At 32.9% G+C, this 241,753-nt stretch overlaps 12 protein-coding genes and 1 non-coding gene across 29 annotated transcripts; 8 read left to right on the forward strand and 5 right to left on the reverse strand.

The window, feature by feature from the left end:
* Positions 1-65,614: 65,614 nt before the first annotated feature.
* LOC137929861 (uncharacterized) lies at positions 65,615-80,664 on the forward strand. Its single transcript, XM_068772981.1, has 5 exons — positions 65,615-65,691; positions 65,990-66,234; positions 78,309-78,476; positions 79,306-79,560; positions 80,510-80,664. The coding sequence occupies exons 1-5, from the start codon at positions 65,615-65,617 to the stop codon at positions 80,662-80,664; spliced, it is 900 nt and encodes a 299-aa protein (XP_068629082.1).
* A 1,444-nt stretch (positions 80,665-82,108) lies between these two features.
* On the forward strand, positions 82,109-82,888 carry LOC137929862 (uncharacterized). Its single transcript, XM_068772983.1, has one exon. The coding sequence runs from the start codon at positions 82,109-82,111 to the stop codon at positions 82,886-82,888; it is 780 nt and encodes a 259-aa protein (XP_068629084.1).
* A 175-nt stretch (positions 82,889-83,063) lies between these two features.
* arg (arginase) lies at positions 83,064-86,656 on the forward strand. 3 transcript variants are annotated; one of them, XM_068772674.1, is made up of 7 exons: positions 83,064-83,121; positions 83,384-83,532; positions 83,907-84,095; positions 85,085-85,271; positions 85,780-85,890; positions 85,999-86,126; positions 86,324-86,655. In XM_068772674.1, exons 2-7 carry the CDS (start codon positions 83,388-83,390, stop codon positions 86,554-86,556), a joined length of 993 nt encoding a protein of 330 aa, XP_068628775.1. In that variant the 5' UTR covers positions 83,064-83,121; positions 83,384-83,387; the 3' UTR covers positions 86,557-86,655. The 3 variants fall into 3 exon arrangements, with proteins under 3 accessions (XP_068628775.1, XP_068628773.1, XP_068628772.1); XM_068772672.1 differs by having other exon boundaries at positions 83,073-83,121; positions 83,374-83,532; positions 86,324-86,656; XM_068772671.1 differs by lacking the exon at positions 83,064-83,121 and having other exon boundaries at positions 83,282-83,532; positions 86,324-86,656.
* Positions 86,657-89,414: 2,758 nt separating this feature from the next.
* LOC137929511 (cytoplasmic 60S subunit biogenesis factor ZNF622) lies at positions 89,415-93,408 on the reverse strand. Its single transcript, XM_068772493.1, has 6 exons — positions 92,804-93,408; positions 91,534-91,734; positions 91,215-91,369; positions 90,528-90,674; positions 90,110-90,238; positions 89,415-89,986 (listed from the first exon to the last, which is right to left on the reverse strand). Exons 1-6 carry the CDS (start codon positions 93,266-93,268, stop codon positions 89,875-89,877), a joined length of 1,209 nt encoding a protein of 402 aa, XP_068628594.1. The 5' UTR covers positions 93,269-93,408; the 3' UTR covers positions 89,415-89,874.
* A 1,070-nt stretch (positions 93,409-94,478) lies between these two features.
* Positions 94,479-96,710, forward strand: LOC137929863 (putative leucine-rich repeat-containing protein DDB_G0290503). The gene is made up of 3 exons (XM_068772984.1): positions 94,479-94,768; positions 94,840-95,001; positions 95,315-96,710. Exons 1-3 carry the CDS (start codon positions 94,719-94,721, stop codon positions 96,708-96,710), a joined length of 1,608 nt encoding a protein of 535 aa, XP_068629085.1. The 5' UTR covers positions 94,479-94,718.
* Positions 96,711-97,796: 1,086 nt separating this feature from the next.
* Positions 97,797-104,636, forward strand: LOC137929559 (zinc finger CCCH-type with G patch domain-containing protein). 2 transcript variants are annotated; one of them, XM_068772569.1, is made up of 10 exons: positions 97,797-98,059; positions 98,138-98,350; positions 98,714-98,806; positions 99,353-99,490; positions 100,124-100,218; positions 100,305-100,422; positions 100,672-100,861; positions 101,675-101,841; positions 103,124-103,294; positions 104,117-104,636. In XM_068772569.1, exons 1-10 carry the CDS (start codon positions 98,018-98,020, stop codon positions 104,537-104,539), a joined length of 1,650 nt encoding a protein of 549 aa, XP_068628670.1. In that variant the 5' UTR covers positions 97,797-98,017; the 3' UTR covers positions 104,540-104,636. The 2 variants fall into 2 exon arrangements, with proteins under 2 accessions (XP_068628670.1, XP_068628671.1); XM_068772570.1 differs by having other exon boundaries at positions 97,798-98,059; positions 98,138-98,186.
* Positions 104,637-105,357: 721 nt separating this feature from the next.
* On the reverse strand, positions 105,358-171,994 carry raw. Of its 7 annotated transcripts, XM_068772647.1 has the most exons (15): positions 171,598-171,797; positions 170,152-170,239; positions 169,907-170,056; positions 136,247-136,359; positions 127,914-128,031; positions 127,304-127,386; positions 120,173-120,294; positions 117,588-117,799; positions 114,863-115,212; positions 113,104-113,267; positions 112,435-112,593; positions 112,038-112,205; positions 108,220-108,346; positions 107,569-107,735; positions 105,358-106,783 (listed from the first exon to the last, which is right to left on the reverse strand). In XM_068772647.1, exons 3-15 carry the CDS (start codon positions 169,978-169,980, stop codon positions 106,643-106,645), a joined length of 1,998 nt encoding a protein of 665 aa, XP_068628748.1. In that variant the 5' UTR covers positions 169,981-170,056; positions 170,152-170,239; positions 171,598-171,797; the 3' UTR covers positions 105,358-106,642. The 7 variants fall into 7 exon arrangements, with proteins under 7 accessions (XP_068628748.1, XP_068628747.1, XP_068628746.1 ...); XM_068772646.1 differs by lacking the exon at positions 171,598-171,797 and adding an exon at positions 171,979-171,994 and having other exon boundaries at positions 169,907-170,239; XM_068772645.1 differs by having other exon boundaries at positions 169,907-170,239.
* A 350-nt stretch (positions 171,995-172,344) lies between these two features.
* Positions 172,345-186,473, forward strand: Fbl6 (F-box and leucine-rich repeat protein 6). The gene is made up of 10 exons (XM_068772227.1): positions 172,345-173,629; positions 177,117-177,324; positions 177,947-178,109; positions 178,189-178,349; positions 179,169-179,335; positions 179,871-180,011; positions 180,782-180,946; positions 181,321-181,546; positions 182,159-182,315; positions 182,777-186,473. The coding sequence occupies exons 1-10, from the start codon at positions 172,811-172,813 to the stop codon at positions 184,656-184,658; spliced, it is 4,089 nt and encodes a 1,362-aa protein (XP_068628328.1). The 5' UTR covers positions 172,345-172,810; the 3' UTR covers positions 184,659-186,473.
* Positions 186,474-189,613: 3,140 nt separating this feature from the next.
* LOC137929503 (rab-like protein 6) lies at positions 189,614-198,505 on the reverse strand. Its single transcript, XM_068772485.1, has 11 exons — positions 198,275-198,505; positions 198,036-198,190; positions 197,005-197,195; positions 196,160-196,306; positions 194,415-194,589; positions 193,316-193,474; positions 193,087-193,244; positions 192,018-192,161; positions 191,149-191,441; positions 190,548-190,588; positions 189,614-190,131 (listed from the first exon to the last, which is right to left on the reverse strand). Exons 1-11 carry the CDS (start codon positions 198,384-198,386, stop codon positions 189,937-189,939), a joined length of 1,770 nt encoding a protein of 589 aa, XP_068628586.1. The 5' UTR covers positions 198,387-198,505; the 3' UTR covers positions 189,614-189,936.
* A 512-nt stretch (positions 198,506-199,017) lies between these two features.
* LOC137929979 (U1 spliceosomal RNA) lies at positions 199,018-199,180 on the forward strand. The gene has a single exon (XR_011108855.1). It is a non-coding gene; the product is annotated as a U1 spliceosomal RNA (small nuclear RNA).
* Positions 199,181-200,247: 1,067 nt separating this feature from the next.
* LOC137929767 (small integral membrane protein 8) lies at positions 200,248-201,091 on the reverse strand. 7 transcript variants are annotated; one of them, XM_068772858.1, is made up of 4 exons: positions 201,005-201,078; positions 200,769-200,885; positions 200,580-200,700; positions 200,248-200,503 (listed from the first exon to the last, which is right to left on the reverse strand). In XM_068772858.1, exons 3-4 carry the CDS (start codon positions 200,676-200,678, stop codon positions 200,348-200,350), a joined length of 255 nt encoding a protein of 84 aa, XP_068628959.1. In that variant the 5' UTR covers positions 200,679-200,700; positions 200,769-200,885; positions 201,005-201,078; the 3' UTR covers positions 200,248-200,347. The 7 variants fall into 7 exon arrangements, with proteins under 7 accessions (XP_068628959.1, XP_068628958.1, XP_068628960.1 ...); XM_068772857.1 differs by lacking the exon at positions 200,769-200,885 and having other exon boundaries at positions 201,005-201,091; XM_068772859.1 differs by lacking the exon at positions 200,769-200,885 and having other exon boundaries at positions 200,580-200,768; positions 201,005-201,076.
* An 823-nt stretch (positions 201,092-201,914) lies between these two features.
* On the forward strand, positions 201,915-211,521 carry LOC137929476 (host cell factor-like). 2 transcript variants are annotated; one of them, XM_068772443.1, is made up of 13 exons: positions 201,915-202,219; positions 202,317-202,433; positions 202,954-203,054; positions 203,478-203,649; positions 204,776-204,887; positions 205,180-205,314; positions 205,772-205,899; positions 206,771-206,958; positions 208,279-208,359; positions 208,460-208,621; positions 209,046-209,216; positions 209,851-210,037; positions 211,149-211,521. In XM_068772443.1, exons 1-13 carry the CDS (start codon positions 202,075-202,077, stop codon positions 211,235-211,237), a joined length of 1,788 nt encoding a protein of 595 aa, XP_068628544.1. In that variant the 5' UTR covers positions 201,915-202,074; the 3' UTR covers positions 211,238-211,521. The 2 variants fall into 2 exon arrangements, with proteins under 2 accessions (XP_068628544.1, XP_068628545.1); XM_068772444.1 differs by having other exon boundaries at positions 202,338-202,433.
* Positions 211,522-213,285: 1,764 nt separating this feature from the next.
* Positions 213,286-240,737, reverse strand: Rim (Rab3 interacting molecule). The gene is made up of 22 exons (XM_068772322.1): positions 240,581-240,737; positions 236,006-236,210; positions 234,667-235,150; positions 232,556-233,079; positions 231,993-232,209; positions 230,825-230,989; positions 230,247-230,380; positions 229,623-229,868; positions 228,171-228,305; positions 227,154-227,312; positions 226,243-226,320; positions 225,672-225,783; positions 224,975-225,105; positions 224,247-224,358; positions 222,754-222,949; positions 220,174-220,301; positions 219,948-220,094; positions 218,807-218,921; positions 216,523-216,685; positions 214,733-214,930; positions 213,657-213,791; positions 213,286-213,581 (listed from the first exon to the last, which is right to left on the reverse strand). Exons 1-22 carry the CDS (start codon positions 240,688-240,690, stop codon positions 213,579-213,581), a joined length of 3,897 nt encoding a protein of 1,298 aa, XP_068628423.1. The 5' UTR covers positions 240,691-240,737; the 3' UTR covers positions 213,286-213,578.
* Positions 240,738-241,753: the final 1,016 nt, after the last annotated feature.

A 241,753-nucleotide genomic window follows, 5' to 3' on the forward strand; every position in this document is an offset into this window, starting at 1 on the left:
TCGTTTCGAGTTCATGTATATGTAGTGTCTATAAAATCCATGTTTATGAAGTTCTCAATAAAACTGTTTCCAATCTTAAAATTCACATTGTTTATAGAAAAGTACCATGTGAATAAATAGGTATCATTTGCTGGTAAAACATTACATTTTAACAAATTAGTCTAGCTGAAAATATTTTTATGAATATTTTACAAATTTATTATGCTGACTACGAAGAGTAACGACAATGACCTTTGCGGTAGCGATATTACGGCTTATCACAATGGTCTACGATTTAGGGATCCCATAACAAAGCGAAAGGAAATGTGGAAATGTGTAGGATTCTCGATTGCTTGGGATATTAAAGCACTTTGTAATCATGAATGGTACAGTATTATGAAAACCTTATACACTGTCATATCGGTCATGTATGTGTCTCTTTTAGGTGGAAAATTACTTTTTTAATACTTCATCATTAAATTTACCTTAATTTATATGAAAACAATAGAGTACTAAAGCAACCTATTTAACTCATTTATTGCCGAATACACGGCGCCGTAGAGATGTACTTGTCTGAGTGCACGGCGCCGTGATTCTATTTTTTTTTTAAACAAAAGATGGCTTCCATATAATAATTATCAAAACATGCGCATAATACACAAAGTACTTAATCACAACTAATACAAACACTCAAATTGTACAGACACTTGTACGTTTAACAAAATCCGGCATTTGATAGACTTTAAAGAGACTGCATTGAATGTGTTAAAGGAAATTTTCTTGCCTATACGGCGGGGCATCATCATTCACAATCATTATATTAGCCGATAGATGCCCACTGCAAAGCATCGCTCCCCCCCCCCTCCCCCCAAATAAAGTTCGTCACGATGACCAGTTTTGCGCTGCCGGCATCCAACTATTCCCGTGACCTTTACTATGCTGTCGGTCAACCTAGTGATGAACAAATCGCGTTTGCCGGCTTGTGGGCGCTACTTGAGAACTTTTCGGTCCCAACGGCTATCGATAGCATATGTCATGTGCCCCGTTCCTACAACTTTAGACTAGCAATTCTTCGAGCTACGTCGTTGACCTTGATTTTTCTGCGAAACCCCTCATTTGTGATTCGGTTATCTAATTTTATAGTTAAACTATATAAATTAAAATTTTATTGGTCAGATTGCTATCATATTATTAATTTGACCGTTATACGAACTGCTGCTATTTAGAACTACCTACATTCTCTCTTTATTTGGAAACTGAATAACGGCAAATTCGTTCCTAGCCAAAGTCGATTTTACTTTCTTCTTTTACTTTTTACATAAAGCTGAACTACCACTTTCATTCACAGGTTTAGTCAAGTAAATATAAATGAACTTAATTCAATGTCAAACTTGATATCTATGTGTATATATATATATATATATATATATATATATATATATATATATATATATATATGTTATTATAAATATACTAACAGAAAATGTTATACGACAAAATAAAACACGATAGAAGAGCATGAAATTCATGTCGGCAATTGGTTTTATACTTCGCTTACTTTATATTTAATTTTCTAATAATATGCTTATTGTTTTATCCGTTTGATTCTTGTCATAATTGTTGCTAAGCCGAACCATTGTTTTTTTTTTTTAAATAAGTGATTCTGCTCTGAATATGAACCAGGCCAGGTACTTCCTATCCAAATGCTTAAATTTTTTCTTTGGAATGAAACCTGTCTCCCACGAACGATACAGCTATATCTTATGTATTATAATTTGATAACAAAATTATTAAGTACCCCTTAATATATTAAGTTTAACATTTGAGGTTTGTTTTCGTTAAGAAGTGCCTAAATCTTTGAAATATAGTAAGTTATATATATACAGCAATGAATATATTCATATATAAATAAATAAATAAGTAAATATCAACTCCTTCTACAATATTTTTGATGTTTGAAAGGATGAATAGATTTAATAAATCGAGGCAAAAATTGTAACATTCGATCACGTCTCACAATAATCAACCCGGAACAAACGATCGTTTAACTTTTACGACAAAATATAAATTGCCTTTAGGCCCTCATACCTAGTATTTGGATAGAAGCCAATTCAAAAAAAAGAGGTCATGGCAAAATGGCCTCGTATATATCGTGATAGTTTTTATGTTGGTAGTTATTGAGTAATCTATGTTAGTAATTGGATTTCATTTTTACCTAATTTCGTTTCTGTATATATTCACTATTTTCAAGAAGCTTCTTATTTCACTGCACCAGCAATCAATAATAGCTTGGGTTTTATGATGAAGAGGCCTGGTGTCGTTGTGCTTCAACATTTCAACACTTAAATCTCTCGCAACTTAAATGTGCAAAGAGTACTTAGTCACCATAGCAAACTACTTAAACTTTAGCTAATGCTGACTTTCATGCCGTTTCTAATTTCTTTCTAAGTGCTGACTCGAACCGCATCTCTTTTCTTCTCAATATCTTAAGATTAATCTAAATTATATATGGACAAAAATAATACTATACTAAAATACCACCTTGTTAAATTAAAGTGGAAAGAATAATTTATGACTTCGGCGTTATAAGTAAAGTGACGACAAAGAATTTTAATCTAGATGTGTTGTACATTATTAAAACATAAAAGTTAAATTGACATTTAACATATATTTAAATTAACATTGACTTTATATCGATATTTTGGGAGGATTGGAAAGCAATGTCGTTTCTGTCGACACATTTTACAGAAAAACCGACTGATTTTTACCGCTCCGGCATTCAAAATTTATATACTAGATGGCGAAAGGTTTTCGATATAGTACATATGATATAATATAATAGATCAGCGACCCTTTGTTATGAAATAAACTACATTGTATTCAATATTCGTCTGCGTTAATAATGAAATATTTCCTAAGAAATCGATTTATACACAAAAAATAATCATTAAATATAATACTTACTTCAAAACTTAAGATCAGCTCAATCAATAAGGCTATGTTTGATTACATGTTTCCGCTATCGCACGATGTGGGTTCTTATTGAGAAAGATACAAATTAGTTGAAAAACGTTTTATTTCTTTTTTGTATTGGTGGAATAAACCAATAGATGTTGACATTGCAGTCTGTCGAAACAGCCAGCTTTTTTAATAAATACTTTATAAATAGATACATAGTTATACAATGAGATTTTGTAAATAGTCTTCCAGCGGTATAAGCGGGGAATATGTGCAAGAAATTTTGTTACAGTTCGCTGAATACTCTCAAAGAATCGACTGTTACCGCTAAACTCGCGTGGCTGGTTTCCTACACGAATGCTTCAGTCAATTGGGTGCGTAACACACCTTTCAATGTGTGTAAACATATATGTATTATTGTTCAAAATATAAATTTACTTATTATTCATATGATATAATTAATTCATTTCTTATATATATTTTACTCCCAAGAAATGTTTAATTGATATGAAACTTAAAGTTAATTTTTTTCAGGTAATATTTATTAATTTTCTTAACTGAATTTAAGTATTTTTTGTCAATTATAAGGGGGTGCCAACTCTCGACGTACTTGACATGCGAACAGAGAGAAGCGCAGTTTTTTTTTTTCAAGGCAAGTCGAAGTGGCAATCTTGTTGAAGTAATCGGAAAATGATGCAAATCACTTCTAAGCTGTCTTATTAGAAATACAGGGGGGTGACCTATATCATCAGGCGGTCCTACAGCAGAAATGATGATGACAAAATTTTGGTCTTAGTCTCTAATGATGTAATAAAAATTATGGATGTAATATAATTTAAAATTTTAATATTTTACCTTCGATGTGAAATACATAACGACTATATTTAGTTAGATATAGAAAGTTATTTAAATACTAAATATTTACGCCAATGTTATTTGGCTATAATGGATATTACTTGTCACAACTTTATGCTGTTATATAGTGTATAATTGATATTATTGTAATGTATTTTTCTCATCATAATATCACCCGATAAATGGGGTAATTAGCCATAATCTCCACGCTGGGCAGGTGGGTTGGCGATCGTAATGTGATGTTATGATATGCAGAGGACACTGCTGCCCACCCTCCGGAAACTGATCCCTCTGTCAGCTCGTACGACACCCACGGGAGAAAATGCGGTAAGCCCGCCCTACGCCGAACCCGCGAAATATATTCTATATATAAAATCGCCATGTGGACGCGTTGTGTTTTATATTTAAATTACTATATAGGTAGTAATTCTAAAAAAACTTAATAATAGCTTAGGTAAGACGGATTGAGATAAAAAATTCTTACTACATAAAGTCATCGAAAAAATATAGTAAAAGTACTTACAAAATAATTTGTGATTAGATTTTATAAATAAAATGTAATAATTTAAACTGTGTAGAAATGTTAATAAGTTAATGTAAGTAAAAAGTTAATGTTATTAACCTAATAACTACAAATAATTTAGTAAATATTAAAGTATTTAAGGTTGAATTACTTCACCAAACTTTTTATTCCTTTTTCGGGGTTTCTTAATGTTTATATAAGACAATGAAGGAAAATCACCGTTTTTTTTCTAAACCGAAAGGCGGGACCGAGTCTAGTGTGTGATTAATAGGGTTGACCGTCAAGATTTATATTTACGATTTCCGCTTGCCGATCTTAAGCGAATTGCAGAATAAAAAATGTTCTTTACCAATTCTCACATGTAACTTTTTTCTCACTTACTCAAATAATGTTTATATATCGAATATAATAGATACTGCACCTGATATCATTATTAATAATTTCATATATGATCGAAGTTTCAACCTTACCGAACTAAGACATTAAGAGCGAACGCCGTATAATTAGTTGACAAAAGCTTTTAAGTCAATTTACTTAAAATGTGGTATAAGTTTATTTTGCACTACGACAAACTTTGAACGCATTTCCTCAATATAAATCGTAATCATTACAAATATTGATCTACTTTAGGAACAAATTATGTAAATTATTCTGGAAATTTGAAAGCATAACGAGGGTTGGCGTTAATTGCTCTTCACCGAGTACCATCAACGATTTAATTCAATTAAATAACTACATTGTGCTAAGTAATAACATCGCGCCTCATCGTCATGTTGTAATGGCGTTTCCTTTAAAATATATCAAATTACAAAATTCAAGTGCAAATGATTACAGTTACTTTAAAAAAGGAACTTGAATTAAACAGATTATACAACAAATTTAAAAATTGTGTTGCTCTCGAATTGTATAAAATACTAAACTGTTTCTATCATAGCCTTAAAATATTACTAAGTTACTGGTATTATGTAGATTCATTATTGGCGGGAAATAAAATTTATTATTATTATTAATTCATTATTTTAAAATCTCCTCTTATTTTTCATTTGCTTCTTACTCTAAAACTGATAATCATTTGCTCGTTTTAATTATGATTGTATTATCTGTGACAAAAAATTATAAATTTTATGGTTTGTGAAGCGATGATATGTAAAAACTCGGTGGTTGTCCCAACCGGTAAAAAGTAGTACGTAACGACCCAAAAAGCCCACAAGCTTTGCTACCGTACCTTAACTAAAAGCGACCTTAGGAAGCAGTGATATTCCGGTCCTAGTAAAAAAATAAAAGGTATCCAAATTTAAAGATTTTTCTAAATTATTTATTATAATTCAGTTATTTAGCTTAAGAGAAATATTTTCAAAGAAAGTGATGGCACACACATCTTTGAACGAGATTTTTTTAATTCTTAACCTTCAAATACAATTTCATGATACGACATAGAGTAATGAAACCTTATCCATATCATCACTTTCTGATTTAAAAGGAAAATAATTAGTGAACGCCACTGTTTAAACATTATTCTGCTTGTTAGGAAAAGACCTTATAATAACAAAGCATAGGAAACAAAAAAAATGTCAAAAGTATCTGGCAATTTATATTCTCAGAACTGAGCAGTTCCGAACCCTTTTTTAGTCCGAAATTTATGACGTGCCTGGATTCTCAAGTTCCCTTTGCTTAACCTTTTAATAAATTCCATTATGATCGAAATAAATTTGACTTTTTACAGACTTCCCTTTCATTAGGATAATTACAAAGTAAGGCTTTCTTGTTAAAACTGGGTTAAGCGTAGACGGATAGGCCGCGTTGATAAGGATCATGACCCTTTCTATTTCTTTACAACTCATGAGTAACTCGAGGTCTCTGATGACTATTCATAGATCCCTACCAACGTGTTAACAACTACGGGACCATATTACTTTTCATATTAAATATCTAAGTAATCTGTGATATAAGTATTCTTTGATAAAAAAAATTGCCTTACCTTGAATTGAACTACATTGAAACATATATCGGAGTCAACTACATGTTAAAAATATGTATATCAACAAAAAGAATAAAAAAAAGGTTTTCAAAAAATTGTGTAGTCTGCGAATACAACGTAATGTTGTAATATAAATTAATTGTCGGTATAAACAACTATGCTGCAAGTATAGAGAAGAATTTCATTATTATTTGCCTCAGGTATTACTTGTTAAATAAGAATTAATTCTCACAATAGGTGTTTCAAAATTCACAAAAGAAAATTTTCATTAATGTTTCGGGAATCAAATCAAATGTAAAACTCAGTAATAACCATTTTTATCTCTCATCACTGAAGCCAGGTGCAGAAAATGGCACTTTTTCCCGGCCGTGTCGCATTAAATGAGTAATTAGGAGCAGCCGAAAAGTTCAACGTAACAACAGATTTATACAGGCTGCTGAAAATTATGTCACTCATTAAAATAAGTTTTTGTTTCGCCGTAATCATCACCAATTGCAATCTTAATCTTTTAAAAAAGAAAAAGGTTTAAATTAATTTGTCATATGTAAATAAAAATAAATGTCCAGGCTTCCTGAAAAACTCTAATACAGCTCAACCAACTTGGCTTTTAGAGAAAAAAATGTAAATATTGTGAAGGCAATGGTAAAAACGACGATATTCTTTTACAGAGCATATTAAAACACCTATCTCCAACGTCTTAAAGCGTGTTAGGATGTAATCAAACCTAAAATATCGCATATACTAAGCAATTCAAACAAAATATTAACACATTATTACGTAAGTGTTTCATTGAACGAAATGGAAAACATATTTTATTAAATACTTTTATTCTGTAAATTGTTTATTATTAATTAAAAAAACATAGCGGTCAACACGTAAAACAATTTATTTATTATTTTTCCAATTTGACTGTGACTGGCTTTTAGAGAAATAATAAAAAATATATATTTTTGTAATAAAATAAAATTAAACTGGAATTTATTTAATTTAATAATCAAGTTTACTGTGTGTTAAGACAAGTATTGACAACTTGTAAAGTATGTGACTTTACACACTTAATCTTTTTAGAACAGGAAACTGAAATCTGTAGAACCGTCCGACACATCTTACAATAAATAATCCCTTCCGCACAACTGTATTTTAGTATTTACAAACGAAACCAATTTATGGCTTGCGTAGAGTATCTTATTTATTGAAAGAATACGAACTATATGAACTATTTTTTATTAAATTCCTGATTACAAATACGTATTTTATTTTATTCCAGACATTTCATTACCACGCGTTTAAATAACTTGTTTTATTTTAATACAACAATTACACGTTAACGTGTAAATAGTATGAGGTATTTAACCTTTATGTACATGAGGAGACTGTAAAAATTTAAAGAATGCCAAATATTTGCCTGTGAAGCTGCCGTGAAAATTAATGGACTCTTCTTCGAGATCTTCTTCCTAATGACATTAAAGGCAGTCACTGTTTATTCGGCATCATTAAACTGTACCATACGAAGTTTTTCTTTTATTTGAGGAAATAATATATGCCGCTTAGTTCACGGTCGTGGCTGTAAAGAGAATAATAACCTATCAGTTCCACAACTGACAGTGAAATTCTCGGTTGTGCGTTGTCCTGACGAAAGAGATATTGCTGCGTGGACGTTGTTCTTTAACTATTTCTTTGTTATTACCTTTTTCGAGAACAATTATTGTATAATGGGCTTTGCAACGAAAAAACTAGGCGATCACCTTTTTTCTTATGCTTCTTCCTCTATTATTTTCTATAGGTTATTACTAAGTAACCTACCTTGGTAGGCCTATCTATTGGTAATTCTTTAGGGTGTGTGGAAGATTACCGATAAATAAGATGTTTTGAACACTGTGAAGATTGTCTCTTTAAGTCAGGATCATATTAAAGTATATGGCAATATCAAATACAGCATTTGAGACACAATAGATCATTTTGAATATAACTCATACTCATGCGCAAGCTTGAACGAATTTAATTGTAGCTAATTCATTTGTCAGACTCTATCAAGTGTTGGGCAACTTCGATATTAGTTTCAAAATTCTCTGTTTAAAGACGTACCTTACGCGAATCATCGCTGGCACTAGCACAACCTTGTTGGAACTCGTTTAACCAGTTATAATTAGTAACACGAGATGAAGCTTTATCATCAAAAGCTAGCCGAAGTCTGAATAGATTAAAAAATGGTAAAAAATTCAACGAAATTCTCGTTTTAATTTTACATGTTAAATCCATAATGACACTGAAATTTATTTTGTAAGTTGCCGCTAATTTGTGAAAAGATTAGTATTTAAAAGTTTCAAATTTATTTTAAGATTAGTAAATAAGTAATAAACGTAAAAAGATTGGTAAAGAGTTCAATTTAGATTTTTTTGATGCAACTAGTTCTTAAAACGAAACGTCACTAACATACAACTAAAGAAATCATTTTATCTATCATATAATTGTATTAAAACTTTGTTCAATTTTAGTTGACTGATCTATCTTTCTCCTTGATTTTCTGTCCCAAGTAAATATATAGATACCTATCTGCGAGATATATAGCGGGTCTTCTAATTCACCTGTAGACTTCTGAGAACATCTCAGAAAGGTCTTAATCTTAGATAAGTATACTTCAACCTAAACAAACTTTCTCAAAATACACATTGTAAGTAAATCTACCTCTGATCGATAAGTTAACAAGTTAGGTGAGTAGTCATGAAACTAACTTTGTAAGATCTTTGAAAATAAAAACGGACACTAAATTAAAATTACCTTAATTTGTATCAGGAGCAGCATTTCCTTTTAAACCTTATTAATTTTATAAACATTATTTATTTAATTGATTTTATATACTTTAAAATAATTATGGCTAATTAAGAATGGAATTTTGGTGATATAATTACGGAATATAAATTCATAATGATTATTGTTTGATTAGGTTCATCATCGGCAAATGTATAATCATGTGACAATACTTGGCATTCCTCAAATGGCCTCACAGGCCTTAAAATTCTGGAGTGAGAACCAAAAAACGGCAGGCGTAGTTTAGGTCGTTCCTCCACAAGGTGAACAAACAACTTTATTAAAGTCGTCTATTATCAATTTCTCTGGAAAGCATAGTCCAACAATGGAAGTCTTTCGGCTGAATTAATGATTATGGTTCCTCTGTTCTATTAAAACCCAAAAGTAAGTTTTTGTTTTTTCTCTATTGTTACCATTCAAATATTTATTTTCATAATTATGTTTCTAATAAACTCGCTAAACAAATTATTGTTATTACAAGTACATTAATTTTGATGTACATACTAAAAATAAAAGAATTTTCCAATGAAACTTTGATAAGTATCTTCTCATACATATTCTATAAAGCAGCTGAAACATTCACAAGTAAATAATAAACTTTCTAAAGTAATAACGTTTTCGGTACAATGGGCACTTGTCACACCATTTGGCTTTTATAAAAATAAAATAAAATGAAGTGTCAAATGCCATCGTTCGGAATGTTCAATTACTTAAGCGATTTGACATTTTATTGAAGCGTATTTATGTTATGGCCTTTAAAAGTTTCGTTATTCTTTATATTTAGACACAAATGAGACTCACGAAATTGATTTTTGTATTATAAATAACTTTCATTTTCCAATATTTTTTCAATTTTGACTTACGAATAAAGTTGTCTTGATCTCAGTGTGACAGGCCCGCTGCAACACAGTTTATTACTTAATTCTTCCTCCAAAGTAACAAAACGTGTAAAATGTTCACGTCCATATCAACAAATGTTTTAATTTTAGAACATATAAAAACTGTATAATATCCAAATAAAGGTGACGACTAATATCTTTATTCTCTATATGTTGGTACATTTTGTACCCAACTAAGGAATCCTGAATTGTAAAAGACGTGCCGATCTCTAAAGATTAAACTAATTTTACTTGCTGGCTGCGGATATCTTGGATCTGAAAATTGGAACACCTAGTAACAGTTCGAAATTATATTCTATCACCTTCATAAGAAGGTACAACAGCTTTTCCCACCGATTCCTATCGAATATATACCTTTGTTGGACGACCAGAATACGATTCTCGAAGCCAAATTCTAAGTAATGAAGGATAATGTACAGGCTTACCTTCCCTTTCATATGTTTTAACATTTTATAAACATTTTTTCTTCAACACCAATAAACTTTTCATTTAAAAAAATATTACATTCTGTTATTTCTTCGCATGCCGCCTCAACAAAACCTGGGATTTTTTTATCCTTATTTTTTTTAGCGATTATTTAGACAATACCATATTTTCTTTCAATAAATTCTAAATGTTTAATCTCTTTTATTGTACTGCCCCAGCGCATACACGTGATACTTTTAATCCATTTTATTAGATTTCAAACAACACATATGAAATAATTAGCAAGCATATTTACGAGGCTAAAGTCGTCGTACCTTTCGCTCCAAGATGAGGTGACAAGGATAACATAAAACATATATAATAACCTGCGGCAGTTAGAAAAACTTTCAATCAGTAATCTCTATGGGTAGGCCCCTCGCAAGTTGGACTGACGACACAGTTAAGGTCGCGGTAAGTCGCTGAATGGAGGCCACCAAAAAATGACTAGACATGCCCAAGCAACAGGATCCACCGTAAAGAAGCTACCAGTAGGAATAAGAGCGACGACAGAAGCAACGGAAAGCAGCAGCGAGGACAACGACAACGCACAGAGTTCTACACAGCGCACCGACGCGCCAGAAGGCGCAAATAGTTTTAAGTAGTAGTAGGGAAAAAATTGTTAGCTTGCGGGTCTTCGACCTGCGAGCCCTGGTTTCGGCAAAGTTGTAACAGCCTTGCACGGCTAACAACAAATTCAACATTCGGAATAAATAGATGAAGGCCACGCAGGACTAATCATCGTGGCAATTTTTGGGGGAACCTATGCCTTGCAGTGGACGTCGATCAGCTGAAAATAAGAAGAAGAAACTCTGGGCAGCGCCCCGTCATTACACGCGTACCATTAGGTGTCATTACATCATCATCATGTAAGCCGAAAGACGCAAGGCATAATTATATATTTGATTGTAAGTGATTTGCGGTATGATAGACGATATATCATCGTGTACTCACTATACCAAAACAAAAAAAAATGAATTTATCTTTATTTTAATGCTACTGAAGCCGCTGTACCGCGCCTTAGGAATGCATCGCCATGTATTCCTAGCCTCGCTGGTAGAGCGCCGTCCCTGTGAGCGTTAACTATAGACGGACGAAAGGGCGCAACCGATACTCTCCCCATTTCGGGGACGCATGCCTGCGGCGCAGTCCAGTGGCTACAGTAGTACTGTAGTAGAGAGTATCTCTTACCATTAAATTAAAATGCCTCTCTTTCGTCTATATAAGTCATTTCAGATGATATATCATACTTCTGTACGTATATCTAGTGTTGCAATAGTTAAAGAGATGTGAAAGTTTAAGACCAATAAGTGTGACCCGATCAAGGTACAAGATCTTTAATAAGATCTCACTTACAGTATCTATGCCCCATTTGGAATCCATTGTATGCTGTCTACGAAAATAAAATTGAAAGAGTACAAAAAATTCCTTCGTTTTCTGAACTAGCAAACGCATTGCCCCCGGGATCCTTAAAAAATTAATTAAACAGATATCGCATGTCATCATTGAAGGATCGGCATTCTCTAATGGACGCCATTACACTTAAAAATATTTGTGCTGACCATGTTAACTGTTCCGAACTGTTGTCTGAGGTATATTTTCGAATTCCTGCTGCTAGAACGCGTTCTAAACCTCTCCTTTTTATTAATTGCTAAGACAAATATCGGTAAACGTACACCCACAATTCGAATATTAGTGATTTTGATATATTCTCTTGCTCTCTTGTATCATTTATAAGACAATTTCATTCGAAATTAGTGGATATGCACAATACAATTTAAACCTCATTAGAATGTGAGTGCTTGCTGTGACTCGTAATTAGTACTGTCTGTTCTGCGGAATGCGCTGGATTATTGTTACCTGATGTTATGTAGTAATGTTTTAGTATTGGTTTATTGTTTGACTTTGTTTCATTAAATGTTCTTAGTGAGATAGTTATGAGGTAACAATTGTAACTAATTTTGTACTTCTAAATTTGTAAGTTCTTACTGCCATTTGATACTGTCAATCTCCAATTAAGTAAAAATAAAAAAGATTAATACGAGACAGATTATTCTTAAACTTTTTATTTTTAAACTGTGGCAAAATTTTTTTTGTTCTTTAGTAAAATACCACAGGATGATTGGTTATAGGTGTAAAGGTTTTAAAGGGGTAAATGTACAGGCCGTTTATAAACACCTATTTACCAGCTTTTTACCACCTATTTACCACCTATTTACCAGCTTTTACACCTATTTCCAATCATTCTGTATAAATTAAAGACTCTGTGTTTGGCACTAATCGGTGTAACATAACTCCTGAAGATGCCCCGCGAAGGGGCGAAACACGTGTTGAGTGATTTGACGGTGGCGATTGTGTAATTCGCATTGTTTGCCGCATACGCATTTATCAGCGGGCTGGCGGGCGGTGCACTTTGTTGCACGACTACCACTGCATGTGCAAAAGTGGGTAAATATTGGTCCTTTTCTTATTTGGGATGGACTTCCGCAAGGTAACGCCTGATTACATTAAATAATTAAAGACTTGGAAACTCTATTGGTATTCTTCAGGACAGTAACTTCTTACAGTGCAAAGTTTTCATGGATAGATGTAAATAATATTTAATTTTAAAAAATTCGAATTTCGATTACGCTTTTTCGTACTTTATTATCATTACGTTATTTATTATCTCTAAAACCATTGATTTTTGTAATGGATATAACGCACATTTATTGAGCTGTACATTCATCCCATTAAAGCTTTTAAGTCCATAAACAATTACCCTCTATAGGTTTATCACACTTTTCGGTAGCATATAACATAATTCGAATGTTAATTAATTCCTAAAACTCAAATCATGTATATACGTACATGTATTTATTCTAAATTAAATCCAGTAAAGCTTAGAAAATAATTAGCGTATTAGTCAGGAAACTGAGTTTGCATTACGTCAAGGATGAAATTCTTACCCCAGACTGAGTTATACTAACGAATTCTCAAACTTTACCTTAGTTAAGATATGTGGGGATTAAGCATTCTTAAGTATTTCGTTGGCATCACATTTATTAAGATTAAGGCAAGGATTTTGCGCTATTAATAACCAAGCTATTAGTAACCAAACATTAATATTATATATAAGTTCTTAAACGCCTACATAATAATAAAATAAAAATATTTATGGGCTGGCTTTGTGCAAAAGTTAAAGAAAGAAACTCGATTTCTATTTAACTTTTGGCTTTTCAAAGCTTCTGCGAAAAATTTCAACAATTATAACAATAATTTAAGATCAAAGGCTGAAAAACTTTTCCACGAAGACGTAGAATACCATTAATATTTTTCTTCGTTAAACAAACGTTATTAGTATAAAAAGGTACATTTTAGAATATTTTGTAATCGTACAAATGTAATCTGAATACACTACAAGTCATTACACAACCTTCGTAATAATTCAAAAAGGATAGCTTTCATCAAATTTGAAAATTATCACAATATTAACATTATGTCGGCTTCACAAAGCATAATGTTTCAAATAACAACTACACCGTATTTTAAACTCTAATAATGGTAATAATTAAATGTAATATTAATTAATATTTTTTACTATTTATTCCTTCTGCTTTGTTTAGGACAGGGACTTTACAATGCGGGTGTAACTAATTTTTTTATTCTTTATTTTTATTGCTGTTTCTGCTTTCTTTCCTCAATAATTCTCTCTCTCTCTTTTCCTCAAATCCCTCACAAAATATTTTATCTTTCTCGATCTGAACTTCTTTCATGCGTCGCCTTTCTTTCCTCATCTACATTCCTAATTAAATTGGTTCTTATTTCGCATCAGATATTTACTTGTTTTCCTTATTTACAATTTTTGTTTACCAGACCGTTCATTTTAATCCTTGCTTTTGTTCTTAGCAAAGTTGATAATTAAATGTAATATTAGATAATAATTAAATCTAACATTTGTTAATAAAATTAGTAATTAGCGGTAGAGAACCGAGGCAAGCGATCATAGGTCGCGGGTTCGATTTTCGGGATACAATCTTATATATTTCACACTTAGTGCATTATTTGTTTAAGATTTCCAAAGCTCACAAGCAAGTTTCTAGAGAATGGGCAGGTATCCACTGCGCACTGTAATAACACACTTTGAACGCCAACCTGCCAAATATGGAGATTACAGTTTATCTCCCATAGGTATCTTTTGAGGACGCTTATGGCTTGCAGAGGGCATCTGTTAGCTGAAACAACCTCGACGATGACGAGGAAACCTAAGTATGGAATATTTTTAACAATTATACATTTGTAAATAATATTTATGATATTATATTCACATTTAATTTTTATTTTAACTTCTTACTGTAAATACATAAACAATTGCAACATATCCATCAGTTGTAGGTGTTTATTTCGATATAAATTAAAATTTATATTTATGCACTTATTAAAATTGAACCAGAAATTGTTAAAGTACCAAAATTAATATTAGTGAAGGTGTTAGTGCAGGTCCCTGTCTTTTCTTATTTAGATAGGACTCCATTTAATGTGTGAATATATTTATTCTAAACAAAAATTAAATTCGAGTAGAGTAAATATCATTTTAAAACTAGAAATTGAACATTTTTATGTTCTGTAAGTAAATTAAATTCTGAATATTATGACTTAAAACTCATTTTCTTCATTCAGGTTAGGAAAATTGATGATTAATGAGTTTTTACGATTTTTTAAAATGTCGCCCAAAATTTGTTGACCTTAATTTGAACTCGAGTGCTACTCCCGTTGTTGAATAGCGCCTATTAGCCACCAAGTACGTCGTTAAGCTTATTGTAGAGATTTGGTCATTATTATGACATTGTACAATTTTTTCAACATAAATTTATTGTTCAAAAATACTTTTCATAAACTAAAATTAAACTTTCAACATCGTCATCGTTATTTCGTACCTCTGTTTTTGGACGCAGGCCCAAAGATTTCGAATAGAACTGGTAGGCATCTCTTATTACTTCAGTAATAAGAGATTACTGATTTATTATTACTTATTACTGATGTAATAAGAGATTCGATGAATGGTGTCTCCGTTTTAGAATCTTGAGACCCCAACAGTCATCTATTCTGTGCGTTATATGGCCCGCGCATTGCTATCTCAACTTGCCAATCCGCTGGATAATATCGGTTAAATTAATTATTATGTAAAAAAAATTAATCAGTCGTATTGGAAATTTATTAGGAAGGCTTATTTCCATTAGCGGGCGTCTCACGGCTGAAATAATAATGATGGTGATGTAAAAATTACTAGAATTCGTTTAAAAAAGTATTGTAAAGTAATTGATATTTTGTATTATATTTTTAGTTGTTATATTTATCAGTTGAACATTCCGAAGTCGAAATATATTTTGACATAAATATAACTTTATACTAAAAATTATCAATTAATACTTTAAGGAAAACTGTCTCATTCCGAAAAATATTAGCATCTTTTCAAATAGCGAAACATTAATTATCGTCATTATCATTACCATCGTTTTAAAAGATGTAGTACATCACAAGATTGCTAATTAGTGTTCTGTATGAATCACAGCGGACAAACTAATTTCAATCCTTTCCTTTTATAAAGGTTATTGTAATTTCTGATACCATAACAAGATGCTAAATGATATAGTACTGTATTGTGTATTAATATTTTCTTCAAATTTTCTTACGTCGTTTAAGCATACGTATTTCATTTTTGCAGTATTTATGGTTTGCATAGCACTCAGCCAAGCACCGCGCTACTGAAAGCATGTAAAGTTCTTATGTCTAGTATCCTCAATGGCAAAGGCTTATGTAGCTCTTTGATGGTAACTTAATTGAATCAAGTACACTTGTTGCTGCAATTTTCCTTGAGAAATTTTAGTGAAAATTAATTTTTCAGCTTTCATACCTACGAACTATATTTATTTCTATATATATTTATGATATTCTAAGTATATAACTATACCCATTTAATTAAAAAATAACTAAAAAAGTAACTCCCCATATTTTCAATACGACTAATTGATGGACTTTAAAAACATCGTCTCGAAAGCGGACGATTAACACTACGCATGCCGGTCTGTGGTCTCTACTCTAAAACTTTAAGGCCCAAGTAGCTATCTGTTCTGCGCAATATGTGACCTGCCATTGCCACTTCGACTTTCCAATCCACTGTCGATCGTCTACAAATCTCATAATTTCTGATACCATAGCGTTTCTTAAAATGATTTCAAAACCACTATCACATTTTAAACAGCATTAGTTTATCGTAATAAATTTATTTTACATAAAACCTTTAAATATATCTTTCGTAAAACGACAAATAACGGTTATTTATTAAAGTCCTTGCAATATCCAACTTCAATATAACCACGACAAACGTTTTCAATTACAAGTTCGGTAAAGGTCTAAACCCTTTTAAGTTATTCGGTCACTGAATAGCTGCTTTTACTTGTAATTCAAAATTGTGTAACGTTTAATTCTACTCAATATAACAATATTTTAATCATGTAATATACCGTTATGTAGAACAGATGTTAAGAAATGCGAAGACGCGTAATAACTGTAATAAAATCCATGTATTGTTAAAGCTATATGTATGAGGAAACGAATTTCTAAATGTGAAGATTTTGATTTTTGAAAATCCGGGTAAGGCGTTACGTACAAAATAATTTCAATGAAATACATAAATAAAACTAATTATTTTAAGTTGAATGATAGTATTTTTAAGGTTGACAAATAGTTATAAATCAGGCTATTTACGACTTTTAAAATCCTAACGAGCAACTAACGTATTGCTTTAGGCAATTAAGAAGAGATAGTAAATTACACTGTAGTTTGCTTAAGTTTGCGGTGCCTTTAATTAATTGGTTTAACACTCCGTTTATAACTGGGAGACGAAATTACATAGAACCTCTTATACATTTCATCGTAAACTGTTCGTAATTTTTTATGCAAGTATTTTATATTATTACTAAGTAGTATAATTTAGGCAATTTTAATTTTTCATTAAAAAATCAGTTACAAAAATGTGATAGAAAAATGAAAAAATATGAAAATCAAAGATCTCTTTTTCTCTCTCTCTCTCTCGCTCTTTTGGGCCTATTACATTTGTGATAGCAAATATTAACAATTGTTATTTGGTTATTAATCTTAAATACTTAAGTTTTGCTTACAGCGGTTTTATAACAGTTTTTTTTTAACATTTACGGCTGCTCAAATGACTGTTACTAATTCCACAGGTTTGAAACTTAAGACCTCCTCCGAGGTTACGAAGATCGTGGGCTCCCGAGGGAGCTTCAGACTGCTACATACTACTATTTCACCGGATTGGGAGGTTGCCGAGCTCTTAGATCGCCTTGGCGGATTCTCCATGGAGTTCCTATGCCCATGTGCCCCCACCAGGGAACCTAGTTTTGGGCACACAGTCTTTCATAATACCCTTTTAGCATTCCAACACAAAGGCGTCCAAGAAGGCCGACAAACTGCAAAATAGTTTTCTTAAGTATTGCAATTAACAACAACCAACTGTGCTTATATTCATGTACCAAGTAAATAAAGATTAATATTAATTACCAGTCTAGTTTCTTTCATAACACCAAATTATAAAACGTACTGTTCCCTGTGAATTCCAAAATTCTTGCAACATGATTAAATCCATTAATAGTTTTATTAATCTACCACGTAATGACCAAATTATCAACTATTAGAATACCTACTGATCCATAATTATCACAAAATCTACTTCAATTATAATTTGAATTAAATCTGACAGAAAATGAAAAGCTTTAAAAGCACGCTCGCAGCTGCACAATGGCTGTTATCGTCTATCATTAAGGACGTGTAGAACCTAACAACGTATCAAGTGTACCTATTCAATCCACAACAAATGATGAAAATGAACCGCCTTTGATCTTTTAATAAAATTTTAATTAAAGACTACGCTTACTTCAGACGGATCGTATGATTATTTTTGCTAAAACAAAATGTGAATAATTTATTGTAATTACATTAAGTATTTATAATTAATGAAGGCTTTGCTGTAGTTAATTGTTTTCAACTTGAATTACATAGTAAAAATCATCAAGGACGACTTTTAATTAAATAAAATATTTAAGTATTTACATTAATTTATAACACAAATTTATAAGTGGTTGTATATCTCCGAGTTTACTTAAAGGTTACTAATTTTTAAAAAGTTTTATCACATATTATTGGAAAGGCATATTTTGTAAGTGTTGTTGGGGACACAAATAACAACGCATCGGCGTCATAAGCACTTCATATATAAAAGTTTTGCTAAAGTTTATTCCGTCGATTTTTTTTCCAGCGCTAACGCAGTTTGGAGTGGTAATAATGTAAGCTAGGAGATAACAACTGACAAAGTCGATATTTGGCCTCTCGAGCTTTCCTGAGTAGAAATTTAAAACGGGTATGGAGTGACGCCTGGGGCCTTTGCGCCACGAAGCCTCCACCGAAGCGTCTTTGAAGCTCAAGAGTCTTCCTATAGTATTTTTGATTAAAATCTATTTTGTGTAGGAAACTGTACGTGACTAATTATTGAAAAATATTGACTATCTTTTCATTAATTTAAACGTTCTTTTAAGTGCCTTATCACTTAAACATTAAAAGCTTTCGCTACGAAGAAAATTACTAATTCATAAAAAACAGAAAGACCATTTTAGCTACCCATGTCTAATAATATTTTCCAAGTTGAGAAAATTTTTTATCTTCTTCGCTGTGCGCAAAATGAATTATTGAATTTTCCATTTTCCATATTTACAAATAGGCTTATGTAGTCTTGAATCTGAACTTTGTACCTATTTTGTGTGTTTACACTTAATACTCCTACTGCCTGGATATGGAACTCTTCTCAGATACAGGATACGGTTCATCTACTTTTATCAAGGACTTATTGGTAAATATGAAATTACTAAATTTGAAAAATGTGTACAGATTTTTTTTAATTGTACACAAACATCTAGTCCCTTGATATCTAAAATGTTTTAAATATTTTTAAAGTTTTCATCACCAACATTCCACCAATAGGACGTCCACTCGTGGACATAATGTTCTCTCAAAGATTTCCATCAGAAACAGTTGAAAGCAATCTGCATCCTAGCATGTTAAATTAAAGAATATAGAAAAAATTACTGTAATATACAAGTTTGCAAACAAAAGCTCGTTGTATTTATGCAATACTTGGTATTTCTATATAATATCAATAATTATTTTTATTATAAATATTGACTTAAAACACAAAGATTATAATTTTTCAATCGCACCATGAAATCAAAGATCACCGGCCGATTAAAAATATAGTAATATAATACATTACGAGACTAACTTAACTTCTGTGTATTTTACTGCATGGCGATTTCATCTGATATTAACTATTTTTCAACGTTAATGACTAAAATCGTGTGTATTTATTACAATTTAACTTTTAAAACCATAGTTATTCTAAAAAGAAATAATCCGTTAGGAATTTATTAAAATCAATATGTATTTAGTATAATTATTTATAAGTAAATAAAAATAATAATGCTCCTAAAACAAATTACAGTAAAATAAGATTTAGCATTATCATTTCGCAGTGAAATACTCAACATGACAGGGGTTTATATTCTAAGGGACTGAAACATTAGCTAATAATGAGTGAAGAGGATACTTCTACCTAGAAATTGTAGACAGATCTTTAAAAATTAATAACTTAAATGGATTTTTGTGAAATGAGTAGGAATATTTTAGTATCGATAATAGCTCAAAAATCTGCCTATTTTCATATTTATATCCTAGTCCAAAGCCTTCTATATAGAATAAAATCCTTCTTCTTCTTGTACCTGATAGGAAGCAAACAAGTATTGCATCCTCATATTTAAGAATGTGTTTATTAGTAATTAGATTAAAGATATCTATCAGGAATATATAGCAGAAAGTATTTTAATAGTTTTGGTCTTACTCTAGGTTGGTAGGTAGAGAACGACTTTCCTTCCAGCCTATAGATGCCTACAAGGCACAGCCCTCTCCCATAGATATATCTATGAAGTAGTATATTAAAATCGCCACGTTTGGCAGGCGGTCTGGCGATGGCAGCGATGTATTATGGTTCGGAGAAGAAGCCGCTGAACATCTTCTGAAAACTTCTTTGCGTGCAGTGGTAATCATTGTCTTAATTGGTATTAATTATCATTATCATCATATTGCACAAAGTGTAAAAATAGCAAAATAAATTTATAAATAAATAATAGATAATACGAAAAATATTATCGTATTATTGTATACCTACAGCCCAGATGTATCAAGTACATAATAAATACTGCAATAAACGTTTTTCAAACGCTTTAGATCTAGAATCGAGTAACTGAAAAACTCAAATAGATTATGATGGTGGGATCATTGAAGAGTAAGTATATCTGTCTGGATAAAAATATTGACCGGATAATTTGTTTAATTCCAAGTCCTTGTCTATCTTATTTACCCTGAAGTACTAAAAATAACATTATATATAAAATGATTGGTGCGATAGGTGTTAAAAGTTTCACGGGGTTACAGTATGGACCATTTTTTAGGAAAAAGCTTTAAAACTTTACACCAATTTTCAATCAACCTGTATATAGTGATCACTGTCAAACTATATAGAAATTCAACAGGCCAATAAATTCTAGTAGTACAAAGACTGCAGAAACTAATAAACTTTTCACATGCAGTGTTTTGAATTTAGAAAACGATATTTCTTAATAAATTATCATTACGCTATTTATTATTTCTAAAACGGTTGATTTCTAGATAGGGTGTACTATACGTCCATTGAAAGCAAAAGAGCTATACATTCAACTCCTTAAAGTTTTTACACCATTTACTATTAGGTTATATATTTTTTCATACTCTAAAAATAAAAATATCAATGAATTAAAAATAAAATTTTCCCTTTAATGAAAGCTAAACAAAGCTGTTCTTTTGTTATAATAACAATAAAAAATTGAAAGCACGTAATGTATGTAGACCCTTTATAACAATGGTTTATTTCTTTTGAAATTTAGATATTACACAAAGGGCTATTGTTAAAATTGCCTAAATCAAAAAGCCTTTAAACGAAATTAATTCATTGTTCAATCAGTTGCTGCTCTAATACAGCGAACACAAATTTTTGTTCGTAAATCTCTTTTCATAATTATATTTTAACATAATATTTGAAAGATATTAAAATACAACAGACTTGTTCACCATGAATACGTACTTTGAAATAGCCATGGTTTACGTTGCGTTTTCCGTGAGGCTGAGAAAACAAAAAGTACAAAGACGAGGTCAAAGTAAGTGTCGTTTAATTAAGAAACTTCGCCAAGAGCATTTATTACAAGAGCAATCTCGATGTCAACGAGACGAGGTTTTGTGAGTAATTTCTTTATCAAGTTGATATTGAGATACATTTCCCTATTCAGACTTCAAAAGAAACGTGCTTCTTTTATATTTTCCAATCAATTCGAGCCGCAACTAAAAGGGTAAAATATTTACTCCAAGATACAACTCATCTTAGTTGCATATCATCATTACCATCATTTCAGCCGTAGGCCGCCCCCATAGTTTTCTAATAATACCGAATCGAAACGGCCTTTGACCAGTCTCATCCAACGACCTGAAGAAGGCCGTTTATCGACCTAGTGGGTCGATGTGGGTTGACCTTGCCGGTCCGTGGTCTCCACCCCAGACACTTAAAGCATATACGCATTAATTATATAAAAAACAGAGCCATAAATAAACGTAAGCATTTCATTTATGAACATCGCTAATTTTTTGTAACATAAATTGCATATCTTTATTCAATAATTTAATATGCAATTTAAATGACAGTCAATGATATCTGCAGAAATATTAGTGGCATTTTCATATATTTCTCATTTCACTACCACAACTTTAAAAAATTTTAACTTAGGTTTTAAATTGTTATGAAAACAATTAAAATGTCATATGACATATTTATACTATCTGATTAGACATACATCATAAAAAAAGAACACGCACGCGGCTATTTCACAGTTTCATAGAAAAACCAAAAGACACTTTTTATATATTTTTGGAGAAAATGTTTTCGTTTACTTTGCAAGGGACTCTCCCTCCATATCCCCTTCATATTCCGTCATGACATCACCAGGCCACGGTTTCTAAAATCTAACTTTTTTGATGCAGATATGCGCTGTTTGATTTCTGGTATTATACCAGACGTGAGAGGACAGAGCGTTGAAAGCGCCCAGCTTCGGTTCAGGCCACTCCGCTATATATATATATATATATATATATATATATATATATATATTATCTACCGAATTAGGTCATGCTTCATTAAGGGACTAGGCATAAAAGCTACGATGAGCAACATATTTTGATTCGAGAGTGTCCGAGAGATCTACATCTCGATCCGTTTTATGGCTTATGGTTTTATACGTGTTAACGATCGATTAATATGTTCACGTCAATCAGAATTTAAAATGTTAAAACTTGGAACGACGCTTTAGTAATATAAAACTTTTGCTTGACGAAAGGTTAATTAAAATGTAGAGACGCTGATACATATTATAGTTATGCTTGTAGTATATTTTTGTCGTTTATTTATGAAATACTTAAAGTGAATTGTAGAATAAATACCTCATTTCTCTTTCAAAAAAAGCAAAATGAAAAAAAAAACAATTTATACCTTTCTTCGTCTTACTCATAACCGTGTAATTGTAAGAAGCGATCTACAATTGTTTGCAAATTGTTTATGAAGGGTCTTTTTATGTTTTTGTAAGCAATTCTTTGTACAGATTCGCCTAATTTATACAAAAATTACGCATTGTTAGATACAATTAAACGATAAATGTCGTATTACCGTGATTTCTCTTGTAATTTAAGCTTTTGTGTTTAATGGAATCAGGCGTTGCCTTGCGTCTGTCCTTCGTGTTGAGTGATTTGACGGTGGAATGTGTATAATTCGCATTGTTTCCCGCATACGAATTTATCAACGGGCTGGCGGGCGCCGCACTTTGTTGCATGACTACCACTGCATGTGCAGAAGTGGCTATATATTGGTCCTTTTCTTACTTTAACTTTTGTTACAAACACGTAGACGCCTTTTCTATAAATAGTGTTAAGGATAAGCGTTTAATATTCCTCGTCTTCTAAGCTGCATGTCACCATCATCATTTCAGCCGTAAGACGCTCACTGCTGGAGAACCTCTCTACTCTACTGTAGTTTATCAATAAGACCTACAATCGAAACAAGGTCATCTATACACATTGCAGGTGGCTATCCTACGCTACGCTTGCAAGTCCGTGGTTTCTTCTACAGAACCTTAAGGCATATGCTCATTGATTATTAAAAAAAAGTGGAGCCATAAAATAACGTAAGCTTTTCAACAACAAACGTTCCTAATTTTTGGTAGTACAAGTTGTTTATCATTTGTCATCCGAAATAAGTTTAAATAAAGGTCAATGTTATTTGGAGAAATATAAGCAAATTTTCAAGTTTATTATTTATTATCAAGTTTATTGTTTATTATTATACACAGTTTAACTAAGGTTTTACATTATGAAAATGGCACATGTCCTATTTATAGTACGTAAGATATGTTTAAATGCTTTTTTTAATAATTCTTAGAAATATTATGCATAATGATTGCTTCTGTAACAGCTGTAAAGAGTAATATAGCTTAGCTTATACGTCAACTAATAGCTTTTAAGCTTTTACACCTGTTTTCAATCGCCCTGTATCATTTATTTTTTCAATTGGTATACGATTGGCCAATAAATTCTAGCAGTACAAGGTCTGCAGGGACGGATAGTAAACCATAATTTGGCTAAAGCTAAAAAATGAATTTAAAAAAACATATCTCATACTTATAAATACTATCCAATAAGTAAATGAATTTAATGCACTCTGAGATGTTCTATCTGTTACTACTCGTATATTTATAAATCTTTCCTTTATCTCACTTTTATGTTACCGCGTGTAAACTCTATGAACGGACTCGTATTAGAATAATTTTCTTTTAAATTATGCGCTCAAAATATTCAACAATTATCGTTAACTGTCAAAAACGAAAACAACAGCGTCCTCTGTGTACCATAATACTGCACTGCGATCTAACCATCTAAGCACTGCCATGCAAGGTGATTACGCTATTTCCTCTCTAGGTATCTTTGCGGTAGGCCTACGCTTTGCAATGGGCCTCTTTAGGCTGAAACGACTAAGGCAATATATTTTGTAATCATCCTATTTCTATTCGACGTTGATTTATGAGGATATCCGTGTACTCGTATATCGTAGATGAATAATTTACTATTTAAAACAGTAAAGAGATGGAAAGGACTACACGTGATATGTATCTTGTATCTCAAAGCTATATAGCATTTTTTTGCGATATACACTTAGTACCTCGCCGAATAGTTCTAAATTTTTACCACATACATCGCTGCAAAAATACACACCATATTTATTACCAAGATGCGTACGATATATTAGTACCGAAGTGAGTAATTTCACTCTGGGCTACACTTGCGTTAAAATTAAAAATGAATGCACCGGCTGATATGTTTTTACAACTATGCGAAAATGTCTTATGACAAAGAACTACATTGAATAAATGCTGATAATCATTTAAGTTCACAACTTAACTAAAATTACTTGATTTATCATAGGCTCAAGCATAGGCTTATAACTTAGTGAGTAATGTAATATGTTACAATGGCAGCAGGTAGTATTTTATTGTAATTACAGATTAATATTATAAGTTAATAATAAATAGTTTATAGTATATTGATTGATACCATACGTTAATTTGTTGTACATTTACAGTTATTTGTTGGTTATACAAAACTCAACTGTTTCAAAAATAAGAAATAACTTAGTGATAGTATAGTAAAAAGTAGAAAAATTGCTTATTTTAAACTCAATCATTTGAAAATCAATTATTGTTTATTGTTTCTGTTCCCATAGATTGCACAGCAAGGCCTGTTGCATTCCAATAGAAAAATAAAATAATATAATTTATTTCACAGTGATCAACTTTTAAACTTTTTCCTGAAAGATAATGTTTATGCACCATACACCTTTTCAAATCTTTTACACCTATAACCAATCACTCTGTGTAATATGATGCGACTGAAAATTAATCGCGCGAAGAACGATAGATGGTAGAGCTAATAGATTTGTACACTTTCAATCTTACACAAGAATATAGTTTTATAAATCGCTGCTGCCCTAAGAGATAGTTTTTTACTTTGCGAGCATCCTCTGTATTTCTTAAATTTCACAAATAATTTGTAAGCGACTCATTTTCATAATATATGGATAAGTAACTAATTTTATCGTCACTTCCCATTACTCATATATTTTTTAATTAACTTTTAAAAATCAAAATTGAAAGTCTTTGACAAAAGACCTTTGTAGATTTACCAATACGTACATTTTTATTTTTATTTAGTAACTAAAGTTATTTAAGGTTACAGTCGCGAAACTAGGGCTATGCATGGGTTTTCCCTACGAGACCGAATCAGCAATTAGGATCCAGAGATAGACAAAAGTAACCAACCTATACCAGTGGATTGACAAATTGAAATGGCATTAGGCAGGCGACATGAGGCCCACAACAGATGGCACAACTGATGGAGGGCGGAGTACAACTTAGATCGAACACGGTCGACAGTTGGTCGATGGTCCACGGTAGACATCGACAGACGCTGGATGCAGATCCGGCTGCAAGGTGGCTATTGGTGCTATTGGAATTCTCTGAAAGAGGCCTGTGTTCCATAGTAGACGTGCTTACGTCTGAAATATTGATGATAGTTAATAAATCGAAATATGTATTATTTGTATTTATAATTAGTGTTTATAAACTTAATCAATTTACATATTAATTTACGTTTACAATATAGTATTCCATTAACACTATGTTATTAGTGTAATGTTTTTCGTAAGTTGTATTTAAAAAAAAAAAAGAATTGGAACGTCTCTGCAGGGTTGCAAAGTTTGCACAGTCCTCATAGGAGACTGCGCTAACGAGGCACTCAGTATGCGCGACACCGACTAATAACCCGAGAGGATAATGAACGAAAACGCGAACGCTGGACTTGGATCATATTTCATTTTCAAACAACAATTTTGGATAAACCCCTAACAAGAATCTTACGCGATTTCATACACTCGTATAAATGAAATTTAATCCCATAGTAAGTTGCAAAGCGCAAAAAGAAGATTTAGAGGAAAATACTAAATATACGCATTTTTTACCACTTACCAATAAAAACACGTCTCCCTAGCTATCTAACATTTGACGTCAATCAAAATTAAAAATAACCTTTTATATACCTTATGCTTGGCTTATTACTAAAATCTGATTATGAGACACCCATTGCAATGCATAGGCCTTCCCTCAAGAATTCCACAACAACAGCAAAATCCATTTCTAATTTAATCTCGCAACGAAGCTAAGAGTTTAGACTCCTCCATTACTATTTGGGTGACTTTGCAATGTATGTTATAGAAAACCTTTAAATGTGTTTTTTTTTTAATTTAAAATAAATCAATAAATAATTTGATCACACTGCACTATAATAACTTTTTACAGAACGAAGTCTGGCATCTAGTTATACAAACAAAAACATTTTCAAATCGTAACTAGTTTGAAACGAATTGAGCTATGGATTTATAAGCGTCGTGCAAACCATAGTCGCATATCTTAGTATACATCTACACGTTATTTAATCATGTTATTGTTAATCTTGTAATACCTCAGCGGAGCTCTCAAGAGAGATTTATGTACTCCTAGTATATGAATCGTAAGGCTTATGTACGAGGACAAAAGACTCTGTCAAAGAGAAGACTGGCCATAGTCCACGTGGACGACCCACGTATTTTAGTGGATTTTACAAAAAAGTAAAATAATCTATCCGAGGTTATTGGTTACCTCTACATATACTCTATTATATAATATAAAGTATAATATATGCTGTATAATATTATATAATATATGGTGTCCACTGCAGATTCTTTTTATAAATAATAAGGTGCAGTACGTAAAAAGCATTGTCAACGAAAGCATTAAAACATTTCAAAGTTTAAATGGGGTCAACATCTGGTTCTGCGAAGTTTGTAAAAACTAATATGATGAAACACACTGTGCAAGGAACGTGCAAGCGAACTTGATGCTAATAATTTTATTTTTAGCTATCATAATACATATTTAAATAACATAAAGTAAAAATAGCGTATTGATTAAATTTATGTAATGTATAATGTAGTAGGTGGAGGACAAATTCTCCCAAAATGCTGATACTTAACCAAATTATGACGTCACCTTTATTACAAAATGGTTAATAATACAATAGATAATACTTTCTTAAATTCCCGTAAAATCAGAGTTACAATAAAACTAACCAAACGCTTTAAATTAGTCATGCAATGTCTTATAAAGTGAATTAGGTCGAAATAATATTTTGGATTGGTATTAAGACAAAAGACTAAAGAAGAATAGGTTAGGATAAAGATTTAGGTATAGACTAATGAAATCAGTCTTAGACATAGAAAGTCAAAAATTTTAAAAAAAATAACTTTTTTAACGACCGCGATATAGGCACTGTTCTTCTATTCAGTCGATAGATGGCTACTGCAGGACATGGGCATCCTCCAAAAATTGACAAAATTATCGGTCTTACATTTCCCATGACCTTTGTCTCGCGAACCTGGCTTCAGCCAAACTAGTGGTGGACCTGCCGAGTGGATGAATTAAAACACTTTTCAGGATCCAAAATCCCGCACATTAGGCCTGGAGATTGAGTTACGACCAAAAACTCTAACTAAAAAGATCTGAAAGAAACTTCTATGTATTTCTGCCGCTATTTGAAAAGTACATAAGTTTAAGTAAAATTCATGAAATAAATAAACTAACGTCGATTTCTCTTCTCGTATTATTTGTGTTGTACGATTATTACACTACTACGTCTGAATCATACAATGTAAAATACTTACGGGAAAAATTACCATTCTGTGCGATCAATTAAAAAGAAATATAATAAAAAATTATTTGTAATACACATTTATTATAAACTCTAAAATAAACCCTAGTTTAAATAAAAAGGGAAGGGCGTTTTTAACGGTGACAAACGGTGCTACTCGTTTTCCGCCACGTTTTAAAGAAAAATTGGCGAAATAAATTAAACGAATAGCCAGCGTATAGCGTTTAATTTCTTTGCTATTTTTAAAAGTAATAAGCTATTAGTTAAATAGCTTGAGTAATTTCGGTGTTTTTATTTCCCGAATTTATAACCCGGTCACTTCGAGGACATTTTCTTGAATAAATTTTTAGGAAAAATAATTTATTAAGTTTATGTCAAAAAGGTAAAGTGCATATAAGCACAAAATCGATTGTTTTGAAACTAAAATAGATATTTCCTAACCACAACTCATAAAAGGCCCAAGTTTTCTAAACTCAATATTTGTTGATAGTAATGACCTATATTTTATTATATATAGTATTTTAGTGGATAGTTTTGCAACCTTAAACCTTCGGTAAATTTTCTCACAAGATTTTATTATATTTTACTTTTCTATTTTATATTGAAACTACTATCATGAAATAAAATAGCCTCTTAAACTTTTACCTAAGGGAATATTACAACTTTTTCAATGCTTTTACGTCGGAAAAATTTAAATAATGGTGTACTAGCTTTATATCACATGACAAGGTTCTAGGATGCAAAATTGAATTCGCTTAAAAAAGGTGGTTTTAATCCCCCTTTAATTTACGTCAATTTTAGATGTAAGATGAATATAATTTTTTTCCATTAATGAAATAAATTACTATGCTCGTAATTTCCATAATGCACTTTATATTAGACTAAGTTTTAAACACAATTTCATGTTCGACTATTATTCTTGCAAGAAGTATATTATGTTTTATTACAAATAAAGATGACAAAGTATTTTTCGCATTTCTGTAAATCAACATCATCCCTCTTCTTGATAAAATTGCTATCGACTCGTTCCAATAAAACGTTCTCACGTAAACTTGCTTGGAAAGGTGTCCCTTGATTACTGGACCTCTTTTTATCGACACAAAATCAGCATTTCTACGCAATCGCAACGGATTGTAGAAATTTATTATATTAATTTAGAATTATGTGTAGATTTACGATTGTATTATTAAACCAACATCTAATATATTTTTAACGGTTTCTTATTATTAATAGCACCTAAAAAGTACTTCACCGCTTAGACAGAAATGGGGAATAATGGAGAATAATACTATTAAAAATTATAGGTGGATAAAGAGTAACAACCTCTGAAAGCACGTACCGGTATTCATCGGACAGATGAACCCACTGAAAATGTCGTTAATGGAATGAACAAATTTAAATTTCGTTTAAAATGATTGAAACGTTCCCTTAAAGCATTTTGCCTGCAAATAAATTTTCTCTTTACGCATCGCTGCGCTAAAACGTTTAGGCAACTGCAGATGACTGAGTTCGAATTTTATTTCAATCGTAATTTATAATTTAATTTTGTTTATCATTCACTCTATATATATTTAGAATTTAATTGTTATAAAAAACAAATGTTGCAATTTTTTTTAAAAAATTAAGAATACGCTTGATACACCAGGAAAGAGAAATTAATCATAAATGACAGCATGCCTTATAGCCAAGAACTTCACAAAGGAATACATTACTATACCACAACAAAGTTTGCTCAAAATGCTTGTTTGCAAGAATAAATGCTGCCGCGGTACCAATTCTCCTAAGAGGCCTTTATCGATCTCCAGTGTTCTACTGCATGAAATAAAAATGACTACCAAAATGATTTCATTTATAAATAATAACGGAAACTGGAATATTTTTTTATTTTCTGGACATGAAAAAATGAACAACGCATCTATCGGATTTATTTTTTACCATCATAAAAATTACTTATATGTCAGTACATTGCAATACTTTATGACAAGTGCTTATTTTTTATAAGTTATTATTACATACAAAAGTAAAATCTTTTTTGTACCAAAATCTCAAAAACTACTAAAATTATTTAGTTGTAAATATAGTGTTTTAAACTTTAAATGCGTTTTAAATATTTACAAAACGGATGTATATAATATAAAGGTGGACATATTTTTTATGCAAAATGGGATTCGAAATTAATTCTGTCCGGGAAAACGGCCACTTAAGAGAACGTGTTAGTTGTATCTGAATTATGTTAGTACTGTGCGGTTTTCTCACACAATCCCTTACTATTTTTCTTTTTCTTTCTTTAGTTGACTTTCAGACAAAAAACATAATCCAAAGACAGCAAAACGCAAAACAATTCCATCCAAAGCCAACTGAAAATCAAAACTAGGCTCTTCACAACATACAACCAATTAGTCATAACTTATTTTAACCACATCGCTCAGAGACTACCAGATATTTTCGGCAAACTACTAGTTGTAGGTAAAGAAGAAGGTAAAAGATATCTGTAGGCTCACCTTCCCGCTTTTCTTATAATGTTAAGTCTACAACGGAACTCCATATAGACTTGGCTTCGGAAAAGGTTGTTGATTCCGACAGGGCCTTTCGGACACCAGTTTCGGGGATTAATAAAACGATCACGAAGAGGAATTTAGACATTTATAATACCCTTTCTTATTATCTAAAATGGCATCCATAATATTTCTATATCGTATATCCTCAGATAAACAATTTTTGTGATGGGGGACATTAGTAAAAAGAAACTTTAAGGAAACTGTTGAAACACTTACCATGGTATATGCGATGCAGATTTACAAAGTTAGCCCGTTCAAGTTTATTCCCATAAGTACGTGAATGTACCTGCAGATAGGCAAGTACAGAACGAATGTAGTATAATTTGTTATTTTAAAGACTTTTAATAGAAAAAAGGACCATCGTGGTGGTAATTTGAAGTAGCAGAAACCCGGCATGCACAACAGATGACCACCAGGGCCTCAAGGTTCTATAGTGGAGACTACTGATCGGCAGGCGTAACGTTAGACGACCACCCACAAGGTGGACAGGCAACATTACGGTTGATAGAAAACGCCAGATGCAGGCAGATTCCAATCGGTCCTTCTGGAAACCTATAGGAGAGGCTTACGTCAAGCAGTGAACGTAATACAACAGAAATGATGATAATAAATTGAAATGGTTGATTGTCTTAATAAATAAAAACAGATTATTTTTACATGCTTAGGGATATATTGCAAAATTGTTTATCATAGTCTAACAATAGTGTTATAATAGTGTAACACAACAAATAATAATTCTTAAAAAAAATAACATCATGTATCCAATTTTTCCCGACAAATATTGACGTACGAAAGAAAGGTTAGAGAGATAAAAGTAGACCGCCGTAAACATTCGCTATAGGGTAACCCACTCAAACGTCTATGTTCCAACGGTTACCAGAAATTTGATAACGGCAGCGAACATTTCAAATTTGGCTACAATTTCATTTTGAAAAGTGAAATTCAATATTATTTAAAAGTTAGTTTTTGGGTTAACAAGTTTTAGCTCGGTTTTAATTAAAAGCTTGCATAGCTGCAGGTTAAGTTTTAACGAACTCATCTGTTGCTTTTTACTATTTGCTTTGGGCCGGTAATGTTACTGACATTCACACTACTTTTAACGTTACAACTGTACGAAGGAATCTTTTTAATTAATATAAATTTTATCGTATTAAAAATATTATTAAGTAAAGCATATTTGTCTATGTATATCTATTTTAGACAAATAGTTGATTAAATAATTTATATATTTTATTAAAATTTACGAAAGATAGATTTAAATGTAATGTAATTCACTCATTCTATTTTTATTCACTAAACTACTTGTGGATATTACATAATAAAAATTTTATTCTTATTTTCATAAAAACTGTCTGTACATCTTCCAAAATTGAATTGCAATTTTTTTCAACTCGGGATGAGTTATATCTCTTAATGCAGTCACAATAAGTCTACTACCTGTACGGGTAATAAATCTCCCAGACCTAAGAAGAACCGGCGAAATAAACTCGACAATTCAAAAGAATATAAAAATATAAATATAAATAGCCTGAAGGCGAACGCATCATTAACAAGCTGTGCTATCTTCAATTAATTTAAAGTGCAGTAGTATCCCTAGAACACAAACGTTATTTGATTTTTTTTAAATCTAGCATTAGGAGCTTTGTAAACATTATTTGGACTCTATTGAAAAACCGTAAACATTAGCCATTGTAAGATGTTCTTAATGTCAATATTTAAAGGCTTTTCGCTGGGCCTCTTGCTTGTGGATACCTCTTTTTCACTTTTATCTTGACGAATAATACAAACGCGCTTGCGTGATTAGACAAGTTAACTCAGTCTTGCACCGACTAATACCACTATAATTTTCCCTATTCCTTCGTGAGCTGAAAATCCTGCCAGCGCCTACACATAGCGACAGGGGAAGAGAAATCTACTCTAGGTACATACAATGCAACTTTCTTCTTGGCTTCTTCGATTTTTGTTACCTTTATTTATTTTAAGTAAAGAATTTATCATTGATAAGTCGCGGCACAAATCCCTATGAAATAATTGAAAATTACGTTTCTTGTTAAAATTTAATTAAGGTTTGTTAATACTACAATTTAAAGTGGACAATGGTTTTTGAATAAATTATCTTAAAAATTTATGTTCTTCACTCTAACAAAATTAACAAATTACCTAAAATAAATGTTATTATTCAATACGTTTTCTCAGAAGCCTCATAGCAAAACTGCGTAGTCTGATTAAGAATTAAAGAAGCCAGAAAAAATTTCTCAAGTAATCCATGGATGAAGTTTATATAACTTTTTTTCTTACGAACCTGTTTCTAACCTGCCAGTTGTTATAAAATAAAATAAAAAAATAAATACATCGTCGCTATTTTTACTAAGTCAAAAACAAGATTTCTGTTTTATATTGTTATATTTAAAAACTTGATTTTTGTTATTAGTAAAATTATATGTTTAATTATTTATTATATATGGATGATGATTCTGTAACATAAACAATTTTTTTATTAAAATTAATGTTTAATAAAATTATGTATGCGTAAAGACTGTCAAAAACGAAATTTATAACACGTTGAGCCCATGTGCCTTTCTTACTCGCGAAATTAAAGTTTCTTCCATCGATCATGTAAAAAACATCATATTTCACCAATTGAAAGTATATATTTTGTTTGTGATTGCTTTTATAGTATTAATTTCAGAAATCGCTTTGCATTTTTGCTACTTCACATTATTAAAGCCTCGTTGATAAGTCTTCACATAAGTTTACTCTTTATTGGTTATGAGAAAAATGGTAACTACCATAAATATTAAATGAAATACGCACTTATGCCAAAAAAATCTTTAGACAACTGAAAAAGACTAAGTAAATAAAGTAAAACCGGTAAGGTCAGGTTTGGTGACTTGTTTATTTTTCTCTGGTTGAAATGTACTATTATACTATATAAAAGGTTTAATTCAGCATCCAAAGCTAGAAATTTAATTAGTAATAGATACTTTTAACTATTTATAAGAACCAACACATGGTAACACAAAACAAATTACTTTTGTTCAAAACAAAAGTCGGTAATAAAACAGTACAAAATGCGCAATAGCTGTTTGATTCGTTATTCAACAATTTATTTAAAATTGCATAGAGGAGTTTTTAGCAAAATATGTGAAGATTTGGAATAAATGATTAAGAACAGCTAATAAGAGAGTTACCAAACATTTGCCCAATATTTATTCAGAACAATAAGGAAAATGCTATAAAACAGAAGTTTGTACCATCTGTACGCATTGCGCAAATTTGTAAATTGTGTTCTTGCAGTATTCACTCCTGTTTTTCCTTTACTAACATGTATCATTTTTAATAACTTTTATACATTTTTTACATGTTTTTTCAAAACATGTGTTTATTTTGCTTACGTAATTTAAATACATTAATCGTTTATTTATATCAATTTATGCAAGTATACATTCTTAGCCTGACGTTTTGATATTTAATATCACTTAACAGAATTACAACGACTTTTTAAGTTTTGTTTTTGGTTAAATAAATTTCTATTAAGATTTCAAATAAGTGAACCATTGTAACCGGAACAGTTAACTGTCCAAACATATACAGTAAACTGTTTTTGTTTATACTGTCTTTAATATGCTTGCTCTTTGAATTTTTCTTTATATAAATATCAAATATTATAAATTCGAAAGCAAAAGCAACATCAATTATTAAAAAATCTTATTTATGTGTTTATTTATATATACATTCGTTTTACTTGTTCTATTACTTAAAGTTGAAATATTTACACAATTAATGCTAAAAATTTATTTTGTGAAAACTTTTCTTAAGTCATTGGATTTATCACCATACAAAAGCATTATATATCAGAACAGATTAATTACGTTATTTTACTTTTTGTGTAGCCAAAAGTCGAATAGACGTAGCAACTATTTTATTATAAAGTACAATCTTCGATTTAACTCGTAAAATAATAATAATTTGATAATTATAATCTCCTAAATTCTATGGCAGCTATGTAATAAAACTTCTTAAAAAAAAATTTCAGATCTCAAAAGCCTCTCCACTTACAGCGCCAAAATTTTACTCTACAACTATACTTTAATTAAAAACAATGGATCTCTATTAGTTTATTCATTGATTTTTAACTGTCTTGATAACTGTCTCTTTTTTAACAAGTAGTATCCTCGGTAATGGCGCGATCGATTATGAACGTGCCGAAAACCAAAATACTAACGCGGAAACAATTACAGCTGGCAAATAAATAAAAAATGTTGTACGTTCTATTTTACGAAATACTTTATCTAAAACTCTTCTTTCCAGATACTAGCACATTTATTAGTTATCTAAATCTGTAAATTAAAATGTAGCAATTGCGTCTAATTCTATAATAATATTAAATATATTTCAAAAATAAACTTTCATCAAATTCTAAATTAGGTGAATAACCTATTCTATTGTATTATTCATCATTTTTTTACATACTTGAATAATTTGTATAAAGAGTAATAAATTATTAATAATGGAAAACCTTGTACATATGTTTGGATAATTGTATATTTCATACAAATAAACACGGAAACGACTTAACGGAATTGGATTAAATTTGGCACACATACCATATCCATTAATAACACGTAGGCTACATTTTATCCTACAAATTTGCTTCAGTGGTAAATAAATTAGCTCGTTGCTCTAATGTAAGGGGAAGTATTCATTTTTAATAATGACTGTACAAACACTACAAAGCGATGACAACACATGCTCAAACGACGATTCTCGCTTCACTGACACGCAATTTATAATTAAAGGCATACGCATAAACAGAGCAGCGCGTCAAGGTGACATATCTATAACATCTTCGTCTCAGTTCAAAAAGGGTAGATAACACTATTTTTGCTATTTTTATAATTTCACTTTTTACTTTTAGAAATTGACCTTGCCGCTCTAATGGTACCTACTTTGACCGTTACTTACAAATTTATATCCTGCTATATTTAGCTGCAGAACTGTCCGCTACTGAACACAAGCCTACTTCATAGATTTCCACTAAGACCGGTTGGAAGCAACCTGCAACCAGCGTCTTTCGACGTCTTTAAAAAGGTCGTCTACCCGCTTTTTGGGTAGATAGAGGTACGCAGAGCCATCTCTACTAAAACACTTTAAGGTCCTGGCCAATGCCTCTTCAACTTGACAATCTAAGCTGTCTGGTTACTTCGGTTTGATCTACGAAGGCTGTTCACAAACATATGACCTGTAAACCATATCAGAATATACTACATATAATGTACTGCACTGTCTAAAACATACGTCTTTTAGCTACCAATTATTTCTGAAAAATTTGTTAAGCTCTTCGTTAAAATATTTCAAAAAACTTTTACACAAATTCAAGAAATATTTTTCTTTATTTCGTATTTCTGTAATTCAAAGTTGAAAGTCAATCCGTTAAACTTATGAAAATTTTTCTGTGTTTACTTAAGCGTCTTGAAATCATCGGACATCGCAGCAAATTCTTTTAATTGGAGTTGTCATGAGTTGCCCGTCGGTCTAACTTTTTTAATGGTATATAAAAGAAATTGAATAATTAATATTGAGAGTTACAGTACATGACTGAATTTCTCATTAGCCAATAACAACATTAGGTTTTAAAAATATCACGTTTTCATAAATATTTTGTAAGTGTAGTTGTTCATTTGGTTCCTCTAATAAAACCGTATGCCGTGATGAAACAAGCGAATAGTTGTCGTAAAAACCGGCCAAGGGTAAAATGTTTATGGACGATGAGTATCTCTTGAACATATTCAAAATAAAAAAAAAACATCTAACCATACATCCAACCAACCATCCTACATAAGACCAAGCAAAAAAGACCAAGTCTCCAGTCTCTTGCAGCTATGCTATTCCCGGCGGTGTAGCAATGGTAACAAGGAGGAGGTGGTGCTAAGAAACGAGATGACGACTGACCCTGGTAATATACAAAGTTTGTCGGAAGACGCTGGATTCGAGCTGCTTCCAAACGGTCCTGTCGGAAATCTGTGAGTAGAGCTAATAGTGCATCTAACGGACTTTCTACAATTGAAATAATGATGATGTCGTTGATATGATACAATTAAACTAATAAACATTGCGACATTTAATACGCTAAAAGTTTACTATAAATTTTAATTTCTGGTTGCGTTACAAAACTTTCAGTATCCAAACAGGCTTGCTGTTTAAATGTTGGAAGTTCAATTATAAAATTAATATTCGACGAAGTTGTAAAAATTGACTACAGAAATTTTCATTCCGCTGAATTCAAAATTAGTTTTAAAAACGAATACTGTTTATCTTAGTTTCATTGAAATACAAATTACTGCGACTTTTTTTAACATGCATATCTTAAAACACGTTCCATGGATAATATCATGTTATGACGTTTAAAGCATTGAGTACCCCATTACACAATGTATTAAAACAGTAAATAAATACTGAAAAATTACATCTCTTTCGACACTAACATTACCGTTCACACTTTTGCATTTAATTAAAAATTTTTATAAAGATTTTTAAAAAGTGCATTTTTTTCATTCACACGTCTCCAATTTCATTGCTTTTTAATAATCAAATATGATTACAGTAATTTAGATACGTGTTTTATTACCAAAACGGAAACTTTATTACTTGATTTTTTTAACTTAATAATTTTACCAAATACTATTCTATGTTAGGGTAATACCAATGTGTTTAGCAAACCGATTTCCTCTCATAAATGTATTGAAAACTCCAATCAATGTTTAATATTATTATATTTGGATTTTTAATACTAGCCTTAATAGAAGTCTAATGATTCGGAAAGATTTTAAAATACAAACAGGTCTCTCACTTCTAAGGTCCCATTAATACAAAACGTCAAAACCTTGCCCTGAATACTAATAGACGATTACATGCTAAGCCTCTGTAACTTCAGATGCCATTAATTTAACTAAATGTATTAATCAATAGCGCTGTCAGAATTGACATCTATTTTAAAAGAGATTGTTTTCTGTTTTTTTTATATTGATTTTAGTAAGAACTTTTTTTTCTAGAAACAGAATGTAGTTACTGGGGGATTAATAATGATATAGGTTTAAGAGAATAGTATATATATATACATATAGCAATCTAAAACTGTACATAAACATATATACATTCATATACTCTCTACCCAAAACATGGACAGACGGTCATGGAAAGTCGGTTCTAACCGGTTTCACAGACAATCTTTGGGAGAGGCTTGTGAATAATAGTGGACCATAGAAAAAAATTACGAATTATAGTTATTAATTGGCAATTTTAATCATGTGATTTGACCAGTGGCGAAGCTAGGGGGTGGCGAGCGGGGCGGCCGCACCAGGCACCACAAGCAGGGGGGGCACCAAAGTTGAAAATAATTTTTTTTGGATTTTTTTTTTTGAATAAAGAGAATATCGAATTTTACTATTTTTGTGCTAAAAAAGTTGTTAAATAACATGAACATTAAAAAAAGTAAACGGTTACAAATTATAATATACACAGTGTTTAAGCCTTTCATTCGCAAAACACATAAAGTGTTTTTTTTAAAAAGGCTCTAAATCACAAAACACATCCTCTCCCTTACCACAAAGATGGGTCCATAAAAGGTTTAAAAAATTCTGGAAACACATTTTTGTTTTATACAAAAAGGGTGAGGATCATGTCCCTTTAAGAAAAAAAATTATTTTGATTTCTTTAAAATTTTAAAGAAAAAAACAAAATTGAGCTTCAGATTTTTTACTATTTTAGGGGCAAAAAATAAAAAATTGTACCAAAATGCGAAAAATATATAAATAAAGAATTTAGACTCTTGGGGAGGGGAGGGGGGGGGCACCAAGCCCCAATCTGCCCCGGGCCCCAAATACCATAGCTACGCCACTGGATTTGACATAGCTGGTATATTTTGTAGTGCTTTAAAAAAGACAGTCTATATACAGCCAATTAAATAAATTGCAGCTTAAAAGTAGTGGATACTCGTCAACATATTCATAACTTTTGTTTTTAAATGTCATATCTGAAAAAAGATTTCTTTGTGTATATATGCTTTACTTTTGTTTTATTGATAAAACTATTTTGAAACCATTTAAAACAATAGTAAACATGTAATGATTTTTAATTAAGTAAAACTATCTTAAGAAAGCTTTTATTCGAATATGAAGATTGCCTTCATGATATATGTTACGGACCCAGTTCGTTAATTAAACGGAGCCTAGTTCGTTTTCGTTACTTCTATTTCCCATGGCGCATTAATTCTGAACTGTTTCGGAGACGATTAAACAAAAATCGTTCTTTTTAATAAACGTAAAGATCATTAGAGAGACAAGTATTATTTTATTTCGACACGGTACAAATACACAATGTGAGTTGCAAATATATATTAATATAATCCGTATTAAGTTAAACCCCGGATCCTACTACTAAACAAAGAAAAAATATATAGAAAAAATAATAATTTTCATTAAAATAGTTTTACCATTGAGTTTCTTGGTAGTTTCTTCTCTATAAATTCGATATTCCGATCCTGGCAGTAGTAAGGAGAGAAAATTGGGACCAATAACATTAAATATAATTAAATGTACATTATGTCAATGCCTTGACGTTTCTAAGGTGCTTAACAAATCTTATTCGAAAAAAATATTTTTTTCATTGTGACAGTTCAAGTGACAGCCCAAGCCAAATGCTCTTCTAGAGGTCCTTGGATCCAGTCATTCCATGTCGCTTCCACCCAAGTCATCGAAGAGCTTATCGGCCTCCCAATTCGTTAGGAAATAAAATCAAATTGCCTATTAAAGGCTTCAGGCTCAAACCTAGTAAGACTGTAAATAACTATGGGGAAATGCGAGTTTCTATATTAGTTTTTGATAGTCGTGAAAAAAAATTCCTGGGTAATCAGCTTCTATTAACCGTCAAATATCAATAGGGCGGAGCAACTTTCGCATTCTATTCACATTCTTATTTTAAAAATAGTACGAAAACCTCCACATTTTTTTATTTTACTTCTTTATTATTTTTTTCTAAATCTGCTGTTTTCTTAATTTAATGTTTTATTATTATGTATCAGCGACAGCCACCAAATTATATGCTTGCGTGAGACTTAAATAATAATGTTCACGATCCCAAAGGTAATTTCAGTAACAGTTCAGTAGTTTTCGTTTAATATTAATGGATTAGCTTTGGAACTGTTACTCACTCCTGTTATAACGATCAATCATTCTATCAGAAATATGTTACATAACTGAATTTATAATAATCCAATGCACAGAAATTATTTTTTTAAAGTAAAATTTGATATTCATAAAACGCGAGCATACAAAGTCGTTTGCAAATAATTGCCTCTTTTATTTTTTACTTATTTCAATTTAATGTAGTATTTTTTGTAATCTTATAGTCATAGATTTATTCCCAATTGATGACCAACCGTAATAAAACCGAGTAATATTTCAACGAGTGCTTCAAAAATTTAAAATAAAATAGCTGTGGTGTATATCGTTCATTGTAAAATTTTAAAACCTGCTAATTATAAAACGTTCAATTAAAATGTTAAAATCGTTAAAACAACATCGCAGAAAAAGCGGTCTATTTTATCTGTACAATGAACAGTCTCTCTGCCAATATTTTTGAATACCTTTTTTTAATCTTGGCTTTTTGCCAATAAAAAAATTATTGTTTCCAAAATAAACCTTATAATTTAGATTTTGTCTTTTGAATCAACCTTTTACTATGATACATCCAATTTAATATTAAGTCTTGCACCTTTCACATCCAACCGCCATAGAATTTCATAATTTATCATTATTCCTAATAGTTTTGAAATTGAGTTTGTTTAGAGAACAATGTTAAAAAAATACGGGATGTAGAAGAATGGAAATAGAAGGTCCGTCGCATAACCACAACAAACGTATTCCATTACAATAAATTAGGGTTCAACGAAGGACCTGCAACCCTTTTAAGCCTCTCGTTTAAAGTTACATAGTCACTGAATCATTTATCACTTAATTTCAAACAATGCAGAAAATTAACCTTTTATAATGCTACGAGTATAACAAGTGTAATGCCTGTTATACTTTCAATAATATTAATCAAGAATATTCATGCTTTTTATTTAAATAGCTTTACAATTATCCATAAAAATATTACAAGAAATCGGTGGTTTCATTTAATTGTAAATATATTGTTCATGTATTTATATTGTTATCAGAAGTACATTGTACATTTTAAGTAGAACGCCAGAAGATCACAATCCGGGATCACCAAAAAGTAGTGGCATCATAAAACTACAAAGACAAACAAACTCAGGTGGATTTTTTTAGTAATCACATTTACAGATATCTTTGACACGATAGTTAAAATTTTCATCTCAAGAATTGTTATTGCTAAGAAAATCCTTCATACTGTCATATTTTGACTTTTATTGAATAAACTTCCTATGTTTATCATTATGTTTTTATTATTTTTATGTTCAGCGACAAAAACGTGTGAGTGTAAATTAAAACTGTACACCGTTACGTTCAATTACTGTTACGTTAAAAAATTGTTGTCATAAACATTTATAAAAAAAATTCTTTTCAATATCATTGAAAATTATTTTCTAAAGCATTATTTTTTATTTCAAAGTAATATTGTCGAATAAGCTCATAGACGACCACTGCAATGCATAGGGATTAGATATCTAAGGATATATACTGTATTCGCCATGCTTGACAGGCAGGTTGGTGATCGCAGTTTAATATTATGGTACGTATATAGATGACGCTGCAGTTTATCGTCTGGAAATTGGTTTATGAGCATTGGCAATCCCATGTAACTAAGACAGGAAGTATTTATGCTTACTTTAGTAAGTATGTAAGACTGTATCTCGGGAATTGAACCCGTGACCTACGATCGCAAGTCTCAATCCTCTACCACTATGCTCCGAGGAATATACTACAGAAAAAAAACGTATTACGTGAACAAATACTTCGTAAAAGGGCTGTAATATGTTATTTATTCAATATATTACTTTTTATAAAATTTGTAAGATTTTCTAAATGACGTTACTTTAGTAAACTGCCGGCTACATATTTGGGATATCAGAACGTTCTTTCTAAGATATACAGCAGTAGTACGATTGTTTTAGTTTGAATATAGCCAAGAACCGTCTTCCACGAGAGAAGTCAAAAATCATTTAAAAATCGGTAGACTTATATCGAAACTTAAAATATCTGCGGTCAAGGATTTAACAACTTTGAAAAAGAACATAGAAGATATAACATAGGATATAACATAGAATTCGGAAATCAATTAAACAAACAGGAAATGCATGCAATGCGCAGTATTGTAATTATCGGCATACTATGAATTGTAGTAACTGCTGAAATAGCCATGCAGCAATGCAAGCGACATAATTCAGATAAGAATAATTTTAAACTTGTTCTACTGCATTTTCACAAAATTTCTACGAACAAACTATTAAACTATTAAACCCTGGACACAGGTCGTTTCCAACTGATCCTATCCTATCCATCTTACGGCTGAATGTTTCATAAGGACAAACATAAATACTATATAATATAATAAGTATTTGTAAAAATCTTAATAAAAAGAGAGAATAAGAAAAGATAGTTAAAAAGTAATAAATTCTGAATGCATATTTTTTTCGTTTTCTTCGTTTATCTTCACAGAAAGAACATTATACTGGCATTTCAAAAAATAGTGATAAATATTGTTTGTTAACTTGTCACCACAAGCTTATTATTATATTGATTGTAACTGGACAAAATTTCGAATATGACGAGGTTGAACGGACGCTGTGAATGTATGTTATGTGTCTCAAGATATCCTGACAATAGTAACATAAACACGAAGACTAGTGGGATTAAAATATATATAAAAAAATTGTACTATGTTTCACTGTGTGATTAAGGTTGTGTTGATTCTAAGTGTGTGTAATCGTTACAACATGTTAATTTAATAAATGGTTTTGTAATAATACTATCATTTTCCTCTTGTGTTGAAAAACTTGACTGAAGGTTATTCTGAAATAAACACCGATTTTAATACAAAAAGTGATATTTTTTGTATTACTCCTCAATTAATAAATTTTATTCGTATAATAATTTAAGTTACAAACTTCTACGGCCCCGGGAGTTTTTATCGGAATTGTTAAATTTATCAATGTTTATCAAACTTCCGTTATAAATAAGTTCCTTTCGTTCTTAAAACATAAAAAATTAACGCGATATCATATCAAATGATTAAAAATCTCGTAAAAATAATTTTGAAATATAATAAGTTATTATTAATAATATTAGACAATATTGTAAAAAATATTAAAGAAACCACTATTCGTAAACATATATTTTATAATATTTTTACCGAAGCGAATGCAGCTGCACCTAAAATAAGAAATAAAAATCGTAGACAGTCTAAAAACTGGAACTGCTTTTATCCAGCAGATGATAGTGATTAATTTTTCTTATTCAACGTCTATAATGATCAGTCTTTTATTCTTGGTCAAGGCAAACTCTTTAAATACTTGGTCTGGCCATAAATAGAAAGAATTTGGAATCTGTCGATTTATATGATTGTTCATTGCGTTTTCTTATTTCCGCGCTAATGTACTATAATTTTTTTTTTATATTAAAATGCAGTGGAGTGGGTGATAAAGAGAACCGAATCGCAATTTTATTGTATTACATAAAGAAGGTGTGGTTCCAAACACAATTTTTTAAGTCCTCCACACGCTTGGTATTTAGTCAAATGTTTTTTTACCGGGCTATTGATGGGTTCAATGAAACCTCCCATGTTTGTGACCGAAAAAGATATGGTCAACGATAAAGTGTTTTTATAAAAAAGCTATCAAAGTAGTAAAGGAAAGAATTAGAATAAATCTTGTTTGAAAGCAAAAGATCTTATCTCGTAAAATGAAGATGACACCAGGAACCATGTCACGTATTTTAAAGGATGACTTAAGACTGCAACATACAAAAGACGCACTTGTCATTTCTTCTTTCCCAATCCTAATCACAAGCGAGCGTTCTGGAGTTCATTACAGCTGAAGACTGGCCATCATCTAGTCCATCGATTTTTGGGAGAATAGCTTTCTCTAAGCGCTATGATAATTTGGAGCCCCTAAAAGAATTCATACTATCGGCAAAAATTTAAAAGAATTTCTGTAGTGTGTACGAGAGAAACCTGTATTTAGTTTAATAGTCATTATACAAATTGTTACGAATAAAGCCCTTTGCCAGTTAGTTTTGTGTTAATTTCGTATTGTTGAAAATTTAACCCATTACTGTCGTGTGGTATGTTATTATCGGATCAAGTTAAAAATGATATTAGTTATTAATGTGTATCTGTAAAATATATTACTTCATCATTTAGTTTCAAATATGACACAATGTAACTCAACAAATATTTCTACAGCAGCTATTTTCTTAGGCAAAACATAGTTATATATTTCCTTGAAGCGATTGAGGAAACGGAAATTATCTGTAGATTACAGTTATATAGAGGGATTACTCTGATTATGAACATCGAGTAGTCTGTGGTTAATTCGATTATTGGCTTGAGGTTCTGTGATAATCTTATCATTCTGAACGTTTTAATTTAACCAAATAATACATCCAATACCTCTATATAGCTCCGAAGGTTCAAAATTTTACGTACATACAGATGAGGTAACTTTTCTGCTTCATTAACTATAATAAGAGTAAAAATTATGAGAAAAATATAAATAATAAAAGTGGCTGTTATTAAAATCAATTAATTGCATAAAGTATATTTAAATATAGTTTATTTTCATAAAAAGCATTTTTTTAAAAAAAAACAGCTATCGCACGCCCGCTTTACAAGGCCCTCATTTCTTTATAAGGTGTAATTACTTTGAAATTCATTATTGGTATATATTGACTATACAAAAATATTCTAGACAAGTTTTTTACCTACTAGAGTTATACTTCAAAAATATCAGTCTCTTTACTGACGCCGCCCCAACCACTTTTACGGGTTAAAATTCAATCAAATGTAACTTCTACTCGGCGAAAGGAATATTCCAACCAAATTTGAAGTTTCTGCTTTATTGTTTCAGAGATATTTTCATGAATCACTATATAGATGGAAATCTCTTTTATATTTTTATTTATTATTTTCACTGTAATATATAAATAAATTTCTACCTAAACTGATTTATCATATTAAATATATTCGTTTATTAAATATTTTATAGATGTATATGCATTTTATACAAAATATTAAGAAAGATAATTATTTATACCGATCCTACTAAATATGAATGCAGCTTTCTTTGATATTGCTTGCTATTCATCTACGTACTAGTCGGAAACATTCACGCAGACTCGTTTCCTCTCCCTTGCAGTACAACTCACTAATGAACGAAACGTTTCGTTCAAACGCTATGAATGACCACAACAAAAGCATCGACCTCATTGTAGTCTTTACTGTAGATAATAAGAACAAACGAGGGCTAGACACTCTAAGAGAAAATTTTCGTGAAAATAAATTATGACGGTACATAGTCAACATATCCCCATATATGATAATCTAGTTTATACGTATTACAATATTAATAAAATGGAGGCGTACATAAGGGTAGCACTAGAAATAAAGATAAGCTGGTTATAGTGTTGTGTACTCATTGTGCATGCCCATGTTAATGTTTCTAAAATATAAGACAATCAATTTAAGAAGTTGATGAAATAAAATCTTGGTAATGTCCCCATTTCGTTAATATTTTTTTAAGTAATAGTAAAAGTCGCGAAGATATTCTTCTATTAATGCATTAAAATATTGTAAAAGTAATCAACATAGTTGAGGTGGTGAGAATACAGTGGATGCTGGAAGAGATAAGAATCTGCTGATAAAAAGAAGAAAAGTAACCACAAAAAATCATAAGAATATGTTATATATTGGTATCTTCCCAGATTAGGGTGCATTTGGAAACTTCCTAGCTTTAAGTTAAAGGATGCGATTATAGAGAAGTTCAATTCTATTCTCGATTCTATTAAATCTGGTTTCTCGGGCATTCTTCTCATGACCTACACCAGAAATGATACTAATGAATAAATACAAAAGAGACGCTTAAATTAAATCGTGCAATTTATGACTAATCCTGGATCAGGAAAAGAGTACTCTCAATGAAACGATCTGTTATTTCATAATCAAAATTAAAGTAAAATGGAATCCCCAAAAAAAAGTTTTAAATTAAAAATGGAAGCGGTTTTACAAGAATTGCCAAAGTTTCATTTGAGCTGCCAAGTCGGTAACGGTTCGCACCTGCGTTCTGCGACACAAATATTGGCTTTTCTAGAAAAAACAAGTCTTTATGAAGGAAATTGTTTTTCTTTTGCTTTAGGCAGAAATAAAACGACAGGGTTTTTTAAATTTCCTATATTTATGCAGAATGCCCTAACAAGCACTAACAAACGTTTCTTTTGTAATATACTCATGTATGTATGTATTTTGTAAATATATTCAGTTAAATATTACTTTACGAAAATCTGATCCCAATGTATATTTTTGGTAAAAAGAGAAAAACGTATCATTTTTTTTATTTCAAGGAAACTAAAATAATTTAGTGAATTCATTTATAATACCTCATCTAAATACTTATGTTTGAATTCGTTTGGTTAAGATTCAGCGGCATGTTCATTAGGATAGTTCACAAGAAGACGTCAGAAATATTAACCTTTGATCATATTTATTGGGGACAAGAGCTTGATTGCTTGCCTTTTTGCTACACTATTAATATAGGTATTTTCGTTTTAGTAAACGTTAAGGTCGCATTGGAAAATGTTGACGTTATATTTGGAAGTAGTCTTAAGACTTGTTTAAATCCAACCGTGTGTGTATTCACAACACACAAAACAAAAAAATACTGATAATAATTATCTGTAATAATTTTTATATTGTTCTCCTAACACATATGGCTATAAAGTATTAGGTTACAACAAAATAAATAATTAGATGCCTCTTGACGGAATACGGCCTACTTTGGACCTCATTAGTCAGCTTAAAGTCGCTAAAAAGCCATGAAAGATTAACAAGTAGTAGTGGTCGTATGCATACAATATAATGTGCAGAATATATTATCGGTGAGGCCAAGTTGTGAAGTGGAGACCACGGAGCGGCAAATGTAGTTTGAGTTGCCCAGCAATAAGTACACAGACGACTTTAACCATTGAATTACCTCTTCCAACCGGTCTCATAGGAATGATGTCCAACAGAGGACGCCCTTACCTTACTTCATACCTTAATTGATGACCATGATGATGGATAACGACAGCGGTATCTTAATTTCAATACTAAATGTCACTAGCTTACTTAATTACACGAATAACTATCATCCCTTATACATATTCCCGCAACCGTAGTTTTAATTCCTAATAAATTGACATAGAGTGAACTTATGACCAAAAAGCACAGTATCTAACTTTATCGTTAGTGAAAAAAACAAATACAAACAGCCTTGCTACAATTATTTTGTTTTCTAATGATTCAAAATTTTTAGGATTTATTTAAATATAAAAATAAACTACATCAAAATCATCATATTCATTTCAGCCATCTTTGAAGCCCTGCAGAAATTGTTCAATTTAAAAAAAAATCCTCATGTCTAAACAGTATTTTAAACAAAATTCTTTTGCGTCCTTATCGTATTGCCATGAGGATTACACGAATATTTTTTATTAAAAAAAGGAATTGAAGAAATTGTTTTTTTATTACATCGTCAACGTATTCTCCAAATTTTCGGAAACATTCTTCTTAACGAAACTGAAGTTTTTCATTAGTACGCCTGCAAGTTTTTACAACGAAAATTTCTTCTCGAATGTTTTGCTTTAATTCAACGAGGTGACAAATCTTGAATTTGTTATGGCCTTTCAATTTTACCTCTCTTTAATAATGCTTTTCTTGGAAACAATTCTCAAACAACTTTCATGCAGGCAATAGATGTGTGACAAGTAGGTACGTCCCACTGGAGCCAAGTCACGGAATTAAACTTAAGGTGTTTAAAGTTAACTTTATTATGATGCACTATTCTTATTCCCCTAAAATCGCCAGGACGTCTCGTCACGTTAACTCAGTCTTTGTAATGTAAAATTATTATAATAAAAATTGTAAATACCATAAATGATTTACAGTATGTGTAATCATTTTTTTTATTTTTGTACTTCCATTTACACATAATTGAGCATAATTATTTAAAAATAATACGAAGCATGCTTTACTATCGCAAATAAAAGTTTATAAGTTACCAATTGCTTAATATAAAACGTGATTTTGACGTTATAAAATAATCTTGAGTACAGTAATTGATAAAGATTAAGCATGAAACGTGCTCAACTGAGCTTCGGTAATTGCTTACGAAAAGCTCGATGCCTTGAAATCGAGACCATTCACGTTATAAATACTCTTGATGAAGTTTCTTAATTAAATGACACTTGGTTGGACTTCGTCCAATTTGCTATTTAAGTACTCGAATTTTTTAAAGCCTGGTATATAATTTGTTTAAAAGAAAATCGCCTGATTATAATTCATTAAGCATAAATAGAATTAATCAATATTACATACATGGTGTGTAAAAAAAAACTTTAAATACATGATTAAATAGCTCCTTTGTAAGCGATTTTCGCTTACACCTGTTTCCAAATACTCTGTATAAAGTGATCACTCTGAAACTTTATTGGAATGCGATAATCCAATAACTTTTGGCAGTATAAAGTCAGCAGAGACAGGGAGCAATCGATAATTAATTCTGATGCTCTGAAAACGCTTTTTCTTACTTTATTATCGTTACGTTATTTATTATTTCTAAAACCATTGATTTTTGCTATTAGTTTTTTGACTTGGGTGACATTAATTGACATTGTATGTTAAAAATCTGTTATTTTAAGTTACCATCATGTATTTTATTCGAAATTTAACTTCATACACTATGACAACATTAAACCATCCTACACGGGATGCCAATAATAATTACATCGAATTTAAAATAAAATGGAATAAAACTATTGTAAAACACATCAATAATTCATTTTAATATGTAGTAATCCGAATATTGAAAACACATTTTCTTACTATATTATCTTGACTTTATTTATTACTTTTGAAACCATTGTATTTTAGACAATGTAAAAGTTAAATTTATTTGCCGCTGTGGAACTATTCATTCACTTTTTTTTTAAATGCACCTATAACCAATCGCTCTGTATAAACTGTTATTGTTGTATATAATTATATTTTATTCAAGTTTTGGAAAAATTACATTAAAAGGATTAAGTACATGGCATGGTGATTTTCTAGCTACGTTTTACTGCGCCGCAGAGTACAATAAATTAGTACGAAACCGAAACATAAATTCTAGTTTCCCGCTAGTGTGACGGCGGAGCTTGCATTCATGTCCATAAATTGAATTTCACGCGAAATATTCTCTCTTCTGGGAAGGGTATGATTAATTTAACACCGCTGGATTTAATACACGATAACGATAAAGCTCACAAGTCTTTCAAAACGTAAATCGCTTTTAACGTTTCATTCATTATGAGGTATTTAAAAGGTTTGAGATATACGCAATTTTATTCACTTCATTTATTTAATCGATTTTTTTATTTAAAAAGGTTATGTTCACTAGCGTACACCAAGAAAAAAATGCCAAAAGAGCCTTATATTACGGAAACTAAAGTCAAATCGAGCGAGAAAAAAACATCTTCATCTTAAAAAAAATTACAAGTATTTTGAATGCAACCCTTCAATAAACATACTAGCGGTTTTTTTTTCAATATTTACGTTCTACAAAATAACTCTAAACTAACTTACTGTGAATAAAAAGTCAGTAAATGAATGCTCTTATTCCGCCAAACATTAAGCTACTTGGCGACGCATAGCCAGAGCAACGGCAACATCGGAACAGAACGGGGCATAATCACAACCATTCCGTCAAGAGCACGTGAATGACAATTTATTTTGATATTACATGGTATTTATTACCCCTTGCTTGGCCAACGCCTTTTGCCAACGCAACTAAATGTGCGCTAAATAATTATACAGAATGAGATATTATATGCATTAAATCTTTAAAGGTGTGAATGAATAGCTCATATGTTAGCTTTATAGCTCTTACAGGTATTTCCCATCACTTGTATAAAGTATCTCTCTGAAATATGTTACATCATTTTTTTCTTTTGGAATACGACATGTCAATAGCTTCTAGCACTAAAGTCTGCCGGGACAGATAATAAATAATAAAATGTTTTAATATTTAAAAATTTCGAATCTAGAAAACACTTTTTCTAATACGTAATAATAATATCAATTTAGTAATATTAACACATTACTATATTAATATTATTAATACGTTGACTGCCAGCTATGAGATAACTCTTAGATTGCGTTCTTTTCGCCAACTACGATTATATTCGAAATATTATATCAGTGCTGGTATCGATAAACTGCTTCTGGAAAAAGAACAAAAAAATCAATGCTGGTTTGCACGAACAGAAAATCTATTAAAAAACAAGCAAAAAATATACACGGTGGAATTTTTTAACGCCTCCTAGAGGAAAAGTTCTATACATACTGGAAATGGACAATTTTACTCAAAGGAAACATTCCTTTATTTTTTTGAAAAAAAAAACAGAACTGCATTCACAGAATTTCGAAAAGCGTTAAATCCGAAAAAATAACACCCTGCACTTTTACGGCATCGATCGATGGGGTCAATCATAATGATCACATTTCTCTGATAAACGTGGTAAATTAAATACAAGAAAAAAAATTAAATCTAAACTTATAAAGGTAACAGGATAAGATAAAACACTTTTACCCAATAATCCATCAAATGTTAGTAATTATTAATTATCGTTGACGTTATTTATTCATTAAAATGATAAAGAATTGTGTGGATAAGCGTCGTCGGCAGGACTATTCCGATTTTGATGTAAGTGTTTTAACATACTTCAAAGCTTATCCAAAGGCTTCAAGCAGAGAAGCTGCCGAAGAAAAGATAACAGCAAAATCACCACTGCCCATGTTAATAACCATTTCCATACCTGGATTGGTACAAACGGCACAATCAGATAGCCTGCGCGATCACTAGATTTCATTCCTTTAGATTTTTTTATAGGGATATGTGAAAAATTAAATACCAAAATTCCTATACAATTGTAAACGAGTTAAAAGCGGAGGTGCACAATACGATTTTAAATATTCATCACAACTCGATGTTAAAAATTACCGGGAATGAATTCCTTAAAAGAATAAATTTCTGAATCCAACAAAATCGAGCTCATTTTGAGCAACTAATTATTAAGTTTACCTTTTTTTTGGTTGAATTAAAATAGTTTAGATTTCATGATTTTCCTTGTGTTTAATTTACCACGTTTGTTAGAGAGGTGAACCTTATGGTTGACCCTATCGACCGATGCTATAAAAGTGCAGGGTGTGATTTTTTATGATTTTACGCGTTTCGAAAATCTGTGAATGCAGTTCTGTTTCTTTTTAAAAATGAAGGAATGTTTCCTTTTAGTAAAATTATCCATCTCCAATATGTACAGTACTTTCCCTCCAGGTGGCGTTAAAAAATTCCAACCTGTATATATAAAAATCATAAAAATATTTTAAAAAGATCATTCGTAAGATCTTCTTTAAAAAAATACATTTTTTACGCTTTTTGATGATAACTATACACTAGAATTAGATTTTTTAATAATATAATGTTATTAAATCAAATTGTCATTTTAGACCAGATTTCTGAAAATTGCCGTGGCAGTAAACGTGTTAATATAATAATATTATCATCACAGTTATTATTATTTCTAAAACCATTGACTTTTGTATATATTTTATATGTTTACACAACAATTGACAGCAAATGAGCTATCCATTCACCCTTTTAAAATTTTGACCCTGTATAGCAAACTAGTCTACTAAGCCTCTGCCCGTTTTAACCCCCGACACCTAGAGAGCCACTTACAAGTATTAACCTCTATGCATCTGATCCGGTAGTCTGGTTCTTTGGTCTGACTACACAAATGGCTGCGGAAAATAGTATTTTTACGCAATCTTACTTTCATTGTAACTTTGCGATGATATTTATTCCATTGATTTAGTGAACTAAAACTGAAATAAAACTTTAGTCTGACAGTGCGTATTCAAGATAGATAAATTTCAAAAGACGTAGGATTAAACTGAGCTACTCAGAGCTATCACGTTGAACCTGTGTTATGCCACAAGCACTATATGTCAGCTCTGCTTGGCCTTGGTTCATCATCATCTTCGTAGCTATAGGATGTCGTTTGCTAAATATAGGCCTCCCGCAAAAATCTTTAATAGGATCTGTTGGAAACGGCTTGCATAAACAAGGTGGGCAAACAAACTTGCAGGCGCACGTCCCTCGCTGCTTACCGGTCAAACCTACGCTTGACCTTGGATAACAAAAAGGAAACCAGTTGGGAGAAACTCATCTTATTTAACTTATATAACTGATAAACCTTATCCTATTATAACTTTATTGACATAGGATAATTGCAATTTCTAAAGATCGCAAGAAAACTTAGTAATTAGTATTTAACTTTGGACAAAACTTTGGACAGACTTTGAAACTGATATTTGAATGAAATAAGATATTTTATTTAAATATTAAACCTCTGTTTGTTTTCAGTTTGCCTTTGTGTATTATTGAAACAAACTAATAACTGGATACCTATTAATTTTATACATAAACTTTACATATAGAACCATTGTAAACTGAAGGAACTCTATGTAAATATGAAGTTAAAAATAGTTCGTCTCTATTTTCTGATATGGTTATGAAGGAAAATTAAATTTTCATTTCGTTTATTTCATTTCATTAAATCATTGAGGTAAAACTAATTACATGATAATAAGCGATCTACACAACAAGGCATCATGACAAGTTTCCGCCTTTAGCACGATTTGAACAGTGTTGACGTACAATAGGATCAAAATCCTACATAAAAGCTAAGAAAAGTTACTTAACTAGCCTTGCAACATATACAGGATATTTAACAGTCTCACAAATTAAAATAAAATTCTTTAAATTAAATTCGAGATTCAAAAAAATTTCTCATCAATCTAAACTTATATGTATCACAAAGTTACTTCTCGTGTTCCGTTTAATAAACGATGATAAAACTAGGCGAACTTTAATATTGCCTCGTCGTATCAGAGCAACGCGTGGCTTTCCAAAATGAAAAAAGACTTTTTTTTCTATGCCTGGTCACAGGTGACTTCCAAAAGAGATCAACCTTAAGCAATATTGGCAGTAAAGCACACGTGAATAACGTAAGGTTGTTATTGTAATAGTGTTTTATAAACTCTAATATAAATTACAATGAGGTAAGTACAAAACAGGGGTAGGCAGACTCGTAACATAAGTGTAATGTGTGTTAACGGTGACGACTTACGGCACTGAAACGTCGCCATTATTCACTTCGCGAAGCGAGTTAGAAATAAGGAGATCCGTAGATGAACTAAAGTCATTGGCAACAACATACGTTGGCAAGTTAATGGCAGTGAGACGGCCATATAACGCACAGCGCATTGTAAGATGTCCACCCACAAGTGGGATAGATGTGTTAAGATCACCTTTTGCGGGCCATTTCCAACCGGTGCTGTTATAAATCTATAGGAGCGGCCTGTGTTTAGCAGTGGACTTAAAAAAAAAAAAATTATGAAAAAATATCTCACTTGTTATAAGCCCGTATATCATCACGCAGTTTCCACGTGGTCACAGATTTTTATATTACAAAAAATCTTTATGTGAAAACGCTATGTAATTTTGAAGAAAGATCTAAATAATGAAATCGCAAGTGATTCACTTTATGAGAAACCGATAGTGATAACCATTATACTCATACTGCCCTTTATCCCTTTTCTATAAGTATCTTTTGTTTGATATCTCGCCTATTTTCTCTGGGATAATGGAAACTATAAATCAGAGGACATTCTAATAACTTTGTTATGTAACAAAATAGATGACGCAATAAATGTTCGGTGTGATTTTAATTGTCTATTATTTATTCTTACGACATTCAAAGTAGTTTTAACAATCATATCACAAATGTAGAATTTAATGTCTAAAATACTTGCGCAGAATTTACAGATACTCTATATAACATCTGTTAAGCATACATCATCATTTCATGGCGTAGAATGTTCACTGTTGGACAAAATTGCCCAAAGATTTTCTATAAGACCTGTAGGCAGCGGCTGATTCAAGAGCCTTCCGACGCCCTTAACAAGTTTATCTGTTTGTATTCCTACTCTGTTGTATTTACCGGTCCGCAGTCTCCTCTGCAAAGCCTTACCCCCCTGCCCCCAACGACTATCCCACGGACTACAACTTGCCAATTCCCTGAACAATGCCGGTTACTTTAGTTTATCTACGAATTTCCTCATTCCTAATTCGATCTCATAGGGAAATTTCATGTATATCCCTATCAATTGCCAGTTGATCGACTATGTACCTGCGAATGAGCTCCAGAAAGAATGTTATGATATTTTATATATAAAAAATATTTTTAACGTTCAGCAGAAGACAACCCACAGCTGAAGTACGATGATGGCGATGGTCAATTTCAAAGTTTAAAAAATGAGTTTGGATAATTTTGATTCATTTGTCTGGATGATGAAACAAAAACATTACATGCTGATATTATATTATTTTATGGATTGAAGCGAATTAGCATTCCTCTGTAATCGAGAGATATCGTATTCCCGGAGATCAGTGTTAAGCCGTTCAGGTCAACGTGCAAACGTTAAAAGAAAATTACGAACCCAAGAATAAAATTACGGCCGCCAAGTTACGAAACGAATAAAAATTATTAACAAATTGTCGTAATCAGCTTAACTTTAATCTCTTAAGGATGATGTTATTAAAGGGATCTTTTCATAGTCTTTCATATAAATTCTCTGATTTTTTACGGTTAATAACAACCGAGATTAATACCACGAAAGTAGAGCGACATTTAAACGTTACGTTATCGGTTAAATTAAAAACTCTTACACTGAATAAATGTGAATATGTGAATAGAATAATTAGAAAATTCAAAATAATCTTTGTTTGTTCCGCGTGTAGGCATGCTTGCAATTTCCTTATTTACATCATCCATCCATAAACCCTCCCTTTAATTAAATGTTTTACCTACTCAAACATAATTTCAAAAAATCATTAAGGATTTATATTAATTTATCTAAAGGATTTTTCTATCTAAAGATTTACTTGTAGTAAATGAAGAGTTAACAGTGGAATTATTTTTAGTACATAATCTAGGCGTTGATTATTTTCGCTTATTTTATCTTATAGATATAAGAACTCTTTAAATTTAATTGAAATCGTATTAAATAGAACTTTCTGCCTATGTACGTATGTATACTTTTACTCTTAAAAATCAAAAAAATCTGCAATCAAAAACACATAAAAACAATACAATAATATAATATTTCACTAGGTTAATTAAATTTACAATGCAATGGATTTCCATTATTAACATAAGCTATCTAGCTTATTAAATTGTTCTTCAGTAACATTAATATAGCTGGCAACATCATAATCAAGGGTAAATAAGAGAAGGGAATGTACCAGTGAAATCTTGGTAGCCAGGGGTAGAGAGTTGCGTAATCATCGCAAGGACCCCGCAGGCGTAAAGACCTTACAACTAATATGTTTAAGGTGAGGTCCTCATATGAATGCTCTGTCAAGGTAAAACCTGAGATTTTTAACATTATCGCTAAAAGGGATAATGGTGCTATCACAAATTATACAAGGAATCTGGGACCAATTTAGCTTAGCGCTTCGCATACTAGGGCTGCCGATAACAATAACTTGCATTTTGTATGAATTTACTTTTAAACAAACATGGTTCATTTATACGTATACGTATACGTTCACAAATATGGTTAAGGTCATAATTTATTGTCACAACGGCATCAATCAGCTTCCCCAACGGTGCTTGAATATAAATCTGCAGATCATCAGTATACAGGTGATAGAGAGGGCGGAGCTGACTTGAAATGAAGTTGATGAAAACTGCGAAAAGAGGTGGAAATAGAACGCCGATTATAGTTTGACTGTAGGAACTAGATTTTAGATGATGATTTTTAGTGAAGAAAAGTAGTCGAGGCGAACGGAAGGACTATAATACACGCCAAGTAGAATGTTGGTATGACGCAATGTTGTATTTTGCCGATACTAAGGCCTGTGATTCCCAGCCACTGAACAACAAAACCCGTAAATTGCATAATATTTTCATTTTGTACTTCGTCAGCACCGTGAATGAATAGGATTTTTCTACTTATGTGCATCTCCATGGTGTCAACGTTACGAAATAATGCGTCACTTTAAACGATATTTACACACATAATAAGTACACTTAAAACACTAAAACGTAAGTAATATGCAATTGCAAAGAAATAAATTAGTATTATTGAAATTCTACTTTTTAAAAAAACGTCGCCAAATCTTTTTAAATTCTTTAGAAAGTAAACTGACTAAGAAAATTCGAACGCTTTCGATAAAGAAAAGCAATTGTTTGTAGAAAAGCTTCGAAGGGATAACGTCACTTCTTTACGTCGTCAACACCAAAAAGAATTTTAAAGAAAATACCTAAAAGCATCTTTGTATATACATTTATTGAATTCAAATATTTTTAGAGTAGTTGAGGTTAGCAAATGTTCAATATACCTATCATGGTCAAATATAAATATAGAATATCAAGAGGTATTCTTGAACACGTTCTAAGCGGTGAAATTTTCTGTTCTTTCCATTTTTGCAGTACAGAATGTTAAATATTATTAAATAATTCTAAATCTTTCTTAGCCACCTTGCAAGGTAAACATGGAACAGATTTTTCAGACCAAACATGTTATTAATATGCAATTAATTTAATAACATTTACGTTAACTACGGCATTTAATCAATAAAAATTCTATAATAAACCAGATAGAGATATAAAAGTTGTTTCTCAGAATGCATTATTTTATTCTTTTTCACAGGGATTTAAAATTAAACTATTGTTAAATTGAGGTCGCATGTGCGACTCCCAGAATTCGATCTTTTATAATTCACAGCTTGTGCATTAATTATATGGGACTGCCACTGCTCACAAACATATTCCCGCGTTTGCTAACCCGCCTGCCAAGCGTGGCGATTTTAGTATATCTCTTTGGATAAGGCTATCATCAATGGGTTGAAACGACGAACTAACAATGTTTTCTTTGATCCTACTTAGTAAAGGCTTTTATCACTAATATGTTTACTATAAAGAAATAAAACTGATGAACTTGGCAATCATTAAATTACAGTTATTTTTCCTATAGATTAACCGTATGAAATAATGTCTTAATATTTTAATGCTTTAATTAAATGTCAAAGACTAAGAGTTTTCTCCTTCATAAATTATTACCGTTACATTAGCTACTGCGGGATAAAAGAAAAGGAGATCTATTTAAAACTTACCTCATTTTTAAAATAATGGTAAAAGTATGTTATTTACGAGCTTAATATAAAGTTTAATGAACACCATTTGTTTGAAAAAACCTTTTGTCAACACGAACAAAATTTTTAGATTATGGAAATCCTGCGAAAATATTTCTTATCAAAACTTTTGTTTTTAGATGGGTTTAATAATCGATTTACGTAAGCACCGTTTTATATAAATACTTGGAATCGGAATAATAGTGGAAAAGAAGAAACAACGAGGAGAACTATTCTCATTTTTTTTAATTTAATAACTTTTGACAAAACTTTAACAGGCTGAAGCTATATATATATATATACATACATATATATTTTTATATATATAACCTAATTAAGGCGCGGTTTTATTATCAAGTGACATATAGACTTTATCTAAAAAACTCAATCTATTTCTTTTATAAATAAACGGAGATTTAAATTTACATCGGTGAATATATACAAACTTTTTGGAAAAAAAAATATTTATGCGATACTGAATGACTATTTTTTTTTCTATTACACTAAATTAAGTACTTGTTATAATAATATAAATCATAGTTATTAAAGTGGGTATTAATGTAAACAATTTAATATAAATCATTATCATCATCGTTTAAGCCGTCGGAAGTCCATTCCAAGACATATATACATAGGTCTCACTGGTTAATTTCTCTAAGAGACGTTTACAAGCGTCCTGCATCCAGCGGCCACCATTATTACCAAATGAAAATAATAGAGAAAGTATGCTGTAAATAATAATAAACCTAATAAGACTTCATTTTGCCGTTGTAAATATAATGAAAGGTCTATTAGGATGTTTAATTAAACCAGATTAAATTAAAAGAAAAGGCAATAAACTTTTTCATTAACTTAAGATTCTTATCAAAGGGACGCCTTCTTTTCAATGAATATTTTTACGTAGAAAGTCATAGTGAATTCCACTGATTCTTTTTCATTTCGTTTTAAGTGACCAAAAGCTAATTTAATAGAATAACTCTATTTAAGAGCTAACCACATAAAAAAGAAAGTAAATGTTAGCTTTGCGATGATCTATACATTTTTAAATTACGATTTCGTTGTATTTGTTTGTGTAAATAAAATCCAATGACAATTGAAAAACGAAAGAAGAAAAACTTTAGGAACCTCTCTAAGAGTAGAGCAGGACCGGTCATCGTAACGATATTTGCGGGAAGTCTATGCCTTGCAATGGGAGTCTATCACCTGAAAAGAAGAAAAATATTTTCTCAGTCCGTTAGACAAGAAACAGAATAAGTAATTTAAACCTGACACATATCTTTCTTTAAAAATAATAAATTGACATATAATAGACGATAGATTGATTTTATATTAAAGAGATCTTGTAAAATAATCCGTTCATTGCATTATTATTACATTGACTGTCATGACTCGTGACTCATTTTAGTTTTTTTTTTTACACTTCTTGTTATTATATTTTCAAGATATTGAATCTTTGTGATATAACCAATCCGTTTATTTAGCTATTGCTTATGTTATTATCTACTTTCTTGAATGCCATAAGAGATCAATTCGATAAAAACTAAAATCAGACTGAGCTCCTTTAACCTAAAGTACACGGCTACGAAGGTTTCAATCACAACCTAAACAAAGAAAGAGCCTTTCGATTTCAATTCAATTGGGTTTTTGTGGTCATTCACAAATATCTATAAAACGGTGGTTAATAATATTTATACCCAATCATTATTAACACTTAATTCTTTACGCTGTAGTATGGATTCCATGTTGGTTTTAATAACAGAACATATTTAAATTTAATGCATGATACTACACGGGGACGGATGACTTTATTAAGGTCATCGGAAAATACTCAATACAGGCCGTATCCTACCGGTCCTTAGAGGAGAGACCCATGTTAGCAGTGGAAATGCTGCGGCTGCAATGATGATGATGATGATGATAAGAAGTAATTTTATTGTATGAGCTAATTGTTTTAAAACCACCTAATGGATTTCATAAATTGCATATAAGACAAAAAATTAAAACAAGTTTGACTCTAAAAATATTTTTCTTTATACTTCTACAGCTATTGAAAAAGCGTACTGAAACGTTCTGCACTGTAACGTAAGCTACAGTAACGTTGGTGAAAATGGAACAAAGAGTGCCTGTCTAAGTTTTCGGCTATTATCCACTCTTGTTACTCGCCCGCATTTTGAATACCTCCTTAGTGTTTCATATACTTAGCTATGCAATGCACATAATTGTTTGTTAACAACACTTTGCTACAAATACTGGTTTCTTACAGAACGAATAAACTAAAAAAAATACATTTTCATACATAATTTAAATAAACTGTTTTAGATATAATTTTTTTATTATGATTACCTAAGGAAATAAAGCAAATTACTTGAACAATCGTAAATAGGGCAATAAATTACACAATGATTTATACAAAACAGATTCGCGGAGGCCCAGAAAAGAAATGTATAAAATACAACACAAGGATTTACGGAAAAAAGAAAACCAAAACAAATTAATTTTTTCATAGAAGATTGCTTAGATACGCGACTATGATGTCAATTTTCGTGTTACCAAGCAGAACTTAGCTTCTGTTTAATTTCGTTACATAAATCAAGAGAATTTATTGTTCGGTGCCTCGGCACACACATACTAAATATAATAACTAATCGAATAATTTTTTTAAAAAACGTTCTGAAGTATATATAAAACGCAAATCAGTTCAGGCTAACTTTTATACACAAGATTTTACTATCACTTAATAATACGTTTAGTGCATATGTATAAATATATACGTATTTAAAACGGTAGGTTAGATTTGAATATCTTTATATATATATTTATATATATATATATATATATATATATATATTAATATATATATATATATATATATATATATATATGTATTACTTTTTCTATGGAAATCGTATGGATTGATTTTGGGACTCAAAATTATAATGGCGTATAGAGCAAGCCGAAAATCATAATCCTGCGGATTCAGATGAGAACTAGAAGACGACCAATCCTTAGCTGAAGCTGAAGTCCCAAACATTCATTTCAAATCAAGATTGAGTGCATCGAGCTTTGTATATTGTAATTCCGTTGACTAACTGCGAAACTTCTTTAGAGCTTTATGCATAAATACGGTCATTTTGTCGGTTAAAATATTGCTCAATTTTTAAAGTTTTTTTCAGTAAACAAAATTAGTTGTTTTAATTTTACAACCGTATTTTTTATAAATTAGGAAATGACCAGTCCTAAGTCATTTTATAAAATAGGCAACATGGTTCTAGGTGCTATCTTCGTCTCTCAAATAAGAAGCTGTGATTGCTTTTTCGTACGAACTCTACAGTAATCAGTTTTTAACAATTAAGCGTTTTAAAATACGTACTCACAGACGTATATAAAAACAACACTCTTTGTTAATCACCTTTTAGTTACATATGTTCACATTGAAAATTTAGAATAGCCTGCTAAAATCGCTATTAATAAATGTGTATTACTAAACCGAAGAGCAGAAGTGAATACCGCACTTGACTAATAGCAACCAACGCTTAGATTTGAAAGTCCCACGACCAATAAAGACCAATAGCAGATAAATGTTTCACTAAACCAGCGACTTTTTTAATAGGAAAAAAAGACTGAAATAAACTAAACAGAAAGTTATGTAAATATACAAAATTTGTTTAATTATGAATGTAAAAAAAGTATTTTAATTGAGGATGTTTTATATTATAAATAAGAGTGTAATGCCCTGTCTCATAAATATGACAGGGGAAAGCGAGAGACCACCAATAACAAGGGCCATTTAAAAAAAAAACTTCTACTACTCTATGGTCTGAATTCAAGTAATAACAAAGTAACTTATAATTAGATTTTCTGAAAGCTCCCACCGGTAGCTAACTTAGACCATCTTAGCTAGACTGAATTAGGACACACAGACCACACCCGCAATTGGCATGTGATAGTATGTAATACGTACGATAATACATATACTTTGTAAATTTATACAATTCGCACTTTCTTCGTTACATTACACATTAAAAGTACGTTTGTGTTATGGTAAATATTTACAGATTTTAAATTAAACCTATTTAATAAAAAAAAAGAGAAACTGTCTTTAAAGTTCTTATATAATTCAATTTAATTATTAACGTTTATTTAAGATTTAATGCATGAAATAAACAGAAATTGCCTTCAACGGTAAATCTTAGAAGTGTAAAGGCATTCACAAAGGTTTGTATTGTACTGAAACATCTAAAAGATTTAACGACATCCGCAGTAAATGTGCTGCAGACAGTCTTCTATTGTAACGCCACTTTACAGTGATTTAATTGCGTTGGTGAACAACTTTACGCTCAGCCGGTATTAAAGTCAGCTTATTTACGATATTTGCGTGACTAAAGCGTAAAGTCAAACGTTTACGCGGAAAATATTATCGGAGGAAAAGGGACTTATAACTTGAATAATATTTTTGAATGAAAACTTATTAGATCCAAATATAGTGTAGTGTGTATGTATTAACTTTAAAATGCATTTGTGATCACATCAATCATACATTCAGTAATCTCTTTAACAGTTTATTAATTATAATGTATATAAGAAAAACTCCAATTCACAGCACAGTAAATACTTTTAATCCACTTTTAATATTCTTATAGGCCACCTAGCATAGTTTCCACTAGACAACTTATTACTTCGATGGTTATCGAACGAGTGTCCGAGCTCCTGACTCAACATTCAAAACGCTGTTTCAACCCCACAACTCCAAGTTCTCACAAAAGAGTGACGAGGTCGAGAAGTGTTGCCATTTAAGAAAAATAAAACTACCTTTTATAAAATTATTACAAGTAGAATACGCAGACATGCGATTTTTATAAGTTTGTTATTATTATTTAACTCTATCTTCAGTTGAAGTGTTTCTTATTTACTATTAATGCATTTAAAGTATCATCACCTCAGCCAATGGACGCCCACAGCAAGTCCCGACCAGGCCTCCTCAAACCTACTATCACCACGACCAAAAGATCGCCATCGATGACTGGTCTTGATCTGCTTGTTTGTGCTTGTCACGACCATAACTATGTCGTTAGTGCACCTAATGTTGGGCTTGCCCAGGCTACGTTTACCGACTCCGAACTTTTCGGCCCTAACGGGCATCGGTTGCTACAGCGCCGTGTTCCGTCCACTACTACTTCAGACAAGCAATTCATCAAGCTACATCGTTGACCTTAGCTCGTCTGCAGATCTCCTCATTTCTGATTCGATCTCACAATGTGCCCGTTTTCTCTGCTCTCTAGGTGACTTGAACATATTGTTAAATGCATAGTAATCTAATATTGTCTGCCCGTAGAAACATTTATCGAACACAAATTAATATGATATAATGAAGCAGATTATATTAATAACAAAACAATGTATCTAACATTGTGAAACATTTTTAAACAAATTTTTAATAAAAAAACATTCTGGTTAAAATTTGATGCAGTAAAATTAAAATATTAGTCAAACACCATGCATAGTAGTCATATGAAAACGTGGTATTGTTTAAATGATGCCATTTTAAAATATTACCTTAAAACACTTCTAGGTAACGTAATATTTGATAAAATTACCATGTGGCGAAGAAAACCCTCTAAGCAATATATATTTTTACAACAGAATATTTTAAACGCTTAGTGGTAGTAAAGACCTAATAACAATTAGCGTTATTGCATTAACATTTTTAATTAAAATCACTTAAAATATTTTATTAACATAAACGTTTTTTTCAGTTGTAACAAAAGAAGAAATTTAATATATATTTTAGTATTTAAACTCATAGATCATCGGTCATATTATAAAATCTCTTCACGTAAAAAACAAGCCTAGAAGGAAAAATGTCTCGCACGTAATTTCGATTTTTCACGTCTTACTTCGTCCACGACTAACGCCACACAAAGAAGTCTTTGAAGCACATCTCTTATGCACGATATCACGGTGGTTTACACGACAGCGGACACTAAGCTGCACGCGGAGATTCTGAAAAGAGAAATTCATGCATTATCTTCGTTGAATATTTACTTCCATGCAAATGAAATCTTTTCTTGCACGTCGACACGTGTTGTGTGATTTCACGTGTTTAGACAAACGTGACTTCTTTTTCAACATATTATTGCTGTACAAACACTTTCCTTAATTAATTGAGTTCAGCATCACATGCTATTTCTTGATTAACCCAACAACCATTTTCGTTGCGTTCTTTCTTACGATATTATATTAAGGAGCTATGCCGCCAAATTTAATTCTTTATTTATTTTATACAAAAGAGCTGTACGAGCTTTTTACACTACCTGAAAACAATTTCCCTCAAAGATGATTCTTAACAAATTTGACATGCGAATTTATACAGTACACATTTATGCAGAATAATTTGAAATTTTATTTAAAAAAACAACTACAGACACATGACAAATACACTAAATAAAAATAAACTTATAACGCCTTACTTTGGTCATCACAAAGTTAACAAATCATTCACGCATCTGAGTTTACACATGTATAAAAAAGTTCCACAAAATATTTTAGACCTTCCTTTTCTTAACTTTAACTATAATTTTAAAACTGTTTTTTATTCAATCTTATTATAACATTTAAGAGTATTTAGTTGATCGAAATGCGTGGAACATAAAAAACGTTGTCCGATTTCATTTAATTGCAGCAACTGTTCAGCTTTTGACCGGATTTTCTCAGCAGATCAGCATTCCGAGCCGGTGACAGCTTTCTGCTTATAATGTTAAAATAATCGATGATTCAAAAACACATATAAAGGCCAATTTGAATAAAGATATTATAAATTGAATTAAGTTTAATCTGTTTTTAATTTTTATCTTTACATTCATCAAATGAATAGATCATGAATATGATAAAACAATATTTTGTTATTCACAGAATCGAATATAAAATATTAAATATTCAGTAACACATTCTACTTAGCATTAAATAATGTTATAATAGATTTATTGCTGCGGTAGAGCGTTTCAATTGTATTAGCGGAGTGCCTTATAATTAGTTTTGAATCTTCAATGAAACATAATCATGATACATGCAATTACGGAATACTTCAGCAAATTTACTTAATAAATTTGTCTAGCTTATTTACCCTGTAGTACATTCTCTGTCAAAATTCAATTAATAAACCCAATTTCTGCAGTAAAATGAAGGAAGTTGTTACAAGTTTACCTAACTATAGTTTGACGTATGTCGTTGATAGTACTGGCTTTTACATAATAATATATTACCGGTCATCATCGTCATCATCATTTCGGTCCTTGGATATATTATAAGTTATGGTTTTATTACAATCACACTGGTTCTATTATAACAAGGAAGAAATAAGTTTCGAATTAAAGTTGAAGTAATAGGGTTGTAGTCCACCGCCATTTTGATTGGTGGATGCCTATATTATTATTAGTAATACTTATTGAAAATATTTCCCGTGCTCTACTATCACCATAATTTTGTTCACTGTTTGTAAGCAGTAGTGATGCTACACAAAGGAATACAGTAAATGACAAATATAAATTATCATGTAAAGTATGTCAACAAAATTATAACCTTTATTATTAAACCTTAGTTCTTATTTTAGGTTTCCTGTATCAAGAAATAATAAATCATGTTTTAAAAATATATGGATAACAATGTAAAATCAGGTAAAGTTCGTCGGAAAACGTTGGCTGGAACAGGCCGCTTACTAACTAACAGGTCTTACTGGAAATCTATGGGGCAGACCTACGTCCAGCACGTAGACAACCTACGACAGAAATGATAAAGATGTTGATGATGATGACGATAAATAATATGTTATTAAAATATTAGTTAATATAGTAAACTAACATGTAAACATATATAAATAACATTAATAACTAGTCGTATTTTACTAATTGAAAAAAGGATTCTTTTATAGCAACACCGAACCAAGTCCCTAAAACATCTTATTAGAAATTGAAAAGAGCCATAGTAATATGCGTCATAAATTATACGCAGAAACCGTGATCGATTCACGTGAGTTAATTTTTAAAGAGACATCCTCTCTTTTTTACGTAAGAACCGTCCGTTCCCGAATTTCATTACTGGAAAAATTGTATGAATAAAATGTGCCTCATTATCGGCAGCAAGGGATCGTTTTTAAACCCTGATTCAGTCAGTCCCGTCTGGGACGCCACGCCCTTGTAGAGCACCAGAGGGAAATAAAATAATTGGCTACCATTATTATTGAATTATAATAACGCATCTATATCTTACCTTATCTTATTTACTGAAGGCTTCTAATAAAAATACAATTTTTGTACTTCAGGAAAATGCTGTTTGTGCAATTTATAATATGAGAGCTACAAACTCATTTAAAGAAAACTTGCAATACCCTGCTGCAGCGGTCGCGACCCCAATTGCGTCTGATAGCAAATCTTCACTAATCGTAGTCTTTTGAACAAATTTCTGTTTATGTGTTACAAACAGTACTCTGTGCAGAGCATGCTTGGAAGAAGACGAAACTGCTGCTCATGTACTACTTCGGTGTAACGGAGTAGCAACCCACAATGCTATTCATTTCAAACTAGCAAAGTGTCTTACCGAAATCGCTGGCTACATCAAAGGATCTGCTGGAATTCCTGAGATGAGTAGAGCTAGCTCCGATGCAAAACAACCGCAGTGCCGCTTGATTGCAGATTCCAGCCCGAAGAGAAAATTCGCGAGAAGACAAGAGATCATGCTTTGCCAGCCCTCTTTTTAGCGCTTACTTGCCCACATTTGACGACCAATTCGCCTGATAGAGAGTGACGATGTAGTCGCTTTTATTTTGTATCGTTGCCTTCTATAACAAAGTATCTAGTATGCACTTTTGTTATGGACTAGCAACGTACGCACACCAAATATTATACGCACAAGTAATAATAATTCTTTATGATTAAATTTTTCAATAAAATGAAATTAGTACCTATATTTCGTCATGTATATACCATAAAGTGTGCTCCTCTGCATCTGGGCCACACTCGCACGCTATGCTGTTCTTCAGTCGAAATCAGTGCAGATACAAAACGAAGTCTCCGTGTAGTATAAGCAAAAAAAGCTATGGATCGGAGTAAACAGACCGCCAAGCATCAGCTTATAAAACGCTCGGACATCTGGCAGCAACGCCCTCGTAACCTTGGCCGTCCACACTGTAGTGCTACCGCCAGGTCTCCAGCGTCTCTTGTCTAAGCAGGCGCTTAGTGTGCGAAATAGGTATCCCTGCATTAACTTCAGGGCTGCCTCTTTCGTCAGCTCTACGGCCCGTTCATTCCCATCCACTATTTTAATAAACGTGTTAACATTGAACAATTACTTGAACGTAAACGATAACTTTTTAAATGAAATACTTTTTCCGATTTTTGCAAATGGAAGGTGTACAAATACGTTTCAATAAAAGCCAAACCAAAGAGACGTATCAAAAACACGTAATTGGGTATTTGGGACGATGAGAATTGAAGCCCCATTTAATTTGCTTTATTATTTATAAAAGCAAAATAGCTTCTGCAAGCATTTTCTTTTACTTTTCGTAATAAGAATTATGTAAGAACGTTTTTTTCTGCGTATACATTATGGTAACATATAAAGTCAAACTTTGTGTGTAGTATTATAATAAATGGTGATAAGCTTTGACAAGTTAAAATATCATTACGGATATTATGCATGGTTTAGTTAGCTCAATTTGAGCTGCTTTTCCAACTTAAATAATGTTCTTTAGAATCTAGAACCTATAATTAGGTTTTATAAAAAGAAAGATGGAGAATAACAAAGGACAACTACTTTTCTGTTCATAGTCAAAAACACAGAATCGGTAATTTCTCAATTCATTTTGGGATAATTTTTAATAATATTTTTTTAACATAATTCTACTTGTTTCAATTTTATGCTAGAATTTATTTACAGTCTTACAGAACGACATTTCTTTCTGGCCTATTATTCCAAATGCGGTCAATAAGAAGCACTCCATTCATCTTTACGAGTGGTGTTATTTCGCATTCGCTCTATTTTCGTCCGCTTTTCGGCATAACCATGACACGCTTTTTACAAAAACTTTAAACATGAGAAACTAGTTTATTATTTCTAGACAACATTATAAGTAAGTTCGCTATATATTGTTATTGTATACAATCCTCAATTAATAATTTGTTAATAGATATGTATGTATGTACAATAAACTTCCATCATGAGATGTCACAAGAGTCGAGAAAGTGATACACGCGCTTAAAGAGCTCTTTTACATAGATAGTTTGAACAGCTTTAAAGAAATAGATTATTTTTGAAAGCCTTAACACGTATTGGTCTACTCACTAACTCATTATTTGAAACGTAAAACAATTTTAATATATATTACTAAAATATATATAACAAATACTAGTTCACATTGAGACTTCGGGCATGGGTTTTTTTTAATTACTTCATGGCCTGTTTATAGCAATCAGGATGAGAGAGTTCAATGATTTATGTTAAAAGTGTTCTTTTGTACAAAACACAAAAATTTTAGTACTGAATCACACAACAATCTTCAAATCAGAAATGTTAATAGTTGATTTTTTAAACTGAATATTATAGAATTTATCGACACCAATACGAATATTGTTTACATCTACGTAAGCTAAAAATTGACTTTAAATATTTTATGGAATATCCCATTTTAATTCATTTTTAGGAGAGAATTAGATTTGATTCGTTATTATAAAAGGATTTATGAAAAGCTATGCTTAATTTTTTGTAAAATTCATTCATAAAATTATAAATCAATATTATAGTAAATATTATTGCCATAGCTTGCAAAAGTTTGCAAATTAATTAATATTAATATAATTATATTACATAAAATTAGGTAATAATTCTAAGATCTTTTAAATTGTGATTTTAAAAATAAATACTGTAGCTGATTGAATATTTTCTCCGCACCACAGTCTGCGTCCCTCGAGGGTGAAAGCAAACTGCAAAATTGAGTTAGAGCTGCTGATTGAATGGAAGCCAGTTCTTATAAACAAGTGCAAAAAAACGGCAAAACCTTTCTAATAGAGGTACTGTGAAATTGCTTTTAAAATATTTAAGCGTATACTCGCCAATTTCAATTGACACAAAAAGGTAAAACGTAAAGTTAGTTTTAAATATTTTTACAATAAATTAATCACTACTTACAAAAACATAATTTTTTTTTAATACAAAATCTTGTCTCCCTAGTCATTTATTTTAACAAAGAGAAATTTAAATATAAGGGGAATAGTAAACGTAAAGTTTGAGTAGGATAAAGTTTCTAACTAAAGGGTAAAGGGCCGAGCTCTGATATCAATCATAAAAGTTTGAGCTGTTTTTGAATAATTTAACGGAATTTATGAGGGTTATAAACATAAAATCAATAACAGTCATTTTCCCTTTTTGCATTTAACTTTTGATAAGTTATTCATGAAACAATTACTACACACGTAGCCAGACAACCATTCTATTCAAGATTAACCTACCATTAGCGTGATACTCGTTGATAATATAACTCGATATGAGTATAAGCGCACCTTTTATTGTTTTTTATTCGTTATAAATGTTAAAAATGTTGAATACGTTTTCTTACACATTTATTATTATAAAGTAAATTCCAATAAAAAATGACTGAATAATGAACTACATTGCTACCTTGTAGCTTGTGGCGTCGCTAACTTGAGCCATGATAAAAAGATCTCTAGTGTATCTGTACAAATACATTAAATGCTTTAAATGTTTAAGACTTCTCTGTTCTATTACCTGCAAGAGCTCGATTTTATTTTAATTAATACAGGCGGAGTGATTTAATAAAAATACATATACATAAATAAAGGTTTGTGCGAGGACTGCAAACATTAAAATGAAAATAACATGAACAATATGTATATTTCAATCATCAATCAATCAAATAAGAATCGCAAAAAGATTAGTGAAAAAACAGACATGTCTTACGCTTACAGAAAATACCCAAAAGATATGTGACATCCTCCGATAGGTACTGAGCCCGCGTGATAGATTACACGCACTTTCTCTCTCTAAGAGAAGCCCTTTGCCCAAAAAATGGTTGTTAAATTTAAAAAAAAATTTTTTCATTATATATCTGCCGAGTTTTCTTAGGTTATATATTTCTGTAAAAAATAGGATAATGCTTTATCCGGCTGAAATCTAAACGTGATACCGTGTGATTCAGTAGTATTTGAGTTGCTCCTGTTTATGGTAAAATTATTTATAAACTAATCTAAAAATATAACCTTTATATGTTAACTTATGCTATGATAATAATAAATATTTTTTGTTGCAATTAATTATGTAATATATTTCTAGTTCGTCCTCCTCTTCCCTACGTACCCCCATTACTGGCGATCGCGACCCTTTTTGGAAAGCTTGTGGTGCACTATGTTACGCCATCTATGCCAATGTTGGTAAAGTACACTGCTTCAGCTACTGTGCTGTCGAGGGCAGTAGTCAGTGTCGTAGCCGTCGCTCATCTTCCCTTCAAGTGATCAAGTACAATTGCGCTTAGTTCCCAAGGTTATTGTAAACAAGTTGTTAAACCCAGGAGCTACAATTCTTTTAAATTTTTATATTTATAACGTTAAGTTAGGTTTGTAGAAGTTTTTTGACAAACGCTTGAATTGAATAAATGTAGGGTTTTAAATATGTTTTGCACCAAAACACTTATCCATATAGTGAATAGTCTTGTAGCCGACGTTTTTTTCTCCAGACCTCGGCGCGCGTTCATCAATTGTACGAAAATACGCGTTGACACACACACAGAAATACACTACATTCAAAGAGCGTTTTGTACAGAGTTCCTGACATTCAGTCAACTATTACGTCCTTTACTTAAGCTATTGCGATGAGAATATGTAAACAATGTTTGAAATAATAGTAAAGAATATTTGGTAAAAATTAATTTAAATATTATTGGTGATCAATACGTTTGTTACTATAATTACATTACGTTTAACATTTTTAAGAATTTTTGAAGATTAATTAATTTTCTTTTCTACATCTCTTTTTCGAGGAACAAATATTTACTATTTATACAGAAAAATTGCTGAATTTGTATGTTTATTTTTCCATCTAAAGTTTTACAGAAATTTCCTGTAATTTGTGATAGTTGATTTTTATTTTCATTTATTATTTTACTTTAACTGGTGCATATTGCATTGTTTTTAATTACATATCCCAGAAGATATGTTATTTGTTTTCACTTAAGGTATTTTCGAATGTACCTAACATAACAGCTAATGATGATTGTTAGCACGCAATTTAGCCGACGTTAAATCGTTGTCTTTGTTATATTCCTTTCCATTTATATTGTTTCATATTTTACACTTTATATTGTTATATTGTTGTTTACATTCAGTTTCATTTTTTAACTATTATTATTAGAAACGTTGTCTCTGACTGTGGGCCTCATTGGCGAGCTTACAGCCGTTTAACCAACCATGGAGAGGACTATGCCCGTGATTTTTCTGCGATGTTGAATGAAGAATAAGAAGATCTAACTTAGCCCAGCGGATTGACACAATGAAATGACAGTGGGCAAGCCAAATTACGCATAGAACAGATGGCCGCTGAAGCCTTAAGGTTCTTAAGTACGGACCACAGACTGGCAAGCGAAGCGTTCGACGTTCACCAATAAGATAAATAACCATTTACTCATGTAAGGAGGCTCTACATTCAGCAGTGGACGTCCTATGGTTGAAATGACGATGATAATAACGATGGGCAGGAATATAAACTAACTTAGCGATCTGCCATGCGATAATTAATATAAACAGAACATTGGAGGGCCAAATTGTAATTAAAAAGTAGTGCAGCGATTGAATTCATTTAAAAAGTCCGAATGTTAAACGTAGTCCACTTACGAATTCAAGGCGAAAACCGGGCAGATTTTCGTAAATCTCTTACACAACGAGTTCATCTCGGGCATAATATGTTGGATTAGTGTAAGCGCCTGCGAGTGTTTTACTTTATTGCCTGTTTTCACAACAGCGCGCAGTAATTTTCAATACAATTTGATGTATACACCCTTATAATCTTAAATTAGCTATCGTAGAAATAAAAATTAATGACAAGTTCGCCATAAGTTTAACTTAATAAATGCGTTGTTCTTCACTTCCTCTACGAAAATATTGTGCAAATTTCTTCATCATTATCATTTCTGCCCTAGGATGTCCTGTGCTTTACACATGCTTTTTTCATATATTTCCAAAAAATCGTTTGAAGGCGGCCTGCATCCACCGTTTTCCTATGTCCTTATGAATGGTAGTCATCCAACATTACGCTTAGCGATCCTTAGTCTCCGCTCCAAAACCACAGGACCTCAGCAGCCACCATAATTAATCTTTGCAATAAATATATTTACTTTACAGCAACATCTAAGTTAAATTCACGAACTATACATAAAAAATATAATTTAAATGTCCTATATACTTTGAATACTTGTTTTAATCATTTTCTATTATTAAATTTTAACAATAATAAAGTTTTTAAGATTTTAAAAAGAATTGAACATTAAGGTTTATTAAATTGCACTGCTCCTTTTCCTCTTTTCTTTTAATCAAAAATTCTGCAAGACGTGCGTAAATTTACATCAAACTATAGGTCGAACACATTTGGGAAATTATTAAATGTTTCAGAATAAATTTCGGATTGGGGAAAATGCGAGTCTTATAATAAAATAAAGCTTCTTGTACGAATGTTATATGCTTAATCAAAAAACAAATATTGCTTAATTTAAATAAAGTATTTTAGGCGCGTGGGTGTTAATTATTAAATAATCAAATGAGGTTATTAGTCCGACACTGTCTACGTTGATTGAAAGCTTCATTACTGAATATAGTGAGTCAATGAAAATGGATTTCGTGAAATTTGGTTAACTCAATGCCTTCGTTAACGCCTTCAACATTTCGTCCTATTACGTATGCTGTGTGTACATGTCAACGAATATTAAGTGTTCGTAACTAGAAGGTAGCCTTCATGGTAACCTTCTTTGTTCATACAGTGTCATCGTAAACAATCATGCAAATTTTTGAACGTAAACATAAAATAGTATAACTTTTGTCTAAAAAAAAAACTATTTTTTATAATAAAAGTTACAGCTTGATAGACGCAATCAATTATTATGCTTAATGATAATTCACATTACTCATACTAACAAATCAAAAAATATATTCTTAATAGTATATTATACACAAGATGATTGTTTATAGCTTTAAACGGGTGAATGTATGGGTCAATTTCTGTCAACTACTATATGGTTCACCCTATATAATTAATACCGATGATGTCTGAGATAATAAATAACATAATGATAACGTTTTCAATCAAAAGCAAATAATTAAAAGCGTTTCAAAAATTCGGATTAAATAGGTCCCAGCAGTCTTTGTATTTTCAGAAATTATTAGCCAGCAACATTCCAATAGAAACAAATACATTAATGTATCATATTTCATAGTGATGTTTTTGTCATATATAAAAGATTGGAGACAGTTGTAAAAGCTGAAAAGCTTATAAATAAGCTTTCGCCAAAGCTCTTACACCTATAACCAATTACACGGTATATTATGTGCTAAGGCTCTCCTTATATTATACAGCATAATAATGCACAATGTAATAAAATACTTTTAAGTATTTTATTACGACAGTCAATATTGTTTTGTGTAGGTTGTTTTTCGTATGTTTATCTTTCGATTCAATGATATATACAGGGTATCCTAAAATTAAGCAAACATTTGGAACAACCTCCCAGTCATTTAAGAAAGGAGATGAATTTACAGACATTGAAATTGAAATATAAAAGTGCCTTTATTTGAGGAAGAAAACTTGAACCAAACCCGCAGGCAATTTTTGAGCCTTCGCGACTATTTCAATTGATGGCCAACATTGTGCAGTTATACATGTTATACATGGCGCACACAGACAAGCGCACAAACGCATGGACACGCATACACGCCTACGCGCACAAGCACACATAGAACACACACGAACGGTCTAGATTTCCGATTTTTACTTATCGCTTGTTAGACAAACGCTATTTACTTTCCATATTAGATCTTAGGATGCTAGGCGAGATTGGAAACTGGCGCTGCTCGGAACACGGTTCCGACAATATAATGATCAAATTGAGCTGCTTCCTTTTTCAATTTTTATAATACGGATATAATAATAAAAATGGGAATTTCTGATTTCATTACTGTAATAAGGCTATAAACTGATTTTAATAATATATATAGTATTACTGAAACTAAAATTTTAAAGCTAAATTCGATTTTTTTTTTAATTTTTATCATTAAAAAGTGCTGAAGATTCTTTTCTATTCCTCTTGTAAATTATGAAATGTACGGCGCAAAATTAAAAAAAAACAAGTTTGCAATATTGCCACTTAGTGGGCAATTCCACCGCCTTTAATAATATTAATAAACTTGACTACACTTCTGGACTCGCTGTTGAATACCAAGTAGTGAATAACCCGTCTGCCCGCGGCAATGCTACAGCTTTTAGCGTTAGCCCTAACGACTCAATTATAAATGCGTTGGTGACACTGAAACTTTTTAAAACTAGCCAATGTAAAAATAATTTTAAAATTCGAAAATAGAACTCTTTGCTGATCTTTATCATTCCTTCATTTGTTTTCCTAAATTGGCGGCAACTTAAAAATTACGTTTTATATTCATTATGGATTTAACACGTGATAACGTTTTAATTTTTTCATAAAATTTTGGTTGCAGTTGCAGTCCGCAACAGTCACAATCGACTACAGTTAACTTACTATTTACAGCTGGTTTAACGAATTCAAACCCAGTCATAGTGATCTCAGTGAAGATCTCCTAGAGACATAAGTGCAGTATCATGATATTCGCACCATAATATTCCAGTACTACATTTATTAATCAGTAATATGCTTTCAACATATCCCTTTTACCGTGTACTTTTCGGCGCTGTAAAACATAACTAAGAAGAATCTTATATTGTATTACAATGAGTGATGGGGTTTTCAAAACCATTAAGTTAAATAATAAAAACGCCTCACCAACGAAGACTAACATGATTTTCTTATAAAAAATATACGAATTAATTTATTATATAAAAATATAAAATTTTCAAAAACAATTATTACGCACAAAACTCAAGAACGCCTCAACCGATTCGACTATTTTTTCATGTTTTCCTTAAGAAGAAACAAAATGGGAAAATTGCTTGAAATAGTAAACAGCGACACTTTTCTTTTACAAAACACAGAGTAAATTAAAGCACCTAAGTGTCTCTTCGTGTACCGTAGAGCTTTATGACAAAAATATAATCATTTTGTTACAAAAGTGTTGTAGTTAAGGTATTAAATTGATAAATAATGCGATCATCCTGAAAAACGTTTTATTTTTTAATATTTTGTATAGGAGTGCGAAAGACAAATAACTTTTAACAGTACTTTGTCTTTTGGGTAGCTAGTTATGTTATACCTGTATTATATTTTTAGAGACCTGCGTATTTTATTAATCTTGTAATTTTTTCTATTGTCGAAAAGCACTTTTAAAATACTTCAGGGGCTTAATTCTAATTGGTGGATCGCATAGCTCTCAGAATTAGATACTTTCATAAAACCGTATTCCTCGCTGTTTCTGAATAGCGCCGAAGATATTTATTTTAAAGAGTATATGCCGCTTAGAGATCTAACTAATGACGTTCTATGAGGTAACGCGATCCTTAACTATTAGCAACAACGTTTTCTTGTTAGTATGGTATAACTTAAACTAAATTATATTTAACATTCGTGGTTAAAATATGTAATACAATGGACACAGGCCAGTTTCAAACGGTCAACTGCCGGCCTATGTCCAGCAGTTGCTGTCCTAAGGCTGAATCGATGATCATGATATTGAATGATGACGTTTAATATTTTAATCCAATATTCACAATTTAATCAAAATAACAATTTAAACAATGAATCAACTCAATACTTTCAAAGGCTATAAGGATGAAGCAACTTAAAATCCTGGAGATAAAATTCAGTATAACAAAATGTATTTTTACGTATCACATTGAAATCGAATATTACATCATATCCGCGTCGTATTTAGATCGGGGACGAAATCACAATCTTATTTGTACCGTCACAAATCTCCATATTCGATTTCTTTACGTATAATATTTTTGCGTAAGTTAAATAAACATAAATAAATCTTATCAAAATAAATGTTAAGGGAAATTTAGGAAAAAAGACATATGAATATTAATATTCATTTAAAAATTTAATTGACTTGGTTTTTTTTGTAGAAAAATGCATGAAAAACAACTGCTTGTTGAACTGCCACTACTTTGAACTTGAAAACAAAGTAACCAATATTTACTGTAAATACAAAAAAATAATAATTTATTAATAATAAAACATAATCATTGCTGTTGCAGACGGAATGTGATTAATGCTATTGATTTTCGCCCACACGGGGGCGGGTCATGACATTAGCAATTCTGATGTATGCCGCACATTGCAAACACAACAGCTAACGGCCTCACGTGACAGCCATATACTTATAACTCGAATGACAATTTGGCTGTTATTTTTACACCATATTTTTCATTTTTTACTTACATATTTTTTTTCTTTCATTTAATAACTTACAATGGTGGCAGAGGTACTAGAGCCGATTAGATAAGAGTCAACTCGCTTTCTTTATCTATCGCCAAATATTATTATTATTAATAATACGTAAACATGCCAGATGGAAGATTTAGTTACAGTTGCCAAAGCCTTTAATTGGCTAATAACAAAACTAATGCAAAATTCTTACTCGTCTCGACGTTTGCGAAATTAAATAATGCAACAAAATATAATACAAAAATATATTTTTGACAAAATTTCAGTACAAAATAATTTTTGTAATTAAATCAGGATTTTGTAACACTAGCAATCTAAATAATATTTTTTCTTCACATCATTTTGTGAATGCGTAGACTAATTAATATTTAGTTAACTCGTTTATAATTAATACTTTTACCGTACTTTTAGAACTAATTTTGAACTTATTATTAACTTCACGTGAATTAAAATTAAAATTATTTTTATTTAGCGACTTTAGACGACCTTGTTAGGGTTATTGGAAGACGCAAGGCATATTACAAACAGTCTTGCTGAAAATCTCTGGGGAAGGCACATATCCAGCAGTGGGGACGTCTTACAGCTGAAACGATAATGATTATCAATTTTAATAACCGTAATATTATATTTAATTAAATATAAAATCGTTATTTCAATCCGAGATTTAATGATGAACGTTTATTATTTTGCTATTTTAATGAAATCCCAAATAAGAAAAATTTGAAAATGACATATATTACTTTGTCTTTTAATACCCTTGTGTAAAATATCACTCTTTCATAATATCCATCATTTAACAATCTTCTACTTAAGTAAAAAATGTTACACAGACGACCCTAACTTATTTTTATGTAAAAATAAAGTCTTACCAACTATTTATCTAGATAACCTGGCATTTTAGTGCAAGTTTATAAATTATTTATATATTTATTATTTAATTTATACAATATAAATATATACAAGTAATTCGGCTTATATTATTAATTTTATTTAGGACAACCAACAATGCATACACAATATAGAAAACATTTATTGAAAGAATCAATAGCCACTTATTGCAGCACTGCAGTCATACTTACAGGCTGCTACGGCTTGCGAATTTTAAACATGTGTTGAACGGTCCAGTTTGCGTTCGTTCATGTAATATTTAAGTAAACTAAGTAACAAGTAAAGCCACAATGTTAATAACTACTACACTATATAACTCTCGATGGCTTAATAATAAAAATAAATGTTACCGTTTCGTTATTTTCCACTGGGGCCTCAAGGTTCTGGAATGGAGACCACAGTCCGGCAAGCGTAATGTAAGACGTCCACATATAGAGTTATCGAAAGGTGCTGGATGCAATATGCTTCGAACCGGTCTTATTGTAAATCTATGAGAAAGGCCTAAGTCCTACGACTGGAATGGTAATTATTACTATATTTTAACATAATAGGCTAGTAACTAAAACTTCTATATTTTGTAAGAGTAACTACCAATTAGACACCTTCTACATAACCTCCCTCAAAGATATCTATGAGGGGATATACCTTAATCGCTTTGCTTGAAAGGCGAGTTGACTATCGAAGTGTGGTATGTTAGCGATACACAGAGAAAGCTGCTGCTCATCTTCTGGAAACTTATCAGTGAACATTGGCAACCCTATATAATTAATGCACAAAGTGTGAATTATATATAAGGCTGTATCTCGGGAATCAAACCTGCAACCTACGATTGCAAGACTCTGTCGGCTACCGCTGGGCTACCACTGCTCACCACCCAGTAACGACGTAAATCGTTTTCAATACTGCGTCAAATAATGTAAGAAGACTTATCATTTTTCTTAATTTCGTTGTTTAGTGTACATAAATTTTTAAAAATTACATCTAAAAAAACGAAGATATTAAAGTCACCGAATAAATAAATCATTTCTTTTGTTAAATCAATAACGTTGTAACTGTATATAAAAATAATTACTCGAACAATCATATCGCTGAATGTAATTAAATTCTTAGAAATACCATACGATCATAGAAACATTAAGATCGTGTTTTATTATAACTTTAAAGTATGTACGTTCGTACAATAGTATATTGTTTTATGTTATTTAGCTGTATGGTTTTATGTAAGAAGCTTGTTTTTTATGTCGACCTCTAAATTGGTAACCATTTTTATAAAATAATGACGATAGTGTCCATTTACAGATTTTACAGGAGTTTCAGCATTTCAGAAATGTTCAGAAATCTTATGTTCACACGTATTTGACGAAGTGTGTGGTTTAGCGCAAACATTTGGCGGTGTCAAAGTTTTGAAGAAGTTTCAAAATGAATGTCATTTAACCAAAATTAAATGTAAATTGAAATCGATTCTAGGTAATTTCAACTATTGATTTTGTATCTAAAATTAAGAAAAAATGTGAGTCGCCGTCGCCCTCGTCGTTTCATATGCGCACAGATATTTATGAAGGTATACTTGACACTACGCTTGTCAAGCGGATTAGTGATCAACAATGTGGTATTATAGTACGCGGGAAACGCTGCTGCCCATCTTCTGGAAACCTGTTTGTGAGCAGTAGCAATCCTATATAATTAATGCACATGAATTAAACTATATCCCGGGAATTGAACCCCCGACAAAGGATTGTAAGTTTTAGTCCCCTACCACTGGGCTACCACTTCTCGTGAATACTCTGTAGAGTAAATACTTGGATAAAAGTCGAGTCATAATTAATCATAGTTTTGGGATATTCTACTATAATACAATCACACCAATTAGGCACGTAATTCATATAAATTATGGGCATGTCATCCAAGTCCTAAAACAAATAGGATTTAATATCGAACACGGAAAAGTAGCACGAATGTGAAAATAGAATACTAAAAGTTTGAATTATATAATGAAACCTGTAAGCCATTTGTGTGTAAGTGGGACCATTTTAATAATATTAATAAGTTCAAGTTAAATCCTATGTTAATAAAATGTTAATAACCTTGCTATGCTCAAAAAACAGATAAGAGATAGCGATCGATGCAGATGTATATAAATATTTAATTTAGTTTTGAATACATCTTTTACTAAACAACTTTGGTTTCTTAATTGAACTAAAAAAATCGCCGTAAATATTTTTAAATACGTAGGTATAATGTAAGACGAAACGAAATATGAGTAATTTGTGTATAATTCGTTTTTTTTTTGACCTAGATTTAAAACAAGTTTCGGACAGATTGTGCAATATAAAAAGAAAAACTAAATTCCCTTATGGCAGCGGGAGACGTGTCCACGATTTTAGTATCGTTGGGGCCCATCAAGCATGTAACCACACTTGTCCGACATTTTGTGTGGATACCTATGAACCGGCTTGTGCGCAGATATGGAAACCCAATATGGAGTCGTATAATTACAGACCAATGATTAACCATTGTCATATTGATTTATTTTCTTGCGCACTAGGAGTCAGTATGTATTTATAAACAATTTATAAAATAATTGCTGCAAATTATATAAAAGTTATATTTTTTCAGTCGCCTCACTGCAAATTCTTGTTTAATATACATTTTCGGAGCGATGGAGTCTATGTTAAAGATTTTCGTAAACGAACAAAAGATGATTAACAAGTTGACGTGGGAGTGAACAGGGCACGCAGCGTGCAGAATAGATGGCTGCTGATGTTTTAAATAGATTATGTTCTGGAGTATAGATCACGGACAAGCAAGCACATCGTAGCACGTCCACCCACAAACTTGGACAGATTACTTTGTTACGGTCGTCGAAAGACCCCGTGTAAGGGTGTAGGTTGCTCAGAATTGGTCTTATAGGAAACCTCTTGGGTAGACCTATATCCAGCAGTGGACTTGCAGCGGCTGAAATGATGATGAAGATGAATGAATGGTATTTTCTTCTATTATTCAGATATGTGAAATTTAGAATATAAAACAATGTTGTAACATTGTAAAATAACATTTGACTAGGTCAAACGTTATTTTATAATGATACATTCATGTTACTGTAATATTCAAAATTTCCGAGTTGAATGCGATATTCAAATTCAAAAATTGTTAATCCAAAACAGGATCACACTGATCAGAAAATAAATGCCTCAGAGCCGAAAAGAACAGACGAAAGAAACTCAGAAAATTTAAAGATCTTTCTTTTTAAACCTAAGGACAAACAAAAAAATGCAGTGCTTGGTCGATAATATTATATATATAGTATTCAACAAGTCTTATTTTTTAGTTCAACAGTGGTGAAATTACCATTTTAAACCTTACGCCAAAGTAACGGATACAACTGCTACTAGTTATCTGTCAAAGACTTATGTAAAAATTCGATAGGAATAAGAAATAGTCAGGATCATTAATTGTAATTGTTGTTAATAATTAATAATATGACATGTATTACTTGATAGATGTGACAATACAACCCTTGGGGAAATGTTACAAAAATCCTTCAGGATTATTATTCATGACGCAAGTCGCCGCTCTGAAGTCTTTGGGTTTGATTGACGAAACTCCTCTTAACCATTCAAAGAAAAGGGTAAATAATCCCAACCAAGAAGAATGATTACACTAAAATTGCTTAAAATATAAATGTTGCAAAATATAAACGGCTTTAATTTCTAATGTGTTACAAGCAATAGAATTCTGTAGGACCAAGGTTGTTTTGGAACGACAGTAAGTATGTTGTTCTTTATACAAAATAAAAAAAGTATTATAGAACTTGTAAATATGTGTCAGAAATTGTGTAGATAATAAATAATTAATTTTAATTATCCATTGTATTCAAATTTTAAATATTTCATATCATTGATGTACAAAGTCGTAATTCAGACATGAAACTACCTGTCATGTAACATGATGTGGGTAAATTTTGTTACATGTGACATTTAATATACAATTCTGAATTCTGGACAGATAAATTATGAATTCTGCCTAAAGGATTTTAGCCAGTGTACAACAGAAAATTAAAAATTTTTTTCAATCATGGTTGTCTGCGATACTTTCTGATTTTACAAATTCTGCTACAAATAACCTGAAATTTACCAACAACTTAAAATTAATCTGACATGTCTACCAAAATTACAGGTGTAATAACAAACTACGGGATTCATACAATTTCGTTCAAAAATGAAGCCTTTTTTCACGTCGCTAATCTAGACGATGGAAAATTAGACTTGTTATAATAACAATTTTAAATTGTTTCTACCGTTATGAAGACCTTGCTGCCGACCATGTTTTATAAGGTCAAGTAGTATACTTCTATGTAGAAAAAAACGTCTGATCATATAACCTAAAATTTTTTTGTTAGTTGTTTTATCGAAAAAAAAACAGTCACAGTTACCAGTATTTCCATTACTTATGCGTTAAACTTTCTTAAATCTTTATTTTTGTATCAAAAGGGTAAATTTATTATAAACATGTATGATGTCCTACATTTTATAGCCTGGAGTTAATAAAATGGTATTTATAAAACTTCATTGTTATAATGAAATATTCAACCTCATGTTAGGAAATTATTTCGTCTTAAAAGACACGTGAAGTCTAAGGAATCACACAAAATCATTATGTGAATTTTAAAAAGAGTAGTTTAAAATGAGCCCTTATTATTAATCTTAATATATTAGTGCTTGAAAAATGGTATATGCGTAATTTTTTCGTGTTACAATTGTTTGGTTTTCTTTAATAACTTTTAATCAATTTTGGAAAAACTTTTACAAATAATATTTTTTTATGTTTATGTGTAACTGACTTTATTTCAACCCAACCTGTCACCGCAAATTTACAATCACATATAACAAAATATTGTCAAACAAAAATACGTTTATTTAATGATGATATTGTTATTTTAAGCCGTACTAATCTTGGTGTAGAGTACCGATGAATATAAACTATATTAATCTATTATGATATTAATTCTACGAACAATTGTTAAAATATTCATATTTACAATTATTATCTCCAATACAATAACAAAATCTATAAATCCTGAAGACTGGCAAAATATAGAAATGATAGCAGAGGAATACCCATACGTTGTGGCTTTACTAGATGGTACAAGGACGTACGTGTGCAGCGGCACAATTATTAATGAACGCACTGTTTTAACTTCTGGGACCTGTTTGACAAAAGAATTGAGGTATGTTGCGGTTGCAGTTGCAGCATTTGACAGGGCGATCGGGAATAACACTCTTTTCAGTGTTGCGTTCAAAAGAATTCACGGTGACTATGCTCTCGAACTTTCGCCTGATTCTCCTGAACAAATTACGAGAATGCAAAACAATATAGGACTTGTTTTCACAGTGAAAGCACAATTTGAACTGTTTATTAACAGTCCTGATATTGGAAACTATGTAACCACAGATTTAGTGCAAAGTGAATTAACGGCAGTAGGCTATGGAAAACTTAACAAACGTGTGGTAGCTTTACAAAAACAGATTTACCATCAGGAACCATGTGCAAAAACCAACTGCCACTATTGTGTTTGTGGAATAGAAGACGTAACTAATTCAAAAACTTATATGGAACCATTCGGCGAGGGAGCTCCAATTTTATTAGGCTCACTAGTTGTTGGAATAGCAACGTTTCCGACTGGATCACTTACCACAACTAACGGAAAGACTGTATACAATATGTTTACAGTCACTGGACCGTATCTCAATTGGATTAATAATTCTCACTCAGAATCACCTATGAGATTTGTTTCACAAGAGCATCAAATTAACTTTCAAAGAAGAATTACTGAAGAGTGTTTATATTTATGTGTATTCGTAATTAAAGTAATTTACTAATTTGTTGTTTCGATTCTGACATGACAATCAGTTTCCGCAAGTCGTGATTATTAAATTACGACGTCACACTTCCAGATAACTGCTAGGACGCGCCTATATTCGGTCGAAAATTAGCATAAAGTATGACGCTATTCAACACAAGTATAAATATCACAACAACTCTTATGTTTCAGTTAAAATTTACACGCAAATACGAATATTACCGCCTCCTCGTTAGATCGATAATACAATATGTAAGTTGAATCTGTGAAACGTTTTTTTTTGTCTTCTTGTAATACGTCGGTCCTTTGGCAATCTTATCTTAAAATATTATGAGAATCTTGGAATACTTTAAGTGTAAATCCACCTTTGACCTATTCGAAATGATAAAGATAAGTTTGGTTTGTAGCTCTCTTGTTCAGTTTATCTCATTGTTAAGATATTTCTGCGCTTCTTTAAATGCTTATAGTGTTGATATTATTAAATAGTAATGAATTCCATAAAAGTTTTTATTAGAAACATGAATCAAAGTCGTAAGTGGGAGCCTTTGAAAAAAGTGGGCGTTATTGGTGTGCCGTTTGAAAAGGGACAGAAGAAATATGGCGTAAGTGTTGCTCCTGCCGCACTCAGATCTGCTGGTTTGATCAAACTTCTTGAAACTATCGGTAATTACTACTTCATTATAAAAATGTGACTTTATTCCTAACTTTTTAACATATTGTTACAATAATAATGCAATATCTTAGCGTTTCTTTTTTGGATAGTGGTGTAATGAAATTTAAATTAATGAAACAATAATAATGTCATTAAGAAATAGTTTAATGAAAACGAAGATTTGCTATTAATAGAGAGTATTGTTAAGGTCATCACAACACAGAATGTAGGCCGCTTCCAAAGGGTCCTATTAAAAATCTATGAGGTGGGCAGCAAGAGATGTCTTACGGCTGAAACGATGACGATCATTCTAGCGTTTCATCATTTATATATTTTTTTAAATACAGAGCGAATTTATTTAATTAAGCATAATGTTTTGTTTTAGGAGGATTAGATGTCAAAGACTATGGAGATATTGAAACAACGGTGGCCACCACTGATGTTAACGTAGACAACATGACACATCTCCCTCAAGTTTCCGCTTGTAACAAGAAACTTTCAGAACGTGTTTCACAAGTACTAAAAGATGGACGGGTAGCCGTTACTATAGGAGGAGATCACTCTATAGGTGTTGGTATGTCTTAAAAAATTATCATATATACACGAGTACAACAAGTAATGTAACCGATTTAATATTACTGTGCGAACGAACATGTTCTCTATTTTCTTTATTATTATTAGGAAAACTTGAATGCTAAAACTGATGAAAACGTGTCCAGCCACACAGTACGTAGATCAGATGTCCGTTGGGGCCTTAAGGTTTAGGTGTGGAGGCCACGGACCTTCGAGCACAGAATAGAACGTCTTAATTAAGGTCGTCGGAAGACGTTGGATGTAGGCTGCTTTCGACTGGTCCACTTAGAAATCTATGAGGGGGACGTATTCCAAACTTTGGACGTCCTTCGGCTGAAATGACGGTGATATTAATCAAAAAAAATTGAAGAAATAACTACAAAATATAAATTAACAAACATACAAACATATGTAAAAACAAAATCTATATCAAATTATTTAATAAACTCAAATCTTTTGATCATTTAGATCAGTTTCCATTTCAAACAAGCGATTCGGATCATTAACCGTAAAACATATAACATTGAACAAACCTTTTTGTTGTACTAAATTGCTGCCACATGATCGATTTAGAAAATTCTTCCAGTTTTATAGATGACTAGCTTTCAAATTTATGTCAAAGCCGCCAGTAATATAAAAAGCAGGGCCACACATCTCTATTTACTTTGATTATATATACAATAAACATTAGACAATTCGCAATAAAAATTTCTACGGTTAACTGGTACTCTTCAAACATTCAAAGATTAAACTTTAACTATGTAATTTGTAATTGGATTGTAGTTTTTGATACAATAACAAATCAAATTATGATAGTTTATGATGACGATATCCCCTTGGAGAGAATATTGATTCACTACCTTAGTATGTACTATCATTACTAAAATTGATATGTGTCAAGATATTATCGATTATCTATTTTTAATTGACCACACAAATTTCAGTGTGTAAATTAAAAGGTAAACGATTAATATAAGTATTAATCTCTAGGCACAGTAGACGGTCATTATAAAGTAAACGAAGACATGATACTCCTATGGGTGGACGCGCATGCTGACATCAACACAAATAAAACGTCTGGTTCGGGATCAGTTCACGGAATGCCTGTAGCACTCCTGGTGAAGGAGCTTGCAGATTACTGGCCATATTTACCCACAATGGACTGGCAGGAACCAAAGTACATATATTTAATTTCAACAAAACTTAAATAGTTATTAATATACTTAAGTCTTTATATAATTTCTAGAGAAAAAAACCTTACCTTGCCGTAACAGTCTTTTGACTAGCACGGAGGAACTTAACACCATAACGTTAATTTTGTAAATTGACATTCCATTCATTCATATTACAATTTCCTAGATTTGTTCTTAAAATAACAGATCTATATTTTTATAAAGAACAATATCTCGCAGTTATATATATTTCATTTTTTCATTGTTTTTACGTACAGTTTTTGTTTGAGTAATATATATCAATATATACACTTTCTATTAACTGATTACTTTCTGTAACAATTGTGTAGTGTTTAATTTTAATTTGAAATTAAATCACAATGTTTGAGGTTAATACTATTAAACGATTTCTTTGTTAATATAATAAATCGTAAAACATATTTTAAGTTATTAGATTCTCTACATATATAAATAGCGTAAAAGAAAATGTTCGATAATTAAATGTGTTTACAGGTTTTCTATCAAAAATTTAGGATATGTGGGACTGAGATCTGTGGATGAATATGAACGGCTTGTAATAGAAAAATACAAGGTTCCAGCATTTGCAATGGAAGATATTGAAGAGTAAGTATTACAACATATAGCGTCGGTCGTAGATTAAAAACATTTTGATGAATTAAATATTTACATTTTATTATGTATTCATTATATATTCACTATATTTTATTACAGACACGGGATAAGACAATCAATAAATCACATATTACAAGTATTAGACCCAAGCATGAATAAACCGATTCACGTTAGCTTTGACATCGATTCATTAGATGCATTAGAAGCGCCTAGCACTGGCACTCCAGGTCGGTACTGAAATACACATAATATAATCGAAAATTGACCACTAATCCAATTTACAATAAAACAAACATTTTAAATAACTCCGAAAACTTTTTTACAATAAAGAATTGACTGTAGTAATAGACTTACTCGTACTACAGTCGATTCTTGATTGTAAAACTTGTTACCTTATATAATAGTATAATTAATTACTTTTCAGTTCGAGGAGGGCTTTCCCTTCGCGAAGCAATTAGTTTAATGGAGATCATACACTCTACGGGAAGATTACGAGCTATAGACCTGGTCGAGATAAACCCGGCCCTTGGTGATGAATCGGATAGAAAGAGAACTATAGAAGCTGGATTGTGTGTCCTTAAAGCTGGCTTAGGATTTTCAAGACGGGGCACCGCACCTAGAGGTGTATTAGACTTACCAATACAAACGCATCATTGACAAGAAAATTTCACAAATAAAAGTCCTGAAATAAAGACTTTCAATAATGTGTTAGCAATGTCGTTATTTTAACACCTAATCGCATCCTTATCTATCTTACAGTACATTAGCTAATTTTATAATACACAAACTGCGTTAAATATTGAATGTAATTTTAAACTATACTACAAAGAAATTGAATTTCATCCTATTTTAATACAATTTTCTTATTAACTACGAATCATTTTCGTTAACCAATAAGCGTATCTTTATAGTGATGAAAGCCTGATTGCATAAAGTTTTATAGTCTATTGTTATTAATACCTAAGCAAGCCTAGACGTAATCTATATAATGTTAATACTTCGTCAAATGGCCTCAAAATGATTTCATATATTTTAGTAAGTAATTTTATTTATCGTAAAGTGACAAGACGCAAAGACGTTTTTCAAGGTTTTATCAATAAAAATAAAAATTATGTCTCATACCTGCCTGTGTATCGGTTTATGAGCTTTCTAGAGTATTAGATTTTATATCTATACTATATTTGCTCAACATAGTTTATACATTAGAACAAATAACCTTTCTTGTTGACAACTGGTTAAAAATGTGTTTACATACAGTGTGATTAATTATAGGTGAAAAAGCGTTCAATCCTACATCTACATCTATAACAAACACCTGTATACTTGCCATTTGTGCAGTTCCAACGCATGCTTCTTATTTTGATTGTCTTCTCTTTTCTGTTACCTTCCCGGTGCTTTTGGAAATCTATGATAAAGGACTATGTCCAGCCGAGGTTGACCCACGGGAATAATGCTAAAAATGGTTTACTATAGGACTTCGTGTATTTTTGAAATGATTTCTATTTGATATGCCTGTGATCACGGCTTACTCTTACTTTATTTCCTCTATAAGTAACTTAGTGTGTTTATCGCACAACGATGGCTAGTGTTATTTTAAAACTGTATTAATAATATTTTACGCTTAATAACCCAGGTTACGAAACCAAAATCGTCTAGCATTTAACCACTTGTTTCTCCCAACTATCATGTCGATTGTTTAAACCTGTGCCTGTACATATTAACCTACTCCTAAAAATATCAGAGAACATACAGAAATACGTGTAAAACAATAGCCTAACATTATATTGGCGAGTTTGAAAAATTTCTTTTGTAACATACGGCTCCCCGGAAATGAAATTATAATATCAATGCCTTATTCTATTTATTATTATGGATAGTTTTAAATGTTGAATTCTTTAATAAAACTAATAAAATACCATAATTTATAGGTAATAGGTCTGTTATCTATGGCAAATACTCTGCAGCCAATTAAAGAGAACTCTGAAGAGGGCATTAAAAATACACTACGGAAAATTATCCAGAATGTCGATGACATAGATTCCAAATACGTTATCAACGAAGCACTATCCAAGTCAATATCACATTATTTAAAAGGCAAGGTAAATGTGTTCCCTTTGTTCAAGATAAGTTTAAAAATTGATAGAAACCCAATTAAAATTCCATGGACTATAAAGGAAAACCTTCCGAAAAATTTCAATTCAAGTATACAAAAATATAAATATGTGGAAGTGAAAAAAAATGTTTAAAGAAGAATATACATTTATGAATTTTCACTGTGTTTAAATTATATCCTCCATGTTACTACTCCGGTGTATTGTATTTTGATTCAATGTAATAAAACTAAGACAGTTGATGTCAACTTTGTGAGATCCACAGCAAAATCGAACAGATCGATATTTCCAAGGCAGGTCGTGTGTCATTAAGTAGAAAAAGCAAAAAGCTAAAACAACATAGCTTTGCATTCACGCAACTTTCACCTTTTCTCTCTCTTTCGTAACCAAAATTATCTCAATTTTTTTTAATTTATATTTTTATAAACCTATTCCTCCTTTGTTCTTCTTAAGATCTTTCATTCATTCCTCTGTAATCTTTGTTACCTATCATACATCGCCTCTCTTCCTTCGCCTTCCCTCCAGAATATTGTAACAATTCTAAATTTTTATATTTGGTCTTTATTTTTTTATATTTATTACATTTTATTTTGTTATACTTTAGTATACATTTCTATATCACGATTATCATTTCGGTTTTTTTGCAGTTTGTTTGCAATATTTATTTTGTTATATTGACATACGTTTTATTCCTTTTTATTACTCTTCCTGTTATCCTTCTACGGTACTCCAGATCAGATCCGATGTTACTTTCCTCTATCCTTTCCTACAAATCGAAGCTTAATCCTATGAAGGTACTCGAAAAATTCCCGTTCCTTATGAACATCTGGATCAGAACCGTGTCCAGTTCAACCTGACGAAGCACGCGATAGGCCGAGACGCTTTCCGGAAAAACTTTCGCGCTACTGAAGCCATCGTCCCATCCATATACCTCATATTACATTCAACCAGCATACTTAAATTACATACATACTTTAATTTTTATTGATTATAATCATAACTTTAGTGGAGCTAACAATACTTATTGTAAAAAGTTGTAAATAAGCTTTAAATAAGCGATAACAGTGTTGCTAGTTTTTTTTCTCTATTTTTATAAACTCCATGTTGAATAAAGAAAAAATATGTTAAAATGATGATTGACAAGATATTCCAACGCACTTTTGTAACAAAGAACGAAACGCAGATGGGCGACTGAGATGATACCTGATTGAGCGAGAGAAACGCCGATTATTAAGTTATCTAATATATGATACGCATTAAAGACGCCTCCGTGTTATATTAGCGTTATAGCTGCAGGTACAGGCGTCTGTCTATTCATTGTAGTTATATTTATGTACAACTGTACAATTTAAAGTGTAAGAAAATAAAATAGTCAAACTGTAATTTTAACGTTTATTTGTCATATGTGGAATGAATAACCAAAAACAAATATATGCACGACATAGATAAAAAAACACATCTCACAGCATGTTACATTGGATAAAATGATGTATTTCTAACATACAACAAAAACATTAAGATTAATAAAATGCTAATGCATTTTACAATCATAGAATGCTTCGACTATAGTGCTAGCGAAACCGCTGTATCGCGCCTTATGTATGCTTGCGAGTCGGGGGAGTGTCGTCAGCTTAGTTCCATTGGTTTCCTTTTCCCTCGGCCCCCACCTCACCGAATTTTCCTTAGACTCAGTAAATCAGTTTCAATAGCACTATAATACATCAAAGGTAAAATCATATTAAAGCACCAATCTATACACATCAAAAGCTTAATCTCACACTGATACTATGGAATACATATCACAAAATGATTTATATATTAAATTGAATAGAGGTGAATAACAACCAAAATATTTGAAAATGAACTAGAAGTTAACTTGTGGTCGATAATGCTTTTGGAACTTGTTAGCTTTCAATGAAAGCTTCATTTGCCATTTGGCCTGCACTCTCTTCATGAAATGGATGTCTCGAGCTTTCCTGCAAATAAAATTTAATGAACCATTTATTTATCATATTTATTTAGCCTAATTTCATCTTTCTTAGCAGTGAGAGTCTTAAATGTGCAGGAAAAATAACAAAATAGTGGATGTTGTTACTTACTTAGCTGCAAGTGCTTGCTCCCTAGGTGCCCATCCCAATGCTTTGTACACACCTAAAAGCCTGTGTAACTTCCGGTCTGACTTCTTTACCAAGGCTTGACTATTCACTGTCAAATTCTGTTTATAATATCTGAAAATTATTAATACAGAAAGTTATCATTCTATTAGTCAATTCGTTGAAATAAACATTTTAAAAAAATCGCAAAAAAGAAATAGTGTTGTCATTTGGCACTAAAACATTCACCAGCATTGTTGTACAATAACTCAGACATAACCATTATTAGAACAAACACTCGAATCTTTCCAGATAAACTTAAGTAGAAATGCTTATACAAATTTTTGGTATTATATCATTAATTAAATATTCACATTAAGCAGTCAATATATACATGTGTATACTAAACTTATTAAACATTTACCTCATAAGAGATCTGTGGCCAACAACAATACCAGAAGGTAAAACCAATTGATAATCACATCCTTCTAATGTTGTTGGTTCTTCAACTTCAACATCCACATCCATATTTTCATCACCCTCCTTGGTGCTATGGTCTGGATATGAAGAGCTAGAAATAAACAATACATTTTAATGAAATAATTACAGGTGGACCTTTTTATTTTGTGTTACAAGTAAAATATAAGATAAGTTTATTTAATGGTACATTTATTTAAAATTAAAATGATATGGTGGGAACATAAAACTCCAGACTTCCTTGTATGATTTACTAGTTTATTTTATTGCAAATAGAAAAATTTGCTGTATTTCTTATTCTAGATTGGTCTTAAAATTATATCTAGGTATGACAATTAGAAATGAACAACCATAGAAGAAATGAGATCACCGATGTAACTTGAAGCATTTCATTGCATTTCTGATGAAGTGACACAGGCCGTGCAAATGCAACCAATGGTCATTGGGTCCGAAATGTTCCAAAATAGTGACCATAGGATGGTAGACACAGGTGTTTACACCCCAACATAATCAAAACCGCAAGAAATCACAGGATATAGGAAGTGCAAAACAGATCAGGGTAGTAATCAAAAACTTTTAGGGGATATGATTATAGTGATAATATTTATAAATTATCAAGGTATAAAAATAAAACCTGTAGTCATAGAAATCAGCATATTCTGCCAGAGCAATGCCCTCATGTAACATCTTACAATGTCCCTTGTCAATCATATGGCCTCTGGCAGCTTCCATGGAGTAAAATGTTCGTCCAGTCTCATTGCACCAAAGACACATGTAGCCTTGTGAGATCTGTAATTTATTGAAATTTTAACTGTAAATTTAAAAGAGAATTTGTTCAAATAAAAACAAAGATGTTTGAAAGCAACATAGGAGTAATACTGTAAAATGTATAATGTATAATGTATTTGTAATGTAAAATATAATGTAAAATGTAAAATTATGAGAATATTTACCTTTTCACCCAAGTATAATAATAATCCTTTAATGTCAATACAATATTCAACATCAGGTATGAAGAAAGAATGAGCTTCAAGCATATGCTTTAAATTTTTGACCATATTTTTGCTATGGTGAGGACAAAACAAACAGTCTTTTGGTTTAATCAGTGAATCACTCTCCTTAATGCGGCATTCATCCCATTCATCTGAATCAAGCTGGAAAAAAAATCATCCATTAAATTGAATCTTTCCTTAGACAGAAAATTTTTAAAACTTATACAGGCTGACTACATGGGAAAAACTGTAAAAGAGTGAATAAGTAGCTCATTGCCTGTCAATTAATGTATGGTACACATTATGCAAAAATCAATAGTTTTATCAGTAATAAATAATATAATGATGATATAATAATTGCTTCCATATTTAGATTACTATATCTTTTTAATTAATAGGGTTTACTGTCTATCTCTCCATACTTTTGCTGGCCAGAAGTTATTGGCCACTCACATTTCAAAAGGAAAAATAAATTAATTAATGTTTGGAAATTGGTGTAAAGATTTTAGTTGACTAAGTAGTTATACATTCAGCCCTTTCAAGCTTTCACACTAACAAACAATCACCTGTATATTACAAGTCTACTAATTAGGTGTTAAAAATGTTAATTGGTAGCAACCAACAGCATTTTTTAACACATTTTATTGTTATTGAGCTCTTTGGATGGTATTTCCGAAACTTTATACAAACTGAACAATTGAGTGCCAAAGCCCTCCTGAAGGTCTACAGCTTGGACTTTCACTTAACAATTGTAAGATAGATTATCGAGAGAATTTCCCGCAATTTCCAGTAAGTGCTCTTTTAATAAAAAGGAAAAAAGGCGGAAGAAATACCAGTAACATTTATTTTATAAAATGAGGAAAGCCTGCCAAGTACATGGAAGTATTGCCGTCATAAGGGTCATTCTTTATATAACTGTAAACTCAGAATAATAATTTAATTAAATATTAAAAATGTTAATTAATAAAACTTATAGAGAGTATTTGAAAGCACAAAATCAAAATAAAGATTATTTCAACACAAATAATATTGTGCAATATATACCAATTTAACAATATATCTCTAAGTCACTGATGTTACAGCTAAATTAAAAAAAATGATAAAAACAATTGCTATAATTACAAACTAGATAGAAATGTGGTACTCTAAGTCATTTTAGAACACAGATTTAATAAAAACTCAACAAACCATCTTAACAATTGCTAAATAAATAAATCAGAATAATATTTACCTCTTCAATTTCTGAATCTGTTTCGATGTCTTCATCACCAGAGCCACACGGCTTAACCACTACAAATTTTTCCGGTTCAATACTAGATATTGGTTGTTGAGCTATATTATCCACTTTAACAAAACTATCAACATCTGAATTATTACTACTGTCATCATTTTTTTCTTCCAGTATTTTTTCCGCTGCTTGCTTGTGCTTTTTACTATTCAAGTGATTGCTGTATGCATTCTTTGTATTAAATACTTTTGAACAGCATTTGCAATAAGCAGATTCATCGTGAACTGCTTCAGCCGATTCCCGGTGTTCTTTAGCCCGTTGTTCGAATTCTTCAAGCGTGACTGGTGGGATTGAGGCTACTTTCCTTTTTAAATTATATCTATGCCAGTCTAATTTATAATGTTCACGTTGTAACTCAGCTGTTTTGAACAATACCTGACAAGTGATACACGTGTAGGAATCAGGCATTTTAATTTTACAAAACTGATTAATTAGTATGTTTAAGCTCTGATAATAAAATTGCGCAGTGACCACTTTCTGCGTGTTAATATTAAAAACAAAACTAAAATATTCTGATAAAGTAATGTTAAAAACTTATGACCTTAATATTTGACATACTCATAGACTTATTCATAGACAAGTATCGTAACACGATTAAAATTATAAACCATCTATTGATATATAACAATCCAAATAATGTTAGAGATATCGTAGCTCATGCGTACATTGCAACAATTTTATTATTAAGAACATGAGATTGTAGCTGCCACTTGAACATTAATATTTTATCGGCTGCAAGTCCCAACTATATCCGAGTCGATTATGTGGCATATATCGATGGTAGATTCATTGATACATGATGTCTAACGTGTCCGGTTCGATGTTCCTGTGCAGCTGTTGTTGAAGACATGAGTGGCTTTTAATGTGCTCTACTTCGGTTGTACAGTAACCATGATGTTGAAATTTGTTCACATAAACGTGTATCAACTGTTAACGCTTGGTAGTAATAACACGACATCTGTGAGCAGCAACTTCAATCGTTAATGCGGTTATGAATTGCTGTTCAATCGACATAGGCGATTGTTCCTTCATATTGCATAGAAAGTTGTAGATTACTGCTCGTTTAGTTGGGCATCGCATCGATGTCACCGTTTTAGGTATAAAGAACCTTAGAACTAGAAAGAATAGGGAATACCCCCTATTATAATAATAAAAGACTGTTGTGTGAAGTAGCATAGCTGTTCCATACGGAACTCTATTACAGAATGCTGCGGGAATAATATTATGGAAAGTTAATATCGTCGCGCGACGATAAGTTATAATGGTGTTGCACTTTAGCAGTTGCTCGAAATTTGTTGTCAGTTAATAATACGATTCATTTTTTCTTGGTAAGGACTCATGGGTTAGCGAGCGGCCGCTAAAATATGAGGGTTAAAATGGCTGCTGCAATAACTTGTGTCTAGTATCATAGTTTATGAGTGAACACAAAAACTTGTGAACTATTCTAAACTCTACATAAATATGAAAAAAATGTTTCGCTTCTTATTTACAATTACTGATGTACAATTGAATAATATTTCTTGGATGGAGGTCGTTCAATTAGATCTTTAATTTGACAAATAATAACACAAGAATAGTCATTCCTGACAGCTGTCATTTAGTTGTCATATTATGGGCACCTTCCGTCACACAAAAAAATGTTATAATCAGAGATTTCGAGTATACATAATTTTCTGTCAGATCACAATTTTCAGCGTATAAGTTTGTTTTGATTATAAGGCAGTGGTGTTCCCAAATATTTATTAATAAAATTAGTAACTTTTATGTATAATTACCAAACGTGTTCTATTTGTAGTAGATCATTAAACTGAGCATGACTAACTTTTAAATTAAGTACAGATACTTAAGCCAAAACATTATGCTTGAAACTGAGGAAGTCGATATTGATTTCTTTACACCAGTCGCAAGGTAATTTTCTTTCTTTTTCTCTTCAATTTGTTACATCTTAAATAGATTTTTGATTACATATATTATTACAGTACATCTTTATCGAAGATTTTCACCAATGATGTGAAATTAGAAGATAATGACAATAATTCGTTAAAATATGTTCCAAAATCAAATCAAATTGATTCGTCAAAACAAGACGATTTTAAACCGACACAGATAATTTATGCATGTTCTTTATATGGATATGAATGGTAAGTAATAAATAATACTTGAACCCATGGTAATTTAATATTGGCTGCAATTTCTGCTTATATTAAGTGGTGTACCTCTGGTAATAACATACCAATTAGTAATCCTTTTGTGTATACATAAGATTCACTGAACAATTTGATTAGGTTAGTATCTCCAACAAGGTCATACTATTTTGTCTTTTTTTGTTTCATGCATATTTAGTTAAATATTTTGTTAACTTTCATAATTTAGATAAAATAGTAATTTCTGTCAATTAATATAACTTAATAAATAATCTTTACTAAAGTATGTATTGTTAATCCTTTATTTCAGGTCCAACAATGCCTATATTTCTAGAGGAAAAGTGGGTGCTGCAATATTAAAATCACCTAAATCAGAAAAACATAGTATAATTTTATATGACTCCAATAAAACTACCTTGTCATGCACAAATGTAACTACTAAATTAGAAATTGTTATAAAGGAAAATACAAACCTTTCATACTATGACAACTATCAAAAATACTGGAGTATCAATGGTACAGAAACAGAAATTTCAGGTTTTATTGAAAAATTAAAATCTTTTGATGTTCAAATTAGAAAATTATCAAATACTGCGGAAGACCCAATTGAATCAAATTGTGAAAGATTTAAAGCAGACAATCTAACTCTGAAAGATGACAAAGAGAGTGACACAGATTCTGCAATAAATAGGAGAACAAAGGATTCTATTTTAAAAAGAATGGCCACTATGGGTCATTCTGTGTTGCCAATGCAAAATACAAATTTAAAAAATTCTGATGATTCTTCCGATTCTAATGAAAATACTCAGAAAAGTTACAGATCTAAACCACAAAAAATCAATACGAAAAAAAAAATCTCTGAAAAGCTAGATTGTACTGATAGTGTAGAAATAAACTTAAATAAAATACCTTCTAAAAATTCTGATGAAATTCCAATAACTGCATATTGTCAACAAGTGGTGCCCATTAAAAGTGCAAATATTATTGCCAATCCCATAGTTAATAACTCAAGTGATTTAAACTTATTCATGTCAGAACAACGAATAAGTAATAGTGAACTACGCATGAATATGAATAGAATGTCTGACAAAATAGACAAAATATTAGAAACTGTTCAAGGTAAAAGTGATTTGCATAGCACTAATGTTATTACGGGTTTTCAAAATAACATAATTCAAAAATTGTTAACTGAGTATGAAAACAAAATAAAATCATATGAAAATTTCTTAATATCAAAAGGCTTAGATTGCAATATTATATTAAAATCATTTCAAGAACAAGAAAAGTCTTTGAATGATGTAGAATATTATGAAAATAAAATTCAAGAACTACAAAATGTTATTGATAAACAAAAAGAGGATAGTGTTAAAACCCATGAAGAATTTAAATTATTGCAAGAGAAATATGACATACTAGTTAAAAATTCTGAAAAAACCCATAGTGATAACATGAAAGAACTTAGTATCCTGAAAGAAAATCTATGCACTAAAAATGAAGAATTATTAAAAATAAGGAAAAGAAATGAAGAAATTTCCATACAGAACACTAATGATATTAAAAGTACATTAAAAAGTATAATGAATAAAACATTCCATAGCCTGTCAAATAACTTCAATAGCAGTGAAAGTTATACAGGTGATACTATTAATTCTTTAATTGCCAATGTAATAAAAAAAGAAACAATGGAAGCTTTAAAACATTTATAAATTAATAAAATTTGTTAAATACATATGTTTTATTTTAGTACTAAAATTTAAAAAAAAGGTTTAGTTTTAATGTGCATGTATCTGGTCTGACTCTTGTGCGTATATTTTTATATCTTTACTGTGACTGCTTATGGTACCTTTTTTCTCTGTACAAAACTCAAAGCAAACAATCACCAATGATTTCTTTTCTAATAGGGCTGATTATAATTTCAGACTGCACTCCAATAACTGCAGCCCTTATACAATAGTAAAAATAAATTCACATGTGAGACTAGCTTTTTGTTTTAAATATCTTAAACTGTTGATGATGAATAGAACAATATTTTTTGAATTTATTATAATGACATGTTTTCCTAATTATCATATATTTGTGGAAACTGAGTCTCAGGTGACAGAACGATAAAAACAGCCTATACTTATTATTTACTGATTAAGCTCGTGATCTCCCTCTGAAACCTGGTCACAGTTCAAGCCGACCTCCCCATTCGATTGCTATATATAGAACGGATAATACGGGTAACATGTACTACAATACCAAATGAAGTAGTGACATTCGTTATAATTAACTTAAACACAGTTAAAAACAACGATCGTAGAAAACTTTTTGTTTTTAATAAATATTTATGGTTTGGCAATGATTACGGCGAACTGAAAAAAGTTGATATATATCTGTTTCAAGTATTTATAAGATATATAAATCGAAGAAAATAGTATATACGTATACATAAAATAATTAAACAAAACAATATACAGGAAACATATTGAAAGTTATCCTTTGAATCAAATTTTAAACAAATAAAATAAATAACCAGTTCAAGTCTTCTCTGTTTGATTTTGTATTTACTTATTATAATCGTAATAACTTTAAAAAAATATAAAAAATATTCTCTTTAATATTCTACATTTTACTAGTATTAAATTAGTTAAGTCAAGAGTGAATAGGAATCATCTACGCAACCATGTACCCTTCGTCCGTACATTTCGTCATTGCTTAACAGCAGGCGGGACAGACGTCAAATGCTTTGCCTATAAACAATAAAAAAAAATTGTCATTTGCATCTGTCACACGAAGTTGGCAATTTATTACTGTCAAGAGTTAATCCTATTTAACAAAGCAATTTTTTAATATTCTGAAATGAATTTACTGCTTTTTAGACATGTTACACATAATGGTTTTATTTTCGTCGTAGTTAATCATTCATGAAGATATTTATTTATAATATGTCAAATACTTTAGTTAAATTAGTCATGGATTTCATATTATGACAATTTAATTTCTTTAACAAAATATATAACTTGTACTTAAAATGGAAGATTTAATAAAATCAATAGACCAATACAAGGGGCAGGTAAGTTTAGTCTTTCAAAAACAACCACATATAGAAATAAAAAAATTTGCGCTTGTTAAACTTCTACCTTAATAATAGTTGCAGTTGGTTAATGAAGCGCTTGCAACAACCCAAGATGACACAGAACGTGAGTCGCTGTTAACTTTGCAGTCTGAAATGAATGAATTAATTCAACTTACACAAGAGAGCTTAGACACACAACAGGCACAAGTTACTGAAGAAAATATTAAATTACAGGGTGGTGAACAAAGTAACAAAAATGAATTAGATGATGAATATGCTTTATTTATGGTATTTAATTGTTTTTTTTTAACATTAATTAAAAGTTTTAGAAAATGGATCAATATTATGCTAAGGTAAAAAGCTAAAAAATGTATTAATGTGGATGATTGAGATAATCATATTTTACTTGCTTACTTTTATGAAGTGTATTTGATTTTTTTTTAATTTAATGATAGTGTACAAGCATTAATCTCTTAAAGCTTGAAGGTTAACAAGTGAAGTTGCTGGACTAATGTGATATGTAAACTTACATTTAATATTAGTTATTTTACAGAAACAGGCATAGCTATATTGTTAGCCTCCTTGGTTGTTATCATAGTGTTTATTTTACACTAACAAAACATATAGTTACGATTCAGCTTTTGTCGGCAGAAAGAAATGTCTGAAACTGGAGCATATGACATGAGAAAATGTGTGGAGGAATCAGAAACCTCAAAAGATGATGCAGAAAAGAGTGATATAGAGGTAAAATTATCTTGTCAGCAATAAAATATCATCTATAATTTGATATCTAATACTAAGTGAAACCTTCTGATTCAAGTGATTTAGAAAAGATGGTATAGAATTAGTAGTAAAAATGTAAGCATTTGATATAATCAGCTTTTAGTTATCTGTTATAGAATTCTGGAAAAGGTGTATATATAGGCTCATTGGTATTATCAACTCTGAAGAAGCTTTATCTTTGTATCCCCTTTAATAAAAACCCCATTGTAAAGTTATAAGATATTTTGGGAAAAAAATTTTACATTGTTTTTAATACAAATGTTAGATTAATTTTTCTACCACTTCTCATGGCCACACTTTCCAGTGATAGTACTATTATCTTTATAAATTCTTATACAAACTAACAGAAAAAGTGATTATTTTTACTTCTTGGTTAACTAAGCAATAGGTAAGTTTTGGCTGCACAAACTTTTATCTGCATTGTTATATTTATATATACCTTATACCTAATCATCTACTTACATGAATTCATGTGCTTATAGTTCTCATTTGCAGTTATAATTTCAGGATGAGCTAGCAACAATGTTAGGTATGAAATGCTCAGTATATCACACCCATAAGTGGGGTGGACAGCCTAGTCTACACAATGCCATGGTTAGCAGTATTGAGCCGCGTCAAAACAATGATCAGTTCAGCGATCTTCAGGTATGGGGTCTATTTCTATTTATATAATTTTTACAAACTTTAGATGGATTTTACTTTGCCTATTCTGTGTATAGCCCTCTGTATAGACTTAAGAATATATATTAAATATTAAACTAATAAATTCTGTCATAGTTTAGAGCAGATGTCTGCAACATTATCATTATAAAGAAGCAAATATAAAATAAATAAAATATAAAGAGTTGACTTTACTAAATATGTTGGACTTTTTCTAATGGTACATGAAATAAAACATTACACTTACAAAACAATAAAAACTACATTTATTTTAAAATATCTGAATGGCACCTTTTGTGCAATTCAAATTGTACTCTTAATAAAAACTTAACAAAGGGTATTTACATAGAAGATTTCAGTTTCAACTTAATTTTATGATAAATTACTTTTTTTAATCTCATCTATACACTTTGTTAAAGAGCTGCAAAGAATAGCAAAATTTCGTTTGCGAGTCAAAGTTTGTGGACCCTGAGATAGGGTATAGTTTCATTGAAAATATGTAAATAAAAGAACACAGTGTGTCTGAAGAGCTTTATTTTTAACAGCACATTATTAAAGCTATTATAGTGGTATTATCCAACTAAATAACCCATTTGAACAATCAAAATGTACTTTCAGGTTCGAATTTTATTTACACATCCAACTCATGCAGAAATGTTGCCATGTCCATTTTTCCTTGATGGCGAATGCAAGTTTAGTGATGAACAATGTAGGTGAGTTTAATAAACAAATTAATATTTACTATACTCAGATAGTAATCCAATTATGCCTTGGTTTATATTACATTTATTCATTATAGATATTCACATGGTACAATAGTACATTTATCTAATTTAAAGGAAGCTATTGAACCAAATTATGAAATGATTAAAGCTGGAAGTAGAATTTTAATGAAGCTGAAGCCATCAAGTGATGAGGTAATTATATATATTTTTTTAAAAATACGTCAATTATTGTACAAAGTTATGTAATTTTTTTCGTTTTTCATTTAAATTCAGTCCATTACTATTTGCTAACAGTACCTTAAGAAATTTCAGTATGCTCTGTTTATTCTTAAAATTAAAACTGAAAGCCTTTTTCATAAATAAATAATATCTTCCTCACTTTTTTATTCTTATTGTTTACTAGAAAAATTATTAGATCTATAATTATTTTGATTATTACAGAATATAAATATAGCAAAAAAATCAACTGAGAAATATCATTTGTGGCACATAGCCGTAGTGAAAAGTGTGGACTTTGATACAAGCACATGTGTTGCAAAACTAGAACATGGTATTAAAGCAGGTGAAAAAAGAAAGATGTCGACACCGGACGAATATCATTTGTCATTTGAAGAAATTTTTCCATTAAGTAGTAAGTTGGTAATAGCTTCATATAAAAATATAAAATACGTTAAAAACCTATGTTTACTTTTACGTTTTGGAATTAAACTATATTAAACAAAAGATATTTCTAAATACAGCCTTTTAAAAAATTAAAGATAAATTAAATAAGAAAGCTGTGTTCACATTGAGCAGTTGAAGTAATAAATTCAAAAAGTTGCATCTCTTTTATTTATCATGACATTATTGGTCAAAAGGCAGGGCTAAGCTGCATAACACTGTTGAATCATAATAAACTAACACAAATAGACTAACCAGCATCTTCCGGAGACTTTAAGTTTGTTTGTCCAACTTGTGGTTAACCCTTATATGCATGACTTTTATTTATACTTTAATAAAATATATATCTTGCAGATAAGTAGACTACAGTGCAGAGAAAGATAGAAAAAAAGTGTGAAAGATAGAAAAAAATACTTTTAATACTTATTATTAAATAAACCTAATGTTGTAGATATACAACAATATGTATTTAATTTTAAGTGGTACTCATTTTACGTTTAAGTGGTATGTTGCAGTTTAATCTGTCTAATCTGCTGGGCTGTATCAATTACTTTCGCTAGGAATATTCTGGTTACAGATTCCAATTAATCTTATTGAAAATCAAAGGGCAAACTTTTGTCAAACAGTGGATGTTCCTACGGTTGAATTAATGATGATAAAATACATTATTGTGTAAAAAGTTTTTAACAGTATCTTAAAAAATACGAATGTTTTCAGCTTTTCACGGATTTTTAATACACCAGTTTATATAAATACTAAATAAGTGTTTTACTTCATTTCATAGATGACAATGGTGAAGATTCTGATTCGGACGGTAGTCTAAGCGACACGGAATATCCGGATAGTAAATTTAGTCGTTTAGAAGACTCCAGCAGTAAACAAGATTTGTTAGTTGAGAAAAGTTTGCAGAACAATGCACCCGCGATGGGCGAATGGGAGCGACATACAAGAGTGAGTATGTATCAGTATCTTAAAATAATCATTTGTGGTTTTAAATATATTTTGAGTTGAGACAAAAAGACAAATATGACTTGTTATTACTAGTGCAGTAATAACAAATAATTTTTGTATTGTAGACTAGACGTCCAGTTTTCGTAAAATCTCAATCAGCCTGCTTTTGAATGTTAAAAAAAAAAACTGAAAGTAATGTCGGTTATTATTTCAGGATTGTGTGTGTATATTGTAACGTAAGACTTTCACTTTAAAAGCTACATACTAACCAACCATTGCCGATCGAAGGCATTTTTTGAGCGAAGAGAAAACAATCTTGTTGACATGCTCCCTAGAAGATGACTAGGAAATAAGGTCAACTATCCATTATGGATATATAATACATGCAAAGTATAAAAAAATTTGCTGTGATATAATAAGCAAAGGTAATTAAGGAAGTAAGGCGATGTGTGAGAGAAGATCAGAACGTGAAGAGTGAAAGATTTTGTGAAGGATGTTAAGAAAGAGAGAAAGAATTTGTAAGGAAAGAAAGAGCAATATTTAAAAAATTTCAAAAATAATTTATACCTGAAATACAACGTCCATGCCCTACACAAAGCCCGGGAACAATGAAAAAATATAGCCATGTAATTTTTTTAATGAAAGCATTCCGTTTGGATCTCCCTTGCGGTTTAATTAAGTAACGCAGAGTTTCACTTCAGTTAGGGTAGAAAATGTCTCTACTTCTAAAGTCGGTATAGTCAATAAGGTTTTTTAATACGGAAATTAACTTTCTTGACTATATCTACGAACAGCCTGCTGTCGTTAAGAATGCAGTACAGATAACATCATTTATTCAACATTGGAACTTTTTACAGGACTCGTTAATCAACAACTTACTATTTAAAATTATTTTATTTTTACTCCGCCTTACAAGATGTTATAGTTGTAAAAAAGGAGCAGGAATAACTCCACAACAAAGTAAAAAAAAAATACTATACTGATTTATGTGCATACAGTTTCTGTCAAATATAGCCTAAATAAGAACAAAATAGTCAAGCGACATCATTGCCAAAGATTGTTGTCATTTAAATATTCGTTTATACGATAGTATGCTTTTATCGTAAATTTATTTTTAATATGCGTTTATAATTTTTTTAAATCAAGTAAATCGTGTTAGTCCTCTGGTAAACATATTAATTAGCCGTTGCGTTCAAAAGTATGTCTTCAACTGGTCATTGTGAGAGTGACTTTCTAATTTGAAATGATAATCTTTATTTATGTGCTATGGGTATATGTCAAGGGTATCGGGTCAAAACTGATGCTGTCGATGGGGTACGTGCCCGGCACAGGGCTGGGCGCGACGGGCGACGGCCGCCTGCAGCCGGTTGAGGCCCGCTTGCTGCCGGTTGGACGCAGCCTCGATCATTGCATGGACATATCCGAGAAGAATGCCGCCAAGGATCCGCTTAAGGTTAGTTGGTTCATTAGTATAACTTTACTCAATACTTAACAAGATTATATATATAATACTCTGATTCAAACTTAAGTTTACATTCTGTTATAACACTACCCAATACCTCTGTACCGCGTGTTAGGAAAGCGCGAAGAGGTGGGGAAAAACCGCTGGAAACATTGACGGTGGACTATGTATACCCAAGGCGCGGTACAGCCGTCTCAGCAGTACTAAAGCGATTGTTAATAAATGACTAGAGAAAAACGTAAATAATATGACCTAATCACTTAAGTGCGGTGCTCATAACATTTTACAATTAAATTCCTGTATTGCATATTTGATGCGGTTTATAAGCCCTTCAATTACAGTACAGTGTATTCGCGTAAATAAATTAGTAATTTTCATTTATTGGTCAGGGAGTCTATAGGTGAGAGCCCTTTTGTAGACTAAACAAAAGATCCATCCATACTTTCTGAAAGACTTACTACAATTATTCAATGTGCACATGTCTCTAATTTGGTATAATCTAATTAGACAAAGATGGCAGCCGCTCTCTGTGACAACAATGAGTCACTATTTTCTTAACGATAATGTACTGTTATGTGTGTCGTTTTTTTTTAAATAAAACATTAATGTGCTACTGTTATAGAGCAGATAAAGGTATCGATAACAAAGTTATAGTCAATTAGTACTATTATGTAGAAAATTTGCAGTGTGCTTCTTAACAGATCTGTTTTGTTAATGTATTTTTCATCTTTATATATCTCATATATATATTTCCATAAGTAGTAAAACATAACTACATTAATGATTAATAATATTTCTATATTGATTCATCAGGTCGAGCAGAAATTAAAAAGGTTACAGGAGAAAGAAGAAGAGAGAAATAAAAGAGCTTATGAACGAGAGAAGGAGCGGGAGCGAAGAAATGTTTTTAATTTCCTGAATAGAACCATCGGCGATTCTAATGAAAGAGCAGAATCATCAGCAGAAACCTCTTTCGCAGACGTAAAACAATCGACTAACAAAGATTTAAATATAGAACAGTTTAAAATCACTCAAGATAGCAAAAGGCTTGAACAAGAGTTGACAAAATTACAAAATTCATTATCTAGATACTCTTCTGGTTCCAGTATGGCGTTAACCTTAAAACACCAAATTTCTGATAAAACTAAAGAATTGGAAGCGCTTAAGAATCGTGAGCAACTGATTGAAAGGGAACAAAGACATCGAAAGGATAAGAAAAAGATGACTGTGTTCTAATATAAGTTGTTTTGTTGTAGTACAAAATGTACTACTTAATTTATCATAGTAAATGTTTTATTCGTCTTTGGAATCTAATTAAACATTAAATATCAAATATTTTTTTCATTTTCTTACTCTAAACATGTTATGAGTAAATAAACCATTTAATATATCTGAATACACAAATATAAATCTTTAATATTTATGCATGTAGTTGAAAATAATAATATTAATAATCGAATACAAATTTATGTCTCACAATTGCTTGTTGATTGTTTTACTAGAAGGTTGAAGGTTCGTCAATTTTTCTACTTCATCATAAATAATCACATTATCAATTACATTTAATTTAGGCCTGCATGCAATTCTCTTCTAGTTGTTTAATATTTTCACTTATTAGTTTCCTCTTTGGTGCTGGTTATAGACCATTTAAATATAATAATAAGCAATAGGAACATACAGTTTATGGAATAAATTTTGGTAAGCTTTAATTACTGTGATTTAGATCTAGCCTACTCTAATTCAAACTTCATATTTTACTTTTCATATAACTTTAATATCTCATCCTTATGATTCATCCCAGACCAGACATAACCTGAAAGTTTGAAGTAGAACTATTTTTTAGTCCCCGGCAACCAACGTTACTAACAGAAAATTTAACAAATATTGTTTTAAAGGACTTATATCTAAATACTTTTCTTAGTAGTTTCTTCAAAATATTCCTCCAATTTTTAAGTTGTACACAACACATCTGTGTTTAATATTGCATAGAGAAAGGTGAAGGACGCATGGTTTAAATTGAATAAAACTCGTTGGGTTATTATTACAGTTTTATATTTACACGTGATGTTTTAGTTTAAAATAAGCGTACATGGCATATAATTATAATTAATGACATTTTCACTATAAATTAGATTTTTGTACTATCAAACAATATTACAGAGTACTTATAATTGTTAACGGAAAAAAGTGACTAGCAAATAACATTTGCTGAATTCATTGTAATAATTTTAGCGACAGTGGGTCAAAATTTATTTAAAACTTATCTAATATTAACTATGCTATACCTAGTATAGGTATGGAATCGAGGCTTTTGAAGCCTGATCAATCATCTACCGTTGCAAGTGTTACCACGTTTTAGTGCAGCATATATTTAATTTTTAGGGACTTAATAATTTTGTTACAACTAATATGAGTATATGATATAACGATTAAATGTTACATAGTTACATTAGCTCTGAACTAACATTTATTATATACCAAATAACCTTACATTTGCTACATGAGCAAAACATATTTGTACTCTTTATGATTCCAAACCGATTGTTCTGATTCTTTATTTTAATAGCACTATGCCAATACACTTAACTGTCTAGAAGAACCAATATAAGATATAAAAGACGTCGACTTTTAATTAACTATTATTGCGAGATATAGAAACTGGTATAACAACTGGAGATGATTTTAAATGTATTCGATGCACCCGCAGTGTACTGACATGTGCATTTGTCATGTTGGATTTTTACTAATTTAATTTTTATATATCTCTTTTACATTCATAAAAGTTTATTATCCTTTTAAACTTTTTTGACATTTTTTTTAAATTGCAGACATTCAGGAGTTAATTAATTCATTAAGACCTTTTCTCCGTCACCGTCCACTCAGGCATCCATAGTGTTTCTAATTTTATAATTAGTACCTATATATTACATTTAATACATTAGAGAGTGACGAAATAAAGAGAGACTTTGTTTGTACTAGGCTAAAACTTTCTATAAACTCGTTATAAGTAAGTACAATATGAGACTCGCGAATTAACTTAATTGTATGATGGTTGATATTTGTGATGTCTTTATTTTATAATTTGTGATAAAAATGGAATTTTGTACGAGGAATCTTTATACGCAATCTATGTACCGTGCAGATAGCAAATGAGATTCACTATAACGTAACACTTTCCCACTATTACAAAAGGCGGTGTTCGTTGTTGAATATATCCCTGTAACGGGATAAATGTGGTTATCACTTACAATTTGGTTAAGCCTTGCAATTGATTTTAAATTCATTTAATACACTTGTGTACATTGCGATGTCTTAGTTTAAGCAACAGTCCCTTGTAAGCTATAGCTCGGTCCGGAGGCGTCGGACGACGCAGGCCATGGCGGCATCAACGTTGTCGTACACGGGAATCATCGATCGCCTCGCCAAGTCCAACAGGTAATGTCGCCCGCGATTATAATCCTTCACGGCCGCTTCGCTGTACTGTTGAAAATTCATATAAACCATTTTAAAAACTTATTTTTTTAAGAAATATTTAGTAAATTCACAGCAAAAATGGGTTAACGTTACAAAGAAAACCATAAGAGTTTTAAAAACATGTAAAGATACAATAGGTCTTATTGCTCGAGGCAATTACATATAAACAACCATAGTATGTAAACAGAAGGACAAGTAGCGTATAGTTGACGAGTACTTTGTACAAAATAGTTTAAAAAATACAAATATAAAGTACACTTCTGTATATTTATTTATAAATACATTCTTGTAATAAAAACAATGAAATTAACTATCGGATTTTTAAAACATTTACAATAAGAAAAATTCTAATGATGTTCCCAAAACATGTAAAGCAAATGTTTTTCCTATTAAATATTTTATTATATCAATGAATTACTCTAAGAGTGATTTTAAGTAATCCATGAAAACGTAGTGCACTATATTTAAAATGTCATAATTTATTTAAAATTACGATATGTATCTAACTACATGTCGTTCACAGTTGTACTAGTTGGTAGTTGTATGTTATAGCTGTCAGCGTCATTCTCTCTAAATATGGAAATAATTAAATGATACATTCAAATGTATTACATAAACAACAAAAATTTTAAGCTCAAGATAAAATTTAATGTCCAAACAAGTAATATTTATTTATTCGTTAATGTGTATGTTGAAGTTAGTTTGTGTGTGTGATATACACAAAGTTACTTCTTGTGTTTTAATGTATTAAGAGTTTGCTATAATTAATTAATTAAAATAAATAAACTTACGGCGGTGGCTGCGGCCGGGTCCATGGGTTGCACGATCAGCACGGTGGCGTGCGGCCGTAACCCCATATAGTGCGCCGCGAGCACCATCGTAGCGAAGCAAGGCGCGTCTGCGCTCATGGAGAACACCAATATACGTGACCCCAGTAGCAACTCTTCGTCGTATGTGCCTGTCAAGAATAAAAAACAGACGAAACGTTGAGTCTCGTAAGAAAACTATTGTTTACTGGCAATCCAGAAAAAGGTATACCTTAAAGGCATTTAAATCCTTAAAAAATACCTTTAAATGGTTTATTTTTATAAATGGCCCCCGCTATTGGGGACCTCTCATACCTCTATCTTGTTTTGGGACATGGTTTTTATTCCTCTTCTATTAAATTTTTCACGTCCTTTCTTATTTTTATGTTCTTCTGTCATTCCTCTAAGATCTATCTATACTCTTCTTTCATTCTTTTCCACACTACTTTCCGTTAATTTATAGCCTCACTACCCTACCCTCGTTCCTCAAATATCACGGAATTTGTTCATTCAATCACATGTATATTTGTTTATGCTAGTTTACATTTTTATACTCCTATAGTTTATATTTTTATACTCCTAATATGCTAATTATTACTATTTATCACAGATCACCACATTTTTTATTTGTTTTACCTTTGAAAGGTTGTGGAGTGACGTCCTCACTGACTGTATAGAAGTCGGAGGCACTGAGACGATCGGATGCTTCCGCTCCCATCGAACGTTCGCGAAGCTGCACCGGCTCCTCTTCAGGTGAAATAGGCTGCCAGAACAAAAAAAAATATTAGTTAAACATAAAAGAACTATAACACATTGTTACTTTAAAGCTACATCAAGATTAAAAAATTATTTAATTTAGAGAATACAAGTATTATTTACTTTCATACTGATGATAAACATCTTTGACAGAGCGTAATTTGGCCTTCACATATCTAAAATGGATTTACAATGTTCCCGATTTATAGAGAAGCGACAAGTAAAATTTGATTAAAAGACGGTAACACGCGAAAATGGCATAGGACGTGTGGTTCACAACTTATGGCTTCACTAATACCGAAAGCTCTTGTAAGCATTGATTGACTCGATACATTAGATGTTGCACCGAAATTTGCCGAGCTCGCCATTCTCGCCTAGTAATATCTCGGATTAAGGTGTCAATACGTGTATACTATTTCAAATACACAATTATTCACTTCTTTTACTTGTAATGCAATTATCATCTGAACTTTCTGGTGGCACAAACGTACCATTAAATATCAGAAAATAACCAGACTATAAATAAACGATAGCAAAACTACACATTACCCCAGGACGCACCGATCCCATAAGGGATCAAACGAAGCCTCCCAAAAAACCCAAGGAGGGCACCCAAATAAATCACATACAAAGTAACTCGACATGCCCAAGCAAAAGGGCCAACCGAAAAGAAATCACAAAGAAGGAGGAGAACAATGACACAAGCAACGGCGAGTGGCGTCGGGGACAACGGCGACACACGGAGGACTACGCAGCACACCGACGCGACAGGAGGCGCAAATAGTTTTAAGGTAGTATTTTAAAGTTAGTTTATTAAGTATATTTAGTAAGTTTGTTAGCGCGTGGCATCAAGTTCGATGAAATTGTAACAGGCTTGCAATGCTAACGATAGGTTTAACTATTCTGAGTAAAGATGAGTGCAATTATTTTTAATTTTCAACTCAACTGACACAATTACCACCGTCTCTTGGTTCCGGTATTGCTTGTGATTCTATAGACTATGGGGACACGGGTTTCCCCCATGTTCAAATAAGAAGTTTCTATATGACGAATTGGAAGCTTCCTGCATTCAGCGTGTTCCGACAAACTTGTTAAGACGCTGGATCCTTTAACTATACTGCAACCGAAACCACTGTACATATTAGGAAAGCTGGCTGGCGAGGTGGGGATCGGCGAAAAGGGAGTATTATTATGGTATGACGGAACGAAGAGACAGATACTCCTCATGTCAATTTCTATACTCTTGTAGCGAAATTTTTCACTTTCGTTTATCTGTCAATCCATCGGTCTACGCATGCACAAAATGTAAGGACGCGCGGCGTATGATTTGTAGGCGGTTGTCAAAACCGCAATTCACGCCGAAAAATATTATGAAATATAATAATGCTGAACGGCATCAAGTGACATGTGTGTTGTTGTTTGTGAATTTGTATTAAATCTTTAGTGCTTCATGGAATATTGAATTAAAGACTATCTTATATTAATTTTGAATCAATGTTTAATGTGTAAAAATGTGGAAAGTTTTATGTAAAAATTATTTTGTTCACATGATAAATAATTTATCACGGCATTGGTGTGTCTGAAGTTGTAGGCGGATGACTTTTAAAATAAACTGTCTATTTTCAATCCAAGCCTATTAATTTTTGTGCTCCAGCTCGTTAGGTGTTGTCTCTAACATTGCCTACCGAACCTGTTAAACTCCACTACAACTATCACTTTGCTACACTATCTATATTCTCTGTAATTTACAAATACTATACTATCTTATTACTATCTTACCGTATGCTGAGTTTTGTTACACGCATAACAAAATCCTTTAAGCGCAGAGACACACACTTTCATCTATCTTTTTCAATTTCTAGTAAGATCTCACTTACAGTATCTATACTCCGTTTGCTGTCCACTGTATGCTGTCTACGAAAATAAAATTGAAAGAGTACAAAAAAAATTCCGTCGTATTCTGAACTACCGAATGCATTGCCCCGGGATTCTTATAAAATGTTTTTAAACAGATACGGAATGTTATCATTGAAGGATCGACGTTCTCTAATGGACGCCACTACACTTAAAAATATTTGTGGTGGCAATGTTAACTATTCGGAACTGTTGTCCGTGCTAAACTTTCGAATTCCTGCAGGTAGAACGCGTTCTAGATCTCTCTTTTTTATCAACAGCTAAGACAAATATCGGTAAACATGCACCCTTATACAGGATCTGTGACCTCCACAATTCATATATTAGTGATATTGATATATTCTCGTGCTCTCTCGTATCTTTTAAAAGACAATTTCGTTCGAAATTATTGACTACACATAATACAATTTAAACCTCAATGGAACGTGACGGCTTGCTGTGACTCGTAATTATTGCGGTGTGATCTTTGATCCCTGTTTAGTAATGTTTTTATTTGTTTTGTCATTGTTTGACTATAAATCATTTAATGTTCTTAGTGAGATAGTTATAAGGTAACAATAGTAACTAATCTTATATTTGTAAGTTTCTAACTTTGTACTTTCTTACTGCCTTTTGTTACTGTTTATCTCCAATAACATAAATAATAAGTACCATACTTCTACACTCTCTATACTATAATGATGATGTATGTTAGATTTTCTCGTTGCTCTCACCAGTAGAAGACTTACGAGTTTAGTTTTACTCGGAAGCAGCCCACAACACTTGGAATTTAACAATCTGTTGGATGTACTATGTGTATAAATGGTATTTTAATATTTCCGAACACTGATACATACTCTCGTACGTCATTTCCGTCCCCCTATCTTATCGATCGGTCGCTATTATCGGATTATAGGGATCGCAATGTTTGGCCAGCGGTTATTACTATTTATAATGTCGATAGGCTAGAACAGCGATTCCAAATGCGCGGTATGCAAACCTCTGGGAGTATTTGAAAATTTCTTATAGGCGATTTATGGAGATTGTATAATTATGGTTACGGCGGAAATGTGAATAAAATATAAGAGTTCACTTACGTAATAAAACATTATTATAATTAATTTCTACAGTAACTCTATAAATTATAGTCTCTAGAGACCTTACTATATTTACCATAACTTCCATTGATAATAGAGACCTAAAGATAAACGAGATCTTAAGACTAGCAAACCTACTGTGTTATCATCATAGGGATACTATGATAAAAAGATATGTATGTTATGGGGTATCGCAACGAAAAGAGATTGTTAACCACTGTAGCAGAAGGTAATTAATGTGTGTGCTTATGTATAACAATAATTTATAATTTTATTAATATCGAAATTTACATAGGGAAGTTCTTTTTACCTAACATTTACTTTTTATTTATATACATATTACTACCCAAGTGAAATTTAACGATTCCGCGTGTTCGCGGCGGCAGAACTTAGGAAGCGTAACCTAAGAACCTCGGCACATAGTAGACCGACGGCCTCCAATTCTGAAGAAACTGTACATCGGATTGGGAGGCTGCTACACTACTACATCACATAAACTACGTTCCATGGAGTGATTAGGATTAAAGAAGAGAAGATCTCATCTTGGTCTATTATTGAAAGATACCCATTTAGAAGTTCGAGTCAAAGGCGCCTGAGATGACCAAGCCTCGACATGGTTGGCTACTATAATTTCGGAAAGCGTTAACGCTGAAAGATATGGCGAAAGAAACTCCAGAACGCTGGGTTGGCGACTTCTGTCATACTTACGGAGAGGTGTGCGGCGGCTCGGGGCTTTTTGTCGCAGGGCGAGTCGGGGCGCGAGGAGGCAGCGCGTCGCGCCGGCGCGGAGAACATGCGCGTGTAGTCGTTGGCGCGCGGCACCACGTACGTAAAACCCTCGCGCCGAAGGATCTCCTCCGGCCGGCTGCCGTCCGACTGCGGATAACACAAAATAATTCATAAACACGGTGATTGGTTGTATTTTACGCTTTTTCTTTCACTCGAAGTCGCAAAACTAAAACGTACGTTTTTATCGTAGCACGGTAGGTACACTACTCTAGCTCATTCACTCGAAAATCAAGTTCTTGCAACCAGCAAGTCATCTCCGTAAGGTTTCGTCGACGATGATCGTCGTACTGAAGTTGTTAAGGGTAATATTACTCACCGGGAAGGCACCGCCGAGGTACACGTGATGTGCGTGAGTGGTGAGCATGGCGGGCAGGCGCTCGAGGCGTCGCTCCGTGCGCGGCGTCAACACGCTGTCGCCCGCGCTGCCCCCCGCACCACCACCCGCGCTGCCGTCCGACGGACGGTTGCCTCCGTTCTACAAATAGTACAACTATTTAGCATTTTTTCCCTCAAGTTTTTTACTGTCCGTAACCTGTAGGTAATCGACAGAAAAAAATCTTTACTGTAACGGCTAAAGGAAATAGCACTTTTTATCAAACCATGTACTCAAGATGATCACTACCTACAGCCGACCGTGTTAAAATATTAATGTACAATCATAAATTATTTTATTCATTTTTATGGAATTAACCGATATCTGCGATATCCTCCTAATTTTGGTTAGAAATTAATATATATTATTCAAAATAATAATTGATAAGTCATTTGAATTCTATTAAACGTGGATCCAAACTTTAACTTATTAAAAATGAGGAAAAGGGCTTGCTATGTTTAGTAAAAGAGGTCAGTATGCGCACACGGGATTATAAATGTAATAAATGATGACAATCCAAAACTGTTCAAGAGATTTAATTACATTCGCTTAGTGGAAGTACATAAAGGAAATGATGAGTAAACACTACAAATATGCAAGTGAGTAAGTAACCTTAGGAATGAATAATCCGAGCTTCCTCCCGTACGCCCTCAATCTTGGATTGTGCACGAGCAACCCGTTAGCCTCCCGCGGCTTCTCGGCGATCTCCGACACGCGGTTCTCGTCGCCCTCTCTTAACCTCGTTACTTCTTCTTGACTACTTCGACTTTGACTTTCTGTATTATAAAAAAACTTTTTAAATTTAGCCACACCTAAACAACACGAATAAAACCAAAAAGAAAAAAGAGTAAAACAAACTCGGCATACAAACAGCTGAAAACAATATCATTCTCACAATAAAACAGGTGCATCTGCGTTTTAAAACAAAAAAAACTTTGCGGAAAAATGATGAAGTAATTTCTAATAATCCAATGATAAAAATAAGTAGGCTTTGTACAAATGATGAATGAAAGTTTGTCGCGTTAAGAACGCAGAGAAACATCTTTGTCCGCCGGTCTAGCCATCAAATCATCATACACAACAGGAATTCACTATTCAGCAATAACAATAATAGTATTTGTGTTATATCTTTTGTCATTTATAAAATATATGTGCTGTTTTTAATTGCACAATATGATGTACTTACACGAGGAATATAGGTATACAATATTTCTTCCACGTTAATTACCCTCACACATATATCCTACTCCATATAAAGGTAATACTTGAATTCCTAAATGTCCATGGCAATGCAAATCTTAGCTAGGTCAGTGGACAATGACGATTCAGAGTGTTGTTGTTAACGCGAACGAACAATTTGACTGTTTACAGGGGGCGTGGCTAGACCGACGGACAATGACGATACAGGGTATTCTTAACGCGAACGAACTACACGTGTTGAAGCGTAAGCGCGTGCGTGAACGCACCGGACTCGGAGAGGCGCGCGCGCAGCGAGCGAAACGCGCGCCGCACGTGCGCGACCACGCCGCTGCCCGCGCGCGCCGCCCCTACACATACCGTCCTTACGCATACATGTTATACCGAGGAATCTGTAATCTCCATATATTGCTATCTACTCTATTATATACCGCAAACTGTAACTTTCATAAAACACCAAACTCTTATTTTAAACAATTTTGAAATAACGCGGTTCGTCCATAAGAATTAATATACATTTTACATGATTTTGTTCTGGCACGAATCCCTACAATTTTTTATAATAAACGTGCACGCAAGTAGTATGAATATTTTTAACATAGTTTTTCCTTTATTATTTTTATTTCAACTATTAGTTTTATATGTTTTGTACTTAACTATTGAATTTTGACTGCATACTAATTGAATTGGTTTTTATCACAAAAAATAATTGTTCTTGTTGTGTAAATACTTGTGTAACATGGTATTTACTTTTTGCCCAGTTATATGGGAAAATATTGTTATTTTACGTTACGCGATTTTAAAAGTTGTTTATTGATTTCATTTTTTACACGCTTTTCTGATGAACGTATCTATCGTATAAAAAAGAGTTGGGTGTTGATCATTATCTGTGTCAGCCGATGGACACCTACTATAAGGCATAGACTTCGCCAAATATCGCTACGGTGGACGATCTGACATAGCCCGCTTGTAATTTATATTCATATATGCTTAAAGGAATGTGTCCTTTCACCGAGTCGTGATCAGCTAAGAACAAATTTTACTATATTTCATCTGCAAAGAAGTTGAGGGGGCGTTCAATAAGTTCTCGGAAAGGGCGGGAGTCATTTATTTTAAAAAGTCTACACATTGGTAAATAAAGGAAGAAGGGAAAATATTAAAAAAAATGACAAACCGGCGTCAGCGGCGAGTTCGGCGACGGCCGCGCAAAACGATTCAAAATCGACGTGCTCGTCTTGCTGCAGCACGCGCTCGGCGGTTTGACGGGAAGCCTTCGTCGCTTCACGCAAAGCTTCCAGCGCTCGCGTCCGGGATAAGGTGCCGCCGCGACCACCGGCTGCGTCAAACGCTCGTTTCAACCGCAGAATGGTATGACCCAGGGAGTGACGCGGCTGGGTACGTGCGCCTCGCAACACAGCACGCGCGCACCGCAACGCAGCCGGGATGTCCGAAAACGCGGGCAGCCCTCGCCGCTCCACTGCCTCTTGGAGTGTCGCTCTCGCTCTGGATAGCTCAACGTACTCCCTGCGAATAAACGTTTGTTAAATATATAGAAATAAATAGTCGGTCCCAGTCCATTTCGCGTGGCATAGCCTTTTGTGGGTATAAAATTATAAAACACGTTCTTGGTAATTTTCAAGGTGCCAAAAAAGGGAAAGCACCCTCAACCTCCAGTGACGCTACTGAACCGCGAATTGTGCACATTGCATGGCGGTAAGCTGATGTTCCAATTTTCTTATTTGTGTTACATGTTTAAACATTTTAGCAGTAACTTAATTAAAAATAGGAGTTAATGAAAGTGAATAAATGAATTAAAACTCCCGGGTAACTCCGGCGCTAGTACATACGGGTCGTTCAGTGGACGCCAGCTAACTCCAGAGCTGGTAACGAAAGGATAAATGAATTGTACACAGCCAAAATATTATTCGTACCAAATTTCAAGTTTCTAAGCCTTAAGAAAAAAGCCTTCCAAAAACATTGTGATGAGTCAGTACTTAGGTAGAAATCTCTTAAATATATAGATAACAAAACTTTGTTATACGTATAACACATTTATAATTGATGACGAAGAGAAATTCATCACCACAAAGTCCACTTCGCAATCACTATACTATATAGGAGCCATAAAACAAAGAGTTGATTTCACATTTATGCTACTGTATTAGGCGTTACGGTGAAACAATGAAGCGTATTCGGCGCTCTAGATGAAATCACGATAGAAAAGTATCGTGACGCATACGCGCCCCCACCTTGATCCGACGTATGCGATAGGCCAGGGGTGTGCAAGCCGTGGTTCGGGGCCATATATAGCTCTTTGACTATTTTTGCTACCTTTATAATTATATCTTTATGATTATGTCATATATAATGTATCGGAGAGGAAGATAAAACATATTTAGCAATGATAATGTAAAAGATATACTTTAACACCAATTATTTTCATTAAAATATGTACAAGTTTTTTTTATTGTCCTTTATATCAATTTCAAATTTGTTTATCGTATACTTGACCATGGTGGGATAAATTTTTCCAATTTAATATAGGCGGCCTCAATCACCTAAAACTCAATACGTCACCAAGTTTGTCGTGATAATTTATGAGATAATTATTTCACAACTATAGGAAACCATATTCACCTGATGGTAAAGGATGGTGTGTATTAATCCCATAATTTTATTTGGTATGGTGGTAATAATATTTTATTAGGTTAGCCTGCAGGATACTTTACCAAAACGACCTCTAACAAAATTATTTTTATTGTTTAGGAAGTAAGATCTTTACACAAGATACCGTGCCCTTTGGAGGAAGACAGGGTTGTGCGAGATCCTACTAACAATATTACTACCGAAACCTCTCTACCGCACCTTGGTGTGCGCGGGGCGAGACGGAGGAATATCGGCTGCTCCGTTCCGTTACCCCGCCGTCGAAGCTTGCGACGGCAGCGTTAATGCTCTTTCTTCGTCGACGCTTTGTTGCGATGCTATATAGCGGTTTCGATAGCAATACAGACTACTTAGACTTTACTTGTGTTTCGTACCTTGGCCCAAAGAAAATACAGAAATCTTAGCATCAGAGCTAAGAACGGATTAATTACCAACTGAGTTTAGTACATATAACGAACCTTTTTATTTATCCTAAGTCACGTGTACAATTTTCATATATATAATGATGCCAATGCCAATCCGATACAATAAATAATTAAACGAATTGAGCTCCGTTCTCGATAGCCATTGCGCCCGCTCACTAAGCGACACAATCCCGTTACTGAATTAATTTTACACCCCAAATCAAGGTTCTCGAGAGTGCCTTTGGGCTTCATATAAAAGTTTTAGCGCTTTGCCAACTTTCACCTAATGAAACACCTTAATTCAAACAGGCGAGCATCATTTGTCGAAGACTTTTTGTCTCGAGTATAATGATGACTACATCGCTTTCATACTGTTTAAGTCTGGGCACTCAGGGTTCCACGGGAGACTCGATAGGGATCTAGGTTTGCGTGGCAAAAAATACAGGTTCACTATTCGTCAGCGGTCTCCGCGAAAATTTATTTCTAGTGAAGAACTAAAATGTTAGCCAAACAATGTTGGCAAAAAGGTAAAGTTTCATGGAATCAAGTTTTTGATTGACTAATTTTATTTTTTTTGACATCCACTCGTAGCACAATTAATAAATTAACCAAAGACTTTTCTTTTTTTATCAAAAAATTGGAATTCAGGCGTTACGCAAATTTCTATAAAAATTATCTGAAAATTTTTTGTCCAGTTTTGGGCTTATAGTCAAACTATAGCGGTGTGGTTCACAGAAACCAGCTAAGTTTTGAAAGTGGTCTATGAGAGAAAAATTCTGAGGACCACTGTTTTATATTGTCTAAAAAATAGTGACATTTAGTTTTACTTACTGGTCAGAGATGATCTCCTGCCCGATGAGCTGGTTTCGCGAGTAAGGGCGAAGCACGAGGAGCAAGTCACGCGGTGCGGCCGCCAAGTGTGCGGCCTCAACGCACGCGGCCACGGCACGTGTCTCGCTGTCGAGCACGAATAACAGCGCACGCGCAGCCGTTTTTGCTCGGTGCTCTACCTCCATCAACTCCGTCGACCAGTCATCTACTTGCTGACAAAAATCATTACATTCACTACTATCTCATATTGAATATCACAGGAATCTTCTTACTACTATATATATTGATGTGTAAACTCTTAGTTGCTGGAAATTTTTTGTGGGAGTAATATTGAAAAAGGACGGAAATATGTTATAGGAAAGCGCCGGGAAGCGCGCGCTATTTGGTTTAACCAATGAACATTAAGCGGAAGAATCAATTATGGTAGATTCCTCAGACAAATGTTTGTCTTAGAGCGATCAGGGAGAAAAATTCAGTATTCAGATCATATAAATCAATCGATGTCATATTGTATATATACAAAACATAGATCTTTATCTTTTTGCCCGTGATTAGATTTTGCTATCAATGTGGAAAATCCGAATAACTACCACCCAGGATTTTTTGGGTTAGTATTTGTAATAACTTTACAAGATTGTGAAAAATGTAAGGTTACCGCGAAACCCTATTATTTAGTTTTACTTGGACAGAACTCTGTTCACATTTCAAATTTTCATTTTTCCACTCGTGCGCTTTCGACGTTGATGATGCAACGAAATACTCCAGCGCCATATCTTTATAGGACAAACTGCAGTGCCGCTGGTGTTATCAGAAATACTCGTTTCATACTTATAAACATTTTGAACCCAGTGTCGATGTTTAAACGATATTTAAAAATATCAAACTCGTTTTTGCAACCATTTTTATTTCATTAAGACATAAATAAATAAAAATAATGATTGATATGTCAGTTATAAACAGACAACCGATTTTATTAGTTCTCCAAGAAACGTAATTATGTTGTATTGTTATTAAATAAGCGTTTCAACGGACCTCATCAATAAAAAAATAAGTAACTGGCATCGTTGAGGTGAACATATTGAGGTTTTTAGTTCAAAAACCTTTCACCGCGTCAATAACGCAGACTTATTTTTATACTTATCTATATATATTATCGACAAATCAACATTAATTTCGAATTAATACAGATACGAGTAGAGCAAATTATCCCTGACTGCGGTATCTTGATGCTTCTCTCAGATTTGACAGAAGCTGTAAAAGTTTTGAAAGTAATGTCATTCTGTTTTATGTTTATAACATTAATTCTCTGATCAGCTAAAGTCTAAAATGTTATAGAGTGCCATATCTAAATTGGAATTCCATAAAGTTATTCTCGATAAAAATGATATAAATTATATTATTGTATTGAAAGCTTGAATTTTAAACAGAAAATAAAATGTTAGATCGGATTCTTAACAAATATGTGATCATCGTTAAACTAACATTGACTCGCTTATTCAATGGTAACGATAAAGAAAATGGCATATATCTGTTATCGATCAAACAAACGTGACTTAATACAAAACACACGCTTAAAAGTAGTTCAAAAACACGTATTTTACATAGAAAAGATATGATAACCAGAATCCTCCGCAGCCTACACATCTCGTGCGATACCAGTTACAAGGCCTTAATCGATCGATTTGGTAAAGTGAGTTTTTATAACGAGCTAAACAAACTATGGAATGTCGTTTTAACAAGTCCATTATGAATATGTAATGAAATGTTGACTATTTAGCCTATCCCAGAACCCACTCGCTAATAATTTGTTTAGATATATTTGTACGTGAAACTAGTTTTGGATTACAGTTTCAACTTATACGAAACAAATAAACGGGTGCAAACACGTAACGACAGACGAAAACAGACACTACAGACTTTATCAGTTACCTTGGTGCATTGATAAATGAATGATAAAACGTAGTTAAAATTATAATTAAAATTCATAGGTTGTCTCTGTACAAATTAGTACCGTTTAAAAAGACATCTCCTATAAACATACCAAAAGGTATGTTTTTTTTTTTAAATTTAAGCTATAATTTTTGTTCATTTTCTTTTAACGAAGATACTCGTATTAACTCTCCTTTGTAATTACTAGTTCTTTTATTTGAATAACAATTACTAGGTCGATGATTTGAGTTAATTTACATATATGCACTGTTTTTATTTAATTTGTTAAATTTTTTTTTGTACATCAAGGTAAGCATGGAATTGAAAAATTGTTCATCATAATCATCATTTCAGCTGTAAGACAACATCTACTAGATATAGGTCTCCACCAAAGGCCTCCAATAGAACCAATGGGAAGCGACCTGATACATCGACTTTAACAAGGTCGTCTGTCATTTTGTGGGTGGACATCCTACAACGCCTGTTAAGAAAAGTTGATACAAAAAAAAATAATAATTCATACACAAAAGTTAAATTCTTAGCCCAACTGTCTGCGTGTAGTAAAAGCGAATACAAATTATTGTAAAAAAACACTAGCGATAAAAATTAGAATTAATAAAAAAGACTATTCTCGAAATAACTGACGTATAACTCACCGGGTTGAAATAAGTAATGCCCATTTTCTTCAGCATGGGGATGGCGATGTCCGACCTCCAGGTTGTAGGATTGCAGGAGCCGCCCAGGAACACTTCGCACGGCGGTGGTGACGCCTCGCTGCCTGTGCCACATTTTACATTTTACAAATTATCAGTCTCTTGTACAGTTTTCTTCGTATGTATGAGATTTTATCTTGATTCCACAAATTACAATAGAACACTATTGTGAAAAAAGACTTTTACAGTAAAGGTTACTTAACTACTATACAATCCGAAATCAAACACGCGAGATTGGTACGATTGTTCAAATACGCCCAAAATTTGTAATTGAAAAATTATATTATTTTAATTCAATTAGATTAACAAATCTTTCTTAAATATTGGCCATTTATGAACTTTAAAATACATATAATGCATATAGCAAAGTAGAACAAAAAGTAGTAGAGGGTAAAACTAAGCACTCAACAAAAAAATAAAGATATCTCACAAGTCAACCATAAAAAGGAATATTTTGCATTTATATCCCAAAGGTGACATCATTTACAATGGAATAAATCCTAAGGTCAGCGACTCTTCCAGTGACATCATCTGTGAAAATTTCACGACGAAATTTTCCATTTTAATTTGGAATACATCCATCACTTATACACCTCCACCTCACAACCTAGCGTATAAACTATTCGATTTATGCGTTCAAATATAAAACGAGATTTTGAATTGCCAAAACATAACATCATTTAATTTTTTTTTTAATTTTACGGCGTTTCAGGTAGGAGTGGAAACTAATGATTACGTTATAAGTCGATAGGTACAGTCTGTAGATAATCACGTGGCTTTCCCACGCAGTCTATCCTAATAATAAATCTGCAATACCAATACATGGACAGTTGAAATATTCCGCGCCAACCGCCGCTCTTCATCAAGTCTTTAGGAAAGGGCATGCAGAGTTTACAGTACAAACCGCTTACGAGTGTTTGACCTTATTTCTCAGATGGGAATGAGACACGCACAAGAAGTACAGTTAATTGTTTACAATTGTACCGCGCTCTTACACGCAATAGCGCGTGAGCGGCGACCACAGCTGCGCGACCGAACTACTAGAGCTGATTTAAGTACGCGCGCTCACTATATCTGGGCATGACTCCAGTCGTAAATACTACAGACCTTTAATATCTAAATGTCATGCAAATCGCGCAAATTTATCTGGGAACGCGGCAACGTCGTCTTACTATTATTAATGTTTGTAGTGATACACTACGAATTAGTTCGCAAAGTGTTCCGGTGTGCGAATGAACGAACATGCCCATGGGTAATGATTGATCGGTATCGAGTGTGTGGGCAGTAAACACGTCGGCAAATACTTGTACTACATAATACACCCACGCACTCGCTCGTTAATGATTTTCGAACACATTTGTTCAGCACGAGTATTCTGCAGTACTTTAGCATAGTGCTACAACGGGAGCCTATGGAACGATGTATTGTTTAAAATATCAATGGAAAAAAAACTAAATGAACTCATGCAAACGTTTGTGGAATGCGCACTCAGAATATAAACAGTTGTAAATTGTTCTATATTGGATACATTTATAAGCAACAGATGTTAATATCTGCGTGGCCTGAACAGTGGGCGACAACAATCCAACTCGGGACCAAATCCAATGCCACAACCGAAACGTAAACACTGAATCCGTGGTCAAGAAACCCGAATGTCCTTGCTTCGCGCGGAAATTAACCGTGTTTTGTACACATAGATCGATATCTTTACAACGGCTGGGACACACTCTAAGAAGTATTGTTTACAATGCGGGAGACGCACAGGCACAGGGCACGAGCATCGCAGTAGGAGGCATGGCGAAACGGCTCGGTTCTCTCGCCGCTACGCGCTCTCCTCCGGCGGCGGTCGACGGCCAACTGGCTTCAGCGCCCGACTTACTACATCGGCTCCGACTGCTAAGCCAATTCCGCATTTTAAAATATTCCGTTATTTCTATACACAGTGTAAAAGGCTCGGTTCAATGCTGATAATCATCGTTTACTGTCATCTCGTCAGTAACGTTTTGATCCGATAGAAGTTTCACATACGTCATGGTCATTCGTCATCAGCTCAAAGGTGACTGGAAATAATTATTTCTTGTCCGTCCGGTCCACTGTAATATAATTATCATAAATTCCCTTAAATTTAAACTAACTTCCTTGAACGAAAATGAATCATTTTTTGATTCTTGAGGTAACAGCAAAATCACCATTATTATTCCGACGTTTTAACGTTCCCCTATACTATACTAAATTGTTAAAAAAAAATACTGCGGAGACAAAATTTTTTCACCCGATTCATAATAATGAATAGATACTAAATGGCTATTGTATAAAAAAATTCTGTAATGTTTATACGTTTCATCAAAGCATATTTTTCTTTAGCTCCGACTTAATTGTCCTTCATATAATTGTGTAAATTATAATTCCATGTAATAATAATGACATATTTTATTAGGCATATACACATATCACATATATTAAGTGCATATAGCAAGTATAACGTACAACGATAACAGTAAAGTTCAATACTTTTATATGTCACTATAATATGATTAGACAAGGTAGTCTTCCGGGTGTTAAGGAATCCAGCTATCATTTTTAACGTTCCAACTGATTGTTCATCTGAATGAATGCCGTCAAACGAGGTTGTAAAAATTGAAGTATATATTAGTAAATCATTTGCCGAGGAGCGTGTTTCGTTTTGGACAATATGCAGAGTCGGTCGGCGCGCGGGGCTCATCGCCACTTCCGCGCTCCGTTTATAGTTCGTGCGGAAGAGCCGGGAAGGCCACGCCCGCCGTTTATTTAGCAATGTTTGTTTATTTAAACCTTATACGAGGTTTGCGGAATGACAACACTTTTACTTGTGTTCTTATTTTTTATTTAACTCTATTTATATAAAGCGATCACAACTACTACTAGGTGGGCCGACGACACAGTCAAGTTCGCCGGATGTAGGCAGCGCAAGCGATCTTTGAGGGCGGCCTATGCCTTGTAGTAGGCGTCTACCGGCTGACATGTTGATGATATAAAACGAGCTAGTGAAATCGTTCATACGCGTATTACTTAATACCGTCAAAAGTCATAGGCCAGTCGCAGTCGTAAAGAAGTAATAAATGTTTTTTATAATTATTATTTCCATAAGATGTTCACTGCTGGACGTAAGCTTCCCCTATAGATTTCCAATCAGATCGGCTGGAACGGCTTATATCCAGTGATCACTTTATCATTGTTTATTATCAACAATATCTCAATAAACAACGATTACTTACAAATACAAATTTTCTATCTCGTATATTGTAAAACTTCAGGAATAATCTAACTAAAGAAAGTCGTAACACGACATTTTTGTTTTGATTGACGTCAAATGTTTGCCAGTTAAAGAAAGGTGTTTTAATTTACTATGCACTTTGTGTAATAAAAGGAAAGTGTTCCTTGTATTATTTTCCTCACAAATTGTAGATTTTTTCCGTGCTTTAAGATAATTTTGAACAGAATTAGTGAAGTCGTTCTTGAGTTTTGCGCTCAGCCTTCACACATTTGACAATTCATTTTTATTTATACAGATAGATATAGTGCCGAAACGTGCTGAGCATACATCTTTAGATAGATGTTAGGTCTTATCCATAACAATGTGATGCGATTGAAACAATGTTGCGAGACTCTTGACATAATGTTCGTACAATTTTATTTTTTCTTAGCCTAGACTGCTCACTCGGCTGCTTACTCGGTACTAAATTCCTAGTAAAAATGTTAACTATGGGTTACGGTTCACTACGACAAAAAACTTAAAAAATATTGTAAAACGCGGTTACTAAATTGAAAAATTTATAGTTAAAGATATATTTATAATGCGAACAAGGTTACTCACACTTTGTAGTCGAGAAAACAAATGTATGTTTATTATTAAATCCATAGCACACGGGAGACACGTAAATCAATGTTTCATCATTTAATATTATAAGATCTACATGACGTTATAATACAGATAAACAATACACGAAGTCTATCTATACTAGGATAGATAATACAAATTTCCTGTTTATGTTTTTGATGTTTGGAATTGAATGTTAAATTTGTATTTAAATGCTTCCTACTCATAGACATGACGTAACTTAGATATTTTTTTTATATTTCATTCATCTTTAAACCATTCATTCATTTTAGGCAACTGTGCCTGTACAGTAATAGCCTTCGAGCTTTAAACCGCAACATCGCGTAGAAACCACGGACCCACACGAGCAGCGTAGGATATCTCTCACAAGTTGGACAGAAAACGTGGTGGATACAGACCGTTGTAAACCAACTAAAAATATATGAGAAATATTATAATTTTTTCCTGTCGTTGCAAATCACTTGAACGACGTAATACAAAATAGAATCCTTATAATTAGGCCATAGGTTCCCTACGGGTGCGAAAACGCCCCTTAATGGAAGTATGACCATTACTTGAGAAAGACAGCAAGTCCAAAGACAAACTTAGATCGTTATAAATAAATACCTAAATGTAAATATCCAATACAATTTTTGTCATAAAAAATTGTGCGACTGTATATATATTTTCGTTACAGTATGCGGTAATCCATAAAATGTACGCGACCTATGACTTAAGCTACCCGTGTCTAACAGCATCTTAAAATTACAACTCTTCATATATTAAGGAGATCGGAAAGTAATGTCGCTTTATTAAGTTAAATTCACACGATTACATTTTTAATAAGTATCAACAATATATTCGCTTTCGTTTTCAACAACCTTTTACCATCTAGTATTAAAAATTTTCAATGCCGGAGCGGTAAAAATCAAAAAGGTTTTTCCGTAAATATATGTGGACAGAAACGACATTACTTTCCGGTCCAACTAATACTTCATTGATTAAATCCCAGTTTTGCATTCAGGCGTATATATATGGCAAAAGAACATTTACATTTACGTAAATTTGACTGTCTTTTATGTTTAAGGAATTTAAATGTGTATTTTTACACGTTTACCGTTTCATATTTTTCGCTCATAAGTCGTTATTAATTATAAAACTATCTGATTAAATATATTTTTTACGCATTCTTTCGAATCTTGATATACACATGTAATCGCCTAATTGTGATGTAATTTGCGGATTGGCCTGCTGCCATGCAATATGTAGATAACATACTTTAGTAGTTTTCAAAAAAAAAACTATCGTTATTGAAATATTTCATAAAATAAGAATCAATTGTGACAAATAATTCGAACGGTCTTACATAATAGTCTTCGGTAAACTTAATTTCTGGGTAACTTGGCGAATGAAATTTCTTGACTGCATTTATTCATACCATAAACCTATTAACTATAAATAAAGTTTAAACCTATAACCAATCAACTTTGGTTTTGGTTGTTTGTTTGGTTTTGCCTTAATGGAGTGAATGAATAGCTGATCTGTATGGAAAAGCTTTTTCAAAGTTTTCACACCTATTTACAATCATCCTGTATAAAGTGATAGCATTGAAATATGTTACATTAGTTTAATAATATCATTTGGAATGCGACAAACTAATAACTTCTGGCAGTACAAAGTCTACAGGGATATGTAGTAAACAATAATTAATTTTATGTAGTCATCCGAATTTTGTAAACAGAAAAGGCTTATTCTAATTTATTATTTATGATACCATTGATTTTGGAATACATAATTTAAAAGTAAATGAGATATACATTCACCCTTTAAAGCTTTTACACCTAGAACCAAACACCCTGTATCTAGTTCACGGACCCTTCCGCTCCGTGAACTCGTAAACCGACGAAGTTGTAAAGGCTTTAGGGCTTAACATCCTCAGAAACAATGCAATAGAAACACCCTGTATAAATTTGCTTATATACTCCATTATTTATTAAAACAGATTCATCGCAACGAGAGCAATTAGTTTAGTAATTTTAATTGTTAAGTTTGAAGACAGCAATTTGCATCGTCTGTTTTGCACCTATAAACAATCACTATCATGTTTTATTCATATCATTTTTAATATCAGATTACTTCAGTACTTTGTCAATTTTGTTATGTGTAAAAAAAAAACGTAAAGGGAACAATCCACACTTTTGTGCGCACATGGCCTAGGGAGCCGCTGCAGGGGCTGCCGTGAGATGTATTTATGGATTAGTACCGTGTGGAAAATTTAGTCACGACGCGAATCGCGGGGACGCTGTCTCCGATCGACCTTCCGCACTACTAAATAATACAAACAAAGCAGGAACATGCTAAATTGGTAGCGGAAGCTTATGACGTGTTGCGGTCATACTGCAGCACGAAGTACTTTGTTTTTTGTACGTTAAAAGTCGAATGTCTATTATAAAAGTAGGTAGGTATTAAAGTGTCTTGTTTAAATATTTTATTCATCATCATCATTTCCACTGATAGTAGCCCACTGCAAGGTTCACTAACTATAACCGTCATGACCGATCTTGTCAAGCCCATATCCAGCATAATATTACTGATGATAAATTAGAGGTGAATGTCTAGGTAGTATAATGACATTATGGTAATACAAATAGTTGAAAATGAAACAGCCGCATGGTAATGTCGCCTATATTAACATGCGACTGTTTCAAAGGCACTGCAGGCACTTTGGTAGATGTCCGCAAACTGGCTTTAACTAACAGACGCTATATTTCAAATCGTGGAAAAAAACAATTTCTTTTAATTTCAATTACGAAAATCGTTAATAACCGTACTTTAAACTTCTTTCGAATTTCTTTAATTTCTAAATTATAATTCAATAACACCTAGTGAATGATTTGTGAGTGTCGTGTATGGAGGTTCAAAAACTTTTAAGTTTTAGATAGGCCTTTCTTTTATATTTAGATGGACGTTACATAGATCCAAGAGAAGCTTATTACAAATATTTAATTATACATTCTGCTGTATTGTGGTTTCGAACGTAATCAGAACTCTTGTTCTTTTATTTACATTTAATTATCTTGTGGAGCACTATATTTATAGTTATTATATCGTTATGGATCTCTTATAATTAGATGAAAATTATTCGTTTATTTAAATTACTATACGTTTCTGTGCATGTCTATTTAATATAAGCATTGTGCATGACAATAATTTCTTACCGTTCACATGCTTGTACAACGTATCCTTATCACGAATCTCCTTGTCTACGCTCCACACGGGCGAATCCGGTTTGCTGGATGTTCTGCAAAAAAAACTTATATTAAAACCCATCACTCAATTACAGAGGCAAGTGATCACTATGACTGGGTTAGGCGTAATTCAATTACTAGGATAATTTAGAGTTAGATCAGTGGCAAGCGTGAATCATGAAGCCGAAGCCTTGGCGGGTGTAGCGGAACGCACCTCGCGCGTGCAATGCAAGTTGCGTTGTAATGATTCAGTGCACGGGCAGCATCTCATTGTGTTGTGCGACAAGAGGGTCAACGTTCTGCACCGAGCCTGCCGCCGCCGCGGCCGTGTGTCCGCGGTTCAAGATCGGGGAAACAAGAGGCGCGATGCAAACGTCATCGACAAAATTAAACTGATTGACGGAGCACCTAAACAGCTGTAAGCACTACGCAATTATTGCTTTTATTAACGTGTACGCGTTAATAAATCGCGCACTGCACAATATAGTGTGCAGTAACATAAGGATTCAATTTGTCATGTGAAAGGTATAAAGTTTATAGCAAAAATAATGTTTTTTTGTTAAAGATTTATAAGACTCACTGTCGGGCCTGTCTGGAGCATCGTCGCAACTCCGCAGCGAAGACGCAAAATTCTCCGAAGGTGAGTATGAGCGACTTACGCCGCGCACATTGCCGCGCACATACCAGCATTTCGAACACTGCAACAAAACACCTCGTTATAGCTACTAACATTTGTCTACTAACATCTGTTATTGTCTTCAGTCTAACAGTTTACACGAGACAAATTCAGGGAAAAATTACTTGTAAGATTGTTTGAGCACGGTGTGTGCTAACGATCGGCTTCATTTTTTTAAGTCGTAGAAATAATAGTTACGGATTGCTGTTTGAAGTTAAATATGTTATGACGTCGACATGAGCGTATGGTTCCATATTTACGGTATCGAAATAATGCATGCGTCATTGCTATGATTTTATGTTGGTAGCGTGAGGAAGGGCACTTAAATTTATGACATCGTTTACGTTTGTGTTAAGTGACATCACTTTTATGCTCACTTTGAACGTTGATAAATAGTCGCAATCCTTTTAAGTCGAATACGAAAGGTAAACTACAAAGTTTTAATAAAACCAAAAATTAAACTGTGCACCGAACTATGTTTCCTGTTGAACCATTATAAGAAGCAGAAGGCCCACTTCTCTTTGAGGGACTTTTCCACGGCGTTAACGAAGGCAGCCGCCGCTTTTTCGTCGTCTTGAATCATTTTGTATAAATAAACGACAAGATGATGTAACACACGCTAACAGATTAGTAAAGTAATCTATTTTAGATCTGCTCTTTAAAATGATATTCCAACTGACTAGTTCAAAAAACAAAACAAAAATATGATTTATAGCATAATTAATTTTAATTAAAAAAAAAAAACTTACTATCTATCCTAATAGTGAAAAGGCTGTGTAGCCCTTTTTAATATTTGTTATATAATGTTATATAAATATTACAAACTTCTATTTTTGAAACGCACTATGCATTACATACTCGTATAATTCTTTATATTTATGCGTGAAGTAATCACATCTATTTTACTCTTTATTACGAGAGTGTACCAGCCAGTGTTTATAATTATATTTTGTATGATTAATGCAAGACCAATTTTGCAAAGATAGACAAATTAAAAACTGAACGAAAAATGAGTCAATCAAGCAGCTAATTGGACAGTCCGCAACTATAAAGATCTTTCTTTTTCCTGATCGAGCCAATTCAGTGTAGGCTCAAGATAACAGATTAATTTACTTTCAAGATAATTTTACTTAAAAAAAAAACAATTTATTTCCATATAGAGAGATGATCAATATAACACGGATAATGTTCAAAATTAAGCTGGAGGCGTTTATTATTGCTCAGTTTCTTACACTTTCTGTCTTGTTTAAACTGAGATAAGATTTAAGCTAATCTCTAGCTTAAATATATTTAAATTAGCTTAAAACTGACTAAATTGACAGACTGTCATTTTCTACCATTTACCGCCAATAATATATTTGTTCAGCATATAAACGTAAATATAATCGTTTTTTACATCGTTTCCAGGTGAAGCTCGTGTAAAAATTGATCGTCATCATAATTATTTTAGCCTAAGGACGAACAATGCTCGTCAGCAGCTTCCTTTGTAGATTTACAACAAAATCGGTAAGAAGCACCCTGCATCAAGCGTCTCCCGAAGACCTTAACGAGGTCATCTGTCCACCTTACAAGTGGACGTCCTGCGCAACGCTTGCAGATCCAAGGTCTCTGCTCCAGGACTTTAAAGGAACCGACGGACATCTGTTCTCTGCGGTAGATGGCCTGCTCACTGCCATCAACTTGCACATCCGTTGAGCTCTTGTATTAGTTTATAATAATTAAAACTGCATCTTGCAGAAATATATGTGATTTATTATCTGACATTTTATATGAAACGAATAATTCACAATGGAAGAAAGATTATATGAATAATTAAGTTTTGTGTTTATATGGACGGTGGCATCCGATAATTAAACATCGATTTCCAACGGTCGATTGACAATACTAAATAAATCTGTTATATCGATCGAATTATTAAATTATTTTGAAAATCAGGGGAAAATTAGATTCCAAATTTAAAAGAGTAAGCGTACGCTAAAATAAATCGTGTATTCCTACTCGAAATTTGAATCACGCCGCTGCTAATAACAACAGTAAACAAGGGGATTAAGTCAGTAGTGAGAGTAACGTCTGCTTACGAGCTGCAATTACGAACGAGATTAACGTTTACGGCGTGGTCACGAGGATAACAAAGCCAATTAGGAGCTACCCGTGCCACGAGTCGTACATATCAATTAACAGAACTTCATAGTAAGCACAACGGAATAACAGAACAATAAACGACTTCCTTAATAAAGTACTCATACTTTAAATGTTTTATTTTTTTTACTGACACGCAAAATACTTTGACATTTAACGAGATTATTCTTGCTGTGATTTAGAGGTAAAACTTGATTGTACGTAAATATTGCACCTGTTTTTTTTTTTCTCCATTTAAGGACATATTGCCACGTATCCAGGTTAAAAGTACATCATCATTATCAATTCAGCTGTAAGACGTTCACTGCTGAATTTAAGCCTCCCGATAGATTTCCAATAAGACCGGTTGGAAGGGGCCGGCATTCAGTGTCTTCCGACCTCCGACTAAAGTTAAATTTGGTATTTTTGATCGATTATTACATCGCATTTGTTAAGTGGTCGCGTGGGTTCAGTCAATGAAAACAGAAAAGACAACTGTTCAAATATAAAAAAAAACGTAAATAAAGTAATAATTTTGTTTTTCACTTTAGAAAGTATAAGTGTTAATTAGCATCGGAAGTAACAAAAAATATTAATCAAGGATACTTAACTAAACTAGTGAGTAAGTAGTCCTTTCATTTACCGTTGAAGTGTGTGACATATCTAGATGAAGTCACACATACAGACAGCTGGAAGTACATATCGGCGTATTTATATAGGCATTGGTTATCACGGTGAGCAATAACGATGAGATCACTGAAGGCGTAACGCAACACCTGTCGCAATAGTCGCGGATATCTAACGGCAAATGAGTACTTGGGAAACAATAAAAAAATACGTACTTAGAACTGTCAATAGTGTTATGATTAATATTATTTAGTAATCGCAATATCTTACTAAGGCTTGGGATAGACATGATTTTATTAAAGCATGACATATATTTTTCCAATTATTTCAGAAATAACAATGAATTATATATTAAAAGCAAAAACTTTTTTCTGTTAAGCATGAAGGATTAGAAAAACAATGATGTGAGGTACTATACTAATTAAGTTAACTGACGTCATGGATAGCGGGAAGTCGCTGGATAGGGGAGGGGGGGTTTAGGGGGGCAGCGCAAGACAGGTCGAACCGTTTCGGTCCTAGGGGAGGCCTATGTGTTGCCTAACGTGGTAGTTATAATCCACACAGGTTCATTTAAAGCTCAAAATTCAATTTATGTTAATTATGTTTACCTAATACTTTTAAGATCAGTTTATATGGCTCAATATTTAAAAAAAAAAAACAAATTCATTTGAGTCATAAATATTTATTTTTTAATAACTTTATTTCAAATTACAATTGAAATAAAATTACAAGTAAGTTATAAATTAAAGACAGCAAATAATTTATAGAAATCATACAATTTAACAAAGAGTCAAAGTAACAATGTTCCTTGTAAAGCAAGGTTAGTTCGCTGACCCTAAATTTTATTAAATATTACATGACATCATCGTTAAAAAGATTTATTATTTATTCACTGACTTTGTATTTCCTTGAATTAACCTACACGAAATGTACTGGTTTATAGTTTTTTTTTATTTCATTACTCACTTTGACGCCTTAAATTTATTTAATTCATTGGAATATAAAATTGTTAAATGCACACGGCTTTTATTCTTAGTGCTCGAAAATTTGTATGTATGGTATTCAACACTAGATAACCCCGGCCTGCCTTGCGTGCCTTCACTGCCTTATGTGGTTGTATTGTTATAAAATACATTGCCGGTCATTTTTAACATACTAAAGGAAATATTTTGGCCAAGTATTATACATATTAGAGCTATAGATAAGATGCATTTATTATTGAACTCCACTCAACCCTTCTCTGTTTGAATTTTATGAAACCATTCTTAGTTGACCTCCTCCTCTAAAAAATAATCATAAAATTACACTTATATGCGCTATATCCACATTTCGCACAGCTGAACAATCTCTGATTTCAAGCCTGATCGTTAATTATTACGCAAAAAAAAGGATCAAACTCATAAAAAATAATTTATCTATGAAGTTATCGTCGATTCTTTTTTGCACATAATTTAATATAATATGATAATTTACGCAGCGCCTTATCAATCGACTGTGATTGTCAATGACGGAAATCATCGTTAAGTATATTTATCTTTATCCACGTCATGACGGGACAGAAACATAAAACACATAATAGTTAAGATTACTCTAATGATCTTCTTATTTATATCACAACAACAATTTATAAGAGAAAAAAGATTAATCCTAATAAATTGATACATTTGATTTGTTACAAAAAAATTAAATGGGTTATCAACAAGACGTACAGCTCATTTGTTGTATCCTAAAATACAAAAACCTAGAAATTTACCAGTTACGCCTGATCCTGACATACCAGATAACTTTCTAGAAATAGTTTAATTTTAATTTATATATTATTATTTAAAAGTACGAAAAAAACTTGTGCTTATTCTTCCGAGAATATCTTGAAGTCAGATGTCCATTATTTGATGTAAGAATGAAACATTACACATAAACAAAACAATAAAAACGCTAACAATATTAATATTTACAGTAGCTTAAGATTTATGAGGCACTAAATGCGAAAGGCCAGACCACGATCTCCGCCGTGCTCGCAAATTGTTTGATATGACATGAAGTAGTCGTAGAAGAGACGGACGGGTGGGCCGCGATTGAAATCTCCGCTACAAAACGCCATTAATTTATTGACTTCAATATTCATTGCCCTGAGGTCACGTTACTGTTTGCAGCATCCTGGACGCTTACCTATGATATTTAATTTAACTACTAGAACTGCCGCTATTGTTTTGATCTTTACAAATATAAACGCATTGTTTTTTTTAATCTGCATATTTGCTTGGTTTGGCGACTTATTTACATGATTGATAATAATATAACATGTGAAACATTGATAATTTAATTTAAAAAAAAAACTATTGAGTTTTTGGCCGGCTATTAACAGCAGATCAGCTTTCCAAGCCGGTGACACTCCTTATAATCTTAAAAGAATCGACGATTCAAAAGTACGTGTATCTACCTGAATAAAAATATTTGGAATTTGAATCTTACCAATAATTAATTTATGTGCAACAAAACTTTTTCAAACTACTTTAGGATTCGGTGATATATTTCTTTATTCTAACAAAGACAATATCAACAAGATCAAAGTTTGGAAGGTGGACTAGTTACTTTGATTCACCATAGCTTGTTATTGGGAGAAAAGATTGAAAACTCACGAAGTGAGTTCATAATAATACCCGGCTATTGCTTTAGTAGGATGCAAAATGTTGTAGATAAATGACGTTATAAAGTACAGATACTAACAGACCTAAATCACGTCTCGGGATCTGTAATTGTTTAGTTCTCGATGAAGAAAGTAAATTAAAGTAAAACTTAACTTTAACTTATCCGAGGAACAGTCCGATGATGCTTGACTAATCATTTTCAGAGTATATTATGTACTGGTCAACTTAGATCAGCTTGGTCGAACTGACTTAACCCGAGGCAAGTCGGATCGCAGACACTTCTAAAGTGTGGGCAAACGTTCGGCTTCAATCGATAAGTCTAACATGTTTAATTAAAAATAAATGCGACATAGAAATAACAATTTTATTTTTACTGATTAATGCTGTTTGCCTATCGGCATAGACAGTTGCACCGATTCGACCTCTACCTATCACCATATAATTCGCCTAATGTAAGTGATATACAGGATGATTAGTAACAGATGTGAAAGATTTAAAGCGGTAGTAAATGTAAAGCTTATTTTCACGAAAAAGCTTTAAATTTACATCTATTTCTAATCAACTATCATCACTCTGAAGTATGTTAAATTATTTTTTTCTACTGCCAATAACTATAGCAGTACTAATATAAATAATTGCAGGCATAGATGGTAAAAATAATCTAAAATTTGAAAATGCTATTTCTTACGATATAGCCATTACGTTATTCACTATTGTAACATGCGTATTCATGTCTGGTACATCTTATCCAAAATATACAAATTAATTCTTATAGGGAACAGGCTAAGCCTAGCTACATTTATCCTTTTAAAGCGTTTACGATATTACTATAATCAAACATCCTGTAAATTCGAAGATCTTACTCTATTATTTTTTAAAATAGGTTTGTCGTAACGAGAACCATGCGTTTAATAATTTCAACTGTTTATCTTGAAGTATGTCGTCATTTATCTCCCGTCAATCTGCGTACAGTCATCGAATTGGATCAAATTACTTCGACGTGATCATACATTAAAATCGATGTGAGTAAACGTTTCGAGGACGTTACTATTTCCTTATGTGCGGTTCACATCACGCGAGTTCAGTATTAATTTACATGAAAATAAAGTTAAACAGTATCTTATAATAATTTATTAAGCATAGATAAGTAAAAAATCAAAGCGCTGATTCGTGTATATTTTGCGGATGTTAGTATAAAAATTACCCGAGAAGTGTTCCATTACTAGAGTTTTCAAATTTTACATTTTTGGTTTAAGATTATGTTGTCAGAAACAATTATAGCGTTTTTTGTCATTGACAAATGCTGTTGCCGTCCCAATTTTTTATGGTTCCCCTAATGTAGGTATTCAGGGATATTGTTGCATATGCAAACTATTAGTTACCATAATTGGTTGTTAATTAATATGTAATTTAGCTTTAATAGTAACATAATGACTACGCTTAGAGGCTCCCTCAGATCGAGCCGTTACAATGTTTATTCTCCGTACTGGAAAGTTGACCAGCTTTAGGAAAGTGAGTCCAATACTACGCAGTAAACCGGTAGCAGCGCAGGGCCGCTCTAAGCCTCCGCCATCTGAATGTCGCCATTAAGCCGACATGTAAAGCTTATAATGACGATTTCATAGGTTAGTCGTCTCAGGGGGGGATCCCTGAGGCGACTTAAATGGTATCCGGTTCGCAGGTGTTAAAGGTTGGGGCCTTCATGGTCCACTCAATCCGAACCCGAGAAGGGTAGCAATGCCAAATGATGTTGTGTTGCTGTGGTACAGCGAGAATGCCAGGGGAGGTTTAATTTCCCCTCGGAATGATTTGACACAGTACTGAGGGGCACCTGCGATTTCCGAAGGAGATCCGGTGGCTCTTCCAAATGTACCAAGTTTGACCACCGAGGGTGTTTTAGTTGGTAGTTATCTTACACAACCGGTCTTTACCTAAGGGCAATGTATCTTGTTTCTATCAGAAGATTTCTCCCCCGAAACCAAAAAAAAGGCTCCGATTACAACTTAACTACCTCGAACCTCGGCGTGATGAGTTGTTGCTGTTATCACTTTGAAAAGATTTACCGATGCTTCTGTTGTTAATAGATAAATATCCATAACACAACACTATTTCTACAAACAATTTGTTGTTTCTTTAAACATTTTGAACTTATTCTTATTCGGAAAATTTATTAAAAACTCTGTTACAGAAAAAAAATACAAGAAAACTATTCAGCGGTAGTTTCCTACTACTATGTAGAGTACTTTGTAAACTAGTGTCAGCAATTTTTCTTCTTTATGTAATATAATTTATATACGTGTATATGTAATAAATACTAGTTTCTTCAGATTAGTTTTAGTGCTCTTTGCAAGTTCATGCAAAAATTATAACAAAAAATAAAATGGAAGTTTTACATTAACGTTATACAAAATGAGAGATTGTAACAGAATTTAGTTTATTAATTATTGTCAGTTTTTAATAATTTACAGTTAATAAAAAGAATAAATTCCTGTGACATTCTCATTTGAATAAGGCATGATGAGTAGTTCACATTTTTTCACGAAATCATAAGATTTATAAAGTCTCAATAATAATTTGTAAAAGGTAAATAACTAATAAAATAATAAAAATATGACATTTTTACCAACTTAAATAATAATTCAAAATCATTAAAACGATAAATAAAAACAATAAATGGGTAATTTTATTAAAAATAAATTGTGTGTGTTTTGTAAGGTATATTTCGTGAGTTGATTTACGTAAGTTATATAGAGATGAACAATGTAGTGTATCGATCAATGTATTATAAAGTATTTGTATCGGAAGGAAGTTCATAAGCTTATAGTAAAGGAAGTGATTACTCACCCTGCGTTTTAGTGGGATATAGCTCGATGTCGTTGAAGAGCCCCTGCACGCGGTGGGCGGGCGCCGGCCTGTCGGGCGGGCCAACGCGGCACTCCCAGGCATTCGCCACCTCCCTGAAAAAACGCATTGCTGTAGGCTCAATATACTACAATCCTTTCTCGAATTCCCCATCCACGTCTTTTAGGTATTGTGCTTTTTGTATTTGATTTATAAAATAAACACAAATAAAAATCTATTTTAATTTTACAAAACAGCTATTAGCAGACCTCCGAACGCTTCGCGTGACCCGCACTGCCTGGTTAGGTGTAACTGCCTAGGTGTAATTTTAAAATTTATTCTCGGTAATTGTTAAAAGGCAGTAATAAGAAATTAAGTTTAAAAATAAACATTCTCCTTCAATTTCCCTTGCTCGTTGAATTTAGTCAAATACATTCTTAGCTGATCTTTACTTGAAAGTAATATTCCTACCAAGTTATAGATGGAAATCCTATATATATTTTTAGGTATATATTACATATTATTTATAAATCAACATGAAGATCTGTCCCGCAGGTTATTTAAGAAACTCCATAATGTTATTAATCCACATTATTTCAGAATTACTTTGCATCAATGTTTTGGAAATCCATTGCAATTTAATTACCAATTAATGTGTGTAAAATGTATACTTATTAAACGTAACTAATTACAATTTTATTAATTTTTAGAAAAGTTTTGTAATAAATTATACTAGGCCGTAAAAAGGCCTAGGATCTGCAATCAGAGGACAATTGCTTAAATATTTCATAATAACTTCAACCTTAGAAAGTGCACAGCGAGACGTGGCCCTCCGACACAGATTTCCACAGGAATAATTATGACAAGGGTATGATATATATGCCTTTTCTCGCACCGCTTGGCATGCGGGTTGGCGTGTGCAGTTTTTTTTAATATCAAATACGTTTAGATGCAGCTGGCTATAGATTTTTTAACCCTGGCTGGCTGTTATGGCAATCACAGGAGAATAGTTTGGAGACTATTCTACACAACGGTTAACCACGAAAAAAAAAATTTAGTATCAAATTTATTTAAAAATAAAAACATCAACACAATAGTAAAAATGTTAAGAGTCAAATAAATAATTATTACACTTATTTTTCCAACATTAATAAACCTACCATATCTCATGTAAAGCTTTTAATTGTCGACAATAGTATATGGCCGAGCTATTTTATCATTACAACTACTGCATATCCTGTTACCATAGACATAACATAGCTACGAAGCAGGTTACTGAGAAACGCTTTATCGGCCCGTGTCAGCCATTACCATGTGAACTGCGAACTATCGGTACACTTAATCTTCATGTGTGGCAATCGGTGCTATAGAGTTACCATTCTCCGCGTATACATTTCAATGTTACGCGACACCTTTATCAACAATTAATCGATAAACAATTTAGCACTGATTTTTCTGTCTTGGTGTTCTAGAAACCAGCAGCGTGAACTAAGTCTTAATTTTTTTTTTATAATAAAATGAAATTTTAAAATATCTAAGCCACTGTTCAAATAAATTGATAAAATGCCTACGAAATAATCCTGTAAAAATATTTTATAAAAAAATTTGATAAACATGGCATTAGAATTAAAAATACAGAGTGTTTTGTTAAATATGTAATAAACTTAAAGAATAATCGTTTTAAATTCGTATTACTACTACATATTTAAAATAATTGTTGTTTACTTTCTGTACCTGTGGACATTGTGCTGAAAGAAATTACTAGTCCGTCGCAATTAAAAAAAAATAAGTTAATGCAAAACAGGATGAGTGTAAATAGATATAAAAGCTTTTTACTGACAAACGAGCGAGCGCTATACCTTCACCAATTAAAGCTTTACAGGTATAATTACCTGTATAGAATAAAAATATTTCTAATCAGATTCTATCACATATAACGTGTCTATAAAATAATATTAACACGTAATTAAGATTAAAATATAATGAGCAATACATAAAATAATTTTGTAGCACTATTTACGTCGTATTGTTTTTACGAACGTTGTACAGTGCGTGTCATGGATTTGACAAAAACAACTACACTACGAATTCAAGGTCGTTTTTTGTTGTTAGGTAACTAATAAATGAAATCATTTAACATCTTTGTTACAAACGATAGGATACCAAACACAACAAACAAAAGAATTTGTTGTGCACGAGCTATGCATCATATAATATAAATTCTTAGTTATAAAATGTTTTTTATAGATAATGTAACGTTACAAGTTAATGTCCCATAAATATTAGTTAAAATTTTAACCAAAAAATGTAAGCACGAGAAACATCTCATAAATCGCAATACAGCAAAAAATTGTTCAACCCTTGGCGGGGAACGGTACATCTCAAGTGGCGTGGGGTCGTAGAAGCGTGCTATTGATTCAGCGGATCTTTGTTTTCATATGAAACATTCCAATGCGCCCGCGCACCAGCCACGGCCGTTCACATCGATTGTCCGAGAGATCGTACGGCTGGCAACCACCACCATCCGGGAAGTACCGAACTGCGATGTAAAATCAGACCAGGCCTTCGGCCCACTTGGGTAGTGGGTTTTAATTAAATATACATTTTTTTTTCCTGTTGCCGAGTTGCTGTTTTCTTTCACCTACTATCAACAGTCTTTTAACGGTACTATAATAATATTTCATTTTGCATGTTTTCGGTCTTAAATATCGACGTTGTATGAGACAGACAGAATCAGTCGGGCAAATTAGCTCGCAAGTGGCCGGCATATGACGGTTTTCTCGTGACATTTACACTTTAACGTATGTAAGCAACAGTGATTTCATATAAAAGAGTGCACCGTCAAACGAAATATCGAAATAATGCCCATAAAAAGCCTTACAAATAACAATTAGCCGCAAACTCAAGTTCAGTGAAAATAGTTTATAATTGTGCGTTAAACCATGAATGATTTTTTTACATCGCAATTATTATAAGTTTTAGATCACAGGTGAAATACATAGATTGAAGATAAATAAAGATGCATTGGGATTGTTTAAAATCAGAGAAATCGGTGAGTAAAAAATTATGAAATATAGGTCTTTTACAAAGGAAACAAGATTCATACGATTGATTAACGCAGTGACTACTTGAACCATCTCCATCTTTTGTATTAAACCTCCAAATAAAAATTGACGAGCTTCCAATTAAAAAAAAAAAAAACTAAAAGGCTAACATTTTAAAAACTCTAAGATCAAAACCTTATGCCTCATTGATTGCCAACAAGTCACGCAGATATCCGTAGCATATACGTAAGGATTTCTCTACGATGTCAAATCAGGAATGAGGAGTAGAAGGGAAAAAGAATCTGTAGACGAGCGAAAGTTATTCGTTACTTTCGGGTGTGTGGACATAGCCCAGCGGATTGGTAGGTTAAAGTGGCAGTGAGCCACCGTAGCGCGCGGAGCTGATGACAGTTTAAACCACGAACCGATAAGGCAGCGTAAAAGTTTACTTGGACGGACGACTTTGTTCAAGTCGTCACAAGACGCTGGATGTAGACCTTTTCCTACCGTTATCGAAAATCTGTGGGAGAGGCCTATGTCTTACAGCTAAAATTGCGATGAAACAATATCGTGAAATAAAATAATGATATGTACTTTACTAATAGAGTAGTTAAGTGCATATGTTTAGGTATTTGAACATAGTCCGTTCCAACAAGAAGGGCGTTGTTTGGGTTATTGACGATGAGAGCACTGTTTTCGTCGGAAGTAACAAAGTGATTTATCATTCCTTTGTGTGACGTGGCGCGTGTGTCACGCTAACGATCATTTAGTTCATGCGGTTACCATTTCTCAATTTACTTTACAAATTCGACGCAAGTGATTCAATATATTTTGTAATGAAATTGAAAGCTGCTTTAAAGTCATTTTGTTAATAAATGTGCTAATTCATTATTGGTCCCAATTTGTCTCGTAACTTTAAGTCCAAAGTGATGTTGTTTGTAAAATCTTAGTATTATCATTAAAATTCACTTTAAAAAGAAAAGAGAGTAAAGATTTAGTACTCAATAAAGAAGTGATAATATTATTATAGGGCGCATAAATAAAATTATTTCACTTATTTGAATGGCAACAGTTTAAAAAAATACGTAACCTTTTTAATTGATTTTATGCGGTTATCTACTACCTGCCTTATCACCCGATTCCGACTTGAGGTTGATTTAAAGGTATAAAAAACTGCTAATTATGCCGTGTCTGGTTACAGGTGTAAAAGCTTTAAAGCGTTGAATGTATAGCTCATTTTCAGCAGAAAGATTTAAAGCCTTACACACATTTTCAGTTACCCTGAATAAAATGATTACTCTGAAATATGTTTTATTTTTTTTTCTATTAGAATGCTTCAACTAATAAATTTTGCTGTGATGCCGTAATAGGATTGGATAACTGAAGTGTTTGTGGATGTACGAAAGGAATGGAATGATTGAGAAAGGAAGCTGGAATTGTAGAATGATAGAAGGAGGAAAAAAGATATTGTGCACTATGGAAGACGAGAACAAAAATAAAAATTCTAGTGAAAATTTTTTTTATTAAGAAATACAAAACCCTGTTCCCAATTAAATAGGGGGTGGAAGGAGAGGTCCCCAATAGCGAGGGCCATGAAAAAAAAAACTAATAAATTTTGGCAGTAATATTATCATTACGTATTTATTATTTCGGAATCCATTGAATTTTGATTTGGTTATACCATACATTAATTGAAAGCAAATGAGCTATACAAGGGGGGGGGGGGATATCGCTCTTGCAACCAATGGCAGTTGGGACGAAATATTCTCTAGTGGCGACCACGAGCTGGTAGACGCGGCATGGATAGGCTCTCCACTAGGTGGAACGACGACATGGTCAAGGACGCGGAAAGTCGGTGGATGCGAGCAGACCTGTCATTATCATTCATTATGATGATCTTTGGGGAAGGCTTATGCCTTGCAGTAGGCGTCTATCGGCTAAAAAGAGTTATACAATCACATAATTATAAGTATTACACCGATAACCAGTTACCTTGAATGCAAAAACCGCTACTTATATATTACAAAAACAAAACTTATAAAATTATGTTTTTCAATACTATTCATAATCTAACAGCGGGTATATAACGACAATGCATTTATAAAAATGGTATACAGTATAAATTGCAACAAATTCCTTAAGTAATAATTGTTGAAAGGAATAAATACCTACCGGTTGACGTAAACAGATTTTAGAAGTTCACATTCGCACAGTGAGTCGGTATACACACAACCGAAGGTCAATATAAACACCATATACTGCATACGAAATATAAATTTAGAAATTTGATTCATAATTTATATATGCTATTATAAAATTGCAAGAAATAATAAAACATTTACAGAACCTATCCTTCCACTGATTCAATTAGCAGTTAACGGAAGAGTATGACGTGTAGAGCATTGACAAGCATAGGGCGCATCTCGGTCTTGACCTACAAGATAACCTCTTGGGGCACCGCCGGGCTGTCAATTCTATTTCCATCGGATACGATAGTTAAAAATCATTCATAATACAATCTACCAGTATTACAAATACGCATTATTACAAAAAATATTCATCGAGAAATTATCATAAATAATTCTTAGGTACAAAAGAACTCGAAAATAAAGGAAAATTAAACGAAGCCAGGAAAATTTTCATATTAAATATTATATTTGTTATACACTACGTACAATATTTTAAACGGTCGACTTATAAAAGGTTACGTTGTTAGTAAATAATAACATAAAATTAAATCGTACTAGAAAAATATCTTATTATATTTTTTAGTCCACTTTTTATACCATGTAACTATATAATCATGAATTTATTTGAATTTTTATCATTCATTATATTTATTAATTTGATATTTTATTGTGTAGCAACATTCTTAAATGTCATACTGGCATATTAAAAAATAATAACTCCAATAGAATAATTAATATAAAAAGGTTACCAGGTTAGAAAATTAGTTTAAATTTTGTGTTGTAAGTCAAAGTGAATATCGCACGCTATGTAACGTACAATTTTTTAAACAATCGTTTTATAAAATTTACATGTGTATAAATAAGAATAAGTTATTAAATTATGTTAGACAAACGTGTTGTTATATTATTTAAACCCTCTATTTAAAGAGCTTATCACAGTTTGCAATTTTACTTCATAATTATTACTGTTTCTTATTTGACGTTTTATTATGTAGCAACATTGCTTTATACTGACATATTTTAAATAGTGAGAAATCCAACAGCATAATTACATTGTAGACAAGATTGAAAATATGTTACTATGTTACTTTAGTCTAAAGGCAAAAAATGCTTGTGGTACACCACTTAAATGTTAATTTATTGGATACCTAATAGCAAAAAATTTACATCATCAAACTTACTACATCTAGCCAGCGGCAGGATCGATCAGCAAAAAGTAAGGTTTTTATAAACATTAGCGTATATTATCAATCTTAATAACTAGAATAGGTTTAATGAGTTTTATATGCAACAGTAAATGATGTGAGTCTCACTTATTATTTTTTTATGACTACATTAATCACATTTATCATCAATTTAATTGTATCAAGTAAAAACATTAGGATGTAAGAACGGATCATTATTTTTCAAGAAAAGACCAAAGTAAGCGAAATACTAGATAAAATTTTGCAAAAGAACGTAAATAAACTGACGTATCCCTCTTATGGTGAATATTTTATTTTTTTAAATTTGCTCTTGAGAGACGATGGCATGTAGTAAGGAATGATTTATTGATCGACGATGATACAATTATTCCTATTATACAATTGGCGTACTAGTGTAAATAATACATTATAAATAATTAGCTTGGAACAAAAGCAAAGAAAACAATCCGCACATTGTCAGCTATATATAAAATTTAAAAATGACTGATGAACTGATGAGGTCAGAGCCGGTGCTAATTCATTCGTAATGTTATTTAAAACTTGCGTTAAGGCAATAACATCGCTGATTAGGGATTCTAATTTTTTTTCATTTTGACTGAATACGACAAAAAATTGGCTTTATAACTATACGGTTTCTGCACATTTACAAATAGAAAAGCAATGCTAGTTTGACTACTATACTGCGTATATAACAGTATGTTTGAAGGGCGCCTGTAGGTAAATTACTAAGTTGTTGAGACATGTCATTATGTGTCTGACAAACTTACAATCAAGCAGACAAGCGCAATGCAGCATTTCATATTTGAAAAAAAAATAGATTTAAAAAGAGCTTGGCATTTACGTATATAACAGATGGTGTCAGTGTTGCTTGCATTATGTCTTCAGTGTTGTTTTTAAAGCGTACAAATAATTAATAAGCAGAATGAAATCTGATTGTATACATGGCTATTAAAAATATTCTAATCAACCTCGTAATTCCCCGTGCGTTTTTATAAAACATTGAAAAGTTATCGATTACGTATTAGCAAGGCATTGTCATTAAACCGATACGAACGTGGAGAGTAAAGATTATAAACGCGTGCGACCCAGCCGGTCGAGCGTTTACAAAAATATGCCATGACATCATGGTGTGCGAGTGAGACCTTTTATTGCCTTCTCGCTTATTATAAATACTCTATCGGGCGCATTTTACTCCATTCGCGTGCGTTCAATTAGGCACGACGGATTAGCAGATTCGGACGTCAACGTTACATTAGTAACGATACGAGTCTTTCGATTATTGAGCGCAAATAAAAAAAACTGATATATTGAGTGTTTAAGTTTTTTTTTTATTTCACCTTTTGATTGCTGAATATTGTTGTACTACATGAGCAATATTGATGTCCGCAAGCTGTCATGAATGATGAATGCTTTGTAAAAAAAGTTAATATGGTTGACCCTGTAATTGAATCTGGCCGCGATCAATAATGACGATGCCCCACTTCCGGACAGATAACGGTGACGGCTACACACGTACACACTTTAGTACGATTTGTCTTAGTGAAAATATTAACGATACCACTTTATTTAATGGTTATTTTTTGTACATTTTTATAAACATGAAAATGTGTACGTTTAATCCTATAGGATTTCCAAATTTGTAGCATCGGTAATGTTAAATATTATATTGTTCAAAACACTGAAATCGTAAAAAATTATTACTACGCTCGATTCCCGAACATATCACATAACTAAAGAAAACGTAAGTATTTAATCCCTAAGTATTAACACAGTTGAACATGGCAGAGACATTTTGTAGAGTTAAACGTAGATTTAAATGAATATGATGATATTTTAAATAATTTTTATATTCCGAGTGGAGTATAGCTGAGTGTATTAACATAACCCGTACCTATAATAGCTGCCAAGAGGTCGTGACTAAGTGACGAGTTTTTGGATCTGACGTCATGTACATAAAGTTGTTGACCTAAGTTAGCGCCTATTCGTGTGCCGCTGGTCATACAAACGTTTCCCCAAACACACCTCATCATCACCTGCGCGTTATATCGCTCACTATTTAGTTTAATTTGTCATACCATTAGGAAGCGGAAAAAAACAACTATGACTTCATGTCATTGTTCCCAACACTTGTAAACATGAGAACTGCGGAGTAAACATAAAAAACACTTGGAGTAAAACTCATCATCTATGTACTACGTACTAACAACCTAATAAAAAAAAAACTTGCAGCAAATCAGTTATTGAATGAATCTATCGCTGCATATTTATAAAAACCGCCAAAACTAAATTTATTTATAAATAATAAATATAAATTGGCTCCAGTCGGGCAAACGTAATTAGCAACTTCACCTCCACCCCACGGGCCGAGTAAACAAGTCGCCATGATGTCATGTCGATGTTGTTGACCCACAGATCAGATAGACGTCCGCTACTCATTTTGGACGCGCATACGCTACCAAATTATTAATTCGCTGCCCGGACTCCCACATCAATAGCGATGTATAATAATGAAATATGATAGAGTGCTTACCTGGCTAACGCCCCTTTTAACTTCTGGTTAATATTTGATGGTGTCTGTTTACCGATGTCCTCTGCATCGTTTTGTGTTTCATCAGGTGGTTGGTAAATGGTGGGTGAGGGCACGTCGCAGAGCAACGGTTCCATGCGACAGGAGATCGGGGCTCGTTTGGGCGGCGTGGAGCGCGGGTACGTGTGATGCCGAGAGGAGCTTGCAGATGCCTCCGTGCATCTTTGTTTAGGCAATGTCCTGGCACACAAAGCACTTGCAGCGTTCTTGAGATGCGTACGAAATCTGTTATTACTCTGAGCGCTTAAAATTGCCCCCTCCATCATAGAACAGTTTATCAGTGTATATTCGAATCCATTATGTCTTCACTGTTTTCTTACTTACTACATTTATTATCTTAAATCATGTTAATTTTAAAGGCGATTTGATACGTTCACTATACACTGCTTTATAAATGTCTTCTTTATTTTTTTTTCCTTCACCGAGCCTGAACATCTTTTTGACTAACACCGCAAACAAAAAGATGCTTGTAATCACATGAAGCGTTTAAATATTTTTAAAACAACGATCCTTGTATTTGAATATAATTAACTAAAATAATAAACGTATTAACTAATACGTCATTAAAAATCCTTAAAGTAATTAAGTAATACTGATATTGATATTTATAAATTCACAAATGTAAACAGTAGCAGCACGCACTAAATTGGCGGTGCAACTGTCTAAAGAGTGAATAGAAAAATCTTGTACACGAGCCGCGGTCTACTAAACTCGCCGCTCGCCGGTACACCTCGACTGCATTGCGGCAATCGTTCTATGTAGCCGTGCAACTAACTGAAGTCTAACAAGTCGTGCCTAAGTAAACTTTAGTTAATAAACTTGTAGACTTGCGTTTTTAAATCTTTGTGTATGGGTAGATGGTTTAAATGTTACTTAATAAAAAACAGATGCGGTTCCGTGTTGCGCATACACCAACAGATTTGCGGAAGGTTTGGCGAGCGGTCAGAGACGATGGTTGGGGTGGGGGGTCGGCGTAGGCGCGCTGACATCACCGTCGAAGCCAGCCGCTCTTACATCACCGGCGACTGCCTCCCACCGACCGAGCGGAGCCGAGCTCTCCGTTACTTTATCGATAATACATCGTTCACGTTCGCCTCTATTGTCGGTCGCACGAATATCGACTGTCTGTTAATACGCAATGTCAAATTTTTACTCGTATTATGATAATTTCAATAATAAGTAGCATATACAATTAAGTTAACATATTAGACATAGAAGACTATGAAGTTCTGCTGCCTCTAATCTACATGGCTTCTTAAATTTATGAGAATATTTCTAATAAAATATTGTTTTAACAATTTCAAACGGCGTTCATCTAATCTTTTATTCCCGTTCCCGACTATTTTGTAGCACACAAGGTTGTCGGGTTGTCCTACCTGCTGTTAAATATCTATTTTTACAACTGAATGTGGTTGGTTCGATGAACGCAAAATGAGCTCACAGTATTTTTACGTGTTACAGTGTTGTTTGGTTTTTTAATTACTTTTAATTAATTATAAGGTTCAAAGTCGACGAAACTGCGACAGAATCCTTTCAATTTTTGTTCTTGTATTTCTTATGTCATTTATGCAATCGAGGTTCAATTTTAATCCTTAGATCATTATATGGAAGTAAATCCATTAACGGTAAAAGGTTTTTTACAATTTTTAGTCTGCGAATCGAGCAGAATATCGATTATCATTATGATTAAAAGTTTTCAGTCGTGGGATTTAATGATTTTCAGGGTTAAATATATCCACAATGTGCAGCCTAATGGAATATTACTTTAATATCACATTGATCCCAAGTAGATAGATTAAAATCACAGGCACATAAAAGAGTGGTCGTAAATTAAAATAACACTACGGCAGTCCGCTTGAAAGGGTTGGCAGAGATGTCTGTTTACTTTGCTCTATCCTGGCACACATCACTTTTTACGTCTGCATTGCTACGCACAAATAAACCAAATTCGATACATGCGAATATTTCCTATAATATTTCTAATTTTTATATTATTATATATATTATATATATTTCTAACGTTTCTAACTAGATAATATTAAAAAAACATTGGTCGAATTTAAAAAAGAATAGGTAGATAAAATAAATTAAAATAATTTTATGGAAAATATATATGCATTATATTAACATTCGTGACAAAACTATAAATGCCTATAATTTCTTGGTAATTACAATATCACATATGTTTGGTTGCATGACAACTGCAAATAGTGTTATTTTCGTAGATTATCTGCGTTAACTATATACTTAATTGTCATCAGCCAGATAACAAGTTCTTAAACTTGCGTAAGTATTTTGCTGGGATCAAGGCCGCGTGTCGCCCACTTTACTGACATAATTAGACGGTTTATTCTTGTTTCTATTTCATACCATATCATATATCTTGTACTTATTTCTGTTATTTCATTATAGTGTAATATAAAAACGTTGTAAATCTAATGTGTGCAATGATTTGTTCAACCTAAAAATAGTAAAAGCAACGCAGATTTTAACAGATTCAGAACAATAACTTAGTTCATAGTTTATGGTATATTATTTGATAACCACTGCCAATTGTATCTTGTTAACAAAAATAAATCAAAAAATCGAATTAAATACATAAATATTAAAGGTTATTTAAGAAAAAAGTTTTCGTATTCAACCGGATATCGAGGAGGCAGACATTTAACAATAATGGTTAAGGCTCGTTAAATCCGTGTGAACGATCCCATACAATTTGAATTTAAATAAATTCGTTCACGCAATGCTGTGATGATGTTTAAGCGAATTGTGTATATCAATGGTGTCCATGTGCAAGCGAGCTATAATACCAATATATAAAGAACGCGGTGTTGAACTTTTAATATACTTTCAAATTATTTTGAAAATAATATTTTACTTAATTTATAAAAGAAATAACAACAACATTTAGTTTTCTTAACTTGAATTATTAATGCTTTATGTAATTTCAAAGAAATACCATAGTTATATCAGCTGCCGGACGACCACCGCTAGACAGAGGGCTCCCAGAAAAATACCTAATAAGACCAGCTGTAAGGGGCATTCAACGCCTTCCGAATAACACTATTGATTAATAATAGTAGTTAAGATTGTCGAAATGCAATGTTAATTTTGTATAAACGTTATTATCTTGGTGGTGACATATTTTAATAAACAGTGAAATTGCCTGGAGGCGAAAATTCAATATCTTCTATGAAGTATCTTACAGTGGAGTAACCCATTTAGCATACTCGTACATATATTCTTTAATATTTTTTTAAAATCTAGCAATAGAGGTTTTCCGTATACATGTTATTGGAACCTATTGTAGAAGCGTATAGTACCGTGCTCACAGAAAGATCTAACTCGATGAAGTCTAAAGGTAAGGAAGCAAGGTACAAATAATGATCACAAAAACTTTTTTATGTTTATAATACATATCAGTGAAGGGAGTAGAAGTGTATACCACATTTCCCACGACAATGATATTAAATTGGTTTATCAATCTCTGCGGGACGGATGCGACGCGGCGGTGTCGGTGGCCGCCGACCGCCCGTGGGTGTCGCCGGCAAACTTTTATGACTACGTAATCCTTACAAATGTTTTATATGCGAACTTAGACAAATTTGCATGAAAATACATGTTTTGATTTCGAAATATCGTCGTCTATTATGTTCACAATCAAGATACTATTGAGAACGGGAATCTGCCGAACGAAGTCGAGAGCCTTGCGTTCAATGCGAGAGATTGTAACTTGTGATAACTGCAAACTGAATATGTTGATCTGATTCATGTCACATTGTCATTTGCTTGTGTCGGTAAAGTAAAGTTTTATGGCAAAATATTACTTAAATTAGTAAACTTGTAAACACATCAAATCACTTGGTAAAACATTAGGTCGAATAGGTTTGAACAGGGCGAACGGATGTAAAAGCAGATGTAAAAGCTTTTTTTCTACGAGATCGAATCGAAAACGGGGGAGGATTCGTAAACGAACGAAAGGTACCGACATAGCCCAAATGAATAGCAATTTGGAATAGCAGACAGGGCGCGCAGAATAGGATGTGCGCTTTCAGGTCCTGGAGACCACGAACCAGCATCCTATTCTGCGCTTGCATGCGATTGACTTTTGATTGAGTAATTTTGTGTCTTTCGGCGACTTTAACATAATAGGCAGTTTCCAGTCGATCCTTTTGGAACTTTATAGGGGACGTCTATATTCAGTAAAGGACGTCTTACTGCTAAAATAACTATGACGATAATGATGATACAATACTTAGTTATTAGATTCTGTCCAAGAAATTTTCTTTATATTCAATATTATTAAAACTCGATGTACCTCGAACAGTAGCTCCATCATGGAAAAGTCTTTAAAAACATGATAACATGATCTATAAATCAAATTTACTCCCATGCGATAAGAACGTAAGTCTTAAAATCATTGTCAATAACGGGCTTGTCCACAAGCGCTTGTTTCCATAGCTCATAACCAGATGCTTACAACAAAAATATACACAAAAACCAGTTTATCAACCCACAACAAGTTTATCTAAGGAGATACAGAACAACAGGTTACAGAGCGGTACAGAAATTACAAATAAGTGTTGGTTCTACAGCTCGAGCGTAATTGGCATCAAATAAAATCTTATTATTTTATTGCTGTGGTAAGAATTAAGAATCATAGTACCTAAGTACTATGATTCTTAATTTGTTTCTTTAAAATATTCTTTCATTAAAAATATTTGTAAACAGATATAACTTATGGCCAGTTATCAGTAACAAATTCAAGTCTTAATTTAGATTTCGTTTTTTGAAATCGTTAAATGCTTTTTATCAATATAACATATTATTTGATAAATATATTAGATACTAATCAAGCCTTGAATCGATCCCCCTGTATTCGTCTTAAATAGGAATTTAAAGTTAAGCGGATGTGTCTGTTTATGCGGTAATGTTCGACTTTCTGGACATCTAAATTACCGGTTAAGTTACAATGTTTTAAAATTCAAAACCTTTACCATAAAATTACTAAAACAAAACTTCTACTTCAGAAAATGCATGTATATTATTTACTACAATGGAAGTACTATGTTTCTGGAACGATAAGGTTTGACTTAAAACTTGGTTGGAATATTCCTTTCGTTGAGTAGAGATCCGTTAAGTAGGTGGATTTCACGAAATTCCATCCGCAACGACAGTTGAGTGTTCATTAAAATGCATTTTTTCAAATTAAATTTTTTTGGCCATGTTAAAATTTACATAAATATATTATGAAATTACACCCACTAAGGGCAGCGCGGATCACACGAAGCAGATAAGTGAAAGCTAGGTAATAGTATAGAAAACAATAAAACATTGAAAAAATAATAGGCGGCTATATGTGAGTATTGCTACTTTCTCTGTCAGGTGCGAGCTGTAAAATGACGCTTGGTCCGAAATTTTTCACCGTTAGTCGGACCGATACCGCAAGAGTGATCACTATATAACACTTTAATATGATCTTATTGAAAGCCGTTAGGTTACAAAGATTAAAAAATTTCAATAAACAGATATACACATATACGTTCGTTTCTCTCTATAACACTATCGACCTACATTTTTAAAATCATCTGCTCAATGCATTTATTCACGTAGTTTCTAATGAACAATGTTACATTTGTACGTATTAGGCTTTTAAGAACTTATATCCTCAAAATTTGAATAAGTAAATATATAAAAATTAAAGTTTGTAACTTGTGCCCGGGAACATTAATAAATGTTTCAACAAAACAAGTCGGGAGATTATAAGAGCAGCGTAGTGCAGAGCGAATCAAAACAATTTCGCTAAATAAATTCGTGTTAATCGTTCTGCGGACAGCGAATATTTTAGTGAAACTATCTATTGGTCATTCAACTCTGAATTGTCGAGTACGTCGGTATGTGATTACTGTAACTGGATCGTGTGCGATGTTGATGTATAAGAGCCTAGCGCGCTACGAGGGAACGCCGATTAATTAAATATGCCATTTAATTTGATACCAGTGGAAGTATCTTGACTTTTACTTTATAAATATGCAACCAATGTGATTATTAAGACTACTTGGCAAGCATAACAATAGCAGAAAATGCTTTCAAATATATTTACTTTTATTTTTTCACATAATGTTGGACATCAACATTGTCAAAGCACGTAATCAGTAATAATCTCTTGAACATTATATAATTGGAGCGATAGCATACTAAATTAAATATTGACGTTTTAAACATATATTTATTTTGAGTATTTTATTATAAATATAATTTTTTTATAATATTTATTTTGTTGTGCCTTATATATTTTAATACGAAGACTTGACATAATTAAAATTAAAAAAATCATCAGAGTTCATTTCAATCGAAATGAAGAAAATTTTATACATTAGACATTTTTCTGTCATTAAATAAACGATAAATAAAAGTAATAATTTGGCTGGCAATTATAATCGGCAAAAAAAGACCTTGATCCGATGCAAATGTTAAGTCATTGTTAAATCGGTTTAGAACTGAAATATCAATAATCGATTTCTTCATAAAACAAAATTGAAACTCGTACCCATTTAATAACGAAGACAAGGATCAAAGAGGATTATATGTGTATCCTGTACACAGTACGAGTGATTTAAATACAAGGATTGTGGTTTCAAAAGACGCCAGTTGACATTGCGTTGTATTCACCTTCGTATCACAAAGTAATGGCAAATTCCCAATAAAATCACATGTGTAAAGTAGGTTCACAAAACATCACTAGATAAATAATCGCGATGGCTCCGTTGGCGCGAGTTCTGGTCCGACGCGACGGTTCCATGCGGCGAAACTGATCGCGCACCACTGAAGACTGGCGAACGATAGCGCGTGCCCGACCCTAAGCCTCTACCACTACACCACGGACGAGTCGCAACTGTCGACGCGCAGTAGCTAGCGCGAGCTTTAATAATATTTTAACCAGAAATACAGTTAATTATAACCAACAGAGCCTCTTCGGTTTAGATGTGATAATTTTTTTTAAAATTGTAAATGTAAAAAGAAATTAGCAAAAAATAAACACGTTTAAATATCGTGAAATAATCACGTGTTAGCGTACACGTGTACGTATAGGATAGTTATTATTAATTTATGACGTTTATAAAAAATCCAAAAAGTTTCAGTTGGCAACCCTCACTAATCTATTAGAAACGTGATGACTTTAATGAGAAAATAATTTTCAGAAAAAAACGTTTATTTCTTTTAATCAATCTTATCAGTGTTATATTGATTTCGAATGAATACAGCTTGATAAACTTTGATATGATTACACATTTATTACTTGTCGATAAATTAAATTTTTAAGCTGGCGTTCCCTTCTCGTCCTAAGTTTTCATTTTGGTGTCTAAACCTTACAAGTTGGTACTTTTTTATTTGGCTTACATTACGTAATTCTTAACAACAAACTTGTAGTAGAAACCATATAATTCATGTACTTTTGTGCGCTTGTGGGATAGAATTATTTTTTCATACATTCGTTGATAGATAACAATAAATATTTACGTATAGTAAATATTTCGACTATATAATAAAAACCGGTACAAAACGAAAGGAAATTATCACTTTTCTTTTATTTATCTGACTTGTGTATATACGCTTACACCTTTTCATATTTCGGTGCTCATTATTTTTATATTTTGTTCCGAAGTCGCAATTTAGCTACATTTTTACACACATGAAGCGAATTTTCCAAGTATATTGCTGCTTTATGCGTAAAAAAAAAATGATTGACAGACAAGAATAAATTCTTATCAACCCATTATAATAACTGACATCATTCAACTATTGTATCGTTACTTATTTGTTAAGAGGATATACAATTCTTATTACACTGGCCTAAAACTACTCTTACTATTATATGCTATCATGAACTTCGAAAATTTTTACCATTCATTGTCATAAATAAACGTAATGAATATCCAATTATATATATTTTTTATAAAATATAAGTTTTATAGTCTTAGTCGGAAAATTGGATGAAAGTTACACATTTTGTATATCAGTAGAGACTGTATAATGTTCAATCTGTTAATTATAGAACTAACATTAAGATGACGACCCATGATTTAAATATCGAATAAAAACAATAAAAATAATTTGTTTACTAATCTTCATAATTAGTCACTGCCTTGAGTTTAATGCAGTACATAAATATAATATGTCGCTAATGTATTATGAAATCTACATATTAGTATAAATTACATAATTTTACAATGAAAAATATTATTAAAGTAAATTAAAAAGTGTAATTAGAGATTATCGTTACAAGTTTAATAGTTTACCTATGAGAAAGACTATCGAAGATTTCAATATTTAAAATTTAAAAGAAAGTGCTTTAAAAAGAAGTAAAAAAATGTGAGAAACTACTTACTATCATTAACTGACGATGAGACTATAGGTAATCATCGGGGAGTTAAAATTTATAATTGTTTTAAAAATATTAGCATTAAAAGTTCTGTACAATTGGTTTACACAATGTTGTCTCCTCGCAAAGCGAATACATGTCATTCTAAAACTTTGGACAAGTATTGTAGAGCACAAACAAAATCTTTTCAACTCTCCATGTGTTATAACGACCTGTTTATTATAGTCTATTAATAACAGGCTTATCTACAGATATAAAACTAGAAGTTGTTAGAATTGATTTTTTAGTGACACGAATCAGTTTTTTTCCGTTATGATATTTGCTCATAACAATTACCACACTGAACGATGACCAAAAACATATTTTAACATCAATTGAATATGCCAATAGCTCACATTCTAAATTAGAACAGAAGTTATTTTAATAACATCTGAAGTAAGGAAGTGTTTAAAAAAACATATTAACCTTGGAAAATCTTACTAGTACTTAGATGAGTCAGATTGTTGACAAAAAAGGAAACTAAACAAACAATTAGGTACTAGTATAAAAGCACGAATATGAAGATAAGAATAAAATTATTAAATTCCGTGATATTAAGCTGAACGCGCAAAGATACATCACGTGAGTGGCGACCTTCAGCAAACCCACACGCGGGTAGTCAAATGCACCTCATATTTGAATTCACTGTTTACGACATAAACTAAACACGAGGCAAAACAAACGTTATACCATCACTGCAATTGACAACTTTAAAATATCACGTTAGTGATGTAACACATGTATTATTATATTATATTTTGTAACGTTGTATGTTTTGCTTAGTATCGGATATCATTCAGTCGAATTAGTCCGCTGTCTCAACGAAAGAATGGAATCACTAACATGATCATCTGTCTGGAGCGTTCTCCTTAACAATGTGGAAGTATGGGGGCTTTCCAATCCAATGAAACAAATAATGTTACGGCGAAGATTCTGTGGGGGCCCCCGAGCTCTGTTACTATTGAGAGTCTACGTTGAACCAATTAAGCATTGCGCCACTTACCCTGTTACAGCTTTAATGCTAAGCGACAAATAACATCCATCCGTGATTAAAAAACACATTGATGTTAACATATAGCGAATATCGTAGTTGTAATTATTAAATTACTTTAAATTTTAAACAATGTATCATTGCAGCAGTAGAAGATCCACTGTTGGACATAGACCTCTTATAGATTTCGAACTAGATGGGTTTGAAGCGATCTGTATCCGGCGTTTTCCGACCTTTTCCGATCTGTTTCTGATCTTGCGGGTGGACGTCTTACGGGTATGTGGTCTTCACCACAGAATCTTACAAGGCCCTTATCGAACAATTGGGCAATGTATTTTTGTTCGTCTACGGATCTCCTCGTACCAGATTCAATCTCCTTAATTAAGTTATTGGGTTTGCGAAATAGGTCTGAAGTGAGAGACCATGTTTCTGTGCGTTAATTAATGAAAAATTTATAATAGACAAATATGTATTGGTAACACGTTAGGAAGTGAGAAAGTTCATGTTATGTAACATCGTCGTCAGAAATTAAAAAATATTTCATCTTGATAAGAACAAAGGGCACATGTTTCAAAGAATGAAATCACTAGGCTAGTTATATGAATTTTCTATGTATGAATAAGTACAAAAATATTATAACTATTCAAGATTTCCAATAATTAGTAGTTTCATGTCAAATTTATTATAAAGTTCTGCTTATTGCTCACTTAAATTATTTTCGTATTTTAATGCACTTTGTACAAATGATTACAACTCTACGTTATAAAAACCAAACTATAAATAAATTATTATACAATACGTAGCGATGTACCAGAATTGTACCCATATATTTTTATAAAACAGTTTAAAAATGAATTCTTTGCTGGTTGTATTCGGGAAGTGAACTTTCATTACTTAGAGTAATCTAATAAATTTAAGAATATCGAATCTCTGTGTGTCCCCGTGTAAAGACTTATGCGATTATCATTTTCATATGTACGATACAAATCAACGTGCAAGTATAGCACAGACTTCAATTCGCCTATGAGTTACCAAGAGCTGTCAGTGCGACGCGTGTGACGGCCACGTTCGTGCATTCACCAAAAATAAAATGAGTCGATCGCGGGGAGCTCGCCGCGATATTTTGGCAAGTCGGCCAGTGCGTGTCGCGAGTGCTCGATGATGCCATCGCCGTGGAGGATCGTGACGTCACCGCACATTTTCCAAACGTGGCCGCCAGACTAAAATAGTCCCCGCCCCGCCCCAGACCCCTCAGACCGTCACCGACAAATTTAGCGAGCCGAGGATACGACTCGATCGGCTGGGCATCATGCTGTCGAACTAAGATGCACAACAACAAGCTACACTTAATGAAAACCATCTCCTCTATATACAATACAAACGTCTTCAAAACGACCAGCATATGAAAATGTTACTATTCCCAATAGCAAAAAAAATTAGAAGCTATTTGGGAATGTCGCGGGAAGGGTTTTTTTCTATTTAATCCATATTGATAGCCGTATATTCAATAATAATATAAATAATAAAAACATTGAATCTTTCTTTTGATACGAACGTCGCTATTATTAAACAAAAACAACCATCTTAAAAGGAACAATACGGTCGCAGTCCAATAAATCAAAAATAAATAAAACTAATTTTAAAATGATCACTATATTTAGGCTTATTATAATAAACGATTAATTACAATACAAGTTTTTTTTCGATCATTCGAGGACTTTAGTTATAATTGATTTAAAATTTTAATTAGTATGCTTTATTATGGTACACGATTTCTTTTACATTATTCTAACACCTCTTTTCTGTTGTGATTGACGCCAAATGTTTAGAGTTAGCTAGAGACGGGCGTTCGAACTTGCTCTGTAGTTTTTATTTTAAAAAAAGTGTTATTTATACTCTTTTTCCTGGCAATTTTTCCGTTTTTTCTCTCCATAAGAACCTTCCTCGAGCTATAACGGTAATACAAAAAAATTGTCAAATTAGTCAAATAATTCTGGAAATGAGCCAGCTTAACGACAAAAAAAGCATGCTCTCCCGATAACTTAAGTTTATGTACTAAGAAAAATATATAAAGCTGTATTTTTTAAATATCCTTACTTCAAGCGGTAAGTTAGAGGTAAGTTAGTACAAAAAGAATTTAGTTTCACAAAAATATCATCATATACTAGTACAATAAAATTTGAAACAAATATATGGTATATATTTTAAATCTTTGATAGCAAACCTTATAGTTGTGGAATATTAAGTAACATTATACCAAGAACTATTACATAGAGGAATTTAGCGATGTACATTTCGATGTACTCACGTAGATATTATCCTTTTACTAAGGTACAATATTATACATGGAAGAGCCGAATACGCGCCACGCCTATTTTTTATAACATAGGCTTGTATGGCGTATGTGATAATTTTTTTATTTACAAGTGAGGTTAATACACCGTATATAACCGCTGTTGGAAAGGTTGTGTAGATTCCCTGTTCCCTACATAAGTATGAATAACTGTTTTGGAATAACAAAAAATATACTTTGTTTTATTTTTTTATAGTGGTGACGTCAGTTTATGCATGGTCCCCGCAGGCCCGCCATCGTGGCGCTAATCAAACATGCTAGCAAGAAAAGCTTTGTATGCACCGTGCATTGTATTACGCAAACCTCGACTAATTAGCAAACTCTGTCCGGAAGTCGTAAAGTATAAAACAATATTTAAAACTGCCTACATCACAACATTCTATACTTAATATTTACACACTCGACAACAATGACAGTTATTAAAATAATTAAAACAACTCCCGGTATGATAGCTAGATCTAGTATAAAATATAATTCCACACACATTCATTAATTAAAATATCCAGTATTTCGTCAATGTTTCAAATTTTTTTTAAATTTTCAGTATCATTAAAATATAGTTATGGTGCAGCAGAGGCAATCTAGAGGTGCGTAGTTTTAAAAGCGACGCATATGAAACGCTTACAAATATTTTTCAAAGATTTTATAATGAAAAGTTTTATAAATAAGTAGAGAAAAATTGTGCATGCCCATCAACTTAACATAGAGCTATTATTTTTTATATGAAATAAATAGTAACGCAAATCAACCTTTTGTCAAAATGTCGCGGTGAGACATAATATTCTGGTAATTTTATTAGCTGTTCCTACACAATGCCTTCCCAGTCAGAACATTACGTAACGCGTAAATTACAAATTTGCAACGTGGGTGACCGACTAAAGCTCTCAGTTTGAAATGCATGTGACTCTAACACACTACTAAGAAAGATCCTTTTTGAAAAAAGATAGTCTACCGACTAAAGCTCTCAGTTTGAAATGCATGTGACTCTAACACACTACTAAGAAAGATCCTTTTTGAAAAAAGATAGTCTATTCCGTTCTTCATTTTGTGATGATATCTTTCATCATCTTCATTATTTTATCTTTAGGACGTAAAATGTTAAATTTTGCACCCCACCCCGCCCCACCTCCAAAATTTCCAAGAGGTCCGATTGGCAGCGGTATCCACATTGTGGGTGAACGTCCTACGCGTTCCGATCCGTAGTCTTTACTCTAGCGGCCAACATTTCATTATCTATGGGGCTTGCCTACTGCTGCACTTAACTAATCCTCTGGGCCTCATTACTGATTTAACCTCAGAAAAATTTCGAGCAGCCCTCTCCATGGCTCGTTGAGCGATTGTGAGGTTGTGAGCTTCCTGCTTGAAAGAACTTATTCAGTAAAATTTAATTGTTCTTTGCCATTTATTGGCCGGGAGCGTTCACATGCAAAATAATTTGATACTAGCCACGGATCGAGCAGTGGCGTATGCCACAACCTCAATTGGAAATAAAACGCGTATGTCAAGGGCAGCCCCCGCCGAGTACTGATACAGGTTCGGAAACTCGAATCCTGTAATTTTAAATAGTTCACGGACCCCTCCGTTCCGTGAACTCGTTTCCGATGAAGATGTAAAAGCCTTCAAAAAAACTTTACATCAGACAATAGACAAGGGCAGCCCAGAAATCTCTACTCAGGGGCTAATAATTCTAGGTTCCGGACGAAGGTCCAAGAGGAAACCCTAACTAAGCTTAATTACTATATATTGACAGTCTAGGTTAAAGTACTTTAATGCTCTACAATCCTATGAAGCTATAATTTCCAAATGGCAAATAGCATGAAATACAAAATAAAATGTCTTTATACGATACACAAGAAGCGTTATCTAGAACAACAAGGTCATGTGCCATATAACATAACCGTATGAAATTCGCTTCGACAGATGGTAAGTACTTAGAAGTATAACATATCTAACCGCAAGAAAAGGAAAGTAGAATATGAAAGAGAACGACTGATCAAACCCCATATTTCCCACACTTGATCCGACGAAGAAAGGTGTATAATGGTATTGTTTGCCCAGACACAAACATGGTAACAATTACTCATTTATTAACCTAGAGAATTACTTTCACAGTAATATATACACGTTTGGAATATTTTTTTTATATCTTTAGTGAAATAGAATAAATATAATTTGCAAATAAACATTTTAAGGCTTGCGTTATTATAAAAACTGTTATGATATGTATCCCATATCATTGTTACCGCTATCTTAGTATTTATTTGTTTATTAGAATTTAACGAGGTTATTAGCGGCCATATAATAGGTTACAATAATAAACCTAAATTTTTTATCTCTGAAATAAAGAGAAGACGGTCATTCCAGATATAAAAATATAACTTTATTATTGTATATATACACTTAGTATTGAGAAAATTTAGGAAAATTGTGCGCATTATTTTTTTTTATCCGTAAATAATTCTAGATGCCATACATTGTTATCAAACTACAAGACGACACTAAGTTTTAAAAATAACAAAATTAAACTAAGTATCAACTCCTATTAATTGGTTTTTAATAGTCTCCTTCATAATCAATGAATCGTTGCAAGCTGTAAAACCTTTGTGAGAAGCAGTGGGCCCACATTTCTTTGTCTTCTCCAAAACGTTTATGATAGCAGCCATTGTTTACAAAGTTTTTGTGAATTTGAAGCACCAACGAAAGATTCCATAAACATTTCACGACACAATGCATATATAATCGTGCAAAATAAAATTTAAATCTTTGTCATACTTGTATCATATGTCGCACAACTCTGATGTTAGTTTCCTTAGTTGCTGTTGAATAATTTCCCTTACGCAGATCATCGCTTAGATTTGTACAACCGCGTGTGCACTCGATAAACTAGTTTGAAATTTATTATCAAAAGTCAACCAAAATTTATCTGAGACTGCAACGATAATCGTAATAAATCGTACAATTATAATATTATATTAGAGGGACCGGAAAGTAATGTCGCTTTCTTAAGGTAAATTCACACGACTACGTTTTTAACAAGTTTTTATTTCTAATCAACAATATATTCACCTTCATTGTAAACAATCCTTTGCCATCTAGTATACAAATTTTCAATGCCGAAGTGGTAAAAATTAATCGGTTTTTTCTGTAAAATATATCGACAGAAACAACATTACTTTCTGATGCGCCTAATATTAATGTAATTGTATTTTTCAAATATTACAGGACACAGTTTATATTCCTATATTTTATACATTATAGTGTGCACATAGCAGATATTGAAATAAGAGTGATGACATTAATTAAATGATTAAAGCATACTGTTTTATGTGTAAACACCGATAATGTTAACAAAACCAAAATAGTCATATCAGCCGACAGACGCCCACTGTAAGGCACCTTATCTGCCATCAGTCCACCTAGTGGGAGGCCTAGCCACGGCTCGTTGTCGCCACTTGAGAACCTTTCGACCCCAACGGCCACCGATTGCCTTGCCCACTGCCACTTCAGACGTACAATTTTTCTACCTTCGTTCTTCTGCGAATCTATTTATTGATCACTTCGAAAATAGCTGTCTCCGCTGCTCTTTGAGTGACCTCAAATCTACTTATTAGATCACATGTCGAATCCACAGGTCATTACCGGCAAACCATATACCTTCGTCTTAAGGTATTGCGGTATTTTGGATGAGAAAATGTTTCGGAGCCTCCCGCACGCTACCCATTCGAGTTGGATTCGAAGAGAGATCTCTTTCTCGAAGTTGGACTTACCGAGTCGCGAGTGAGAGACTTTTGAGACTTTGACATCCGCTTATTGCGCCGTCTACAACTGTACTCATCATCAAATAATTGCAGAACCACTTCGCACTACTTCATTGACTTGAGAGGCAGTTCAGCAAAGCGATGCAAAAAAGATTTAAATGGAAAATATCTTTTAATTTACAAATAACACATATTTCATCACTTTCTTCAAAAAGGCCTTAATTTTGAGTGATTTTTTGTTTATATGTCATATGCGCCGTAACTGTTATACAACTACAGGAAAGTCTAAGTAATATACGAGGATGTATAAATGAACTTTAAATAGTGATGTACAAATGGAATAGTAATAGTAAGAAATATCTAGTAATTTTGTGTTGCTCTTTGATAATTGTTAATATAACCTATAAAAGCAATTAATAGCAATAGTAATTTAAAAGTAGTATCAATAAACTAAGAATTAGAAAACTATAAAAACACGTTATACTTTTGTAGTCTTAAATAACCTGGTTAAATGTAATAAAGTGACACTATATTTAGATTTATCTTACTATTTATATTTCCAAGCTTACCGCAGCTATAAAAAATATCACGCGATTTATATATTAAATATTATTGGATTTTACTAATACACGCACACGCGTTATGCATTTAGCTTTACAAAAAATTATTCATTTATTAATGATGAATAAGTTTTTAGTCATGAACGAAGCAACGGGTCGAGGTTGACATTCAACAAAAAGTATTTTGCCGAATGCTACGTTATCGGCCGCTAATGACTAATAAAAACATCAGTACACATAAAAAAGACAAAGTAATAAGGTACAATACACATATTACGTGTACTTTTTTAATAGTCGATATCATATAGCGAATAAATTAGAAGAATTAGAATCAACATACGGTTTTAAAAAATAACCAATTAAGCAATTTATTTACAACTAAAGAACAAATTGGCGATCGATTGAAATAATTTATTTTATTACAATAATAAATATAGAAAACATTTTTATTAGATCGATATATCAAAATAATCACACCAGATAGCGCGGAACAGATCCGGTCGATTCTTTGGGAAATCCGGGTAAGACCTATGTCCAGCAATAGACATCGTATGGCTGACATGATGTTAATGATAAAAAGTTAATGTCTGATTTTAATTAAAAGTTTTTTTTTAACTGCACCTTTTTTAGATTAAGGAGGTTGTCTCTTAAATAGTTTGGAGAAAAGACTAAGGAGTAACTATTGCTCTCTTCTTAAATGACGGCTACTCTTAAATAGGATCTGCAGGCACGGGAGAAGATAATTAACAATAATACACGTTTAGTATAGAAAAAAAAGCATCCCATCAAGATAATCGAGAAAATTGTGTACTAACGCTTGTAAAATGCATCTACCTGGCGAATTGTCATCGACAAGATCGATCGGCATCTGTTTATTGTTGAAAACTGTCTCATAATACTTCTGTAAAACCGTCATACAGTTCTACCCCAATAGAAGTTTTATTGTCTTCACGAGCAACGCCATAAATGTTGAATATTTTTGTATATAATAACTGATGAGCAATTAATAATCCATTTATTGCCCATGAAAAAAAATCACACGTCTTCAATTTTCACCTAGATCCAATCTCGTGCATATATTCTACATAATCTGCTTTTACTGTCTGTTTTTAACGTATATTCAGTAATGTTCTACGACATAATTACTCATGAAACAGGAGTAAATAATCGCAAAGGATTTAAATAGCAGCAGCGTAAATGTTAAAATAGCAAACAGTCCGCTGTTGTCTGAAAGAACAGCAACAACAGTTGGGCGAACATTACAAAGTCGATCAGATACGTTACCCTCTAACCGTGTGTAGGTATAGTTATAACCATTTAATGGATTCAGGCGTTACATTGCGGAAGTCCATCCTGAATAAGAAAGGACCAATATCTAGCCACCTCCGCACATGCAGTGGTTGTCGTGCATGAAAGTGCACCGCCCGCCAGCCCGCTCGTAAATGCGCATGCGACAGACAATGCCAACTACACAACCGCCACCGTAAATTCACTCAACACGTGTTTCACCCCTCCACGGGGCATCTTCAGGAGTTGTTACACAGATTAGTGCTAAACACCGAGTGAGTCAGCTATAGTTATAACCCACTAGTAACCTTCTTAAAATTATTGCTTGAAAAACTTTCAACAGTGGCCATGGTATTTTGTAAATAAAATGACAATATAATCATTTTAAAACAAACAACAAGTTCTTATTAATATTTTTTTCAACTTAGTAAATATTATCATATTCATTTAAACAAAACGCAATTTATTTTTATTCAAATATGTATAAAAATTACTAACACCGCAAAATTTACAAAGGAGAAAAAGATAAAACAATTAATAAATTATAGCGTATTTTTTTTATTTATTCTATACATATTTTCTACCTGAAAAAAGAGAGTTTCTCAAACTGTTTACTATTAAAAGTCAACTGAATATGATTTAAAAATCCTGATATAAGGTTTATTTCATTGTTTCTGACCGCCTAACGCTGACATAGTTTAAGGTTTAACGTTTTGTAAGACAGCGATCCACGTCTATTGTGCAAGTAAACATTTGAAAGATGTGCAACAGAAAGAAGCGAGGGTGCTCAGAGATAAGATAAGTGAGTCGTGTAAACAACATTCAGTGTAACGTAACGATATTCACCATTTACAAAAGCATCTAGCGGCCATTCATTGCTGAAATCGCGCGCGACATACAATCGCTTCTGAGAAATCCGGCCGAGTTTCCTGGAAGCGCTAGTACACGCACACACGGTCGCGGCATAAAGACGCGGGCACACCGTCGCCCGCGACCCTGATAACACGCAGCCGTGACGACAACTTGAGTCGCATCGACTTATATTGCGTGCCAGGCTCGTCTTACATCTAATCAAACAATTTGCACCGTGCTACTTACAATAATGCCGTCAACATACACCGCTAAAAAGGTGACAAGCGCATACACATTCAATTCCATCTACGCGCGGAAACGGCATACTTGTTTGAAAAGGCCAATTTACATGTTAAACTATAAAGAACGAAAAACAATTTTGCGTGCAAACTATTCATAGGGAATGTTAGTGCAGGAAAATCTTTTAAATTTTGGTACAACACTTGATAAAAAAATTTCAAATAGTCTTGTTGTAGGACTTTTCTTCGTTTGTGAAGGTCGTAACCGTCTTAAAAAGCCATGACCGAATCGACGATACGTTCTTTCCATACAATCATCTCCTTTTTGAACGGTATTTTTTCTTTGTTATATATGTACAAAGGTATCCTGTATTTTTATGAAAATTACCTTTAAATATTCTTTCGATATTTTCAGTTGCATCAGTACTACGACTTAAATAATTTGGTACCTTCTTTAAAATATACAGTCCAGTCGAAATTTCGACTATCTCATTTCTTACTGTTTGGACAAAGACTTTCATTAATGTCGCAAAGTCGCTTTATAAGAATGCCTGCACAATCTATAATAAACTGATTAATTATTCACAATTTTTTCAATAAATATCTATCAAAATTTATTTCATACAATATTTATAACGATTACATAATTTTTTTCGCATAATAACAAATTAAATAACAAACTGTTAAAACGATTTTAAACAAACTAAATAGATATGGACGATGAATGGAAATTGTTTATTGTTTGTTCATTGTTAAGCTTTATTAAGCTAAGTGTAATCAATGAGTTTCAAAAGTGTTAAAAAAGTAGTTGTTATTATATATTAATAATTACTATATACGAAAAAAAAGTTTTTTCTAAAATAACGTCTATAAGAATGGAGTCTCCTAACAGTCCTACGCTTAAAGGTCTCGCAGAGATTGTCAACATAAACCACATAAAAAAATATTCTTTTTTTCCTTACCTCTTTTTATTTTATTAATAAGTTATCGTAATTTTAAAGTTACAGGACGTGTTTTTTTTTTTCAATTAAAACATTTTAAATTACTATTATTCTATTAATTATCATCTATTCATAATAAATGTGTATACATACAAACGTCACATTTTCGTAAAATAAAATGATATAGATTTAACTAAGAATACACATATCTGGAATAACTACCTAAAGATATATAAAATTTCTGTAGATATTCGATGTTAAAGAAACCCCGGAAGATAAGATATGTGTTCTTATTATTTTATAGTCGATCCGGGGAATTTTTTGATCATTATCGAGTTCAGTGAATAATTTATTTTGCCTTACACGAATTGTCACCAAAACACAATAATACCCGTATTATTTAAAAAAAAAGCAAAGTTCTACAACACTATCATATTAGGAAGGAGATTTAAAAACATCTTTTGTGGCTTTATATAGTATTGGAAAAAGACAGCATAAAAATTAGATTTACGACTAACAAGCAAAAAATACATGCAAATATTAATTAATGCTGATTAATTTTGTCTTAGTCATCCCAAACCATTAGAATATCTAGCGTATCAGTTAGCTAAGGCTGAAGACCACGTGTTTAATTATTGTAATAATAATCGGTAGACGAACAATAGTATCCGTCATTGTCCAGCCAGTAGCCCACCCGCAAGGCCGCTTAACCGCAGAACTGACGGCTGCTGGAGCTTTAAGGTTCTGAAGAACGTCCTTTATCGAGGTGGACAGTCGTTCTTACTAAGGTCGTTTCCAACCTGACCTATCCTGCGGCTGAAACTACGAAGATTATGATGTCACTTATTAGAAAATTAAAAACAAAATTAACACTCGACTTTTGATTTGGCACGTCTGGTAGAAGAGTAAGGATAGAAAGCGAGAAGAATTTTATTTATGGCTTAGCTAAAAATGAATACAGACAACTTATTATAAGACGACCAACAACGGGAACCCTTAGTGCAGCTTAACTCGCACTACAGCACTGATTTTTAGTATGGGACCCTTCGTCTGTCTTTGGGTATACAGAAGCATTTCGCAATAGTCTGAATGTATATAAAGTAAATCAAACAAAGTGTATGCATAAAAGATTAATATCAAAATTAATAATTCTGGGTGGTATCATTACACCTACGACAATTTCTAAAAGTAATTCGTGATGGAAGACACATACATATAACTCCGCGTAACATCAGTTCGCTACTAAAAACGCTGAAAGCTGAATTCCAGCGTCAAGCTTGGTTTTCACCAACCCGTGAATTTCGAAAGTTAGGTCACATGTGAAAACCCCTTCAAAATGCTTTATGATGTCTGAGTTAGCGGTCAATATAAATTGACCGCAAACGCATTAAACAATAACTAGATTTTTTATTCCATTTTACCATAAACTACGTTGTTCTGGGTATAAGTATTACTTAACTTAAGGTTACGCACCATTCATTTGCTTCTTCAGTAGTGAAACATTAGTGAATTATTCTGATTGCGTAAAAAGTATACACGGAGATTATTTATAGGTGTAATAGGCTTTAAAGGGGTGAAAGTACAGCGCATTTGTTTGAAACTTTTAAAGTCTTATATCTCTAACCAACTACCTAGTATATTGCTTGATGTTATTACAAGCCTCTTGACAATACTAAAGCTGGAAAAAATTTCTTTAAAAAAACTAACCGAAGCCGTTGATTAATGCCTGTAAATGCTAATAGTAATTTATAGCGCATAAACTATCGAATGCGCGAAGTTCAAAGCGAACTGTCAAATGCGCAATCAACAGTCTGTAAATTTATGAAATTTTTCACATTTCTGTGGAATTTAAAATTTCATTTTGCCAAAAAAACCTTCATCAAACTATTATAAAACCGAAAATGATGAATTAAGTCAAGTAAGTAAAACAAAAAACATGTTATAATAACCGAAGCAAAGTTCCATCAGCGACGTAGGTGCAAAATAAGAATGTAATTTAATACAGTTATCGACCCACATAACACAATGCATAACATCGTAGAACGAATTGCTTCACAATAGTGGTCACTTGCTTTGACATATACGATCTTGAATTAAATAATGAACTTCGTATTGAACGAGCTGTCAAAGAGGAAGGGTTCAATAGAATGATCAGAGAGCAACGAGGTCAGGAAGTCCAACCAAACGGTCAACACTGACGATCTGTCGCAGTTAATAGAGTACAATAAATTACAATTGCCAACCATTCACTTACAATAAACTATTAAAAGCATATTAATGTTTATTATTTTTTAAGGCAAACGTGTTCACAAATGTTACTAACCATTTATTGTTCTATTTTTATTGAAGATAAGCCTGTGGATATCGTAGTTATATATTTATTGATGTCTTAATTTAGCTCAGCTGAGTTAAGTGAGGTGTTAACGTGTTTAGTCTTTTTTTATTAATTATATTTTTGTATCGTAGGAGTGATTTTCTTATAATGTATGGTTTTTTTTCTTTCGTTTACTGATCGCAGACAGTTTAGAGAGGGAGTGACGCTATTTGATACAGATTTTTCTTCTCCCAGCTGCGAATTAAGCGACAACAAAACAAATATACAGTTGTGGACATATAATTAAAACTTATCATAGACAAGATTGCTGAAAAAAGAAGGGAGAGGCTTATGCGTTTCAGTGTAAAATTACGGACCAAGTCACTTTTTTTTTATATAAATCATGAGTGTGATGTTTTCCTTCTCAGAAGTAATTAGTTATGTTATTAAATAGCACATGAATAGAGCAAACAGGATCAGGAATAAAACAATTAAAATACTGATTTTTTATAACAAATTTTATTTATTATTGATATTAACAAAATCAAATAGTAAATCTGAATAAATAATTAGGAAAAAAAATTACATTTTAATACATTAATAGTATGCCTACGGCAAGCGCAGCGTACGTCTTGCCATTCGGTACACAAAAGACCTTGTTAAGATCAGAAGATGCAAGATGCAAACAGCTTCAAACGGGTCTTTTGAGAGACTTCGTCCATGATGGTCGCCTTTCAGCTGAAATGATGTCTACTGCTTTCAATTACTGCTTCACACTGGCGAGGCATCAACTCCATCTACTTTTGTCATTTCACAAGAGAAATACGATTTCCGTTCTTCTATTAAACCGTCGTGCAGCTTTTCTTAAGTTTCCGATTTGGAACCTATTTCTTACGTCACATGTTGTATGTTCTATTAGACTTCTAGGCTGTTAACTAGTCTAACACAAACTGACTGAGAACTGATTGACCGATATGAGAAATTCCCTTACGATGCGTGCAGTATGCTTTGAATTAATATGGTGCAATGTCCAAATAACCGAAACGAAAACACGTCATAAGGTAACAATGCTTCTTCCATTATATTTTTGTATTGGATTTGATCTATGCTTTCTTTCATCTGTTTTACAGGTCATTAATACTACGTCCAGAAAAGTATGCCAAAATTTCCCACCAATATTTAATGATACTTTTGTGCACTTTAAACGCTTTCTTCGGATGGTTTCATGCATTTCGTATCCCATAAGCACATGCTTATTTTTTTCATTTTAGAAAAGAGAACATTGTTCAGTTTTCATACCTTCTTACAATTGCAAGACTGCTATTCCTACGGCATCTTTTTTACATGGGCACCTAACCTTCTTCTACAAAATGCCTTTGAATAGCCCATGCCGTGATTGTTTAAGGTTGTTTCGGGTTTTGTACTTAGCAACTCAATGCCCTTCCTTAAAAAGGGTTTTGTATTGCTAAACGAACTTCGATCATCTCGACGTGATTAATTTCTTCAATTAAGTACACTGGAAATATTTGAAAGGAGTTTGATGCGTGGCATTAATTATTCGCAGTGTGGTCATGCATCGTTTCTGAGCTATCCAAGTGATAGACTATCTTTTAATGCGGCAAATTAATTTCGCGAAGAGTTATTATTACTTCTCTTGTAAATTTGTTAACAAATCTTATTTTTCCCTTTGTTTTCGCGAGAAACTACCACCTATAAGACGTTTACAGTACCAAAAGCCGCCAAAACAGATCAATCGTCGAATCCAACTTGACTGCTCGCAGACACAGCGCTATTCGAGGTTGTATTGTGTATGCTTGGGGTAGCTTAGTACTAAGCTCACAGTCGCTCAACGAGCCCTGGAGAGAGCAATGCTCGGGATTTCTCTATGAGATCGTATCAAGAACTAGGAGGTGCATACACTGATTAAAGAAAACCGACATAGCCTGTCATAGATTGGCAAGTTGAAGTGTCAGTCCACACAGCGTGTGGTATTTGTGAATAATACCAATTGTTGACAATGCCAAATAATTGACAAATTAGGCTCTCGTTCAACGTTGCGACTGACCGCTGTGACGTTTTCATTTGAAAGATCTAGTCGAACACTCCTAGGTATTGACAGATTATGTATCTAGCCCGTCGGCTCGAATTTATTGACCCAATATTTAACATCGGTTCAAGAAGGACGTTTATGTTGACACAAAATATAATAAATTTTTCAATATGTAATGTATACAAATCTGCCTATTTCAGCTTTAGCGGGTTTCTAATAATTTTACGTAATTTTGTATGGAAATAGAATTGACTATAACAAATACCATTCTTGTTCCAATTGGCCACTGTTGGAAAACAGAGTTCTCGTATAAAAGCCCGTTAATTTCCAACAAAAATATTAAACTAATTTAACTTCGGCATCATGTAAGACATTCCCACATGCCGCATATCCTTTGTTTACCGCAAAAAAATTTACCCGACCGCATAATTTCACGAAATTCAGCAGTTATTTAACCGCTCTTGCGTTCTAACACTAATCGGTTATTTTATATGAGCTGGCTGCAATAGATCTATACAAACTAATCACATGCTACCTTAAAACTTAATATTCTTGACATGATTAATGAAATACCTCAATTCCTTTTTCAAAGTTTTACATTTTGCGTAATAGAAAATTTTGAAAAAAGAATTTACATTTCTATACACGCGGTCGTGTTGGACATCAGTCCAATATCATATTTTTCATTTTTCATTTTAAATTGCCTAGCCGCACTTTCCAAAACTAGAAAAATTCGAATGATTTTAATATGAATTCTTTGGCCTGTTTTAATTTTTAAAACAACAACTAATTTAACATTGTAACTGACGCGAGCACGTTTCATTTCATAGTTAATATACGTTTTTACAATTAATACTTTGTATTGACTTACTTTGTGAAGCTGGAGGTGACACTGAAATCCGCGGCGGCGGCGGCGACCCGGCGCTCCGCAGCCGCGTCCACCATTCCTCAGCATCACCGCGACGAGCATCACTCGCTGGTCGCGCCAACCCGCACTTATCTCACCACCACCGCACCGTCACTACCACACTCACACCATGTACATACATAACAACTACCACACGCCGATCCGACACCTAATCATGCGGTAGATATTTAATACATATATAAACTCACGGAATCTCCGCGGTATTTTAACACAGGAATAATGCTTGCTGTTCTTTAACTGCTTTTAAAGACATATAAGAATCAAGGAATCATAGATCTGAAACAAAAAAATCATGTTAATAGCCATAACTTATGTCAACTTTATCTTTATTGTTTAGTTTATGTAACAGTATCAATATTTGTTTTAAATAATAATTCATAACTTATAAGTAATAAATTACTTATCATGAAAAATAATCTTTTGAAAGTGAAAAATAGACAATTCTAACATATAATAACTGCAAAGTTCAGACTGTTAACAAGCTCATATTGTCTGTTATATAATGAAATATTAAAATAAAAATCTTATAAGCAATCCAGACATACGACAAGTATAAAAATGTGAGCTAGTAATATTATAGTTATCTTATTATAAATATATTATAAAAAATACAATGTTAGAAGAGCTATAAATGATTTATTAATAATATGTAGCCATATTAAACAAATAGCTACATACTTTTGTTTATAAAATATATATAAACTAATTTTTTCATCAGGTTCATAAAACATTTAAAATTAGGTAGCAATACGCAAATACAAATTTATTTTTGGATGTATGGCTGAATTGATGATGATGCAAATTTATTAATAATAAGTTAATATTTACTGCCCGGTTTTGACATAAACAGAAACTATAACAACATTACTAAATATTTCAAAACTTTAAAGATATGATTATTGCTTATAAAGCCATAGATTTTTCTTATATTCCTAATGGTTAAAATATTAAAGCATAATTTAAGAAATATGAAAAATGTACTTCATTCTGTAAATATTCAATCCAAACACAATTAAATTAATTTATAAAATATTCATAGACCAAGACAATGTTATCAGTAATAGACTGTTTAAAGGCATTACATATCACATAAAAAATCTTGCATTCAAAAATATTCATCAATTGGATTGTATTTCAGAAAAGCTACCAAAAAACTTTGTTTGAAAGCTTGGCAAATTTTACTAAGCTCTCTAAGTTTTAATCTATTTTCCCAAAAATGCTTTGTTAACACTGAAATATATACATAACATGGATATTGATACATTTGCAATAAATATTCTTTTTATAAACAATGTAAATAAAAGAATTCCAATAAGAAAGAGCACCAATCACTACAGGAACACTAAAATGTTTAAAACAGAATAGATTAAGTTAAAAGTAGGTAATAATATAGCCAATATACAAGTTGTTTTCATTGCTGTTTAATAAATGCAATAAGGTGGAATATATGCTATAGACTATCAGTAATCGCTCATAACGGTGTATTTAACAGATTATTAATACGCAGTCAACATACGTTTAATAAATTCGATAATATTGTAAAAGTATTCATGATAGTGGGGTGCAAACATAGAGCAGCTACTTACAATATTATGAGATCATCGATACAACAAATAAATTTAAATATGACTCACCCGTCTATGTACTTGCTACAAAAAGACCGTGTAGGTTATCATTATCACACAGTAGGTACACACGTCATAGATACCACAAATGTTAATGTTTATAAAGGAATATTGAAAATAACATTGTATTAGTTTCTAAAAATTTACATCTAACGAATATCGTTATTAATTTCACGAATACTATGCCTAATAAAATTTATTCCATATCTTTAGGTTGGTGAAAAGGGAAGAGAAACAAAACTAAAAGTACATTTTGTTCTATTTTCTTCTATTGCCTTTCTCAAATTATACCAGCAGAGCCACCTATGGATTGCATTCTAAACTACCAAATGTGTACTGTTACAAATATCATGTTTGGTCATTAATACTATTTGGGACTGGTATATTTACCATAAGTACATTGAGTACGCACTGCTTTAGATAAAATATCCAATTGATAAAATTCTTACAATATTTTGGCACTTCTGATTGGTCTTAAATATAAGGGTTACCTTTATAAAACTATCAACTTGACATTTGTGACATTTATGTTATGCTTGTAATAACGTATTTTTAATCGCAAAAAAAAACTGGAAATCTTATTAAAATTTTGCAGGTGTAATTTAAGTTGTCTCTTTTATTTTTTAGCAATGGTATTCACTGTAGTTTATTTTTAATATTTTAAATTTCCTGGTTAAAATGTAAATACATATTAGTAGAGGTAAACGTCGCGTCAATGTTACTATACTCAAGCTATGTACAATCCAAGAACAACCTTTGTGACAATGTCTGCATCTGTTGACTAAAATTTGAAACCTAATAAGCTTTTAACAAGGTCAACAGTTTTCATCAACTCATAGTCGACGAAAATAATCAGGATTTCATGAAGTCTCTAAAGTAATGCATTAGTTTAGTGTAAAGCAAAAATACAAGTGCAAGTGTCCGCGAAAATGTTTTGTACTTTGTTTTTCGCAATCACAACGTTACATGAACATGGATGACCTAAAATGCGAATACGTAAAGAAAAAAAGATGCTTTAGATTGTCTCAAGACAAGCTAATTGAAAAACGTGATAATGATTTACACGTCATTTATCGAGAATCAGACGTAATTTTATTATCACTTTGTGTTCACTAAATTTCTCAGCATCAAAAGTGAAAATGTGATGTGTCAAACTGATTGTTTACCTCGCGGCGGACAGGTGAGCGGTTTGTAGAAGTGGTACGCGAGGGCGACGAGCGGCATGTCGGGTCGCTCGAGTCCTGCGAACGGCGGCTACGAGGCCGCGAGCGTGGAGCCTGCGATGAGGCTCACTGTACGCAAGGACCTCTTCCCCGAGGAGCGTCTTTCAAAAATAACTCCTGTCATTTCTCGACGCGAGATGTTGCAAGAAGGGGTAGGTGTCTCTTGCGTGAAGCTCGAAACTGACTTCGAGCAAAGCATTGACGACATAGCTCATCGAAAATCACATGTACATAATGGAGCCTTGCCATCTCCTACACGTACACGACATCGTAAACACAAACAACACTCTAGGCGTGATGCTGAGCATTCACCTGTCAATGGCTATCTAGAAAGACAGAAGAAGAAGAAAAAGAGATCTCTTCGTGAATACCACCAAAGGACTGCAAAAACAAACAGTATAGTGCCCTCACAAGTGAAAGGTGGCAAAAACTTGTATTTAGTTAGTAGCAGTGAGTGTCAAAACGAAAGAGAAGATGATGAAGATGAGTCAAATAAAAGTGAAAGTTCAGAGGATGAGGTCCTCAAGTGCAGTGTTAAGTTACCTATTATTAATATACAACGACAAAGTGGTAAACCATACAGTCATGAACTTAGTCAATTATCAACTAAAAAGAATAAATCAAAGGAATCTAAGGAAAAAAGGACTCATGTGGTAATGCCTTGCAGTGGGAAACCTCGTTCCATGCTAGGCATCTGTAGTTCCCGTAGCAAGAAAAAGTCCAAGAAATTTGAATACACAGCCACATATCAAAGCCAAATAGTGGATACTAATACTAACATAAAGCTCAAGATCAGGCGAACTAGCCGCCATGAAACGGTATGTTCCTCTGCCTTACTCTACTTGCACAGCTTATTAAATATAAACAATAGATATCAATAAACCATGTCAGGGAGGCAAGGAAAGTTTTTTTAATATAAAAGTCATAACATCTTTAAATTTTTAATATATACTTTAGAATTTTTAAAAACTTTGTGGTAATACATGTTGAATTAAAGTTATAAACTGCATGTATAAGACTTAACACAGACATTACATATGAAGTGACAATTTAAATAGACTGATTGGTCATAATACAATGTCATAAAACCTTTCATAGTGTACATAGGTGTACATTAAAACAATTTGAAAAGATTGTGTATTTAAAATCAAAGATGATAATGGTATATTCAAGCTCAATAACATCAAAATAAACTCAAATTAGGTATTCAAAATCAGATAGTTATTAAATCTTCATAATCCTCATAATAAAACTTCTGAAGAGGTTGATTGTCCCATTAAGTGGAATCTAAAAACTAAATATTATTTTACCTAATTTTCTAATATTTATTCATGTGATAGAAATATCACAGGTTAATCTTGCTAATTTTACCTTTCTTAACAAACTTATTTATAATTTGTGTTTACATAATCTAAAATTAAGTCCTGACGAAAATTTTTAGTATTACAACATTTTTTTTTCTACTTTTTAGGTGTTTTTAAAAATAAAACTGAGATAAAAAATGTAGTTTCATAATGAAAAGTTATTAGAATAGCTGTAATAAGAATATTATATATAATTATCTACAATTTCATTATTGATAATTGATATAACACAATGACAATCATTGAATCAGTAATTGTTATTTTAAATCATTTAATATTGGTACTAAAAACTTTTATCCCTTCAGGATGATGGATTAAATGTGTAAAAGCTTGAAAGTGGTAAATGTATTGCTTATTAGTCAGCAAAAAACTTCGAAGCTCTTACACCTATTTCCACTTATTTTATATTATATATCTATAATATATTTTATATTATATATCTATAATATTTATTCCACCCTGTATGAAATGATCACTTTGAAAGATGCTACTTAAATATTTTTTTATTAGATTAAGATAGGCCAATAACTTCTGGTAATACAAAGTCTGCAGGGACAAATAGTAAACAATAATTAATTTCAATATGTAATACTAATCAAAATATTGAAATAACTTTTTCTTACTTTATTATGATTATGTCATTTATTATTACTGAAATCATTAATTTTTGAACACAGTGTACCATATATTAATTAACAGCAAATGAACTATACATTCACACCTTTAAACCTTTTAGAAATATAAGCAGTTACACATTCATAATATGAGAGAGTTGATTTTAATATTTCTGGATATTAAAAACAATTTTAAACTTTTCTGATAAGGAAAAACTCAGGTTAACTCTTCATTTATTTAATATTAATTTAAATATAATATAATAATATCATTTAAAGTTTCTAAAGCAAATTGGGATAGTTCATAATTAAGTCATAATAATTATTATTAGCAATACAAGTGAGAAGTATTTACTTTTTTATTGCTATATAGGTAAAACATATTTTTGTCAAGTTCACTACAAAACCAATTTTTAACCAATTATTAGTATATTCAGTAAACATTCCCTAAATATCGTTAACTTTTTGTAAACAAAAAGACTCATTGCTAGCTTATACTATATATTTTAAATAATAAATCATTCTGAATTCTTAATTAATTTTACATTAACACATTTTTCTTTTTTGCTTTGCAAAATTTCCATACATGCAATATTGTAAAAAACCATAACCAGTAAAAATTTAAATCTGTTTCTGTTGTTATTTTTCAAGTAAAGAATTACTCTTGATTTTTATCAGTTAATTCAAGAAATTATAAAAAAATTATCTTAAGTCCTTTGATATTCTTCATTCTACACTTAATATTTCATTTAAAATTAGAATAAATTTAAAGATGTCTATTGAGTTTTAGAACATAAAAGATTCATAACATTTAGATTCATTCAACACAGAATAAAATGATAGTTGATGTAATTCTTAGATAAAACATTTAAAAGTAAAAATTAAACATGATCCATGAAATTAATTGTATTAGATGAAGTTTTTATGTTCATATAATTTTTAAATAATTGTAAATCTTTATGACATTCAGCTTTTTTAAAATTTTATTATAAAATATTCAAAACATTATATAACTGTAGATCAGCATACCTTTTAGCTACACTTGTATTTCTAGTTTCCCTCATACCTTACATGTAAAAATATAACAGACAAATGATCAAGTGATAGTTAACACTTAATTTACTTAACATACAGATTAAAGTAATTTCTCTTTTAGTATATATATTTTGCTCTAAAAATGTTGCTTTCAGCTAACCCATATGCATAAGCCCTTCTTTGTTGTAAACATGTTGGACAGAAGATCCTACCAAAACAAAATAACACAAATTTTTTTATGTATATCTAGTGAAATTTTTGCATGTTTTATTATTGTAACATTGTTACATTATCTTTGTGAATGAGATTAAAATTTTAGCTGGCTCTATTTTGGCTAATGCTTCTGCCTTCTGTGATATTCTTGAGCTATATCAAGTAATAGTCCAAAGGACTGTGAACAGCGAACTTTTTTATCATAAATGTTGAAAGATTACATTGACATATGTAGAAGCAATGACTGACTGAAAGTTTGACTCAAAGTGGATTTGGCTTGTAACAAGTAGTAAAGCTGCATAAAATAATAATTCCTTAATAGAGAGGAATTTTTGTTTATTTTTGTCATAGTCAGCTATTGTTTCTTTCTGTGATAGAAGGATGCACTGAAAAACTTTCAGCTTTTATAAAATAACTAAAGTTTAATGCTCACAGACTCTTATACTCTATAAATGCCTCAAAATAGTTAAAGCAAAAGCAAATTTTGCCAAGAATAATTATTGTAAACCAAAACAATGCAATTGTTCTACTACTCAATGACATAAATAAACCACATGACAGTAGCCAACTATACTGCCTGTTATAAACAAGACCTAATATAAATGTAAGGCTGTTAACAATATTAAATTTTTTTTATAATTTATCTTCTTCATACATATTGCTGACAATTATCTGCATCTGGTACAATTTACTTAAATTCAAATATTGACTATTCTCATTTGTAACACATATTGCAATTTTATGTATCTTCTATATATACAAGTGATTTCTTCCTCTGTAATGACTCATCATGATATCTCTAGAATCATGAGGTTTATAGACTTGAAATAAACATAAAACGAAACTTGATATTAACATGTTACATAATGGTTTATTTCTATATGGTTTGTTTTAAGTTTATGGTAATAATTGACATATGAACATTAAATTCATCAGTCCTACCTGTGACCATGGGTTCTATAAAATAATCGAAACGTCAATAAATTAGGTTAGACGATATATCTATTAATTTTGATATAAAACACGAATTTTGTTTTAAATCAAAACCATGCATTATAAGTTAAAATGTTGATTTTCAGGTTCTTCCAACACCGACTTCAGTGGCTGACATTGGTCAGAGGAGATCTAAAAAGAAAAGAAATGCTACACCCGAAGTTAGTGAAAGCTCTGGTGAGGAGTATGATCCGTCGCGTGGGGACACCGCCGCCGCCATGAGTGTCGCCGCGCCAAAGCCGCGTCAGCCCCGTCAGCCGCGGCCTAAAGCACGCAAAGTTAACAATAGTAAAAGTAGGTTTTGTAACACGAATTGCACGTCTTTCATATAAACTATAGGTTTCAAGAAGGTGGTTGTAACTATGGAAATTTACTTGGCCACTGAGTTCCAACCACAAATTAATAGCTGTCAGGCACACGCACACCTCAAATCGTATTTCGTCCCTTAGCACGTCTGAACAAGCGTTGCGGACGGCGGCCGCGCTTTGCAAGACATGTAGAACTGAATACGAAATATAGTGTTTACAATTAACAGTCGCTGAGTTTCTTAAAATATTATCGGCCTATTTATACGTGAATTCACGTCAACATTTAAGTTCTTCTCCATAGAAAGCTAATTTTCGTGGACCCTTGTTTACGAATTGTGGACTTCTATTTTAGTCACACGAAATAGACCCCTTTTAAGTTTTCTTGTGGACCTCTGCGACCATTGGGAATTAGGGACATGAAACGTCAAGAATTGCACAGTTATTCTTCCTGCGAGCGCTCTGCATTTTATATTTTCCTTATCAATTACATTTTTTTTCGAAGTTATTTAACGTCAATTTCGTTTTTGTGAATTAAAAAGAAATTTATTTCGTATATAATTTATGCGTTTACTTTGGTCGAGAAATTACTTAACTTTATGTTCTTACAGGTAAAAGTGAAAAGACTGAGAAAAGTAGTGTTAGAGGAGATAATAGTAAAAGTAAAGATACCGGGCCACAAAGTCCCTGGGCTCATTCCATACCTGAGGAGATTCTCTTTAAGATTTTCGATTATGTTGTGGCCACACAAGGCACTCTACCCACCGTAATCAGGTAAAACTGTGCAGTTAATATATCATAATTAACTATTTGTAATGGAATATACTTATGTTATCGAGTTTTATTCTTTTAGGTTGGGTAAAGTGTGTAGATTGTGGCACAGTGTCAGTTGTAGACCAGAGCTGTGGAAAAATGTTGACCTTGGTCAATTTACTGTAGAGAAATGTAAAACCGACTACAAGCTCGTCTGGTTACTCGAAAATCGTTTGTCACAGTGCCAGAGTTTAAATATTGGTATGTATAATCAAGTCATAATATTGTTGTTTAAAAATTCAAAACTCGTTAATTCTTGAAAAGGCTACGTTTCAATCTTTTTGACAATCATTTTTTTTTTATTTTGTGGCGAAAAGCCATTTAGTGGAATTTACAGTTTCCGAGCAATTCTTAGCTGTAGCGCTCTGATAAGGGTGCTTAGAACACTTTGTTTAAATAACCAGCGTCTAGGGTTCCCTCGGAACCTTTGGCTCGAACCATTAAACAGATATTTTGCCGGATATTGATCCGAGCTCTTAAATCGCTTGGGCGAACGTTACAGAGAGTGACCAGGTGCAACAGGCTCCCTTACTCCCGACCAGGGACTGCAGTGAAAATTGCTATTCAATACATGTGTTCTGCCTTCATTCAATGGTGCATAGTAGATTCATATCTAGGTCTCTTTATCTATATAATATAGCATCATGGCAATATAGCATCATCTGATCTTTTAATATCAGGACAGTGCTATATTATCAGAACGACATTGATAAAAATTATTCCTATAAGCGTTAGCACCAAGTGAAAGAGCTGTAAAAGAAACTCTAGTAACGCTTCTACCAAAGAAGATTAATTACAAACAAGAGTGTGACTTTTTCAATCTGTTTTGAGGGACGAAAAATGGCAATATTGAATCAATCAATGGCTAACAGATGCACCTAAAGCCAAAAAAAAACACAATATTATTGTTCGAAGTAAACGAAAATTCTAAATACAGTCAAACATTATTTGTAATTTCTGAATGTGTAACAATTTTCTATATGTATATAAGTCAAGAGGTGTCAATAATAATTTTTACAGCTCAATGGAAAGTGTGCAACGTGTCGTGGGTGTTAGCCTGCGTGGTGGACTACTGCCCCGGGCTAGTGGAGCTCAGCGTGGCCGGGTGGGTCAGGATTACGCCGGAGCAGCTCTATGACCTCGTCCATGGTTTGCCAAAACTGCGTCGTCTTGATTTATCACTCACGGTAAACACTTTAAGCATTCATTATTATCTATTAATTGTCTCAAATTTAGTTTCAGGGTAAATATGAAATTAATAAACGTCAGAGAGAACAATCATTTTAGTTCTATGGTCATAGAACTTTGAAAAAAAGAGAATCGTCTCGTCGAATCGTTTCTTATTTCTTTTCTTTATTGTAATTTATATATATATATAGATATATATAGATATATATAGATATATATATATATATATATATATATATATATATATATATGAGATATATATATATATATATATATATATATATACTCCATATATATATTACTCCTTTAATATCTTAATTTACAAATTTACAAAAATAAGTTCTCTCTTTATTAATAATGTGGTATATTTTCAATAATTTTTTATTTCATTACATCCTTTTTTTATTATCTACTACACCAAGTTTAATTCTGTATAGGTTTCTCATAGCTTTAATTATCTTTTTAAATAAGATTAAGATTTCCATGTTTGTGTCAACGGAATGGTAACTATGTACATTTGATTGCTTCCAACAGTCGGAAACGGGTGGATCCAGTACTTGCCTGTCTGCGGCGTCAATAGCCCGAGTTGCGGAGAATTTTGGGGACCGACTGACACACCTCACTCTAGCCAACAACAAATTTACAGCGCTGCCGCAAATTCTATCCTCTGTTGCTGTGAGTAAAATATTACACCAATATAAAATACGTCAACATAAATAATATATTCAAAATTCAGACACAATAATTAATTAACGGAAATTTAGAATCAGACAAAAAGATGTAAAAAAGGCAATTGGAATATTAAAAATAACAAATGTTGAATGTCTCCAAAATAACTTCTTGGCGAAAAAATAAATGTTTTTGATTGATTTAATGTTTAAGTCTTTTTATCTTTACTTATCTACATATACAATTAAAAATAAAAATAAAATTTTGATAACGGTGTACCCTTTGGTGTAATTTAACAAAAATGAACTAAATGCTTATGCTTAGCGAATTTATTTTTGAAAGTACTTACAAACTAATTTCTTTTATAGCATTATTATATACATTTATTTTAAAAACTATTCCACTTCTACAAATTTTAAAAACTACTCAAGATAAAACTTACAAATAAATATACAAAATAGGTACGTCATCGTCACCATCATGACAGCCGATTGACGCCCATTGTAAGGCATAGGCTTTACCAAAAAGATCGCCACCATGACCGATTTTGCGCGGCCTACATCCAGCGACTTCCTGCGAGCTCGACTACATAATCAATATACCGAGCGGGGGGTTGCCTGCGCCGTGTCTATGGTTAGTCATCGCTCGAGAACCTTTCAATCTCAATAACCGTCGGTTTCACTTCAGCAACTCTTACGTCGACGAACTTATTTTTTTGTTACGTAAGTACTCAAAATGTAAATGTATATTTAATATACCTTTTCGTACATCCACAGGCGCACTGTCATAATCTTGAGATGCTGGATATATCGGGCGCAATGGCCACCACTCATCCGGCCGCGGTGCCACTGGAGGCTCTCCAGAAGGGCTGCCCAAAGATGCGCGTCTTCAGGGCGGCCAACTCGCAGTTGGTACTCGCGACTGCCACCACTTCACAGCAGGTAAATAAACTTCTCACCTTCTCGTTCATCGTCAACAAATCATTTCATTTCAATTACTAATTCACAATGTTTCCTTTATGAACTAAAGCGTTACGACCACTTTTTGGTTAATTTATGTGTTTTGAAAAGGTAATTAAGGCACTTTCTATTTATATACTATCAAATTGCTTAAAAAAATGATAACATCACTTAGTAATTTGTTGCAAAAGGTTGTTGATAACGAAGGTTAATATATTGTTGCTTAAAATAAAAACTTGTTAAAAATTTAGTCATGTGAATTCAACTTAAGAAAGCGTTATTACTTTCCGGTGCCGCTAATATTTTTAGAAGTGCTATTGAAGCGTGTAATTAGTAGTTCAATGTCTTCAATGTAGATGGAGGTGGAAGGGTGGACGTGTTTGGAAGAACTGTCTATTGCTGGTGAGGCTGCCGCGGAGCGCGTGCTCGTGGGCGAGTACCGGCTGGGTGACGAAGCGCTTGCCCGGCTGGTGCGTGGTGCCACCCGTCTCCGCCTACTGGACCTCCGTGGCCTGCAGCGCTTGACTGACTCGGGCCTAGTCCGTGTGCCGGCTTGGGACCTGCAACATCTGTTTCTTGGAGGTACTGCTACTGTAGTAATCTATCTTCTATATTTACGATTTATACTGAGTAATAAAACAGTTTGCTTATACTAACAATGTTATAATATGATGTATACAGTATGTATTTCAAAATTGAGCATTAATTTAAAATTAACCACTAAAATATCTTTTATCTTTTCTTACTTTACTCCGAAAAGTAATTATAGGCATAAGTCTAACTATAGTACTTGTTATATTTCAAAGATAGATTTATTTTTCCTAAGGATGTTCAAAAATGAAAAGTTTTATTAAAAGTGATGTCGTATATTCCTAAATATATGGATATTTTTTATTTATATATATATGAAATACTACATTTTTAATATTTATAAAATAAAAAACCTTGATTATATAAACCTTAAATAATTATTTCAAAGTCTGTACGCTTTTTTCTGTTGATTTATCCAATCATCCTAACTGAAAAATAACTTGAATAAATGATATACTTTATTTTATTATCACTAAATTTTACGACCTCAGTATTTAAGGCCATGTTAGCGTTGATAACTTATCATCTGATATATCTAGCCTTGCATATCAATGTAGTTATCAATTAAATTTAAATAACACTTGTCATATTTGGGTTTTTAAGGTTGCAATGTGACGCGGCAAAGCAGCGCGTGCCTGGAGCTCATCTGCGAGAAGTGGTCGCACAGCCTGTTGGAACTGGACCTGTCATGGGCGTCGGCCACGCGTGTACTCAACGACGCGATTGCAGCACTAACCGACTCGCCCAACAGCAAGCTCAGGTGAAGTATAACTATTATAATGTATCAACATTTTAGCCAAAGGACATCTGCTGCTAAACATACGATTCTATCATTGATTTCCTAGAACTGTGGTAAAGACAATGCTTTAAAAATTGAACATGGCCATTCATGTCATGCTATACTTGATACTATATAGAACATAGCTAAAAAATAGGACAGTGAATTTGTTTTTGGACTTATATTAGCCTAGCCATATACCCTATCTTTAAAAAAAGTTCCTTGAACTACAAAACAGTGATTTTATAATCATTCTATACAATCATCACTTGCCCGCTTCACTTAATGAACGCCGTCTCAACCCCCATTGTGGGTGGAATTTTATGCATTCCGTCTTTAGGTTACTTATATTCGGCAAAATATATATCCCTACAAATTTGAAGTCTCTAAGCCAGGAAAAATTATTTCAAATTAGTTATTAATTAATTATTAACGAATTTCAGAATACTCAATTTATGTGGATCAGCAGTATTTTTGGAACAAGTGAAAAAAGTGTTATTCAAATGTCCGCAATTGGAATCCTTAAACCTTAGCTCTTGTCGCGGCCTACCTAGGGGTATGAAACGCCTTTATACTGGGAAAGAACTGCAAGACCTTAAAGACAGCTTAGATCCAGAAAAAGCAAAGAAAGAAGATTCTGACGAGGATGAAGAAGATGAAACTGCAAATCGAACTAAGAAAGAAGCTGATTCCAAATCAGGTAACACGCCTAAAGCATCTCCAAAGAATAACATATCTAAAACTACTGGTGCCAAAGTTGAACAGAAATCCACAGATAACAAATCTTCCACTAGTGTTTTCCAAGAACCCAAAAGTGTATCTGATATGAGCACTGCTCCTCCGGATCAAGGGATTATATCTTCCATAAATATTAAGACTGTCCGTTCACCAAAACATGTAACTGAAACTAAAGCTTCCAAATTAGAAAACAAACAATCAAGAACTCCTATGCCTAATCTATCCAGTCCACTTGCTCAATCTAAACCTGATTCTTCTTCCACACCGAGATCCGAACCGATCAAGACGGACTTCGGAAGTCCTCACTTCAGTCCCGTACGTAAACCCGACAGTCAAGTGCCCAATAGTCCCGATGTACAAATAGAATCTGTGAAAAGCAATAACTCATGGAATTTAGGACAATTTAAGACTACGCCGTCACAAAAGTCAGAAGCGAGCCCACTGAATAGGTTAGAAAACCATAACAAAGGCAAACTTAAACACAGTAAAGTTGTTGAGCAATGTAGCCCTACTACTTCGTTAGAGAACAAAACTAGTCCTGAAACTCATAGTTTAAAACCAGACATTAAAAATCCCAATAGCTGGAACTATTCGGGTGGTTATAGCCCCATGACTAGACAAGATAATCAGTTCTCCTCACAGAGAAGTCCATACTCCGCACAACCGAGTCCAGCGCAGCCCAGCCCTTACTCCACACAACCCAGCCCCTATTCTACCCAGCCTAGTCCATATTCATCACAACCTAGTCCATATTCTGCGCAACCAAGTCCCGACACGAGCCAAATGGTTAAATCAGACCTTCAAAAATCAGGTTCTTGGAACACTGGAAATTACAGTCCTATGCCAAAACAACACACACCTTTTTCACCACATCCATCTACACACACAAGTCCCGATCCGGGGCTCGGCGTAAAGGGCGATGCATTTCGAAGCAATTGTAATAAAACACCCGGACAATACAGTCCCATGTCACGGCAAGACAGACTACATCACAGTCCATATTCACCCCGGCCCAGCGTGGACAATGTGTACAGCAACAAGAAGAGTCCCGGCGTGGGCAAATATAGCCCAATGATGCGGCCCGAATGCCATTTGCCGAGCCCCGACGGCGGGCACACCTCTAGACCCGTTATGAGTGGAAGGACGCAGGACATCTACGGACGGTCGGTGTCTAAAATGTCAGAAATGGTTCAAAATATTCAACCCCCCGAAGTGCCTAACACGTGGGGATTTAGTCAAGTGAATAACACCCCTACGAGTGGGATCGAATCGCTCGTGTGGGGCGGGTCGTCGTTTAACGAGCCAGCGATGCCGTCTCGCGTGGACAACATTCCCTCGATGCTGAATACGCCACCGCCACAACCCTGGAATGACTTGCCGTCGTTCGACAGCGGCATCCGAAGGCCGAGCGATATGAACGACCCGTGGACATTAGGTGAGTTCCGCGTGGAGCCGCCGCACCAAACGCACAATACCTTCGTCGACCAAAACGTGAACTTCGACACGTTGAGCGGCCACATGGGCCAGTCGCATGTGCTGCAAAGTTACCTGGACGACAGCTACTCGGAGGCGTCGCGCGTGGACTGACGCCCGGGCGCATCATTTGTTTTTCATTTCTCGAATGGATTCAAACGTTTGGCTGCAATCGCCGCGATATTTCTGATGTAAATCGCACATGGCCACAATTCGACGTGTTGTAATTAAAACAGATTTGAACAATTATCTTTTAGATTGTACATAAGATTATCTAGATATTTTTAAGATTAATGAAGCTAGGAATGCATTAAAATTATTTTGCAGCTCACAGTCAAAGAAAAATACAATTCTATATTAAATCTATAAATCCATCATGAAATAATTACAACTAATAGTTAAATACAAATGTGCTTTAGTCTATCGTTTTCAAAGTGTAACCGTAGGAAAACACGAAGCGGTTTTAATTATTCTCCTACTTTTGATTTTGGTGACCCTCCACCGCAATAGATCAAAATACTTGTGTATATTTGTAGCGTAATAGTAGAAGGCAAATGTCAAATTAAATAGCAAATGAAGCCACCTCGTGTGTTCCTATTGAAAATCCATCTTATTATTTAAAACAGTTCTCAGAAACTGTAAATGTTAAAAATTTGTTGTATCGGTTATAAATGAAATATAAAGTATTGTTCACTGTTTGAAAATAATATGTATACTTGAACTCATTTATTCATCAATTTCAAACATTCCTTTTTGAATAGATAGTGCATAATGTGGTTTATGAAATGAAATATTTTATTGTATGGAAAAACGTAAATGCATTGCTAGGCGCTTTTGATATTGTAAACATTATAATTAAATTGTTGACATTGCGTTAGTATAGCTCATAAATATTATTAGATTAATCTGAGCTACTCTCGAGCAGCTAGTAATTATATTAAGTGAAAAGAGAAAAATTCACGGTCAACTGTTTCAATGGACTGGTGACAACAATTTGGCTCCAAAATGATGGCCGCGCACGCCGCCGGTCGCAATCGGTGCGGGATCGTCTCAAGCAATAACAAAGTACCAAGCTGTCGTGACTAGTCTGTTAGATAATTACGAGTACGTTGTTTTATTGCAATTAGTGTCCCCACTTTCTACTCGGTCCTGCGACATTGTAGTTTCTTAATGTCCTCTCTGTACCTTTTAACACAAAGTACATGTTTACATGAAGTGGTTTATCTGAAGGTGTGATAAAAATACTGTTCATTGACTTCTCTTATTATATACATTTTTTTAAATCATATAATTTCAAACTTAATTGGCACTATGTATGAATAATTTTTTAATTTCAATTATTTTTAAAGAACCTGTTGTTATCAATTTTTAAATTCAGATCATGAAATCTTAGACGATGAAATTAGCAAATACCAAGTGCTATAATTTTTTTATGTGTACGTACGTACTCCGCGTCGGTCGAAAGGCACCCGTAAAACCACCAAATAGTTTCCAATACATTCATTAGCCTTATTAAATGCCTAATGTTTAACTGAAGAGAATATTTTATAGTTTTATTAACTTATTACAAAATGAAGAAATTATCTACTATACATAGAATGTATAAAATATAAAATTAAGTAAATATTAATGTTAATTAATCGTGTACCATAGTTTGTATAAAATAAAGTTGACTAATATGTGTAAGTTCTGTTATGTAGAGATTTTTGTTTGTAATATTGTTACACTACTGCGTGGACTTCTTACAAGTGGTCCAATTTTTATAATCTAACCAATAAAATATCGATGTGGTTGTATATTTACATTTTTAAATAGAATGTAATCTATTTATTAAAATTCTTTCGTTAAAAACGTTCTGTACGTAACGTGACCCGCCATCCGACCGAACCCCATCCCATCCAACATTAGTTCAGATAGAAAAATAAAACAAATGGAACATTGAAATAGTTTATTAATATTAATACATGCGTTCTGAAACATAACATACAACAGTACAATAAACATTTACAAAACGATGTTTTAAAACAGCAATCACGTTTATTTAACATTTTTTTATGCGTACTCTCCGTGGCGGTCTCATAAAAGATAATATAAGACATAATTTCAGCCGCAGGACACCCATTGCTAGATTTAGGCCTTCCCCCTTATTCTCTAAAGGACCTGTTCATAACGGCCTGCGTCCAGCGTTTACCGACAGCATCATTGTTTATTTGTCCACCTGATGAATGATCAGCCCTAAGCAGCACTTGACGGTTCGTGGTATCCACTTAAGAACCTCAAGGCCCCAGCAGGCATCTATGCGGCTTGCCCACTTGTCCGCCGGACTGACGGATTTATATTTTCAAGCAAATAACAAAGATCATCCACTAAGATAATGTATTTTCTTGCAGCATAACTTTATAAATGCTTGTTGTTAAAGCTTACGGTGTAAATATGAACCATATAACACTTGGTAAAAACCGAAAATTATAATAACCAACCGCCTACTATATCTCTGTCCGAATATAAATCCGTGAATAAATAATTTGAAAAATTCCCTCGCGCTGTTACTTCTTACATTTTAATTACTTACAAAACTGAGTGATGAATTCATTTTCATTCTGAATTATCTTTATTTATTAATAATACAAATTCATTTGGAAGCGAACAATATTGCTTACTGTTTTCACTAAAGGCAATACTAAAAAGATAAATCTCGTGGAACGAAATAATCTTTTAATAAAAAGAGGATAGGATCGATTTACAAAAAATACATAAAATTTAAAAAAATAATTTCTACTTTCAGTACTTCAAAAAAAAAATTGGTTTTCCATTATATGTAAAAGAACCTGTTGTAACCTTGTAAGAAATGAGGTGAGCGGTACCGTGTGACTGAAATCGTATCGTAAAAAACGTCTCTATTTGCGACGTTAACTTTTGTCAGCTCTTAACACTTTATGGTAAGTAGGTAGAAAACGCACCGAAGCTCTCCGCGTCTCTGCGCGCATTCCTAAAGCGCGGTACAGCGATTTCGGTAGCACTACAGTAATGCTAGGATTAGAAATTCTCAGTATACTTTCGACTACTGCAACCAATAAAGTCGGGATTCGGCCCACTATCACCTATGAATCGGGACAGAGAACGTCCATCCAAACGATATAAGAGCTTTGCAATTACGTAAGTAAACTGGGAGAGCCCTTGAACATTTTTATGAGAGTAAGCCTCCCAATCCAACGATTTTTTACGATACGCTTTTCGCTTTGCTATCTCTGGACTGCGGATATTAAATAAAGTTACCGGCCGAAGCTTTATGGCACTCCCGATCTACTAATATATATATAGTTCAGTAACCCCAAGCCGAGACTCAACTACGCCCTCGTTATTACTCTAAGAGTTAAAGGTTAAGTAAAATTCGAAGGATAAACCACATTTTTCAGTGATAAGAGTAAAAAAAATATCAATAAAAGCCTTAACAAATCAGCGTTTCAATATTTTTTTTTACATCAATGCTGCCCAAATGGCATCGACTGTTTCTGTGAGTTCGTAGAGGCAGGGCCAAACAGCGCGTAGTCTAAATGTCTTTTATAGATAGCATAGCTCCAGGCATTCTACTAAAACACATACACGATTCATTACATACTTATCGTTACATTTTTATGCGAAACAAATAAAAACTACTGTCGTTTTTTATTAACCTAACGGAGTGTTTGCGATACAACAAATGCCTTTTTTAATTATATTGCTTAATGTTCACATTTATACAAGTTTAATATTAACAGACAATAATACGTAAAAGATATTGCATTACTTTCCATTCACACTTTAGAGATTTTATACTGAACGTAATTGCTACGAAAAAATAACTTTTTTCACGTTTACACACTGTGTAAGTGCTGAAATTTTGACTATAATGCTATAAACACATTAGTATTTATAGTTTTTGTTAGCTTTACAAAGAATTTAAATTCCAATCACGAAAAACAACATCACTGTTACAACAATACACATTTTGTAATTTTATACACATTTATTTGAGACGTAAGCAACCTACATAATATTAAATGTTAACTTAAAAAAATGTTAACCTAATTAAACGTTTATCATAAAGGATTTCAAATGACACTTTTGTAGCAAATATATTAAAGAATTTATACAAATAGGTAATAACGAAATGAAATTCTTAATCAGAATAACAAATGAAAGGTGAGAAACGATTAGAAAATAAAATAACTAAACTAACATTACAAACAAAATGCATTATAAACGCCAGCGATGATTAATAGAGGACTAGCTTTTTATTATCAAGAAATTGAATATATTTTATTTTATTATAAAAACCTAAACATTAGTATGATTAACGAATAAAAACAGATATAAGTAATTCGCTTTGCTTATTTAAAGTTTTAAGCAAAGATGAATTATTATATTATCACTTTCATATTGATCGTACCTATAGACACTGCTTTTGTTTGCGACTATTCTTTTTGATTAAATTCATTGCAGTGACGTATATAGTGTCTCAAAAAAAGTTTATTCTTGTTTTAAAATTATTTAGCACATCAGAGTACCGCACTTTTTACAATTTGTTCTTTTATCGGGAAAATTAAAGACTTTTTAATTATAACGACTTGTTTAAAGATAATAACTTTCGAAAACTTTGTAAGTAAATATAACTGCGGATACCAAGTGATAGAAATTCTTAACACCCAAAAAGTACAGGTATCAATGTGATCTTGGCTGCCGGTTGATATATAGCCCTACAAGTTGTACACGCGATCCGCTACAAAATTATAAACTTTCTTTTGAGACACTGGTGCTCCCAACTCTTTTTAACACCACCTAGCTATTATATTTTTTCATGAAATTTCTTTTTACCACAAATCATAAGTCATGTAACATTTTTTTTACCTAAATTGAAAACAACATATCATAGCTCATTGAGATATGAGTATTGTCTAGGTTTGTGGAGATATGTAGAATTATACAAAAAAAAGCAAGAACGCAAGTCTTTTACAACGAAAGTACTAAAGTTTTAACAAAAGTCGTAAAAGTGGTATTTTTTTATATAATAGAAGATACACGTTTATACTAGATTTTCACTTTGCACTAACTTTAATTAGAAAAAAAATGTTTTTTTTTTATTATTGTGGATCCATAGATAGTGCTTAAAAAGAGTTGGTTCTATATTTAATTAATTAACAATTTCTATAAAAATTTGCAATATAATGCTACCGAAACCGTTGTACCGCGCCTTAGACGCATCGAGGTGGGGCAGAGGGAAAAAACTCGCTGCGCACGTACTTAGGGCGCAATACCGCAGTTTGGATAACACTATAGCTTGATCAGATCCTAGCTAAAGCATAATGAGCATGGTTTATGAACGTATTGTCAGCTGGAAATTATTTTGATTATGTTATATACTGTCATATTCGTCGTAATAAAAGTTACCAGTAACAGTAGGCGCTAATAAATCCTGTTGTGGATTTGTTTCACGTTTTTCACTTTTACTTTTCTTATGCTTATGTTTCTTCTCTTTGCGTTCGGATTTTTCACTGCCTTCTGCTTTGTCTTTATCTTTTGATTTCTTCTTTTTCTGTTTCTTTTCAACCTACAGTTAACATAAAGGTTCATGCTGTTACTTGTCGGCTAGGTTAAATTTTGGCAATATGGCCAAAAATTTTTTTACAATTGTTATAGTAGCCATCTTATCTTCCATTTTTGAACTTTTGTCCTTCGAAAGTTTTTCAGTTGGAAGTATTGGTAACAATTAAATATCTACCAAGCATAATTATTAAAAAGAACAAACACCAATTTGGGACCAGAATTAAAATTGTTTATGGTGTTACCATACCATAGTCAGAATAATTTTCGGAAACAAATAGTCGAATATAAAAAATAAAACTGATAACTGGGCATAATTCGCCCATTAGTTTACTATATATTTTAAAGTACGTCAAAAATATGATTTTTTTTATTGTAAACCAACGACAATATTATATACATTAAAATGTTCATATTTATTACCTTGGGATCCGGTTCCTTAGGAATATCGGGATCTTCCCCACCTGTAATAGAAAGCATCTTTATATTTTTTTAACACAGACTAGGAGTGTTTGTCGGTTGGCATTTTCTACTTCACTACTTTTAATATAGCAGAGCACCAGTAACAGCAGTCTAAGCCTCTTAAAAGTAACGTAAGTAGATTGCTTTCCTAGAAAGGCGGTCTCGGCTGAGTTTGAGAATGACTTTATTTTACTGCAATAGCCCAATGATTTTGGATAGTAGAAAATCTGTCGGGACATTTCGTTTCAGCTCAAAGACGCCTACAGCGAGGCATATGCCTCCAAAGATATCTATGGGAGATATACCATTTTCGCCACGCTTAGCAGGCGGGTTGGCGTTTGCAATGTGATATTGTAGTACACAGAAGACACTGCTGTTCGTACTCTGGAAACTTTTTTGTGAGCAGTAACAACCCCATATAATTAAAAACGCGCAAAGTGCGAATTAATTAACACTGTGTATCCCACGAATTCAATCGCGACATACGAGCGCAAGTCTCTGTCCTCTACCATTGTACAAGTAAAGTCATGTAGTACGTAAATATTTATTATCTAACCCTTACCTTCTGGTGACCTTCTAACACTTGAATCGCCAGCCCAAATCGGAAAGTCGTTGTTTGAAGACAAATGCATGTCGTGTTCTCTATTCAATATCAATTCATTGTCATTATCTTCCAAATTATCTTCACTTATTTTTTGTTTCATAAACATATTTTCTAAATGTTCTTCCTGTTTGACTACAGTTGGGTGCATTGTATTCAACTTTGCTTCTAAATTTGTTTCAATGGCATGGTTCTCAACATCTAAATCATCTTCCTCCACAGTGACCTCTGGATTCGTAGTCACATCTTCATCACTAAAAACAATATATTGATACTCACACAGTATAGTCATACACAACTTAGGCATTAAAATATAACAGATAAATAGAAAAAGCTATTTTAATTGCTAATAAATAATTGAGTTAGTACATAACGTGTTAATATGCAGCAAAAATGTAAAAAAAAGTTGAAAAATTATTTATCGCAAATTAAAGGTCACTTTCATTAATCGGTATAAGTTTTCGAGTGAAAAGAAAAACAGACCCAAATGCTATAATCATAAATATTCGTTTAATCATATCAGCATCAAACTTCATCATCATATCAACCGTAGGATGCCCACTGTTGGACAGTACCTACCCCCATTTGTTTCCTATTGAAATTTGAATCGGCTTGCATCCGGCATCTCCCAACTACCTCAATAAAATCTTCTGTCTGTCCAACTTATGTGTGGATGTTCTACGCCGAACGTGACTGCAGTACATTAAGACCTCTCTCTGGAGCCTTTCTATTCACAAAGTTAGGTAGATACAGTGGATGCAATAAATCTAGCCCTGGTGAAACAGGTTACAAGTTGTATTACTATAAATAATATGACCAGTGTACCGTACCTGTCAGGTTCGTACGTAACTTCTTGATTAGGATGAGAGAGGGGCGATAGATCTTCCAGAAAACTGCTATCAAGTGTTCCAGCGTAAAATTCGTCTAAAGCTCCAGAAGAAACTGATACAGTACCAGATGGTGTACCTGGCATACTAAGGACAAATTATTTAATGTGAAAAAATACCCACACAATATTTTTTTAAATATCCTTTACGTTTTTTTTGTAATGTCTAAGAATTTAATTCATTTTTACAGTGCTATTTAAATTAATGTATTCTCTAGCATTATCAGAAATCGAATAACTAGATGCATATTATCCTATAGTCGAAACGTTGGTTTAATATGGATAGAATATTAGTTTTGGAAAAGTTCCCAGTTCCCAAATTTCTCCAAATTATTGATAACACAAGAAATCATCATAGGCACCTTAAATCTAACGTGACATAGAGTTAGAGTAGAGAGCAGTGGTAGTTCAGCAGTTTAAGTTGAGACTTAGAATCGTAGTTCGTGGGTTCAATTCCCGGGATACAATGTTATATAATTCATAGAGATTGCCTCCGCTCACAAACAAGTTTCTAGACGATGGGCAGCAGCGTCCTCTGAGTAACATAATACCACTGCATTCGCCAACCCAGTTCGTCAAGCATAACGATTATGGTACAACCTCCATAGATATCTTTTAGAGAGGCTTATGTTTTGCAGTAGACGTCTATGGGTTAAAACGACGAACGATATAAAATTATATAAATTAGCTATCGGAAAATAAATTAACAGTATAAAATGAACTTTAAAATTAATGAAAATAAAAATAATTATTTTAAATTAAATAGTAATGAGGTGTTTAAATTTTAGCAATGAATTCCTGAAAAAACTATTTTTATAGATGCATAAATATAACCGTTGATGTAGGCACCGAAAATCATTCCTTTGATAATTTATCTATTAATAACTCTTTAAAGTAGCCTCCATAAAATCAAATCGTAAAAACTCTAGTTAAGTATCCGTCGAAATATATCTCTGAATATCAAGTATCAAAATCAATAGTAAAACATGATAAATGTGTACGAATATACTGACCTGTCTTGCTGCGATTGCCTAGAGGGCGTCATTTCTAAGCTAACAGGCTGTTTGCGTTTCAATAAGTCAGGACTCACATATTGACTTTGACTACTTTGTGGGCTCTCTTGTGGACCGTGATGGGCTTTAATTCCTTTCGGGTTCAAGGACTGCGCCAACTAATAAAACAACGTGTTACAGTAAATTCATTAATAATCTTATAAGCGTATTTACAAAATAAATAACTCACGAGTGGGTTGACATTGTGCGGCACTATAGGTTTTCCGGCGCCCAGGACGATACTCGGTGACCTCTCACTAATTACACGAGAGTCAGCCTGCTCGCTGCTCTGCCGACGTTTATTCGCAAGACGATCAAGAAACACATTGTAGTGAGCTTCATCGGAATTCTAAAAAAAATTATAGTAAAGTTAAATCGATATTCATTTATGTCGTATCGTATTTACGTAAAAGTGATTAGTATAAACATTAAAAATCGTGAGTGATACAAATCTTATTTAGATCAGAAACAGAAGGGTGTATGTGTGGTGATACTGTAAAGGCTGCATAACGCCATAACGCATTGAAAAAGGAAATTCCACAGAAAAAAAAATTGTTCATTTACGTCGATATAAATACAGGAGAAGCTCGAATGAATATACAAACTTCTACTTCGGACTTCGTATCGTTACTATCTAAAGGCCTACCTGCCCTAGGAAGAAGCCCACAATACCATCATTATTATTCCGGCCGTAGATCTTCGACTACATTTTCTATCCAATAGAACCGGTTGGAAGCTGCCTGCACCCAGGGTCCTCAGAAGAACAGGCGTCCTACGCTGCGCTTGATGGTCAGTGACCTCCATTCCAGAACCTTAATATCCCGACGGCCAACTGTTCTGTACCCTATGGCCTGCGCACTGCCATTTCAACTTGCCAATTCGCTGGACTATGTATATATATATACTTACGTTTATTTAATCTCTTCATTTCTAACCTAACCATGTAAAGCAAGTGCAATGATAGTTCTGCATACGTGCCACGTGGCCTAAACTAGGAGACCACGTTGCAGAGTAAAGGATCGCATCAATCGTAGAATTTAATCATCTTGATTATTATGTATTTTTATACTTTTCTTTTATACTTAATACTAGTATATTTAGTTTCGGCCAAAAAATATTTATTGTGCAGAGAAGGAACTGTTCTTTTAATTAAGTTTTTCTTAATGAATGTGGCAATTGTAACTAGACTGATTATCAAATTTAATTTCTAATGTAAATTACAACAATTATTATCAGTAATAAAGCACAGAATAAGAATGTGAGTCATATTAAATTCGAATATCACACACCTGAAAATCGTCCAATTCTTTTTCGATATCCTCCATATCTCTTTGATTTCTTTGAAGCTGTTCCAATAAACTAGTTTTTTGCAATCTCAGAAATGGAACACTAAGAAACTTGTGCAATAATCTTAACCCAAATCCATTTCTCATGGAAGATTCCGCATATCGCACTGGCGCTGTCCTAGGGAAAAAACATAATAAAATAGAATTAATGGCTACGTTTCATTTAAGATTAACAATATTGAAGAGATAAGGTATACATTCCATAGTAACCACTATATTTCATTTTAATAATAATTAACATTTAAACCATTTGTAACAATTATTTAATAATGAAGTAAGTTTCTATTATTCAGTCTCATTTTACGTGTATTTCAGAAAAGACAAGTGACAACAAGGTAAAGGCAATAACACATATCAGCGTATAATCTAACATTGGTTGAAGAACATGTTCTAGACCAGGGCTGAGTAACGCGCGGCCCGTTAAACATGTTTACATGGCCCGCCAAATATTTCTGAATTTAAATTTATTTTATCGACTTTCTCTTAACAATATTTTGTTATAAAATGAATTAAAACAAAATTATAATACACATTAAACCGAAAAAAATTATCAAAAATGACCACCGATCAAGACTAAATGACGCACGAAGAAAGAGAAAAACTGCGTATTCTTTCTATTCCGGCTGATATGGATCAGCTTGTATCGAACAGTGACAAATTTCTCATTATTTTTTTTTAACATAAATTCGTTTTTATGTTCATTCTTGTTTATTTTTATTTTATATTCTAGTGTTTATTATAAATAAAGTTTTGTAAATTATTATCAAATGTTACTGTATGTGCAGCCCTACCTAAAAATTTAAAAATTTGTTTGTTGCATTTTGTTTGTGGATATTTGCAAACTAATTGATTTTGATGTCCCTGTTTAGTGCTGTGCTATACTCATGGTCATAAGTGGGACTGACGTGTGCGATGTCTATTCGACAAAAATATACCAAGGTGCCATAAAAATTAAAATATATTTGCATAAATCTGAGAATTAGCTTATATTAAAAGAACAGCATATAGCGTTAGATTATAAACCACGGTTTTCTGCATAGTAAAGGAGTGTAGTACCTAAGACGTCAGACGGCTATCTGCACCGTCACGGAGCGTTGTAGCCTAACATAATAAAGGCTCTCTCATAAGGTAAAGCTAGCAAATATATAGGCTTTTGTAAATAGAAATAATAACAGGATCGATTTCCCTAAACGATCCTCTCCAAACTCTGATATCGATTCATCTGAAAAGTCTTCTGAGAAATGGTTCACTTCTTTTCATTCTCACCGTCGATTAATCGATACAATACGTCCTTCGTCTGACATAGATTTTTTTTTTAAATTTATTAGTCCTGAATTCGAAGAAGCTGTAAAATCCTAAAGGACTAACAGTGCCCAGCACCAATCATATATAGCCTAATAATAAAAGTAAGAAATTTTGTATTTAAGTAGGAATCACTTTAGAATAAGGATATAAAAATAAAATATAACTAGAACACGCAACACGCTTTCATTTCTCACCGACTATCTGACAGAGTAATTAATGGAACAACAAGCATATTCTAAAAAAAAATAGATTAACCAAAATTTTGTCTACTCCGTTTGAAGTTATCTCCAAGTGATTTTCATTCTTATTATATTACAATAAACATTTTTTAATTGATTTTTCAGGCGTAATTTTTATAAAATTAGAAGTTGTTATTTATGTACCTAGTTAGTTTAGCATGGTGCAGAGCTTGGTCTATATGATGAGGATGCACTTGTCGGTGATGTTGCATGTCACAGTGGTTTCCGAGCACCACAATAGGTATGTCAGCTGGTACACACGCCATTTCTTTCACAACATATTCAAAAGTCCTGGAAAATTATCCCCAATAAAATCAAATAAAATATTCTAGATAATAGGGATTCAGAAGCATTGAATAAAAGAAATGATCTTGAACATAATATAAATCCTGCAGTAATTCAGGCTTGTAACAAGATAGGACTGCACCCAGGCAAAATGCTTTACTTATGGCTGAAAAATCTCATAATGATGTTCAATCTGAGCAACAGAGTGCAGTTCAGAGCTGTAGTGTCAAAAAACTATGATAGCTCTAATGTCTACTTCCTGCAAGCGACAGCTCTGTCTAACAAAACTAATTATACTGTTGTTTACTGTAAGCACAGTTTATTTTAATCATCACTTGTCTTAATAGTAAATATTATCTTGAATTCAAGTTAAATAGATTTTATTTTTAGTTGTGTCCTATAACTGATTTGATTATTTTAATTTTGTTAATTGAAGTACAGTAGAAGAACCTACAGTTTATTTTTGTAAGCTTTTATTCTGCCAGACACTCAAAACCCAGGCATAATGTTGCCTAAAATCAGTAGAAATTTATAATTATTGTTCAGGATTTTTCACAGTAAAAACTTTTAAGATATAAATGCATTTTAAGATGTAAGGACTGGAATCTTAATGAAAATACTAAAAACAATTTAAAGTACAGACTTTCTGCATAATCATATAAAGAAAAAAACAACCATAAGCTCTATTAAATAAAAAATAATACCATGGTTTGGTAATATCCAGCATTAAAATGACACCACTAGCGTTTTTGTACACATCCAAAAAGGTTGCATCTAGCACTGGAGTATCATAATCATCGTCTTGAGCCGCAGGGGCACTTTGGTTTTCTAACTTTAGACCTAAAGGAGGTTTTTTTTTCGTTCGTCCCTTATCTACAACCTCCCATACTTCCACCTGGAATAACACATGTCTGTTTAACCAAAATCTGAAATCTTTCTTGCATAGGAGTCATAAAAATTTTAAAGTAAACTTTTTTAAAGTGCTCAAAGCAAATAAAATTATGGAAAGAAGAATCTGGTTTTGCAAGGGGGCAAAACAAGAGGGTAAAACTGTTATGCAGATTGTCACTCCCGTGCATCATATCCTTAAAATGCTATGAATCTGGCACCTACATTGTTGAGAAGATATATCCCTATACACTAACTATGCTTTTAAATTACAGGGTTAGTTCATTTTACATTATTATACATTACTCTGCTAAGTTGAAATCAATAAAAAATAGCTTAGCTAATCAATTTCATTAAAAATAAATATTACAGGTAAACTTATTACATTGATTTTCTGATTATCATGTGTCAATTTATAATTTTTAGCAACATATACAAATATATCTTAATAATATGAAATGCATGCTTGTCTACATTAGAGTGCAATCTATCTTATTTATTTCATTTATTAAAATAAAACATTCACAAAACCTTATTATAAGAATTGTTATCAAGGGAGGTCTTTTTTAAAACTCCAAATTTTTCTCTATTCTTTTTATAAAAAATTTGGGCTAGGTTTTTAAAAATAAGTGGGAGATAAAGAGTATTTTGAATAAAGTTAGCTAAACATCTCATGATGATCTTATGCTGTGGAAGATATGAGGTATTCTAAAATTTTTAGGACGAAATTTAAAATGCCTTTGTATTGTTATTTGCATTATGGTTCATGGGCTAACTTCGTTTTAAATCTTAATATATTTAACGATACATTAAAATATTTTAGTACTTTATTTAATAATCAACTTACTTTAACAATATAATCAGTATTTTTATAAGTCCAATGAATGGGTGCCACCTGTATCTGTTCTGTAGGTACGTATTCTTCGATAAATGGTCCACCTTGTAATCTTTGCAGAAGACATGATTTACCAACGTTTCGATCACCTTTGATCAATATTTTCACTAAAATTTTAATATTATTTTATGTTAATGTCAAGATAGGTACTAGCTTTACATTAAGTTTAATATGCTTAACATATAATTTACTGTTGAAGTGAACTCCTCTAGAAAATTTCTTCTGCAACGAAGAAGACATCGGCATTGGAGCTGGGCAGCGGTCATCATTACCCCTAGTTAATTTCTTCAGAGCAGAAAACATGATTATTTAAATTAGATTTCGTAATTCTATCCTAAAACTAAAATACTTGCAAATAATACAAGTTTTAAATCGTAGTGTTAACAATCAACTACAGAAATAACAATAAGCAAGATATTATCACAAACTTGTTTATGGAAGTGACGTGATAAGAAAAAATATAAACACTTGACAGAAAGCAGAGACAAAAGTCGACAGCTAATCATAGGCGTTACTATTATTTGCACATAACGGAGTTAGCAGCAGTAAATGTACAACTTATCTTATTAATTAGTGATAACAAGCAAAGGATGCGTTTACGTGAATTATCGTCTTATGTACTTATTTTCATCGTTTGCACAATACGCATGCGTTCTTTTGATTTTGTGTTGATAATTTTTGTTAATCCGACGACTTTTTTTACTACATTTTATTTAGCACGTAATTTGGCGGGTTCTCTTAACTTTTTTTTTTTGCATTGACTTCTATTTATTACTTGACTTGCGCCATCTATTTTATGTAACAAGTTAACATCTTGAGACTAATAAAGCAAGCAAACCGATAGATGTCGCTTTACTTATTCTGCAGATTTACTAATCGCGGTGTTAAGATTTTTTCAAAGTGAATCAGGTTCGCGGCGCGCCGTTCGGAATTCATACTTACCTGGCGTAGGGGATACCGTGATCACGAAGGCGGTTCCCCCAGGGCGAGGCCCCTCCATTGCACTGCGGTTGGGTTGACCCCTGCGATTATCCCTAATGCGGATAACTCGGACGCGTAATTTTTGGTAGTGGGGACTGCGTACGCGCCGTCCCCTTCTCAATCTCTGGTTCCTTCCTATATGTGAGTTTATAATGAAGCTTCATTAGACTGATATCTGATCCATGAAGAAATTTAATTTTCGGCCATGTTTGAGCATAAGAGAATCGTTAACAATACAGAATGTCACTACCGTGTGGTTATCACAGGCGGTAACAATTTATTTTTGTGTATCCGTTGTTGGGAGTAGTAATTTGAAACTGTTGTTAAACGCGGCTTAGAGATGCGCCATTTCTCCAGTGTTCTTTAGTGTATCCTAATAACTTGTAATGTTAAAATAATTCACGATTAAAAAGTACGTTCAAATGCCTATTTGACTACACATATTTTTAACTTGAATTGCGCTGCACCGCTTACGTGTCATAATTAATTGTGTAGTTCATACTCTGAGATAAATGACGTATGACACATGCAGACAAAATCGATTAAAATCTTTATTGTGAGACTTGGAGCTTATTTAATTGTACAAAGTTGTTAAAAAGAATCTTATATGTATTTCACAACAAAAGTACGTGTGACTTTCTTAATACTATAAAATTAATATACTGGTAATTACTTCCCTGAGTAGATTAAAAAATGTATTCGCCATAATTTAAGAAAGTTACTTTATTAATAAAATCAAAAATTAATACATTGAGAATAAAGGAATTACCTAAGTAAACTGTTAAAACTTATAAATGGTTAGAACAAGAGTTATTAATGTTTAGAAACAATTTATTAATATTTATTTGTTCATATATCTGTATTGTATTGTTTCTGAAGATGTTAATGCAGTTAGCCCTATAAGGCTTTTACAGCTTCATTGGTACTGAGTTCACAGAGTGTAAACTAGATTTAAAACTAGAAACTAAAAGCTGGTGGTACACCTAACAGTTGCACGGGGACTCTCACATGTTGTTAAGGCTCTTTGCTGTAGAGCTTCAATGGGGTGTGCTGCTGGAGTGTGCTGGTGGGTTAATACGGCAGCATAATTTTTTTTAGTCATAGGGTGTAGAAAAAGCTCTGTATAACTAAATGACTCGTCAGGTGAAAATAACACAATACACAAAAGATTCAATTACATTTATTCGCTATTCATATCATGACATTTCAACTACGAAATAGTTATTTACAAATACAACAATTTAACTGTAAATAAATATATACCTAATTAAATCTCATTGGTGCTAATCCCATTTAGATTTCTTCTTTTCAAAAAATTCTTTTCCATCTTTATCAACAGCCGCATAGTATCCCATTGATTCATACTTTTGTCTCATATAGGCAATATAACCAAGAGCCAAGCCAAAACATGTAACACCTATACTCATTATAACAATGTTCTAAAAGAGATTATAAGATGTTGAGTCATTTTTTTATGTAGCTATAGTTCAATATGCATTTACAATGTATACTTACAGGTTTGGCATATAATTCAAAATTAATAACTCGAAAAGCAGTTGTCGATCTTAGTGATCTCAAGCCTTCCCCAGGTTTTTCTTTATTTTTTAAACACATTTTCAGGCTTGTTACTATAGTTCTAAAAAAAATATATCATATTTTTACTATTTATTCTTCTTTTATCAATATATCACCTGCCACACATACCTATAATATTTAAAATTTCTGTAACAGACTTGATATTGACAATTAGTGACGATAAAAATTATATAAATTAATGTTTACTTGATGAAATGATCATACTCTTCATGAAAATTTAACTATCTGCAAAGTTACAAATATTTTAATTTAATCATTAAAAATATTAGAACAATTAGCATCTACATAATCGAGAAAAAATGTTATAACTACTAATTAACTTTTTTTATATATAAATAACTTACACTGAGTTTTTACACTGATTTATTTGTTAACATAAATTTTTTGTCCCGTGGTAACTTGACAGATTCATTTTTTTTGTAAACAGTAGGCATAACCAATAATATAAAATTGAAAAAAAAATTGAGTTTTTTTTGTTAAGAAACCGCAGCATTTTATATTTAATTCGGCTCATTGGTGCAAATAGTTGGCAGCACTATTAAGAATTTAATAACAAATTTTTTGAGTCAAATGACCATTTAGTTTAAATTATCCGATAACCAAAACAAATTGTTTAAAAACTATAAGTGTTTTGTAGAAACTTGATCCCAATAATGTTTTTTGTTAATATTGTTTTATGTCTTAGACGTCATAAAAACAAAAAAAATATATAAGAAAATATTTATTAGCGTAATTTCCGAAAAAGATGCTACTTGTATTTTATTTTAAAATTTCACTTGCTTCCAAAAATGCGACAGTAACGACAGTTGTAGAAGAATTCGATCAAGTATTTTAAATTAAATGAATTGTTCTAATGTTGTTAGTATTTATCATGAACATTATAGAATGTGTAATAATTCTTGAGAAAAGTGTTTTCTTCGAAAAAGTGCTGTGTATGGTATTAATACTTACATTTTTGTTTATCTCAATTTATCTTTTTACGTTGTTTCAATTAATATATATTGACAAAGACATATAAAAAAAATGAGGTCTTTAGGTTTTACAATTTCTATTTAGTTACAAAGTTTCAATATTTTGCCAATAACCAAACCAAAAAAGAAATTTAATTAAGATTTGGAGGCTTTAAAAATTATTAACGTTGTAACTGCAAAGACAAACTTCAAAACTTCTTCATCTTATACGAAAAAATACTGTTATATAGATAAAATAACTGCATAAATTTTGTTTTATCTGTATCAAAATAATGACGCCGAGTTGGCTTGACATAATTGTTTATGGCGTGTTTTAATATTTTGTCAAAAAAGGTAGAATTATGTATTTTAAGCGATAATGTCGCAGTTTTCTGCTTAGAATTTTGAGTAAATTTCAATAATTATTCTTTTTGAATAAGTAAGCCCACTTGGTTGTTTTTATAATGGAATCTGATTCCGCTCTTCACGGAGATTTGCCTGATGGCGCGGAAATGTCTCCGGTACAAGAAAATCCACCTGAAATACCGGAAAACTCCGAAAGTAATGCACAACCGGAAGATTCAGAAGCTGTTCCAACAGAAGAAACAGGTATTAAAATGGAAATACTTTTTGGCTCTAATAACATAATTATAAGCGTGTTTTGGTTTAAAGTTTGTTTTTAACACTAACTCTAGTATTCATTCAGGGCAAATATTGTTACATTTAGCCACAAATGGAGCACCAACAAGCAGTAGCGATGTTTTGGACGTGGAGCCAGCGATACAAGCAGCTGACGGCGAAGAGCATTCCTCACATGAACCAGGTACAAGTTTAAAATTAACAGTAAAAAGAAATCGTTAGGTTTTTTTTAAAAAAAATATGCATTTGATTGTTAAAAGCTTACAGAATATATCCTACTTTGCATCATTTCTTACTCAAGACATCAAACACTTCACTTATTATAAAATACTTGCTATACTATGAAGTTACATACATAGTGCAGCTCAATTTTGCAAAACCATTCTCACAATGACATTTATTAGATTTTGCACAACACCAGTGGCTTTTCAACACTACTGAAATGGATATTTAGTTGGTATTTGACACTTGTGTACTATACACTGAAAACAAAAATGATGAATTAAATATATAGTATGGACATGTGTGAAAATAAAAAGTATATTAATTTATACTGGTTGTATATAGATTCTATAAATTATGTTGAAAATATGCTTCTTAATAATGTATCTCTAGTGTAATGTCTGTGTTATTTACTAGCACTAGTATGTTATTTTAAATAATAAAAATGTAGGTAACAGGTAGTATTTGTTTAATCATTGTAGGTAATGCTGAAGCAGAAGATGAAATGGACATCGATGATACAACTCCTGGCAATACAGCAGATGGGTCCGCTTACATCGGGGACAATTGTTTATCTACTCCTGTAAGTGAGATCTCTTTAAAAAGCCCTTATTTTCAGTGTTTGATTGAAATCATTGCTGACTTTAATTAAATGATTAAAAATTAATTATGAAAATGAAATGTTGGAATTGGTGTTTCTTAAAAAATATACACACACACACATATATATATAATTATATATATATATATATATATATATATTATATAATATAATATATATATATATTATATTATATAATATATATATATATATTATATTATATAATATATATATATATATTATATTATATAATTATATATATATATATATATAGGATGACAATTTTTTATTGAGGTCAATAAATCTATGTTTGTTGAATGTCAAATTTACAGAAATTTCAATGTGTTGTTGTTTCAGTTCATCCTATGTAGTATTAGTTTTATATAATTAATGTATAATTGATAGGTGGCAACTGAAGATAATTCACCTCAAGAAGAAAGTCATTTAGATCCAATGTTAAAAGAGGCAGGTTTGGAAGAGAGTGAGAGTGCCGATGCTCCTCATGAAGAGTCTCCAGATCAATCCATAAGCTCTGCTATGCCCATTGAGGGTGACGGAGCACCTATGATTCAAGACGGTATGGTTACAAACAAATACTTTGTTAATGATATATTTAACATTATCATCATATTAGTCAATAGATGACTACTGATAGGTATAGGCCTCCTCCAGTGATTGCAATGATGGCTGGTCTTGCACTGTCCATATTTAGCAACTTCCAGCATTTTCCTGCAACCTGGACTATGTTGTCCACCAAGTGAGAGAACTAACCATACTATGCCTACTGGTTCGTGTTAATAAATAGATTAAATAGTCATGCTTTTTTATTACTACATAGGTTTTCATTAAATAATGAAGTATTTCTATTCAACCATTATTTTTTCTCAAACTCCATAACTTGTATTGCTTATGAAAAGTTTACCATGTTTTAAGACCAGTACAAAGTTCAGCGGAAACTACTAGTTCCTTCGGTAGTTGCATGCATTGCTGGTTTAACCTATCTTGGTATTATAATTTTTTTGTGTTAATAATTTGTCTGGATATTTAGGTTATCATGTATTACAGATATTATAGTAAACTGATGCATGATTATATTTGTGGGTCCAGTTTTGGAATCTTTAGAATATCTCCAAGTTAAATTGCTAATAAAACCCTATCATTTAAGGCCATATGACCAAATGTGCGTGATTTCAGTCTCAGAGTCCAGTACCATGTTACTTAAGTGCATATGCTTCATAACAACAAAAAATCCTTTGCTTCTTTTTTAACTTTTGTTGCCCATGTAAGATGTCTGTCCCAGTTCTATCAGGTAGACTTTGCCATCAAACATAACTGCAATCTGTAATGGTGAGCAATCTCCTTTTGCTGTGAAAATGTTACTTAAACAGATTTATTTAGGTGCTTGCCTTTATCATTCATTTTTCAGCATTTTGTGTAAATTAGATATCACTTAAAAGAATCAAAACAAAAACTGAATGTATCTGGAAACTGTCTGTTAAAAAATTTATTTTTAACTAGCAATTTCAGTTTTGTACAGATCTTAATAATGTTTAGTTATATTAAGGAAACACCTATTAGTAATACTCAATATTAATAGTATTTGTGTACTTCATAGTATTATGTACTTCACAGGGATGAATTGAAAGAAAAAGTCTCTTGGACTTGCCAATTTGTACAATATAATAAGCAATATTTTATTACAGAAGAGTCAAGTACAATGGATGAAGATATGGGTGGAGGAGAAGGTGTTGCTAGCAGTGATGATGTCAATGATATTAGTAGCGCAGCACAAGATATGCTCAGTACAGGAATTAGGTATAAACTACTATCAAGTAATTCTTTACATTAACCTTTCTTTAAACTATTATGTATAATATATACACAAATAATTTGAAATCTAAATCCCTACACTGACACCGCTGGGTCGATCTATGACATGGTCATGTACTCCCGGCATTGTAACTTGTAATTTAGTCATTGGAATGTCTTAAAGACATAACCTTGTCAAAATGAACAAAAAAATAGTGTTATCATTAGGAAAGCATACATTTATGCAGTCAAAGTCAAATCAATATAGTATAGTAGAATAATATAATTTTCTTTGAAGTTCCAGCACTGCAGAAATTGGAGCAGATATCTCCAGCAGTGGACAAACAGAAGCAGCATTAATTTCATCAACTGCTAATGGTCCTGCAGTGCTACATTCATTCTCTGTTCTCCCACAACAACAACAATCCAATGAGTATGTTATTTGTAAATACAAATTTAGCTGTTTTGTTAACATTGCTTGTTTATTTTTGTTTGTTCCTTGGTCAATTATTGGTCAAGATACATAAATGTTTTATTGTTCTGGAATAAATGTTTTTAAAATATTATTAAGTACTAAATTTTAAAATGTAATAGTTATTTTTTGTGTATCAATCGTTATTGAAGTACTTAATCATTATTTCACAATTCGAATTAATTTTGTTTTTGTCATAAATAATTTAAAAAATATATTTTTTATTAATTTAATTAGTTATAGTTATTACTATTTTTTAAAACTTTAATTTAAATTGTCGTCTCTTTTTTTTTTAATCATAATCATTACTGTATGCTATAAGGAATGATAATCCTTTGTACAAGTTATTATTGGTGTAATAATAATTTTAATTGGTGTTATTTAAAGATTTTAATTGTATAAAATTGATCTGTATCAGATTTAGTGATGCTGATACATCAGAAATGGAAGGTGCAGCTGATACGATGCCCACCGTCAGCGAATCCATGCCCCTCCTAACTATGACCTCTAATGGCGCCGCTTTGTTATCACCAAACCTACTGCAAGGTATTTAATAAAATTTATTATTTTTTATTTACAAATTAAGTGCCACTTCCACCATCACATTAGTGGTTAGCATTATACTTTTCGCTTATGTGTCATTAACTACCTCTTACTGATAGATTAAATAAAAATTAAATAGATTACTGATAGATTAAATAGAAATACATTTTTTTTACACGGAGCCAAGAACTGTTATGAACTGGTTTGTCGTAAACTGGCTAACGATCAGCGTCGATAAAATATTATCCGGTGGTCCAAACGGTCAAAACAGACTGCATAATGTCATATCAATGAATATCTATAGGGAACAGGTTTCAAACGTGAACTATCTTCAAGAGCTTCCAGAAACACTTTCCTTACAATACTAGAGATTCTAGGCGGCGGGAGTAGTATGACTGATGAGGCTTTATTAAAATTAGCAGTCCAAGTTGTTAAGAAATAATTGTTTGATTCGTATCCATTAGATAACTAAATAAAAAGAATTTTAGATTACTTGTAAAAATAGGTTTTCTATTTAATACACTGTAAGAATAATAATAATGTGTTATATTTTAATTACAATGCCTTATGGTATACAATATTTTTTGTTCAAATAATTTCAAAACAAATATATTTGTGTACTATGGTTGGTTGTTTCATTTTCTTTCTAGATTATAAAAAAATCTTACAATTGTAAATATTGTTTTTACTACATTATTTGCAGTTATTCCATTTTTTCTCAATATAAGAACTGTACCTGTGTCATAAAAAGTTTGAAGAAAAAAATTAGCCGAATTAGTCGAGCCTCGCCGATTAATATTTGTTATGTGTAGATTATATTATAGTGTTTTGTTAAAAAAATGAAGGTCATAATATTGTTTATATAATTACGCAGGTGATGAGAGCAGTGCAGGCGTATCGTCGTCGATGGCGGCGGAAAGTGGGGAGGGTGTGGGAGGTGCGGAGGGCGAGGGAGCCGTGAGCAGCTCGGTGGCGGGCGCGGTGCCCCCGCTGCCGCCCACCGACGCCGCGCACGCGCTCGCCACGCTCGCCTCTGCCGCGCTGCACCACCAGCACGATCAGGTATTACTTCCGCTGCACAACCAGCACACTTCTTTTTAACACATGTCGTCTGACAACCGACGGCCGTAGGGGCCTAAAGGTTATTGTGTGGCAGCCACGAGAAGGTAGATGCGGCCGGCCACTAGGAGGACTGGCAACGTAGTTAAGGTCGCGGAAAGTTACAGGATGCGGGTAGCGCAAGATCGGTCATCGTGGTGATTCCTTGGGTGAGTGGGCGTCTATCGACCGAAGAGATGAAGTATATCAGTCGTTACTGTTCGACTAATGAGAGCGAATCACCTTTAAAAATGTTTTCATAGACTGCCGGTGGATCGTGAGCCGCTTGTGATATTATATATTTTTCTGTGCGTAGTAGCGTACTTTTCTATATCATACAACTTGAAAATGATATGTGTTTTCAAAGTTATCGCAATTTACCTGAATAATTTGAATTTCGCGAAAAACGCCGCTCCAGGTATAGATCCGTATACAATATGTTAAATTTTTAACATAAAACTAGTAAAGGTATCTTGTGTATGTGGTCTGGAACAAGTTCTGCTCTGCAAGAAATGCAATTTAAAAACTGCTTCAGTTGGTAAAAGAAAGCCAAACTGCAGGTAGCTATCAATCGGTCTTATTAGAAATCTATGAGGTAAGCTTATGTTTGGCAGCAGAGGTCTTACGTTTGAGATGATGATGATGAAGCCAGGTCAGTTTTTTTCGTTATGTCTCATGGGTTACTTTTATGGGAGTAATGGTGTTGATATGTACAAATTTTTGCACTGCAGAGAGTGAAGGAAAGGGATCGTGTGATATGTATGAGAGGGAAAGAAAAGAAAAAAAAATCTTTGCAGTTTGGTGGAGTAAAAATTGTGTCAAAACATAGCTAATATACATAAAATTTTAGGGAATGATTATTAGAATAGTGATAAATATAAAAAATAGTGATGTGTATAAAAGAAATAAACATAAGCTTGTTGTTATTTCTTTAGCTTCTCATAAAAATAGTAACTGCTTTATAGGCAACTATGAATTTTCACAATAACCAATGTAAAAACTTCGAACAAAACTGTGCAAGTATTTTGTAAGCGATAATACAGTTGAAAATTAATTGATTAAACTGCTATATTAATTATATTTGTAAAATTGATTAAAAAATTCATCTGTGGTCATTGTGGACTCTTCTAGAGTAAGGAAACATTTCAAAAACTTGTAGCTTTTTTTTTAAGATAAAGGATGTAGAGTTGTGGGTGCTCAATGATGGAAACCTATAGGCAAAAATACTAGGTGTAGATGAATGGATTTTGAACTTGTTGCACTAATACGTCTGTCTTTTCACAGGCTGAACCTGAGGAACCAAAAATTCAAAACGACGAAGACGCCTGGTACACAGTTGGTATTGTAAAAGGAACAACATTTACGGTAAGATCATTTTGTCTATGTGAAATATTCATAGTACTGCATGTTTTTTCATATTATTCTTTTAATATTTATTTTTCATGTTAATATTCATTGATTTTAGGTGCAAAATTATATATCTGATCCAAATGTGGATCTATCTAATTTGTCACTGGATAATTTACCGGACTTGAGCGGGCTTCCCATGACGCCGCTTGAACACGGCACCGCGTATAAATTTAGGATTGCGGCCATCAATTCATGCGGGCGTGGCGAGTATAGTGAAGTAAGTTGAAAATTTGACTAATTATCAAATTTTTATTTGTAATTTTGTTAATGATGTTTTATTATGTAATTATGTTTTGTGGTGCTCTGTGTAGTGTTTAAGAGTTTTACAGGTCATGTGTCCTGTATCACAGAAGTGTTGGTCATTCATATGGTACTTCTGAATAACAAGTCGAGGATGTAAAAATAAAAATAAAATTTCGTTATTACTTACTTTTTATGTATAACTGAGTTGTTAACCTTCTGATGATTCTGTTGTAAGAATAAAATCCTCCTGTTTTAACTTTAACAAACAGTGCAATAATTAACATACACAAGTATGAAGTATAAATCGCATCCACTATTTACATTAAATATTGTAGAAAGTACACACCTTGTAAAATGTAGGTTTATACCATACTCTGTAAAATCCAAATTTGTTACAGGAATCAGCATTTAAGACATGTCTGCCTGGATTTCCCGGAGCGCCGTCGGCGATTAAAATATCTAAATCGGTGGAAGGCGCGCATTTGTCATGGGAACCGCCACAGGTTGCGGCAGAAGGAATATTCGAGTATTCCGTCTACCTCGCTGTGCGATCCAACACACAGCCCAAAGTAAGCGGCAAATTACAATGCATGTTTTGTACAAAAAATGTATTCAATTTATAAAGGGGGCTCATATAATACGTCCACGTTACATTTTTTGTGACCCCAAGGAAATATTAAGTGAAAAATGTTGACATCCCGTCGCACTAGAAATTATGGATAATCATGAAAAATTTTTTTTTTAATATTAAGGAATTAAATTAAATTAATTAATATCCGAAATTTAAAGCAACTAATAATTTATTTAATATTCAGATGTCCAAGTGTTTCTTAAATATTCTAATATATGTATATATAATCAGATTTGAAGTGTTTTAACAATGGTAATCGTCGCTCTAATCTATAGTGATTTCCTGCGAACTTAACTATGTCGTTGGTCCATGATCTCGTCATTTCTTTTTCGATCTCGAACAGGAACTCCGAGCATAGCCCTCTATAATTCTCTCTGGGTGACCATGAGCCTATGCGGCCCATCATAAGCGATCACATCTCGGAACCGTATGACATTGCAGTGAATATGTACTGGTCAAAGACCTTCGTCTCCAGACAATGCGGTATTTTGAACGGGAAGATGTTCTGGAGCTCCGCTGACGCTCCATGTCCAAGTTGGGTCTGTTTTATTATGCCAGTTAAATGTTTGCAGGAGGCACCGAAGTCACAGTTGGCATTTGTGCGCGTGTACTGTGGGAAGGCGAACACGTGCGTGGTGCCGGCGGCGTCGTTGGGCTCAGCGCACGTGGATTCCTCCACCAAGCCAGCTATCATCTTCCGTATTGCCGCGCGCAACGACAAGGGCTACGGTCCGGCCACGCAAGTCAGGTGGCTACAAGGTATGTAACGGACTTTATATGTCAAGTTTATGCTCCGCTAATTATCCGCTGCGGAAGCGACAACCTTCAAAACTAAGTTATGTATGTAAATCACTTAAAAATATTCATAAAGCTTGTGAATAAGGAGTGATATACCTTGGTACACAGGGATATTGTAATCTATCTCAATTTTACAATATATAAGTAAAATCTTTATAAAATACAGTTTGCAAGTTTAGTCTTTTTTATATGTTAATTATTGTAATTAAATAACTGGAGTAAAATTTTGGTAGTTTTTTCTTCTATTTAAAATTAAGACTGAGACGGTTTTTCTTTTAAATGATTGAAATGTAAAATTATAGCAAATTATTTTATTTAATGTATTTACACTGCTTAAATTTTGTCAGTGCCTTTGTTAAATTCTGTATTGTAGCAATAACATACTTTCAAACTGAAAAGTGAGTTTATTTTAGACTAAAAGCTATAATGCAGTGGATGTGTCCTTCACCTTTTTGTATTTATGTATTGTTGAGATTCAAATTTAAGAGTTTTATATGTTTTAATTTTTTAAAGAACAAAAAATATAGTATATAGTAACTAATGTTAAAACGAAACAAAAATAATTCACTTTACACACTAAACACTGTTTGCTACAAAAAGTTTGTAACTCGATTTTTTAAGCCACATTAATTTGGATAAACCGATACACGTCCAAAAATTACAACTATAAATTCATTTATAATGCGCGTACTTTAAATTTTGCAAATAAACATGTATATGAATTTTTTTATTATTTTTTATAAACTAGATTGAAATTTTTAACTTTTACCTTGGTTGAAAATAAAAAGGAAAAGGTAAAAAAAATGAAAGAAAATGCATTATCCATTTTGCAATACATATTTCTAATTATAATTTTTATGTAAAATCTATTTTTAAATTTCAAGGATTAAGAAGACAACTAATTTTGTGTTTAATTGCAAACTAACTAAATTTGTTTAGAATCTTGTAATTTCAATAAAATAGATAAAATTGATAATGATTCAATATGGAACAATAGGTTTTAGTGTACTAATTTATAATCGATTTATTATTTATTACCCAGTTAACAAGCAACCTACTTTTACTTTTTCAGATATCAAATCGACGGGAGTTAAAAGAGCGGGTGAGGGGCGGCTACCTGGCGCTTCGCCCTCAAAGCAACCTAAACAAATATTGCATTAAGTTTAATTGCAGTAGATTTAAGAATGTGCTGATCGTTACTAGAACTGTATGGACAAGGCCGTCTACGTAAATCCGTAAAAAAAATGTGGTATATATTACCAAAATCCTGTTACTACCTATTTTTGTCTGACGCCACTGTTGAAATTAACAGATTTTATAAGTACATATTCTCAGAGTGTAAAGATTGACTGATGGTTACGATATGATGTAAGTATTGAAATAATTAGAATAAATATGCAATATTTTATCTACTATTATGTAAAATAACGTACATAAAATAAATTTGTTTTTGCATAACAAACGTCCTTTCATTAATATTACCCAAACCTACTAAAACTTACAAAATAATCTTCGCTTTTCGGCACTTCGTCTTGCCTGTTCGATGAGCTACGACAGTTGTAAATAAAAACCTATAATGAAATATGTAGCATTTTAGTTTTATAATGGATATAAGATCAAACAAGTTGTGAAATTTGTTAAAATATATTAAAAAAAATAAATATAGTGAAAAACATTTTTGCGTTTTAATTTTTAATTCCAAACTCTGCTTAGTGCTTACTTAATAGTGGAATTTTATTTTTCTTAACCAAAATTTTAAGAAATTTACAACATTTGAATTAAATCGTTCTGTAATTTTTGATATTCAAATCGTGTAATTACAATATTTACATTACAATTTTATTAAGTTACCACCTTTTACAACAAAGAGCGAAAAATTGTAATACAATATGAATTCGATCACTATTGTTTTATTTTTATCTACATATAAAGGCATCGTTTCTTTTCAAGGTAATCTACATCTGGCAATATGAGAAATTAAAAATATAAACATTTGTTGCACGCAATATGTACAACTGAATTAAATTGAAATAAAGTGAACTGAAACTAAACATTCCATACAAAAATCAAGCTAATAATAACTTTTCGTTATTTATTAACGTTATAAACTATAATAGCACAAGGAAAACCACCCAGGTATATATTTATGTCAACAGAGTTGACATAGAATAAGAAAACAAAGTATTATATTTAAAAATGACATTAAAAGTATAGGAACGCGTGAAAGAGGGCAAGTCTTCCTTAAATTGTGATTATGCGAACTTAATTTTGTGCGTTTTTTTAAATTATTAAGAAGTAATACTTAAGTTTGTTACTGCTGTTATTTGGCGTTAAATTATCTAGAAAACTTCCGCATAGTTTGTTAACTAGTTGTGGCAAAATATAGACGGCGGTCCACTGTCGTATGCACTATTTTCGAAAAACCAAGTGGCCTTGTCAGAATCGAGATCTGCTCGTTTGTCACAGGGATCTCGAACCCACGATTATTTTAAATTGAAACGTTGCTGGAATTTCACCGGCCACTTCTTTCCTCTGCGATAACGCCTTCCGACGTGTTAATAATATTAGGTAATAGTAATCGACCAAGCCTAAGTTCAGCCCTTTCGGGCACCTTTGGGTCGTAATGCTAAACGAGTTTTATCGATTAGTGACAGCACAAGCCGAGGTCCTATTGGGAAGCCACGAGCTTTGTTGAGCACTCCATGGAGTCTCTGTCTAAGAGATCTAAGAGCTCGGCGGCGTCCTAATCCAGTGAAATTGTAGTATGTAGTGGCTTGTGCCAAACTTCTCACGGAGTTCTCGACCTCAAGAGGTTTTAGGCTATGCGCCCTCAGCGCTCTGCCCTGTCACACCCGCAAATACCACTTGGGCAGCAATGTAAGTCTGGTAAAAAAAAACGCTCGCGAAGTCAACAATTTATTTTGAGTAATGTCTCGCGTGCATACGGGATTACTACATATATTATTACACCCTATATTAAAAAACGGGTAATAAAAGTAAACATTGTTTTGTAATAATTGTATGAAAGGTTTTGACCGTCATTCGTCCGTTTGTATGAGTGTATGTGTGTGCAAACGAAGTTATTCAACAAATCACCACGGCAAAGCCGTATCGCGCCGGTTTACCATAGGTTTTTTACATACATGTATATTGTAATGAATATTAATGTTACGTAACTCAAAGTGACTAAGAAAAAAAAAAACACAGAATGTATTTGGCTTTTTAATACTTAATTATACATCTCTATTGATTATACTATACACTTTGTTTTCTTTACTATAAAATACTATCTAGTCAAAACTCCAGTAGGCATTCCGATAAAGAAATAAAAATACAAATCATCTTTATAACTCTCATTTTATAGAAAATGTCCTATATTTAAGATATTTTGCATTTTATTACGATATTAAAGCAGTATCACTAAATTTATTATATGGACAAATTTAATATTTATTGTGTTGTTATACATAGGGTCACCGACCGAGCCACCTTGTACCGACAGTTACTGAAACAACAAGTACCAACATTATAAGGTGGTTTTTCTAAAAATTACGTAAATATGTAAAAGTATTATAGTTACCAGAGAAGTGGTTCCGAAAAGTTTGTACCATCCAATGACGATGTTGGAAAGGTTTAGGTCATCGAGCATGATCTGCGCTACTCCCATGAACACTTTTTTCCCTTCAATTCGACCATAATCGCCCCACACTGTCACCTGTATCGAAAATAAATTAGTTTTTTATGTGATGACCACCAATCGTCGTAAAGACGTTTATATCTTCTCGGAAATTTGCAAGCATAAACCGCGGATTAGCTAAGCTCGATGGCTCAACCAAGTTGCGGTGAATTATAGTGCACCCGAAACCGCTGTACCGCGCCTTAGGAAAGCGTGGTGCGGTGGAGGACGGGGAAAAGAGAGCACGAGCGCCACTACCGCAAACGTTGACAGCGTCCTGACGGAGATGTGCGTTCGACACACGTTTGCCGCGGTACAGCGGTTTCGTCAGCAATTTACTAACAGTTTTGTTTTCTTAAGACTTTACTTTATTAGTTATTGTATTTGTATTTTATTTGGTCTTTACCTTACTTTTTCGGTTTTTTCACCGAAATTAAATAATTTCAATTTTAAAAAAGCATTTATAAACTAAACTTCCATAAGTTCCTGATAAATCGATTGTAAGAAACAAGTGACATATTTTAAACTTGTTATGACCAGAGATATTGTTATGTTCATGAACAGAGTTCGGGTATCAGATAGCGTTTTCTTTAAGAATAATGCATTAATGTAACTAATAAATCTTGTAATGTTAAAAAAAATGTCAGCTACTATGTACCCAATGTCAATAAAAAGGGCCCTAAGACAGACCCGTATTATTTGGATATCCCATCTATATTTATCTAAAGAAATTTAGCTAAGTAATCTTGGAGACAGCTAAATTATCAAAATGTTATGTTTTACGTAGTCAAGTGATTTTGATGTCGTAATTGATCTTTCTACCTAGGAGCTTTTAATATTTCTAAAGAACAAGTTATTGATATCAATGAAAAATCAAAATGTAATTTCTTACTGGTCTTGTGTAAATTGGCTAAATGTTAATTCGGTGTTGTGTGACGCCGACGAAATGTCTGTCGATTTAATGCCAGGACGCTACTTACTTGCAGAATGCATCCCTTAAAGTTTTCTCTGAAAGTAAGTGTTTGTTGATAAAGCGGGTCTAGAGTGCGTCTCGCGGTGCTCGTTTTAGCTTTGGCGATGCACCGTTTGCCACTGACGAGGTAAACCTTCACGTAAGGCGCGGGCAAGGTCCGGCTGCCTTGGCGAGCTTGCAGTCCGCGTGCGCGGATCACTTCCACCTGAAAGTGAAATTTACTATTAAAAATAAGAGCACTTAAATCATAACTAGAAGTTTTCCAACACAAGGTTTCTTTTTAAATGAGCGCAATTCTTTATTATACTGGTGAGAAAAATTTTTGGCAATAGTAAAAATAACATTGGATAACCATCCCATACCTTGACTCAAAAAGATGCCGAGTCGCACAATATTTTCAATCATATTTTGGCAGAACTGCGTATTTTTCGATAATCAGGTCATTGCCTTTAAGTATTAAAGTATTATTAAATTTAACAGGTGTGGGACTCAATTATTTCTGGCATGTCGGGGTCGCTTTGTACCCGGCTGCACTCGATTGCCAGTCCAATTCGGTCCCGGGTACCGCGAACATTACCTAAGTGTAACTGCATCACAGTTTTGTGTATATTGGAAAATGTACTATGACACATTTCCGTGTACATCGTTTTCGTAAGTTTAATTCGTAAATCAAGCGTGAAGCCTACAGACTGCAATGCTTTCGCCTGGCTTTTTATACACAATATCTAAGCAAGAGAAATAAAGGTAACCTTTTTCTAGGATTCATAAAATTAAAACTCCTTGGTGGGCCACGGGGCACGGGGGATTCTCAGAGTACCTTCACTGGTTTAAGCTCAAGGAGAGTCCCTCGTGCTTCTGTGACCCAGGGGTGGACCAGATCGTGCTACACCTGGTCACCGTCTGTCCTGCATATTCAAGGGAACGAAACGAACTGGAAGTCAAGGTAAGGTAAGAGAATCGAGGTGGGGAACATCGCCTCTTGGGTAAGCGATGAAAAAAGTCGCGCCCCGTTCCTAGAATTTGCGAATGGGGTAATAAAAGAAATAATAAATAAAAATAAATGAGGATAGAAAGAGTCAGAAATACCGAAACATAGATAGAAATAGATGAAAATAGTTAAAAGTATTTTAGAGTCGTTAAATTGAGGAAAAATACTAAAAATGTAAAAAATGAGCAAAATTAAAACTAAGAAGGAGATATTAAAAAAAAATAAACTGTAATAATTTAAAAAAGAACCTATTGTAAAACTTTGGGAGCGGAAGCGAAGGAAGTAGAGACAAGTAAGCTAGGAGAATGAATGATAATGTGACAACGAAAAAACTCCTTTGTGAGCAACCGTTTACGATATTACAATATGCTCCTTTGTAATGTCTCTTAATTATTTTGTAATAAATTTATTAACAAAAGTTTTTAAAGAAATCCTTTTAAAGTGTAAAGGATTTAAGTGATAATAAAGATTAGTAATGAATTTCTATGAAATTGAGCTCATCTGGTAATTTGCTCATTACGTACGAGTTGTTAATGTAACTATTGTTTCTAACATAACCTTATAAAAATAATTTCATGCAGTTAAATTGCGAGATTGGCAAAATTAATTTTAAATAAATTAACGCAGAACCCTGGTATCAGCGTCAGTCAGAACTCGACAGTGAAGTTCAAAGTGTAATGTTTTTCCTAAATTTCTATGTAGCGGTATATTATTACAGTAATTCTAATATCTACTCACTATATCCATTTAAAGCAGAATATGTTGTTAATGTAAATTTAAAATAACGTATGAACTTTAAGGGAACTGACCTCCAGGAAGCCTTTTTGGTAGCACATGGAGAGTTGCACGTCACCAAGGGTTGGCGCTCCTAAGAGTTGTCTACCGACCAGTTGGCCGGGTCCTAGGCCGTCAATGAAGTCCGACAAGCCGCCTCCATCTGATGACCCCGATCCACGCATTCCAGGAGACCATCTATCACGGCATCATTTATTAAAGTAAATCATATTTTTCGTAATGATTTCTTTAACGTAACAATGTCCAATTTTCTTTAAACAAGAAGAGTCCACCATTGTTGTACTAAATCCCACAAAGAATGCCATTTCTTTGTTCTATTTTAACCGTGAGTCTAAATAATAACATTTATTAAAATAGAACTGAATGTTTTTACATCATGAAACTAAATTAGCTGATTTATCTATTATCTTCTGTTAGTCCGAGTTTCTCGGGGTCAGTAGGTACGGCCAAGCTCATTTAAATTGGTCTTCATAAATACATACATAAAAAACAAGTCTGCTTCTAGATTAAAATAACGTTAGGTTTCTAGATAATTAAACTCATCCTCATCTAGAGTTAGATTAGTGTAAACAGAATATAAATCATGAAAATGTATTTTGCAATTTGTTTATTGACGCTTCCAAAAACAATTATCATATGTTTTTTTTAAATATGTATTAGTAATTTTTTTAAAACGTGCACCAATTTATGTATATTTTCATAAGCTGTCACGTGACCTGTTAAAGCCGCAGGTCTATTAATCTGAATTGATTTTTTCTTTAACCTGTTGTTTCAGGCTTAGTTTAGAAATATTGCTATTATTATCAATAAAATCCATAAAGGCTAACATTGTCATACAGTGATTGAAAACCTTTCAAAGATTAAATTATTTAGTAGATAAGATTATTAGACATTTCGTATTATTTTATAAGATTAAAGATAAAAAAAATGTGAGTGAGTGTAAAAAAATATATCAACAATAGACTTTTCTTGGCTAAAATGGAACATTAAGTAAATGGATAAAAAATAATATATTTTAATTATAATTCAGCAAGTCTGAAATCAAAAGAAAATTAATAATAAAAAAATCGTTATTATACAACGGACATACTATTTTTATAATGTGTTATGATTTTTAAGTTTCAATATTAATTTAACATGTATCATTAGTTAAAACCACAGCATTTAACTAATTATTTCATTTTTCATTTCAATTTAATAAAATGTTAATATTTTAATAAATGCAACGCATCAAAATATTTATAGCGTCAGATAAAATAACGTAATAATTTCGTTTTACTCATAGTTTCTATATAAATAGTTAGATGATAAATTCATTTTGATGCGGTGCATATAAAATAGTCTTTAATAAAAGTGAAACAAAACACCAGGACAGTTACAACTAAATGAATAAATAGAATGGATTTTCTACTGTCACGAACACTTTGTATGTAATAAAAAGATGGTAAGTTTTAAACAGTAACAACATTGATACAATAGCGAGAAGAGGGCGGTAGTCTTCTGGTGAATTGAGTAAGGCACAAGGTATAAAGTTTATTGTTATTATTATAGAGGGTTAAAAACAAATAGTGCTAGCGGATTGGGTGGGTATAAACAGTTAGAATTTAATAGAGCAGTACATAAACAGAAGTAGATCGCCACATCATTTTGATAATAGATTGTTTCATATTTGTTAAATTCAGTTAAATAATAATGTCATAATATGAACGTAACAAAAGCGCCAAAAAAGTAATAACATTTCACCGCTTAAATTTTTTAAAGCTTCTAAACTTTTAAAAAAGGTTTAAAGCCATTATTTCAATATAAGTTATTACTTATTTGTAGTTTTTGAGCTGTGACATGCATGTTGATATAAAAAATTAAGATTTTTGACAATAGTTACACGTGTTGACACAAAGAAGGCTTGCAGACACATTGCAACACTTAACATCCAATAACAGTCGTGCATTAGGTGTTGGTGAGTTGTTATACTCGTTGTCATCTTGTTAACTATAATCGTTGTTTATAACAAAAAGAGCTCGATAAACATGGAGCACTCCATTTTTAGGATCGATACCTGTATAACTACGAAGTATGGAAGGCAGTGCGTTGCCTATGCTTGAGAAGACCCGTGCGTGCTGGACAGAAAAGAGAGTGAAGTAAAAAAACACCAATACAAAACGGCGCCATGCGGTTACAAGACGAGAGGCACACAAAGGAGAGAGTAAGGAAGACGCGAGCAACATCGATGCACACATAAAGATCGGATTGCTGGGCTCGTAGCGACTGCGATAACAGCGTTGTGGCCGAGCGACTTACGAGGATCCTTCCGAGCTAGATATGGAGACGAGGCTGGCGGAGCGAACCTCGTGTGAGCGCTGGAAGGTGGTGGTCGCAGCCCCGGAGCGCTTGCGGCGCGCGCCGCACACGCCCTCTACATCACCGCGACCGCGATGCATAAAGTAACCGTCGGACACTTATTACACTCATATTATATTTAAACCTTCTTGGTCCTCTAACATTACACCAATGTAACCATTTTATTAATTAATTTTCACATAGAAAAAAATAAAAGGAGTGTCATGGTTGTGTAGCCCGTCGTTGTTTTTTTACGTCAAAATATTTTGCTTACATTGGAACTTCTCTATATTAATGTGAAGATGGCATTAATTAATTAAAATACAAATAAGATAATTGCTAACTTGATGAATGATATCAATCATAAATAGACATTTTTGTGCAATGAACTAAAATGAGGTTGTTAATTTTGATTTTCTCAGCGGTTTATAACATATAAAATTTGCATAAAATACTAATAAGTAGTGTGAAGTTAGTCCCTGTATTTTATATAATGGAATCTTCCTGCATGAACTTAAAAATAATGGTTATTTTACAAATCGATGTTCAAACGAAGTGGTGCTCTCATCAAACAAATTGGCTAACTGAAGCTCTACATTAGCTGACTTTACAAAAGCAACATCGCACAAGTATCATATCTAAGACGGACGAAGAGTGGACATTCGGACATGCTGTTGGTAAAACAGTTAAGCAACAATATTTTATTGTTGCATGGCACGGTTATACTGAATGAAACTATTGTCTAGCTGCAAAGATAGAGTTTTCAAGGTGAGATCTACCGCCGCTCGGGACCGCACTATTGTGTCAACGTCGCGAGCAAAATTGCTGCGAACCTGTCATCATCGTTTTCACTGGATGCGGAGGAGGTCCTAGATACTCCCGCCCCTCCTCTCATTTCACCGGGCACCACCTCTTCACTTCTTTGCACCGTAAAGGAATTTTTTCCCCGTTTACCAAAACCTAACCTTCGTTTTCGTCCTGCCGAGCATTTTTATGAAATGTCAAACATTAAGACAAAAATATATATATATTTTTGCGTGCTGCGTACACAAGGGCTATTACACCAACACGGAGCAAACATAGCAGAACATATAAAACTCACCTGTAGCAGACAGTTGTGACGTCGAGTTACTTTTTTTACCCATGCCCGGTCCGAAATAGTCCCGAGGTTCAGCTTTTAATAAGGCATCGTCGCTCGTCGGTTCCATCTCGCTGTTGCCTCCTATGGCCGTGTCGCTGAGGCTACCGTCTTGTAAAATCAAGTCAATTAATTCATTTCATTTTAAATGACATTTATGTCATAATTTTATAAAACAATTGTACCGTACCTGCTTTTTCGTCAGGTGCATCAGCGTTACTTAGACTGCGAGTAAATTGTCCGCGACGCGACTCGCGTCTCTCTAGTGGTTGCTGTTGGTTGTGATTTCGTCCATTTTCGCGTCCTCCATAGTCATTACTGGTTTTTGGTCCAATTTTGACAATTTCCGTACGTTTATCAGTTTGTTCGTCACCGATTTTTTGGCAATAATCATTTTGTCGCAATTGTTTTCGATTGTTCATAATTTTATCCGAATCGGGGGCCCTCATCGTTGGGTTGTGATCGTCATGAGGAATACCGGCAGTTGATGATTGTGAGGCAGCAAGAACAAGTGCACGGCGGGGCGAGTCGAGTTTTGGGGTAAAGAGAGCAATAGATTTAGAATTAGCAATGGTACTGAAATCTCGATGTAAATGTTCTGAAGCAGCTAGACAACGGGAACGAGCACTTTTTTTAGTTAACGGTATTTGTTTTCTTACTAACGGATATGTACAATACGGAGACCAAGGCGATAAGGGTGAAGGAATTTTATTTACATTGACTCTATTGATTTTCCTTGTAAACTCACTATATTTTGGATCTTTATCAAAATAATATTTATCTTCGTAATACGAAGGAGAAGATGATATTTTCTCAAGAGCTTCTCTAAACTCTTCAGGGGTTAGAGAATTGTAACAATGAGAAATTGTATGTCGGCGTTGAATGTTACGGTTTTTCTTTGAACCCGAATATCTTTTAAATTCAAAAGGAGCTACTGGTGTTTCAGGAATGTATTTCCAATTACGCGTTTCTAAATAAGAGTTAGCTAAATTGCTACGTTTTATATCGTCATAGTTTGATCTAAGTTCAAGTGACATAATTTTTTTTCTTTTATTGTTCGCTGTTATATTACGGGAGTCATCATCGGAATAATTGAATAATTTATTATCGTTGATAAAAGAATCTACATTGAATTTATTTTGTTTTTCTGCATTGATGTAGATAGTTGTTTCAGCTATGCTACCGTCACTGTCGTACCCATAGTATTGTGATGTTGATTCCATGTATTGTGTATCTTCACTTGTAGGTTTAATTGAATTATGTGCATTTTTATACGGGTCTTTATCAATGACAACAGAAGAAAAATTGTCTAACAAATCATACGCATCTGCAGAAAATTCAGATTTACCAATAACATGTTTTGGAACTTCAATCAACTGAGCATTTTCGGTGTAACAACTGTCAAGATCCCAAATACAATAATCTGTGTTAGTTTTGTTACTTTGAAAATAATTCGGTCGTTCATAATACATTTGTGATTTAGTTAGACCACATTTGCCATCCGCATACATAATTGGCTTCTTGTGTATTGCGGTGGTTGGTGAATGTTCACGGTTTATTGTGTATTGAGATATTTTGTGGTAACTAGGTAGATAATAACGCTCAGGACAGCTTGAACTTCGTTCAAACCGTACCCTAGGGGTGTACTCTTTAAGACTGATCGAGCGGTTTCGTGCCAGTATGCGCCGAAGACGGCTTTTGGAGAGTGCGTGATGTGTAGATGTTATGTGTAATGGGTTCCCCGATTTACGATCAATAAAAGAGTGCGGTAATAAACTAGACTTTTCACTATCATAACTAAAGCTTGGAACAATAGCGTTATCATATGTGGACAAAGTAGTGTGATCAAGGACTCGTTTCCGGCTGCAAAATTATGAAGACATAAATTTATTGTCATCTTTTAAACGTAAACTAGAACTTCAATACACTTAAATATATAACTTGGACTTTATACGTCTAACAGTGGACGTCTAATAACTGAAATGATAATGAAGTTATTGCTATACAAATATACACTTAATTACCACATGTGACGTTAGATACTTCTTGTTATTATTACGTTAACATCCTTTTATTAAAGGATAGTCTCTTGTTGATATTTTTTGTTCTGTGTTTATGTCATTCAGTGCTTGAGAAATTTTATTTAATATATTTAGCAAAATTAAAACATCTTACTTTGCTATCTATTAAAATTTGTAGAATTTTATTACGCCGACTAAATGAACTTACAAGTTTACTCTTTTAAATAAAATTTTAGTACGCTTTGTTCTGCAATCGACGTTTTTCTCTAATGTTATGAAATAAAATATTAGGGACAACCGTCTATAAGATTTTCCTATTCTCTCAAGGTGTTTAGTTTATTTTATAACGATACATATTAAGATATTTTGTTAACTATATATATGTAAATTCTAGGTGTCTTTTTGAACATTAATTAAAAATTAAAAAAACTTAACACGGAGAAACTATGATTGTACATTATTTTTTGCCGGTTTTTACGGTTTTGGTTAATGCTGACAAAGAATGTTTAATTTTGGACTTTGAATTTTTACTTTACTATTATTAGATTTGTATATGACCATACACAAATTTAATACTTCACGCATACGAACTAACGAAATTAAGTTTTTTTGTTAAAATTAAAAAATGTTTTAATTAAAAAAATGTTATAAGATGTCATGTACTTTCGGGGCAACTTAATATAAGAAATAAGACCAAAAACATTTTTACAGGGCACTTATACGATATTAAAGTTATAAATGTCAAATACCTAAGCATGCGGGTGGGACGTGGTCGCTCCGACTGGGTGCTAAAGGCGCTGGAAGTAACTGAGGCAACTGATTCTAGATCAGAATCTCCAGCAGTCGCGTCTGGAGACAAGCGACGCCGGGGTGCCCAGCCACTGCCGCCACCGCCGCGCGCAGCCAGCTCAGAATCCGACAAACCAGCGTAATGCCTCTCCCATCCTATTTTCGGTTCATATATAATCAAAATCAAAATGCAACATTACTATAATTCTCCCTTTATCATACACTTGTTAAAATATTGCTATTTATTACGAAAATAAAAAAGCATTGTTTTTTTTTTATCAAATATCATGCGATATAGTTTTCATGCGTCCTTGTTTAAATGTGACGCGGGTTCCTACACCAGTAAACTGACATTTTTTTATCGTATTTCATCATCATCGATTCATTATTTCTGCTTTATTTATTATTTTTCAAACCATTGACTAATGATATGATAATTGAATTTATGAATATGTGTACCAAATACGATAACATAGTAATCAAAAAAGTTTTAAAAATTCGGATTATTACATAAAATAAAATTAATTATTGTTTACAATCTCTTAGTTCTCGCGCATTACCGATGACAAAAAACATTGTTATCTATTTCAAAGTCGTCACATTTTACAGGACGATAGAAAATAGGTGTATAGTTTTTAAGCTTTTTGATGACAAATGAGCATTTACTCTTACAAACAATCATTCTCTACATAACTGATTTCAACCTATATAGTGACTCATTAAGATAACTCTGAAATCATAAGGCATAGAGACTTGAAATTTAATAAGTTATAACTTTGGTGGATTCAAAGTTAGTTTAGAACGGAGTTTTAGATTGGACAGCTAGTGAATCTACAAAAAATTTGATACTTATTTGTAACTTTATACTTTTATTTTCTCTTATCTTTATACTTTTTATTTACTATTATGTTAATAACAAAGCTGTAGTACAGTGTCATTATTGCTATAACCGTTGATTTCTCTAAAATCTAAAATATTAACTTAAATATAAAACTTAAATTTCACTAAAGACAACTAGGTTGCAAATAAGCGGTATCATGATGGAATATCGTGACTATATGATGTAATGAAGGCACATGTTTTGTGGAGTTCGGTTTGAATTGGTACACAGCGATAATGTAATGCATATTAAGTACACGTGTACTTGATATGCAATGAAGTAATTCAACATCAATACCTTCTACTCTTACCAGAAATATATCTACATGACAATTAACAATAAGTTATATTCAATTTAGATAATTATATGACTGAGATCGGTACTATAAAATATATTATTTAAGTATTTTTTGAACTTGGTTGCGACAGATTTTGCTCATGCAAACGTTTGATATTGCGAATGTATTTTGGAAAATCATTTTAGTGCTATACCGAATTACTATTAAAAATATTGCATTAAAAATTTATGAGATTAGCCATTTAGTTGGCGATACGGTGAGCGTGGTGTATTGACCTTGTGGCGTGCTTCGGTAGGTGAGTGTGGCGCCAATGTGATGCGGGCCGATCCACTTACGTTCCTCCAAGTCCGCGGAGACCTGCGCCCGTGCCGCCCTTTGATTGCTTTGCTAAACAACAACATTTCCTTATTTACAGTCAGCAAACATAATTAAACCAATTAACGTAATGAACTTATACTCAATACGATTAAAAAAATGAGTATGCGTTGTGTCGGTTGAATTATGTTAATAAAACAATAAAATACTTAATGACAATTTTTAGAAATTAAATACGTTATTTTTTTTTGTGATAGAAGGTAATTGTTTGCCTTAGTGAAATTTACAGTATCTGTAGATTGAAAATAGTAGGGTAGAGGCCTTAAAAGCACACTTGCTGCAACGAACCTTATGTAGAAGATGAATCGATGTGATCTCAATCCATCTTGATGGAACAATGATGATGCTAGAGCAAGAGTGAATAACAATTTTAATAGCCCAACGATAGAAGGTCTGCGAATCGTTCCAGCTTAGTTACCAGAGTCACCGTGGAAATTTTGGTTAGTAGATTCCACATAATCTTGTTGATTGCACATAGTATAGTCTAGTATAGAAATTTACCTTAATGAAACCAAAACAAAATTTCTTTTATAAAATTATATTTTAAAACATTTTCAAAAAAGAATACAACAATCTATTTGAGATTGTTGTATTCTTTACAGTATAAGTGGTTAGTAACATGGTTTACCTGGTGCGGTATCTGTGGCAGCTGGCGCTTCTTAGGGCTGGTGGTGGGCGTGGCGGTGGCAGAACGCGACTGGAAGCGCGGCGCGTACGCGTGTGTGGGTAGACGAGACCCGTCGCCGCGATCCTCGCACACTGTAACGTCACATTGCTATCTCGTGCGCCTGTACTGCACTCCATGTACTATTTTAAAACACCCAGCGAACACTTCTTCGACTACGGTCCGAACAAGAAACAAAAGGTAAACGTCGTGGTCATGAGGTTGCCTATGAAAGAGAAACCAGAATAGAAGTGATATGCGAAGTTACATGAGTCAGTGAATGTAGCTTACTTAAATATAAGAGTGAAGAGAGTGCTCGTATAGTAAGGTAATAGTAGGACTGGGTTGGTGGAATGCGTGAAAATAAAAATCAAGAGGAAGTAAAACAGTAAGTGACAGTAAAGTGGTGATGGTTGGATGACGGCAGAGCGTGCGACACGCGAGTGTTCCGTGCGGGGTTGTTGCCCGGGCCGCAGTTTGATGGTTACGACCACAACTTTTAGGAATTATGTTCATTAGATGTGCCTCGTAATACGTCAATGGGTTCAACGTTAATATGCGAGAGAGTTGGCGGACCGTCCGTGGACTTTGTCGTTAAAAGGTATCCTGCGGTACAAGAGGGGTCCGTCGGCGGACGGGCGTGTGTCGGCGGACGCGGCACCTGTGTAGCGCCAGCCGGCGTCGCGGTCGCTGGGCGGCGACAGCGAGCGGCGCGGCGACTTGCTGCGTGCTCCCGCCGCTGACTGCGACCGCGCCACGCCGTATCCGCTCCCCTGCACCCAACATCAATATTCTTATTTCAAATACTCCACAACGATGATAACTGTATTAAGTGTTTATTCACTTGCCTATTTGCATTTATACTATAGTTGTATTAGAAATGGCTAGCATTTAGGTCACTTAGCATAAACATATTTACATTAACTTAATTATTTACAAGAATAACATTCAATTACATCGTTTTTCACTTCGGGTTAGTTATATTATTAAAAAATAAAATCAATTGAAATATCTTGTAATGAAATATTTCCAATAAAAAGCGTGCTAAAAAGTTTCTAAAAGCATACTGGTCTAAGACTTTACTCAATCGTTTTTTTTTTTGTTTTTTTTACACATGCTAATACAGTGCTTCGGTAATCAATGTATCACGCTTTAGATGTGCGCGCAGTGAGACGGGAGAGGCCAATGTCCAGCTGTGGGCGCCCTACGGCTGAAATGACACATCAACTTACCCGATCTTTAGCCATCCCAGCTGTCCGCACTCGACCGGCTGGGGAAATATCGCGTCGGCTACACCGTGTACTCTCGATCTGTTAACACATCAACAAGGTCGCATACATTTATTAAAAGATTCTCTGTATTTATATACATATGTATTATATACATTTGATAAACTGTGAAAACATATATACTTTTGCTTTCGTTCTATGCTCTTTTCAGATCTAAAGCAAGTAGCAATAGAAATTACATTACAGTAAATTTGAGATAGTTAAAAATCCAATTACTACTCCCGTTTTCAATTATTGCCAATGAACCTTTTAAATAATTCCAAAAACATCAAAATAACTGTAATATTCACATTCATCATTCAGAATGGCATCATTCTTTACAAGCATAACAAAATTTACTGATCAAAACGATGCACGAGTCGACATGTGTATTAATAAGTTCAAAGCTTCGTGTAGTTTTAATTAATCTGCTATATAAGAAAAACAGATGATTTATGTAGATGTATCGAAAATTTTAATTTAGTTTATGTTAGGCTAAAAACTTTGTAAATTATGTTTTGAGAAAAATAACAAATTTTTCATTAAAGATTTAAAGTGAGGATCAACTCATCATCTTTATCATCACCATATCGTCTGGCAGACTCTTTCAGCTACTTCTCGAGGTCTTAACTATATTGTCGGTTCATCTAGTGATCACCACTCGAGTACCTTTCGGTGCCAACCGCTGTCGGTTGCAGGAACGATATGAGGATTAACTAGGTTAAAATAATTGATAAAAATTCCTGCAAGGGGTAGATTAAGGAAACAAAGGGCCGAGATTTGGTGAGGATTTGGAAAGATCAAGGTTTTATTAGACGACTGCAGGCAGATGAAGATGATGAGATTTATTATATTACCTCAGAACGATAGACTACCTCGTGTGGTGGTGGTGGGCTAGAACTGGAGGCGAGGCTGGAGAGCGAGTGGTGGCGTCGCAAGTCGCATTCGCTGGGTGTGTCGGAGTCCGACAGCCTTGATGTGGACGTTGACGGCGGAGACAAGTGCTCTCCTTCCAGATCATCCTCACGGTATCTCTATGCGTAAAATTCATTGAAACATAAAATGTCTCTAGTAACACAAAAACGTGCATCGAAAACCTTTTTATGTAAAACGATTCCTTGAAAATGTTACAAAAATACCAAAAAGAGTAAACGTGTTTTAGTAACATCTTTTTACTTGAATAATGCATGCACAATTTTTTCCTTTGGGTTTATTATACTACTTTAACTTTTAGGCCAGTTTATTAATAACGAACTCTTTTCATGGAAATATTCTTTTCTGCCTATGTTAAGTTTATCTAAGGGACTTCAAGGTATGGCGTGTAGGACATATTTCATAAAACTGATCGTAAATCATAATTTTGCAGGTTAAGATCGAGACCAGACGACTTCAGTTCTGATAAAATAAAAAACTTTCGTTTTCAGATCGAAGAAGTTTCTTTATACCCTTTAATAACCCGGTACACGAATATTCGACTAATACGTAGCGGATTTATTACATACTTTGTATAATGATATTACAGCAATTGTATATTCTTTATCACCCCATTTATTTTAATATTACAACACCACATCACCGATTGGGGCAAAATTGTGAAAACTGTGTATTTCCGTAATATCGAATTACATTAGAATCAAAATGGTTGTCCAGAAACTTAACGGGTGTTCTATTTATAGCAAAGTGAGTATAATTTAAAGACATGTTACTTCCTACTTATTAATTGAATGACAAAGAGTTCATATATTAGTTAAAGAAAATAAGCTTATACATGTATGTGATTCCCCAGTCGGGTCTACTTAATCAAACCTCATCTTACATCAGCTCTGTTTTTTATCGCTAAATAACTTTATTATTAATTTTAAATTTACTTCAATGTTATTAAAAATACTCACGTTGAATCCAATTTCCTCGTGTGCTTTTAGTAAATACCAGTTCGGTTCATGATTCATCAAAACACTGTCCAAATCTAAAAGTACTTCTCCCAGAAAGTCGTTAGGTCCGTATCGATTGAGATCCCATACAGTTACCTAAAAGTGAAATGACTTTCATCATATTGTGTCTAAATAAACACACACAGATATATATAAATATATATCTTTTAAACAGACGTAATGAGCTGTTCTGGCTTTTTGTTGGTAACTCTAAAACATAGTCTTACTTCTTCAAAATGAAAATGTTCATGACATACATATTTACACAGTGACTGTTTTATAAATAGTAAATAGTAAAAGTTTCAAATGTATGGAAGTAAAGCTCATGCTGTCCATTAATATACGGTTCAGCCTATCCAAATATCGATGGTTCCAGAAATAATAAACAAGGTAATATGTAAAACGCGTTTTTAAAATTTGGATTACTATATATTACAATTAATTATTATTCACTATTAGTTCTAACTAATTTTGTACTACCAGAAGTTATTTTCAGGTCGCATTTGAGTGAAGAAAATAAATTGATGTAACATATTAATATCTTATTTAAATAAAAATATATTTGATACTGCTCACAAATGAGTTTCCCGAGCGCATGGTCTACTGTGTATCATAACACCATAGTGCGATCGCCAACCAGCCAGCCAAGAGTAGCTATTATAATATATCCCCTCCCGATAGATATTTATAGGGAAGGCCCATGCTTTGCAGAGGGCGTCTATGAAACGATGCATATATTTAAGAATGCTCACTTAACATAGGATGATTGGAAATAGATGTCAAAGCTTCAAATCTTTTTGCTGACAAATGAGTCATACATTCACCCATTTAAAGCAGTATAGGTTGTAAATTTGGATTTAATATGATGAACGCTATGGCTAGCCTAGGTTTTATGCAGCTTCATCGATATTGAGCTCGTGAAAACAGGAGTTCCGCGAGCTAAAAATTTTACGATGACCGATCGTACTCAGGTTACAACAAAGACGTGAACACGAAGGGGGACTATAGCCGTGTAGGTGTATAGTGTGGTATAAATATTGTGAAGCGCAGACTACTAGGCGGACAGGAGCAACGCGTGCCTCTTGTAACCGCTCTCGCTTGACCGCCGCTTGTCTTGAATATTAATATGATGCGTGTTTCGGTATGGCTCCCGACGAGGGTCTGATGTGCCGAGGTGTAAATGTATAGCCTCACTGTCTGGTCGCCACTAAGGGACATTTAGTGGTATTTGTGATGTCATGATTAAGAACTATATAAAATTTAATACGTTACGCGTGTATTTTGTCAGTTTACAAGAATGAATGTGTTCATGGCATATATATTTAATCATTCTTATATAGAGGAAAGCTCGTGTCACAGTAGTGGAATCACTAAAATGCAGCTGTAAACAAGTCGATGTGTTAAAGTTTGTACCTCTAAGGTTCTCTTTTTGATATCTGCGATCCGTATGCCGCAGTACACGAAGGTCTGATTCCATCGCGGCTCTAATGTATTGGCGAGCGTTTTAGTCCGGCGCTTACTCTTTTCGCTTTTGTCGGGAAGAAGGAATATCTTCGCATATGGACACCGTAGCGTGCCGTCTGGCCGCGCGGTCAGTCCGCTGGCGGACACCACGGTAACCAGCAGTTGTAGAGCGGTTATGTCAAAATACACCTTCAACTACGAATAAATTATTTCATTAATAATTAAACTCTACAAAACCTTTACTAAATAATCAGGAAAATCTGCTATTTTGAACGTTTATTTGATATTTTTGATTTTTTAGTAACATTGACATGCTTTTTAAATATAATATCGGACACTTTATATTTCGAGAATAAATTCATCGTATAGATTTCACAAAAATGTATTGTATTTTTAATCCTGAATGGATAATCTTTAGTTAGCATGTAGCGTTAAAATCATCACAAATAGCTGGAAAAGACGGCTTCCAAAAAGCCTTATCGAAAATCTATGGAGCAGGCCTACGTCCAGCTGTGAACATACTACGGCTGAAATGATGATAATGAATATTTAGTTACAAATATGTAGTCGCACCTGTATACGTCCAGCGACATTGGCGTTATGATTGTGTCGGGTCGAGCGCCGCCGAACATGCATGTCGGGTGAACCCGGGGACGTCACCAACACGCTTGGCTTCTCACAACCACCCATGATCTCCGTGTAGACCTCTGATGTGCATAGTAATACGATTATAGATATATCTAAGATTAAGACAAGGCGATATGGGTCTTTACAGACACACAAACACACGCACGCTTACACACTACTCACATGCAACATAGAGGCATGTGCCCTCTCTCACCCACAAAGAGAAATACAACAAATTTGTCAATGTTTCTTGTAAATAACTACACATTTTGTATATGTATCTGAATAAAGAAGAGCAGTATATTTTGAAGGAGTCGTATTACATGTTGCTTAAAAAAAGACATGAAAAGGTATTTTAAGATACCGGTCACCATTAGGAGGATCATATACTGGCCTTACCTACTCAATGGTATAAAAACTTGGTTGGCATATTCTTGCAGGTTATGCGTTTTACTGAGCGCTAGACCATGAAATAAGACTTGATAACTAAAATATTATAGTGTACATAGAACAATTTTAAATACCTTTATGTGTTCTCCATGCCTGCGGAGGCGTCCGGCCTGTTGTAAAAGGTCTCGATACAATGAGTTCAACGTGAGAGTCATGCTTGCTATTGGCCACAACAGTAGCGACCTCTTCTGCGCTACGTCCTTGCAGAGGCACGCCATTCCATTTTAACACTTCATCACCTGAAGGTAATATAATTAAAAATTTAGCTTTATATTCTCAAATTGAAATATATATGTATATTATATATTTCATTGCTTAGTAGTGGCTAGCTTTTTAGACATTTTCAGGCGATTTTCAAAAACAAAACATGTAACTGAATTAAAAATTTATTTTGTGAACATAGCAACAAGAAGTTTAATCCACTTTAAGATATGGAGCGCTCTAAAAATTGCACATTTTCGGTAAATATTTTCTTGTAATATACCATGTAATAAATAAATATATTTAACAGTTAGTCACCAGAATATATTCTTTCTCGAAATAAGATAGGCAATTATTAATGAAAATGTGATGTAACGTTTGTTTATAAATAGGACTTGTCTACAATATACTAAGAGTATACCTCCTTTGTTTTATTATCTTCGTCAAATGGAACAGTATGTTCAAGTACGAAGGCAAAGTATTGGACTTCATTGTTGTCCATATTAAAATGAAGAATAAAACAAAAATTACTAGAACTAGATCGCGCAATTCTTATGTACATCATCCGCCGCCTGAGAACCGCCTTGACAGATCATGAGACCGGCTTCTTTATATCTGTGTTCAAGAGTAACATTATTACTAATGGCTAGTTTCTTAAAGAGAAATCATATAGACAATCTTAAAACATTATGTATGTATTGTTCCACTGTTAAACCTTTTAACCTAGACCCAGTTAATCACTGATTAACCTATAAACATTTTGGTCGTATTTTACGTCATGGAATATATTATTTCTCGGTCTATTGTATAGCTATATTAGTTAAAAAAACAATTTCACTGCATTTCAGGGCTGAAGTAAACATTTAGATGATAATTAAATCTTGTACCTATATGCTACGAATATATTTTATGCAGTTTCGTTCAAAGAATTCAGAGTGCGTTTAAATAGTAAATTTTAATAATAAAAATAACGAACAATTCACAGATATAATCAAAATTATTTTTACTTATTTCCTCGTATATTATAATTTTTTTAATTACCTATCCTAAGCTGTCCTTCCAAATCAGCGATGGAACCCTTCTTGACCTTTTCCACAACTGCTCCGCGCGTCCCATCGGGCAAAATCTTCCCCCCGACCACCTTCAGACCCAGAATGGCAGCGGAAGAATGCGAGCTTCCTTCCACCACGCTTTTACGCAACACCATGTGACCGATCATGCGTGTCCCGTCCATCGACACTTGCCAACTCAGCGGGAACTGTTATGTGAATATGTTAAAAGAATAAAAATATTTTAGCCTCCATAATGTTTCGCCTAAAGGTGTACAACAAAACACAAGTGCACAGTGAGCACATCCAGTAAGAACCGACACATGCCCGTCAATACCATCATGCCGCAGCCAAACATAAATACAGATACCAAACAAACAAATTAGAATAACTTTAACTAACTTTATATTATATTGAATTGTATAGCACCATTGACTGATTGATATCAATTTAAAAAAGGCCTCGAAAAGAAATTTGCAATCAGGCAACATGTCGTAACCTATCTGTACATAACGTGTTCATAGAAATTGATCATAGGGAGTGAATGCAAAATACCTTTGGGCAATCGCCTCTATTCGAGTCTTCACTTGATGTAAACGTGCTAGAGGTATCAATGCCCGAATCTTTCGTGGCGGAGTCCTGGCTGGTTTGTCGCTCAGATTCCCAGCGCAGGGAGGCCCAGTCGTGCGGGGCTCCGGAGGCGTCCCGGCCGCCGCGTGGAAAGGTGGCTGCGCCCTCGTGCCCATCAAAGCGAACGGTCTTTTTTCTCCTCTCAGTGAAGCGTCTGTTGTCGGAAGAGTCTTCCCACAAATAGGCACTCTTATAGACGGCGCGGTCGGGGCGCGGGCCCTCGTCCGGGGCGTAGGGGCGCAGGTACGAGTTCTCGAGGTCGTCGCGCGCTCGCCACCGACAGTCCGTCACGGAATCGAAGCTGCGACCACCAGTCGGCGCGAACAGCTCGCGCGCCTCCGGCACATAGGCGGCCGTCGAATGATTAGTCAAATTATAATAATTGTTGGCGGCCACGCTCGCGCTGCGCAGCTGCGGGTGCCGCAGCGACGCGCACGCTTCGACTTGCCCTATGGACGATATTGCATCAATAGTACAGGAAATGCGAGCTCAGTGTCCGCTCCCGCACAGCGAATTGCGCCTCCCCCGCGCCCGGAACCGATCCCGACTGTCGCGTTCAATTTCAATTGATTCGTTCCACAAAAATTCCGAACCGAACATAACATCTTAAGAAGAGGTTAAAGAAAACTAAATGGAATAGAAAGACAGTCCGCTTTTTCGGAAATAAAGAAGTGGAGCCATTAAATAAATGCATCGCAATTAAAAGCGGTGACCACACACAAGCGGAAAGATGTGTGTCAGTTCAAGTCATACAGCAAAACAACAACGATAAAGTAAAACTTGGAACAAAAGTCACAAAATCTAGTCTCTTTGAAATGTATCCAAATATTTTACATTTTGATTCGCCCAAACATGCGCAGTTGCTTGAACCGTAATTAAATCAACAAAAAAGAAGAATCTAATTTCTTTTTTTCTTTCTTTTTCTCGTTAAAATATTTTGAAATAACTTAATAATAACAACAGTAATCTGGTTCAAACAACAAAAAGGCAGTGGTACACGTAACGTTTCCATACGTAAATCGCATTTGATTATTTTACTAATACGTATCTACGATAAAATAAATCACAATTTTTGCAATAACTCGAATGTATGTAAACGTTTTCGTGTACGCAATGCCCGACTAATAATGAGGATAATGATCGAAGAAGGTACATAGACGAGGAAAGATATGATTTTATCATCAACAATTTAAAAACAGATTTAATGAGATCATCCATGAACAGTAACGGACATCGTGTATGTCTAACGTAAAATTTTAAATATAAGAAATAATGTTCCCGAACAACGCCCCCTCACCGATAAGAACTTTTTCATTTTCTCGTCTAATATCGCTTGGCGCTGGTTTCTGGAGCGCGCGGAGCTGCTCCTATCTCTATTACCTGCGAACAGGGATGGGGTGGTGAAGACTGACTCACGAATGCAATCGGTCGCGGCCTGACATGCGGGCCCCGGGCGCGTGAGGACCGACAAATCGCTACACGTTCGCTACGACACGCTTACGCTATTGCCTACGGCATCTACATTTCATTCTATAATTTGCATGTCTAACACACTTCACTCGTCTTTAATTAGCTCTCACTTTCCAAATAAATTCTCGTCCATCAAATACTGAAAGAAATTAGAAATCGAATATATAAATATATGAAATATTTATAGTCGCAGTAGTTATTTTTATAAATATTAATAATGTTTAACATACTAGTAAATACTTGTAATCATTGGTAAGTTTAGATGCTACACTATAAACTTGTCTCAAATATTGTCAATCAAGATTATTATTTTCTACTATTGGCTATTAATAATAAAGTTGTATTACCTCGCACGGAACACCTTAACTTTATCGTATAAAGCTAGAGAAAAAATGACAAACTTGAGATTGTTAAAACAGTTAATATAGATAATCTGACGCTATAGTGTTCAGTGTTATGTGGTGCGATTGTAGTGTATTGGAGGATAGACATAAACAAAACTAGCATGGATGGGAAGGATTGTGGTGAACAGGGAGTACGCGGCCGGGGACAGCGTGCGTACTTACCGCGGTCTCGATACTCGTCGTTTTCATCGGAGATGCATTCGGGCAGCTCGTCGTCTGAAGAGGAGGAGCGAGGCGGGAGCGGCGGATGCGAGTGCGGGTGAGGCATCAGCTGCGTGGCTGCGGGCAGAGGTACGCTGGTGTCCTCGACGCCGTATGCGGCTTTTTGCCTCGGATGCACGAGGTGCGGATGCGTTCGAGCTAACCCTTCCAACTCCCCGTAACACCGCGCCTCTTGCTGGCTGTACTGCCGCCGCAGCGCGCTGCCCGATCGCTGCAAAGAATGGTTTTCCTTCTCGGCTGCACTGTGCGCACGTTCTAATTTAGGTCTTTTGTCGAGCGACGCGTCCCCGGGCGGCGCGAGGCTACGCATATCCGATTCCATTTGCCACAACATTGAATCCTGTCCTGCGCTTTTGTGTATCCATTGTCCAGTTTTTGAAAGTAATTCTTGTTTTTTACGACATAATATACACACCCAAATAACCTGCAATAGAATAAATTCTAATATATTTAAAATAAATTGCCAAAATCCAAAGTTAAGTTTTTTTTATTATATTATGTTTTATTGTATATATAAACCTACTACAATATACATAAACATCTAACAATACGCAAGATAAAAAAATGGATTCTCGTACGCAGATAATACACTTCATTATCATCATGGTCATCATCACCATGCCAGCCAATAGCTACCATCATATTATCTACATTAAAATCGATACATGTAATGCAAGTCGTATAAATACTGCAACAATAAAAAATATTTAAAAAGTACGTCATATTCGTTGGTGACACTCAAAGTTTTTAGAAGTGGCCGGTTTGAAAATAACATATAAAATAATTTTAAAAATTGAAAATACAGCACGCTAATAATCTTTTCAAGTACATTTGTTCATTTATTTTCATAAACTGGCAGTAACTTAATTTAAAAATTTTTATCTTTTCGCCAGTTTCCGATGTGAAAATAGAGAATTGTTACGCCATCTGCTTTTCACCTTTCAACTTTTATTTATCTCAACAATAAAAGAGAAACTTTGTGAATTACGGTTTCAAGGTGCAGAAGAGGACATAGCTGCGTTCGAAAAGGCCGAGGAAAAGACTCCAAAAAGAAGTGGGTCCACTACTTCTAGATTGTCAAGAAGCTCGATGCATCCCGCTTCCAATCGGTTTTATTAAAATTCTATGTGGGAGGCCTATACCCGGCAATAAACGTCTTACAGACGAAACGATCGTAGTGATTAATCGGATAAGTACTTAGTTTAATTTTTGGTATTATAAAAACTTTCAATGTCACCTCGTATGTTACAAAATATTTTATAGTCCTGAATTAGGATACCTTATTGGAGCGAAGCGTAACTTTTCCACCGCACCGGGCACAGCATCTCACTCTGCAATAATGACAAGAGTGACCAACGCCGTCCGCGAACTTAGTCTTCAAGCAGATGTGACAAGTGGCAGCCAGCTCTACGCCCGCTGCCCTCTGCATTTCGTTCCTGGTACGTATAGTCTGCTCCAAAACAGCAACCTCATCTTGTTTTCGTCTGCCACCAAAAATGTTAATAATTAAACACGAAATTGATCCACTTATCGATGAGATGTATCGGATTTCTCTTTACAATTATATTTTTTATTCCAGCTTTTCAGTTTATTAACTTGATATCATAAACATTATAATTGAATTAATAGATAGAATTACGCGACCTTAGAATTGTACTAGATTTGAATGGTATTATATTATCAACATTTATACTATTTTATATCTTAATTTAATTTCTTTTATTATTAACATTTTTAATTTTAAAGAAATATGGCTTATGAATAGAACCACTGTCATAATAAATAAATTTAAAACACAAATTAAAGTAGCCACAGCGAAAAAAATAAAAACCACTATAATGTTGTGGTAACAATTTGTACATTATATTGATATAGCACAACGTGGATTTAAAAATCGCGTTAAATTAAATTCTCTAGTATCTTCAAGAGTAATAACATCATCATCACCATCTTAAACAATCCAGCCATGGGATGTTCACTGCAGGACATAGTCCTTTCCCATAAATTTCGAATAGGATCGATTAGAAGTGGCTTGTACCCAACATCTTACGAGGACCGTAAAAATGAACGTATGCTATCCTAGCGGGTAGATGTACTACGCTGCTTTTGCCTGTTCATAGTCTCCACTTCAGACCGGGCTCCAGCGGCTATCTGCACTGAGCGCTATTTGGTCTGCCCACTGTCACTTTAGCTTGCAAACCCCGTTTCAAAATAATTTAGTAACAAAATATATTTTTATACTGGTCTGTTGTGCATTATCAAATCTTTTCAATTCCTGTAGATCACTGTTTGGCTATATGGTATTTATTTATTGCTTATATTAAAACCAAGACAATTTTTTTCACATTGTTTTATTTTTTTTTCAATATTACGTTTAATTTTATGAATCGAAATTAGAGATTACACCAAAACCAGATGTCAGCACGAAAGCAAGAAGGATAGTAACACAAAAAATAAAAAGAGGTTTGCTGCGTGGCATAGATAAAGTACTTGTCCAATCTTTTATCTGAAACAGCAGTCTTTTCTATTGTTAATAAGCACGAACTCCCAATTATCGATGCTTTTGTATCAATCTTGAAATTTATCACTAACTTAAGTACTTTTCTTTGGAGGTATCTAATTTGTATGTAATTTCCATATTTTTTTTATATTTCTATTTATACGAATATCAACTATATCTAACTTATAAAGTGATCAAAAATAATCAGAATCGTTAAATATTTTTATCCGATTTTTAATCATTAAAGCCGAGAATATTATCCCGTATACACCATCGTCATTTCAGCCGTAAGACGTCTACTGTCGTATACAGGCCTCTTCGATAGATTTCCAATAGGACCCGTTGGAAATGGCCTGCGTCAAACGTCTTCCGACGGTCTTAACAAAGTCATTTTTCATTTGTGGTGACAAATGAAAAATGACTTTGTTAAGTCTCTTGACTTTGTTAAGTTAAGTAAAAAGGTTTGAAGCTTTTATACCTATTGTCAATTATATTAACTGATTGCTTTAAAATATGATAATGAAGTATATTACATTTAATTATAACTATTATTAATTATTGGAATGTGAGAGGCTAATAACAAAAAATTGGTTTCGATTAAAGTTGATGCTGTTAGTTCGTGGGCTTCTCGGAGTTCGCGGAGCGGAAGGGGCCGTGAACTTAAAAATAATACAGAAGCTGGATAGACGCATTCCATTTGAACGATGAGGTGCGCACGAACCGCTCTACCCGTGTAGAGATGGATAGTGTTGATGTTGTGAATATGCGGCTTGGAACGGCAGCGTAGGCCACAGGCGAGCCAAGCATGGATCAGGTTCCAACATCGGTTCGCGCACGCTGTTTGCGGTTAGGGAGCGGGCGGCCGCCCCCTAAGAACGGGTGTTGTGGTGGCAGTACACATAATGCTGAGAGAAATTGTAAAGAATAATTATAATATATAGTAGTCAGTTTCGAAAACGCTTTTTACTATATTATCATTACATCATTTGTTATCTCTGTAACCATTGATTTAATTGAAATCAATTGAACTATTCTTTTAGTCTTTTTAAGTTTTTACATCTACGACAAATCATCTTGTATTATCTTTCAATCTCATAGTTCACACATTTGTTATTTGATGATTTAAATACTAAACATCAGAATTTGTGACTTGTTGAAATTTTATGAACAAAAACCGCACAAAATTTGCGGGAATTGGTAATTCAAAATAAACTTTATCTTGTAGGTAGAACACCGGTCAAATCACGTAATATGGCTTTGTTAGACTGTGCCCGTCTATGTTTTTGGCAGTTTAGGCCATTTTCTAAAATATTTGTACATAATCTGTGACAAGACTGCTCTAAGTTTCATCGATAACTTGCATTAAAATAACAACATTTCATTTTGGAAAATGTTCCGAAAGGCAAAACTTCGCGAAAACTCGACTGACGTTGTGTAATGAGTAAATGGCAAATAATATACAGAATTGCCTTTGTCTGAAGTTTGCCATTTAAATGTCAAATATTACATAAAACCTACCTACGCAACTCCCAGGCTGGCATCAATGACATTCTTTATACAAATGACATTGGATAAACCAATTATACTTACGATATGAAAAAAAAAACATTTTATTGATCTGATTAAAATGTACTTAAATCCTACAATAGCTAAAAAACTGATATATTTCTAAAAAATGTGAAATTGGTACGAGAAAATCTTAGATGTGGTAGACAACATATTAATACGCATGTAAATACTTTGTGAGCAGTTGGACTTCAATAAAAAAAAAAAAAAAAAACAAATTTATTAATATGTAACATAACAAAAACACAATTATCATATCTCCCAAACCTTCCCTACATTTGCTCTACAGCATTTGGAGTGTGAGCTTGTTACTCCATGCATATAATATCAACCGACATTTTGAACATACACATAGACTTAATAAGCAGAGCATGCTCCTTTAAAATCTCTATGTAACTGAGAGTCAGCGATCACTCTGTATGACAACTAACACTGTACGAATTTACATGTAATACAAGCAACTCTGTTATTGGTCTTAAATAAACTTATTTATCAATGATAAATAAACAAACTGGCAAAAAAAAACTTTGGCTAAGTTCATCAGTCCCATTGATCGTGCTTACAAAGCAAACATTTTTGTACTATTTAATGCTTTATAACAAAAAATATTGGCTATACCTACAGCACAACAGCACTCTAATGTGAATTTCTTAGCATAATAAAAATGTAAGACAAACTTTTCTCTTTCTGTTTTTCACTTTTCTCTAGGATGTGTACGCTTTTACAATAACCTCCCTTGGAAAGCCTATGAAATATCATGTAACACATTTAATAAAGATATCAAACAACAACTAGTAAAGAGAATGAAAACGATTTAAAATGATAATAAAACTTGGAAATGAAATACTCTTGTTGTGTTAAATCTTTTGTTAAGGAAATTTGGGAAAACGATCACAAGAAAACACCCCGCTGTGTTTTATGGACTCTATTCAGCTCAAGGTGCCTTTACTAACTTAGCTTTTGGATGCTATTACAGGGGAGCTTAATTTCTTTCGTTTCTCATAGGTCTCAGTATTCTTCTCTTAACATATACAGTCACTTTATAAATGATCCAAAGTGGATTATAATAAGAATAAATTTATAAATAAAATGAATTAAATTTATTTATTAATTTATTCTATTATAGTCGTAAATCTTGGCCTTGGTTAATACCGGTTGAAAATTAAGAATATTCCTTCTCGTGTACGTGAAGATGCTTCTTCTGTTTTAGGCACACTGCATTATCTTCTTCTTGGAGCACAGTAAACTAAAATCTCAAAAATATATGTATATTGTTCAAATGAGAAAAATCTTAGAAATTTTTTAATCATCGATGTAAAGGAAAATATTTTTTCCAGTATTTTCCAAGTTTAATATCTGCATTTTTTTAAGGTGTAACTAGTGTTAAACTTTATAATGTACTAATCCATTAGTAATCTACTTATCCGATATTATTTACACGTGCGATCAGTATAAATATAAATTTGTATATTATACATGTGTATATAAATAAAAGATAGATGGATGGGTAATTCGATTATCTTTTATTACATTCAGTGCTGCGATTGTCCAATGTGATTGTGCAATGGCATTGATCCACAATGTCCTTAATAAAATCTCTTTACTTCGTATTTTATATCCATATATCCGTATCTGATATTTAAAAATACAAGAGAGAAGATTAGCCAGAAAAAAATATATAAAATCGCACATTCACGGTAACATCACGAATGCTACAAAATGGAGACAAGGTATGGCAGTCAAATGCAAGAGACGGAGACGTGGAAGAGGGGAGGTAGTGGAACGCACCTCATAATTTCGTGTTCACGTTGCTCTTCTTGCTTCTGGCGCATTATGACGCCCTCGATGATGGCGCGTTCCTCGGGCGTGAGGTGTGAGAGGTCCGGCATGTCGGCCATGGCGTGCGGGCGACCGCGACGGTTCGCGGGCCCGCCGCGAGCTGCGGTGCTGTCCCGCCACTCCGCTCGGAGCTGCACTCAGTAATGCCGGCTGGGCCAATGGCGCGCCAATACTCACTGACGTCAGCTACGCTATTGATCGCGACTCCCGCCCGCCCTAGCGAACAACCGTCGCATGCCCTTTCCCAACTTTAATCACTGCGCATGCATGTAAAAATCCTATCTATTTATATTATTCATTGCTGACGTAGGCGTTAACATAAAAAAATCTCTACTAGTGATATAAATATATTTCAATAAAACAATTAGAAGCTTGATAATTCAAACATTGTTGTATAATTACAGACATTTTCAGTCGCAAGGCAGCGGAGGCGGTTCGCATTCGCCGGGTAGATGATTCACACGATCATTGTGCAGGAGAGATGCTTTACCGTCTCCCCAGGGGAACCTTTTCGTGCGTCTGCGCATGTATTCGTAATCACGACAACTTTGTTTAGGAGGCGTTTTGTGCCCTAATATATGTAGTCCTTGTATTATGATAAGAGGAAAACCAATAAATAACGCCATATACTTATACTTCTTATAAGTATCCTTACCATGATGGTATCGAGGAACACAGGGATTGGGTGGTATATTAGTTATTCGACACGTTTCCGGTGGCGGCATAATAGTTTTGTAGCTAGGAACTTGCGGTCGGCAGCCGCATTCTCCGGGTGGTCGAGGTGGACTGCAGAGCCTATTATACTTTCTAATTCCAAGGTTATCGTTAATTTTTAACGCATATTTCATCACCACAGGTTTTTTTAAGATTTTATACATTTTTTTAAAAAAATAAATAAATATAAACTCAGTTACATTTCTCTATAAAATGGTGTGTTATAAATTTGAGTTAAAGAAGGTATGTGTGACAAATGGTAAAAGTAGTGAAAGACGCTTTTTTGTTGACAGCCAGCATTCATTTCTATCATTTACCATATATTGTTCTAAAGGCCCGTTTTTTTACTTGACTTTACAAAATATAATCTGTACGAAATCATTATGCTCACTAAGCTTCTGGATTTGT

Source organism: Battus philenor, unplaced genomic scaffold (assembly GCF_028537555.1).
Source record: "Battus philenor isolate CCGP_79_NKW_IND1 unplaced genomic scaffold, ilBatPhil1.0.hap1 SCAF_5, whole genome shotgun sequence".
NCBI lineage: Eukaryota > Metazoa > Arthropoda > Insecta > Lepidoptera > Papilionidae > Battus > Battus philenor.

What these genes read in the sequence shown, in the direction of transcription:
- LOC137929861 (XM_068772981.1), top strand. Translation starts at nt 65,615, where the DNA reads ATGTGCCTCATTATCGGCAGCAAGGGATCGTTTTTAAACCCTGATTCA. An exon ending in GTCTGGGACGCCACGCCCTT is followed by an intron (nt 65,692 to 65,989) that starts GTAGAGCACCAG and finishes TACTCTGTGCAG; the next exon opens with AGCATGCTTGGAAGAAGACG. An exon ending in AAGACAAGAGATCATGCTTT is followed by an intron (nt 66,235 to 78,308) that starts GCCAGCCCTCTT and finishes GTCCATTTACAG; the next exon opens with ATTTTACAGGAGTTTCAGCA.
- LOC137929862 (XM_068772983.1), top strand. Translation starts at nt 82,109, where the DNA reads ATGATAGCAGAGGAATACCCATACGTTGTGGCTTTACTAGATGGTACA.
- arg (XM_068772671.1), top strand. Translation starts at nt 83,358, where the DNA reads ATGAATTCCATAAAAGTTTTTATTAGAAACATGAATCAAAGTCGTAAG. An exon ending in CAAACTTCTTGAAACTATCG is followed by an intron (nt 83,533 to 83,906) that starts GTAATTACTACT and finishes GTTTTGTTTTAG; the next exon opens with GAGGATTAGATGTCAAAGAC. An exon ending in GCCTAGCACTGGCACTCCAG is followed by an intron (nt 86,127 to 86,323) that starts GTCGGTACTGAA and finishes ATTACTTTTCAG; the next exon opens with TTCGAGGAGGGCTTTCCCTT.
- LOC137929511 (XM_068772493.1), bottom strand. Translation starts at nt 93,268, where the DNA reads ATGCCTGATTCCTACACGTGTATCACTTGTCAGGTATTGTTCAAAACA. An exon ending in CAGATTCAGAAATTGAAGAG is followed by an intron (nt 91,735 to 92,803) that starts GTAAATATTATT and finishes TTTTTTTTCCAG; the next exon opens with CTTGATTCAGATGAATGGGA. An exon ending in TATTATACTTGGGTGAAAAG is followed by an intron (nt 91,370 to 91,533) that starts GTAAATATTCTC and finishes AATAAATTACAG; the next exon opens with ATCTCACAAGGCTACATGTG.
- LOC137929863 (XM_068772984.1), top strand. Translation starts at nt 94,719, where the DNA reads ATGCTTGAAACTGAGGAAGTCGATATTGATTTCTTTACACCAGTCGCA. An exon ending in TTCTTTACACCAGTCGCAAG is followed by an intron (nt 94,769 to 94,839) that starts GTAATTTTCTTT and finishes ATATTATTACAG; the next exon opens with TACATCTTTATCGAAGATTT. An exon ending in TCTTTATATGGATATGAATG is followed by an intron (nt 95,002 to 95,314) that starts GTAAGTAATAAA and finishes CCTTTATTTCAG; the next exon opens with GTCCAACAATGCCTATATTT.
- LOC137929559 (XM_068772569.1), top strand. Translation starts at nt 98,018, where the DNA reads ATGGAAGATTTAATAAAATCAATAGACCAATACAAGGGGCAG. An exon ending in ATCAGTTCAGCGATCTTCAG is followed by an intron (nt 99,491 to 100,123) that starts GTATGGGGTCTA and finishes ATGTACTTTCAG; the next exon opens with GTTCGAATTTTATTTACACA. An exon ending in TTTAGTGATGAACAATGTAG is followed by an intron (nt 100,219 to 100,304) that starts GTGAGTTTAATA and finishes TATTCATTATAG; the next exon opens with ATATTCACATGGTACAATAG.
- raw (XM_068772643.1), bottom strand. Translation starts at nt 145,534, where the DNA reads ATGATGGAGGGGGCAATTTTAAGCGCTCAGAGTAATAACAGATTTCGT. An exon ending in TGCTCCAGACAGGCCCGACA is followed by an intron (nt 127,387 to 127,913) that starts GTGAGTCTTATA and finishes TTTTTTTTGCAG; the next exon opens with AACATCCAGCAAACCGGATT. An exon ending in ACCCGGCCGCAGCCACCGCC is followed by an intron (nt 106,784 to 107,568) that starts GTAAGTTTATTT and finishes AATTTTCAACAG; the next exon opens with TACAGCGAAGCGGCCGTGAA.
- Fbl6 (XM_068772227.1), top strand. Translation starts at nt 172,811, where the DNA reads ATGTCGGGTCGCTCGAGTCCTGCGAACGGCGGCTACGAGGCCGCGAGC. An exon ending in GTCTTGATTTATCACTCACG is followed by an intron (nt 179,336 to 179,870) that starts GTAAACACTTTA and finishes TGCTTCCAACAG; the next exon opens with TCGGAAACGGGTGGATCCAG. An exon ending in TCGCCCAACAGCAAGCTCAG is followed by an intron (nt 182,316 to 182,776) that starts GTGAAGTATAAC and finishes AACGAATTTCAG; the next exon opens with AATACTCAATTTATGTGGAT.
- LOC137929503 (XM_068772485.1), bottom strand. Translation starts at nt 198,386, where the DNA reads ATGTTTTCTGCTCTGAAGAAATTAACTAGGGGTAATGATGACCGCTGC. An exon ending in ATACTGATTATATTGTTAAA is followed by an intron (nt 197,196 to 198,035) that starts GTAAGTTGATTA and finishes GTGTTATTCCAG; the next exon opens with GTGGAAGTATGGGAGGTTGT. An exon ending in CTGGATATTACCAAACCATG is followed by an intron (nt 196,307 to 197,004) that starts GTATTATTTTTT and finishes ATAATTTTCCAG; the next exon opens with GACTTTTGAATATGTTGTGA.
- LOC137929767 (XM_068772857.1), bottom strand. Translation starts at nt 200,678, where the DNA reads ATGTGTTTAAAAAATAAAGAAAAACCTGGGGAAGGCTTGAGATCACTA. An exon ending in TTGAATTATATGCCAAACCT is followed by an intron (nt 200,504 to 200,579) that starts GTAAGTATACAT and finishes AATCTCTTTTAG; the next exon opens with AACATTGTTATAATGAGTAT.
- LOC137929476 (XM_068772443.1), top strand. Translation starts at nt 202,075, where the DNA reads ATGGAATCTGATTCCGCTCTTCACGGAGATTTGCCTGATGGCGCGGAA. An exon ending in ATCACCAAACCTACTGCAAG is followed by an intron (nt 205,900 to 206,770) that starts GTATTTAATAAA and finishes ATAATTACGCAG; the next exon opens with GTGATGAGAGCAGTGCAGGC. An exon ending in GATCCAACACACAGCCCAAA is followed by an intron (nt 209,217 to 209,850) that starts GTAAGCGGCAAA and finishes AAATGTTTGCAG; the next exon opens with GAGGCACCGAAGTCACAGTT.
- Rim (XM_068772322.1), bottom strand. Translation starts at nt 240,690, where the DNA reads ATGGCCGACATGCCGGACCTCTCACACCTCACGCCCGAGGAACGCGCC. An exon ending in CGACGAGTATCGAGACCGCG is followed by an intron (nt 233,080 to 234,666) that starts GTAAGTACGCAC and finishes TATCGTCCATAG; the next exon opens with GGCAAGTCGAAGCGTGCGCG. An exon ending in CTACCGAAGCACGCCACAAG is followed by an intron (nt 222,950 to 224,246) that starts GTCAATACACCA and finishes AACCGAAAATAG; the next exon opens with GATGGGAGAGGCATTACGCT.